This window comes from Lacerta agilis, chromosome 2, assembly GCF_009819535.1.
Source record: "Lacerta agilis isolate rLacAgi1 chromosome 2, rLacAgi1.pri, whole genome shotgun sequence".
NCBI lineage: Eukaryota > Metazoa > Chordata > Lepidosauria > Squamata > Lacertidae > Lacerta > Lacerta agilis.
The window spans coordinates 29,286,911-29,530,703 of record NC_046313.1 but is presented as its reverse complement, the minus strand read 5'-3'; the positions used below and the strand labels follow the sequence as shown (position 1 = coordinate 29,530,703).

Below are 243,793 nucleotides of genomic sequence, written 5' to 3'. Positions count from 1 at the left end.
CTTTCAGTTCTGTAACCTAGCAACCAGCAAAAATACACCCACTTGTTGCAATGTAGAAATCTAATTAAGCATACCTGCCATCTACCTAAACCAAAACTTGGTTGTGCAGCAGCTCACTGCCAAGGCACGTTGGATACAGCCCATTTACTTTATGTGGCTTGATTGCCTTGGATTTTTTTTCAGGTAATCATTTGCCACCTTGGAGGTCCCATTAAGGGATGTGGCCTGAGGAGAGTTCTGAGGGCTGAAGAAAGTGGCCTCATTCAGTCCGCAGGCTTGAAGTCTCCCTACCCCTGCCATAGCAGTTATAACAAAACACTCTGTTCAGTTCTCCAATCAAAGTCTGTTTCAGAATTGTGTGTCAGTTGAGTGGTTAGCATAATTTAGCACTCAGCACGGATATTTGACTGAACATTCTTATATACCAATATACTAATATGAGCATATGGAACAGTAATGCAGCCCATTTTTTTTAAAGTATGTGATCTTCTGAGCAAACATGAGATTGTCTTGTTTGTAGACCATATCAGATTTTATGTCCAAAAGTCTCCAACTCTGTCCTACTTTCTATGCCTACGGCCACTGGCTTACAGCCTCAAGTTCATTTGGAACTTGTGTCAGCTCTGTCCTCCTATCCCATGAAGTTCAGCGATGTAATTCAGCTGTCCAGACATTGTTCTGAACTCTTATTTAACAGGTTATAACTAACCAGGGTCTATTTTTGTCCATACAATATGGTATTTCTGAATTTCTCCAGAATTTAAGAGACAACAAAATCAACAGCAAGATGAAACATGTTTGCAGATTTGTGTGCTTCTCTGCGACTGCTTGGCAGACTTGACGCTGGAAGCAGTCAGCAGGACTGAAGAGCAAGTCAGGACCAAAGCACAAACCAGAAGGTAGGATCAGAGAATAACCAAAGAAAAGAAGATCATACATGAGCACAGAAATACCTTGATGCTCTCTAACAAAGCAGGAATCCCCCTTTATATTTTGTCATGCCTGGAAGGATCCAAAGACCATCTAAGATGGGCAAAGTCAGCCCAGATCAAGTTCAGTAGTTTCCCTTACAGAAGAAGAAGAAGAAGAGTTTGGATTTGATATCCTACTTTATCACTACCCGAAGGAGTCTCAAAGCGGCTAACATTCTCCTTTCCCTTCCTCCCCCACAACAAACACTCTGTGAGGTGAGTGGGGCTGAGAGACTTCAAAGAAGTGTGACTAGCCCAAGGTCACCCAGCAGCTGCACGTGGAGGAGTGGAGACGTGAACCCGGTTCCCCAGATTACGAGTCTACCGCTCTTAACCACTACACCACACTGGCTCTCACAGGGCAGTGAAAGAGATCCAGAAGCTGCTGGCACTGCGTGACAAAATTCCATGGATTTCTTCAGAGGTTACGTAATGTGATCATCCTGTAGAGCTGGATTGCTGTCAACTTAAAGGCAAAAATTAGAGGGTTACTAATCACTAGTTTGGTTTATGCAACATGGTGAGCCACACTATGACTCATCATGACTGTCTATGCTTTCAGCTAGGTGGGGTGGGGGAGTAATTTGATTCAGTTAAAATTTAAAGGTTAACCTGCCAGATTTGTACTTTCCAGAACAATATGGGAACCGAAATGCAACTACCCTTTGAAATTCACAATTCTACAAATTTTGCAATGCAGTTCTCCGAGCAAGCAGTGTGTTAAAAAATGCATTTTTAAAGAATGTGTGTATAAATATACACAAGAGTGAAAATAACATACATTATACGTATTTGGGAAACGTGCTCTGCAAAAATGTGTGTATAAGGCAAAATATTAGGGAAAAAATCATACTAATATGCTGAAGAATGTTCATGAGGTATATACAACTGATGTGGAGAGTTCAACTTAAGGCTGGAAAATGAGAAACTGACTAACCCAAAATTGACAAATCAGCCCATCCTGACATGCAGGCTCTCAGACAAGAGCTCACAGCTGTCTGAACTGGGCTTGTGGTTAAGCAATCACCGCACTTACCAGAAGCTGTAGCCAGGAGCAAACCTTGCAGAGAGAACTTTAACTACAAGTTCCCAGCTGGATGACAGGATAAGCTAAACATTGGCTTGGCTTCACTGAGTTTGCTGCAGTGCAGGAAGAAAACGAACCAGGTAGGAGGAAAGTGCTTGTGAGCTGCTCTCCAGAAACCCACATATTTGTTTGGAAATGTTATGCGAACCAGGACACTGACTGGTTTTGAAAGTGGTAATAAAATTGGCAAAACAAAACCACAATATACTATATACAACACTTCGGTAGAGACATAAGAAAAGCAGCCCTACTCTTGCACTTCTTACACACCTTGAGATGCAACAGTCGCCTTTGAATCTTCAGGATTACTTTGAGACAGCATTCATGAATCATCTCAAAGCAGTGTCAGAAAGCAGGGGGGAAGCCAGCTCATTTGCTACTTAAAAGGAAAGGGAAAAAGAGAAGTTTGGAAAGTACCACAAAACTGAAGATATTAAAAATCCAGATATTCCCAAAAGCAACCATCTGCCAATTGGCAGTTTGATTATCACTTGCAATAGGAGGAATGCACTTTCAGTAATAAAAAAGGTTGAAAGTTAAAATGCTCTGCGATGTTGCTAATTCCATTGTGATTTTCTGTATTAATCATCGTGAAGGCGATGCTGTCTTTAAAGGCAAAGCTATGCCCAGTGATCATTCCGCATTGGATCATTCATAGCACCAGAAGTGCCCTCCAATATAACTGTCAAATGCATCTTCCTTAGACAGATGCAAGATTCACTACATCCAATAGATTTGTTCAACATTTTCTTCATAAATGTAAAATGGAGCTTGCGAAACATTTTTAGGCCATTCCTAATTGTTCATCTGATTAGAAAGTATCCCGAATCTAACATGGATCTTGACTCAAACATATATATATATGCTTGCTCAACTTTGTGCTCTTTCAATAAGGCAATTGCAAAGGGTTGTGGCTCTCTGCCAGAGCACATGGTTTTTGTGCAGAAGGTTCCAGGTTCAGTCATTCTTGACATCTACAGGTAGGCCTGGGAGATACCTGTCTGGAGAGCTGCTGCCAGGCACTGAGCTAGGTGAACCAATGGTCTGACTCTATATACTGCAGTTTCATATGAATTTCACACCTATTAATTTCCTTTTCACATACACTTCCCATTAGATATTGCTCTTTCTTGCCTTTTTGTCCTCAACATTTTTTTCTTCTTCCATTATTCTGGAATTTATGTCAGTCTGTTAATGAAGAGTATTGTTGTCCCCACTACCCAGTAATTGCATTTTCTGTCTTTCTAAAATACGTCTCTTGGTGACTAAATGTGCACAAAGTTCTCCCGCTGAAGCACTGTGCTTTTGTGCCTTAAGGCCATTTCACACATCACACAGCATAAACACACGTTTTTTGCGCAAAGTTATGTGCAAAGGTAGGGAGATTCAACTTGTTGTGATTTACTTTGCACATTGCTCACTCCCCTGTTCTCTCCTTTCAGATGCGGAGTGGTGAAAATTGGGCCCAGTGAGCAGGGGCGTCGCTAGGGGGTGCGGTGGGGGCGGTACACCCCCGGGCGACAGGGGCGACAAGCGGCGGGTGGGGGCGACAAGCGGCAGGTGGGGGCGACAAGCGGCGCCCCTCCCGCCACTCCCCAGGCAACGCCGGTCACCCCGGGAGCAGCAGCGCTGCACGGACGGGGTGCTCCCTCGGCCGTGCGCTGTTGCTCCCGGGGCGACCGGAGCGAGCGGCGGCGCATGGGGGTGACAAGCGGCAGCCCCTCCCGCCATTCCCAAGCGCTGCCGCTCCCTCCGTCACCCCAGGAGCAACAGCGCACGGCCGAGGGAGCACCCCGTCCGGGCAGCGCTGCTGCTCCCGGGGTGACCGGCAGCGTGGGGAGTGGTAGGAGGGGCCGGCGCTTGTCAGCCCCACGCGCTGCCGCTGGCTCCGTCCCCCCGGGAGCAGCAGCGCACGGTGTGTGCGGTGCTGCTGCTCCTGGGACAACGGAGCGAACGGCGGCACGTGGGGGTGACAAGAGGCAGCCCCTCCCACCATTCCCACGCGCTGCCGCTCCCTCCGTCACCCTGGGAGCGGCAGCGCACGGCCCGACGACGGAGTGCGCCTGCACGCGCAGGCGCACTCTGTCATCGGATCGCCGCTTCCACAGCCTCCTTTTGAGCCGGAGAGCTTAAAAGCGAGCTCTTCGGCTTAAAAGAGGGCTGCAGAAGCGGCGCCGGCACCCCCGGAAACGCCCTGGGGGCGGAGCGTCATGACGTCACATTGTGATGTCACGACGCCCCGCCCCCGGGGCGTTTCCTTTGCCGCCCCGGGTACCGCGGAGCCTTACTCCGCCACTGCCAGTGAGCCCAGGTCTCCCTACTTGGCCACCTAAAGGAGGGGGGAGACAAGCATGCAAAGGCAGAGATCACTTGAGTCACCCTTGGCACTCTGCTGGGCCCAGTTGGCATCCTTAACATGTTGTCCAAAGACAGAGGATGATGCAAATGATTGGAAGCAGCATGTCTGCTTCTTGCAACCATGTGTCCAAATACTCCCCCCCCCATGTAGACACACAGAAAGGGGGGGGCAATGCAAGAGGAGGCAGTAATTAGTCTTCTTGCTCAGCATGCCTTCTGTCACTGAAAGGCTCTGCCTGCTTTCTTAGCCCTCTCTCTTTGGGCAGTGCAGTAAGGGAGGATTGGGTCCTACAGTAGATGGAAATAGCGGCTGCTCCTTCCTGGGGATAGAGGAATCTGACAAAGTTCATTTCTCCACATTTCTGCATCAGTTTGTAATTTTAAAAAGTACCTCAAGAAAATTCACCAGCATATCAGACCATATTTTTCCTAATACCGGTATGCACATTTTTTTGGAAGCACTTTCTCATAATATAATGTATTTTTGTATGTTATTTTCACTAATATAGGCAGTATTATGTATGTTATTCCCCTAATACATGCATTTTACTACACATTATTTTGTTAAAGAGCTGCAAAAATGGGGGGGGGGAGAGAAACTGCATTGCAAAATTCAGAGAAGTGTGATTTTTCTAAGAACAACAGTTTCAGTTTCCACATTGTTTCCCCAATTGTTGATTTGGAAGTTTTGCATTAAAATGTGAACCAAGTCAATTTTCCCCCCCTTCCCTTCAGGCCTGTGACAACTGCTTGCTCACCCCCTCTCTTTTTTTTCTAATAGGGAAGGTTGGGCTCAACTGTTAAGCCAAGCAGAAGAAAGCAGTTGAGGGAGAGAGTGGCCCATTGTCACCCTCCCCTTTTGACCTTCTCCCTGAACCCAATATGCTTTGACTTACCACCCACAGAGAGAGTGCAGGTGAGTGAGGGGAAAGACTTTCCTTGTACATGCAGCCAACTCCCGTTGGAAGCCTTGGTGGCATGGCCTGGACAAGCTGGGCCTCATCTTCTCTATGACGCCACTAAGAGAGCAGAGGCAACAACCTTTACTCTTGGCAGTCTCACAGGGCCCAGTCCTCCACCCCACCCTTGCACTGTCCAGAGAAACCAAAGGTGAACAAGTAACAGGAGGGGCAGCCACTGTCTTCACTGGTTCACTCACACACACTCTCATACGCCACCAGGCTGGCTCCAGTACTCCTAGAGGGAGAAGCAGGGCTGGTCCAAGTCATTTTGACACCTGAAGAAGAACAGCAAAAGGCATCAATCTCTGGGTGTCATAGTACTCAGAGAGCCCTTTTAAGTGATTTTAGCACATGGTGTTCTGCATTATTTTTTGCAAGGCATCCCTAATTGTTATTATCAGATAATACAACTAATCCAGAATGCAGCTAGACTGGTGACTGGGAGTGGCAGCCGGGACCACATAACACCGGTCTTGAAAGACCTACATTGGCTCCCAGTACGTTTCCGAGCACAATTCAAAGTGTTGGTGCTGACCTTTAAAGCCCTAAATGGCTTCGGTCCAGTATACCTGAAGGAGCATCTCCACCCCATCATTCTGCCCAGAAACTGAGGTCCAGTGCCGAGGGCCTTCTGGCGGTTCCCTCACTACCAGAACCAAGTTACAGGGAACCAGGCAGAGGGCCTTCTCGGTAGTGGCACCCACCCTGTGGAACGCCCTCCCACCAGGTGTCAAAGAGAAAAAACAACTACCAGACCTTTAGAAGACATCTGAAGGCAGCCCTGTTTAGGGAGACTTTTAATGTTTAATAGATTATTGCATTTTAATGTTCTGTTGGAAGCCGCCCAGAGTGGCTGGGGAAACCCAGCCAAATGAGCGGGGTATAAATAAATTATTATTATTATTATTATTATTATTATTATTATTATTATTATTACTGTCTAAGATTGCTGTATAATCTTACCAGGTTGCATAATCTTAGATGAGGCATAACTTTGAGGGCACACAGCATTAACAGCCCGGAAGGTATTGCTTCTCCAATAGCCACAGCCTTGGATTCAAGCAGATATCAGGCATGTCTCTCACTCTCAGGCTTCTGCTGGCTGTCAGCTTCCAGCCCAGCCCAGCTCTCTCTCTCTCTCTCTCATACACACACTTCAACTGTTGCTAATGGCCAGGTGAGGGAGTTGGGTTCCACCCATTTGCCCTGTGGCACTAAGCCGCTTCCTTTGTTATACTAACAAAGGAAACTTACAGCCCATTAACTCATGGTCAAATTTGCCTGGCTCCTTCACCAAGTGAACACTTCACAACACTGTATAACCAAGTACATGCCCAGCCAGCTGTCCCCTAACTATAAACTGCTTTTTAAAAAAGGATGCTGTGCCTGTGGCAGCCAGCACCAGGTTTGATGGGTCCTGGCAGGATGCCCATGTTGTCCCAGGTGTTGAGGGGCCTGTTTGCAGCTATCCATATCACCTGGCGCTCTCTCTCTCTCTCTCTCTCTCTCTCTCTCTCTCTCTCTCTCTCTCTCTCTCTCTGAGTGGTCATTCGCGGGATGGGTGGTCCTTGGACCTTTCCCCCTTCCACCCCCGCTCCAGGTCCAGCCACTGCAGAGAGGGAAAAGGTGGTGTTGCTGTGTACCACCGACCGAGCACAGCCCAGCCACCCAAGAGGGCCCAAGTCTCCCAGCAGCTGGTCGGGCTTCCATGGTCTCGCTCCCCTGATAAGCCGAGGCCGCCTGATCATCCACCGACCCACCGCCACTCCAAGGCGCGCGCGCGCGCTCTCTCCTTTCCAGACGCGGGCCTTGCCCGAGCTGGAGCGCAGAAAGGGAAGTTTAGTAAGACCGCAGCAGGAAAAGACCCCCCAGCCTTGTCACGGCTCAGCCTGGCGCCGGCACTGCCTAGGCGAGCCCTTCCCCGCCCACGTTCCCGTGCGAGGCAAACATCCGCCCTAGCGTGGCGGAAGGGAAGCAGAAGGCGAGCCAGGAGCCGCTCAGAAAGAACCGGAGGCAGCGCGGCGAAAGGCACGGTCGCCAGATTGCTCTGGCCGGCCGCTGCACCATGGACGCCTTCTGCGGATCCAGTTTCTGGGTAAGTAAGCATCCCCCCCCCCCCCCGCCGCCGCCGCCGCCGCCGCCGCACAATCCATGATCTCCCGGTGGCCCTCGGAGGCCAGCGCATCCCTCTAGTTTCCCCCCAAATAAGTAAGGAAGTCAGGGAACGGGGAGTTTCTGCCTTCAGAGCATGTCTGTCGTTTCAAGAAAGGACGATCATTGAATGAAACACAGGCGCGGGCATCGGGCATCGCCAGGCTGCAACTTTCGGGCACTTAAGTGAACTTTAAAGGGATGGGACATGGAAAGGTCGGGAGGAGGGGAGCCTAAGTTTCTGCATGCGAAACCCCTCCTGCCAATGGGTTCTTATTTTTGATGGGGGTGGATTGCCTCCAGAGTCGGGGGGGGGGAGAGTTAAGCGTTTGTGGACCAGCAGCATGACGCGGGGCTGCAGACTCCTCAGAGGGGGAGAGGGGGGTTGCCGAGGGCGAGAAGGCAGGGGCTATGCGATGTGGGTTAGCAGACCTGGTTGGAGGCGCAGCCTTGGCGTAGATGAGCACAGTCACGCATACACGTGGAACCCAAACCTCACAACCTGGAGGGCAGAAACTCGCGGAGATGACTTGCCTCACGCATCCCAAAACTTCCAAGTAAAATATAATGGGGTTACGAAAAGAAATGGGGGGATCATCTTTCTCAGTTCTCAGGGGATTATCAAACAAGCGTGGACCCGAAATGAAATGTTGCAATTAATCCCCCAAAGGCGCGCTCCTCCATTGTCTTTTCGAGACAGGTGGGTGCCAACAGTGCCTGTGTATTGGGGGGCGGGAAATGAATAAATTAACGCAAAGCAAAAACTTGCCGGAGGCAGGTTCGAACCCATGAATGGCACGTGCTGTCATATTTCTGCCGGGTTAAAAGCTACCAGCACTGCTCACACAGATGCACGTGCGTTCATTCCCACTGGAATCGATGAAGCAAAGTACTTGGGAACGTGTTCAGCACCCAGACACGTTGCTGGCATACCGTAAAACAGTTGCATTTTTATAGGAATAAAAAAAGAAAGAAAACGTCTTCCCTACTGACTTCTAAGGGCAGGTGAGGCTACTCCCTGGTGCTGCAAACCTGACTAGACAGGTATTTTTTCAATCCCTTAACTGCCACACCATTGTAATACTGGGCAATACACAAGCTTGAGCAAGGCAATTGCTAGAGGCAGTTAGAGCATGTTTCTTGAAAGTTGGAGTCTTACTCATTCCAGCCCTGGAGAATATCTCTGTCCACTAGAAGATGTATGTTGATACCTGGGTCCTGCTTTTTTTGCGGGGGGGGGGGACGGGACGGGACCAAAGCATATTGTTATACAGCTGTTTATTGTGCAGCAATTCATTGTTCCCTCCACAGAAATGGAAGTACCGCAGGCTGCATTCCTAGAACCTATGTACTTGGCTGGAAGCACCATTGCATTCAATGGGCTTTTACCTTTGAGCAGACATGCAGACTCACTCTGTCAGATACATTGTGCCCCAGAGGAATGAAATGAAATGAAATTCATTGTGCCCCAGAGGAATGAAATGAAATGAAATTATAAAACTGAGTAAGGCTGAACATTTTTCAGGAGAAGAGAATCTTCTTGCATAATATGAGCACCTTTGTCCAAAATTTAAATGCTTTTATTATGTAGTCCCATTGAGTTCAATGGGAGTTTTGCCCTAATTAGCTGATTTTGGTCCATAGCCTAAATTTTTGTGTGTTGTAGAAATGGTTATCCATGGAAATATATACATGTACATTTGTGTATAATTTTGTGTCCATGGTAGGTCACTGATTTGCAGAAGCAAGTTCGTGATGTATTGCCCTGGAGGCATGCTATAACTGTATAGCATGGGTGGAGAGCCTATGGCTGTCTAGCTTATACTGGACTATAACTCCCATCATGCCTGACCATTGATTATGTTGGGTGGAGCTGATGGGAGTTTGAGCACAGCAGCATATGGAGGGCCACTTCTGCATAGTGCTTTGTAATAACCGATTTTACTGTATAAGGCAATATATAATGTATTGCTGGCATTGCTTACCTAGCTTTTCTCATGGTTTCTTCTATGCTTTTGTAGTGGCTTTTTCAGATTTCACGGAGGATACCTTCGTCATTCAAAGATTTAAGTCTAGGAAAGTCTACAAAAAAATTCGATGATTTTGCAATCTTAATTATCTATGCAAAATAAATATGTCATGTAATTACTGTTGCAAATGATGCTTTGCATAGGTCTAGTTCTCACCAACTGTGGTAGAGGAAGAATTCCTTTTTTCTGGACTGTATAACCAGATTGCAGGTGTGGGGAACTATACGATGGACTTGTTCCCTTAGGCACAACAGAAAATAAGCATGTCAAACCCGGGCCCTTCCAATGAGCGTTTTGAGAGTTCTCCACTCCTCAGCGTAATGGCAGGGAAGGGGAAGAAGAAGAAGAAATGGATTATATTCAGGAGCACTGTTTGAGGTGTGAGCACCTTGTTTTCCAAAGGCTAATAGTAACTCTGGGGGGGGGGGGGTTACTGTTAGATATATTGGGGAAACAGCACTGAGGAAAGGCATTACTCTTTTCCAGAGACAATGCTCCACTTATAATTGGAACCATCAGTGGCTGCTTTAATTTGAAAATAAAATTTTGGGATATATTATCATAGATCTTGTATAGTTTGGCTCTCCAGTTGGTTTCTGAGTTGATTAGAACTCTTCCCCGCCTCCCCCCCGCCCCCACCTCTCATGGGGGGGGGGCTGTTCAGCTGCGGCTCTCCATTGCCTCCAATGGAAGTATTTCAATGCACTGATGTAGGTGTAACATGATATCAGTACAAGGGGCGGCTCCAATCCTGCAGGATTGATTGCAGACCATACTCCCATACACCATATTCAACCAGTCCTTTCCTTCTTGCTGGAACACAGCCCTTCTGAAAGTCAGCTGTTGCCCATGCAAACCACCTTTACCACAATGCGTAAAGTCATAATGTCACCGCCTTTCTTTGTGTCTGATGGTTCAAAGAGACTTTGTAGTTACTGTCTTCTGCCCAGCAGAAGTTTAACACAAATATAAGTCTATTCTGTTAGCCACTTAACTGAATGCTCTTGGAGTCTTACACATGTGCTCTGTGAATTTGCAGTATGCTGCCTCACCTTTTAACAGATTTGTATGTGCTTCTCAGATGTACACTGTGTGCTGTGCTGTTGAGTGGTTCATGTTTCTTATTAAGAGGCTTCTTTGGGTTTCCATAGTAAAACAAAAACAAAACACTTTAGTTTCATTTCCAGTATTGGTTTGGAGGAAAATCTCCACTTTCTTAAAGAGTAACCACTCTGCTTGGACTACTCCTAAGATTTATTTACAGTGGTACCTTGGTTTACGAACTTAATCCGTTCTGGAAGTCCATTTTTAAACCGAAACTGTTCTTAAACCGAGGTGCACTTTAATGAGGCCTCCTGCCAACGGTGCCCTTCCACCGTTTGGATTCTGCTCTTAGACCAAGGTAAAGTTCTCAAACCGGGACACTATTTCCGGTTTTGCGGAGTTTGTAAACCGAATCGTTCTTAAACCGGACTGTTCTTAAACCGAGGTACCACTGTACTGACTATCATTTTTATCTCTCACTTCCTTCAGGGTGATGGACAAGGTTCCCCCAATCCCCCATGCACTTTCACCCCTACAACAAAGCAGTGAGGTAGATTAGGCCTAGCAAAAGTGACTAATCTAGGTCATCCAGTGAGCTTCACAGCTGTGTAGAGATTTGAACCTACCGGTAGTTCTTTCTTGTCTTAGTTCAACACTCAGAAGAAGCACAATACCACTCTGGTTCCAAAGCTAGATAGTAAGCTGCTGGCTAAAGGGAGTGTCTTAAAAAGAAGAAGGTGTTTTTCTAAAGGAACATGAGAACAATCCCTTTTACCTTTACCCCTGTTTAGGGAGTGTCTTGTTCTGTGGTGTTGTACTTCATGTTGACACTGACAGCCACATTATTGTTTGTTTAATGCACATAAAAGTTTCTTATGCCAATAGGCTAGTTGGAGCTAGCCTCATATTGGGCTCAGCAGTTTTGTGCAAGCTTTAAACACTTTCTCGGTTTTAGTATGTCAGACTGGAAAGCAATGGAGCCGGTAACACAAAAAGTAGATTCTGCAAAGGCTGTTCTGTATAGAAATAGAAGGGCAGCTCTTCCCTCTTTGTATCTGCTTAATAAAAACCCCTCTTAGAATCATAGAGTTGGAAGGGACCCCAAGGATGTTCTAGTCCAACCTCTGAAATGCAGGAATATCAACTAAAGCACCCATGACAGATGGCCACCCAACCTCTGCTTATAAAAATCTCCAGTGAAGGAGAGTCCACCACCTCTCATGGGAATCTGTTCCACTGTTGAACAGCTCTTACTGTCAGAAAGGTATTTCTGACGTTTAGTAGGAGTTTCCTTTCTTGCCACTTGAACCCACTGGTTTAGGTCCTAGCCCCCGGAGCAGGAGAAAAGAAGCTTGCATGTGACAATCCTTTAGATAGTTGAAGATGGCTATCATATCTCCTCTCAGTCTCCTCTTTCCCAAGCTAAACATACTCAGCTCTCTCAACAGTTCCCCGTAAGGCTTTGTTTCCAGACCTCTGATCACCTTGGTTGCCCTCCTCTGCACATGTTCCAGCTTGTCAACATCCTTCTTAAATTGTGGCACCCAGAAGTGGACCATAGCTGTCAACTTTCCCTTTTTTTGCAAGAAATTCCCTTATTCCAGTGCCGTTTCGCACTGCAAAAAAAGGGAAGGTTGACAGCTATGGCCGTTTCCCAATGCAAAAAAAAAAAGGAAGGTTGACAGCTATGAACTGGACACAGTATTCCAGGTGTGGTCTGACCAAGGCAGAATAGAGTGGAACTATAGCTTTCCTTGATCAGGACACTATACCTCTGTTGATATACCTAGAATAGCATTATCTTTTTTGCTGCTGCATTACGCTCTTGACTCATGTTAAGCTTGTGGTCTACTAAGACCCTGAGATCCTTTTCACATGTACTACTTGGCATGCCAGGTGTACCGCATCTTATATTTCTTCCTGCCTAGGTGCAGAACCTTGCATTTGTCCCTATTGGAATTCATTTTGTTGGTTTTGACTCATTCTCCAATCTGTTAAGGTCAAATTGAATCCTAACTGTGTCTTCTGCAGCATTAGCAGCCCTTCCCAGTTTGGTGGCCTCTGCAGATTGGCTGAGCATCATCTCAAGACCTTCATCCAAGTCATCTATAAAGACGTTGAACAAACAACAGGCACGGGACAGAACCCTGTAGCACCCCACTTGTCACTTTCCCCCCAGAATAATGATGAACCATTAGTGAGCACTCTTTGTGTTCAGTCACCAAGAGCTAAAGAAGTAGTACAGAGAGTGTATGTTTGTAATAACATCACAATATAATGCAAGCAAAACAAACATCAGAGCCGAACCCCTATTGATGTGAGTGGAAAGTGGTGGAGTCCCCTACTGGACATCTCTTTCACAGCATTGTTAGATTTAAACTAAATTTCATGATTAATTTAGAAATATTCATCCTAGAATAGTACCTAAAATAGCAAAGGTGTTAGTAAATAGGAAGAGCTTTCCCCATAAACACTGTTGCTAAGAACTGCATAGAAAACAACCTGGAAATTATGTACCCAACACTTATTAGGTGCATCCCAGTTTTTAAATACATTGTTGATCATCCCAAGAGAAAGGATTGTTTATCTGTTCAGGAATCCTGTGAGGTAAGAAAGTTCTAGATGAAATGACTGGCTTCTGTGAAAGTTAATTCACAAGCAGCCTTCTAATCAAAACAGCAAGTTCCTCTTCTTGTTTGGTAAATCCACGAGCTAGTTCACCTGCCACCCCCAGAGTGGACTGTTTTTTTTCTAGGCCTGACCTATAGGTGCCTTTCTCTTTCAAGAAAGATGCTGCTCCTGTTCTGCAAGGTGATGCTGATGCAAATATGCCTGCTTCTACATAAGGTGCAGTTAGAAGCTGGGTTAGATGTGAAGAAGCAGTATTCTGAACAATGAGTTTGGACTGCGTACAATGCAGACTATACCATTTGAAGCACATTTTCCCCTCAAATAATTTTGGGGCCTTTAGTTTTACCCCTCAGAGAGTTACAATTCCTAGCAGCCCTTTACAAACTACAGTGAACAGAATTCTTAAGAGGAGTGGGGGTGCTTTGAAGGTACTGTATGTGCACAGCCATTCAGTGCACCGCTAAAGAAACCATTCCATCAACACCTGCTTTTCAACTTTCCAGTGGAAGTATCCCCTCTCCTTCCTCTGCATGCTGTTCTGGGGGTTCTCACAACACACACATCCCGAGCCAATTATGGGGGTGCAGGGGACACAGGAGAAAGAGAAGGGGGAAAGCCCCATTGCACAAGCAGAAATATTTGTGCAGGGCTTCTACTGACAGAACTCATTAATTGAACATTTAGCTGAAATTTACTTCCCTGCAATCCCTTGGTCCTGCCCTCTGGAGAAACAGAGAATATCTTCTATGTGACATCCCTTCAGGCATTCAAAGATGACCGTCATGCCTCCCCTTAACCTTCTCTTCTCCAAGCTGAACATCCCCAGCTCTTTCAACCATTCCCATAGGGCTGGGTTTTCAAAAGCCCTCACCATCCTAGCTGCCTTCTGCTGGACATGCTCCAGAACTGGCATATCTGAGCATAAATACAAATCAAGTAGCCAGAAATATAAAAAACAAACACAACTACTTTAAACAAGAGAACTATTAGAAGCTAAAGGACACCAATCAATCCTGGAGTTTGAGCAATGAACTGCGGGAAGAGAAGAAAGAGGTGTTGCAAGGTTATACCAGACCCAGCAAAATTCTGCTTGGGCAATAGCGAAAAGCAGTAAAGGAAAACAACAGAGCTTCAGAAATCCCCACATCAATAATTTGGTCCCAACATGTTGCATAAAGTAACTTTAATGAGGATGAGGTATGTTGAAACTGCCTCTGCATCCTGAATAGGCTTTTGCGTTTCTGTGCTGCTGTGGATTTGCTAGTCATGTTGGCGCGATCATTTGGGGAAATAGCAAAACCACCTCCAACACAGTCCTTAGTTTGTTGCAAGACCAGTTCCACACCCTATCTACATCACTGCCTAACCATTTTGGTGGGAAATTTGCATCAGGTCAGAATACATTTATATAATGAATGAGATTAACTGTATACTGTATACTGTAATTTTGTTCTTCTCCCCCCCCCCCAACTGCAGTAGTGTATAGTGTTGCTATCTTCTGTGGTCGATGTTTCAGGCATCTTGGGCAGAGTCCTTTGGAGCACGTTCAGAGTGCATTTCTCAGGCAGAAATTGTGCACCTGTGCTGCTAGTTGCCATGGGGTGGAGGAGGAAGATGTTTGATCCATTTTTTACACCTGACACTCCCAGACTTGCTTGTGGATCAAAAGAGCTGGATTATGCTCTTCTCCAGCTTTTGTGCATTAAAAATCTGTACAAAAAAGTCTTCAACGAAAGCTAAATATTGTAAGTGAGTAACACCTACAGATCTTCTTGCTTTGGATGGAGCCACCTGTGCTGTGGCCTCAGTTGACCATGTGTTCTTTGCAAGGAAGGGGTGGAGGAAATCACTGATCAGTTTACTTCTTTGGAACTGTATAGCCTCAGTACCCTTTTAGGCCACAAATGAGTTGTTTATTACTTATAAAAATCTATTGCAAGGATCCAGGGCAGAAACCTGGCCTGGTGCAATCTAATTATCTTAAGATAGTGGGGTTTTTTTCCCATTTGCTTTGGGGCTCACTTCAAATTCCTGAGATGATTATGTAACAACTACCGGTAACCACACTGTGTGGGCAATTCTTACATCACATCACATTAATATATATAGATACACAAGGAGGGAGAGAGAGAGAGAGAGAGATAAGGAGAGAGAGAAATACACAAAAATGCTTGAACTTAGCAATGCTTATATGAAGTGTTTTGCCTGCCAGAAATTACTGTTGAAAATGCTTTGGGACACAGTAATTGGCAGAAGGCCTCTCTCTCACAGGTTATTTTGACATTTACACTGTGCATTCTACACACACTCTCACACCTCTTTTGTTCCTCCATTCAGGCAAGTGGGAGGGATTATCAGAATTAAAGAACTTGTTCCAGCAAGGTAAAAGCACACAAGAAGGGTGTGGAGCAAGGCCTGTGGGTGGCCCCAAGGGAGAAAGGGTGTAGCGGAGGAGGAGTGTGGTCTCGAGAGTCCCAGAGGCAAAACAGAGAGGGCTGGAATTTGGTCCCTGGGCTTGAGATTTCCCACTGTGGTCCAGGCAGAGGATTCCTCCTCCGACCCTTTATCAAGTGCTGCTAACTGTAGCCTTTTAATCAGCACTGAGGATGCTGAGTCAGCATCCAGAGCAATCAGCTTATTGACTATTATATCAAAACACAGTAGGGAATAAAATATTTTCTAGCTGGGTTGCTTTATGTCCCTTATTGCAGAATAAATCTTATTTTTAAGCCATAATTTTTAGTGCTTTTTAATTCTGCTGTCGTGAGTGAGAAACCTTGTTCTATAGCACTAGAAATATGTTTGACAGCAACAGAGTTACATGCAATTAAGTTTAATAATAATAGTAATAGTAATAATAATAATAATAATAATAATAATAATAATATCTTGTAGATTGGAGTGCCTATCCATGTGCCGTGGCCAGATGTTAAAAATCCAAGTTAGGGTTTCAATCAACAAACTTCATGGCATGCCAATTACAGTCCTACGTAAATTAGTCAAACTCTGTTAGATGAATCAGATTTACACTTGAACATACTTGCAGTGTTTGTGCAGAGTAGATCCTCATTGCAACATGCCATCAAATTGTGTTGTTCGAACCTCTAACATATTTATTTTGTACTCACTTCAAATGCTCTTTGTAAGATTGGGTGTACAATTTGATTAACGTTGTCAGCACTTGGAACGAATGTTTCAAAGGCTGTTCAAGCCGCTTGAGTTACACTAAATGGTCTGTGGTTTTTGGATACTGTATTGGCACATAATTCACCACCCACTGGTTGTGATGTTGGCAAGGCAAAGAAAATCCATCTGTCTGGCTTGATCACTCTTATCACCTGCCAGGTGGGCTGATCATCCAAGCAGTATTGATGCTTCTTGCCAATGGTTTTCTTGGAGCGCAACAGCCTCTCTTATTGCTAATGAGCAGGCCTGTATGATGGAGATGACAGGGGAATTATAGAAACAGAAGGTGCCTATTTTGTGCTGGCTTAGCCCAAAGTTTCTTAGCCCAAAATTGAAAAGAGGTTACGCCATGGCCTCAGGTTTCCTACATTTCTATACCAGTTTGATTATTCAATCCAGTGAGTTAAACAGGAAACAATGGGATAGGTTTGTTTTGCCCATTAAGTACAAGTAGACAATGGGACATTTCAGACATGGCAAGATCTCTAGAGCACTAGCAATGGAGAGAAGTAAATGGACTGACTTTCCATACATTAAGTTTCTTTAACTTCTGCCTCCATCCCTCAATAAACTGCCCAAATCCAGAAAGAGAAATATATCGTGTACTGCCAGTGGAGGTGAATGTGCATCTACATACACATCTCAGCTGTGTTGTGTTTCTCAGTCAACGTCTTTTTGAATTGGCTGGATGCCTCCTTTTATGTGAATGAAGATGTGCATCCACATTCAAGGGCACCATTTGTTGCATTTTTTATTATTTCATTCAGGAGTAACATGCTCAAGTTTGTGGTGGCCTCTCAGTTCCAGGTTTTCCTGGATGAGGCAGATTATCTAGATCTCTTTTAGCCCAGCTTCATTTTTGGTTGTGGGACTGAGACAGCCTTGGTCCTCCCTGGTGGATGATCTATGGCAAGAACTAGAGTGTCAAGTCCATTCCTGTTGGTTATGATGGACCTCTCAATGGCTTTCAGTACCATTTCTTGGACCACCTGGATGGGGTGATTCTAAAGGGGCAGTGTCTTGTTCTGCTCCCAAACCTTCCTAGAAGGTAATGCTGGAAAATACCAGTTTGACATAGGGCTATTGATCTGTGGCACTCCTCCTGGTTCCAGCTTCTCCCCCATGCTGCTGAACATCTACATGAAACTATCGAGAGAGATCATCAGGAGAAATAGAGTGTGGAGTCACCAGTATGTAGCTGACACCAATCTCTATTTCTTCATTCTATCAAATTCCAAGGAGGTTGTTGAGATGCTGGACCTTTGCTTGGGGACAGTAATGTGCTGGATGATGGCAAGTGAATTCACACTTCATCCAAACAAGATAGAGATGGCAAGAACTACTGATTTGGGGGTAGAATCCCAACCTGTTTGAGATGGTATAGCAAACCCCTTCAAAACTCAAGTTCAGTTTGGGAGGGTGCTTTTGGATCTGACCTTGAACCTGGAATCCCAGGTGACAGAGCCGTCTTAAGGGGATCTGCCACCCTGGCGCGGCTATCCCTCCGGCGCCCCCGCCATGCCGCCTCTCCGCCGCCTCCCTCCCGCGCTTGCCGCCCCTTGGGAGGGGGGTGGGCGAGCGGGGGATGAGGGGCATGGCGCTGGAGCGGTGCGGGGCTCTGCGCGCCCTTCCAGCGCTTCCGGGACGGGAAGCGAGGGCGGCCGGCTCGCGCTCCCACGCGCATCCGGATGGCGTGGCGCAGCCGGGCGGCACGGCTGGGCAGCTTGTGCCCCATCGGGTGGGCGGCCGGCGGCTGCGCGCGGGAGCGCGAGCCGGCCGCCCTCGCCTCCCGTCCCGGAAGCGCTGGAAGGGCGCGCAGAGCTGTGCTCCTGTGCTCTGCTGGGCAGCCAGAGGGCGTGGCGTGGCCGGCCAGCTCCCTTGCCGGGAGTCAGAGGGCGCTGCCGGCAGGCGCTGCCAGCGGGGCTGGAGGACGGAGGCGCCCTCCAGGCCATTGCGCCCTGGCGCGCCGCGCCACCAGCCCCAATGGATGAGACGGCTCTGCCAGGTGATGGGTGCGGCCAAGAGTGCTTTTGTCCAACTTAGTCGGTGGTGATTATTATCAACAATTTATTGTTGTTGACAAACACAGTTCAATCAGAACAAACATACACAATACACAATTGCTAAGTGTCATCAGTTTTGTTAACGGCAGGGTTTTGTTTTTGTTTTAAGACATTAGTGACTAGTCTCCGTTGTCGTTCATAGCTTTCTTTCCAAGTGAGGGAAGCTGAAGAGTATGAAGTGGGTATTTCAGTTTTCCCACAAGCACTTCCTTGTGCTTGGGGATTGAGTGCATGCTGCTATACACTGGAAGCCTTTGCCACACGGTCTTTATGTGCTTCCAGTTCTGTGGTTGGGTGTGGGTTTCTCTTTATGGTCCAAAGCATATATGTACAAACTGGACATGTACGTATGTACGTCCTATGCACACGTGTGTGTGTGTGTGTGTGTGTGTGTGCGCACACACACACACACACACACACAGAGTATTTTAGAAAAGGCTGAGCTTGTTGTTGCAGCAACCCAACTGTCCTTTACCACCCACCTCTGCCTTCAGTAAGTAAGGCTGTGACAATGCCATTTCAGGCATTAAGGTATAATGTTCTTATCTGTGACCTGGTTTTATTTGCGTGCTCAAGTTTCTGAAGGAAATGAGTCAGGCGGTTGGCACTTAGAAATCAATGGAGCATGTGTGGGCAAAATAAGAATGAAGGGCAAACTGCCTTTTCGGGTCTTGCTCCAAAATGTGCGAGCACTTCCCAAAATTATTACCGAGCGGAGGTTTAGCATTGATTTTTAGGAATGCCAAGAGACAAATGTGTATAATTGACTCACAGGTGTGCACTAAGTGTGGGTGGCAGCTAGTTTACTGTGAAATGTCACTGCAAGCCTTGACTACTGCCCCACTGTTAAAGAGAAAAATCTTGCATTGCATTTTTGCCATGTTTCCACATTGCACACACCCTAAAATGTAATGTTTGGTGTTCTAAAGCACATGACTAAAATATGTGTGATATGTAATGTGTTGCAGGGATCTCCCAGTTGACCTTGGTTCCTAGTTATATTTACTATATATGAAACATATGGTTTTTTTTCCAGCATAGTATGTGAAGCAGCCCTTAGTCTACTGGTATATTTTGCATTTCTCCTCTTCCTGCCCTTATTAGCTTCAATCAGGGGCATGCATGCAGACTATGATTGAAATGCTTCTGAACAGGTCACTAAGCCCATCTTGCACAAGTCCCATGCGTGCATCTTTCCGCCAGTTAAATGCATTCTGCAAAGGAGGTTTACTTAGGGATCTCCCAATCCAATTGGTTGATGCTGGGGGAAGAGGGTAGGAGAAGTCCTGTTTTGCTAGTAAAAGTCATTGTGCTGGCTTCTGCTAGTGAGACTAGTTAGCTGCATCAAACCCATAATGACAATATAACAGAGTATTAGTAACCTTGATTATTGTGCAAATAACATAAACCCTGCGTAAATATCCCAACCATTAAGATAAAGGACTGAGAACAAATTGTGTGTATTTCTTGTCTTGCTTCTGAGTCAGCTCTCTTTTTGTTTAATGAAGTTGGTGATATGGTTTTCATCTAATTTAAACTTTATTTGTCCTCTTTTGGCTTAGTAATGTAGCAGAGTATCATTGATAGCTTTTAACAGTCACTTAAAAAAATAAATCCTTGTAACACACAAGTTCACTAACAGTGGACAACCCCACTTTTCTTCTTGCACATATCCAGCCGAAATCAGAAGGATGGTTAGTCATTTTTGATCTTGTTAATTATTCCAGGAATGTTAAGTATACAGGCTTGAGGAAAGGAAATAATCTCCCTCTTTTCCTTCTCCTCATGCACCTTCATTGAGACTTCCAAAGGCTGACTTGTAGTGAACCTGTGGCATTCCTGGTATGTCACCTCCTGTAGCACAATTGGGAATCCCCGTGATGATGGAGACAGTGGAAGGGCCTACACCCTGTGCAATTACCGTAGTTCCACTTGGAAGTGCAAATGGCACTGTAAACAAGGGGTGTGTCTAAAGCCTGTTCTGTTCCTGTTCCTTTCACCTTCACTGGAGGAGAGGGAAGTAAAGGAGGATTTATTTATGATTATGAGAGTTAAGCTAGTAGGTTTGAAATTCTCCCTCATTTGCAGAGCTGTCTTCTCATAGTTCTCTCCCTCATGGTCAAGAGATGGGATCCCTTACACCAATGGTAGCCAATATGGTGCGCCTCCAAATGTTGTGCATTGCAACTCCCATCATGTTTTTCCTTTGGCCACATTGGCTGGGGCAGAACAGAGACAGGAGTCTTTTTTATAAATGCCACTCACCCACTATATTCACTTTCATGAGTCCCATGGAGATATCTTGGAGGCGCTGGTTAAATTAGGAAGCAGGGTGGGAGGAGCTTGAAGAGATTCCCAGAGGGTTGGGAAGGTATTCATCCGGTACCCAGGAAGTCCTGGAGTTGATGGTGGAGGTGCAGTCAGTGCTCTGCAGGATGGGAGAAATGATAGAATAATAGAATTGTAGAGTTGGAAGGGACCCTAAGGGTCATCTAGTCCAACCCCCTGAAATGCACCTCCTCTTGTGGGAGTCTGTTCCACTGTCGAACAGCTCTTACTGTCAGAAAGTTCTTCCTGATGTTTAGTTAGAATCTCCTTTCTTGTAACTTCAACCTACTGGCTCATGTCCTACCATCCCGAGCAGGAGAAAACAAGCTTGCTCCATCCTCCATGGGACAGTCCTTTAGGTATTTTAAGATGGCTATCATATCTCCTCTCAGTCTCCTGTTTTCCAGGCTAAACAAACCCAACTCCTTCAACTGTTCCTCATAAGGCTTTGCTTCCAGATCTTTGATCACCTTGGTTGCCCTCCTCTGCACATGTTACAGCTTGTCAATATCCTTCTTGAATTGTGGCACCCAGAACTGGACACTTTATTCCAGGTGTGGTCTGACCAAGGCAGAATTCAAGAGTTAGGACTATTGCTTCCCTTGAATCAAACAGGATGTTGGGGAGGAGGAATATGTAGCAAAACAGATTGGTCAGAGCAGAGGTTGACTGAAAGGTCAGAATAGAGTTGCTGGGAGTGTCAGTATTTGGGAGCTCAAACACAGCGGGTGGCGCTGTGGGTTAAACCACAGAGCCTAGGGCTTGCCGATCAGAAGGTCAGCGGTTCGAATCCCCGCGACTGGGTGAGCTCCCGTTGCTCGGTCCCAGCTCCTGCCCACCTAGCAGTTCGAAAGCACGTCAAGTGCAAATAGATAAATAGGTACCGCTCCGGCGGGAAGGTAAACGGTGTTTCCGTGCGCTGCTCTAGTTCGCCAAAAGCGGCTTTGTCATGCTGGCCACATGACCCAGAAGCTGTACGCCGGCTCCCTCGGCCAGTAATGCAAGATGAGCGCTGCAACCCCAGAGTCGGACACGACTGGACCTAATGGTCAGGGGTCCTTTTACCTTTACCTTTACCTTTAAGAGCTTTTTAATTATTTAATTGTCCAACCACAGTGTTTAGGTGTAACTGGCATATATACTCTCATTTCTAATTTAAGGGGTTGGGCAACATTGCCCAGGGTGCAAGAGAATCCACCCATGAGCAGATTGTAGCCAGTGGCTTCTAATAGGATTGGTCTTAACTAGCATCAATTCAGCAGAAAGTTCTATCCCATTGTATTTTTTTTTTAAATACATCATCTACATCAAGGCTGCAGGGATCTGTGGCCTTCCTGGTGTTCTTGAAGTCTAACCCCCATCACCCCTAGCTAGCATGTCTAATGGTCAGGGATTATGGAATTTGAAGTCCCAACATCGAGTGCCACAGGTTCCTCATTCCTGCTCTGTGTGATGGAGTCAGAGGAAGTTGACCTCATGATGAGTAGTTAGTTTAGTACCATGAAAGGTCAGTGGGGTGGCTAGGGTGTCAGACCAGGCCGGATAGGACTGTGGTCCAAATCCCCACTCAGCACTGGAGCTCATGGGGCGGCCTGGGGTCAGTCACTGTCTCTCCACCTAACCTACCTCATAGGGTTGTTGTGAGGATAAAATGGAGATTGGAAGAACCACGTGCATCTCTTTGAAGGGACGGTCGGATATAAATGTAATAAATGATGAAAATAAAATAAGTGCCAGAAGTTAGCATTATCTGAGGATCTTCATAGGTCTCCATCTCACTGTGATATTACAATATGCTCTGGATGCTGAAGAAAGACCTTGAATAGTCTTCCACTAGGGCGAGAAAAAAACGTTTAAGGCACCCCCTCCCACCCCACAAGCTGGCTTCATATTATGGTACTTATTAAGTGGCAGAGGCAGTCAGCTGCACATGAGAGAGAGAGAGAGAGAGAGAGAGAGAGAGTGTAACTAGTTCCACTCAGAGATATGAAAAGGCAGGAGGTTATCATGTGTGTCAGGCTGAAATGAAAGAGTGCATTGTGTTGCATTAGGGAATGTGGGCTGATATGGTGAATTGTTGCATTATGATACAAGTAGGCTCAGAGGGCGTTAAATGCTCGGATATTTGGCTTTGCATTTCCTTTTGGGGGAAAACATGTCAGAGTCACTCAGCTCTTTGCTGATTTGTGATAGAGGCTTGGAGCAGTCCATATCCCTGTCGTAACCACTAATACTTTCCCTATCCTTTCCAGGAACCCAACCTTACGCTGCACACTGACAACCCAGACCTAACACCATGTTTCCAGATGACTGTTGTGGCGTGGATCCCGTGCTTCTATCTTTGGTGCATCTTGCCTTTGTATCTCCTTTATCTAAAATGCAACAACCGAGGCTACATTGTACTGTCTGTGCTGAGCAGGTTTAAAACGGTAAGATGTGGCCCACACACACACACACACACACACACACTCTGCAAATAAGGGCAGAGTTTTGTGCCAAATGAGAGGAAATGGCTAGGAAAAGAAACCTTAATCATATGCCCTCCGTTCAAAATGTCATGAAATAACAAGATTGTGATAATCTGCAAATTACCCTTGAACTGTCAGATAAGTTTTTGAAGCATGGAATTTGTCTTTATGAAAAAGATAGACTTACTGCTCTGATGAAGCCTTCCTCAAACTTGGGTCCCCTGATGTTCTTGAACTACAGCTCCCATCACCCCGACCACTAGCCATGCTGGCTAGGAATGATGGGAGTTGTAGTCCAACAACATCTAGGGACCCAAAGGTGAGGAATGCAGCTTTTTGCTCTTTAAAAAAAAAACAAAACCAAAAAAAACCCAAAAGGAACCTAGGAAGCTGCCTCATACCTATCAGACTCATGGTCCCTCTAGATGGGTACTGTTGACGCAGGGTTTCAGGCGGGAGCATTTCCTACAGCTGCCAGGAATTGAACCTGCAAAGCATGTGCTCTACCACTGAGCTGCAGCCCTTCCAAAAGCATGAGCAGACCCCCTTCCAAAGGCTCAAGAAGGAAACTGGTTCTGGGTGGGGCTGGGAGAAAATGGGGGAAGCTTCTGCCTCTTGGGTAGGCAGCTAGACTCCTTATTTTCTGAGTTATGGTCTCCCAGACTCTGCACACTTACTAGTTCTTTAGACAGCCTTCCTCCTTTCACTCAACATTCCCAAGTTCATCCGTAAGCAGGTCATGTGGTGAGGTGGAAACACCCTCCCAACCTGGTATCACTGGCACTTACCTGGATGGGGGTAGCATGGCAGCAAAGTCAGGGCTGCACACATATACCAGTGGGAGCACTGCATTGGCAGCAGTGCTTCCCTCCCCACAGCACTCTGACTGACCTGACCTTTCTGCCACTGCCTAACCCCATCCAGGTAAGCAGCAGCAACGCTGTTGTCGGGAGGGTAGCTCTGCTGCAGCGCACACTCCACTACTGCAGTTCATCACTCTGTGCAGCTATCCATTTTTGCTGCTAAAGATCTTTTCCCACTTTTGGAAGCAATCGTTTGGATGATTAAGTGACGGGCATGCATTTTAAATTGGATTTTAATCTCAGCTATCTTCTGGGGGGCGGGGAGAGAGTTCTGTTTTGGTGGCATTGTTGCTTATAATTAAGAAAATCTCTTGACCCAGGTGTTACTTTTGTGTTCTGCCGAGTTTCATGTGATTGGACAGGGTTATAAATTCAAGAGAGGAAGGAATCTATTCAGTTTATTAGATGGATGCAGCCCATCATTTATTGAAGTCAACAGCCAAATCTCTATAGATTTTTAAAGCGGTACTGAAACAATGCGCTTCCAGCTCACAGCAAATTTAACGTCTCATGACTTCCCTTAAGCAATCCACAAAGAGCACCATCTGACCATGTTGATTTTCAGCAGGTGATATTTGAACATTGTGAACACGTGAAACCGCTTTGCCTCCATTCACTTTGGATGTGCCCTTCAACTCAAGAGAATAAAAATATACAGCCCGCTAAGAAGTGGAAACAATTACAGTGGTACCTCTGGTTACGTACTTAATTCATTCTGGAGGTCCGTTCTTAACCTGAAACTGTTCTTAACCTGAAGCACCACTTTAGCTAATGGGGCCTCCCGCTGCTGCTGCGCCGCCGGAGCACGATTTCTGTTCTTATCCTGAAGCAAAGTTCTTAACCTGAAGCGTTATTTCTGGGTTAGCAGAGTATGGAACCTGAAGCCTATGTAACCTGAATTGTATGTAACCTGAGGTACCACTGTAAAAGAAATTCACGAAATAATGGGTTGTAACAAAGATACAACCTCACTGCCATTTGCCATTTCTAAATAAATGCTCTGGTACCAAAGCCAGCATATGTGCTAAGCTCCTAAACCAACAGAAGGTTTAAAATTTACAGAGTGATGTATGTTTGCAAGGGGGGAGTTTTGCCTTTTGTCGTCACAAGCAATACCGAGCACTGGCACCCTGACTGTGTGCTTTCCTTCTCTTGTGTTGGAGGGGACATCCAGAGTGAATGGCAACACAAATAGTTTCCTTCGTACTGCAAGCAGATGGAACATCACACCACTGTCATTGATATGGGACTTGCAAAAATATTGCGCAAAATGTGCAATAGCAAACCATCTGCCCTGTGATTTTCCTGGTGCAGGCATGCCCCCACTCATTGTTCATATGCCTTGGCATGGGATATTGGTACTCTAAGACAAGCTTGTGAATAGCCAATTGCCAGAAGGCTATGGCAAGTACGAATCACCTTTGGCTGGGCAGCAAGAAAGTATATGGTTGCAAACCTGTGCATTCCCCCCCCCCTCTGCACTTAGGCAGGAAGAAGCAGGTGCACAAATATAAGATGGGGGACATCTGGACTGCCAGTAGTACGTGTGAAAAGCATCTGGGGGTCTTAGTGGACCACAAGCTTAAATTGAGTCAAAAGTGTGATACAGCAGCAAAAAAAGCTAATGCTATTCTAGGCTGCATTAACAAAAGCATAGTGGCCAGATCAAGGGAAGTAATAGTCCCATTGTATTCTGCCTTGGTTAGACCATATCTGGAATACCGTGTCCAGTTCTGGGCACCATGATTTAAGAACGATGGTGACAAGCTGGAACATGTGCAGAGGAGGGAAACCAAGGTGATCAAGGGTCTGGAAATCAAGCCTTATGAGGAACAGTTGAAGGAGCTGTGTATGTTTAGCCAGGAAAAGAGGAGACTGAAAGGAGATAGATAGCCATCTTCAAATACCTAAAGGTCTGTCACATGAAGGATGGAGCAAGCTTGTTTTCTCCTGCTCTGGAGGGTAGGGCATGAAATAATAATAATAATAATACCCCGCCCATCTGGCTGGGTTTCCCCAGTCACTCTGGGCAGCTTCCAACAGAATATTAAAATACAATAGTCTATTAAACATTAAAAGCTTCCCTAAACAGGGCTGCCTTCAGATGTCTTCTAAAAGTCTGGTAGTTGTTTTTCTCTATGACATCAGGTGGGAGGGCGTTCCACAGGGCGGGTGCCACTACCAAGAAGGCCCCCTGTAACTTGGCTTCTCACAGCAAGGGAACCACCAGAAGGCTCCCGGCACTGGACCAATGTCCGGGCAGAACAATGGGGGTGGAGATGCTCCTTCAGATATACTGGACCAAGGTCTTTTAGGGCTTTAAAAATCAGCACCAACATTTTGAATTGTGCCCGGAAACGTACTACAAGTTACAAGAAAAGAGATTCTGACTAAACACCAAGAAGAACTTTCTGACAGTTATTCGACTGTGGAACAGACTCCCATGAGAGGTGGTGAAGTCTCCTTCACTGGAGGTTTTTAAGCAGAGGTTGAATGGCCATCTGTCATGGGTGATTTAGTTGAGATTCCTGCATTGTAGGGGGTTGGACTAGATGGCCCTTGGGGAATCTCTTCCAACTCTATGATTCTATAATTCTTTCTCCTCTTCTGGCCATCAACATTGTACAAACAACTGCCATGTGTAGGTGTGGGTAGGCAGGGACTAGTAATTTTTATGGCTAACGTGCAAGGATACTGCAGTATAAATGCTCTTTGAATACGTACATTGACTGAATACATTGCTATTCTTGCAGATGAATTTATTTTCTCTCTCTCTTGAAGGTCCTTGCTTTTGTTCTTTGGTGTATTTGCTGGGCCAATCTCTTCTATGCTTTCCATGGAATTGTTCAGAGCAGAACCCCAGCACCTGTATATTTTGTTACACCCTTACTTGTTGGCGTCACAATGGTTAGTATGCCTTTCTGTTGATGTTATTGATTGCGTGGGGGTCAATGCTGATGTTGAAACGTGATGTGAATTAATTTTCTTAGATCAGGCATGGCTGCCTCTTAGAATCCCAGAGATGGCTGTGGAATTGACTGTTCATTTATCAGCAGCAAATTTAGTAGAGAGAATGGTGGCAATTATTATGGGAAAACATAGGAAGCTGCCTTATACTGAGTCAGGCCATTGGTCCCTCTAGCTTAGTACTGTCTACACTGACTGGCAGCAACTCTCCAGAGTTTCAGAAAGGAGTCTTTTCCAGCCTTATCTTGAGGTGTCTGAGGTAGAACCAGGGACCTTCCGCATTCAAAGCAATTTCTCTGTCACTGAGCTAAGGCCTTGAGATAGAGGAGGCAGACAGAACTTCGGCAGAAGGTAGAAGATGTGCGTTGCAAATTGCTTTTGCCATTCTTCATCCTCTTATTTATCTGTGGAGTTCTCAGGGCTACTGTTATATGACAATGTGTCATATTATCTTGGATTGCACAAAATCAACAGTTCTGAAACAGCAGCCAAATTCTGAACAAAATAATACTTTGGATGATAATAAGAAGCAATCATATCCATAAAGGGTATAATTTTTCCATCTAGTTAATACTGTCTATTTCTCTTCGTGTTTTAAAAGTCAGCATTGGAGAATTCTGCATATAAGCAAAGGAGGAGGGGAGATTTTTACTGTTCTGCACTGCACAAAGTTTTTCCTTGCCTTTGTGGCAAGAAAGCAAATAATATTTTCAGTGAGCCTCTATGAAATCTAAAGGTTGTATAATGGAAACGAACATGAAAACACAAATGCAGGACATCTGAGTTAAAAGGCAATAGCCATGTCTTCCTGGATGAGAAAAAAACAAGCTGTTTCCTTATTTTTTATATAATTATGCTGTTATCTAGTTCTGAAGCAAAGCCCTTTTTTTGGTGGGGAGAAGGAAGGAAACTATGGCCACATTCATGCCATACATTTAAAGCACTATTATGGCACTTTAAACAGTCATTGCTTCCACCAAGGATTCCTGGGAACTGTAGTTCATTAAGGATGGTGAGAGTTGTTAGGACAGCCCTATTCTTTTCACAGACCTACAGTTTTCAGAGTGGTTTAACAGTCAACCCCGCTTCACAGAGGACTCTGGGTATTGTAGCTCTGTGAAAGGAATAGAGTGTTTAAAGTGGTACCGTAGCGCTTTTTAATGAATGGTGTGCATGAGGCCGATGGAAGTGGAAGAACAAACAAACCAACAGCAGTGTTTCAGATCCAGGCTTTTAAACCAAGATAAGAGATAAGAGAGGCATTCATTCGTTCACAGCTGTAATCCATGTGTTCCCCCTTTACTTTCTCTGCAGCTGTTAGCCATGTTGCTCATCCAGTATGAGAGGCTTCATGGAGTTCAGTCCTCAGGAGTTCTCATCGTCTTCTGGTTCTTGTGTGTGCTGTGTGCTGTGAGCCCTTTACGGTCCAAGATCATTGGTACTGCAGCTCAGGTAAATGGGATGTGTCTTGTGTTATCCAGGATGTGTATATTTATGACATATTTTCCCAAAATTAGTATTTAGGGAGGGAGGGAGGGAGGGAGATGGCTTGACACTCTGTTTGTGGGGATAGGTAGATCTAATTGGAGTTAAGGGTGGAGCAGCTTGTGTTACTTTCTGCTGCCTGCCTCTTCCAAAACACCAAGACAGGGACATTCACACAATGCTAAATAAAAATAAAGGCAAGCTAATGGACTGTGAATGTGAGTGGAGGCTATGGGGACAGTGCACCGCAGAGCGGAGTGTTTCCTCTTCTCAGAGAAAAGGAAGGAAAGTCAAGCTCCTCTGTAAAGGCAGGAAGATAGGGAGGTCTCACATCTTATGTGTCTTTGAAAGGAGATATTGGAATGAAAATCGGTGTGTTCAGATTTAATTTCTGTGTTTATTTCTTTAGTGACCTACACCCCACTTTTCCTTACAAAGTGAACTTAAAGCAGCTCACTTAATGAAAAACAATGCAACGCATTAAATAAATACAGTATCGTCACCACACCACAAACAAAACATCATCAATCATTTGAGGTAACAAAGCTAGAGCAACAAAATCTAGGGAAGCTAATCATCTAAAAGCCTTCTGAAACAGCCGTGTTTTGGCCAACTGCCTGAAATAATAAAGTATCAAAGCCTGGCAAACTTCCTTAAGGAAGGCATTCCATAAAGTGGGTTTAACTGCTAAAATGGGCTTGGTCTTAGTGGCTGTCTGCCATATCTCATTCAGCAGTGCTACTTGGAACAAGGCCTCAGACATTGAATGAAGCATGCAGGGTGGAACATAATGGGCAGTATTTAAGGAATCCAAGTCCCAAGCCATTTCGGTCTTTAAAGATTAAAATCAGCACCTTGAATTTTGCCCAGCAGTGAATCAGAGAATAACTCAATTCAAACAAGGTGGGAGCCATCTATCCAGAATGTCTATGACAACCTTCACCACTCTGCTGTCCTCCAAATGTTTCGGACTACAACATCTGTCAACCCCAGCCTGCTCTGGCTGGGGCTGATGGGAGTTGTAGTCCCAAGGGTGCCTTCAGACATGGCAGAATATTGCATTAGTTCTCCTGATTATAATGTTGGCACTCCTGTCCCATTTTCTATTGTTCCTTTCACCTGTTGTGTTAGGGAACTGTGACTTTTTGACCAATATACTGGCATGTCATGTTAAATTTCATTCACACCAGTGGGCATGGAGTGACACCACGAATGCCATTGGACAATGTCGCTGCTCCCCCACCCTTTCCAAACGTCAAACAATCAACTGGTTGATGGGTGCTTGGGGAAAATTGGGCAAGGGGCTTTGCAAACCCCACGCTTGGCACCTGGGAAGCACTTGACATCAGGTGCAGGGCAGGTGACCATGGCTTGGATGAAATGCCCTTGCAGGCCAAATGGGGAGGCCTTGAGGCTCAGATTTCTAGCCCAGAAGGCAGGATCTTCCATACTTCTTCACAAAGGAAGAGGGTGGGGATTGCAGTTGATTCCACGGGGAAACAGCAAGACTTATTATCACACAGGATCCTAAATAGTTTTATTAGGCGTTGCACTTAATAGCCACCTGAAATATTAAATATTTGTTTTTAATAATAATAATATTCTATTACTGTAATGGTCTTTTTCCTCATCAATGTCCTTGGGAGACAGCGTCAGTGTTTCACCCCATGAGTTGATTAAATAATTTGTTTTTTTCCTGAAGGGGAGCATATACATACAGCACTATATTTGTCTGTTGTTTTACCCAATTTCTCCTTTGACCTCATTAACTTTCCCCCTTTCATTAACCATTTAACCTTTCCCTGCGCCTTTAGTGAAGAACACTTTCCTTGTGTATTGACTCAAAATCTTGTGTCTCTCCCTAGAACCCGATGGAAGACAGATTTCGGATTATCACATTTTATCTATACTTGGCACTGATCCTCGTAGAGTTGGTTCTTTCGTGTCTTAAAGAAAAGCCTCCATTTTTCTCTCCAGTTAACTTAGACCCTGTAAGTAAGTCCTCCAGTGACTGCCTTCCATAGTTTCTCATGAGCTGTGATCAGCAACCAAGCTAATTTAAGAATGCGTGTCCACATCCTCTGATTCTCCTGGAATGTGTCTTGGAACAAGCCAGTTGTATACTACATCTCACCTTAAGTGTCTCTGATTAGGGTTCTGCCTCTGGACTATATGTTTAAGGAAAGTATTTACCTTAGACATCAACAACTGTAGGCTGCATGTACCAAATCCAGCACCATGACAACCTGCTCCCTATCCACAACCCAGAAGCAGGCATGGTGTGAGTTTGGACTCGCTGGTAGCCTGTTTTGAAGAAGCCATGTGTGAGAGGGCTGTACTTCATGAGGTGCTAATTTATGTGCTAAAAGGGCATTGTGGAGGGAGAGGGCAGAAATTGAGACAGCAGCATGGTGAAATAGTTGATTTTTGGTGGTGGTGGGATTTTGGGATGTTTGTCTCTTTGTGTGACAATTACCGTAGTAGCTGGCTGTGTGCGAAAGAATGGCCCAACCATATCTTATTTTCATATGGCCTGAAAGCTGACACTGGATTCTGCAGTAAGAGAAAAGCTTTTCCTTCCATTCTGCCACAATCTGGTCTTAATAAAGTCTGCTGGCAGCAGGACAGAGAGGCTCTCTATTGTCTTGCCCTGCGTCTTCTCTCCCCCCACCCCCCCACTCGCCTTGCTGCTCCATCAGCAAGGATCCCCTGTGTTTGCTATCTGGTAATAGCTAAAACGCACACCCACTCCTTGCTTTTATGTCTGCTATTAGCAGGATTTGTTGAGATCAGATTGTGAAATCCAGCCATAGCCTGCTCAGAGCTGGGGGAAGGTGGTTGGGAGCAGGAAATTGGCAGGAGTTCCAGCACATCCTTAATATATACATCCCAGGATATATCCCCAAATGATTTTGAATGCATGGTAGTCTTTGGGTACAAAAGCTTTGACTAAAATATTGGATTTTTTTTAAAAAAATCAAATTCACGTCTTCAACTTTTTATTGTAGAATCCCTGTCCAGAGTTAAATTCTGGTTTTCTTTCGAAGATCACATTTTGGTGGTTTACAAGGTAAGCGTTACTGAGCTCTCGCTGATATCCTCTATTTTGCTGAAAGCAATATTGAAGTGGCATCCGTACAAGAGATTCCCCTCGTGCTCTTGGTTGCCTAGCTACATTCCTATACAATACAGCATTCATTCATGCTCTTCCCTCTACCCTACACCCAGATGTTTTGTGCTTATTAGAGTAGAGGTTGACAAAAGTACTCAGAACAAATTCCTGGGCTCAGAATGCTTTGGTCCTAAATACATTTCCTTTGCGCAATGGGCTGGTTGGTGGATCTCAGGATTCTAGCAGAAAATGAAGTACTGTAGTTGCAGCAAGCTTCAAGTCTGCCCATCCCCAGTGTAGATCACCTTTCAGAACTGAGGTGCAGGAAGTGTGAGACAGCAGCTAAGTTCACAGATGGGAAACTGGAGTGCTGTGTGCTTAATTCCAGGTTTGGAAACGCTGGCTAACACTGTGAACAACTTGCACAGTGATGTTTGAATTGGCAATTAAGGTTCAGGTTTCATTTCCTGTTGGAATCATATTTTATAGGGTGTTTTTTATTATTCTTACTGTGCAGCAGGAAAAGAAACTTGAGTCTCGTGTGTAACATGATGAAACAAATCTTTGTCAACCTTCAGCTCTCCAAAAAAGGTCTTTTTTTTAAGGGGGAGGGCATTTTCCCCCTCTCCAAGGAAGAGGGAGATTAGTTTAATAAGCCATACTTTGTGCAAGGTTGAGGAGGGTTATTTTGCCATTTAGGGGGGGGGGAATCTAAGCTTTTATCTTCAAGGTTCTCTTTGCAATTAGAAGACATCAATAATTGTTAAAAAAAACAGGGCTGAGAATAGAGTTCTGAAAGGCAATTTGCACATTTTCATTCATAAGTCTTTTCCATCTGATTTCCACATTAATCTGTGATTTAAAAAAGGAAAAAAAACTGTACAAAAATTGTATTTTAATACAGGAGACTCCCAACTTATGTGAGAGTTATGTTCCGGGGATAGCATTTAAAGTCAAAAGTGTATCATCAATGGGTGCAATGGTGGATGGGATGGCGAAAGTCTTTCACCCCAGAAACCCACCCACTTTCTGTCCCTTTAAAAAAAAAAAGTCAAGCATGTTTACTGTATGGGCTGAGTAATAAAGTCTGGGCTACAAAAGAAAGAAACAAAAATGAAAGTTATTATCATAGTAAAGTATATTGCTGTCATTGGTTTGTCAAGTGTAGTTCCAGATTTGCCAGGCCTGTGATGATGGCTGCTTTTTTAAAGCCAAAAACCATATCACAGAATTTTAGATAAGTGCAAAATCTTAATGATGATTACTTTCCATTCTGCATATTAATCCAGGAGATGCATATTAGGTTGGCTCACTTTTAAAAAGGAAGACCACGTTGAATTCTCCCTAGTTCTGAACCGAGCAGCCTATTCATTGCGCCACATCGTCCCGTAGAGATTCCCACTTAGAAATTGAATAGAGGACTTTCCACCTAGCAACAGGAGGCTCAGCTGCCTCCTTTGCTGCAAATGGCAAATGCATGGATGAAAAACTAAGGCCTCAAGGAAAATAGTTAATATCTGGAGACTTCCAAGCGTTAACAATTCTGTTTGCAGAGGTTGGATAGTTGTTTGATGTCAACTTAAAATGCCAGTTTCCTACCAAGATTTAAATCATTTTGTCCTAGTTTTTCCACTTAAAGAGAGATGGGTGAACTTGTAGCATTTGTAGTCAGTTCCCAAATTCAGTTGAGTTTCTGCAGGAGGACAAGAGGTCAACAGAGAGCTATTTAACATCCCTGACAGCAGCAGTTACATTGACGTCAGTAGTGATCTTGTTGCCATGTGGGAAAAGCAGGAGCGGGGAGCCAGGAAAAAAAAATGCATTTAAGGTTGGCTACTGTCAAGGTTCAGCCACTAAACACCCTTATGTTTGTGGATATCACCAGTGTAATAAATGAAAGTATGTGAACAGAGTTGCCACAGAACCTCTTGTTTGCCAATACAATTAGTAATGTATTATGCCAAAGATTGTAGGGACGCGGGTGGCGCTGTGGATTAAACCACAGAGCCTAGGGCTTGCTGATCAGAAGGTCGGCGGTTCAAATCCCCTACGACGGGGTGAGCTCCTGTTGCTCGGTCCCTGCTCCTGCCAACCTAGCAGTTCGAAAGCACGTCAAAGTGCAAGTAGATAAATACCGGTAGGTACCGCTCCAGTGGGAACGTAAACAGCGTTTCCGTGCACTGCTCTGGTTCGCCAGAAGGGGCTTAGTCATACTGGCCACATGACCCGGAAGCTGTACGCCGGCTCCCTCGGCCAGTAACGCGAGATGAGCGCCGCAACCCCAGAATCGGACACGACTGGACCTAATGGTTAGGGGTCCCTTTACCTTTACCTATGCCAAAGATTAGACAGGATTTTGAGGGTGCCCAAGGTGATGGCAAAGCACAGCAGACATTTATAGTGGGATAATATTAGAGGCATCAAGGAAGTGCTAAAAAGTGTGATGGAGTTGAAGTTCTAGTACCAGACATACAATACAGTCATACCTCGGGTTACGGCCGCTTCAGGTTGCTCAATTTCGGGCTGCGCACCGCACCAAACCTGGAAGTACCGGAATGGGTTACTGCTGGGTTTCGGCTCTCGCGCATGTGCAAAAGTGCTAAATCGCACTTTGTGCACGCGTAAAAGTGCTGAATCACAACCCACGCATGCACAGATGCGGCGCTGCAGGTTGCGAATGTGCCTCCCACAAAGATCATGTTCGCAACCCGAGCGTCCACTCTATTTGCATGGTGAAACCGCTTTGAAAATGTGCTAACCTCATCTTGTGCACTTACCACCTTTACTCCTGGATCGAACTCAGGGAAAACCTTTTATTTTGGTTTGCATCAGAAAACCAAAGCACAGCACTGACTGGCCAGTGTTTGTGTCAATCATGAAGCGACATCCTTCCTTTTGGGGGCAGGGCTGTGCACAGTGCTGATTAGTTATGCCTTGTGACAGCCACAAAGCCACCTCCTCTGCTTCTCAGAGCACTTGTAAAGGGTGTTGAGCAAAAATACAAGCAAGGTGTTGGTGTGGATGGGGGTGGGGAGAGAGATAGAAAAACAAAGTGGACTGCCTGCTTGAAGGATTGAGGAGGAGGGCAGGACGCTGGTGCATCCAGATGCTACCGTGTTTCTCCTAAAATAAGACATAGCCATAAAATAAGCCATAGCAGGATTTCTATGCATTTGCGAAATATAAGCCGTTCCCCAAAAAGAAGCCATACCCCAAAAATAAGCTATAGTGACACGGCACCTCCCGTTAAAACAGCCTGGAGAGGCGTGGCTATGCAGCGTACTGATGCAACGTGGTTAAAATAAGACACCCCCTGAAAATAAGCCATACTGTGTTTTGTTGGTGTCTTATTTTAGGAGAAACACGGTATATGTGTGTCATTACTGAGGTGAACATTGGAGAGTGGATGGGAAGCAGAGCTCACCCTTTAATAGAAAAACTTGGCTTTACTCATCTTTGATCACCCCTTTGTACATGCTGTGAGATCAGAAATTCATTTTATGTTAAACACATGGCCATTGCTTCGAACGGCAAATATGCATTTATTTCCCACCTCCCCACCTGTTACTTCCAGAACAATTTTCCTGTATCCGCAGCATTGTGCATGTCCCCCATCCCCACCCCACAGATAGCAGCATGTGATGTGGGGCAGGGAAATGTACAACAGCCTTTACCATCCAGTAGCTGGGTAGGTTGTCCTGGATGTCTAGTGTGGAGGAGGGAGGAATTAAATGTGTGCGTGCGCCCGTGCACTGTCTGTAGAGGCCTTTCCACATTAAGCGTAACACTGCAGTACTCTCTTCGGAAAGGTTGAATTGTGTGTCCAAACTGATTACCAACGTCCTTTGTTTTTTTTTTTTTAACAATACAGTATGGCAATCCAGGGATATAAGAAGCCTCTTGAAGATAAAGATTTATGGTCTCTGAATCCGGATGATAAATCTGAAGTGATAGTACAGAAGCTGCAGAAAGAGTGGGATAAGCAAAATCAGGAAGTGCAACAGTAAGTTGGCTTTGCCTTAATAAGTCACTCTTAGACTCTCCCTTTTGAGCATAAACTCTTGCTTTTTAACTGTGCTTTAGAAAATCACCAAAATTGTGTGCCATCGTAATGTGCTCATATATATATATATTGCAGCCTACATAAATGATAAATGATGATAACTATGCAAAATGCATATGTTAAGCTAATGTGCGTATGTTTGCTTATTTTGCATATTTTGCATAATTTGTTATGCTTTTGCTAATCAAAGGATGAGGCAAGGAACCTCAAGGCACTGGAAGTCTATCTCAGAACAACCAGTGATCAAGCCCCATTCTAGTGTCACATTTTACCTGCGTTTTCTATCACACTTTCAAAATTATCTTAATAATAATAAAGACAAGAACTTTTTTTGGGGGGGCGAGAAACCGTGTCCAGGCCCCCAGGATCTTGTGTGGGAGCTGGAGTTGAACAAATGAGCTGTTGACCCAGCAAGAGATTAGAGGAGAACTGGAAGAGATAGATCCTTGTTGCCAGCTTCTTCTCTTCCTCTTCCACTGCTGGGTGATTATTTACAGTGGGATCTCCCTTTTCCGGAGTGGACACTTGTTCATTCCTGTGCCAGCTCCTGGTTTCCCATTGGATCTGCTGCTGCCTTTGCTCTTGAGACCCAGGTAGTGACGGTGGAGAAGATGAAGATGGGGCTTGGGATGCGGTCGGAGGGGTTATCAGGCTGCCTCGGGACTAGTGTGGGTTCTTCCAGCTCCTCAGTTGTGCTGCTGTTCCCCACAAGGTGTTCCATGTCTCTTTCTCAGAAGAAATATCTCACTGAGTCTGGGTTGTGTGGGATCCCTTTGGAAAGCTGAGATTCTCAGAACAAACCCATACTTGCATGGAATGGTTGTGGAATACCCACCACCATGTTCATGTGGCTTTTTGGAGAGGGTTAGGGTTTGCATTAGGATTATCCGTCTAATGCATTAAAAAGAGAATTGAATTACTGAAGCTAAATGCATAAGAACTGGGCATACATATAATAAAGAGCAATGAGAGAGAGAGAGAGAGCAGGAATTGTCAGTGTACACATAATTTTCCATCAGAAAGTTTCAAGGGTCTGCTCTGCTCTTAGGAGCCAAAAAAGTTATTTTAGTGTAGCCACCTGCCATTGAACCAAGAAGAAACAGATGGTACAGACCGAAGTATGTTAGTTGAGCATCTCTCAGTGACACCTAATTCCATACTAACCATCTGGCACACTGCATAGGTTTTCTGTATTCTCATTTACATGTGTGTATGCCTTGTCATGCTTTCATATCATTCTTTGGATTTCAATTGAAAGTGTAACTCTTGCCCTCTCTGATTCAGCCTCTATATTTTGGAAAGTTGTTTGTTCACTGTGAACTGGACACCTCTTAAGATATCATAACCTATTTTTGCATGTGTTTCCTGAGATCAAGGTGCAGGTTTTTGTCTTGTGTTTGGATACAATGAAGTTGGACAGCTGAACCTTTCAAAACTGAACTGATTTTAACCATTGATTTCAAAACTGCTCTGATTTTAACCATTGATTTCAAAACTGTGCTGATTTTGTTTCTTAGAAATTCTGAGCCACGCCTGGTATGAGGCTGCTAGTGTTAAAATGCAGAAAGCTACTTTATGTTTTAAATCTAAACTAGGTCACATACTACAAACATTTCTTAGCAGAGAGATGATGACTTATCTGTTATGGTCACAGACCAATTAAAGGGGATGCAAACAGCATAACTATAATAAAAATGCTGATATTCACAGAGGAGCCAAAAGGGAGTTCCTGCTTTACCATCTGGCTCTTAATTTATATTTTAGATAGGAAGAAATTAGCTACATTTTCAGTAATGTAAGAATTTAAACAAGAGATAGCCTAATTTCAGTGGGTCTTCCAGGTAAACGAAGAATCAGCTTCTTTCTGGGCTTATTATACAAATTGTCATACTGTATATAGATTAAAATGACCCACAGGTTTTGTCTCTCTGATCCCACAGGGACAAATGCCTTCATTATGTGAAATGTTCTTAAACTCGCCTGTATGCAAAGCAGAAGGCAGAACATTAATAAAATAAAAACACTGAGGATAAATGCTCTCTATCTCTGTAAATAGCACTGTGTCTGAGGTTTTATCTTATCCGGAAAGATAACTGGTAAGCTGAATCACTCAGCTATGTATGGCTCATAAGCCATCTCATACATACCTGATAAGACACATAGTACAGCCCCTTCCACCTCAGAATGCATGTTGTGCACATAGTGGATCATTTGTTTGAAATCACCCCTACACCAGCTCTCTCTTTATGTGAGCACACCAGGGGGGGGGAGAGAGAAGATCAGGTCACTGTTGATGTTTTGTCGTGAATTAAGCTAAGCTATAGTGAGTGGGGATGTTGGGTGATCCCAGGGCTTCCATGTGATGAGGGAGATTCTGCTTTACAAGTTTCCCCAATCATATGAAGGGGTTCGATTTGCGTTCAAGTGAACATGAACAGAAATCCCTGTGGGCCTTTCCCTATTCAACAGGAGGAAGGGCAGGGACTGAGAGGTGTGTGGTGTGGGACTGGCGCAAACACCACCCCTCCCTGGTTCACACTTTGAGCTTTCACGTATTCAGGCAAATACCTGACTTCCATTAATTTGTGCCTTTGTCTTGAAATGTCGCTGGAATATTGGTTTTGTTGGGCGCAAAATCGGTGAAAGGATAGTCAAAACTGTTGTAAAGTAAGAGGCTGTTAGACATAAAATAACCAGGGTAAAAATACTGGATGATGCATGGCAAAACCATAGCTATAGTGGTAACAGGGCTTTTTGATTCATAAAATACTAAACAAAATAATTTAGTGGGTGTTGTCCAACATTAGTTAAGCTCAGAGGAGACCTATTGAAATCAATGGACCTAAATTACTCGTGTGCATTGATTTCAATTGGTCTCTTCTGAGTAAAGCCATTAGTTTTATTTATTGAAAGACAATAAAACCAAAAAATGTTGATGTTTGAAATGTGGCTGCTTTCCTAAGCAAGTATGTCGTCGTCGTCATCATCATCATAATTATTTTGCTGAATAGGAAAGGGAAATTATCAGATGCTGAAGGTTGTATTTGCCCGAGCCAAAGCTTTAGACTACAGCTTTTTATTTAAGTAAAACAAAACTAATTTAATCTTAAATCATTCCTACATGAACTGGCCAGTCTTCACTCAAATCAGTTGATCTGATAGGTTGATGTGGAAATTTCTGCCTCTGAATACACCAAGCAGAGGGACTGTAATAGTACCGGTAATATCTCATACGACTAATTTGCGAATGAGGTTCCAAATGTGCTGCCTTATGTCACTATAATTTAAATATGCAGCTTTAACATAGTTATTAAATAAAGTACCAGTTTTAACACAGACAGTACGTTAAACTGAGGTCCCTTTTATTTTCATGGAGGAAACTGCTCCCTGCTCTTGGCTACTAAAATGTGGGGCCCTATCCTACAAACATATCTTAACAGTTCTCACAGAAGCAAGGCCACATTTGAGGCCCAAAGACTGCTATTTATTTAAGAGAGTCAACATTCCTAACAAACTTTTTCAGCTGACTTTAACAATGTCTTCCGTTCCCCTAGGAAAAAAGATATATCCTATACAAAAAGCTCGAACCAAATAGAGAACCATGTTGGTGATGGCCTTGAGGAAACAGAAATCCTGATAAGTAGTAACACAAAGCAGAAAGAACCATCTTTTCTCAAAGCCTTATTCAGGACCTTTGGCCCATACTTTGCAATCGGCGCCTTCTTTAAATTAATACAAGATCTGTTGTCTTTCGTCAACCCCAATTTGCTAAGGTGAGTTCCGCACTCTCATTCAAGTTCATTTCACACGATCCATTAGCACAGTGTTTCCAAAACTTGGGTCTCCAGCTGTTTTTTGAACTACGACTCCCATCATCCCTAACTAGCAGAACCAGTGGTCAGGGATGATGGAAATTGTAGTCCAAAAATAGCTGGAAACCCTACTTTGGGAAACCTTGCATTAGTGAATAGCTAGAGAAAAGGTAATAGTTTTAAGGTGCCACAGGGTGTTTAATGCTTTCTGCAAGCTTTTGGGGTTTTCCCATTTACTGCACTCCAGTCCCTGCATGTCGCGGGACACCTATTTTATCTTGTGCTGAGTCCTTGCCTGTCTGCATAGCAGATGCGGGGAATCGCAGGAGAGAATGGCAGTCTGATAGGGAAAGGCTGTCAATGAGGAAATACATATTGGGTTTTCATGTGTTACTAGTTTTGCATAAGAACACTGATTGGGAAACAAGGGAGGCTTTCATTTAGACATATCGCTAACATGACTAAATGGTGTAGTATCTCCTCCTTGCACTATATTTCTTTCCAGTTCACACTTGCGTTTCCACATGGAAAATAGTTCTGAACTGCAACACACAAAAGTTCATCTACAGTATGTGTGTTGATTGGCAGGTGCAAAGATTACATGTGTGGATGCTTTCCAGTCAGGGCTGGCACAAGACATTGTGCTGCCTGAGGCAGGATCTGCATCTGTCTTCATGATTGCGTCCTCGGCATCTCCAGGTAGTGGCTGTGCAGAAGAAGAGGGCAGGGGGTGATGCTAGAAAACAGTATAGAAGACAGGAAAGTGGCCAGACTATCTTTGTGGCAGACTAGCAGAGAGCTTTGTGAGGAGGCACAAATTTCCCATCACGATCCGAGGCAGTTGCTTCATTTTGCCTCATGATAGAGATGGCCCTATTTTACTGTGCCTTGCATGTACTATGTAGCTTGTAACTTGCTTCAGCTTTTCAGCCCCTCTACACACTATGCTGGCACAGTGAAATCCAGGTATGCCATTGGACCAACACACAACACCAATCAACATACAGGTGTCTTTCTCCCCCTCCCCCTCCCCCATTTCCCACAATATTTTTTATTTTAGATTTTTTAATTGGATTGCTGTAGAAAAATGAAGGGGAGAAAACAATTGATAAGATGTTTGAGGTGGTCTTATGCCTTCTAGGCATGTGCCCAGAAGAATGGTTTGAATTGTTAGTGCTGCTACTTCGCTGTGGGTAAGAATAAGTAGTGTGTTGTGCTCTGCCCCACTAATCTCTTTGTTTCTTCCCCCTTGTTGTCTATTTGTTTCAGTCTGTTAATTGGCTTCATTAAGAATAAAAGCGCTCCCTTATGGTGGGGATACCTGATTGCAGGTTTGATGTTTTCCTGTGCCGTGCTGCAGACGATAATCCTTCACCAGCATTTCCAGTACTGCTTTGTTACTGGGATGAGACTGAGAACAGGCATCATCGGGATGATCTACAGAAAGGTAGAAGCAGGCTAATGTTTTTGCAACCGCAGGCAGTGAATATGAACAAGAGGTTTTGCTTGAAACCACTGTTTTTTTCGTAATGTTGTAAAAAGGGGGAGCCAATAGGACTTGGCAATGCACTGAATATGAGGAGCAAAGGAGAGGGAGGATTCAAATGTGCAAGCCCTGAACTGTGTACTGCATGCAATGGCAGGAAAAGACTTACCGGTATATCAACTGTCTCTAATCCTGCATAATATACACATTCCATGTTTCTTCTCAGTGTTGTTTATTCATAAATGCTTCTGTTGCCACTTGCAACATTAAATCTTAAAGAATTAAGGATTTTTAATCTAGCTCTCAGCCCAGCTTTGACCACCCCCAGTCCAGAACTGTCCTTTTATCTTCATTTCCATAATTCTGGCACCATTACTTAATCCTACCCTTTTTCTCAGTTGGCTATCATCAACCAGTGTTTAGGTGGCTGACATCTCAAGAACAATCCTGCAACTATTCAACTATCCCTCTCCCCCCCCCCCACACCACTTGACATCTCCTTCAAAGACTTGGGCTCCCTTCACACAAACACATTCAGCCATGTGGAAGCAAGCTCAGATGTGGCTGCAGTCTTTGCGTGTGAGATTACCAGAGCCATGTGGGTGAGGCTTAATGTGTGGGTCTTTCCCACCCGTTAATTGCTTTCCTTCCGGCATAGTGCCAGCTGGATGGAAAAGATCCACATGGATATGAAGGATTTTGTATAAATTGGTGTGCTTGTGAAGGACTCCCTAATATTATGTTAGCAAGTAGAATGAATATAAACCCATATTCTTTTGGTGTTTGTAACTGGATAATTAGGACCATCGTGACCATGTTCACCACAGTTTTAAGTTATTTTTGCATGTAACCCAAATTGCCCTTGGTATTGCCCAACACACGCCTGCTTTTGTGCAATATATAGGAAACACATTTTGCTACCTGCTCAACACCAGCATCATGCTGAGTTTTTATGGTACTAGCCTGATAGATGTGCCATGCTGTCACGCTTTTTATTATTATTAATCAGATTTGCTTAAAAAATCATTCTTGAAAGAATAGTTCTTCAACTAGTAACACTAACCATTGCACACATGTCAAAAGTGGATTTGATGCTTTGTGTATTACATACTGTGCACATTTAGCTCTATTTCTGCATCATGTGTTTGCATTCTTGGTACCCCAGCTACAGCTGCTTGTGAAATCCTCACAAATACTTCTGCTTCATACCAAACTATTTTAATTATTCCTGTTTTCCAAGTTCCCCAAGTCATTTGTATAAACAGGATATATATAAACAAGACTGCATTTGAGTTTGCTTATATTTGCATACTCAAATGAGTGTAGTAGTGGTTGGAACAATTTTATATCTTTAGTTATTAATGAGTGGCTAACAACACAATGGAAAATGGAAGGCGCCCCACCCCCGCCCTCCGTGAGTACCAAGCTTTGACATAGCTTTGTTTTGTGGAAAAATCTCACATGTGGAAAATCTTACATGATGAGCCACTATGCAGAACAGCTGCCACAGGGAGGGACTTAAACTGTCAGACCCAACCTCACTTACAAGGAAGTAAGACCTATTGGAAATAGTAAGTCTTACTTGCAAGTGAACATTCATAAAGTAACTTCTATAACATGGTAACATGAACTGGTAACATGAACTGATCCTTAATATACATTTCCTGAAGAGCTTTCTTTCAATTCAAAATTCTTAATATGGAAGGTTTGCATGTGGTGATATTTCCCAATTGTTTATTCCTTTTGGACTAAAGTCTTTAGGAAGACACAGCTGATTGCTAACCAAATTATTGCCTTAGACCCAAAAATTGCTTTATTGTCTGTTTATGAGGGAGAGGCACAGGATCTTACCCAAAGAGACCTCATGAGGGCTGCAAGACATACCATAGCGAAGTTTGGGAGGTCTTTAAATACAAGGGCCATGGTTTATGGAACTCTGGGACTTGATGCTCATGGGAAAAGTAACTAACAAATTGCAGGAACAAAGAAGTAATAAGAAATCAGGAAGCTTTAATTCACCTGTATGCTGCCAAAACACAACAAGGATACAGGCATCCCATGGGGATCTTTGGAAATACAGTTTTTGTTTGATAAGAGGGATGGTTTATATTGAATATGTGCTTCTACTGCATGGGATATAGTACTGTTGGGGGGGGTGGCAGAGAGGATGTTCTTTCTGTTCTGAGAAATAAAAGAGTTTTTAAAATATGGAAGGTTTTCTGGTGGGAGCCAGAATGAAGTTGCCACAAAGCTAGTGAGATATGTTCCCACCGGCCAGTCCAAGCTGGTGAGTCATGAAGCTGTAACTGGGGTAACTGAAGTTTAGAGGTAGCCCCAGGACTGATGCATTGCAGTAGTCCAGTCTGGATGTTCCTAGGGCATGGATAGCTATGGCCAGGCAATCTTCCCAGAATAGTATTCAGATAAAGCACCTACTGAAGGAAATGGAAGGTATTTCAAGGCATGGAAGCCTCCAGTAACAGACCAGGATCTATCAGCATCACTAAGCTGAGAACCTGATTATTGGGGTGGTGGAAGTACAGGATCAAAATGTTACAAAATGAGAAAATATGCCTAAATAAGGGAGTTTCTCTCATTGTCTCTCATTGTCTCTCCAGTCTTTAGTCATCACCAACTCAGCAAAGCGCTCTTCCACTGTTGGAGAAATTGTCAACCTGATGTCAGTGGATGCCCAGAGATTCATGGATCTGACTACCTTCCTAAACATGGTGTGGTCTGCACCGCTCCAGATATTCCTAGCTTTATACTTTCTCTGGCAGGTACAGAGTCACTTACGTTTGTTCTCTCTGATTTGGCACAATGTGCAGCCATTAAGCTTAAGGCTGACTCAGCTTGAAGGGGGAAAGGGATCGTGGAAAGTCATATTGCAGGCAACCTGTTGCTCCCAGCAGAATTCCAAGCCCTTGTCTTTAGAATGTTCTGTCTGAACAGATGAATAACTGAGGGTGCAGAGCTCAGGTGAGCTGCAATATCCTTAGATTTAAAGAGCCATAGCAGGAGTATAATGGGAGAAGGATCCTAGAGATGAGTTTAGGGGTGGTTTTTATTTATCTCAGTTTTTATTTGCAAAGCTGCTATAGAACATTGCAGTCCTCAGTTCCCCCTTCGCTCAATAAAAGAGATTTCTAATGATAAACATAAATGTGCCTGACATAAGCTGGTGCATTAGCGAAGCAGGTTATGGCACCATTTTTTACCAGCTTGCTTCTATGTAGAGTGCCAGTATACAGCATCCAAGGAGCCATTTTTAGCAGTGCCTGTGCTGGTTATACCTAAAGATTTTGGATTCACAGTCAATTAGGTAGTAGACCTACTGAAATTAGCAGAGCTAACTTATTCGTGTTCATTAATTTCAATGGGTCTGTTCTGAGTAAAACTTTGTTGAATACCATCCTTTCTGTTCCCCTGTCCTCCATTCTTTCCTTAGCTTCCAAGTACGCATATGTGACTGCTTGGTGCAGATAAAAAGAGAAGTTCCATAGGGATTTTGCAGAGCTTCTCTAGGTTCTTGCGCTTCATGTTGAAAATCTATTTAGGCAACTTTAGCCATGTGAACCTTTCTGTGCTATAGTGGTTAGAGTGCTGGACTAGAACTGGGGAGTCATAGCTCCCTGTGTGACACTGGACCTGTCATCTTCTCTTAGCTTAGATGACCTCTTGCAGCTCATGTGCAGGTGAAATGAGAGGAGGGTCACGTATGGAACTTTGAGCTTCTAGGAGGGTATAAATGTAATAAATTCCAGCTTCTTTTAATATTAATTGGAAGAGAATAGAATAGTGACTGATGTGTTTTGCATCGTTTTGAAGGAATTAGGGGCGTCTGTGATGGCAGGAGTTGCTGTGATGGTCTTACTCATCCCATTTAATGCTGTAATAGCTATTAAAACCAGAGCACTCCAGGTAAGTAAACTCTAGTACATCCATTCCAAACTAATTTTGATTGTCTAGCTGAGGCTCCCTGCAAAAGGAAGCAGATAGAGGGTGCTGGCAGATTAGCCAACAATTAGATCTTAGAGCAATTTGACTACCGTGTGCAGAGCATGGCTTCTTTGCACCTGCTTGTCTACCCTGGGATTTCTGACTTGCCTTGCCTTCAAGTCTCACTGTGAAACTTTACCTGAGCTGCTGCCTGCTCAAAGCCCTTCTCCTGCCTGTTTTTTTTCCTGAACATGGTCCTGATTATCTTGTGCCCTGGACTTTGTTCTCATTTGCTTCCTGTCTAGAACAGATTCTGCAAAACCTCTTCTTGCAGATTTCCCAGCAAAAACCATTTTTTCCCCAGAGCAGTGGGTAGTAGAAACATTTTTCACAGTGCTTTATTTTTCCTGCCAATACAGTGGTACCTCTGGTTACAAACTTACCGTATTTTCCGGCGTATAAGACAACTGGTCTTATAAGACGACCCCCAACTTTTCCAGTTAAAATAAAGAGTTCGAGATATACTCGACCGCAGGTTCTCCACCCAGTGTATAAGACGATCCCCGACTTTTGAGAAGATTTTCCTGGATTAAAAAGTAGTCTTATACGCCAGAATATACAGTAATTCGTTCTGGAGGTCTGTTCTTAACCTGAAACCATTCTTAACCTGAGGTACCAGTTTAGCTAACGGGGCCTCCTGCTGCCGCTGCGCCGCCGGCGCACAATTTCTGTTTTCATCCTGAGATAAAGTTCTTAACCCAAGGTACTACTTCCAGGTTATCGGAGTCTGTAACCCAAAGTGTTTGATCTAGACAGCAGGACGGTGGCCATGGAAGTCGGAATCCGCTAAGGAGTGTGTAACAACTCACCTGCCGAATCAACTAGCCCTGAAAATGGATGGCGCTGGAGCGTCGGGCCCATACCCGGCCGTCGCGGGCGATGCGTGCCGCGGGGGCTACGCCGCGACGAGTAGGAGGGCCGCTGCGGTGGGCCTTGAAGCCTAGGGCGCGGGCCCGGGTGGAGCCGCCGCAGGTGCAGATCTTGGTGGTAGTAGCAAATATCCAAAGTGTTTGTTACCCGAGGTGTTTGTAACCCGAGGTACCACTGTACTCTGCTCAGAAGGAGCATGACTGGTGAGATTGCCCATAGAGTAGAGGTCCACTGTGCCTTCCACTCAGTATAGTTTTGAATCACAGAGCTGCAGATCTCGGAGATCATCTAGATAGTTTTGTGAACTGCTTAACATCCTACCCTGTGATTATTATCGAAATTATAACATGCCCTACGCAATGAGCAAAGGAAGCCAAAAGCAATTAGACAAGTGTTAGGAATATATTCACACACACACACACACACACACACACACACACAGGATATTACCATGAGCACCATTAATGGATGCCTTTGCAAGGAAATCTTTCAATGCTGCTTTATTCCCAGGTACATGTAGGATTGCAGGATTCAGAGTTTTACAGCCAGTTCTAATGGGAGTGATACTAAAATTCCCTTTCTTTCACCGACTGCTAATAATTAACTCGTTTTAATTGTGAGGGGATGTTTTTTTTTAAGAACATCTTGTTTTTATTTACATTTTAGTAATCCTGTATTGGTGCTGCTTATTTTCTGCACTGCATTTTACTTAAGCTGAGCGTGAACTTTAGCTCTGCAGCTGCTGTTGTTTCTGTTTTCCTCACTCTCCTTATACTTCCATGGTGCAGCTCTTTTGTGGCTTGTCAGTCGTACAAGAGCACATGATGAAAGGAATTCAGTGAAGGGCAATTTTCTTTTTTGGGAGGGGGGAACACAACAACAACCTAATGGTGAATTGCCTGATACTGCAGACTGCCGTGTCTCCACCGACCTTAAAAAGTCACCTAAATAGTAAATAGGAACCACATTCCTTGCCTTGGCTGCTTGACAGTGGTTTCTGTAACACCAGCAAGGACAGAAATGTGATGGAAAGAGTCCAGAAAAAAAGCCTCAGTGAGTGATTAATGGGTTTTCTTTCTGCCTCCTTTATGACGATGAGTCTGCCTGCAAAAGAACCACATAAGAGAGTATCAGGCTGATTTCAGCTTTGTTCTAAGTACATAAAGATTAAAATGCAACCTATGTCCTAGTGACTGAGGGCTAAGCCTCACATATTACATCTTGAACATATTTGAAAATTGGGAACAGAGAAAGTTGCCTTACACTGAGTCAGACCATTGGTACATCTTGCTCAGTATTGTCTGTGCCAACTGGGATTGTGCCTAGGGTTTCAGACAGGGAATCTCTCCCAGCCCTACCTGCAGATGCTGGGGATCAAACCTGGGACCTTAGGCATGCAAAGCAGATGCTGTGCGACAGAGCTGCAGCCCTTCCCCTATCCTATAATTATTCCATATCAAGTAGCCATAGGCCAGTGCTAAGGAAGAGTCCCAAAGAAGATCTTATTCACAAATGTTTCTCTTTCTCCAACTAAACCCAAACAAGCATGAGTTACAGCTCATAAGGAATAATTTGCAGTTCTCTAGCTTCTCTTGCACAAGTTTTTCTTAGAACGTCCTGCCTCAGATCCTTTTAAATGGAATCAGGGTAGAGAAACATTAATGATTAAAAAATAAAAATGAAATGGACTTTATGTATATGTATCTAATGGGAGTTTTATGGGGTAAAACAAAACAAAACAAAACTAGAAGCCATTACTCCTATCTTAATAAAAGTGTAATGAGTACCAGTGCAATATGGCAGTCCTGGACAATGAAAAAGGGATTATGGTTCCTGATATCAAGGAGCAGGATTTTATCTACGTTTGGATAGAGCTGTACGCCATTTTGAAGTGAGGTCAAAGCTGTGCTGTTTTTTTGTTTCTTAGAATTCCCAGGCGACACATAGTATGAGGCTACTAGTAGAAAACAATTTGGATATAAGCATGTTAGTCCCACATTTAATCTCTAAACTGAATCAACATCCTTGACCAGATACATTGAGTGGGGTTTTCTTTATCGTTCACATGCCCAACCCATAATAAATTTTTATTCATCTTGCAATGAACATACCTACTTATTTACAATTGTGTAGAAGCACACCATCCGTACAGAAAAGTGGGAGTGGTATTTTAATAGTATCTAAATTTACAAAAGTATTGTTTTGTTATTTCTTGGAGACCTGGACATGGGAAGCACGGTGCAAGTTGTTACACAAATGGCTATTGGTTAATGGTGATCTTTAACATTGTTTAGGTGAAACAGATGCGCTACAAAGACTCCCGCATCAAGCTAATGAATGAAATTCTAAATGGCATAAAGGTTCTCAAGCTCTATGCTTGGGAACCATCCTTTGCAGAAAAAGTTCTGGAGATAAGGAAGAATGAACTGCAGGTTTTGAAGAAATCAGCCTACCTAAATTCTTTATCAACATTTGCATGGATCAGTGCACCGTTTCTGGTAAGCTTTGTTTGTATACCTTATCTTCTGTGAGAGGAACTGTCTGCAAGTTGGCAGAACCGTCCTTGTAACTTAACCTGGGAAAATATGAAAAGTCTGTGCAAAGTCCAGTTGCTGAGTTATTGTTATTGTTCATGCAATGAAAGAAATGGGCATGGCTTGACTTCTTCTTAGGATATGGCTGCCGGGAGAGGGGCCTAAGCTTTGTAAAAAGACACAGATAGGAAAGATGACTGAGCATGAGTTCTCCGTAAGTCAAAGACGGGGAACCTGTGGCCACCCAGACTTTGATGGACATCTATTCCCATCAACCCCAGCCAGTTGAGGGTGCTGGATGTTACAGTCCCAACATCTGGAGCGGGGTGGGGGGCACAGGTTTTCCATCCTTACTCTAAGCATGGCAATTTTTACTGCTACTCATAGTAATGTAATTATAATTCTCTTCCTGGAAAGCATAATAAAGAGAGAAGATTGGCTTGATCTGGACTTTCCTGGGCTGTCTACTTACTTGCTAAATAAAAAATATTAAGCCTGTAATAGGCTATCCTTCACATTGCCAAATTCTGAAACTACTTTTAAACTACTTAAAATTTTTTAGTATTGGTGGTCAAAGTTCCATCTAGTCTGGCACTCTGTCTTCAACAAGGACTAGTCAGTTATTCCTGGGAAGCTCATGATGGAAAAAACGATCCTGTACCTGTTCATTGTCCCCAGTATCAGAAGTATGCTATCTTCTGTGAACATGAAAGCTGCATTTTTGCTGTAATGGCCAGCAGCCATTATGTTCTATAGATGTGTATAATCCTTTAAAACAGGGATGGGGAACCTATAGCCCTGAAGGTGTTGCTGGAATACAACTCCCGTCATTCCTGTTAATCACCCATACTGAGTGGTGGAAGTTAAGAGTAAAGAGAAAGTAAATACTGTAAAACCTGGCCACAGTTATCCACCCCTGCTTTAAAAAGTCATTTTAGCTAGTAACCATCCCCAGTATTTTGTGGCAGTGAATTCCATAACTTGAGTATGTGTATGAAGAAACACATTTCCCTGCCTTATCTTGTAGCTGTTGCCAGTCAGTTTCAAAGAATGACCCTTAATTCACTCTTGTTAGGATAGATGGAATGGACTGGGTGATACAGAACGTATTAGTATTTTTGCTAACAAATCAAATATGTCACATTTCCACCCTCCTAAGATTTAGATAGGACTGGATGATCAACTAACTAGACAATATAAGATCTCTTATGAAGGAAATATACTTCTTTGAGCTTCATTGTGTGTTCTGACAGAATTTACACTGACAAGATATGGTTTTTTTTGAATAACAAAAGATGAGAAAAGGTCATAGTTAATAATAATAAAAAGGAACTAAGTTCAGCATTCTATAACAGTCGGCAATTAATTTTATCAAGATTTCCAGCTATTATCTGGGAATAATATTTATTTCCAAGCATCTCCGCCAAAATCAATTAGGTTCCCAAGCCAAAATGCTTGACTTTTATATCATTACTGAGTTCCCTTTCTTTGACACTCAAGCCCCCATCCTTTTAACCTAACCATGAAGTGCTTTAAATTCTGTTCACTCCCAAAGATAATCATCTTCACCCATTTACATCATAAGCAGAAAAAATTAACAATACTATCTTTAGTAGCTAATCAGATAGCCTTCCTCCAAATTCTTTATCTAAAGCGTGTTATCATTTCCTAAGTTTAAAGATGTCCTGTAAGTGTAGTTTTGACACCAACAAAAAGAATGCTCAGCTGAAAACAGAGAGAAAAGGTCAGAGACTGAATCAAGAGGAGAATAAATCCACCCCATCTTTTTGTGCTTTAACCTTCTACCGCAATATGTAGTCAAACAATAATAAGGCAGCGTTTTTGTACATCACAAGTCTTACAAGGTTCAGGAAAGCACAAGATGCCACAATTAGATTGATTAAACAAGAGTGCAAAGGAACTCGCAATGATTTAATTTGATCTAGCTAGTTTGAAGTTTTGTCTATTAAAAGGGAATGTGCTGAATGCCTACATGATTAAGAACAATGGTGGATGAAGAATGTCATATAGTAGGAATCTGCCAACTCTTCTTGCCAGAGTGTTAAATTAAATAATAAATGGATAGGATCCATTTCTGTAATGGGAGTCCGGGGGGGGGGGTGTTATTGTAATTTTTATCTTTATTGTAAATTATACTGGATATTGAAATGGATTGTGTTATTAGGATAATTATATTTTGTATGATATGTTCCACCATTTGCTTGGATCGCTGAATGACTTGCTTACGTAAAGGCAATTGCCATAAAGTTTTGGAATGGAATATTGTAGAAAAGGGCATGGCTGGCTAGAACTCTGAACAGGGTTGCTTAAGACCTCAGCTTTGTTCCTATCCCATCTCATAATTTTAAATTGGTTTTTTCCCTATACCTCTGCAATCTCATAGATACCTTCCTTGAGACAGGACAACCAAAACTTTGCACAGTATTCTTTGACTGAATCATATAATGGCATGATGATAGTTTTTTTGGGGGGGGGGTTCATCACTTCTCCTAAATATTTCCTATATCTGTGAAATGAGTTTACTACTGTACCTACGTGGCAGGAAAGGGCAAGTTAAAAGTGCTCAACATGATATAATGTGCAGCTGAGATTCTGGTTTAAGTCAGCAGACTATATTCTGAAACAATAATTTTGAGTTTGGGGTGTCTAGGAATGGCCTTTATGACACAGTGGACTTTCTACAACAAGCAGTAACTAACCTGCCTCACCTTGTTCTCACCAGCTTTCCTCATTCTTTAAGGTAACACTGTTCAGTGTGGAGTCGAGGTACACTAGAAGGTCTGTGAGAAAGGGTAGCTATTTCATGTAGTTCTCTTTGGAGCAGAATGCTCTGCAAGATTAATTTTCCAACTTCTTAGTTTTTACTAGGAGAAAGGAGAACAGGGAAATCTTCTGCCCCCATGCTCTCCATATCAGATCCACAGTGGTCAGGGGGACCAATTCATTGTTGTTATAGAATACTGAGTTGCTGGTGCTATTATGAAACACCTTTTGGAGGCTGAATTCCTTGTACTCCTTTGTATTATATTTGCATTTTTGTGGAGTGGTGCCTTGCTTTCTTGTTCCATAGCATATTAGCATATCAAATAATCCAACCAATTGTTCCTTCATCCCGTACAGTTTGTTCCTTTCAGACCTTATATTTCCAGGAAGACTACGTTTGATTCCCTTAAAAAAAAAAAAAAACACCAAGCCGACAGGTGTTGTTTATTCAATTTATTTTTCTGGCTTCCAGGTTGCCTTGACCACTTTTGCTGTTTATGTCACCGTAGATGAAAGCCACATCCTTGATGCAGAAAAAGCCTTTGTGTCTCTCGCCCTCTTTAATCTCCTCAGGTTCCCACTCAATATGCTCCCCCAGGTCATTAGCAACATCGCACAGGTAAGAATGCTGCCAGTCCTTTATTTAAACAAAAAGCAAAGGCTATACCAAATGTAAACATAACTTAAGGAGTGGGTGTCTGGGCCAAGCCAGGCGTGATCATGACCAACCTGTTGGTTTAAATCCAGTGCCCCACCCCAGTCATGTAGGGGCCACCCTCAAACCGGACTATAGTAGCCCACTGTACATAGGGCTGATGCAAATCAACTGCCCGTTTGTACCATTTGCACCAGCAAAACAATTTGAGCGGCAGATAAATAACCTCCTGAATTAATGCACAGTTCTTCCCTTAGGACCGCAATAACGAAAATTGATTTTTTTTTTAATTTTTCCTTTTCGTTTGTTTGTTCTGCAAGACGAGCGTTTCACTGAAGAGGATTCAGCACTTCTTGTCACATGATGAACTTGATCCAGGCTGTGTTGAAACCAAGTTAATTACTCCAGGTATTAATACACTGACTAGAGTCATTTCATTTGTATGGTGGAGCTGGATAGTGGAGGAGGAAGAAATGGTAGGCGTCTCATATTTGGTTAATGCAGCCCCACAATTAAAGCCTGTGTGTGTGTTTCTAACATCAAAGCAGCAAGTCGGAGCTTCTCGGACTTATGCCTGCTCCTGTGAAGCACCCTCCCACGTGGCCCTCTGTTGGCCTCTCCATTTGAGAAAGCCTCTCCATTTGCAGGAAAAGGGGGGGGGAGGAAGTATTGAGCCGTCCTTGAGCTGCTAAGAATTAGACTGCACAAAGCACTTGGGTATAATCTCTAGAGAATGGCCAGGCCTGGCTAGGGGAGATAAACAAGTGTGCATTTCAGTAATTGCTACTGGATAAATATTTAAGCTGTGGTTGCTGGATGTCTCTTATTTTAAAAGTTTCCCTTCTTATTCCATAAACACAACAGCTGCATAGAGGATTATGGATGTTTCTGCAGAGTCCCATCAGTCCGTAGCGTTACACATCTACCAGCTCTCCAAAGTGGCGGCGGCAGTGTTTTTTTAAAAAAAGAAGTTTGAAATGTTGATCTGGCACTGACCTCAACTGCATGACTTGTGGTTGTGCATGTGACAGAGTGCTGCTTGAGCAACAAAAAAGAAGAAAACTTCTGTGTTCCTCATAGCTCATCAACAAATGCATCTCACCAGTCCTTTGCCCCGCCACATCCTTCTCATTAAAGAGGCCCAGTTTGAGATTTCTGCCTGCCCACTCCCCCCATCCACTGTGAAATCCGATGCATGTGCTCAGAAGTAAGTCCCACTGAATTGAATTAGGCATAGGACTGCAGCATTAGATTATGTCTTCTTTTCTTAAATACAGGGTATGCTGTTACAGTAAGAGATGGAACATTCAGCTGGGCAAAGGATCTTGAGCCAGCTCTGAAAGAGTAAGCAAACTTTACTCACTGGTACATATTGGAATTTCCTTACCGCTTATAACTTGGAGCCAAGGGATGTTAGGAAATATTAGGAGTTATTGACAAGTCATGCCTCCTGTTCATTTAGATAGCCAAAACGTGCTACCCAGTGGCTTGAGTAAATGGCAACTTACCCCTACTCAAAATTGGCAGAAAGTTTTGCTGAGTTTCTGCTGCCTTCCATTCTGTTCATTTGCTCCTTGAATGTACACTGAACTAAAAGCAAGCCTTGAGCCAGTTTTCTAAATTGCACTTCCTCTCATTTTCTCTCACACAGAGCCACTAGTGGCATGTCTATTCTTTAAAATTAGGTGCGCCACTTTTCATTTTTTTTGTACTTAAACGTGTTAAGGTTTCTAACCCTCATAGTTACAGAAGTTAAAACCAGTGTTTTAAAATGTGTGCCATGTCTGGAACATTTAGCCTTTAATTTTGCACTGCTCCCCATTGTATCGAAACAAAACGCATAAATGTTATTCTGGATAATCCCAGGCTAAAAGGCATGCTCAGTTTTCATCCTCTCCCTGAATGAGGATGCTTTTGCTTATTTATCAGTATCCTAAAATTATTCTATACACCTAGAAAAAATGGTGGTCAAGTAGACTCAGTTCCATAAGCAGGCACACAATCTATGAGGAGTCGTGGGAGCCAAGGCCCCCCAATTTTCCATGAGGGGGCTGGCCCCCTCAATATTCTGCAACTGGGCAGGCCCCATTGGGCCCTCCTGCAGCTGTGGTGGGCTCTGCAAAGTCCTCACACAGCTGCAACTAGGCCCCATTGAGCCTAGCTGCAGCTGTGGCAGGCCCTGTCAGGCCTTCTCCCAACATGTGATATCATGCACACCATGCGTGTGAACTGAACTGCCAGCTTAAGGGTAAAAATCACTGTGTGGCTTAGAGCTGGTGCCAGGGGAGGTTGGTAGATCAGCATGCCAAGGTCAAGAGGCTGCCAAGGCTACTCCATCAGGCTATTATTCCACTGGCTCTCTATAGAGACCAGCAGCCTTTGCGTTCTCCCCATCTGTCACCTAGCAGCAGCCAGCATGGTATAGTGGTTAAGAGCGGTAGACTCGTAATCTGGTGAATGGGGTTTGCATCTCTGCTCCTCCACATGCAGCTGCTGGGTGACCTTGGGCTAGTCACACTTCTTTGAAGTCTCTCAGCCCCACTCACCTCACAAAGTGTTTGTTGTGGGGGAGGAAGGGAAAGGAGAATGTTAACCGCTTTGAGACTCCTTCAGGTAGTGATAAAGCGGGATATCAAATCCAAACTCCTTTTTGCATTAGGCTATCAGAAATGTTTCCTTCGTACCTGGTTGTTGTAAGAACGGTACCTTCAACAACTGGTGCCTAAGCTTGCTTTCCCCCCTCACGCCTCCCCATCCCTGTGTGTCATTTCTATTATACTGTAACCCTGAGCGCAGGGATTGCCTTAGTACTGATCTTTACAAGCCACTCAGGGAGCCACTTTGCTTAAGAATGGTAATGGGTCCATCAGGCTAGGGCTAGAATAGTGTAGGATAAAGAGACATGGAGTTGTGTTCTGCTACGTTCTGATCAGAATAGACCCAGTGAAATTAATGAACCAAGGTTAGTCATGTCCATTAACTTCAATGGGTCTAGTCTGAGTGGGACTATCATTGAAAGTCGAGAGGTGCATAGAATCATGCAAGTAACAAAAGTCATTCTCAAAGACCAGTAGAAACCTTGTCCATTGACTCATTGCATCTGTTCAAACTTGTTTCTGAAATTATGAACATTATCAATACTATTATTATAGGATCTGTAGTCTGCCTTTCTGTTCCTAGGCGGCGACTTCAAGGTAGCTTGCAATATCTATGACAATACCAAGAGTAACAGTTCCATAAATTTGCCAGATATGGGGCAAGAGCACACTTCAGTATTCAGTATTCAAAGGTATAATTAAACACCTAGTTACCTAGAATTAATGGGACATAAAAGTGCACAGCTTTGACTGGATTGTGTCCATGCTTGTTTCTACTTTTTTTCTTTTTTCTTTTTTCTTTATACACTGAAATTTTGCATTTTCAAAATGCAAATATGGTCGCCCAATATTCCTTGCTCCTGTCTAGTAATAACACTAATAACACTAATGTTCAGAATATATGCAGACCTGGCAAAGGAAAAACAAACTTGGTAGGGTTGCCATAGTTCAAGAAGCGAAAATCCAAACACAAACAAATTGTTGAGCGATTTTTCAGTTGTGTTGCCGAAGATCCAGGACAAACCACCGCTTTTTCGAAATTCCCCCTGGACATCACTTCTGCCATTGAAATCCTGGTAATGTTTGGGGAAATCATGACGTATGGCAACCCTAAACCTGGGGAAAGCACTTAAGATATACAGTATTTTAAATCCCACCAATTTGGAGAGTTCTCTGGTTACTTGTGAAGCAACCTGCTGCATTAAAAAAATACTCTGCCAAATGTAACTGGCAGTAGCTCTGCCAGCATTACATGCAGCTGCCAAGACAGTTACTATCTTGATCTAGGCACAAATTGCGGGCAGCCTATATGCTTACGCCATCTGGGAACCTACGGGTGGAGGAGAGACGCATAACTGCCTTTCAGATGCCAAGTCAGCATGAGTAGACTTTTTCAGCACTTCTTGGTGCCTTGAAATTGTCTTGTGAAAAGCTTTAGTATTTGTCCAAGTCATGACTCATCAAATCTAGTGTGCACACAGAAAACTTACGAAATGTGGTGATTTGCAACAGGAACATGTGTAAGGAAGTAAGTAAGTAAGGAAGTAAATCATGGCTCTGTCTTCGTGCACCACTACAAAAGTAAAATCTCATTCAGCTCAACACATACAAAAATGGACAAATGACTCAAAGTTGAAAAAGGTCAGCAGGGAAATGGTAGGGAGCTCTTTGCAACTCACTACAAATTGAATCTAATTGTGTCTCTTTATTTTTTTAAGTTGGCTATAAGAGTCCTCCTGTGTGTTGTCATGACATCTTTCAGGCTTCCCTCTTCGGCAGGCATTAACTCTCCAGTCAACATTCTTTATTCTTTCCCTGACCACATGACCAAATCTGGCAAAAGCTGATTAAACAGAATCTCTGGTGGAATGCTGTGTTGAATTCCTGCCAAGGAGAGTACATACCTTGTGCTTAAACACAGCACGTAAAGAAAGACAGACATGTTTTGTACTTTATGATGAAAATTCCAGAGAGTAACTATCTTAAGTCTATTGCAATAAAAACAGCTCGAAAGATCTGATAACATCAGTTATGACCTACAAAAGCTTATGTCACAATATTTTTAAGATGCCATTGGATTCTGCTTTGCTTTATTATCTTTACATTAACTAGTTCCATTTTTTTTGGTCAGCAAATTAGTCCATTCTCAGCTTTACCTTTTATTCCCTACAGCATAAATTGGTTGGTCCCTAGTGGTTCTTTGGTGGCTGTTGTTGGGCATGTTGGCTGTGGGAAGTCATCCCTGGTGTCTGCTCTTCTTGGTGACATGGAAAAGCTCCATGGGAACGTGGCCGTGAAGGTTGGTTCACAGTACAGCATTGTATCAATTTTGAGCATTTGGAAAATATTAGTGGCTTGCAAACTGATCTGCTTTATGTATGTTTTTGATAACCTCCTTTTAGGGTTCAGTTGCTTACGTTCCCCAGGTAGCCTGGATCCAGAATGCCACCTTGAGAGACAACATCTTGTTTGGCCATCTTCATAATGAGAAGAAGTACCAAACTGTCTTAGAGGCATGTGCCTTGAAGCAAGATCTCGAGATGCTTCCAGGGGGAGATCAGACTGAGATAGGCGAGAAGGTAAGGTCTTTTACCGCAAATGTAGGTGGTGATGGTTGCCCAAGGAGGTAAAGGACACAGGTCATTCCACACTATGTGTCTTCACAACCTTCCGGATGCCGTCAAGCTGACTGGCTTGACATACCTCAGTGCTAAGCCTGCCCTCTCCAGTCAGAACCCTGCAATGCATCACCAGGTTCACTGGAGTTTCAGAACACCATTGGCCTATAATTACAGTCGTACCTTGTGTTACGAATGCTGCGTGTTGCATTTGTCACAGGTTACGAACACGCTGAACCTGGAAGTACCGGAACGCGTTACTTCCGGGTTTAGCGGTTCACGCATGCACAGATGCGTCAAATTACATCATGCGCAGAAGCGCCGAATCATGTTGCGCATATGCGCAGACGCGGTGCTCAGGATGCGGACTGCTTATGATGCGAACGGGGCTCTGGAACGGATCCCGTTCGCATCCAGAGGTACCACTGTATGAACTAATACCGTATTGGCCTGAATCTAAGCTGCGACCTTACAAAAATTGGCTTTTACGATATCGCTGCTGAAATAGACATACGGTAAAAGAGAACAAAAAAATGTTTTATTGTTTATTTGCGAGATTGAGAATGTTTAATCCACTTGCAGGTCCTCTCTAGTACCCGTAGGATTTTCTTCTACATTTGCCATTTACGGGTGTGAGTGCCTGCAGAATTGTAGCAATTGAATAGCGATTTGCGATTTTAGCGATTGTAACTTTTCGGGTATTGTCTTTTTTTCCTCTTTTCCCCTTGAATTTTAAAGGTGCGGCTTATTAGCGGGTGCGGCTTATATTCGGGCCAATACTGTAGATCTGAATGGAATGTCCACCAAAGGACCTATCTTATTCTGACCTTTTTGATTTCCACTGAATCATATAAAAAACAGTACTTGACTGGGTCCTAGTGCCCCCACTACTTTTCTGTCCTGGAAGCTAAAAGCTAAAAGGCGGCTCCTTGAAGCAGCTTCTCAGAGGCAGTACCTGCATGTCATAAGCATTTGAATTAAAATTACCATATTGAAATCAAATCTGATGTTTTTTTAATTTTTATTTGGTGTGCGTTGGAAGAGTATCCCAAACTCTATATTTTAACTGGGAAAGTTGGGGGTCGTCTTATACGCCCAGTCGTCTTATACGCAGGAAAATGCGGTAACTGCAAGAAAACTGTCACAAGCAACATTTTTACATTTAAAGTTCTCCACCATTTCTTCACAGGGTCTGTCTCTAATATTTTTACTTTAGGTCAAAAGCCGTTGATTTATAACAAACAGCCCATGGACATTGTAATAGAATGTTTGAGCTATTGACCATACAGATATTGTACAGTTGTTTTTTTCACCCTGCTCCTTCTGAAGCTGATAGCAGTGTTGAATTTAAAAGCTATGGTGTGCTTTTTCTCTTTCCCCAATCACACAGGGCATCAATCTCTCAGGTGGCCAGCGGCAACGAGTGAGCCTTGCCCGTGCTGTTTTCAGCGAGGCTGATGTTTATTTGCTAGACGACCCCCTTTCAGCTGTGGATTCCCATGTGGCCAAACACATATTTGACAAAGTTATTGGACCAGAAGGAATGCTTAAAGGAAAAGTGAGCTAACAAGCATCTAAAATTCCCCATGTCTGCAGTCACTTCAGCATAGTACAAGAACATGGTGGCACATGTAGAATTGTGTGAAACTTTGCTTTTCTTTGGGTAAGGGGAGGGAATAGACAGAGAGAGTTTCTAGTCCCCCTAAAATTATTAAAAGTAGAAATGATTGAAACTATGTAAACCATGATCTCAGTATGTGTTTAGTGTGGAAGTTGACCTCCTTTGCCACCCAAAAAGCCCACTTCCCCATTCTCTGTCATATGTTGCTTTATAGCAGCAGATTTGCACTAATGTGCAGCTAGAAAAGCAATGCAATTTTGTTCAGGCTTAGATGACTTCTACATGGTTTCGTTCTTACACGACTGCTTGCAGTAATTGCAAATTGCACCTTCTTGGCAAACAGCCTGTTTTAAATTCTTACCTTGCTAAAACAAAAGCAGAGTGAGTATCGCCTGACCATTGTCTTGTTTCCCTTTTTAGACTCGAATTCTGGTGACCCACAGCATCAATTTTTTGCCACAGGTGGACCACATTGTTGTACTTATAGATGGCAAAGTCTCTGAAATGGGGTCCTACCAAGAGCTTTTGCAACAAAACCAGTCTTTCGCAGAGTTCCTCCGCAATTTTGCACCTGATGAAGACATAGAAGAAGATGAGCCTACAAGTAAGGATTCCCACCTCCCTGCCTCAAATTTATCTTCGGACTGTTAGTTAACATCATGGCAGATTGAAATGCTAGGAGCAGTTTGGAACTGAGTTTAAATCTTTTTTTAAATAAAAAGCATACAAAATGATGAGCACTTTCCCATATGTGTATAAATGTAGCCCTTAAAAAAAAACTTTGGGGGGAGGGGGACAAAGATGCATACTATTCAAGAACATTTGGGGTTCCCCCCATTTTTGTAGAGAATTGAAACTGAGTGGACCAGGGGATCCTTGCAACCTGGTCTAGTCAGTGCCATCACTCTGTTTACTACTAGGGGAAAAGGCTGCAATTAAGAATTAGGATTGGAAGTAGCTAGCTGTAGGTTGTTAGGTTGGTTTTTCCTTGAGATGAGGCTTTTCTTTACCTTCTTCCCCCACCTCCTCATTACACTTGTATAATTATAATGCCATGGTATCATCAGTTAATCCTATTTCTTTCCAGAAAAGCTTGTATGTATACTAGTTATAATTCACAAGGTTCACAATGCTGTATCATGGGACCCTATTAGCCCCACTCCTTGTGTCAAAGCTGGCATCCCAGGCCTGATTATTCAGATATTGCCTAGAAACCCAAACACACTGAAGCCCCCTTTATTTTCCCTAAAGAGTTGAGCTTCCTTCTTGGTTTTCAGTCTTCTTTGTGGCTTGGGAAGCTGTACACTCAGCAAAACCTTTCTAAAAGATTGGCTCAGCAAAAAGCCAAAATAAGCTAAAGATTTCCTATCCCATTGCATTAGTGGAAGATGAGGAGGTCCTGCTTGCTGAAGACACACTCAGCAACCACATAGATCTGGCAGATAATGAACCAGTGACAAACGAAGTCCGTAAGCAATTCCTAAGGTAAACCCTGAACCTCTCTTTAAAGGCGTTACTACGGAAATTGAGCGAACTTGCCTGTTCTTTCATTCAGTTGCATAATTACCATAATTCTTATTTTTCTCCCCCACCTGACCCCCCCTTTAATATATAAAACATAGAGAGCTCAGTGTAATATCTTCAGATGGGGAATGCCCTGGTAAAATGTCAATGAAAAGAAGAGTGTGTGATAAAAAGCCACCTGAGACAACTCAACCCAAGAAAAGTGCCAACAAACTCATTGAGGCAGAAACTGCTGAAACTGGCACGGTAAGAAAGGTTTGCTTAAACAATAAGGACACTTTACTTCTTCAAAGATGCTTCCTGGTTTATTAAAAAGTACCTAGCATAGGAGCAGACAAATGCAGGAAACTCGACCGCATAATTTGTGGCAGTGGGGAGCTTCTGACCCATGGCGAGTAGCCTTGCCCATCAGTCAGATGTGGTCCTTTGAAGGTCGGCTGCAGTTGACTGAAAGGGATTTCCTAATGATATATTGAAACACCACTTAACACTTTCTCATGGCTCTTTGACACACAGCACAGATATATTCCCCCCCCCCTTACATGGGACTCTTCTTTATTTAGATTCATCAAGTATGAATCCTCCCTGGCTATATATTGCCTCTATTTCTATAACAGTTCTATGTTTTCCATATGACACCTCTACTCTGGACATCCTTCTGTTGTAGCCACATCTTCTGCCTTCAGGAATGCCTGCATAATATGGCGCCCTAGGATTTCATGTTGGTGATTCCTAGTTCACTGTTTGCACAAATTCTGACTCTGGCAAGTGGCTAGTTTTTCTGTGAAATTAAAGGCATTGGTTGTTTCAAAAACTAAACGAACTCTATTTTGTCTCAAACTGCAGGTCAAACTGACTGTTTTCTGGCAATACATGAAGGCTGTTGGCCCCCTTGTTTCTTTATTTATATGTTTCCTGTACTGCTGTCAAAATGCTTCTGCAGTCGGGGCCAACGTGTGGCTCAGTGACTGGACCAATGAACCGGTAATAAATGGCACTCAGCGCAACGTGGGCATGCGAGTCGGAGTCTATGCTGCCCTGGGTCTCTTGCAAGGTTAAGTGCGTTATTTGCTACTGCTCCTATAGATTTAAATCGACCTTGCTAGCGGAGCTAGAGGAAATGGTGTGTGGTATGGAATTCACTGGTGGTTCTTAAACAGTGGTCTAGGGTAAAGGTCTGATGGCATGATCAGGTGAATGGAATGAAAGGGACAGAGGGAAAACAGTGGAGAGCCAGAAGTTTAATTGTATCATTCTGTCTGGCAAGCTTAAATGTTTGCAACAACACAAAGTCGAATTCTACCCTAGGAACAAATATTCCTTTATCATAAATAGGGATGTCTACATTGCTCCTTATGCAATAAAAGTTGGTTTATTTATTTAGTTGTAAAATGTATATCCTGCCCTTTATCAAAAAAATGATCAAAAGTAATATCATATAAAAATTACAATCAAACCAACCGGAAAATATTTGCAGAATTTAAAAATCACAGTCTAATCTCTCTATATGCAACCTCCTGCCCTCCGTCGCTTGATGCACAAGGTGATGCTGTCGATTCGTATAGCCTGCTAAGAGGAGTTGCAAAGTTAGGATGAGAACAGGGCCACATGCAATTGGTACACTCAAGTCTTCTGTTTATTTCTCCCTTTTGCAAACAGGGGTTTTTGTGCTGATCTCCTCTTTTACTCTGGCAATGGGTGGCATCAGAGCGGCTCGTACTCTCCACTCCGGATTGCTGGAGAACAAACTCCACACCCCACAGTCTTTCTATGACACAACTCCAATTGGCCGGATCATCAACCGCTTCTCGAAAGACATCTACGTGATCGATGAAGTGATACCACCAACTATCTTGATGTTCCTAGGAACCTTCTTTGTTTCTGTGTCAACGATGATTGTGATCATAGCAAGCACCCCACTCTTTGCTGTGGTTATAATACCTCTAGCAATCCTATACTTCTTTGCCCAGGTAATTGGGATAAGTACCTTTTTTGGTTTTGTTGCTTGTTTTATTCATTTTTTTAACAGAGTGTTAGGTGGCTGGCATAATCTTTCTAATTTTTTTTGTATTTCAAGCCCCAAATGTGCATCCCTTAATATGTATGTGAATACTGGATGCAATTACTCTGAATGCAGAAGCTGAAGTTCCAAAGTAGGATTGTCTGAAGTCACTTACATTCTGCAAAATAGCTTTTGCAACATTAAGTTGTTGTTAGGCACAGCAAGAAGGGAATAGGAGACATAGAACAGGAGAGGTGGCTAACTCACCAACAGCCTTAGACGAGACTCTTGTGGTTCTCTGGACCTTTCATAACAGCACTTGCATATTTTCAAAGCATTCTCTCTTTTTAATTGCTTTTTGTTGTTGTTCATAAAGTACAGTGGACACTCGGGTTGCGAGTGTGATCCGTGTGGGAGGCACATTCGCAACCCGCAGCATTCGCAAAGCGCGATTTAGTGTTTTTGTGTGAGTGCCGAAACCCAGAAGTAATCCGTTCCAGTACTTCCGGGTTCGGCACGCAACCTGAAGTGGACGTAACCTGAGGTATAACTGTAATCACTAATGAAAAGGCAGACAAGGGCATAATATTACAATGCCACAGAGTAAGAACATATATTCTAAGGGAAGTTTGCTTTCTCATTAATTGAGAAATAGAAGTTCACAAATCGCAATCCATAAATAAGTTAAATTTTCTGTGATTATAATAAAGGAGCATAAATGTTGTCCATTCCATCCAGCAGTTTATTGCTGTAACTCAATTTTGTACAAACTGAAGAAATACACTAACTTAATTGATGGAGGCATTTCCCCATTTTAGATAGCCACCCCTCTATCAAAGGGGCGACAGCTTTTAACTAGACTTGGGTTTAGCAAACGCTCACCCTTAAAACCAGTGCAGGTGCACCCATGGGCACTGCTTTGGCAACCCATGGCTTCTTCTATGATAGGTGGAGAACTTATTTCTCTCTAGATGTTGTTGGACTTGAAAACCCATCAGCGCCAGCCAGCATGGCCACTGGTCAATATGGGAGTTGCAGCCCAGCAACATCTGGAGGGCCACACATTCCCTTATCAACCCCCCCCCCCGCTCTGTTATTGCCAAGGTCGTTGCTCTGTTGACCAAGCAGAGAACCATATATCTTTTATGATACCAGGCCTGCAAATTCCAAGGTTTCACACTCCCCTCCTCCCCAGCACAGAGGCTTCCAAAGTGGTGGACAGAATATTAGTACAAAAGAAAAATACAATAAGAGCACAATAAATACAAGCAAACAGTCAAAATCAGTATAATATAGCAAAATAACCAAGTGCCCACCTACCACATTGGGTATACTATACATTTATGAGTTGAATTCATACTCTTAAAAAAGCTCAGCTGTTTAGAACATGCTGCTGATGGTGCCAGGGTTGCAGGTTCGGACCCTGTATGGGACAGCTGCATATTCTTGCATTGCAGGGAATTGGACTAGTTTATCCTCAGGGTCCCTTTCAACTCTGATTCTCTTATTCTGCAGCATTCCACCTCTCACGTAGTAGCCAGCTTAGTTCACATCCCCTCTTCCCTGGGTAGCTCCAGTCTCTCATCTAGGAGCAAGTCAATCCACAAACAGTCACCCAGAGGCAGTGCCCTCACCTTTCATCATACCCTGAAGGAGCAATTCAAAGCATTCAAACTTTCCCCTAGAAAGAGTTACAGTTCTGGAAAAGTCCTTAACCTTGTTCTTCATGGGTGGGTCAAGCTGGCCAAATCTTCTGCCAATCTAGAACTCACCCCACCACATTCCCTTTTGTATCTAACGATAGCCTTTGGGCCAAAGTACCCGCAGGCCACCTCATGAGAAGAGAAGACTCACTAGAAAAGACCCTGATGTTGGGAAAGATGGAGGGCACAAGAAGAAGGGGACAACAGAGGATGAGATGGTTGGACAGTGTCCTCGAAGCGACTAGCATGAGTTTGGCCAAACTGCAGGAGGCAGTGAAAGATAGGCGTGCCTGGCGTGCTCTGGTCCATGGGGTCACGAAGAGTCAGACACGAATGAACGAATGAACAACAACCCCCCGCAGGCCTTAGCGTAGGTTATGCATTAAATCTCAGCCTCTGAAGTTCCCAATTCAAATCCCCGGAATCTGCGATAGCATGTTGTTGGGAGCAAACACAAAACACACACCACTTCTTCTTTGGGGATCACTCGTAGCCGAGTAAGACTCCCTTCCTTGAACAACAGTGAGTCCGTAAGTGACACACACAGGCCACGAGGCTGTCAGTGGAATGTGAATATTTCTATTTGATTAACAGCTTCCCTTTTAAGCAATCACTTAACAATTGAAATGGTAGAGCTTTCTCTTTGAGTAAATTTTAATGACAGTTTCTCTGAGCATAAATTACACAGACCAGCTACTCTGAAGCCCATTTTGAAAGCACTACCCAAATGAAGAAATGCATAATGATGATGAAAATCTGCATTTACCAAATGAATAGATCAGTTGCACCAGTTAATCAACAAATGTTTTCAAGCCCTTAGGAGACATTAGGAAGCAGCAATAGGAACATATTAACTGCACAGCAGGAGCTCCTTTTGCTCTTTTTGTTAGAAAGCTTGCCTTTCTGCCAGTGTAGGGTAGTTCTTTAAGTCTTCTTGTAACAGTGGCAATCGCCTGCATTATAATGTTAAAAACTCAGCTCAGTGGGCTGGCTGGTAGACATGTTCTCAGAGTTGACGCATAGAGGCCTGCTTATGCAATCATTGAGGGATAGTGCTTTTCTTCAGACTGTTCCACTTCAGGCTGCAGTTGTGGGGGCTACATATTTGAATGCTTCTCCATAAAATAAATTCCATGTGCACAAAGATGCCCACATGTCTCAGAAGAAGACTGTCCTCCCTGACATGGTGTTTTTCTGTGCGTAGGGAGTTTTTGTGGTGGAGCGAGCATTATTTGTGTACTAAAGTGAGATAGTCTAGGAAAAGCTTTCTGGTGACTGATCAATTGTCCCTAGGCTTAGAGTTGGAAATAGGAAATGCTTCACCTTCCTGGGTGTTTCTCCCTCTTATGGTGTACAGCCATGGCACAGTGTATTAATAGTTCAGGTCAAATATCTACAAGGTTTCACGTTTCTTTGTTTTGTTTTCTTGTTTTACCTGTCTGCCTTTGAACCGAACGACGGCAGCGGTTCTACGTAGCTACCTCTCGCCAATTGAAGCGGCTGGAATCCGTCAGCAGATCTCCCATATATTCTCATTTTTCGGAAACCGTCACAGGAGCAAGCGTCATCCGAGCTTATAGAAGAGGAAAGGCTTTTGTTCGTCTCAATGACATGAAGGTGAATGACAACCAGAGAAGTTACTATCCTGGAATTGTGTCCAACAGGTAAAATCAATCTTTGAATTAAAAAAAAAGTTAATGAAAATAATTTGAGTGATTGAACTAGAGAAACAGCTTCCTCGTTCCGTCTGTTTCTGATGTTCAAGCTGTGCATGCCCTTAATTATGTAGCCAAAACAGCAGCACCCAACACAAGAGGGAGGCGTCAGCAGAAGTTTGCAGAAGTACATAAAATCTTTTTTAAATCCTAAAGGAGCTGGAACTCCCAAAATAGCCAGTGAGGGCTGAGAGTATTGAGTGACCACAGAATGCTGGCTGACTGATGCCAGGGAAGAAATGAAGGGATAATGGAGAATATTGAAGGGTAGCACTCCATACTGCAGCATTTTGTTGCAGATCCCACTTGTTTTCATCTGTTGCATTTTGAGTTCTGTGCTATTTACTTCTTTGTGTTTTCTCGTTTAATAGGTGGCTGGGAATTAGAGTTGAATTTGTAGGGAACTGCGTCGTATTTTTTGCAGCCCTTTTTGCTGTGTTAAGTAAAAACAGTCTGAGCGCTGGCGTGGTTGGACTTTCCGTGTCTTATGCATTGCAGGTGTGTAGAATGTGTATCAGGAGAGAGCTCATCTGAACAGCGGAACTGAAATATCATTACAGTGTGACCTTTTCATTAGGCATTTGGGCTTTAATTGCACGATTCTGCAGCATTTCTACCCTTCAGGCGAATAAGGGCTCAGGGTGTGGGTGTGTGGAAGACTGGTTGAAAGAAAATTGGGAGAAATAGGAAGAAAATAAAGAAGAAACCGAGGAATAGAAGGAAATGCTTTTGGAAGATTGCATCTAAGATTGTCAGCTTACATTTGTCTGTGAGGTTTTTTTTTTCCATATTAAAAAGCCCAATCACAGAGTTAGATTCTGCGCAGGGTGAAAACAATGCATTAGCTGTGCATTTGAATGCAAGCAGTATTTATTTTGGTTGAGGAAAAGAATATCACTCTCCCTCCTGGCAGGGTGCCAGCTGGTTGGGAATGGCTCGCACGGTTGGTTCTGCTCATGTGTGCATATATGCCCCTTTATTTATTTTAACAGCTTCTACGCTGCCCGCCAATGCAAAATGTCAAGGGCAGTTTATAATAGCTAATAAAAACATAATAAAACTACAGAAAACTACAGATTGCTTTAAAAATAAAACTACCGTTCACAGCAGGGCAATCAAAATAACTTCAGAGGTTATGAAAACCAGAAGTTTTTGCCAGGTGCCTAAAAGATAGTGGCACAGGTACCATTGGGTGAGCCTCTGGGGAGGGTGGGGAGAGCTCCACAAGTAAGGTGCCACAGCCAAAAAGGTCCTGCCCCATGTAGCTCCAGAGGAGAGGGGGCCCAGATGAAATTGAAGCTCTCGCAGCGTGAAGGATGCCTTCAGGAAGCTTACGATGGCAGTGTTATGCTTCTTGTTCTTGGTAGCTGAGGAGAAACTTCACCAAGGTTTTAACACTATATTCTGCTAAATTTCCCACAGCAGGGCATTTAGTTAAGGATAGCATATCAAGGTAGCTATCAGTTTAGGCAATCTACAAGGGATTTAACCACCCTTTCAATAAGGCGTGAGGTCATCAGCTTTACTAAGGGTGGGTTAGATTCGATATGGCTATGAAATCCCGAAGCAAAACAGTGGGTTTCACTTTAAAAAGTGCACGGCCGTACCTCAATCAGAAGTAACAATCTTTGATGGAGAAATTGCTTTGTGAAATTCTTGGTCCTATACTATTACATCTGGTCAGATCAGAAGATTTGAGCTTTGCTTCTCGGCTTTAAAAGCTATGAATGCTGATTTTGTAGAAAGGAGAGGCATATTGATTGAATCTCTATCCCAAGTAACAGTGGGATCACACATTAAAATTGGCAGAGCAATGAATTCTGCCACAATGCATTTATATTCAATGGAATGGAAGAGATAGCGATACCTTTGATAGTTTATAATAAGCCCTCAAAGGTTTCAGGGAAATTGAAGGTACGTGGCGCATCCTCATTTCCTTGTAAGGATTTGCAATAAAATTAGATGCTGGAATATTAGGCTTACCCAAATGGTGCTGTTGTAAGCATGGGAAGCTACAGTATTTCCTTGTTCTTACTGGTGTATCTTTCTATGAAGGAGGGGAAGCATCTGAAGAAAGGGGATGTCTTCTGAGACGTTAAAGAGAGCAATACAGGCAATGGGCCAATTTGCGCGGAGGGTGGGGTTCCATTCCCAGCCTCCATGCATATCGTTGGAGTGCACTTAATAGCACCCTGCCCTGTTCCACCGCCATTATGCCCCTGTTCTGCCTTCTTCCGGGTCCAAAAGGGGAGCAATACAAATGGGGATTATATCAGAACTTCCTAATCTCTCAAAGCTTCACCTGTTATGGTTTGTGTTCAGTTCAGCGTAATGTCAGCTGAATTTCAACCCTGCATTTCAAGGATGGTCTGTAGCAGGAGAGGCCAGTCTGGTGCCTTCCAGTTGCTGTTGGGCTGCAACTCCCATCATCCCTGACGCCTGGCCACACCGGCTGGGGCTGATAGGGAGTCCAGTTGAACACCAATGGGCACCACCTTTGCTCTGTGGGTAAACACACACACACACACACACACACACACACACACACTATATGATGGTTAATATATTTATTTGTAGCAGTACTTTCCTCAAACAGGTAACATGCTGTTGTTTCTTAGGTGACAATGTCGCTGAACTGGATGGTACGGATGACATCAGACTTAGAAAGCAACATCGTGGCCGTAGAAAGAGTTAAGGAATATTCTGAAACTGAAACTGAGGTAAGTTCCTAATAATAATAATCATAATAGTCTGAATGAGAAGTGTTCCTTCCGGAAACAAGAGGGTGGGATTCAATATTACAATATTATTACAAACATTCTGTCTCTGTAAGCAATATCAGTTTGTCCAACGATTCCCTCCCACCCGTGCTGCTGTTCTGCGGGCTCTCCTGACCCCCTTGAGCCAATTCCAGGGTGCTTGTATCATCTGTGAATCTCATCCGTGGTGGTGGTGTCCGGAGTACATTGAAGCTATCCATCTTACTTGAAATATTTCAGAAACAAACAATGTGGATTAAAATCCAGGGGAAAACTTATTCAACTATCCTTGAACTTTTCAAATAATATAATACCTTGTTATTAAAAGTATTTTTTATAATAAAAAATATTAACACTATGTGCTGTAATTCTTTCTCTCCTCTAGGCTCCCTGGATAATTGAAGACAAAAGACCACCAGAAGACTGGCCCACTCGAGGCGAAGTGGAGTTTGCAAACTATTCTGTAAGGTACAGGAAAGGCTTGGACTTGGTGCTGAAAGACCTCAGCCTCAATGTGAAAGGTGGAGAAAAGGTATAATCACAGTTACCATGGATAGAATCAAATTATATGTGCAGTAACCTGAATTTGCAAACTTTGTTTTCAGTTCAATATTGCTAACACAGATTGGTAGGGGGGGCTCTAGCATTTTGGTCAGGAGTCTTTCCCAGCCTTACCTGAAAATGCCAGAGACTGAATTTGGGACCTTCTGCATGTAAAGCAGTGTGTGTTGTACCATTTAGCTTTCACCCCATCTCCACTGTAAGAAGGCACTGAGTGTTGCTTGGAGAAGCAGCAACTTCTGAATTACATCTTTCCTCAACTGACAGCTTCCTGTCCCCAGAATCCCGCCTGCTCTGTGATTTCATCTTCTGTTTCCACCTCCAGGAACAACTTTCATTGTCAATGTTCACACATGCCATCAGCATCCTTTCATCTATAACAAATTAACTGGCCCTACGCCAACCAGTGGGGAAATGAAACAGAGCCATCTAGATACAAGGTGGAGCCTCTATATACTTGCATGGCTCCCCAGGTTTGCAGAAGAACATCATGAAAGAAAAAGAAAGAAAGAAAGAAAGAAAGAAAGAAAGAAAGAAAGAAAGAAAGAAAGAGATTGCAAATGAACAAAGCCCTCCTATAGGAACAGAATATGTGGCACTTTAAATTAGAAACCATAGATAAGGTGAACTCCAGTACATGGAAACTTATGCCAAAATAAATGCATTGGTCTTTAAGGAGACAAAAGACTGTTGTTTTCACATTCAGCAAGCAGTAATTGTTTGAAATAGAAAAGAAATGGTAGAAGCTTAAGCAATGAAAAATGTGTGTGCGCAGAAATAGAAAATGTATTAAGGCTACATTAAAGAAAAAGACCGGCTAGTTCAGTAACAGAAAGAAAGACAAACAATATCAATACTTTAAAAGTGTTGGTTGCAAGGGAAACTATAGGTACAGAAAGGAGAATTTCCTGGATGCCAAGATCCAGGTTTGGGACAAGTGCTTTTTGGTGAGAGAACCCCAGCAGAGATGTAAATCACAAAATATGCAGCAATGTAAAGCATGGAAATATAGGCTGTTAGACCTTGTGAGTTCTAAAACTTGCCCAGAGTGATTCACTCTTAAGAAAAGGCCCTTTCTCAGTGAGGAGGAAGAGATGCCTGCAGAGTCCTTTAATAGGCAAAGGCCTAACTATCACTTTAATAAACCTCTTGACTGATAAGCATACTTCTTCACAGAAATCCCTAGAACAGATTCAGTTTTATAACAGTGCATTTTCTTTTGATTCTCTTCGATTCAATTAAAAAGAAAAATCACCTAGATCAGGATAATGGTAGTTTTTGTTTCGTTTTGTTTAAGTGAAACAGTGTATCGTAAAATAACAAAACACGTCCTGGTATTTAACTGAACCTAATTTTTCAAACACGTGAATTAGGTTGGGATTGTTGGAAGAACTGGGGCTGGCAAATCGTCTATGACCCTCTGCCTCTTCAGGATCCTAGAAGCTGTGGAGGGGGAAATCAAAATCGATGGGTTGAGAATCTCAGACCTTGGCCTTCATGACTTACGATCCAAGCTGACTATAATTCCTCAGGTAAGCTGACCTATGCCCTGAGAGATACACTAAATATAACTTAATATGGCAAACAAACTGGGCTTGTTATGTTTTTGTAAAATGAGATGCTTGCAAGGTAGGTCAGGCTGTGTATCTAGGGCTAGTAGTTACACAATTTGCTTTATAATAGTTGCTTTTGTGCCCCGGGACAGGAATAAACAGGGAACCCAAGAGGGAGGATTTGAATGAGCTGTAAAAGTGGAACAACATTATAGCAATTCCTGCTAAGGTCTATTTTCAAGTCAAGCAATCTTTCTCTTGCTCTCTAAGTTTCATAGGCATACCAATGGTGCTATGTTCTCATCTTCGTGTATTGTGAGGGGTTGGGTGTAGCCTTGCTTCTGGAAAATAGACTTTCATTCTTTATTTGTTTTTGTCTTTTTCCACACTCCTTTAAATGGGTTGGAGAGAACTTAAGAGAAAGTTGTAACTCTGTGACAGAATTTAATCCCATCAAAATGGCACTGGTCATGACACTCATCAGAATGTCTTTATGGGAGCCATAAAGTAGCTTCTTATGGCACACTAGTGTAGGGGTGGGGGATTGGATCCCCACTTGTCCCATGGGCCATCAATCACCTCATGTGACAGTGACACCAGGGGACCCATTTGTCCTTTGCACATGCACTTCGATTTCAAACTAAGCATGCAAAGACACTGCTTGCAAAGCCATGTGCCTTGGTAAGCATGGTCAATCAGTTACAGTGGTACCTTGGTTTACAACCATAATCTGTTCTGGAGGTCCAGTTGTAAACCAAAACAGGTTGTAACCCAAGGTGCGCTTTCACCAATGGGGCCTCCCCAAAACAATTGGTTGTAATAATAAAAAAGGGTTGTAATCCAAAAAAAAGGGACATGCACTTCTGGGTTTGACGTGGTTGTAATCCAAAGTGGTTGCAAACCAAGGTACCACTGTAGTCAGCAGTGCCTGCAATCCACTTTTGGGCAGGAAGCAAGTCTTTACCTGCCCCACACCTGACATCATATATGGCATCAGGTAGGCTATAGAGCAGGGGCATTGCTTGGCTGAAATAGCCTTGTAGGCCAAATAGGGAGGTCTTGCAGGCCTAATTAGGCCCATGGGCCAGAGGCTCCCAACCACTGCACTAGTGCAAGCAACCACAAGTAATTCGCTTCTTAAGATGGAACCATATGTTATAAGAAGCATGACTGTCACTGAAAATTGTAGCTTCTTGTTGAATTCCATCCTCCCCTTCTTAATATGTAATACAACCTATTTTGTGTCCTGACTCCTGGTGTCATTTTACTATGGCCACGTTTGCACACCATGCTAAACCATAGTTTACAATGAAAGAGCCAAATGTGCTGCAGTGAGCCTCTGGCTTTCACACTTCTCTCTGCCCACTGTGCAACTGGGAAGAGGAGTCTGGAAGCTTCCACTTCCGCTTCTGCTTAACTCTGGTTTATTGTTTTGTCCAAATGGACAAATCGGTTAACCTTAACAATGATTTGTTTGTTTAAAGCATGTCAAATCAATTTTAAAAACAAACTACAGTCGTACCGTGGATCCCGAACGCCTTGCAACTCAAACATTTTGGCTCCTGAACGCCACAAACCCAGAAGGCCATGGGGTTTGTGTCTTGCTTATATGACCACCTCGTGTCCATTCAACTGTAAAGCACTCACTGGGAGTCAAACCTGGTGCTGGGTATATCATCACTTCCTAGTGTAATGCAGACCACAGAAATGATTTCTTGTTTCAACCACATTAGTGAGTTACAATCTATTCAAGCAATACTTCAACTTTTATTTCTGTGTTCCTAAATAACTCAGGGTTGTTATGCTGATGGAATTGTATTTATTTTGTTAAGGACCCTGTTCTCTTTTCTGGAACACTCCGACTGAATTTGGATCCATTTGATAGATATTCTGAGGAGGAAATATGGAAAGCTCTTGAACTGTCCAATTTGAAGAGGTTTGTCAGCAGCCAGCCAGCTATGCTGGACTACGAATGTTCGGAAGGAGGAGAAAACCTTAGGTAACTGAAATCAGTTCGTTTCATTTCATTATGAAGACCTTAAAGCTCGTTAGAAGTTGTTTTAAGTGTTTGGCTGGTTGCTCTTTCTTTATGTTATTTTAATCTCTGCTGCTTTTATGCTTTTGCAGTATTTGTTAGTATTTGAATGTTTTAATTTATTGTTGCTAACCTCTTTGAGGAAAGGCGGAATAAAGAAATAAAATAAAAGTTTAATCTTCTTTTTCCAGTGTTGGCCAAAGGCAGCTTGTTTGCTTAGCAAGAGCTCTTCTCCGCAAAACCAAAATCCTGGTTCTGGATGAAGCTACTGCAGCAATTGACCTTGAGACGGATGATCTCATTCAGATGACAATAAGAACACAGTTTGAAGACTGTACTGTGCTGACAATAGCACATAGGCTGAATACAATTATGGATTACACCAGGTAACTATGAAGGACAAGAGCATAGCTATGATCTTTATGGCACCCTAAAAATAATCTGTAGGACTATTCCTGACTTGCATTTGCCCATCTTAAACCAGAAAACAGGTGAACCTAATATAGAGCCTGCAATTAATCCCACTATCAGATCAATTAAAAAGGATTAAAAGCATTTCAGCCTTTTTTTGGGAACATATCTTTAAAGACCAATTGGCTCCTTTATACTGGATCAGTTAATTCATATCCACTGCCAGCTTTACAGATGATTTGTGGCATCCAGTAGGAACATGAAACCCAAGATGTATTGGTACCCACTTATTTTCCTAGGGCAGATATGATATGGTGTCCCAAGACCTAGGTCATTGATGTAGCCTGCTGTTAAGACATTGGTCATGCTACCTGGCACTGGCAATTGGAGTCCAACAGCAACTGGAGGGCCACAGGTTCCCTGCCCTGCCAGTGCTTCACTTCCTGGTTTATTCTAAGACCCTCCCTAAGGAGGGACTTGGTTTCTTGTGATGCTCCAGGCAATGTCCACAGAAATGTCATGAGGAACGCTGTTCACATCCTTAGAATAGCTCTGGTGGCTGGAAAGAGTTCTACCACAGTTTCACATGGCAGGCTGGAGTGCTTACTCATCAGTAATGTTGCTACTGCGCTTTGTAGGTATGTGCAGCCTGGACCTGCAAAGAGCAATATGAGCATTCTGGGAGGAAGAGCAGGGAGAGGTTGCTTGCTTTTCCCCTTTCCCTCCCAGAAAGGGCCTTGAATGAGGCAAAGGTGGGATTGCTCATCTAGCCACTTACTCTTAAGACTCAGAATAGTGGGAATGCCCATATAGGAAACCCACTCTAAACGATAGCAAAGTGTGTTTTCATCTGCAGCCAAGCCATTAATCAGCTAATTTCTCTAGGCACAGAAAAGTATTCTGAGGACACTACAGAGGAAACAAACTCTGTGGCTGCAGCACTGTAATTCATATGAAAGTTAACCTCTAACACATCTAATGGGCAGAATGCTGTGCACCTTTTCTGCTCACCCTCATAACAGTGCCATGACGCAATCAAGGGTATTTCAGTTTCCCAGGTAAGGAGCTGAGGGCAAGTGTGACTTGCGCAAGGCCGTAAGCAAGTCTTATGGCAGTGACGGGACATGAACTTAGGTTTCTCACATTTAAATTCAGTACTTGTCCCCTGTGAGCTAGCACATTTTTTGCTCTTTCGCTAGGGTTTTTTCCTAAGTGTGTGGAATAAAATCTTGAGGACCTAAAAAAGCTGCTGGATTCTGCAGTTAGCAGACTTTGTGACAACAGACATTCTTGCCCCCTCCCCCTGCTGGTTAGGATTAGCGACTCTTGTTTAGAAACACATTTTACTTTCCCTCTTGTTTTGCAGAGTCCTTGTTCTAGAAAAAGGAGCAATTGCTGAATTTGACACACCTTCGCGTCTTATAGCATCCAGAGGAATATTCTATGGCATGGCAAAAGATGCTGGATTGGCATAACAGGACAGCTGCTATATCTCACCAAAGGACTAGTTACTGGGGTTCTTTTTTTAAAAAACCCACAAGCAACACCTGAATGTACTGTACTTTTCAAAACAACATTTTTATTTTGCGATATGGAATCAAAATGTTTCATATGCCTATGAGAACCAGAAAATTTAATTTTATATTTTTAAAAATATTTTCTACATACAGAAGTATTTTTTTTACCTGACAAACATCTTACTGAAAATGGATGTGAGTGTGTGTATGCATAGCACTTAACTATATTCTTTTTATCTTATATAGTCAATTACAGCTAGAGGTACAAAAGCACTGGCATTATTCGTCAGTTCATTTTCTGTTAAGTAAAATGAATCAATGAAATGTAGAGTTGTGGTGCTGTTCCCAGGATTAAGTTGATAAAAAAAACAACCAACCTGTAGCCCACTTTTCAACAAAGTACCCCCAGCAGCAGTGTTTTAAAAATTAGGCAAAATGTGTGGGACCCCCCCCCCCCCCAGAATACGGTGTACATGAGGAAATCCTCAAAACACTGCCAATATATTTTAAAAGCCCACATCTCCCATTCAGCCTGGGGCACTGCACACACAGAAGGGGACTTGTGCAAGTTGTGCAGCTTTAGCTGGGTGGGTCCTCTCTTCAAACAGTTGAGGCCTAGTGCGTGGAGCCCTTATTTAAAAGCTAAAATCTTGATGCCAATTCTGAAGCAGGACTGGTTACTGGTTGGCTGGGCCAAAAGCTGTACTTCCAGAAATTTCTGGACTTATTCCGAGGGCTGCTCCTCATAAAAAGTACAGTAGTACATGTAGTAGTAAGATCAAAAAGTTACCAAGGCATGTAGAACAGGAGCGAAGTTCCTTTTAAAAAATCTCTAAGGCATGGGTAGGCAAACTAAGGCCTGGTAGCCGGATCTAGCCCAATCACCTTCTCAATCCGGCCCATGGACAGTCTGGGAATCAGTGTGTTTTTACATGAGTAGAAGGTGTGCTTTTATTTAAAATGCATCTCTGGGTTATTTGTGGGGCATAGGAATTCGTTCATTCCCCCCCCCAAAAAATATAGTCCAGCCCCCCACAAGGTCTGAGGGACAGTGGACCACCCCCCTGCTGAAAAAGTTTGCTGACCCCTGCTAAGGCAAAATATTCATTCAGAATTTTAACTTTCAGCCAGGACAGCTAATTTCTCATTACATAGAAAGCTTACAATGAGCATCCTTTTGAGAGAGAGAAAATATTTAAAAACATACCAAAATCTCCCATTTTAAAAGCAACAAACTTTTATTAATTGTAAAAAGGGCACAACATATAGGAAATAAGAAACTCAAACCTAAATCATTTGGTTAATTATTCATTTTAACCATGTTTTTTCAGTGTAGTAATGAAGTTCTGAATCCTTTATTTCCACTGATGTCATAAAGTACCACACAGTTATTATTAGGTTAATAATTTGGTTAGCAACACTAATAAAATCCTCTGTTATAAATTGCATAAGTTATACAATATAAAAATATTCCTCTGAGTGCATAGAAAGATGCCAGCAACTGTGCAGTATAATCAACAGACTTGTAATATGTTAATTAATACTATGGCTAATCAATAGAGCATGTCAATTTGTTTACCCACATACTAGATACCCATGGATGCCTGTGGATATCCGCTTCTCAATGAGAAGCCCAAAAGCATTTCAGCCATGATCCAGCAGTGGGGGGCACACCCACTGACTTCATATTGGATTGTGGCCTTCCTCTTCTAAGAACCTTGTTCCCAAGTCTTATAGCACAAAAGCACATTTCCCTTCAAGCACTTCCAGATAAGCTGACTGTGTGTGCTGATTTTAGGCACACACTTAAAATCAAAAGGGGATGGGGAGAATTGCCACCTTTAATATGTTGTGCAAATCCTGACCTGGCACCTGTCAGAAAATGTGGATACACTGGAACACGGTCAGTGGCGATATTTTCGTTTTTCCCAATGCATTAATTTTATGGCAAGACTGAATAAACCCTAACAAGGAGTCACAGTAATATAATATGCTGCCAATGGCTTTGTCTCCAGCACTTGGGTCAGGGGGCGCCAACCTTTTTGGACCAGTGGGCACATTTGGAATTTTTAGAAAGTGACATGGGTACTAGTCGCAACATGACCACCGTGGGAGTGTGGCATAACACCAATTGGCTGTGGCATCAAAGAGCATAACAAGTTTGGACCACAAAAGGTTGCAGGGATGCCCCCTGTTCCATCTCTCCCATCAGTGGCACCTCTACCAGCCACCTCACTCACAGAATGAGCCACTCCTCTGTTCAGAATTGAAGAGAGATGGGGTGTCCAATCTTGGAACTGGGTGAAATGCGGGCATGCTTAAGGGGGCGGTGTTTAAATATAGGACAGGCTGATTCGGTGCGAATAAGAACTGAGCAGGAAGAGCAGGAAGAGTCTTTCATGCACTGTGGATTTTTGAGGGAATATTTACTGGGAACCTTTGGTGACCCAAATGAGGTGTTGGCGGATACAGTGGGGCCCACTAGTGCCACATTGGCAGGCTCTGACTTAGGCTGTACCACAAAAATAATGTGCTGCCACAGTGCTCCATTGAAAGTAAGCATTTTCTAAACCCTGTGCTAATGTTTTAAGGCCTACAGGAGTTCAAAATTCACATTCCAGGTGGCATTGGACATGTCAGTGCATTAAGCCCTGGATCAGGCAGAGGGGTATCTTAGCTCTCTGCAATTAGGCAATGAAATGACTCATAACAACCAAAAGCTTGCTTGCACTATAAAGTTTCAGTGAGTCTTATGCTGGGAATTGTTACCTTGAGACGGCACTGTGCGAGCATGTTAGACCCGGGCTAACTATCCTAGATTGTCACAAAACACTTTGTTTCCTCTGTGGAGCCGTGACTCGCGGTCACCAGGGATAATGCTCTTGGCTCTTTCTTGGCTCTTGCAAGGAACCGATGACTCAATTTGGCCACTGTTTAAAGGGATAAAGAAGTTCAGGGGGTTGTCCTCAGCATAAGGTAGCTTAAATTGGTTAGCTATTAAACAGTTAAATGTTTTAGTCAAATAACTGCTTTACTTGTCAGTTATAAATGCACTGAAATATTATGGTATCTACCCAGGCATTTAGTGACAGGAATAGCTTTGCTTGGAATAATTCAGGCAAACCATGTATGTATTGTTTAGGCCTGGGACCCTTGGAAATCTCATACCACAACCTTCCCCCAGGCCCCACCCTTCCCTGAATCCTTGCTTGCTATAATGTATCCTTGAACTGTGCTTCTGCATTCCTTGCACCACCCACTTTTGCCCCTGGCTCCTCCCACCATTGGTATGTGGCTCCCACAGAAGGGATTGTGGCCCTCAGGCTGAAAAAAGCTGCTTTCCATTTGTGCAGCCACTGGGTACAACCCATTAATCACAGTGAAGCTTTTAAGCCCTAGCTTAACTAAGACATATGTGACCAGTGTGGGCCACTGAAGCTGAATGACATTAAATTCCTTTGTCAAAAGATCTGAGTTAAGGAGATGAAAAATATAGCGTTTGAGTAGTAAGCTATGGTTGAGTTATCATCTTGGGAACTACAGGACTGAGGAAGGGGCTTAATATGCTGCTAGATGCTCCGCTCACACAGTTTGCCCCAGCAAATAATGCAAAGCAATTAACGACCCCCTTAGTGGCATCATTCTTTGCATCCCGTTGCCATAAATGGGTCTCTTGGAAAAGCAAAATAAGATCCAGGTTTCTGGAATTTGCAAGTGCACAGAACAGCACTTCTTTCCAGCCTGGCCCAGTTTAAAGCATCTGAAAAGAGCATGAAGGTCCATCACACCACCGGTCATCTGAAGGTAGCACATCTACTCAAAGTTACACAAAGTAGGTGTGGCTTAGCCCTCCTCAACCCTTGTCTATTTCCTGCCTACATCTGAAGCTGTCGTCTTTCCTAGCTTCACCTCCATGGCTTTCCATGTGTCTTATCAACCTTCATCTTCCGTTGTTTCCTCTGATTCCCCCTCAAAAAACCCTATTTTCTGTCCTTTGATTCTTCTGTCTCCAGTTTTCCTCCTGCTTCCCTCTCTTTTCCAGTAGATTTTTCTTTTCTTTTCCATTTTTTCCCTCCAGTCACTGCCATCTATTCGCCTGGCTACTGCCAATTGCCCTTTCCAGCCACAGCTTCCTGACCAGCCGTTCATTCTGCTGTTCATTTTTTGTGGTCCCCAAGGTCAGCCTTGCCCAGCCGCTGCAGTCTGTCTCTCCTCCGTGCCAAAGTTCACCTCCTCAGGTCAGGTCACTTTGGTTTGTGCCATTTCTTCAGTCCTGTCCACCTAAACATCCTCCTCCATTGGTTCTCATCCTTTTCTACAGTGTTTTCTGAACGGACCTGCTCTGTCAGATCCTTTTGTAGTCCATTGCTTTCCCTCAACCCCCCAAAAGCTTTTGCAAGCTCTTCAGTCTCTTCCCTTTGCGCTTCTTAAGATTGTATCCCTACAGTTTCTCTCATCCAAGGTCCTTTTCTTGGTAGTCATCACTACAGCCTGGGGCTCTGAGCTGGGGCCCTTATCTGTGACTCATCACCTTTGCATTTTTCGAAAGGACAGAGCAATTATTCCGTTTTCATCTTTCACATGGAGAAGGGAGCATTGGTTCCTTACCTGAAGGGCACTTCTCTGAGATGAAGTTCCGTCACAGCCTCCTCTCCCTATCTATATGCTTCTGAGTGGCTACCTAATCCGTGGAAGGATTTCTCTACGTTTGCTTCCATGATCTTGCTTGCATTCTTCCAATATGTTCCTCCAATATTTTCTGTTAAGACCATTTATATGCACTCTCCTGTTATTTTCTTGAAGAAGCAGTTTGTAGCGGCTTGTCCTCTGTGCATTTTTCTTCTCTATGTTGTTTGCCCTTCTTTGCTCTCATCGTGCACTGGACTGAGCTTGAGGAGGACTATGGCACACCTACTTCTTGCAACTCTGAGTGCGTTTCTGGCGTTTGGATAACTGGTGGCACTACAATCCACGTTATGGACCTTCATTCCAGAGAAATGACCCATCCCTCTGGAGTGCATCTGGTGGAGGGGAGTGGAAAAAGTCCTGTTGAGCAAGTGGAAGTTGCTGAATACCACCCATCCCAAATGCATTACTGTGGACACAAAGCTCAAAGCTAGGGTTACAGAGCACATGAGCGTTTGCCTAAAACTGAAGCTTAGGAGCCTGACATGGGGGCACTGAAATCAGCAGCTGATTATTTTTCTGTTAATTCATTCATCTAGCTGGGTAGTCCAACCAACTTGAAGCACATACACATTGTGCTGTAGTTAGAGTAACTGAGATCCCTTCACTAGTACACATAATCCTAAAACTAGGTATATTATATTTTATTCAAAAATGTTATGTTCCATGCTTTTTCAGACTCCTTAATTCTAGGACTTGACAGCAGACTATTTATACAGAAAGTGAACTAGCAAGAAGATGAAAAGCTGGGCATGCCTATATGAGATGCAAGCAAGTCTGTCAGAAATGCATAGAAATGCCAAGATTTTCTTACTAATTTATCTTGGTATTAAAAATAATTCTTGCTGTTTAAAATGCTACAAGATTACTTTCCTTTAAATAGTTAATAGTTTCAAGATTAGAGGATAATTAGGATAAGAGGCTAAGGGGGGTTGTGCTCGTTTCATGTGTGGCGTCAGGCTCTGGAGTGAAGTTGCATTCTTAATCATCCTTCTGGAAGCCTCTCACTCCTAAAAACCAACAAATAAAAAAACAACCCCAATCATCAACATATATTACCAGCCATTCTGTATTTTTTACTGGCAAGCAATAGTAAGTTAGACACACACCCTAACGGTTTTGGTCAACATATTTACAGCTTGGGTTAACACAGTAAATATGTTCAAATATTTGACCTGAGCACCATCTTGAAGAAATCACAGCTGATTTAGCCACTTGGTGACGGTTTTAACTCAGCCAAATAAAGTGCCAGAAGTCTTAAGCCTTCCTCCCGAAAGGAATGGGCATCTGGACCTGACTGGCCCAGTCTCCCAGGCCACAACGTACCACTGGGGGGTTGAATGGGGAGGAGAGTCCTTCCCTGCTTGTCAGTTCCAAACTGTACAGACCTCTCCCCTTGTGGAAGCTTACAGGTGGTTTGTCCCACCAGTGAGGCTAGGGAGACCATCTTGGGCTACCGTTCTGCCTCTAACACTGACATTCCTCTTGACATGTATAAGTGGTGAGATATACCCCACTTAAGTTTTGCAACATGCCGTTCTCCAAAGGATGCTGTATTAGCATTAGTTTGAAACACTTCACCAGAGTGACTAACCAGTGACCCTCCAGATACTCTTGGGACTCCAAATCCCATCAGTCCAAGCTAGGTAAGTCAATTGGCAGGGGTGATGGGAACTGAAGTCAAACAACAGCTGGAGAGCCACAGGACAGCTGCTCCTGCACTAGGCCAGTGTGTAACTGCTGACTGAGAGTCCAGGTTTCTCCTTCCTCTTACCCTGTCTCCTGCAAAAGTAGCTTATTCTCAAGTTAACACATTTTTACACTGGTTATACCAGGAGTCTCTGCATGCTAAGTATCCAATTACAAGTGTTAAATGTGTTCCGGGTTCTCTCCTTCAACGTAAGTGCTCCTGCTCTTTTTAATAAGTAGCAATTATTAGAGCAATTTAATTTAAGTCTTTCCCTGAGAGCTTCTAACTCTGCAGTGTTCAGAGATGTAATGATTTCCTAGCAAGAAACACTGCTGCATGGAGAGAGAGGCAATAATCTGTTGCTGCTCAGTATCCTATCCAAAAACATTACTTCACTGCCAGTTTACTCAAAAATTAACTGCAGATACTCTAAGTGGACATTCTAATCCTACGGACACTTAAGTAGGAACAAGCCCAAAAGTTTTCAGCAGAACTCGCTTCCAAGTAAGTGTGCTTTATAGGTTAACTCTGTCTTCCAAGGTAAAGTAGAATCTGAGGTTATAGCCCTTGCAAAATCCTAGGTTTAACTGTTAAATACTAGTGACAGGTTTTTCATTTGAATAGCTAGTAAGTCAACTTTGATGCTTTCTTATTGTAACAAGGCCTTTCAGTTAACGTTGGTGTAGCATTTCTAAACAGAAAGTCATTGTCACTCATCGTCAAAACCAGCTCCAGTTCTTGGAAATCCTGAAGCCTTGATACATCTTTGTCCTGAAAGAAATAAATACAATAAATTAAAAATGATGTCTATACTAATATGAGGCATGCTAGTCCAAATGATGCAATGATTTTGACTAATATGAGGCATGCTAGTCCAAATGATGCAACGATTTCGGCAACAAGATGTGTTGCGCTACATCTTGCATATTTAATTCTGATTTTCCAACTGACTGCAGGAAAGAGAAACTGGGCAACAGGATCCACGCCATTGTCTGGGCTGAGAGACCAGTTGCCCTTTTGGTTCCTCCCCTCCCTGAACTGTTTTCATTCAAGCTGATCATTATTCAGAACTTCATTAACTTTAAAAAACGGTGTTTGAGTTTGCATGCTCTTCCCTTCCCATCCCCATTTCCTTTTGTGCTGTGTCTTTTAGATTGCAAGCCTACCAACAGAGACTGTCTTCCTTTTAATCTGTACACAGCACTTAGTAGATTTTAAGGGATGAACTCAACATAGCACTAAGCAGGTTGTTTAATCAGGCAAACAGAAATACTTGTGCTGACAGAGAAATCTGCCCTCTCTTCTGCTGGCGTGCTGTTTCAGGTGTTCTCCCAACACCCCCAATTTGTGGTGTTATGGGGAGTGCAGATGGTGGGAAAGCCTTGTTGTGCTAGCAGAAGTACTTGTAGGGGTTCTGGTGGTAGGACTTGTTAGCTGTGTTTTAAAAATGAATACTGTTGATGATAGATCCAGAGCAATTTAGTTGCAGTTGTCTCACTGAAACCAGTGTGAAAAATCAGTCATAGTTGCTACTGAAATCAATGAGAGTTATCTTCAACAAGCAGTTTGGATCCAACCCAATGTTTTATTCTTGGACCTATGACCTGATTCTCCATGTGTTCTCGCCAGCCTATGCTTTGTGAGGGTCTTTACATGGAGATTGCTAAGAGATTAAGAAATTTCTTATGCTATAGCTTGAGTCTTCTAAAAATACAGCAAAAACAAAGGGTTAGTACTTTTAATGCTGCAAAAATGGATTTTCAGACTATCAGTGCAAACTTATGTATGCTTTCTCAGAAATAAGTCTTATGGTACACATTGAAACTTACTTACAGGCAAGTGTGCATAGGATTACAGCCTTAGTTTGCCAGAGAGAAATAAGCTCAAACAGAGTACAACAGGGAGTTAATGCTTGTGGGCAGCTATTGTTCAAGTGAAGCCTTTACTTTCGATCCAAATCTATTTGCATTAAACAGGAGAAAGTGTGCCTTCTCCAACTATGTTGTTATGAGCACGAGTGAAGGAGAATGAGTGCATAATTTGTGCTATATCCTTGCCACAGAGTGTGAATATTATTAATTTATATTATTCTATGTACACCACTGACTTTGTTTTAATTGAACCGTTCAAAAAGTTTTCTAAACAGATAAACAAAAAGTTCCCTCTAGAGACCTGGAATGAATTTTGCTTAAAAAAAAAAAAAAAGCCCAAGCTAAAATGCCTATTCTGACAATGTTGCTTGCTGGCATAGTACTTTGAACCCAGCACCACCTAAGGGTTATCAATATGAATGCAGTTCCCCTCCTGTTGGGACTGCATATATGTCACCCTATCAGGAAATCAGTGAGAATGCCAATCAGATGTTCCAGAGGAGGCAGTAGAGGCTAGAGTTGATTGATTTGACCAGGGCTACATCTGTATAACTGGATTGGGAGCCAGAGCCTTTAAGAGGATTTGTGCTCCAATTCAGTTCAGCTTGGCTAGAGCAACTGAGAGCACAGGTATTTGGAACATCTATATCAACAAAATTAAGTCTACCATGGCAGGCTACAAAAATGAAGCAGACATTACCACATTGTAAAATGGGGGGAAAGCCAGTGCTTCCTATTTGATCACCTAGCACTAAAGTGGATCACAGCCGGATTAAATCGACCAGCAGGCCTTTTTAGGCCCCCAAAACAGACTTTGGACATGCCTGGGTTATGGTGACTAGTGAATAGCACAGGAATATCTTGATCTTGTATTATTCGCACAGGAAAAGTCCACTCATTCTATCATGATGAGGAGGGCAGGCAGAGGTTCCAATTCTAAGAGGGCTTTTACTTTTAAAGCATCTCTTTTCAGAAGGCGTTCTTTATTTAAAACATAAGGTTTAAAACTACAGATATGAAACATTCACAAGGAATTGGATGCTTATGAAGGCTGCTGTGTGCAACATGTGTACTGCAGGATAGTCCCACTGACGTCAAGCAATGTTGGTGTAAGAACTGTAGTATCTGTAAATGCAGGTTGGAGGAAGATGATACCGCTATAATTACCCAGAACATAGTATAAAGGCTTGAATAATCATAAATTATAATAAATATCTGAAGGAATGGGGCTTGGTTATTAGCTGCCAATATTTTTGAGAAAATGAAAGCCAGCCTGGGTTATTACTCCGGCAGGATAATTGGCTTTAGTAAAAGGAACCAAATGAATAAAATATCTCAATTCCAGCAGGGATTTTGATAATGTTTCATATGCTACTCTTACAAGTAAATTGGAGAAGGGTGAACTGGAACATGCTGCCATGAGGCAGGTGTACTTTTGGCTGGGAAGCTACACACAAGATGTTCCAGCATGCTGTGGATTTCAGCCAGAGTAGCTATTAGTGGATTGCTATTGTTTGAATTGGGGAGCTAAATGACATTCCACAGGGATCTGCCCTGGACCAGCACTAGTAAGCATTTTTATTAACAGCTTGGAAAAAGCAATGATGAGTGCACTAAGATTTTAAAATCTGAACTGCAAACACATCAGAGGGGAAATCAGCACACTTAACTCAAAACAAATGTTTATGTGGGGTGGGGTGGAGGACCCAAAACAAAAAAACCTAGGAAAAGAGTGAGCAAGCTGGGCATTCGGACTGCAGCAGAAGATACTACAACAGCAAACAGCTGGTAGACAAGAAGATTGGTCATGCGTGTGGCTACAGCAGCTCACCATTAGCTAGCATGGAGCTGATGTGCCCAGCAGTTGTGCAAATAAGTTATTGTAACGGAGATGGAAGACAGGAAAAACCTAAACTATTCTGACCTGCAAATTCTGAAGTTAGCATCTTGTACTGGCCTCAGGGAGAATCCAGGGAGACAACTCAATTCCTTGAATTGTCAAGATTCTAACATGCATGGCACACCAAGCATCACATGGCCATCTGTCAGGGATGCTGTAGCTGCATCCTGCATGCTGAGGTTGGACCAAAAACGTCCAAGTTTCCTTCCAACTCTAAATTCTAGGACGCTTTGAATTCATGTGGTTTACAGACTGTGTGTGTTGCCCAGTCCTAACCTATGGGTTATATGAAACTGCAACTGCAAAAGGAATCAGAAGCTGATATAACCAATGTCAGAGATACAGAAGCAGTGATGCTGAATAACTTTGGGCCCAATTTCAGCTCTCAGGTATGCAATTGAAAGTCATTGGCCCACATCTAGATGTAGCTATGTGCAAAACCTACTTAAATAAGAACCTCAGAAAGAAAAATCACACATAGTAGTAGCCTCAGAAGTTGTATCAGGACAGCCTTTCCATTATATCACTTGGGGATGGAAACCCTTTATTTTCACCTGCCCTGAGCAGGGGCAAATGAGAATAAACAGATTGTGTGCATTTGGATGTGTATGTTTCTCCTACCCTTTGAATATCTATACCTACATCTGCATGTGTAGATCAGGTTCTCTGAGAACAGGAGCTTCCAGTACCGAACTACACAGATGGTAAATCCTTTTGCACATAACATGCAACATGCAGTGCAGGTTTGCACACGGCTTGCTGCCGTTCTGCACACACAAAACTCCCTCCTGCATGGACTGAAATTTTAAAAAGACCTGGAGTGGGAACACAGTTGTCCTACTCATTAGCAATGAAATGCAAGACTTCTAGCATAACCAAAAATTCAACACAGCACAGAGAGAGAGATTCCACTGAATCTTTGCGCCCAGTGCTTTTGACTTTAAGTCATTTTTATTGGAGTATCCAATTTCCATTATTGCACCGATTTTCTAAATTGATATTTAGAATATAACAAAGTCTTATTGACACAGAAATCTGCTCCGGCACCAAAATTTGACATTAACATTAGCACCAAAATGCCAATGTCAAATATGAACTCCAAAATCTAATCTGATCACTGGGAGAGAAATAAGACCCATCAATTAATCTATTACCTGCACACTTAAGTGACATATTCTTGTCCAGGCAGAGTTACACTGCTGAAATGCTACTACCGTACTTCTGATTTAAAAGTCTCAGGAAATACGGTAATACGGGTATCTTAAGCACCCCAGCAATCACACAATCTCTTAAATGCATAAAACAGGCCTGCAGAACCCAGGCTAAATGCAGTATGTCAGGCGAAAAACCTGGTCAAGCAAAATGTCTCCAGCCTTTGCTGCTTTCCTCAGGGTTCAAACCCAGGGAAGTTATGAAACACCAAGCAGACAACAATGCATAGCCACTGAACTGCATTCAGCTTCATGGGTCATTCTACAGGTCTGGCATCTGCGAAAGAAAAAGAATTTTAAAAAAAGAAACAGAGGAATGAGGACAGAATGAGAATCTTACCTTTCTCAATACTGTATTTGGAAGCTTCCTTATTTTCTCCACATGTTCCGGGTTAACCCCCAGCTCACAGCAGCTTACTCTGAGCAATTCTTTGTAAGTCAGTTCTTGCCGATCCAGTTCAATTTCAATGAAATCGTTCTCTTTTAGAGTACGGTTTTGAACTCGGACCTTAAGCACCAGTTCTAATTTTAAAAGACACACACAACCACAAGGTTAGGAGCATTAATAATAAGCACTTGGCCAATGTTATTGGGTAGTAATTAAATTTCAAAAGTTTGCCTTGTTTCACTTTTGGCAATCCCTTTTTCTAACTTGTGAACCTCCCTGCAACTTGCGGGTATACAAAACAAAACAAAAATAATAACTTCAAGGGAGTAGCAATGAGGCTCCCGGACTAGAGATAGAGCACTTCAGCCCTCCAGACCTCTATCTGAGCCTCAGAATACTCCTCAGCCCTGCTTGCCACCTTCCTCAAGTGTATTTGCCTGGCTGCACTGTCTCCTTCAACTGTGACACTTCTTGCTTATCTGCGTAGAACAGGCTTCCTCAAACTCGGCCCTCCTGATGTTTTGGGACTATAATTCCCATCATCCCTGACCACTGGTCCTGCTAGCTAGGGATCATGGGAGTTGTAGGCCCAAAAACATCTGGAGGGCTGAGTTTGAGGAAGCCTGGCGTACAGCAAGTGTGTGTGAGTAGATACTAACCTACTATACAAAGGTAGCATTTACATTCATTGATCTGCCCACTTTTCGCCAGGCCCTGCCCACCACTGGAATGTGGTCCAGAATATAATGTAACCATGAAGCTGAAAAAGCTTCCCCAGTCTGTGCTAGACCAAAACTGCCATCACATAAACCCTTGAGTGGGGGGGGGGAGCAGAGAGAGAGGCAGGCAATTGACAAGGTCCTTGAATATGCAGGTGCAGCCATAGAACACATTTCCACTGTCATCAAACACGGCCCATGGTGTAATAGAAAATCTGCATCTTTTCACAGTTCAGCTTCAGGTGGTTGCTCTCATGGGGCCTGCATGAGTATCAGGACCTCCACCAGAAAATGTCGGCCAAGTCAACTATTGTTTGATGTTTGTAGAGGATATAACCCTCCTCATGGCCATGCTATCTTTGCCTTTAGCAGAAAGAAACAGCCTTAAGTATTTTTGCACTGTAAGTTGCCTCAATAAGGTTTTGGAGGCCCAAAACAATGAAATAAATAATACTACTTCGGTAATACGCCCAGATACGCATTCAATTTAAGCAACAGCAATTAAGACAAATGAGCATTATTGTTTGTGGGGGAAGAGGAATCTACAGTTCTCCTAATGATACACTATCATTTAGTGGTCAAGAATAACAACTTCACTAAATTAATTTTTCCAATAGGCCAAACAAAAACAGTGAATTGATTTGGAGGGGGGGTATAGAATCCATCTAGTTTAGTAACATAAGGAGCAATTTCTACTACTAAAATATACTGCTACTTATATAATCAATAGGCAATGGGTATGAGTTCTGTAAATCCACAGTAGTGACCATCCTCTGCTTGGTGTGAGAGGAATTACCGGTAATTTAGCACTATTCAACATTCACATGAATGTGCCTGGGGGCAATGATCATGAATGGGCTCACCCAAGTACATTTGATAACATGTCTGGAATTAATTGCCATATGTAGGCTCTTCCCATGTGATTCGAGGACTCTGCCTGTTTGACAGATATATAAATTGTGCAGACACAGCCTACACACAGTTTTATCTCCCCACAGATTTTCCAGACATTACATTGAATGCACATAGTGGTTAGGGCCTCCTTCCCTCTTCCATACACCTTCAGACAAATGTCTGATTAGTGTTTAATGTGACTGTTTCCCAGGCAGCTGAGAAAAAAACCCAGAAACTTTGGGGGATTTCATTTAGAGGTCACTGTCTTGACCACTGGTTTGTATGAAGGGACAGAAAAATTAGGGAGGGACTTTTGACCAAGGAAGATTATAAACAAAACAAAACAAAACCCTGCACTAATTGATTTGTTATCCTATCCAATTTCTGTTCAACCTACACACAGTTTTTATTCTAATTGTTTTCACCAAAAGGCAGCACTAAGTTATCCTGAAAGCTTAACAGCTGAGGTTACCTTGCATGTTAGTAAGGGGAAATGTTCCGGTGAAGAAAAAGGGCTGAAATGTTGGGACAGGTCCAGCACAGGAACCATTTGGTGGCTGTGTTTCAGGCTGTTTAGATGCAACAGGGGAAGAGAGCGTCCTGTTTGGAGGAAGAGGCATCTGGTGACCGTGACCGTTCTGGACTGCAGGCTCTGGAGATTCCACTGTCATTGCCCTTGCCATGTCCCCATTGGACCCCAGAGGGGAAAGCTTTTCATTTTGCAACATGGTAGTGCCAGGTGCCTGAACTTGAGGTAAAGAAATAGGGCAGTCTTCATTGTGCTGTTCTAAGGAAGGGGAAAGTCTTCCATTCAAAGAGGAAGCTGAGGTGCTGGTAGTGCTGCTGCTCATGGAGTTATACACATAAGGGAAAGGTGGGTTAGCCAAGTAATTGGGGATAATGGGCAAGGCGGAATCTTTCTTCTCATCCGGAAGCTCCTCAGCATCTTCCACTGCAAAAGAAAGAATAGCTCTAAATAAAGGCTATTTCCAACTAAACATACAGAGCTTTGGTGAGTAACCCGGCGGGAGGGAGGGAGGGAGGAAGAGAGAGAGAGAGACAGAGAGAGAAATAGCACTGCTAAGCTAGCAGTACATGTTAAAATTACAATGTGCACATAAAAATAAATTAAGCATTTCTAACGCTATAATAAAATGCAATCATTTGATACTTCTATTATGAAGTTAGATATTAAATTAAATGTCACAAAAATTATCCCTGCACATCCCGACCTGGGATTAATGAGGGGCTACATTTTTAACAAAGTCAAAGTTCAGCAATCAATTTTTGATGGTTACGGTCTTCCTTTTTCTAAATCAGTATCTGTACACATGCTGATTCTAGCGAAAGGACTAAAAGAGACTTGGGGGAGAAAGTTACAAGGGCAGCAAGATCATACTGTTTCATCTTCATTGAATCGCTATGGATTCCCTTCGGCATCAAAATATTCTTGACAGTTATTAGTATCAACCAATCATTTTACCTCCCAGCATCTTCCTAATTTCTCTCTTTGATGTTAACTGGGCAGGTGTTTCTTCTTTAACAGTCAGAACGTCCTTATCAGCACCAGCATGTAGCAAGTACGATACCACTTGAGCATGGTTCCGTTTGCAGGCCCAATGCAAGCAAGTCCTGCACAAGGGAAATGTAACAGCTAAGTTTGGGGGGGGGGGTGTGCAAACACACTGCATTAAATAAAAATAAAAATTACCGTACTGTATTCGTTGAAAAGTAATGTCAGCCTACCTTAAACTGAGCAGTTTTGCTATTCTTACATATTTTTATATTTCTTATAAGTTCCCATAGTGACACCTACTGGCAGAATCCTTCCCTATTGCAAATCACAGCGCTTCAAAGTTCATTACAGTACAGTACTTCTAGTTTCACAGCTTTCACAAGCACTTCTCAAGCAGCAAGGCCAAAGAGATGAACCCACACTCTAAAACTTCCAATATCTGGGGCACACTTTAAAAAAACAACAAAAAACTGAATTTAGATTTGAGGCACATTTCCCCTTCCTCAAAAAACCAAAACAAACAAAAAAACCAAAACCCATTTTTAGAAAGGATTTCACTGATTCAATGCAATTACCTAATTTACTTAAGTTGACAAGGTATAAATACAAAACATTTATCTCCCCCCTCCAAACAACATCTCAGTGTAACAGCAAACTATTGATAAAGGCAGTCTTGTATATACCCAAATCCACAGTTAGGCAATACCTTCGTAAACAGAATTCTTGTGTTCAAGTCGAGTGTATCTGGGGTGATTTTGATAAAAAGGCACAGAACTTATTCCTTTTGTATGTCTGCAAACCTTGGGAGTTTCCCATAGTCTGCTGTTGTGTGCGGATGGCATCACGGTGGTTACAAAAGGATCCACACACACTAATTGACAATGCATATATGAGGAATCCCCTTCATGGATCACTGCCTTGATTATCACCATTCACCAGAGAGCTGGACCATAAAGAAGGCTGATCGCCAAAGAATTGATGCTTTTGAATTATGGTGCTGGAGGAGACTCTTGAGAGTCCCATGGACTGCAAGAAGATCAAACCTATCCATTCTCAAAGAAATCAGCCCTGAGTACTCACTAGAAGGACAGATCCTGAAGTTGAGGCTCCAGTACTTTGGCCACCTCATGAGAAGAGAAGAATCCCTAGAAAAGACCCTGATGTTGGGAAAGATGGAGGGCACAAGGAGAAGGGGACGACAGAGGATGAGATGGTTGGACAGTGTTCTTGAAGCTACTAACATGAGTTTGGCCAAACTGCGAGAGGCAGTGAAGGATAGGCGTGCCTGGCGTGCTCTGGTCCATGGGGTCACGAAGAGTCGGACACGACTGAACGATTGAACAACAACAATATGAGGAATGGTGATAATCAAAGTTCCAGTGGGGCAGAGGAGACCTCCTCCTGCAACTCTGTATGGTTTATTACCTTGCCCCCTTTCCAAACAACATCCAGTGAGGCAAGTAATTCTTCAGCACCTTTGAACCATCCAATTGCACCTTTGAACCATCCAATTGGACCATCCAATCAAGACTCAGGGTTTATCTACATGTCCTGCTGCAGGGCAAGGGGAAAACTGGACCCATGTCTAGAAAACCGCTTGGGCCCATGCTTTCTAGGCACAGCACAAGTGTGGGCAAGCCTATAGTGATGTTGACCTTTTCAAGCAAGCATAGCACCCCTACTAGCCTGCAAAACTGCTACTGCACTTTGTTTAGTGCATTTGTCTGCCTTCTTTCTTCCAAGATGCTCAAGACAGAACACATCAGGTTTTTCTATTTTTATCTTAAGGGCAACCCAATAAAGTAGGTTATGCTGAGTGTGAGACCATCCAGTGAGCTGGCTAAGTGAGCAAGTATTTGAGTTCCAGTCTCTATGATCTAAATTCAACGCTTTTTCCAGTTCAACATATAGTGCCCAGTTATGCAGTGCCAAAAAAGTACGCAGGCATAATTGAAAAGGACAGATTTGCATTTGATAACATATATGCATTGATGCAGTTTAGAATAATTTCTATAATTTAAAATACACTGGTACCTCTGGTTAAGTGCTTAATTTGTTCCAGCGGTCCGTTCTCAACCTGAAACTGTTCTTAACCTGAAGCACCACTTTAGCTAATGGGACCTCTTGCTGCTGCTGTGCCGCTAGAGCACAATTTCTGTTCTTATTCTGAAGCAAGGTTCTTAACCTGAAGCATTATTTCTGGGTTAGCGGAGTCTGTAATCTGAAGCGTATGTAACCTGAAGCGTATGTAACCCGAGGTACCACTGTATATACAAAGCATCTCACTCTAGATGAGACAACTACAATCAAGTGACCCATTTGCCTGTTCAGTCTGCTGTCCAGTTGTTTACTGTTGATGGAGTAACTTCAAAGCTCTTGCCCTCCTTTATTCAGGTTCATCTTTAAAACAGACTTGGACTTGACAGCCCTTCAAACAGAGGGGGACACCTTCAAGTAGAATCCTGCCCTCTCTAAAGCAGGACACTTGGCCACCCTAGTTTATTACTACTTATTTTATCTCAGTGTGCTCTCAATATTCTTTTTAAAATATTACTTCTGCTATAAAAAGGTCACAGATAACTGCAAATAAAAACCATTTCCATTATAAAGCTATTCTCTTTCAGAACCATATGGTTGATTTCGAGACTACTGCAGTATTACTTTCTTAAAGGGTCAACGAAGCCATATAGCTCTAACCAATGTTAAACTTTCTGTATTTTCTAACATATGATTTGAGATTGCCAATAGTTTACTGTACAGTACTGTACTATAATTCTCCGGGTATAGGGTGGTATATTAATTAATTAATAACAATTAATTTATAACTACATTAATATTGTTAGAATTTTTCTCTCCAGTGTGCAGTTATCTATCAATGTATCGTTCTGACAAAGTTTTGCTATATTCTTCTGCTCTGAACAAATCTCAAAGCAATTTTGTGCCACATGCAAATCTCACTAATTCACTCCTTCCCTTTCCACGACAACTTCATGTCACACCAAAATCATAATACATTTCCATAAGACCAACCAATAAGAGTAGAAGAAAAGAAAGCACAGTGGCCATATATTCAATTTATATTACAAAAAAATGATACTTTTACTTTATGAGAACTTTTAGAAATATCTGACAACACAAAGAATATAATTGCTAAAATATGAGATTCACCTCACAAAAGTCAACAAAAGAGAAAGGCACTTGTGATCAAACAAGCAGACAAACATCTCTTCAGTGTGATGTAGACACTGCTAACAAGATTAAAATAAACTTTTGAACACTATAAAATGTAACAGCAAATGCATTGTCTGACCCTCCTTTTAGTAATTTTAGAATGGATGAATAGCAAGAAGAAAAGACTTTTAAAATACCACTCCAAACTCAGTAGACAAGTCTACCACACACCGCTCTCTTAAAATGATAATATAGTGTTGCCAAAAAGCTGCCAATGCAATTCACTTGCTAAATGCTCACCAGCCGTTGATTTCGTTTTGCGAGTTCACACTCACGCCACATTCTACCAATCGCTGAACTTCTTCAACATCCCCCAAAGCAGCGGCTTCTCTCAGTCGCTCCTGAAGCTCTTTTTCCTCTGCTGCAGAGGTCATGTTACAAAATTATCTTTGCAGTAAAACTTTGGGATTGTCGAATGGAGCCGCCTACTGCGAACGACGGATCATCTTATAAAACTAGTCCATCACAGGCAGGATGAATCCGATCCGTCCTGAAAGAAAAGTCTCACGCCTTAGTCCTTTTTAATCTTAAACTCATATGCAGCTATTTCCTACCTATGGCTCATAAATCAAAGAGCTTCACATTTCTGAAGGCCATTTCCCCCTAATTGCATAGTCTAGACGGATACGGCTTCCTCCTTCTCGCAGGGGGACTCTATTAAGTGCGACAACAATGACCTAGATATTTAGTTCCTACCAACAGTCCGGCACGCGAACATTCACGCGCTCCTGCAATCTGTTAGCTTGCAGAACACTGTTTCTTTTTTCCCCATTTGCTCATACGGGTTGCTGTTTAAAAATATAAGCAGTCTTTGTCGCGATCGCTACTTTATACCGCAACCTATCCCAACTCCAGATCTCTCTGCATTTATTGCTTGTGTGCTTCCACTGAGAAGGCTCGTCAGTTTCCCTCCCTTCCCCTGTGGCAGATTCCTAGCGCGATGTACGCTGCAAACAAATCTGTTAATACGATTTATCCAAACGTACTAAAACAGTGAGCCAGTTCCTTGCAAAACAGAAGCTCGGCTCAAAAAAAGGTATGAGGCGTCAAGAGATGATGCTGGAGCCCAGAAAAAAAAAATTGTGGCAGTTCTAAACGGATGCAGAGCAGGCTACAGCGGTAAATCTAAAATACAGTAGCTAAATATAATGTAGAGCAGCCCCTTTGAAATATTCACTTGGTAAATTTATGTCTCCCTAGTAATCTGCCAATGCTGTCCCCAGTTTTATTACAATGTGCACATTTTGTATGTGCACAAAGTGCACATTTCGCTATAATTAAGATTTCTTAGAGTCCATGTTGCAGATTGCTTCTTAAAATGGAATAGGAGAGTGCTTGCTATCTGAATTATGATGGCCAGACACACAGGACAGCAGTTTCTCAGTTGGGGTGTTACAGCTTTACAACATAGCCATGGAATGCTCTCCTAAGGGAAGACCACCCAAGTCCATCACTGCTGGCCTGTCCCATTACCTATGTCTTCCTAACATATTTTAGAAGGACCGATTTACTGTTTTGACAGTTTGTGGGGGGTTCTGCCTGAGGTGCACTTTCCCTATTTTTTAAAAAAATGATTCAATATTGTTTAAGGTGACTAGTAGTCTTTTTTAAAAAGAAAGGTGGGGCATAAAATATTAATAAAATATAGGGAAATAAAAAATACAGTATAAACAAAACTTTAGTGCCTGGTTCCTTCTAGCAGTAAAACATAAATACATACCATTGTTTTGCAGGATAATGGTTAAGATTTTGTATTCTGTTTTTGCTTTAATGATACTGTTTTTGCATTGAACACTGCTGTGATTGCATAATAAAAGTTTCACATTGATTGATCCAGAAGCAAACACTTGCCCAGACCTTACAGGCATTTTACAACTAAAATAAAACGTTTTGAACCCTGGGAATACTAATAAATTTACTTGGAATGGGTGGGATTCTCCATGAAAAAAAAACCTGTGTGTTTTTCCACAGCTACGTCAGGCAGAGAAGCCCTTAGAGAACGAAAGGTTGGCAACTCACATAAACAAGGAGCCAAACATGATTTCCCATCTGTGTCTCCTTCACAAAGTCAAGTCAATACTTGCCTGAGGGTAGTTCTCTTTTGGTGCAAATTCTGACTTACCGGTAACTCAGAAGTATATCCCATTATTGGGACACAGGTGGCGCTGTGGGTTAAACTACAGAACCTAGGGCTTGCCGATAAGAAGTTTGGGGATTTGAATCCCCGTGATGGGGTGAGCTCCTGTTGCTCGGTCCCAGCTCCTGCCCACCTAGCAGTTCGAAGGCATGTCAAAGTGCAAGTAGATAAATAGGTACCGCTCCAGCGGAAAGGTAAACGGCATTTCTGTGCGCTGCTCTGGTTCGCCAGAAGCGGCTTAGTCATGCAGGCCACATGACCCGGAAGCTGTATGCCGGCTCCCTCAGCCAATAAAGCGAGATGAGCGCTGCAACCCCAGTCGTTTGCGACTGGACCTAATGGTCAGGGGTCCTTTTACCTTCACATCCCATTATGCTTAGGACTAGTTTAGGATTGCAGTCTAAAACTGGCCATGTTTTATAAAATGATTGTATTATGATTCTGTCTCACAGCATGAGACTATTTTTTTTAAAGTACTAATTGTCAAAGTACTATTTTTCTTTTGTATTATTGAGCTCTGGGGTAACACCTCCGACTGCCTTTCCTGTTGGGGTTCTAAGAGTACAGGCACAGAACTATTTTTGAAGGTTCGTGAAGCAAATGTGGGACCAGAGGATTATTTAAAACAAATCTGAATAGAACCATTGTTTGTGTATTGAGGCTCTGGGAGGCTTGGGTAAGGAGACTTCGATTTTATAGTTTGTATAGTTGGAAGGGACCACCAAGATGATCTTTTGCTCAAACCCATGACCTAGATTAAGATTCTACTGCTCCACCGACTGAGCGATCTTCTGTATTTGTCACCTTTCTTTCTTTCTTTCTGAAACGAAAACTCAAAAGTGATTTACAAAAAAAGAGAATAACAAAGCAACTTAAAATACAGCAGTATTATATACAGAAGAGCGGATCAAGTCATTTTAAAAAATTATTTCACAAATTCTGTAAAAAGGTTGCAAACTCCATGTGCATTTCTGTCAAAAAGAGGGGATGCTCTGTGCAGGACTGAACGCTGCTCGCTCTTGAAGGCGGAGGACTGTACTGCAATGTACTTTTATAACGGGCTGCTCCAGTCAGGAGTAACTGTCGGCTTGTGCCTTCGCAATCCAAGAGGAGAAGAAGGGTGCGCAGCTGCACCTCCCACGACTCCTTCTCCCGCGCCCAGGCAAGACCCGCGCGCAGGCAAGCGCTAGGCCTGGGCCACAAGACCCTGGGCGGTTGCGCGAGATCTGCGCGGTGCATTGTGGGGAACGCCCTGGGCTTGAGGGTGCCGCCATTTTGTCTCTGTCACTCTCGTCAGCGGCGCGGTTTGGGTGTTATTGAAGGAGGGGGGGCGGAGGCGGAGGCGGAGGCGGCGGGAAGGAAAGAAAGCGCTGGAGGCCGCGGCGGAGAGGCTGTACTTGACGAGCGGGGCATCATGATTTCGGCCGCCCAACTTCTGGACGAGCTTATGGGCCGGGACAGGAACCTGGCCCCGGATGAAAAGCGCAGCAACGTGCGGTGGGACCACGATAGCGTGAGTATGGCCGATACGGGGCCTCCTCTATCGCCGGCCCTCGTATGGTCGAGGCCCTTTTTGCGCGCGCTTTGCGGGGCGGAGGTAGTGGAGGGGAGAGAAGATGAACCAGACGACGAACAGGTTTACCTGGCGGAGGTCCTAAAATGGGGAGGAGGAGGAGCCGCTCCGCTATTAACTGCTAGAATAGCTTGCAGGCAAAGAGGTCAGGGCACCTTAAGGCCCTGCGCAGCGGGTATCGGGCGCCTCGAAAGGCTTTGCGGGAGGAAAACGGGGTTGCGTTTCGCGGCCTTGGGGGCTGAAGGACAAACAAGGAAAGATTGTATCCCCGTTATGTTCACGCTGAAGATTTTGTGGTTGAAGCGAACAAGAGCTAAACCTCTGGATCTGGTGCGTCTGCTTTTGGGGGAGACGCACGGAGAGGGAGATTTGAAGCCTTTGGGGAGGGCGAGGCACCCGCTGCTCTAATAAAGGGCGTACCGCTCCTGTAGTTTCAACTCTTGTAAGGTGTGATGCTTTTAAGATCGCTTGTTCCACCGCCTTCTAATACGAAGCACAGCTGCCCATGAGAGAGTGTTAACAACCGTTAAGCATTGCAGTATTACTATCTAGCGAAGTGGTAAATAAGGCTGCAAAATACAGGCATAGTTGAAAACTAAAACAAGCGGGCGACCCAAATAAACTAAAGCATTGATCGGGCCAAATGTCTGCCAAAACACAAATTTATTTAAAAGTATTGTGCGAGGGATTGGAGATAAGCAACACCTGGGGCAGGATGTCAGCAACCTTTTTCAGCCGGTCCACCATCCCTCAAACCATGTGGTGGGCCGGACTATTTTTTGGGGTGGGGGAATGAACGAATTCCTATGCCCCACAAATAACCCAGAGATGCATTTTAAATAAAAGCACATATTCTACTCATGTGAACACATGCCGATTCCTGGACTGTTTGCAGGCCGGATTTAGAAGGCGAATGGGCTGCATCCAGTCCCCGGGCCTTAGGTTGCCTACCCCTGTTCTAAAGTCCATGAGTGCTGCAGTCAAATGTCCTGCCACCTATTCCCACCAACTGTGCTTCAAATGAGGGCCACACATGGGCAAGAGTCTTGGCACTTGACTTAGTTACTGACTGTATCTTAGGAGAAGAGATGGTATCCTTTAGGTATCGTTGCACAGATTTTAGGGGTATAAAGGTAATGGCCAGCAATCTCAGTTGCATCTGGGAAATAACTGAATTTTGCATTTGTAAAGAATGCGAGACAATTCCTGCAGACTTTGCAGGAGTTTGGGATTTGTGACCATTGAGTTTCTCCAGAGGCTTTGCTTCTTAACTCATCTGACAGCAGTGAACTGTTCATTTAAATTGAAAGAGTGCATTACCCCCTTTAACAGCCAACATAACAGTACACACAGTTTTTGCTATCTCTACACATAAAGAGCTGTTGATTTCATAATGTCAAGAAGCATTTTGCTCCTCTGTTATGGCATTGCCTTAGGAAACTCTGGGCAGGCTGCCTAAAGCATGTGTTGGAGTCACACTCCTGAAGGAGCAGGTACCTAACGAGGGTGTTGCTGGATCCCTTACTATCACTTGAGGCTCAAGTGGCCTTGATGGCTTTGAGCAATGGCTCAGCTGCATCACCACATGCAGAATTGTTGCCGTATGCACATTGAAGATGGTTCTGCAACTGGTGCAGAATTTGGCAGCCAGATTGTTGACTGGGACAGAACTGTCTGAACATATAACTGGTTTTGGCATGACTGCTCTGGCTATCAGTTTCTGGACTCGATTCAATGTGCTGGTTTTGACCTTTAAAGCCATATGTAGTTGAGGACCACAGTACCTTAAGAACCACTGCTCCCCTGAATGATATTTTGAAAAAGTGTTATTTCCTGCCCACTTACAGAGCAATCCATTACATGTCTGCTCTGCAGTTGTTGTTGTTGTTGTTGTTCAGTCATTCAGTCGTGTCCGACTCTTCGTGACCCCATGGACCAGAGCACGCCAGGCACGCCTATCCTTCACTGCCTCTCGCAGTTTGGCCAAACTCATGTTAGTAGCTTCGAGAACACTGTCCAACCATCTCATCCTCTGTCGTCCCCTTCTCCTTGTGCCCTCCATCTTTCCCAACATCAGGGTCTTTTCCAGGGAGTCTTCTCTTCTCATGAGGTGGCCAAAGTACTGGAGCCTCAACTTCAGGATCTGTCCTTCTAGTGAGCACTCAGGGCTGATTTCTTTAAGAATGGATAGGTTTGATCTTCTTGCAGTCCATGGGACTCTCAAGAGTCTCCTCCAGCACCATAATTCAAAAGCATCAATTCTTCGGCGATCAGCCTTCTTGATGGTCCAGCTCTCACTTCCGTACATTACTACTGGGATGCTCTGCAGTAAGTCTCACTAAGTTCACTGGTGTGAGCAGAGCAAACCTAGCCAGACAGATACACCAGCATAGTTAAGCTTCAGCCTATCAGTTCTAGGCTGGAGGTGGGGCAAGGTTGGAGGGCATTGTAAACATTCATTTTCTGCCTTTCCATTGGCTCCTGTGTGATGAATTTTAGTTGCACCTATATTTTGGTGGCATGCTCTGGAGGTGGAACCAGTGAATGAAAGGATTTAATATGCAGTGTAAATGTGTTGATCCCTCTCCTTGTTCCTGACACACTCTTTTTGCCCATTACACCAACATAACTTCCACTGGCTTATTTTATGCCAAGATGAGTCATTTGCTCAGTTTAAGGCCAGGATAGGGTAATATGCCACATCCTAATTTCTCTCAGATGGTGCATTTAGAAGTTAGGATTGCATTGCTGTCTACTGAGGAACGTAGGAAGCTGCCTTATACTCAGTCAGACCTTTGTCTACACTGACTTGCAGTGACTGTCCCTGATTTCAAAACTGAGTTCAGCCTCACCTAGAAAGGCTGGGGATTGAACCTGGAACCTTTATGCAAAGTAGATGTTCTGCCACTGAACTACGTTACTATAGGATTGCAGCCTCAGGTGCTTTCATATATGATTTAAATAAGAAGAACTGAGATCAAGTTGCTAGTTTCTTGCCTTTTTATGACACCAGAACCCCAAAATATAGCAAAATATAGTGTTTGGGTGTAGACAATTCCAGTAACTGGTATTCAGAAGCATTGCTGCCTCTGACTTTGGAGGCAGAGCATAGTCATCAACAGCTCTTGACTGAAATTCTTGAACAGTGTATTGTATAGGTTTGTACTTAATTTACTTACTAGCCATAGGAAACCAGGAATTGATGCAGGTAGGTGAAAAGTTGTTGGAGAAGGGACTGATTGTGCTATTCCTCTTCTGACAGCCCTCTAAAAGGGCCTGAAGAAATGAGTCAGTACTCATCCATACTGTAAAGCTTACCTAAATGGTTTGTGCTTAGGATATTTTAAATGCAGCCAAAATTAGCACTGGTGGGTAAGGTTGGTTTAAAAATAAAAGAAAATGAAAGAAAGAAAGAATTGGAACAAGAGCAAATTACTTAATTCTCTTATAGCTTTTAGTCTGTCTAAATTTGATGTGTAAGGAAAGTAACTTAAGTTTCTTCTTCTCAATCAGGTTTGTAAATATTACCTTTGTGGGTTTTGTCCAGCTGAATTATTCACAAATACCCGTTCTGACTTAGGTAAGTGCCTTTGGTTTTTTTCCTTGTATTATATCAAATGTCAAGGTCATGGATAGAAGCTGCTGCCAATAAATATTTGAGGCATTAATCTTTTCTTTGTTTACCTCCTGTATGTATGTATGTATGTATGGAGACAGACAGACAAACACACACACAGATGCACACTGTCACAAAATCATCTCATTAAGATGACTAAAAATCTTAGATTTGCATAAGTTCAGAGCCAGTAATGTGAATTTTCCAGAAAATTTTGCTTTAGAAAGTTTTCCGAAAGAAATTCATATGCTGTTTTGGTAATTTGCCTTGGAACATTTTCTGGTGCTCTAGAGAGTGATGTAATTGGTATCTTTATTTAATTTGAAATTAGTAAATAGAGCAAAAGAAAACTGCAAAGCTTGCCTAATGTTCTCTACATTCATTGCAGTTGGGATCTGTTCATTGTTACTAATGAGCTTATAAAACAAAATTTTCAAAAGAAAAATGAAGCACCGGGGAGGGGGGGGGGACATTTTCTGTTACTGGAAAAGCTCTGCCTCACATTCCTATTCATAGAAGATTATACCTGTATCTTAAACTTAGAATTACAATTCAGCAACAATTTGCTTGTTTCTAATACAGGCAACCCTCCACCTACATGGGGGTTACATTCCAGGGCCCCCACGTGAATAAGCGAAAATCATGTAATTGGGGAGCCCCCTCTAAAAAGCCTATAAGCACTCATTTTTTCCTGCTCTCCAGTTCTATCCACACAACTCTCTTCAACTAGAGTCAGAGCTCTGGGGCTGGCTGGAGGATGCATGGAAAAGCAGTAGCAGCTCCTTAAGAGCCCCAAGGACTCTCCAGCTCTCCTGCCATTTCCCAGTTTGAATCTACAGTATCTATCTCTTTTCTGGTGGCACCTGTATACACAGCCGTGTGTGAGTTGATTGTGCTTAAGTGGACGGATGCCTGTATATGGCTTCTGTCAAAGAATCAAATTGCAAACTTCACAGATATTCATGGGTGTGTATTTTAAAGATGTGCCACCAACAAGGTTGGAATTGTAGCATTCTAAATTGATAGGTAAGATCTCTTTAGTACATTCTTTTTCTGGAACACTTTGCCTCAACAATCGTGGGCTTCTGTATTTCAGAGGTTCATAACCACTCTTTAATAGCTCAGTAAAAGTTGCAGGGGTGTGATACACTTGTTCTTGTACTGTCACTGATTCCATTCAAACTTTGAAAAAACAAGTATGAACCCAAGTACACTTGAATCTTCATAGAAATATATTGCTTCACTCTCCTTAGGCTTGCAAATCTGTACCCTACCTCACCCCATTTTGTATCTGAGCAAATGACTCTTGATTTTAAACCTTAGCTCTGCTCTAGTGTGCCGGTGGAATATTGAACAGGTTACAGTCATTCTGGTACTATGCCAGCCTGATGGCAATTTGCTAGAAAGTCATTTAGAACTGTTAGCACTGTTGTGGAAAGGCACCCCAGTTTTAATCTTTACATTAGTTTGGTTAAAAACTGTTGAGCTTTATCCGGGTCTTTGTTGGCATAGTGTTATCAGAAAGTCATTTGATTGTATCACCATTATTGCTTTTATTTCTAGGTCCTTGTGAGAAAATTCATGATGAAAATCTCAGAAAACAGTGAGTGTGTTTGTAGTTATAATTAATAAGAAGCTAATAAATATAATTAAGCAAGAATGCAAGCATTTAATTGAGGTTTTAAAAAATCCTCAGTTAAAATTTCACGAGGTGGATAGCATATACTGTAGTCTTTTGTTGTTAGGTAATGATGGAGATGACCTTTATCTGAAGTTTAATATAATCATTTCTTCTTTAACATTGTCAGGTATGAGAAGAGTTCTCGATTCATGAAAGTAGGCTATGAAAGAGATTTCCTTCGGTATTTACAGAGCTTGCTTGCAGAGGTAGAACGCCGAATTCGAAGAGGCCATGCACGTTTAGCATTGTCTCAGACTCAACAGGCTTCAGGTGTAAGTACAAAAACAGAGGGCACGTTAAACATACATGGTCTTTTGTGTGATATCCATTTGCAGAACTGTTTACAGAACATATTTTCCTCTCTCCCTTGCACTTCTATAATGTGCCCCAAATCTACTCTAGTGTGGGAGCCTGCAGAGGGGAGGGGAAGAGATGCAGTCTCATTGCACATGCGGGTGCCCATTCATGTGATGTTGGATACCACCCTTTGTATTTTCTTATAAGAGTACTTTAAAGTAGAATAGATACACATACTTGACCAGGAGTTATAGTATGTTTGAATTACTTTATCTTAACTGTGTTTCTCAATGTACATATGGTTCTCTTACTGTGTTATAAGTTCCTTAAAACTGAACAAACACAAGAATAGCAGGATACAACATAAGCCACACCTAGATGAAACTAATATATGTGCTGTTTGAAGCTAACTTCTGAACTCGACAGAATCAAGTTTCTAAACGTGTACTGTTGTTCTAGTGGTTAAGAGATAACTGAGTGGTAGGTGAAAGCCACAGTGTGTAGGGTGAAAGCTTAGCTTTCAGAATTTCCGGCAAGGGACCCTGCAAGCGCAGAACCCATAATTGGGACTGCACAGAGACCATGTACAACAGAGGTGGAGAACCTCGAGTCCATGGATCAGACTTAGCATTTCAGGCCTCCCCCTTTGGCCTTGCAAACCATTTGGGGGCAAGCCTTGCCTACCTTCCCTACATCTGATGTCATCCTATTAACTGTGGGGCTTGCCCATAGCTGCCTTGTGCACCTCCCCAAATCTCTGACAACCAGCTGGTTGTCAGGAGCCTTCAAAGCACTGCACAGTGCTAAGCAGGATCACTCTTCACATCAGCTGCTGCAAAGGGGGAGCAATCCTTCTGAGTTCAGACTCAATAGGAATCTCTGGCGCACCCATTTTCAGCACTACGTGGGATTCCCCTTACTGCTGGCCCTGTCCTTTTAACCTTTTAGGAGCAAACTTTAATCGCAGGGAGGGGCTTCAGAGAGCGGTTTGGCAAACCGCTATCTGTAGCAGTTTCATCCCTCTTAACGTTGCTCCAGCAAGGGATTTTTACAGGTAGACAGGGCCACTCACCTGTCATATTTGGCCTGTAAGACCATTCTTGATGAGGATCTGGCCCATGAAGCGCAAAAGGTTCTCCACTTCTGATGTAGATGAACTTACTGTGATTCTTTTTTCTTCTTACAACTTACTCTTCGATATGAGTTGTGCTGTGGACATGACAAAGCAGAACAGTGTTTTGTTGCACTCGTAACTTGTAGGTGTGTGTTGTCACTTTTATTTTAATATTTAGCAAGCAGCAGGACCTACTGGTAAAAATGAAGAGAAGATTCAAGTATTAACTGACAAGATTGATGTACTTCTACAACAGGTAATTGTCTTGAATCATACAGAAATGTTTATAAAGTTGGATCAAGACGTTATACTAACTTTGTTCTCTCTATTAGATTGAAGAACTAGGTTCTGAAGGAAAGGTGGAAGAGGCTCAAGGCATGATGAAACTTGTTGAACAGTTAAAAGAGGAAAGAGAGTTGCTCAGATCTACAACTTCAGTAAGTAAGAGTCCTGTTTTTCCTCTAAGCCTGGAAGCCCCAACAGAATACAGTCAAATAAACTTGACCTCACAAAAGCCTTTCCAGCTTGTATTCTTTCAACTTGTTGAATAAATAGTTTCTTTGATTGCCTCCAAAATATTTTCATACTTTATTAGTCATTGAGCTTTAACCATGCATATATGAGATTAATAGCCTGCATAAAGGCAAATCAATTTATGGGGCAAAAAATTTGGAGGATTGTTTAATAACAACAACAACAACAACAGTAATAATAATAATAATAATAATAATATATTTGTACCCTGCCCATCTGGCTGGGTTTCCCCAGCCACTCTAGTGGTATCGTTCCACTGGTGCAAGGCTCTTTGATCCAGCAGAGGCTTTCAGAAGTAGCAGAACAGGGAAGGGGCAGTTTTCACCTATTCCTCCTTTCGCCCCCCCCCTTCAATTGCTCCGGAAGGTAGGGGTGCTTTCAGGATACAACACTTTAGGTTTAAAATAAAGAAAGAATGTTGCTAGAATGTGTCCCTCACTGGGTTAATATCCTCTCAGATACACAGAAATGCAGAAAAACACTTTGAAAGAGGGAGATCTTGGCCACATCCCTGTTCTTGACCTATTAAGGGATAGAGACCATCTTAGAACTTCAATAAGCCTTTGGAATTGAAATGAACCCAGTAGAATTTAACACCATGGAAGATTATGACTTGTTTCTTATTATCACATAGCAGCCTTGGGTTTAGAGGGGTTGTTTAAATGCTATACAGTGGTGCCCCGCTAGACGAAAATAATTCGTTCTATGAATTTTTTCGTCTAGCGAAGCGGCAATGTAAACCGTGGTTTTCACTAGATGAAAAAAAAAAGATGAAAAATTTTCCGAGGCAGCCCCATAGACTTTTTCGTCTAGCGGGGCAGCCTCCCGCTAGACGAATGCCTTCGTCTAGCGAGTTTTTCGTCTTGTCAGTTGCTTTGCAGATAGAATTGCATGAAGGTCTATTTTAAAGATGCACATGCACTTGAATTATAATGCAGTTAGACCAATCTTGTGATCTGCTTTGGACATGAAATTTTGTGTATTTTTATAGCAATTGGTTAGCTGCTTGCATGCCAAGGGGTAGGTTAAGAATTTGAAAAATAAGTTGTATTGTTGCTAGGTAAATAATAAATAAAGTGTTAATGTAGCTATCTGTTTTAACAAGTATCTTCTGTTTCCAGACAATTGAGAGCTTTGCAGCTCAGGAAAAGCAGATGGAAGTTTGTGAAGTCTGTGGAGCATTTTTAATCGTAGGAGATGCACAATCCAGGGTAGATGATCACTTGATGGGAAAACAGCATATGGGTTACGCAAAAATTAAAGCTACAGTGGAAGAACTAAAAGTATGTTCAGTCTGCGTGTATATATAGATCTGTATGTGCTTGGCAATACTGTCAACATATAGCCTGTGTATGTGGCAATGCCACTATAAAAATGATTTTAGAATGTGCCATTATGAACTGAAATACTCAGAACCTTGTGATACTTTGTGAAACTTCTCAGCTTACAGTACATGCTTGAATAGTACCAATAGATAAAAGTATTGACTTATTTTTCTTTTTATCCATGTTACACAAAGGTTAAAGTACATACTGACCTGATTCATACATATCCCTAAGCCAAACCATGGCTAGGCGTGAGCAAGCAAGTATGCAGGTACTTACAGCAAAAATGGCAGTTGCTTCTGGTCTGCTCAGAACTACTAGGGCTCATAGTTCATTTTCTTCCAGGCAAATCACAAACCTGGGTTCATGAGTAAACTTTGATTTAGCATGGAATAATGTGCTTTTTGCTGTGAGTACCTGCTTGCTCATGTTTAGTTCTGGTTTGGCTTGGTATTATGTGCAAAGTAGGCCAGTGCCAATTATTATTTATGGGGAATGGAAAACCAAAAGTTAAACAATACATCAAAATAGCCACCGGCATAGGATGAGAAAGTAATAAGATAAAAATAACTGGATTGATATAGGTGTTTGCAGTTTAGGATCTGTTTACTGAGCTAAGACAGACAGAAGTTGGTATTATTACACGAGTTTCAGTAAAAAGCATTGACAGTCTTAGAACTGTCCCATACAAAATGTTATATGTTCATGGCACGTCTATGCATAATTTAGGTACATATTTTGATAAATGTATCCAGATTTTAACCAACAGTTAACAAGTGGTGGCTGAAATGGTTTTGCTTGGTTGATGGCCTATTCTGTGGAGTTTTAAGTACTATACGTACACATAAATGTATACATATAATGCATCCAACTGTAGTTAGCTGAGATTCTAATCTGCCAAATCAAGATACATTTGAGGACAAGGTGTTCAGTACAATTTTGTTCTTGCATTGTTCTTCAAAAATATGTTCTTTGTGCGCAGAGATACAGCCTATTGCTCTGTGGTGGATTGCCATCTGTCATGGATGCTTTCGTTGAGATTTCTGCATTGTAGGGGGTTGGACTAGATGACCCCCGGGGTTCCTTTCAACTCTACAGTTCTATGATTCTATTTGTATATATGTTATCGTTAATGTTACCAGATAATGGAGATGCTTTAAATTTTATCTCAAATAGACTGTTAAAGAGTGCTTCAAATTCATGTCATGGTAATGAGTATTGCCGTTCCTTAAGAAGCATGAAATCTTCCAGTTGGTTTTGGGTTTGAGCCCCACATTGGGCAAAAGATTCCTGCATTACAGGGAATTTGGACTAGATGATCTTCATGGTGCCTTACAATTCAACAATTCTATGATTACAGTAAACTTTCTGTAATACTTTCTTTTTTAAGGAAAAATTAAGAAAGAGAACTGAAGAGCCTGAGCGTGATGATCGGTTAAAAAAAGAGAAACTAGAACGTGAAGAGCGAGAGAAGGAACGTGAAAGGGAAGAAAGGGAAAGAAAGCGACGGCGTGAAGAAGAAGAAAAGGAAAAAGAGAGGGCTCGTGATAGAGAGAGACGAAAGAGGAGTCGTTCACGAAGCAGACATTCAAGCAGAACTTCTGACAGGAGGGGTAGTCGGTCAAGGGACCATAAAAGATCAAGAAGCAAGGACAGAAGACGAAGCAGGTACCTGTCTGGGAAGGGGATAAGGACATTCGATTTCTTTGAAGTTAATTGACTAAATTGAGATGGATGATGAGTCGAGAGAATGCCTAAAGGTGTAAACTTTGTATTCCTGAGAAACTGCTTGAGGTTTTCAGTACTTAAAATTCCTCAGAAGTATCTGGAAACTTGGCTTAAATAGGGTTTATCCAGTTTTGAGCAAACTTTGGCTTATATTTCTCAAGGTAATTTTACACTAAGCACTTTGCAACAAAACTGTAGTTTATATCAAAGTTTGGTTTAACTGTGAATGTGCCTCCCCCCAATTTTGCTGATCCATATGTGGCTTCTTTTCTGCCCACACACACAATTCAAACCAGTCATAATAGGAGGAGTTTGAGCTGCACAGGCAGTTTCAGTTGAACTGTGATTTATTGAGTTACATGAACCAGCTCTTTGTTGCCAAATGTTTGCTATGAAACTCTTCAGAAGTGGAATCTAAAGTTTCTTCAAAACTTGTTAAACTTTTATGTGTCAAGTTTTTATGGCAAGTTTACTTGTGATAAATTTAGGGAAGTGCTTTAACTATTATTGGGGATGAGCAGAATGACTTATGCTTGTGCAGTGGGACACTTCCCCCCCCCCACCTTGTCCGTTCCCCACACCATCCCCAAATCTGCTCCAGAGAGTTTAGGGAACCCCTGGAACATATCTAGGGACATGTGAGGGGGGGAGAGAATGTCCCATTGTGCAAGGAGAAATCCTTTCACTGGTGGAACGTTCACATTAGCACCAGGTTGAATTCCACCCATTCTTCTTACATTTTTAGGAGTCGAGATCGACGCAGAAGCAGAAGCCATGATAGGTCAGACAGAAAACATAGATCACGTAGCAGGGACAAAAGGCGGTCAAAGAGTCGGGATCGGAAATCTTACAAGCACAGAAGCAAAAGCAGAGAGCGAGAACAAGACAGGAAATCTAAGGAAAAAGGTCAGTTCATATGACTGGTGAAGAATAGTTTTTCTGCAGAGCTGTGCCATGATCTTCCAATGATTGCTGCCCCCATAGATTCCTCCTGAACTCTTAAATGCAAACTTTTAAATACTTGATACTACCTCAGTTTTTCTACATCTGTGAACTTAAATTCAGTTGAGTCTTCTGTTGCTGTCTTTAGGTGTCCATTACCAGGGATGGGGAAGCATCAGGCTTGCAGATCTACTTGTTTTTTGCTAGAACTCTTGAGATCCACCAACCAAAGCCTGGTTCACGCTGCGCAGTAAATAAAATGAGAATTTAAGCATTCTGAGACCAGCTATTTGTTTTGAGTATTGGAGCTCATTGCCCTGGCACACACAAAAAAAATTCAACAGTATATTCAGAACCATGTTTTTGGTGGTGGTTGTAAAACATCCAGGAGTCAGAAATACTGATCTGTAAATAACCAAACATTTACCAGCAATCCTGATCTGCCTTCTGCCCACCCCTGCATTTTGCCGATTCAACAATACTAACAGTAAATTGGTGTGATACTTAGATTGTTCCTGAAAACATGGTGCATAAAGGTGGCATGTCACTACTGTTCCATGTTCTTACGTACAGTTACAGTTGCTTCCCTTTGGTGAAAACTTTTTCGTCAGCCTCTGTGGTTTATTATTCATCCTTGTCTGCATTTACAACACTTTAGGAGTATGAAAGAGCCTAATTCCGTTCTTGGCTTGTTATTTATTTTTCAGGTATTAAGTTAAATATATATATTTTAAAAATCAGTGCTAATGAGCGTAGTAGTTTTCCTTATTGTGGTGGATACTGCACTGGCTGATTTCTTGCAGATATACTGTCTGCATTAGCATATAATGGTAATCAAGTTTTAGTGCAACATGATGGACTTTAGCAAATTTTGGGCTCATATGCTCTCCTCCTGCAAAGCTGAGATAAATAATTCATAAGTTTCTGCTTTTAACCAGAGTTTGTCATGTTGTTTGAATATAAAATTGTGGCAATGACTAACCTTGCTTGGTTTCAACAAGCCAGCTTCAGAAACCACAGTATCTCACTCCAGGTGACACAACAGCCACAGTAAGCAAAAGCTTCTGAACTGTTCTTCTTGACCACACAGGAGAGGCGAGAACACAAGCCTGAAGCTCATTGTGAATCATTCCGTTGTTTGTTACTTTGTCCACCCAGAATTAACATGAAAGCCCGATCTCTCAAATTAAGAATCCACGTTAGCTTCAATTCCCATTTTTAAACGACACGCGCATACATAGCCATGTAATGGGATACTTGCAAAACCTCGAAGGTCAGAGGTACACCTCTTGTCTAAAAGATGTTGGGTAAATTTCTGACCTCTGGAACAACTTACAGTGTTGTCTTATCTTCAGAATAAGTATGCCTGTTAACCTCTCCCATCTTCACGCCCATTATCAAAGTAATTTGGGAAATGGCCTGTTTCACCTGGGGTTGTTAGTATACATGCTCCACCCTAAATTATTTTATTTGATATGCTGGAATCTCCCTTCTCAGCATGTGGGTCACTTACACTGCAATCATATGCCAGTCTACTGGGAAGTAAGCCCCAAAGTTAAACTGAGCTTACTCCCAGGTAGGTGTGTAGGATTGCTGCCTTAGTGGTGAACAATATGAATGTTTAGTGTTCTGCATAATGCTTTGTGGTCCCCACATTGAAAGAAAGCTTTTAAAAACGATCATCAGCCAGCCGGCCTCTTCAAGCTTCACTGCCTCAATTTTGGATAGTATTTCATAAATCCCTGTAAGGTCTCTACTGGATAGAGGCTTGGAGGTTTTTTTACTGCTTTATGCATCTTTTGTATGTACAGAATGATGGTCATGAATTAGATATGACTCCCTGTTATACGCCTCTAGAAATAATTTTCATTTTGGTATGTTGGTTGTGTATTTCTTTTTATTAATGCAAAGTTGAATGAATTCCTGCTCAAGGAAGTGTTACCAAAGTTCCTAGGACTGTGATTAATAAAAGCAGAGTAATGGGAATGGTACAAATATATGGTTGTGACCCAGTGAGGCAAGCCTGATGCACTCAGCTGTGTGTAGGTACTGTTCTAAAATGTGTCATCAGAATAGGCTGCAGAGTCTATTATGGCATTCATTGGTTCTAGAGAAGACAACAGTGACTCGAAATAACAATGTACTTCTTGCATAAATAGTGATCTTAGTATCTCCAGGGGGTCTGCATTTAAACAATCTTGGACTGCTTCATTCTCTTCTATTCAATGCCTTTTGTCTGGATTTTCAAAGAACTGAGTTTGGGTATAAACTAATGGTTTTGTAGCTTAGTAGAATACCTCACAATTTAATGGTATGCAATGCTAAATAACGTTTATCTATACCAGTAACACGGGAAGGTATCTGCCCAGACGTTATAAGCTCCTAGTTTGCAGAATATACAGCTCATTTCCCCTTTCCCAGTCATCCTGTAACACTAAAAGTGCTGTGACTCAACTACACTGCACACACCAGCTGAGGGTGTGTTTAAATACTATTCTTACTATTTTTCCGCTTTCTCTCCTACAACTCTTTTGTTGTTGTGATTGTGGTTACACTTGGAATTTGACTTCCTTCCATGTCACTTGAGCATTGGTGAAAAACAAATGTTAGTCATTGTTAAGCAGCTGTATGAATGCCTGTCCTCCTTACATGTTCTATGTTCTATTCTGTTGTACTTATGAAAGCATGCTTTAAGTTTATTCAGTTAATTACACATAGGACCTTTCTGAAGAAAGCCTCAGTGAAAATAAGAGTACAGATATTATCAACTGGTCTGGTATTGAGGAACTGGAATTTTAAGCAAATCTTGCTTGTTGCCTTGCATTAAATTTGAGCTTCATAATGAGAAAATCCCCCAGATCTGAGAGAAACTGAACAAATACAAAATAAATTTTCAGTTCTATTAACTTGACAGTGAAACACTCCACCCCCACCCACCCTGATTACTGACCCTATCCAGTGAAACAGTTAAGTTTCTCTTACTTAAGCACAGCTAGTCAGTATTAGAACAGATGGCACTGAAGCATTTGTACTGTATGTGTGCCCATTTTATTTCCCTTTTTATGATCAGAAAAGCAATTTTCAAGAAATAGGTAGAAGGATTATACTCCTTGCCGATAAGCTATGGGTAACAAATCTTTCAACAAATAGAATTTTTCCCTGAGCTCTACTTACCAAATCAAAGATAAAACTACTTTATTGTAGATGAGACAAAAAAGTTTTCATAGTATAGCTTCCTATGTTAATTCACAGGCCAATAGGTCAACAACTGTTTTACAGTAGCCAAGAAAAACGCCTCTCTCCCCCATCTGTCCAAACTCAAAGCAATAAAACACTTTCTGGAGAATCTACATATTTTGCCCATTTAAAGGGCTGTTGAGCTCTGTCGTATCTACATAGGACAGAAGATAAGCTTATTGGACTGACAGCTAGTCCTCTGCGGGGCAACAAGACTGCTGTTCCTCAGTGGATCTACATGTGAATCGGCGATACCTAATAAAGCAAAAATTGAAGACTTTCAAAAAGGTCAGTTAGTGCAACCTATCCAGGCAATTATTATGTGTAACAGACACCTCTAAGAGTTCCAAAGTTAACTGGACTTTGGTGACTGGTTTTCTCTCAGCTTCAAATATTGAGTGTTTTCCCTTAGGCAGTGGTTCCTTTGTAGTTCCTCCCCCCTCCCCTTTTTTGGCTGTTATCTGCATAATAAAGCTGTTCTAAGTTTTCTTGAGGGACGCGGGTGGCGCTTTGGGCTTAAACCACAGAGCCTAGGGCTTGCCAATCAGAAGGTTGGCAGTTCGAATCCCCGCAACGGGTGAGCTCCCGTTGCTTGGTCCCTGCTCCTGCCAACCTAGCAGTTTGAAAGCATGTCAAAGTGCAAGTAGATAAATAGGTACCGCTCCGGCGGGAAGGTAAGCGGTCCCTTCACCTTTACCTCCATTTTCTTGATAAAAGGAATTGAAACTAACTTCAAAATGATGTTTTGCTCCTGCAGTAGGCCATAAGTATGCCTTTCCAGAAACTTCACCCATACAGCTTTGACAGTCTCTTCTGTTTGTTCCCTGTTCTTTATTCTGTGCTCTTGCATTAAATACAGCCATTCAAAACATCTAGTATACTTTATCTGGATGCTTAAAGAAGAATTTTGGTTCATCATGCTGATGAGAGAAATACCCAAGTGATTTCAGCATACAGCATACACAGCTTACACTATATGCATGTTATATATAAATAACTCTTTTAATGGGACAAAAACCTGGTAACCATGTCTGATATGGAAACTGCCCACCATAATGGGCTATGCATTGAATATAAGAGAAAGACACATGGCTATCTTAAATTTTTATTTTCTCCAGGTAAACTCATTATTCTGGCTTTACTAATTTTATTGGGAGCCAATCTATTGTCAGACTCTCTTATAGCTACCTCTGCTATTTAGAGTTACCTGTTTTCAGTGAACTATGAGTCCGATTAACCTAGTGTCCCAATTTCAAGCAACTTTGTGAAGTTTGTAACTTGTAATTGTTTTGGACATGAAAATTAAGTGCATCTTCTTGCAAGATAAGAAAATGAAAATTGGAAACCTATTGTGCTTTGAAGGTTACTTTTTTTTGGCTCCCGGCAGTCATGGATTGTTAAATATCAGCCTGATAATGCACTTACACAGATTACTTTCTCTCTTTTTGGCAGTGGTTGGCAAGTAGGGAGACAATCCCCAATCCTGGTGAGGTGATGGGGCATAGCAGGCAAATGAAGGTAAAGGAGGTGGGAATGGGCTCTGGAAAAAGTGAGGGAAGAGCAGGCACTACCATTTGAGAATAGTACATGAAGCCATGGAGAAAAAGGTTTGGGGAAAGTGAGCTATCAAAAAGATAAGCATGCAATATCTATAAAAACAGCACAAAATTTAAATGTTCTTAAAACTTCAGGCAGCAGTATGCATAGTTAATTCAAATAGCCAAATCAAAATCAGCTCTGTGGTTTGGATCCAGACTTTGCCTTTCCCAGATGAAAGAGACTCCTTCCATCCAGATTGTCAGCTGAGTGGGAGGGGAGGTAATATTCGCCAGTTCACCTCTCTGCAGCCCCCAGCCCCACCTCCCATGCTCTTCCAGAAGATGTTCCAACCCTCCAGAACAGCGTTAGAGGTGGCGCAGGGTGTTGCATTGAGGAGAAATAATTAAAATCACTCCTTCCTCTGTCAGCTGCAGTATCCCCACCAATGAAGTAAGGCCTGGATCTAAGCCTACACGTTAAGGTTTGTTACCTAAGATCAATACGTAAAATTGCTTCAAACTGTTCTGTGCATATGCTGTCTGAGAGGTCAAGAATTCAAACTTTCTGAATACCAATTGCAGGAAACCACAATAGGTAAGAGTGCTCTTGTACTCAAATCCTGCTTGCTGGTTTCCTACAGGCAGCTGTTTGACCACTGTGAGAACAGGATGCTTCTTATATGAAGTTTTAAAAACATAGGGTCATTTCCCTCGCTGCCCTGGCCAGCAGCTTAGGTGTTGGCATCAGAGGTCATAGGAAGCTGTCAACAGGAGTCAGACCAACAGTCCCTCTTGCTCAGTATTTTCTGACTGGCAGTGGCTCTCCAGCATATCAGACAATAAGTCTTTCTCAGCCCTATCTGGATATGCCAGAGGCTGAAGCTGGGACTTTCTGCATGCAAGGCAGATGCTCTACCACTGAGCGATGGTCCTTCCCCAAATTTGTACATGGTCTTGAGCTAAATTAAGTGATTAAAAGTTGTATACTGTGATGAATCTGTAGTTTTAGACACATTTGACACTATCCTTTACAGCAGGTAGTTTTCAGTTAGGTAGCATGTACATGGCTTGCGGTTTTGACCAGAACTATCAAACAGGTCGGTGACTTTTGCATTGTAATCTTAAGCAGTTCTGCCTCCCCTCTGTGCTATCCTTTCCCTCTGAACTTAGCAACTCAGATCTTGTTCTTTCTGGTGGAATATTTCATTCAATATTAGCACTGTAACTTTGATCTCTAGTTTGCAATTTTACAGCCAATTGCTGATGTCTCGGCAAAAACTTCACCCCTGAAAAGCGTGATACCTTGTGTGTCTTTACTGTGAAGTCCATGGTCAATGTCTTCTTTCATGGCAGAAAAGAGGGGATCTGATGATAAAAAAAGTAGTGTGAAGTCCAGTAGTCGGGAAAAACAGAGTGAAGACACAAGCATGGACTCCAAGGAAGGCGATGCTAAGAATGAGGTCAATGGGACCAGTGAAGACATTAAATCTGAAGGTGACACTCAGTCCAATTAAAACTGATCTGATATGACCTCAGATCAGACAGAGGTAAGTGCATTATTTCAAACTTTGATTAGGGCTTTTTGTTACTGTTTAACAGTGCAGCGTAAGTATGTACAGATGAAGATGGAGCTAAGTCAACAAGTAAGAAGAGGTACTAAAGCAACTTCTGAAGGAAAACACAGTGTAGTCCTGCAAAATCTTTTGAGGTACATTGTTTTGTATCGGCTATTTTGTAGCAGACTCATACCCCCATTAGTGTGCCTCTTGGGAACATATTTGTAATCTAGTCCCTTAGAAGTTAATTATCCTATTTTTTATTTTTAGGGGATTTATTATCTTTTTAAACAACTTGAACTGATTTTGTAATTTAAGTCCATATTGTGTTGGTGCATCAGAAACATTTGCTTTAATACTTAATATTAGAGGCACATGTTGGACTATTTTGTTTTTATATAAACTGCTAGTATTTCTTTGTCAAGGATGTTTCTAGTTTTTTTGCTTTGCCTTGCATTCTAATGCAGTTTGTTCTGTAACTCGAGAGCCAGTAGCATTGGATTGATGGAAGTGTAGGGTTTATGAATAATTGCAGCTGACTACCATACCTCACACAGCGTTGGTGTTGTGAGCGGCCCATGAAAAGCCAAATTAAAAATCAAGGATTCAGTCAAACTAAGCAGGTACTCATGCCAGGTACTCCTTTCTCTACCCACATCCATGTTTGAATGCTGTTGCCTGTAATCTTTAAGCTTACTGTTGTGTGTTTTATTTACAAAAAGTGAAAAGGAATCTTTGTGCATATATTGTGAAACTGTTAACCTGATATTAACTTGATTGGAATTTTCTTTCAACTGTGTGTAGGGATGCAGTGCTGCCCAGAATTAGATATCTTTATTAAATGCAATAAATACTACATAATAATCGCCTTGTAACATTCAATGCATTTCAAGTCTTTAAGAGGTATGTGTTTATAATTTCCTACTGCGTAGGAGAATTGCCAGGCAGCCATGGCACACAGCAGCATATACTGGCTGATACCAGACTTGGGAGGCAAATGAAAATAAAGGCCAATGTCAGAAACACCCAATAGGTATATATAAATGGCAAGAATGTATATAACCACATTGTTAGTTAAATGAAGCTAAATCTTATACATAAATAATTGCCCCGTCTTGACCTATGATTTCTCAGGGTCATTCCTTAAGTAAGGAATAAACCCAAATAAAACCAGCTGATTGATTGCTTTCCTTGCAACATAGTTAATATAGTTTCAGCTTATCTTCTAAGAACCCCTAACCAATTACAGTGCAGGCCTATGCATGCTTATTCAGAAGTAGGTTCCACTGTGTTCATTGGGGCTTACTTCCAAGTAAATGTGCATAGGATTTTAGCCATACAGTGCAATCCTCTGAGCACTAATGTTGCACACCCTCCATTCATTTCAGTGGTACTTGCATTTGACATCTGTGCAAGCCCTGTTGGAATACATGGCTTCCCAACAACAGTGGTTGGTGAATTGTCACGTCATGTTTGTCCTTAACTGTCCAATACACAGGGGTGTTAGGTGTAATTTTTATGAGATGATTTTGAAGAGTTAAGCGGGCAGCAAGCAGACGCTATTTAGGAATGGCAAATAAAAGTAATCTCTGTTCCCACTATCTGACTCTCTTTTCCCAACATTTTGCGTTATAGGACAACCATGTGACAAGCCTGCGAAGAAGCCTGAAGACTGCTTAATACGAAGATCTGCTTTAAAATGAGGTGAAAGAAAGCTGTAGTGGCATAGAAAAAAATTTAAAGTTCAGTTAGATTTTTTAAAATAAAAATTAATTCAGGACTGTTGTGACCTCTCAAAATGCAGAGAAGTTAATAAGCAAATATGCTACTGAGAATTTAAGTCCTGTTATCATTTTTTTTCCTATAAGACTTTTAAGATGATAAACCAACCACATGGCTTGCTCAGTGTTTAATTGCAAGTTTTCATTCTTGAACTTTGAAACACAAGGATAAATGTTTAGTATTTTGTGTGACTCCGACTAAAATAAACCCCATTTTTACAACAAAGCTATACTTGGCTTCTTGATATACCCTAATGGAAATACAGTATCTATGACTTTCTGTTACACATTTGATTGTCATTGAGTGTTTAATATTAAATAGACTTCTTTCCAAATAAATCAAATGTGTTCAAGTTCATTCTTGTCTATCCCCATGCCCCCACCCCAGAACAAAATGCGAGGTTGGGGTATTTCGCTTACCAAAATTTACATAACCAATTTCTGTCCCAGTAGCTTCCATAGCTTTTTAAAAAGTGTAAATAAAGATAAAGCGGTAACACTGCAATATTCATGTGATTGTGTTCTTTCTTGGATATGCGCCAAGATATATAGTTGAAGTATAAAAATATTTGTATTTGTTGGCAAAGACAAAGGCAGACCTGCATAATATTTGAGAGAAGTGAAGTATCAAGTTAGAAGCGAGAATAGGAACAGAAGACCATATGATCCGATACTCCAACATTTTATGTAACCCGCCACTTGTATACAGGAAAGCATGTAGAACGCATTGTCAGCCATAGGAACCAGACAAAAGGAAACTAATAACCTTGTCGCGGTATTTCTCTATGTAATCCAGTCAGCCCAAAGTAACTAAACCTTAAGTAGATGCGGGCCTACATCAACTGTTAGAAGACATGTTGGCAAATGCACACAGCTTCATGACAGGTGAATTATGAGGTGGTGCCGCAAGGCCTAAAGCAAAACTTTAATTAACAACCACTTTAAAACTATTGGCTACCCTGTTACAAGTTGATAGTGCAAAAATAAAGCTGCCATTGAAAACTGTTCTTAGGTTCACAGGATAAAGCATCACATAAATTCATCATTTTCTGTTGGTTTGGTTTGCATTACATGCCTTTTTATATAAAACTACAAAAATAGTTTTCTAAATGCATAGATTTGCTTAGTTACCAGCATTGCTATATCATCTCTCAAACTAACGTTACTATGCAACAAGCAATATTATAGAACAAAAACTGGTAACAGGAAACACTTGTTTAAACCTGTTTCTTCATTGTTTATCTTCTCAAAACAATTCCGTTTTTACAGCATTATATTATAAAGAGCATAGGACAAGAAAACAGAACTTGTTCCTCAGTTCATTTGTCTTACTGTTACACAGAGAAGGTCCTAGCAAAAAAAAAAAGGACCAGCGACTATGACAACACTAATTTTTCTGTGGCAACGTTGGCCTGAAAACAATGTATAAAATATATTAACTCAATATATATCATTAGGTGTCAGACACCAGTTGACTGAGGGAACAAATATTTATTGAGGAAACAATTGTGATTAGTTTCCCCCACAAAACAGTTTTCCACTTGGCGCTTGTTCAGTGTATGAACACATGAGACTGCCGAAGTGCTTGAGCAATCCAAGAGCCATCTTTGAGATAGCACCACTCAAGAAATATTAACCAAAGTTAGGAAAAATGCTGCATATAAAAATATTGAATAGTAAACACATACTGCTTTAATTTTAACGAGAATAAGGTTCTTAGATATCAACTTCCTAGAAGTCTTAAACTTCAGTATGTCAACTTTGCTGCTTTAGTGTTATAGCAGGGTCTTTCCATTAGCGTTGCTGAAGCATTTCTGAAAGGAGAACTGATGTTTCTCACCAAAACCAGCTCTAGCTCTTGAAAATCCTGAAGCCTGGCAACATCTTTATCCTTGAATGAAAGACACAAATATCATTAACTGATTAGTTGCAGTAACTTTATAAAATCAGTTTAACAAAGCAAATGACAAAGCATGTATTGAGACAACCAGATCAAATACATGTAAAGAACTGCAGTACTTTTAAGTGTCTCCATTATGAAATAATATTCCCTGTGCCAAGTTTTTGAGTAGGAAGTCACTCCAACAAATCTACATTTTTAATGCTAACTCACTTCATTCACAGAACTGCATTAGTATGGTGGGTTGATAGAGTAATAGCCACAGCATGACCACTTAGTCATTACCATGTGTGGGAAGATATACTAGCTTTTATCTGATATGAACATTTTTGCTTGGATCTAGCATTTTCCTGAATGTGCTTGAGGAAGGTGGAGGGAGTCAAATCTTGCTGGTTCCTCTACAGCCCACTGTAAAGTGTCTTATCACGCTGCGTAGCTCAGCTGGTTAGAGCATGGTGCTGATAGCACCATATGGGACAGCTGTGTATTCCTGCATTGCAGGAGGTTGGACTAGATGATCCTTGGGGGGTCCCTTCCAACTATGATTCTATGGAAAGTTGGGAACTCAAACAAGCAGTGTAACGGGCAAAGCAGGATAGGGATCAGAAACTGGAAACCAGCAAACAGCACTACTTCAGCAGGAGTAAGGTAAAGGGACCCCTGACCATTAGGTCCAGTTGCAGATGACTGGCGTTGTGGCGCTCATCTCACTTTATTGGCCAAGGGAGCCGGCGAACAGCTTCCGGGTCATGTGGCCAGCATGACTAAGCCGCTTCTGGCAAACCAGAGCAGCACACGGAAACGCCGTTTACCTTCCCGCCGGAGTGGTACCTATTTAACTACTTGCACTTTGACGTGCTTTCGAACTGCTAGGTTGGCAGGAGCAGGGACCGAGCAATGGGAGCTCACTCCGTCATGGGGATTCAAACCGCCGACCTTCTGATCGGCAAGCCCTAGGCCCTGTGGTTTAACCCACAGCGCCACCTGTGTCACACTCAGCTCTGGATAAAACCCCTTGTAAATCTAAAAACGTTTGGCTGTATCCAACAAAGTTGTCCCACTTGCACAATGCAACTTCCCTTCTCTTCCCCCATGCAAGTATTATACTTTATCTTGTTTATGCTAGTTTTTATGTGCAACACAATATCTATACAACCAAGAAACAAAGATTTTCCCACCTCCGCTTTTAAGTGGTACAGTCCAGCAAGAAATTGCATTAGGATTCTGTAAATTGCATAGGTTATTAGAGCCAAACTCTGCATTCTGTTCACTACTTGAGAGCAGGCTGGCTCTGCCTGTTAAAAATTCTGAATGCTCCCATACCCAAAGGCAGAGTGACTTGGAGAGAGGTTCAGCTACACCCACAGGATTGCAGGAGTCTCCAGCTGCCTTTCTCCATCAGTTGCTTATCTCTACTTAGCAGCTACTTTGCCCTAAGGCCGAAGAACTGGGAAGGAGAAGAGGCAAATTTACCTGGTAGTCACTAAGGGTCCAAGAACACCTATGCTAGAAACTGCCTGCTACCTAAAATTGCCAGAAGAAACTAGCAGATAGTTGCCTGGTCAAAGCATTATCTCAGGCTACTTTTAAAACTGCCTATGTTCTGTTTTGGACAGAGATTTATTTTAACATTACTGGTAAGAGAGTCGACATAGGAATACTTGAAGGAAAACGATGGTCCTTACCTTTCTTATCAGTGTATTCGGTAGCTTTCTAACCTTTTCCACTTGTTCAGGATTAATGCCCAATTCATGGCAACTCACTCTGAGCAAATCTTGGTAAGTCAGTTCTTGTCTGTCCAGTTCAATTTCAATGAAGTCATTCTCTTTAGGGTTCTGAACTCTTACTTTAAGTACCAGTTCTATATGTGGAGAGAAAAGAGTATTTTGAAGTTAATCATCGCCAAAATGCAGAGAAACGGAAATGACAGCCACAAACCCAAATATATATCCTTGGAAATATACCCTACAAATGTTAACAGATGTTTACTAGACCACAGCCTTTATCATTTATATTTGCTCATTGTTTTGCACAGATTCAACAGAATCCAGTGTAAGTCAGTAGCAGCAATCTCCCATTGTAAAGCAGTGGGGCTCTCATGAATTCTGCTGTGTTGTGTGGCCACAGATTCTCAGATATATGCATAAGTAATGACTGAAGAACAAAGTTGAGAAGTTTAAGGTTGAGAAGAGAACAGACACGAAGAACAAGTTATGGCAATGTTGCTACAGGCAACTGCAGCAAAAAAGAGTACAGTATGCACACACATACATGCACTGCAGATGAACAGCCCCAGTCCACTAAAATTACTCAAGGAGATCAGTAAGTGTAGCGTGCAATGAAGAAGCAAGTGGGGTGGAGAGCTGTGACAGCTGTATAAAGCTATTAAGGGGCTAAAGATGGGAAAGTGATTCACAGGCCACTGCCACAAAGAGATGAGCTCTTCAGCTGTCCACCTTGTCTTCTTACCCATCTCATTCTCTTGCTTAGTAGTGGCTGCTGGGTCTTCACAGCGATATTTCCAGCATCTGATTAGTGCCAAGTGTGCTTTAAAATAATAATAATCTGCATCTGCAGATTTAATGAAGCCCTGAAGTTAATGATTCTCTACTCTTAAGCAATTAAATGTTGAAGCTGACCAGCTTTTTCATGCATAGAAGATAGGCGTGATTTAGTTTTATGGTTGAAGCTAAGTAGGTGAAAGACAGCCTAGGCTCCATGTGTAAATTGCTCTGAGCTCAGAAGAAGAGCAGGGCACAAATGAAACATAAATAATGCCTCAATCCTAATTTTATATGTGCTAGAGTTAACCGTCACAAGCAGATTAACGTATTGCTTTGAAATGTTACATTCCAACACTTGAGCCAGTGCAAGTCTCATTCTTGGCACCTGCACAGCAATCTGAAGTCTGGGCACATGTTTTTCAGTAAGACTTGTCTAATTTGGAAGAGCTGCCCATTTCCTTCATTACAATGTCACCGTTTCCTTCAACCCATTGCACTCCAACCAACAATTCTGCTATTATTCCAGGAAGATTTCCAAATAACTGAGATACAACAACTACTTCCTCAAAAGTTCATTTCCCTCGTGAACACTGATCTGTGACAACCTATGATCATATTACACAGAAGCATAATGACACAAAACTGATCCCGGTCATGCGGCAATTAAGAGAAAATGCCCTATCTTGACAAAGCTCTACCAACTCTCTTTAAGGAAAGAAAAAGAAAAGTTTCTTAAAGCAGATATGAAGCACTAAAGGTAGTTACACACATGCACTGTCTCCAGCTATGCAGTAAAAGCATTAAAATGGAAAAATACTCTTCAGTACCTTGCATATTATATGAAAAAGTTCCTGTGAGAAGCAGCGGCTGTAAGGGTGGTGCAGTGCCCATACAGCAGCCATTTGCTTGCTGAGGTACATGTTGTCGAGGAACAGTTGAGGTCAAGAGAGCTCTGTTGTGAGATGTAGATGAGGGATAAACAGGGCAGCTCTGGACTCGAGGCACTGTGCATTCTGATACTCCTGAGCTGATGGGAGAAGGAAGGTCCCCTTCATGCAGCTCTTCAGAAAGTTCAGTTTCAGCATGCAAGGAAATGGGTGTGCAAGTATTTTCAAGCTGAGTTGCTGATAAACGAGGGCTAGGTTCACTTTCAGATAAGTAAGAGATGGCAGTGCTATTGTCCTCAGGTGGTGCTAAGAGATGAGGGGCATTGTTCTTTTCTTGATAGTCAACGCAAGGGAATGACGGGTTTGTCAGAGAGTCTCCAGCATTTGGCAGCTTTAAGTCATTCACTTCTTGATTGTCACATTCTTCCACTTCAACGGGGGTGGGGTGGGAAAGAAAAAGAGAATATTTTAATAATTTAACCCATTTTAAATAATGGCTAGCAGAATTCTAATACCACCCAGAACATCTGCCAAATACATATACTGTATTTAAAATCATAAACTGCAAGCTTTTAGCTAAAAGAAAGCAAACTTATTTCAGAGTAGAATTAAGTATGGCAAAAAAATACATGCAGCTGTTTAATGTACATATAGAATCAATCCAGAGAGTTGGATTAGCAAATCTTTGATTCATGGAAGAAACATCCTGCAGAAATTTTATTTGCTTATTGGAATTGGTAAGGGGAAAGATGTATGCACACACATACAGGCCAAAGCTGCACTGCTGAAGAAAGACTCTTTAATCTGTATCCCAGCTTTAATTTGACGTTCGGGGGGGGGGGGCTATACTTTTCTGGAATGAATTGGAGAAGGGGCATTTTTAGGTTCCCAGTATACTACCACCTGTCCAAATTCCTAGAAGCCACCATGACCAAAGGAATGGAATCTTAAGTATTACAGAATCTCACTGGCACAGCACAACAGCTCTCTCATTTAATTGAACAGCTTGTGCAAAAAAAATTATTTAAAAATTATTCTGGTCCTATATACAGTTACTCAGAAAGAAGTCCAAAAAAGGGCAAGGGGATTACCCCAAACTCCTATATCAACCAGCTCCCCAATTACAGTCAGGTCAGTATACCCTGGCCATAATTCTACCTTTGTTTTAGATGAGACAAGCAGCAAGGAGCAAAGCTTTCACTGCCATAGCTCTCAGGATTTGGGATGCTCTGCCTAAGGTACAGAGCAAGTCTTTTTTGTTGCTGGGATTTCCCAGAGGATGAAAAACTTCGTTTTGTTCATTGACTTTTAGCTGATGTGACTAGTTCTGTTTTGCATTTAAAGCTGTTTTAATTTCTGTGACATTAAAGCTGTTGCTAACATCTTTATGCCTCAGGAAAACGGCCTATAAAAGCTTAAAACAAATAAAATTAAAACTGCAGCCTCAGTTTCTCTAGCCTACAAACAGCCTCACACAATATTCTGCCTGTTAACTATAGCAGCGGTTCTCACACTGTGTTCCTAGGAAGTCTTGTCTTCCTTGGGAGCTTATCAGGGGCTGATGAAAAGATCAGAGATGGCAGATAACTTGTCTGAAAAATGCAGTGCATCTAATATATTAAATTAGTTCATAGTATATTTTTGGAAAGACAAATTCAGTATGTCGAGTATACCTCCCAGAAGCTTTCTGATTTCTTTCTTTGAAGTTAAATGTGCTGCCAGCTCTCCATTAGCTGTGAAAATCTCCTTATCAGCTCGAGAATCCAGCAGGTAAGAAACCACTTGGGTATGATTCCGCTTGCAAGCCCAGTGCAAACATGTCCTGTAAAAGTTAAACATATTTGTTAGCAAGCATTTGTAAAGTTATTACTCTGAAAGTCACTGTTTTGTGTCATTAAATGCCCGCATGATGTGTACCATGAGAGCTGTTTAAAAAATGCTAACATTTGTCAGAGATGAAACAATTACACCTTGTCTATTGATCCAGACAAAGTTAGTTGTACTTATTTTCTACTGACCTCAGTATAATTCAAGTCATGACCAATTTCTTCCATTGATTACAATAGGACCTAAGTTCAACTAAAACTTAGTCTGAATCCAATCTAATATGTTACTACTTATGCAAGAACGAAAGCTTTGTGACCAGGCTGAGGTTTATTTTCTGTTGTAAATCAACAGGCCCAATTTGACTGTGCAGTCAAAGCTTGCTTATTGAGCTAGCATTCAACACCGTAAGCTGGAGAGGGAGAGAATAATGTTTAAGCTATATGACAGTTAATGTTTAAGCTAACTGATGCTCATAAAGGTACAGTTGTCCTTGATGCACACATACATGCTTCTTTTGTTTTATTGGTTTCATTTGCACATCACAAGAGAAGCCACCAGAAGAGTTTGCACCCATGGCACTCGCTCAAAATTCCAAGGCCCAAAAGTATTGTCTGTTTTCAGTATCAAATTCAACCCCAGTATCTCTCAAACTGGGTCATTTTTGTCAATTTTGCATGGCTCTTTGCAAACAATGAAGCAGGCACAAGAGTATTGCAGCCAAGAAGATGGCTACATGCCTAAAGGCAGTAGCAGCCAGTGGAGTGGATGGCATTGTGCAGGTGCAGCAGTAGAGCCAATGCAAGCCTCCCAACACTTTGCCCCTCCATTCTCAGTTACTTACTGGTAGTAATCACTATGTTGGGAAGCCAGGGGAGGAACACATCCCGCACACTGCCCCTATCCGGCTCTGCTAAATATCCCACACACGTTCTCTCCCTTTGTAGTGGAACAAATATTAGCCATATGTACTATATGCTACCATCTCATGTCTGAGTGTTACTGTAGCAGTACAATCTCCAGTCCTGAGCTGAGCATTGGGAGGGAGGGAGGGAGGGGGCAGGAAGACTGCTGCCTGCCAGCTTGACAATGATCTTACTAAACTTATGAAGCAAATGAATTATACAGCACCAATTAACTGCATCAGAAGGGCATTTTCTAAGCCATCATAATCACAATTCAAATATTTAGGACTTACAGTGACGGTCATAATTATAAGACTAATATGTTGCCAGACCACAAGCCCTGAATATGAGTGCAATGAAGGACCCAAGTTGCAATTTTAATGAAAGACCCACTCATAGCAATAGTATATGATTCAGAGAGCAAAACAAAGGCATGCAAACTACTTCAACGACCAAATTACTGTAAAAAGCTACTGCCTTCAATCAGACAGTTTGAAAAATCTGAAACCCCACACTTTTAAGCCTCCTCTGCTTGCACTCATACAATCATATAGAGGTAATCACGAAGACACACGTTGCATAAATCCTTGTGCTCACTAGATGTGATTTAATAGGATAGGAACTGTAGCTCTGGGGTAAGTGGTATACTTTGCATGCAAGTTCATCGGAACAGAAGAGCCCTCCTGAATCAGACCAAAAGCCCACCTAATCCGACATCCTGTTCCCACACTGGCCAGACAGAAACCTATGAGAAGCTCACAAGCAGCACATGAGCATAACAGCACTTTTCCCATTTGTGTTCCCCAGCAATGGCATTCATACTGCCTTCAGTACTGGGGACTACAGAGCCATCATGACTAGTATCTGATAGCTTTATCCTCCATGAATTTGTCTAACCCCCTTTTGAAGTCATCCAAGTTGGCAATCATCACTACATCCTGTGGCAGCAAATTCTACTATGTTTAACTATGTACCGTGTATGTCCTGTTCAATTCTTTGCTTAGGCAGAGGTGTCTAAGACTCCGCCTGAGACTATTCCAACTGGCAGTGGTTCTCTAGACAATATTGGACTAGATTCAATGGTAGCTAACCTTTGGCTCTTTGTATATTGTTAGACTATATCTCTTATCAATCCCAGCCAGCAGGGCCAAAAGGCAGGGACAGCAGGAGCTGTAGTCCAACAACATCTGGAGAACCACAGGTTAGACCTACTGGGGCTGTATAGCCCAGTGCTCTGATTCTTGAGTAAAGCTGCTTCATGTGCAAAGTTTTCTGAGAACACCTGTCATGTGTTCAGATTTGGGGATTTTTCATGGGAACAGTACAGGCACTCTCCCTACAAGGGCATCCTCAGACTCATTCCTATACAACAGCGGTTCCTATTTGCTCAAAGCCTGTAACAATTTTCCCATACAAGAATTTGCATTAGAAAAAGCTGTGCTTGATCCTTTGGGGAGAACACGGGATTTTGTCATCTGCTTTCTGTTCTCTGTGACCTGAATAACACAATGGCTAAGAGCCAAACTGCACAACTACATGTTATGCAGGGAATTTTGGACTAATAATTCAAGTGTGTGTGTGTGTGTGTGTGTGTGTGTGTGTGTATCAGAACAGTGGCACTGGGCAAGGGTTTTAATTGAACCTCTCCCTTCACACCAATTCCCCAAGCTAATAAACCCTTTGTCCCTCAGGGGACTAGCACTGCTGCTCTGATCAAAATAACTCCTCCCTCCCAATCACAATGGCTCATCCTAGAAGTGAAAATCAATGTGCTAGAAGATTCATCACAGTTATCCTGAGTAAACTGAAGGCTGGCTCTCAGAGCAAGAGCTTGGGAGTCTCCAAATCTCAGCCCCACCAACATTTATCTCATTTTGAGCAGCACTTAGTCATATGTTCCCTATAAATAATAATTATTATTAAATGTCTGCAATTATGAGGAAATAGTGATCCTGACCTGCCTAAAGCCACTTGAACAGGAACACACTCACCTACCGGGATGTTATTAGGAAAGGTTTGTGACTGATGGCTGGCAAATGTGTGATTTGCTCATACTGGCTCTATTTTTCCAGGAGTCTCAGTCTAGAACCAAAGCTTGAAAGGAATTTCTGCTTAGAATTTCATAACCAGGCAGCCCACTAATCAGGATGAAGCCTTGACATCTGACCCATCTATTCTTGTCAGATGCTGGTGAGATTTTGCCCATCCCCACCCCCGCGGGGAGCGTTTCTGTAACTTGCCTTTAAGATGAACTCCAAGTAAACACGCATTTCAGAGCCAGAGGGAGGGGGGGCACGGGAACACACAGGGGGGAAAGATGCTCTTGGACACGGGCACAGAGGGTACATATTCGCTGAAGTTGCATTTGCGTGTAACATGTTGCTGGCGGTTGCCTCACCATATATAGCCTCGAAAGGGGTGGAAGTAAGGGTATTAGCGACGATGACTGCTGCAGCCCTACTGCTAACAACGGGAATGAGGAGCACAGCGCGGAGGGGCTGGGGGAGGAGAGAAAAGGAGAGGCGTCTTACCAGCCATTGATCTCATTCTGGGCATTCACCTCCACCCCCTTGTCGAGCAGCGTCTGCACCTCCTCTAGGTCGCCTAGTGCAGCAGCTTCCCTGAGCCTCTCCTCCAGCTCCAGGTGGCTGCTCATCCTCTTTCTGCCCACCCCCTTCCCCACCGCTCTCCTGGGGGGCTGACCCAGAAGTGCCCCTAGTTGCACGCACACCCTTGCAGGGATCTCTCGCTCCGGGAGCGGGAGCTCCTGCTGCTGCAGCCGCCTCTGCCGCCGCTAGAGCAGCAGCTCCTCCTCGCCCAGCTCCCTCTCGTCTGCGGGACTCTATTCTCAGTGACACACCAGGCAGAAGCCTCTGGTTCCTACGTGCCCAGGCAGAGCTGGGCCGCTCGAAAGGTGGGCTGGGGAAATAGGGGGAAGAAATCCCTGCGAAGGTGTAAGCAGGGGGCCTGTTCGCATCGCATCCGCAGGCGAGGGATTCAGAAGCGAGCAGGGAGGGCAGCCGCCTCTTAGAACGCGCTCGGATTAGTGATGCTGAGCCCCGTTGCCCTGGCAACAAAGGAATTCTGAGAGGTGAGCGAGTCACCAGGAGCCTCAGCCGCGGCCCAAATGCTTCTAACAGCAGCCACAAATTACAACACAGGGGTGTGTGTGAACAATGTGCAGGAGCTCCTCTTGAAATGGTTTTCTAAGGTTGTTTCTGAAGGCTTGTGCAGAACCTTGCCATAGCCAACTGATTTTAATTATCCTGTGGTGTTTGTTTTTGTTTTAAAAAGCACAATGAATGGGTTAAAAGGCATTTCTAAGGAAAACAATTCCTCACAAACCACTTGCTGAAAGCATGAGATGAACGTGTCACATCCCAGTGACCTGCCTCCTTATCAACATGCTTGGAAGAGAAACCTCGGGCCACGATTCAGTGAGCCTTGCCATACTTAAGAATCATAGAATTGTGGAGGTGGAAGGGACACCTCCCACAAGGGTTATCTAGTCCAACCCCCTGCAATGCAGGAATCTTAAACAGACCATTGATTTAAATCCGATTTATATCCAACTGTATATGCTTAAGACTGCATCCCTAAGGAACCTAATTGTACAAAGGATTGTAGCTGTGCATTTCAACCCCTAATACATGTTTACATGGAAGCAAGTCTCATTGTCTTATGGGAGTACGTTTGCACAGGGATTGCAGGTTTGGACAATAATATGAAGACGTCAGTGTATCTCTGGAAAAAAAAGGACACCCATTAACTTCAGGGACTCCGCAAACATTCCATAATATACAGTATAAAATAACAGACATATAAAAGTCCGGCGAACAAACAAACAAACACACACACACACCCGAGGGTGTAGAAGACAATTGTGAAGGTTTTTCTACTTCAAACAACAAAACAAAAATGGTTGAATGTTTTGGAAAATGTGAGCAGCAAAAAAATAAAACAAAATCCAGAAGTGCTCATAAACTGCATTATTGAATTGTTTTTAGTTAATTTGCCATTGGCAGGAAATGGGATGGAAGGAAATGGGATGGATGTTGCTGCTATATTACAGCTATGTTAAATACTGGATTTCTCCACTGTTTTCTATGGCCAGTTCTAAAGGAACCAGAAGTTTGTCAAATTGTGTGAGCCTATCAGTTTAGGCCAGGGTCCCCAAACTAAGGCCCGGGGGCCGGATGCAGCCCAATCGCCTTCTAAATCCGGCCCGCGTACGGTCCGGGAATCAGCGTGTTTTTACATGAGTAGAATGTGTCCTTTTATTTAAAATGCATCTCTGGGTTATTTGTGGGGCATAGGAATTTGTTCAATTTTTTTTTCAAAATATAGTCCGGCCCCCAAAAAAGTTTGCTGACCCCTGGTTTAAGCATAGGCAAAAGCATGGAAGATCAATTGGGGTGGGCTGAGGAATAGAAGTGGGGATTTTCCTTCTGTTCCCATTTGTGAGTAACAGTTGAATCTTTTCTCTGCTCACACACAGAGAATGAGAACAATGCCATATTTATGGTTTGTCTTTAAAAACATGGTTTGTCTTTAAAACAAATCAACAAAATAAGGAGAGTTTAAAGGGCGCAATGGAAGGCTCTCTGAGAGCAGTTAAGACATGGATTGCTGGGAGTGAAAGGAAAATGAGGGGACAGAGGAAGAGAGGGAAATGGCCTGCTCACATCCCTAACACCTTCTAGTTAGTTCCTGGCATTGGGGATTAGGGTTGTGTGAGGATGTGTGACATGGATTTTTCTTTTTTTAAAAAAAACCTGCAATTTCTGTTCCAAATGGGAACATTTTACAAGAAAAGAAAGGAAACGTCTCTTCCCCACACTCCAGAGACAGCCAGTCCCCCACCACTACGACACAGCTATAGCAAAAACATACTCAGATTTGTGACTGGCCAGCCTCAAAACTGAACCTTCTATCTCTTTGGTAAGGTATTTATGTAACCTAGAACAGCAGGGAAAGGCCAGGGAAGTATCCTTTCTCCCTCCTGACCTTACAACCACCCCAGGCCTAGGACTAAACAAAAACAGCCCCAGGCTAGCTTAGGGGGTGCAGATACCCTGCAACATTTGTCTTAGGTAACATAGAATACAGATACATAATGATAATATACTTTCTGGATTAAACAGTGATGAAGTAGCACTTGGGAAGGAGCAAGGAGACTTTTAGAATAAGCCTTCACTGAATAACAATAGCAAGAGGCCGTCAATGTGCATGCAATCTCTGAAAGACAAGGTTCTGTTTGTGGTGCTAACATTGCTTTGTAATGTGCTACAAATAGTGGCAGTGCTATAAAAAATAACTGAAACGACAACAACAAGAGTAGCGATGCTGTCATCCTAGGTGAGGTATGTGTGAAAAAATGCTTGTTTTCTAAAGTTGTATGAAGGGATTGCAATGTGCAAGTCTCCCTCTCTCTTGAGCCACTAGAGGTCACAAGAGAACAATAAAAAAAAAAAGATTTCAAACCACCCATCTTGCTATTTCACCAAAAGCTGCTTTTTTACACTATTTACATAAGTGTTTTGGGTGGGGGTGCACTCCTAAACAGTTCATAAATGTATTGTATGACCTGTTGTAATATGACAGCGCAAACTTATTAGTTCAAATCCTGTTCAATTATTTTTAAGATATCAGACTGTTTAACATTGGAGAGCAATATTTTTAGTGGTTGATGATGAATTATTGAGATTCTCTCTTAAAGTCGCATCTTCCTTGTTTGTATCTTTCAAGTTTTGAATATAATTTAAAAAATAAATTTCAATGCCATATATTTAAAATCCGTATTTATATCTCGCCAGGAGTCAAAATGTTGGTGTATGAATAGGATTGCATTAGGCCTCCTGTGACCTTACCTGCAACTTGACCTGAGACACTAAAAATCAGAAGGTGGAACTTTCCCTGCCACCTATCTCTGTACCAGGAAAACACCTGGTGATAATGAAACGAAAGGCCCGTAAAAATGTGGCCAACTGAATATATCTGATATCGTCCAGCAACAAAATATTGATGAGGATTTCTAATTTTGCTTCCAGATCCATTTTGAAAACCTGAACGTAAAAAGTGCTCACCGTTTTTATTTAAAGGATTTTTAAGTAAGGGACTCAAATTGTTGTTGTTGTTTTTTATCCTAGGGGTGCTAGATTATTGTATTATGAATCTTTCTCCATCTCCACTAGCATATTTTGGGCCTTCATCACAGACTTGTGATCATTTGTGTGTTGTTGTTGTTGTTTTCCATTTTAACTCTCATCTGTGTTTATGATGCTTTTAAATAAAAACAGACAGCAATTACTCCCAGAGTAACTATTTTGATCTGATAATATGTTCCCTTTTTGGCTCCTCTTGCATCTTGCCTACAATCACAGCTGTCTGAACTCTTTTTGTCCCTGAGCCACACATGCTCTCACATCACTCAAGCTGTATCATTTTGACAGCGGGACAGAGGCAGAATCGTCACTTCTCTGGGTATCTCCTTGACTGTACTTCTCCAATGTTTTTTTCCTTTCCCCAAATAATTTGCCTGTGAACTCCTTACTTCCCTTTTTCCTTGGCAGATGACTTTCATATTGGAGAATGCTATTTCTCGCCCACCTGTCATCAAATGAGTCACTAAAATATACAGGTGTGACACCCCCCCCCCCGGCAATACACATATTCTCTGAAGGAGCACAATACCTTTGAGGTTCACTTTCAAGCACCGTTAATTACAGTTTTTTTCTTAAGCAGTACAATTTTCCCGCTCACACAAGTCAGTGTGGGAGAGGATTAGTGGAGTGTTTATTTGACTTCAGGCGGCTGCCTGCCACTCCTGTGCTACTCTCTCCTGAGCCTTGATCCTCTAAATGACCCAATATTATTAAAAACCAGAACTCACAGTACATTCCACAAGTAAGCGTGCCGTATCACGAGATGTTTGTTTCTTCTTTTGTGAGCCTCTTCCCTCCTGCCTCTACCTCCCTTTTTTCCTGGTCAGTATTCAGTTAAGCTCTCAGCCTTATTCTCTAAAGTATTTGCTCCTTACACAGCTATTTTTTCCCCAAATGCAATTTATCCATGTGTGCGCTAAACAAACACTGCATCTGCCTTGAATGTGGAATTCAATTTGCCAACCTCTGTCAATCTAAGCTATAGTCACCAACAGTTCAAAAAGCTCTTTCCAGGCATTATCGGCTGCTACGTCACACATCAAAATGAAGACTTACTGGCACAATTATTACGCTAGCAAAAAATTGCTGGACCTCAAACATTTGGGATTGTCGTTATTATTATATAACACCTCAATAGCTAGGTGGCATAGAAAATGATTTTTTAAAAATAAGTAACAGATTCCCAGTTGCGTAGATGTTTCTTCCACCTGTGTGATATGGATGCTTGAGGGTTGTTTGTTGAACAGCCAAGGGAAGCTGCAATGTGACCAGAAGGTTATAAGAAGGGCATTGTAGAATAGCGGTTAGAGTGTTGGACTTGACCAAGGTGGACTGATTTCAATTTCCCAGTAAGCCATGAAGCTCACTAGCTGTCATCTGGTCAGTTTCCTAATCTCACAAGGTGGTTGTGAGAATAAAGAGAGGACTACGTACGTTGACCAGAGCTTCTTGGAGGAAGGACAAAATAAAAATCTCAAAGATTGCACCATAGCAAATAGCGCCTAACTCTTTCCCCCCTAGAATCTGCTTTATTTTTGCCCTGATGGGGGGAAAAATATGGATATGCCCGTATTTGAAGGGCAAAGGCAGAGTTTGGAGGGATTTTAACAAGGGGGGGAAAAGATCTCAAGCAAGAGTTAAGCCACACTCTCCTCCCAATGATCTTTTGCTCCCGATTGCAGCTTACTGCAGCTGCTTTGGGTAAAACAACAACAACGAAAACCTCAGGGAGAACATTGATGTGACTGAGCATCCAGTTTGACCCCAAGTCTAAAGAAAGAGGAAGACCGGCTGACAATGGTGCACACCAAGAAAAGAAAATAACAGTTAAAATGTGATGATGCAAAGCCCTTACTGTTTAAAAAAACAAGCTTATTGGAAAGGAAATGTCCCTTGTGTCCGTTGTTATAGCAAATGCACTATCCCAAATCGCTGCCTGTTGACATGGTTATGTCGGAATTGGAGGCATGAGCATGCAAAATGATCAAGAGGGGCCCCGCTCCCAAATCAAGAAAACAGACATGGATTGCTTCCACAATAGAGCCCTTTAGTGCTGCCAAGGCATTGCTTTCCCACAATTAGCTGGAAGCAGAAATAAAACGAAGGTCTTACGCAAGCCATATAGGCAAGCAATATAGCCATGATTCTCCTATAACGTAAGCTACACTAATTACAAAAGTCATGCCTATAATTAAAGGGTTTGGTGCTAGGTGCTCTTTGGTTCTGCATGCCCCAACCCCCTTCCCCACTCTCCCATTAGTGCCCCCCCCGATAGTATTTAAAATAAAATGTGTATCCTGCTTTTCTGTCTGCGAATGAACACCGAAAACAGCTTGCAATACAACATTAAAAACAAATCAACCAAAAACTAGAAGCCTATAAAATGAGCCAGGAACAGAAGCTCAGTCTTCACTATAAATTCCGGGACATAAAACCCCCACAGGCCAAATGCCTCTTGAAATAAGCGGATCTTCATGGGGTGGGGGTGGGGGTGGGGGAAACCACCAAGAAGTGGCTAAGAGAGAGCCGTAACGTTAGTGTGGTCACAAAGAAGGTACTCTCTCATGTCCCCTCCAGCTATATGTCCCACATAATGCATGGTGGGAGCTTATGTGGCTTGTGGGCTTTGTGGTCAGCACAGACACCTAGAAGGAAAAGCACAACCCACTTCCTCTGTGTGAGAAACACAAGCAGCTGCCACATGTGGAGGAAAGGAAAGTGGTTAAGGTCTGAGCCTTATACTGTAAGGGAAAGCAGGAGGGAATCACTCTGTGGTTATGAGTGTTTTGAGTGCGCTGACACCTTGGGAGAGCAACAAAAGGTGTTGAGAAGTCCTAGTTTGAACTATGGGCTCCCCTTCTCTGGCGAGGCAACATGGCAAGCATCTCTCCTTCCAGCAGAGAAGCTGAAATTGCTGGTGGGTGTTTGTGTCTAGAGTTCTGCAGACGAGTGTGTGAAAGGATTTGAGGAGAAGACCTGCTATTCGTCTGCCCTTCCAATTTTGTTTTTGGCCCGACTAAGTGCAAAGTGCTCAATTTCCACAAAGAGTGCCCTTTCGCCAAGCTTCCTGTGTGTACATATACTCACATTTCTGCATGTGGGGGAGTGACATAGCCCACTGACATGCGTCTTAATGTGATCTGGACTTCTGATGCTATACTGTGATTGACTCTGCGGTTCATTGGAACACATTTGCAGTGGCAGGAGCAGGCAGTTGTCTAGGGCTCCCCATGAGTGCTTTGATGTACACTATCTCTTTTGCCGGTACAACACTGTGCTATTACTCAGGCCAGAAGACACCTGCCCTGGTGGTGTCCCACTTGTAGAGGGGTTGCACTTTTGGTACATTTCGCAAGTGCTATGCTAGCATGGTTTCATTGCTACACAACGTAAGTTCTCCTTCTGCCAGAACAGTTGAATCAAGCAGTGGTGACTCTCATCCAAGCAGGCATAAGGCAAGGAAAACCTGATTGCCATTTGTTCCAATTCAGCAGTAAAGAATCATAGAACTGTGGAGTTGGAAGAGATCCCAAGGGTCATTTGGTCCCACCCCCTGCAATGCAGGAATCTCAACTAAAGCATCCAAAACAGATGGCCATCCAACCTCTTTAAAACCTCCAAGGAAGGAGAGTCCACAACCTCCAGAGGAAGAGTGGGTTTTCTCTGAGGAAAAGCAGCAGGGCCTTTGGGTGAGCCCTTGGAGTGGGACAGCACTTGCAGTGTCTGCAAGCCTGGATGGGAAACCATCAATTCTCTTCTTCTTCTTCTTCTTCTTCTTCTTCTTCTTCTTCTTCGATCACTCGTAGCCGAGTAAGACCGTCTTCCATAAACATGGTTTTAACAATGAGTCCGTAAGTGACTGTGGAAGCCAATTCTGGACCCCCACGTCCTTCCACAGTGGGGTAGCATTATGTGATCACTGTATGCATGACCATTTAGCTCTGCAGAAATAGTGTAGGCTGGGTCGATGAATATATGGCCGAGGACAAACACTTACCTGTATGCTACCACAGATCACACAGAGTGCTTTACCCTGATCAAGACTAGCCCGGGCCCAAAACAGGTCCTGCTTGTGGTTGTCCCATGATCAATAAAACCTTGTGTATTCACTAACTGTGTAGCAGATATGCATCAGTGTGACAGATGGGATGCAAGCTGATGTAGTCAATTGGCCTGTGCAAGTCAGAAGCCAGTGGCTGTCATGGTTCACCATCTAGTCTTTATCGTAATGCATTTGCTGCACGGACCAGGAATTAGGCTGTAACACTGGATACCTGCCAAAATTTGGGTTTACCAGCCAGACCAGTGAATTAATATACTTTTGGCAACTTCATGATCACAGCCTTTGTCATGCTCTGCCCTATTCACAGTAAGATCAAGAGAGTCATGGATGGGAGCAAGCAGAAAAATAAATAAGCCAATGAACGGAGCAAAGAAAAGCAAACTGTTTATGAATATATATTACTGTATTGGGAGTTCATAGGATAGGATTAGGAAAAACGGCACCTCTACCTGCCTGTCACTTGCAAATTCTTATAACTGCTTAGAAGCTTACTGGAGGTCAGCACCAAACACCCAAACAGACTAATCTGCATTATAGACACTTAATGAAAGTCACAAGGTTTTACATAATATATATTGGCGGCACAAGAAATGTTTGTTAGAGTAATTTGTCATCAGGATTAGACTTTGTGAAAGCGCCCATTGTTTGTTAACCAGTTTGGTGATTTTTATTATATATATATGTGTGTGTGTGTATTTGGTCCAACCCTCAGTATACCCAAGATTCTCCAAATAAATTCCAAATAAATTACAGTGGGGAACATGGAAACCAAGTCTTTGATGACTGGCACCAGCATCACCCAACACTAGCATATGGAGGAAAAAAATACTGTCATGATGTCATTGTAATAAATCTACACAGTGCTTTTTTGTGGGGGGAGGGGGGAGTATGCACTAGTACAGAGTAGTATACTGCTACCTCTTTTTTTCTGCCCATGGCAGTAATTTTGTGCTTGCAGCCACAGTACTTTCATCAAGACATGAGTATCGGAGCCTCATTTCTTACCAAGAAAGAAAGAAAAAGCACTTGATGTACATCAGATAATTTAAAGGATTTGAGTTATACAGAAAGCACATGCAGGGGCCTTGAAGTGAGATGAAAATTGTTTTTAAAATTGTGGAGCTTCTCATGACAACATGTTCCTTTATAATAAAATATATCCAAGGATAATGGTAATGGGTGTGATTCACACAGCCTACACAGTACAAATAAATCCTATTTTGCCACCCCCACCCCAATGGCTCTAAGGAGCTGGCAGAGTATAGTCAGGCTTCCGCAGGCATAGATGTGCCTGTAATCTGCAGGCACCAAGGCCTAGACGTCTCTAAGGAGACCTAGCAGAGTCCGGCTCAATGGGGAACCGTTCCAGATCTAGATGGAACATGCTATTGAATTCTGCAATGGGTTAAGCCAAACAGATCCCAAAATCCACCACAGAATTCTGGAGTTTTCCAGGAATATGGTGGCCAGCCCAAGCAAGTTAGTAGGGTTTCTGTTGTTGTTTTTCTGGTTATCTTAAAAGTGTTGTGGCTGACCCTTGAAAATTTTAATATCGTTCAGGCTTTTTTTTAAAAAAAAAAAACCTCTTATTTCAGCTATCTCAGGCCTTCCAAATTTATTTTTCATACACTGATATGCTGTAAATTTGTATACCATGTGTATTAACATAGCATGTGCTAAGTTACAGCTAAAGGGGATATTCACACACTGGTATGAAATTTGAGTCAGTCCCCTTTCAAATAGTTTAAAATAATTAGACTGAAAAATTAAGGATTTGGGTTTCTGGTCTTAGAATACACATTGGTGATCTTACCTCTGCAACTATAAAAGTTAAAAAGTTAATTAATTAAAGGAACACAGAACACTGGACAACCCTAGTTCCTCACAGGAGATCAGGGCTACCACACATTGTTTTAGGGTTTCCATGCTTTACGCAAGTCTGAATGTTTCACTTGCCCCTTCTCAAGAACCAGACTGCTCCTGGTCTTTGCTATAGGCAACTAAAATTTGATAGCAGTCACATTTATTTATTATTTTTGCTAGGAAGTAAGCCTACCATGGCACTAGCCGATAGCTCCCATGCTGATTCAAGCTACCTCATTTCTCCCCAGCTAGACAGGATTAGCTTTGACACAAGTAATGCATGGTCTTCCTCCCCTCTCATTCTGTAAATATGTAACAGCATCCATTACAGTACTGAAACCCAATTATTCACTGCTCAGCAGAACCACACATCCCGCAGTTAGAATTTGTAGTCTAGCTGCCTCTTACAGTTCAGAAAGAATGAGCCTAGTATTAATGAACCACCGTCCAGCTGGCAAGGACTTCCTTGCCAGGTTATTTTAGCAGACAATGAGAAAACAAATGGTGATTACTTGTAAGGTCTGTTCTCTAAAGATAAAGCTATGCAAGCAGAGACAATCTGCTGGAGCATACATTATACTGCTAGGAACCGCCTGGCCCTACTAGAATATTACTGCTTCCCATCAAACAATGTGAGTGTGTTCAGGAAGTTCATAACATTAAATTAAGTTCTCTGGCATTACAGATTTCCCCATCTCACCACGCCTGCCCTGAAAATAGAAAAAAGTTGACAGAGGACCCTGACTTCTCCCTATAGTATCTACATTTGAGTGAAAATGCTTAGGTAGGCGAGCAATGGCAGATTTATGGTCTGTGGGGCCCTGTGTGCAGCTCTTTTGGGGGGGACCCTACTCATTCACCTAAATAAACAAGACTATGTCAAAATTAGTTTCCCACTCCCATCATCCTCAAAAAACCCAAAGGGGTAGCAACTGTCCTATCTCTTCTCTTTCCTCCACCTTTGTCCCACAATGATTGCCCAAGCAAAACGTTCCCTCTAGAAATGAGGGGGGCAGTTAACATCCTAACCAATTGGAGTTGGAAGCAGGTGGCCCTTTCAAACTCAAGCAAGTTCTCTGTGCTGCAGATCTGGAAGAATCATAGGATCATAGAGTTGGAAGGGACCCTAAGGTTCATCTAGTCCCCTGAAATGCAGGAATAAGCATTAAACTCACCCCTCTTTTTGGGCTGGGTTGGCAACCAATGGCTTAAAAGTTTGCCTAGATCTTATGCTTCCTAATTTTCTTTCTAGAAGGACTAGAGACACCCCTTTTAAAAAATGGAAGGCTCAAAGTCTGGCACCTCTGTTCAGTGGCACCAATAAAAGTGTTCCTAGATGCTGGGTTGGTGACACCCTCCCTGCATGGTCCAGTACCCACTTCAAACGGGCAGTAGGAGAAATGAAGAGTGGATACTTTTTGATTCAGAAGTTTTGACAAACATCTGTATAATCTGCTTGTATACAGATATGCAAACTTTTGAGTTACACAAAACTATTGTGTATGGTATAGTCAATATTATGGCAGAAGAGGCGGCCAAGTGGATGTTTTACCATTCTCTTGCTAGGCTGCTATTGGTGTGTTTTTATTAAATGATGCAATTAAGTATACTAAGGATGACACTGCACATGAAAGCTCATACCAAGAACAAACTTAGTTTGTCTCTAAGGTGCTACTGGAATGATTTTTTAATTTTTTTATTTTGTTTTGACTATGGCAGACCAACACGGCTACCTACCTGTAACTTATTTTCAATGACATTAAAACAGGGTGTTAATTTGTTTTCCATTAGTATAACGAGTTATCAAGGTCGTCCATCTGTACCGTAACCTGGGTGCCACCCTAAACTGTGCCTCTCTACTCTACATGGTGCGTCAGCCTCTAAAAATATAGACACCCTGGGGGGGGGGGGGACACCTGCTTAGGTTGCTTCTATCGTCAAGCCACACCTCAATGCCTGGTTCCATCTCCGTTTGTCATGTGAACAGAGCAAGCAGAGCAAAAGCATTAAGAGGCTGCACTACAAATCAGTTAGTCCCGGAACTGAATTTCAATTCTACCATGCGCTCAACTATACAGCCTTGGGCAAGTCCCTGTCTCTCAACCTCAGTCCCCTCTCTGTAATAGGGACAAAATATTGCACTCCCTGGAAGAACTGTAACAATACACTACCTATAATGTACTCTGAATACTCTGAATTGATATGGGATTGTTATAGCACTTGTTTTTAAGGGCTTCATCCCACAGAGCTGCCTAAGCATTGCACAAAGGAAAACCTGTACTAAACTACCAAGCTATTTAAGGAAAACATAATTATTATCCAAGGAGCCAGAGACTTTGCCATTCAACAGCAGCAGCAGCAGTCTGCCTGATACAGTGGTACCTCGGGTTACAGACGCTTCAGGTTACAAACTCTGCTAACCCAGAGTTAAGTTCAGGTTAAGAACTTTGCTTCAGGATAAGAACAGAAATCGTGCTCTGGCGGCGCGGCGGCAGCGGGAGGTCCCATTAGCTAAAGTGGTGCTTCAGGTTAAGAACAGTTTCAGGTTAAGAATGGACCTCTGGAACGAATTAAGTACGTAACCAGAGGTACCACTGTATATCATTTGTTTGGGATTCATTCACACATTGCTTTGCACTGAGAGAAGGGGTGGGTGTGACCTTGCCTGCCTCTGTCCTCATGCCAGGGACATTCATGATGTAATGAATATATATCACTGGTGCAAGGCAACAGGAACAGGTGCAGATTCCTTCTCCTCCTAAGCTAGGGAACTTTTAGATCAAGTTACCTCCAGCAGAAGGACTGGGAGCATTATTAGCAAATGTTTTATCTCTGAACCAATCATATGGTAGATGATGGACAGAAAAGAAAGTAACTGTGGTTCGCAGCTGTATAAGTAAGACAACCACTCAAAATCGCCAGCGAAGAGGTTTAGAAGGATGACATATTGTGACGAAAAGGGGCAAATAAAACCAATTAATATAACATATGGCAACATATGTGAATGACAGTGTGACATAGCTTACTTTAAATTTCTAAGTCTCCAGCATATACAAACCAGATGTCTTAAATTCTTCTTCACAACCATGTGGACCAGAAGCTTCTCGTTTAAAAAAAGGCAGCTCATGGCACAATCCTATATTTGTCTACTTAGAAGTAAGCCCCACTGAGTTCAAGGGGACTTACTCTGACGTAAGTGAGTAGAGGATTGTAGCCTAAGTTTAGCTAAATGAATTCATCTCCCAAATCCTCAGCACATTCTTCTTGCAGACACATGGAGTATGAACAGCTGTTTCTCAGTTCTCCCTTAACTCCACCTCTCTGTTTGTACAGGATCTCATTCTATAGCCATTTCTCAATCTCAGCAGGGCAGGTTAACTGTAGTTTGTGCAATGATGATATACTTGTCTCTAATTCCACAGTATAATTCACCAGTAACATTCTACCACAACTCCTCTCAGAGACCATTTTACGCTATAAAGCATCTTTGTTTAGTCAACTGAAACACCAATACATGCGACTTTGTTGTTAGCAGAGCTGTAAGAATTTTAAGTACTGCCTGGGAATGTGTCATACTGAGCTGCTTTAAAAAAAAAATTAAGCTTTCACAGGATGTAGTAGATATCTGTGCCAAAAGCTAATGAATAAAATATTTGGATTACAACAATGTTTTTCTACATGCGTTTACTGGGCTTATAATCTTTCTGAAAGAAGAAAGCAACCTAAAATATTGTCTGATGTCTACTTGTAAAAGTGAGAGGGTTCCTCTTTTCTTTTTTTTAACTATATGCATTAAATTTACAGTTTGTGGAAGGTGAGCAGAAAAAAAGCAGAAAATGTTAAAATTCATTAGAAAGAATGAGTGATGCAAAGCGTTGCATTGATTAGTAGTTTATTCCAAATCTCTTCATAGAGGGACTCAGACGGTTTAATTGTTTTAACGGTTTGAAGTCTTTTTGAAGAAAGGCAAGAGGAAAAAATGTTTCAAATAAATAAATAAATAAAATAATAGGACTAACGAAATGCCCATCAGTATGTTGGGTTGGTTTAAGTGCAGGGGGGGGGGGGAATGTATATTGCAGGATTCCGCAGCTCTGAGCCCAAAGTCAAGCAACACATCTACAAAGACCCTACTGGAGGAGACTGAGCAACCCACTGCCAGGGTCACAGGAGGCAGGGGGGGGGGTTGTTGTTTTGTCTCCACTGCAACATTATCCACAAATTACTTAATGGCAGCCATCCGGGGGAAAGTAAAGGAAAACTAGGTGGATGAAGGCAAGGTTTACTTCTCACTCTATGTGGATTGCTTTTTAAACAAAACCTCGAGTCTGTAAGAGTCTTGGTCAAAACAGCCAATGACTTCTTTTATAAGTTTCTCCTTGGGGCAGGTCTTTTAATTTTTCTGTATGGACACTCAACAAACACAGGCCAGGCGATCGATCCTGATTCATTGTCAAACACAGCCATGTCTTCAACCTCAACAGCATGCTAAGGGATCTCTCAGTTGTGCATGTTGTAACTGGGAGGGAAAGTGCTGCGAGGATGGTCGTTTTGTGGCTCATGTTGCATACGTCACACAGCGAGGAGTGTTTGTCTTTTTGCCCACGACTCATACTGAGTAACAGATGCATCCCTTCAAGTTTTCAGCTGTGTAAAGTTCCTCAGTGGAATAGGCATGAATAAGTATGTAACCAGAGGTACCACTGTAAACAAATCCAGGTAGGAAAGGTAGTGGACTGCTGATAGAAGTCTTCTGTAGATTGGTTGGGATGACCGCCACTGTGTTTCTGCTGTATGACTTGTCTAGGGACGTGGGTGATGCTGTGGTCTAAACAACTGAGCCTTTTGGGCTTGCCGATCGGAAGGTCGATGGTTCGAGTCCCCGTAGTGGAGTGAGCTCCCGTTGCTCTGTCCCAGCTTCTGCCAACCTAGCACTTCAAAAGCATACCACTGCGAGTAGATAAATAGGTACTGCTGCAGTGGGAAGGTAAACGGTGTTTCCATGCGCTTTGGCTTCCGTCACGCTGTCCCGTTGCGCCAGAAGCGGTTTGGTCATACCGGCCACATGGCCCAGAAAACTGTCTGTGGACAAATGCCGGCTCCCTCGGTCTGAAGTGAAATGATCGCTGCAACCCCCTAGTCGCCTTTGACTGGACTTAACTATCCAGGGGTCCTTTACCTTTTTACCTATGACTTGTCTAGGTGCTGTAAGCACTACATCCAATTCATCTACCAGCCTCTTGCTAACTTCAGACTGCAGAGCTTAGGTGACTGGCTCTAGCAGTGAGGAATTTTTGCTTGTGATCACAGGACAAACAAAAAATTATTCCTCTAAGGCACACAACAACCGTTACAAAAGTTGTCTTAGTATTGCTTAAGTTGAGAGACAATACTTGTGTTAATTTTCTGCAAACACACCCTGTGTTTTTCACACAGCATTGGTATGTTGAACATTAGATGTTATATTAGAATGCTCTTGCAGGAGAATGTGTGTGTGTGTGTTGGCTTCAATTGTGCAAACTATTACACACAGTACTTACACTGGTCAGATCATTTACAGCAAGATGGAATCTATGGGATGAGTTGTGAACAAAGGCTACCTGAGGATACTGGTGCAAACTTTGATAATATATGTGCCATGGCTGGAAATTAACATTCCGTAATGACATAGTTCCTTTCAAAGCAGCATAATATGCTAACCAAGAAGAATATTTAGAAAGCTGTGAATAGAAAAATGCTCTGCAGCCCATAGTATCATGCCCAAAGCCGTAAATCTCTGTAGGGTACCAGCATTTCTGTAAGCAGCTCAAATTTTACGACTTTTGGTTTTCAACATTCACTTCTGATCATTCAAGTTGTATAGTGCTGGTAGCTACCTCAGTATTTGCAGCTCATTTGTTCTCATGTCCTGCCCCTGTACCTGAATATTTTCTCTCTCTTGAGGTAAACACATCAGGCGTTATTTGCACAAAAACTAGCAGTGGGAGCACACTGGAGTTGGAGTAAGCAGTGATGGGAGCACACTCTAAGTCAGACTCTCTCTGTGTATTTCCACCCTTCTTGGTGTGTAGCACAGCCAACTCTTAAAATGAACAGTTCTAGTACCTGTACAGGGCCTGTAGCGAGTGCAATAGTGGAGCCTGGAGACAGAGCCAAACGGGACAAAGTCTAACAGGAAACTATACTATTCAGTTAAGGAGTGACTTCACACAGCCAGGGGTGGCATGTCCCACTTCACCGCTTCAGGTGAAACAGGAAGTGCCTCCTTGCCCTGCGCCGCCACACCTGCTGCTCTTGGTGCCCCTTCTCCACCCTCCCCGATGCTTCCGCCACTGGTGGAGAAGCAGTGCCTATGTCAGCACCAATTTTGGGCAAGATCTTACACTATTCTGGCCAATACTTCTGTGCCGGTGGCAGGGCACCCACAAGGCTGCCACCTTGGGGGCTTCTGCCACCTGAGGTGGCAGCCTCAGCCTGCCTTATGGCAGAGCCAGCTCTGCACACAAAGCCATTTATTGTGGACCTGGTGCTGCTCCTACATGCAAGTTTTGCACAGCATCCACAAAACATTGCCCTCATCAAAATGCCATCACATATTTTCTCCCATTTAATCAGGTTTGCTATTTCTGTTGGTTACTTACCAGATTTTCCACAGAAATAGTGGATCTGGGTTAAATGGGGAAAGTAATATAGAACAGCTTTTAACAAATAAACATGAGAAGTGCTATTCCTTTTAAATTTCCTAGGAGTTTTAAACCAAGTCTCAAGTTTTCTTAGTGAGTCATAGAAAATGACTCAACAAACATGATTCATAACAGATCAACATTTGGTGAGTGATACAAGTGTCTGTCCCAACCCCCAACCCCCTTCCTAGTCAGTTTTAAACAGTTGGAATTAAGTTACAGCAGTTATAAATTTCTTTGAATGTACAGGAAACACATTCAAAGAACACAACTTACGTGCAAGTGTGCTCAGTGGTTTCACTGGTACAAATCTTTTAATATAATTATGCTATTTGAATCTTGAAGTGGGGTCTTGCAAATCATTTTGCCCTGGTAACCATTAGATCAGTTTTATACCACTGCTCTCTGCCTACCTCTATGACATGTTTGCTTCTGTACACCACGGGCAATGGGATTAAGACTGAAATGTACAACCTTCCAGTTGAGGGTACCATTCAGAGATCCTCAACCCACTCAACAACACTCAACCCACACAGGCCTCTGCCTATTTCTGTTTCAAAACTCAAAGATAATAAGGATTATGCTATTATGAACTACTATGAATTGATATACATACAAGTGCTGAGAGCATCCACAGAAAGACCAGGAAAAATGCCCTTCTTCTGGAGCAATGAGTGCTTAGTATCAGAAAGTGATGGCTAAAGGTGGATCAAAAGTGACAGGAAGTCATCATCAAGGTGCCAGGCCAACACATTTTGCTGCCTGAAGTGATATGCCATGTGGCACCCACATGCACACATGGTAGTACCAACATTTTTTAAAATTATTGCCGCACCATTCAGACAGTTCCTGCTTTAATATATTCCTCCTAGATTCTTCCCTCTTGAGACATCTGTCAGCTTCTTTTCTACTGTGATTTCCAGATAAAGCTCATTAAGGGGGGAGCGTGGAGAGCACCTGGTAGATTGCCCATTGGATACTGGACCCAATTGTTCTCTTTGTGATGCCTGCCACACAGTGTCACAAATCACTCCATTTAAGTTAAGTCAGACTAATCAATCCCAACCCGTTTTCATGTGATCAGGTCACCAAATGTGACAAGAAGTAGTATGTGCAGACTGGGATCTTGCAAAGTACTTAGTGGAAATAAGAGCCATGATAATAAGCGGTATAGGACGCAAGCGCTGGTGTGGGTGCACCCCAAGTCATATAGTGGTGCAATAAGTTCAAGAAAATGATGCCTGCTGCGACAGCTATATCACGCTACATTGAGTCCTGCCTTTATTCTTCATTTAATTTTTCAAAAAAATTGTACTGTTCCCTTCATCCAGTGGATTCCAATAGATACCTTATCTACAACAGCCTGCAACCTACCCCTGCACACAAAAATATGTTCAATGGAGTCCCACCAACAGCCACCAATGGAAGGTGATTTATTTTAATGCCTAGCAATGCTAAGGAAAGGGAATGCCCATATGTTGCAATGTAATGATCTTACCAGTTAATCTAATCCTGGATGCATTGGCTAGTTTCTAAAGAGAGAGGAGCCAGGTTTCAAGTCTTTGACCTGGCAGTAGAAGACAGGGAATTTAAAATATGTACTCAGCTATTCCAACGGATACACACGGGACAAGTTTGTGATGTTTCATTTGTCCATATCTTGCACATTTCATCCATTCTTCCTGATCATAGCTGTCAACCCTCCCTGCTGTTTCCCAATGCTATAATAAGGGAATTTCCCGCAAAAAAAGGAAAAGGTTGACAGCTATGTTCCTGATACAAGGAGTGATACACAAAACCGGGTACTACTCAACTGGTGCACAGATTATGCAACTGCACACGTACAGCATTGTGGTAAATTGCCATGATGAAGACCAACATCCCACATGTCTCTAAAATTTGATGTGTGCACAACTGTACAAATGAAACAAAAGTTTGGCTAGGAAAGTGTCAGCAAACTTCTATTTACTCCAAGCGTTGTCTGCACTTCCACCTATGTATTCAATAAACTTCTTGGCAGACTTTTTTTTTGCGCTAATGTGCATACAACAGAGGATCACAGGAAGATGCAGGAAAATGTATGCAACAGAGGGAGGGAGGTGTAATCATATGATGATACATGCAATAGAGGATCACAGATGCAGACAACAAAAGACAATTATGCTTTCAGCAGTACAAACCCAAACTGCACAAATTATAAAAGGGGCATCCTTCAGCACTGAATAAATATTATACATATTATTTCAGAACTCTATTTCCCTGGAAGTTGACCAAAGTCAAAGCATCTTCTAGAAGCACTGTAAGTCCTCCTGATCTGACCTGGATTTTGTGACAAGGTCAGGACACCAGTTAAGGGACGGGGATGAAAGATACATACAGGCTGAGTAAGGAGGAGGAGGACAATAGCACTTCCCCTTGGAGCACACGTACATGGTTAAATGTTGTTCTTCTGGCATTCCAGACATCTACTGGCGCAAGCTGGCTCACATATATGCACCTTGGAAATGGCAGTGCACCCACCCCAGCATACAGAGAAAGAGCTCACCCAAAGCGTAATGCCACACTTCTAGACTAGGAAACAGGACACAAAAATCTAGATTATCACACATTATTCCTTTTGAGTTTGCTGGAAAAGGCACTACTGGCAATGCCGCCGCCACCATCCCCATCGTAGCTGTACCAGAGATAAATGCATAATAAGAATTCACTTCTGAGATTTATAAACAACACATTTTAGTTGGGATGCACCACCTGCAGCCTACATGTCAACATGGTATTGCACTAAGAAGCTCTAAAATCTTAAAATCCATGTTGTGCAGAACAGTGGCACTAGTCTGTGATATGGGCGACATAGTGCAGCTGGTCATACATCATCTCTACCGCCGTGCACAAATGCACAGTACGCTGTGGCATATAGGTAAGTTCTCTCTTTGCAAATGTACCCTTATGAAACTGTGGTTTATCAGTTTTAGCCTTGTCCAAGAACAGCCGTCTTTGGTCTAGGTTCCAAGGACAAAGCAACAGCACCTTCCTGGATGTGCCCCAGGGACGTAGAATCATATTAGGCAGCCCCATGGTGTGGGGACTGCAACAGCTGCACCCTGAGACGTGTTTATTCGCTAAATGCAGCAGAACCCATCCTTCTACTCTCCACCATCTTGCATCAGTTATGAGCTAAAGGCCTCAAAAACTCAAGTTCCCACTAGAAGAGCCTGACTCTGGAAGTTAATATCCCTACATCCAAACTCAACAAGCCAGAGCCTGACTTGAAGAGGATTGAAACATTCAGGGGAGATACATTATGTGTGTTCCACACCATGCCATCGTGACAAAACCCACACACGAGAAAGCCTCCGATTTCAGCAAGAGAGATGTGAAGAAGTAGCTATTCTGTGCACACATGGACGTTGGTTTCCCAAACAGGTCGGTGAGGGCAGGGGGGACGGCATACAAGACAAACTTGTCTTGAAATGGGGCTGGGGGAAGAGGTTTCAGAAACTCTGCACGGTGAGGCTCTGATGAGGGTCTGCTCCTCAATATCAAAAGTCCCACTGGGCATGCACAGGCCCTCTCTGCCTCACCTAAAGCAGCTTCTTAGATTCCATCCAGCACATGTTTTTCATAGCAGGCGCCGAGAGGGAACAAAAATCTCGGTGGTGGTGGGGAGTCGCAGCCACCTTCCCTGCTATAAGCTAGCATGGTGTAGTGGTTGAGAGCGGTAGACTCGTAATCTGGGGAACCAGGTTTGCGTCTCCTCTCCTCCACATGCAGCTGCTGGGTAACCTTGGGCTTGTCTCTCAGCCTCACTCACCTCACAGAGTGTTTGTTGTGGGGGAGGAAGGGAAAGGGGGAGCCGCTTTGAGACTCCTTCGGGTAGTGATAGAGCGGGATATCAAATCCAAATTCTTCTTCTTCTTCTTCTTCTGCCCCAATCTCCTTTACTATCAGACTTCTCCAAGCGTTTGTGCCCTCTCTCGGTGACCCCTGCGAATGAGATTACCCTTCTTCTTGGTGGGCAATACAAACCCTTCCTTATCAGGATCAGGGCGGAGGGAACTTAACGTTGATTGTGTTTTTCCCCATATCTCCCCCTCCTCTATGCAAAAAAAAAAAATGTAGTACATTCCTTTATGCAGGTTTCCATAGAGTTAAACTGTTCCTATTTTTTTCCCCTTAAAGAGGTCAGCAAAAAGTCGTACAATAGGGGTCTCATGTTCGTGAACTGTGAAGGAATTTTTAAAAATTTCCCATGGTGGGGTTGGAGTGCAGCGGGGAAAAAAGAAAGAAACTTGGGGGGGGGGAAGATAAATAAAGCAGACTAGGGACTTGGGGCAGGGGGTAATTTGTAAAGAAGTATTGCCTTCCAGATCCGACGCTGAAACATGCTACTCCCTCCTCCACATTTCTTTCTTCTTTTTAATCAGAAGTTATATTTAAGCTTTTAATTGCTTCAGCCTTATTAAGCTGCTCCTTTTAAACAAGCAGTTGCATGTATTTCCCTGGCATAGGGAAATCCCTCCGACTGTAGGTTCATATTATTTAGACAAGCACTCTTTCAGAAGTAAATGCCATTCTTAGCATAGGGAAGTACTTTAGGTCTAAAGGGGTTAAGAAGGCCTCCCTTCCATTCAGAAACATGCAGGGGTCCCACCGTGGCAGTTCCAGCCTTAAAAGTCTTTCCAGCTTTTTTTCCCCCCTTGTAACAAATCTGTACGACTGCCACCAGGACATAAGAAGCGTGTGCCTGTCACAGAAATAGAGTTTACTTTTTCCAACTTGTTGTACAGAGGCAGGGTATAAATACAGCTAACTCTGGCTTGGACTGAGAGCCTTTTGCTTAAAATAAGGGGGCTCCTTCCCAAGACTTTTAATCCAACACGGTCCAGAGCAGACTACGCCATCGAGCAAGTTGGAAAAGGAAGCCTGCAGGAACTTAAAGAAAGCAGGTGTGGCTGGGGTCCTTTGTTTTGTTTTTGCTTAATTTTTTTTTTTCCAAATCCAGTCACAGACACACCCAGATCCCAATCCAACTGTGGATATTTTATCTGGAGCTGTCCTGAAATGTCCTTTTTCACATTCTTCACTCGATGGATATGGATGCTGTCTGGGGAGAGCCTTATCCTATTGCTTCTGGAGGTCCCCCTCAAAGGCACTGCCTTGCCTCCAATACGGTACTCTCACGCTGGGATATGTCCAAATGATATGAATCCCAACCTTTGGGTTGACGCACAGAGCACCTGCAGGAGAGAATGTGACACTGACCTGGTAAGTGATGCACTTTTGTTTGTCCTCTTAAGTTTAAATCTAATTGCCTTCCTATAAATATGATAGCGGCTGGGTGTGTTGATGTTTTGTTTACCATAGCAGTGCACATTAATTGTTAACAGTCCTTTCAAAACCAAACCAAACCAAACCCCCGGGGCCAGCAAGAGAGCGATGTGTAAGGAGTTCACGTCCTGTAAAAGGCATTGCCTCGCCTACTTGGTTGCTAGTTCATAGATCTGATTACCTGTTGGGCTGACAGTTCTCTAATTCCAGGCCAATTCCTGCGAAAGCTGAAGATGGAAATCAGTCCCGTTCTGTGGCAAAGTTAGTCGTGTGAAGACGCATGCTGAGCAATGCACACACGCTCACACCCGGCCCCGCAGCAGGGATCCATTTTTGACAATCACAACAGTGTCAAAAGCCATTCTGTGCCAAGGCAGCACATACCACTGGGCTTGCTGCAGGACTTTTCCCTTTGGCTGCCGTTCACTGAGTGTCTGTATTCATTGTGTCTTGCCTCGACAGGTGCATTTCAAGAATACTAGACACACACACACGGGACTCCGTGGTAATGCGTACAACAATGGTGCCAATCCCACCTATTTTTGAAGCCCACTTGCTTCTAAAGGCAGGACTTTAAATTGCCTCTGTAGGCACGGCATGGCCCTGACAGCACCTATTTTAAAGCCCAGCAGCGGCAGAAGAAATGACTCAGTAAAAATGACAGCTTGGGCAGGACCTCCTTTATAGCACTTCCAGATCCAAATGCAACTTGAGCTGGCAAGTAAGAAAAGGCTGCTCATCCAGCAGCCAGCGCTGCCAGCTCATTGTGGCATCCAGGCACTCGCCTGTGCTCCTTCTGCATCACGTACCTGCCCGGAATAATAGAGTGCACTGCCGTCACCGAGTTTGTGGTCTCTGTCAAATGCCGCTCTGAAAAAGGGCAGTTCTGGTGACAAGCAGTGTCTCCCAACCCAGAATCCAAGCTGAGAACCTGAGAGGAGATATGACTGAAATTCCTTAGTACACAAAAAAAATACTCTGCTGGATAAATCGTGCCGCTTTTGAAATCAAGAGGTTGTGGTTGTGGTTACGATCAAAGCAGATTACTAGGCCAATTTCTTCATTGATTCTAAAGCGATTGCTTGGAATAGGAAGATTTTTTGGGTACAGATGCAGCAGCGTGAGATTCAAGAGCTGTACCCAAGAATCACCTGGGTGACTGTGCTTGATGAGGGCCCTGTCATGCGATGCACCTCTCAAATCACGCAGCCAGCTAAATGTCTAACTAAGGCGTACCCCACTTTCCATCAGCTACCCACAAGACACAAGGAAAACAATTGTCAATGATTCTCCTGCAGGTGTTTCAAAGAGTTTACTGGCCCCAAACTAAATAATCAAAAACCTCCTCACTATAAATAAATTTAAACGTGCTCTCTGCAAACTCCCATAGAGACTCTGTCCCTCACCCCAATTAAAACATTGTTGATATATTACATGGTGCACATGCACAAGCCACTTTTCATACTACCTGAAGTTCCAGTGCAATTTAGAGAGCTGGGGCATAAACCCAGACCCCAAAACAATATGCAACTCCAGTTAAAAGAAAGGAACAGAAAGATTGAAATGGATGTTTGTGCCGCCACTGAATTCAATGGGATTCGTTTGTGCCTTTCTTGAATTGTGCTTTCTGTTTCAGATGCACTGCAGAAACTCATGGCAACCATGTATAATAACGTCCCCAGTGTGCTTATCAGGTTGAGTTTGGGTCAATATAAGCATGGGGGTGTGTATGTGTAGGATGTTGTCTTAACTCAAGTTAAGCCAGACGTTTTCAACCAGGCACAGGCAAACTCGGCCCTCCAGATGTTTTGGGACTACAACTTCCATGATCCCTAGCTAACAGGACCAGTGGTCAGGGATGATGGGAATTGTAGTCCCAAACCATCTGGAGGGCCGAGTTTGCCTATGCCTGTTTTCAACCTTTTTAGATCCACAGCTCCCTTGACCAACTACATTCTTTCTGCAGCACCTCTGTGGGGCTCAGGAGCCCAGTTATGCCACCCCTTGCCTGCAGAGCCAGCAGCCCCTCCCTTGTGGAGTGTTCCCTCAGCCTCCTCTCCCCTCTCCTTGGCCACTGCTGCCACCCCTGGCCTCTGAGCTGCCCCCCACCCCGCAAAGAGAGGTGCCTCCTCACACTGCCCCCAGGGCCCTGGGAAGCACTCACTTGCCAGCCCCAGAGGCACCATTTGCCTGGAGAGCTTGTAGCCAGGGTTGCTGCAACGAACAGCCATGCAAGCCTTTGGGAGGCAGAGACGTGAGATGGCATCAGAGGAGGGAGGGAAGGAGAGAGGGACAGAGGCCAGTGTTGTCCGCGGCACCCCTGAGCATCATTCAAGGCACCCCAGGGTGCCATGGCACACTGGTTGAAAACCACTGAGTTAGGCAATTGGTTCACTGCTCTCCAGTGGCTCTCCAGTGTTTAAGGGAGAGGTCTTTCTCAGCTATTGAATCTGGAACTTTCTACATGCAGCGCACGGGCTCTGCCTCTGGGTCAATTGCTACCCCTAATGTAAGATGATAAAAAGTACACTGGGATGATTTGGGTGTTACACATAATTTCTAAATCCAAATAAAAAGGCTTCCAGTTAGGGCTGGGGTTTTTATTTATTTATTTAGACATTTCTACTCTGCATTTTCAGACACAATACATTTAAAGCAACTCACAAAGAGTTAAAAACCAAAAACATTTACTTTTTTTTAAAACCAGCAATTCCTAAACAGCGACCAATCCACAAAACCTAGCTTCATAGATATAGGAGCCAGCCTTTATAATCTAAACCAAAGGAAAGCTCAGCCATAAAAAGCTCAGCTAAACTAGATGGTGCCGTATGATTCTTCTGAGAAAGCAAATTCCTGAGTTTATAGGCGCCACCACAAATCAGGCCCTGTTCCACTTCAGATGGTGGTAGAATACAGTGTTGAACCACCTCTGAGGATCTCAGTGGGGCAGGCACAATAGTGAATGAGTAAGAGTTACTTTAAATACCCTATAGCCCCAAACTGTTTTATGTCTTTAAATATGATAGCCGTACCCCTTTAATAGTTCAACTATTACTGGAGTGATGTATTCTGTGTAATATGCCCCTACAACAGAGTTTGGGCAGAGGTTGGATGGCCACCTGCCTTGGATTGATTTTGTTGAGATTCCTGCATTGCAGGCGGTGAAACTAGATGGCCCTTGGGGTCCCTTCCAAATCCACAATTCTATGTACATTCTAAGCACCAATATTCTGCATCAGATGTAGTTCTTGAACACTCTTCAAAGGCAGCCCACCTACAGATTCACTGAGCTGGAAGGCAGTATGGACATCCTGTAGTCCAACTTAATGCTCAGTGCAGAAGTTACAATACAGGATGCATCTAAAGCATCCCATGCAACCTCTTTTTTCCCTTTTCTTTTTAATGGAAATAATAAACACTCCGGAGGGAGACTGTCCCATTGTCAAGAACAGGCTGAACTCTTATTGCCAAATTGGCTTTCCTATTGGCCAAAGCCCCAGAGCATCTCTGTCTTGTCTCAGCTCTTTAGCTCAAATGCATCTCACCACAATCCCATAAACAGATTGCAGATTTCCATTGCTTCCCTGGCATCAGATGGAAAGGAGAGGGAGGGTGCAGTGTCATATGCAATATTTAACTCCAAATCCCTGGATGATTCCAGCTGCCATGCTAAACAGCATGGAGGCAACACAGGGAAAAGCTGTGCCTTCCTGTATAAGCCAGCGGTGTGGCTCTGCTTTTCACCACCCTTGAGTGTTTTTACCAGGCTGAAATGCATAATGTTTCTTGATACTAACAACATTTCCCAAAAAATTAAATGCCTGAGAGGGGAGGGACTGATAGTCATTTGCCCTGCAGCATATGGGGAGGCCTAAGCCATCCCTCTTTGCTGTAGTCTCAGTAAAATTAACCCCCCACCCCGAAATGGCAATTGACATTTGAGCAGAAACCTCCAAATTTACTGCTCTGAGGACAAATTCTCCACACTTAACACCCTATCAGATGAGCCTAAACCCAACAACATACCGTATATACTCGAGGACCCTGGGTTCTGTATTTTTGTGATGTCTAACAGGGCGTCTCTCTCCAGGATCCATTCCCGAACTTTGTCCGGGCTCCACAATTTGAGTGTATTAAACTCCGGTAGGGTGTATCTAACCAGGATATCAGATAGGTTTTGACGCCAAGTGGTGTTCTTTTGAAGAGAAACAAAGGCTTGTTTGGCCAGTAAGGTGTTCGAGGTATTTGCAAGGTTGATGTAAAAACGTAAGAATCTCAAGTGGGCCCTGGCAGACACAGAAGGTAATCCTACCTCCACTCTCAAGTAAGCTGCCGGAGTTCCTTGAGGAAGGCCTAGGATCCTCTTGAGATAGTAATTTTGCAAGATTTCAAGCCGTTCCAACAGCCTCTGGTTCCACCCCCAGAGCTCTACCCCATATAACATCTGGGGAATAGCTTTCCCAACAAAAGCTCTTATTGCCGGGATCACCAATTGTCCTCCCCGGGTATAGAAGAAGCTAAGCAGGACACCAATTGTTCTTCGTGTTAGGAGGGTTACAGCCTTAAAGTGGGCTAGCCAACTAGATGTAGCCTGAAATGTAACACCCAGATATTTAAAAAAAGGGCACTGTTCAATTACATGTTCATCTAAACCCCTGTGGGGTTTTAATACTTCCTTAACTGATAGGCTTTCTGTCTTCTGGGGTCTAAAGTTTGCATTTATGTGAGCAGTTCAGGAATGGAACAAGCTGCCTGGGGAGAGTAAAGAACCGCTGTTCTTGTACGCTTCTTAAGGAATGGTTGACTGGGGTGAGCGGGCGACGGCGGCACGAGAGAGAGAAAGGGCTTCTTTCTCGCCGCCCCCACCGCCTGCCTCACTCGAGTATAAGCCGAGAGCAGCTTTTTCAGCAGAAAAAATGTGCTGAAAAACTAGGCTTATACTCAAGTATATATGGTAACTGACTGATAATCTCAATCGGTTCAGGACCTTTCTATTCTCCAACAGGAGCCTTGGGAGGCCACTTGGGAGTAAGAGGCCACTCACGGATGTTCATGAATGACAGGCCAGAAAGCTGTCATGACTCAGCCAGCATGGAACATTATGTGGTTGGCTTGCAGGAAGTTCTGGAAACCTCCCCTCAAGAAGCAAACCACTTTGTTCAAGTGGCTAAAGCAACCCTCGATCTAGATTACGTCATGAAAAGAAGGTTTGAGGAATAACTAGGGTTTACAAGGCCATAGCTCTGTGTAGGTCCTGTAGGACAAAGAAGAATTTTAGTAAGATGCACTCAGGCCATGATCCTTTGCATGGGAGTAAATCCCTCTGCTCACAACGAGACTCAAAGTGAGACATGCAAAGGGTTACGCCGGTGTGAAGAAGTGAACAATGCCAAAACAGAAGTGGGGGTGCAAGAAGAGACACCACAACAGAACCGCCACTCCAGATGGCCTGGTGAAAAATGATCCCTCAATCCCTGATGACAGCTATAAGTAGTCCCAGAACATAGAAGTACAACCACTGGGATTTCCCAAGAGAATTTTTTTTTTACAGCACAAGCCTATCTATGTTTACTCTGATGTAAGTCCTACTAGGAGGGTTAGAAACTTACTTTATAAAAAGTTAAGAGTCTGGGGCCCCTGCTGGCTGTGGGCCGAGATTCTGGGGAACGTGATATTTTGAAATAGCAAAATATCCTTTCAAAACGCCTAATATTAGGCGATCCTAATACTCTACAAAGTTGACATCTGTCTTAAGAAGCAGTATAATCTACTTGGGGATTCCAATTAATTTACAAAGATTTTGTCACTGTGGTCTTATTTTTTTCTTTGTCTTAGGAATGCGAGACCTTTGAGAAGTGCTGTCCTAATGTCTGCGGAACAAGGAGCTGCGTTGCAGCTCGGTACATGGATGTGAGAGGGAAGAAAGGACCTGTTGGGATGCCCAAAGAGGCAACGTGTGACCGTTTCATGTGCATTCAGCAAGGTTCAGAGTGTGACATCTGGGATGGACAGCCTGTTTGCAAATGCAAAGACAGGTGTGAAAAAGAGCCGAGTTTTACTTGTGCATCTGATGGCCTCACCTATTACAACAAATGCTACATGGATGCAGAAGCATGTACCAAAAGCATTACACTCAACGTGGTGACCTGTCGCTACCACCTTACATGGCCAAACACCAGCCCTATCCCGCCGGAGACCACGGCTCGCCCCACTACTGCCTACTTAGAGACAACCATCACTGACATCCTTCCACCTGTACTAGTCAACAACCCAGCCCATCAGTCTGTCTACGTAGGCGAGACTGTTAGCTTTCTTTGCGATGTCACTGGACGACCCAAGCCAGAAATCACTTGGGAGAAGCAGACCGAGAGTAACGAGAAAATCATCATGAGGCCCAACCACGTCCGAGGGAACATTGTGGTCACAAACATTGCCCAGCTGGTGATCTACAACACCCAACTACAAGATGCAGGCATGTACACTTGCACTGCCAAAAACCTTGGCGGGATTCTCAAGGCAGATTTCCCACTGTCGGTCCTCAAAGGAGAAGCTACGTCAATGGAAGCAGCCCAGAACAAAACCCACTTTCCAACAGACGAGTGCCTGAAGCAGCCGGACAGTGAAGACTGTGGGGAGGAGCAAACCCGATGGTACTACGACGCCAAGAAAAACAACTGCTTCACCTTCATCTACGGAAACTGCAACAGCAACCTGAACCACTTTGAGACCTATGAAAACTGCATGCTGACTTGCATGAACGGGCCGATCAACATCTGCAACTTGCCAGCCCTCCAAGGCCTCTGCAAAGCCTATGAGCCCCGGTGGGCGTACAACAGCTTGACGAAACAATGCCAGTCTTTCATATACGGAGGCTGCGGAGGCAACGAGAATAACTTTGAGAGCAGAGAGGCCTGCGAAGAGATGTGCCCTTTCCCTAGGAACATGCACTGCAAGGCCTGCAAGGCTTGCAAACCGCGCCAAAAGCTGGTGACGAGCTTCTGCAAAAGCGACTTTGTTATTCTTGGCCGCGTCACCGAACTGACGGAGGACCAGGACTCAGGACACGCGCTGGTGACCGTGGAGGAGATTTTAAAGGACGAGAAAATGGGGCTGAAATTCTTGGGGAGGGAGCCTCTGGAAATCACCCTTTTAAACATGAACTGGAGCTGCCCGTGCCCCAACATAACTGCAGCGGGTGGTCAGCTCATCATCATGGGTGACGTCCACAACGGAATGGCTGTTTTGCAGCCAGACAGCTTTGTGGGGACGTCCAGCATCCGGCGTGTGCGGAAGCTTCGTGAGGTCATCCACAAGAAAACCTGTGAGCTATTAAAAGAGTTCTCAGGACTGCACTAATACCCTGCTAGTATCTTGTCAGCTTTCTTGTATTATATTAGTGCTAACAAAAGAAGGTAGGCTATGCTGGAAACTTTTTTTTTTAATAGAAAATATCTCTGCTGATTGATGTTATGTATTACACAGAAGCTGTATATTAATTCATTAATCATGTGTAGTAATGAGGCAGTAGCCTTTTGGTGGGGAGGCAAGCACTTAAAATAGCAGCAAACCGCTATTAGCAGATTTGAAAATGTATCTGTCTGGAAATGACCCCAACAATCATCGCACAATACCAACACAGCTTTAACAGCAAAAGACCAAATCTGTAGCATTCTGTTTGGTTCAGACCTACGGTAAATCAACGTAACGATCATTGTTCTCGTTTGGAGTACAGACATGTGTGAAAACCAGCTGAAATGTATCACAAACATTTAAGTAGGCTGTAAGAGAGAGAAAGAAGTGTACATTATTGTCTATAGTTATGATAATTATACCAGTTAAACCAATCCATCGCAGAATGTGTCGTTATCTGAAATGCAAGCCGGAGGAAAGAGCCGCAAATTTAATAGGAATTTCAGATTTCTGTGGATTGTGTCTGATCAAGCCAAACTCACACACACACACACACACACACACACACAGAGAGAGAGAGAGAGAGAGAGAGGCTGGGAGCCTCAGTGGTATCCCTCTGGAGGCTTTGCCTAAAAAACTGGTTAGCTCCCCTGTAGCTACGGTTTTGGCTAATGGTTTCTAGGGTATTTACCATGTTAATTGTCACATTAATCCACTTATTACAGTGCAACTGTATGACGTCCATCAGATTGCAGAAAACCCAATTTTATTTTCAAAAGAATTATAGAGATGTAAAGGGGTTTTGTAGGCCACCTAGTCCTAACCCATAGTTGCATGCATGGAATCCAAAGCTATAGCATCCCCCAACAGATGGCTGCCCAAAGACCTCCAAAGAGGGAGAATGCCCATCTCCAGTAATTGGCTCAATTGTCAAGCTACTCTTGCTGCTGAAAGGTTTCTCCTTATGTTCAACCAAAAAATACTCTCTTGAACTAAAGCTCATTCAATCTAGTTCTGCCTTCTGTGACAGCAAAGAGCTAGTCTTTGCTCTCTTCTATGGGATAGACTTCCAGGTACTGAAGAGTGCTATCATCTCACCATCAGTCCTAGCATACCTTTCCTCACAGGACATTTTCCATACTCCTCCTGACTTGTATTTGCTGCCCTCCTCTGACCATTCCAGTTTTTCTGTATCCTTCTTAAATCGTCATATACCAAACTGGCCACAGTACTTTAGACGAGGTCTGAATAAAGTGAAACTATTAGGTCTCGTGATGGCTTGGAAACCACGGCTCTATTGATGCAGCCGAAAATCACAATAGTCTTTTTTGCGGCTGCACAGTATTGCAGACTCACGTTCGTCTTGTGATGAACAGCAATTCTGTGGTCTTGTTTTTACACGCACTACTCCCAAGACGGGTATTTTCTATTCTATACCTGTGCATTTGATTTGGGGTTGGGGATGTAAAATATTACACGTGTGTCTGCTGAATTTAATTGTGTTACTTCGACCCCAGTTTTCTGTTTGTCAATATTATGATTATTATGATTATGATTATTTTGAGGTATTAGCTACCCCTTCCAGATCTGTGTGAGCTGCAGATTTGATAAGGAATCTTTCCAGCCTGGAGAGCTATGCTGCAAAATTCAGTCTTATGAATTTCAAAGGATGGATATGTTTCTGTTCACACCTTGTTTTGGAAAGTGTAGGTTATGTATAAAATGTGAACTAAATCTAATTCCCCCCCCCCAATCCCCTACGACTGAGCTATAGCAAGTAGGAAGCCAATCATGATTGGTAAACTCTCATCACTTAATGACTGTTAATCAAGCTAAATGTCTAAATTTACTTTTAGCGTGGTTAGTTTGCATTGGGGTTAACCAGATAATCTTGGTGAATTGTAGTTCAGCGAGTTCCTGAGAATTTCATTACAGATCCTTCTCTTACGCCAGGGGTGAGGAACCTGGGGGCCTCCAGATGTTGCTGTGACCACTGAGCGTGTTGGCTGGGTCTGATGAGAGTTGTTGAGCCACGGTTTCCCCACCTCTGTCTTACACAGAACTATAATACCCAGGATTCCTTGGGAAGAAGGAATGATGGTTAAACAAGTTAAAGCCTGCAACCCTAAACAAGTTTAACATAAAGTAAGTGCTCATTGGGAATTACTTCTGTGGTAGTACAGGCCCACATAACTTCAGCATGTTCACTTGTCAACTTTTATCAAGGAATAGGTATGTGCTAAGGGACGCTACCTGCCTAGTTGATATTTGGGTGCATGTGGTATCCATGCCATCTTCCTTCCTTGTTCAGCTTTCAAAGAAAGCCAGTCTAGAAGAACCCAAAAGGCTGCCTCTGCTATTGTACACACGACATCTGTGATCTATATTGAAACATTTTATAGTTAAAGAGGAAGATGGGGACTGTTTGGCTAGAAGTATTTTTCTGCAACAGCCTCTGCTGGCTTATGGAGGATACAGCAGGAGGCCGCTGGCATTGTTTGCATTCCAGATGGGGAACAGAAAGTGTGTAGGAAGGTATATTGTGTTTTGTGTGTAAGGCTGATTCAGCTTATGCATGAACCACGGGAATGTCTGTGGAAAGCATAACTGACTAAATATGTAGTGGAAATGTTTTAAACACCCCCCTCCAGGTTATTAAAAAAAGCCTATTTGGCTAGCAGCAATGATCACAAAGACTGAGATTTAAAGGGGCGAGTTGTTTTCGTAAAAGGCTAATTTCATAACAAGGAAACACGTTTTCAGTTATTATTATTTTTTTAAAAAAAATGGCAGTGTCCCATCAGGGTTAAGGCCTCAAGCTTGAAAAATGGGAAGTTAGGGTTCACAACTCAGCAGGCATGTCCTGCGATCTGCAATTACGCTATACAGAATCACACTGTACAAAATCCTGGTGAGGAGGATGGAGAACATGGGACTAGCAAAGATGCCCCATATTGTTCTGTAGGCCTTATGCAGCGCCGGCATTGCTGGAGGAAGCCTCCTCAGCCAATTCAGGCCTGTATGTTGCTTACATCATTGCTTGCAGGATGGGCCAAACAGTGGGAGATGGGGGAGGCTCCTCCAATGCACTAGAGACAAGACTGGAGCACGATCCGCCCCCCACCCCAGCCACCAGCTCTTGGAGCATCCCCCCCCCCAAATCCCTCAAAGCCTGGCAATAGGCAGGCCAACCCTCCTAGCTGAGATATTTCTAAATGGAACCCGTCTGCTATGGGCATTTTCCTCTAAAAAGGTTCCCTCTGTTGCCGGAAGGAGGAAATAACATGGGAGCTGGAGAGAAAGGACTTCAGTTCTCTTCACAGCTCCATTCAGCTCTGGCACGCAGTGGCCGAGGATGGGCCATAATGGGCCACTTCAAACTGCAAAGGCCCAACACAGCTGTCTGACTTGCTCGGTTGTATGCGCTGGCCGAGAATAAGGCCTCTTTGTTTTACCCTTTGGTGGCTAAGGAAGGCTTCAGAACAAACTTGCTAATTCAGAGGAAGGGGGCAGAGGGGGAGGGGGGAGGATTTGGCAGGGGGAAGGGCCTAAGAAAAGAAGCAAGTCTTTCACATGGGCCCCCAAAGTCCAGCCCCCTAGCAGCTTGAAATCCTGATGTATACATGTTGCACCTGTTTTTGAAGGGGCACCTCTCCCACCCCCACAGCACCTCCTCCAAGGGCCAGAGGGTGCAGGTATGCAAGGAGCACTGGTAGGCGTTCCCTTTCTCCTACATTCTTCCCACTGTCATTTACAATTTGTCATGGCAAGAAGCAATGCCGTTACATTTGGCTTGGGTAAAACATATTTGAATTTAGGGTGCCTCCAGAATGAGTATTTTGCAGGAGGGATTCAAGTGCATTCCAAAGAGTTTAGGTTCGGGAAACGAAAGTGGATTGAGGCACTCTGTTGCCCTGGCACTTGAAATCTACCTTTAAAAAAACCCACAATAACGTAAGATTTTTTGCAGTTAGGAAAGTGATGGGGGAATGCATTGAAAAGTGTGTAATGAACGGACAACTGACAGGAAAACCTGTAAACACTATGCAACCAAATCAGGATGAATGCTCATTGTCTGATTACTTCCCTCTGAACAAATGCTCAGTAAAAACTGGATAGAGTCTAAATTCTGCCTAAGTACAGTGCAGACAAATCAGGATGAATTCTCTTCTGGAGGAACCCTCAGAGAACTCGTCAGTTACTTGAGGGCCTACTACTAATAAGCTGCTCTCTGGGCCCATCAATAGGAGGCTAACAGGTACCAGGGACAAGGTCTTTCCCACTCTAGTCCCCTTGCCTCTGGCATTCATGTCCCAAGAAAATACAGGTGGCCCACCTCTATTTTTAAAATAAACATTGTCATTTCAACCTGCTTTTTAAAATTGATCAGTTATTGCGATTAACAACTGCAGCTCGGTTTGAAAGTGGCGTAAAGTGGTTTTAATTTTATGGTTCTATATATTTTTAGGATTTTATAGAATTTTGTTACACTGCACTAGGAGGGAATTGGGTCCTGGAAGATAGTAGCTAAGTCACTTAATAGAATACAGTAAATAAATAGCAGCTAATTAACAGCAAGAAAGTTAAACATGATGTTGAGGAGAAGGCAGGAATGCGAGAGGAGCTATTAATTTCCCTCCAAAGCTAGCAGTAGTTGGTTTTGGGGTTGGTGTTTTTTTTTTTAATGAATAGAGGTTTTTAAGCATAAGACTGATGATCCTCTACCAAGGATGCTGTAGTAGTAAGATTCCTGCATTGACAGAGGGCTGGATCCCTGAGGTCTGACTGTGTGATTCTAAAGAAAGAAGATTAAAACCCTTTCATGGAGCTTGGCCTCTATGATCGGCAAAGCACGAGGCTGCTAATTAATAGTAATAATGGGCAGGAGAGCCTGGCTTCTGGTTCATAACAAGGACCTACGTGGTTGAGCATCCTGTTCCCCACAGTGGTGTTCCAGATTCTGCTGTGGGAATGCACAAGCACGACAACAGCAAGCGGTACCCCCCTCCTACCCATGTCCCCCAGCAACTAGCGTACAGAGGAACGCCTCTGATCCTGGAGGAATTGAGTCATCACGATTGGCAGCCATCAAAGAAAAGGGACGACAAGACCACCTCTAAGCTATGGGAGATCCTAATCATCACAGCACTCTAGTTATCAAGCCGAGCTGGCCCTAAGTAGGCTTAGAACTGCGGCCTTAAAAGCTAAACGTGGATTTAGGTAAACAAAATAGATAGCATGCCTTATGGATTTACTCAGGGGATGGAGGGCGTGTAGTGTGTTGTTGGTGCGCGAAATCCCAAAGCGTAAGCTGAGAAATACTGCGCACAGAGGTAAAGTCCATTGCAAAAAGGGAAGGGTGGTATACAAAGCCAGATAGCCCAATAAGAGCTTGTGGGACAGCATGCAGGTATTGTTACCTGCGTACAGGTATTTAGAGACAAACAAACAGAAGTATTGTGGCTGAGAACTTGGCAGGTACCATGGATATAATTTTAAAGTATGAACAAAAAGGCAAAAGGCCATGTAGCAGAGGAAAAGGCATAGGCTCATGTACATGTGAGCAATGGTCTAGGTACGGTGTGGGGGCACTACTGGCTCTCCAGATGTTGTAGGACTCCAACTCCCATCAGTCCCAGCCAGTGTGGTCCTTGGCAGGGATGATGGGAGCTGGAGTCCAGCAACACCGGGAGGGCCACAGATTCCTTATACCCCTTGTCTAGTTTGACCCTCAGACAGAGCAGCTTGCTCCACGTATGCACCAAGCTTGGAAACTGGGTTACATGTTATAAAAGAGAAGCAGTTGTCCTCCTCGCTGCTTCTTTTCTCCTGCTGTTACTGTCCTGTCCTGCCCCTCCTGCCCCAGACACAGGAAACTACCAACTCACATATATGGAAGCGACCCAGACCAGCATGTCGGGTGGACCTACCTGCTTTTGTTTTCTCCTGAAACAGAGTTAAGGAGCTTCCAATTGCCAGCTTCAAATTCTGAGCAGGTTTTTAAAGACTTTTGCTGAAACGGGATGGTGTTTCTAAGGTCACTGCAGTGCTGCGATGAGGAAAACTGCACCTGGAACATTTCTCCTATATAGGTGCAGGATCTTTGCAGGAAAAAAGAAAATGCAAAGTGCAATGTGGCCTGTCAAGAGACTGGACTTTTATCCAGAGCCAGCTGCAGAAGGTAGCAAGGCCAGGCTTTGCTGGGCACTCTCGAGACTGGCGAAGGGGACACAAACCACAACCCCTACTCCAAATGGATAATATATCTGTCCATTTGGGTCACTCTCAGCTTCTCATTTGCTTGTTTCCAAGAAGACATCACAAAAATTCAGCCGCATTAATGAACATTTCTCTGAATAAACACATATTGGTATGCCTTATATTCATATATCTGAACGCAACTACCCCCCGTGTAATATGTGTGTGGTTTGCGGCAGCCTGTGTTGAGAATTGCAGCCTTCATTTCCCAACTGGGAAGTAGTCGCTGCCTGCTATTCACCTTATTTTCAAGAGCAGGGGGTAGGAAATGGTTAACCCTGCAATGAAAGAGGCAGCAATGGAGTCCCTCTGGGAGAAGCAGTTCCAGCTCCTGAACTTACTATTCATGCTCTTCTAAATGCCTATCTGTTTCCTCTCAGGCACAGTAAGGACTGGAAACACAGAGAGGGGGGGGCGAGTGCCCAGGACAATTTCTAATTCTAGAACTGCCAGGATCATGAAATATTAAAAATATCCGCCCATGCAACGCACTGTAAGGCTGGCTTCGCTTCCAAAGGGTGCCAGGGCCCAGAATGGTTTCCTCAATTGTTTAGTTGCAGGGAGGGGGGTGGTTATCCCCAGTCAGTTTGTTTACACCCCAACCACTGTGCAAATAAAATGCAGGGTGAGCCATCCTGCCCTCTCTGCTAGGTCACATGTATTCATAAGGTTTCCACCTTTATTTCCCCACCCCCACCCTGCCACTGCCGGAAAAGAGTTGTATGATAGGAAGACATTCAGCAGGTAAAGTCTCTCTCTCTCTCCCCCCCCCCCTTTACCACTGAATTTACAGGCTGGAGAAAGCATTGCCTTTTACCAGCTGAATCTTATGCATTTAAATTACTTATGAGCCATTAAGCTCCGAGAGAGCAGTTTGCAAATAAAACCAACGGAGCAACATACAATTAAGAACAACTACAACAGAGCATAATCAAAGGACAACACAAAACAACATTTAAGAGCAAGCTCTGCTTGTCATACAGCTGTTAAAGGCACTGAAGCTCTGAGTACTGGGGTGGGCGGAGTTATTTCCAACCCTCTACACACACACACTACACACACAGTGCTTCACTGTGTCTAAGTTCAGGTCACTTATGCAATTACTGTGCTGGTGTGTTGTGTAGGCACAAGTAAGGAAACAGCAGCTGGAACTAAGGAGGGCTGATGCAAAACAGGACAGGGTTCCTTGCACCTTCAGTTCTAGTCATGTAGCCAACAGAAGTTCAGCCGGTGTCATCTGCATGACAAAAAAAAAAATGATAGTTTGCATGAAATTCCCTTTTCTATGCAACTTCCCATGCAGCGTAAATTCCTTCTGCCACACAACTATCTATTATAGGTGCAGGAGTCCTGTGCTCATTTGCAGCTGCCCATCCTGTGCTGCATAAAAAACAGAGGTAGGTTCAGGGCTAAGTCAAGTAAATGGGATCCATCAAAATGCCCTGTTCATTAGCTTCTCAGCTCTGTAGCTATTTACAGCTGGAGACAAAGCACTACACTCCAGCTCAGCAAAGCAGTTCTTAAAAATAAGTTAGCCTGTGTGCTTCTTAAATAAATTGTGCTTCTCAACAGGAGATCCACTTCTGACAAGAGAATCATAACTGTCCATATTGTGAATATAACATGGGTCAGGGGAAAATGTTCAGGGCTTATCCCCTTGCTACATTTGTGCTAGTAAAGAAAATCTCTGCTCTCCCCACTGTTCACTGACGGCACTCCTTAAGAGATTGGAGAACTGGGCCAAAACTAACAAAATGAATTTCAATAGGGACAAATGTACACTTAGGCAGGAAGAACCAGCTGCACAAATATAAGATGGGGGACATCTGGACTGCCAGTAGTACATGTGAAAAGGATCTGTGAGTCTTTGTAGACCACAAGCTTAACATCAGTCAACAGCGTGATGCAGCAGCAAAAAAAGCTAATATTGTACTAGGCTGCATCAACAGAAGTCTAGTGTCCAGATCAAGGATAATCATAGTCCTGGTCAGACCACACCGGGAGTACTGTGTCCAGTTCTGGGCGCCACAATTTAAAAAGAATGTTGACAAGCTGGAATGTGTGCAGAGGAAGGCAAGCAAGATTATCAAGAGTATGGAAACCAAGCCTTATGAGGAACAGGCACACAACACACATTTGGAAAGCTCTGAGCTAAGAGAATTGATTATGTGACAAAAATGAGATGAGATATAAAACCATCTTCAAATATCTAAGCGGCTGCCACATGGAGGATGGAACAAGCTTGTTTTCTTCTGCTCCAGAGGCTAGGGCACAGACTAGTGGATTCAAGTTACAAGAAAGGAGATTCCAACTAAATATCAGGAAGAACTTACTGACAGTAAAAGTCGTTTGACAGTGGAACAGACTTTCCCAAGAGATGGTCTGTGGCAAAAAAAACTACAAACCTTACATGCTGTTTGTTACACTCCAGAATTCATTCTGATGCCTGATTATAATATAGCAATAACCTTCAGACTGAGTGCAGTGCTTAAATATCCTACACATTTTTGGGGCTCACAGCTCTCCAAGGAATGAAAATCTGGGGCTGGAACCCACACACGAATGAAACCACAACCCTCCCACTTTCTGGCCCACTAGAGATAAACACTTTCCCTTCTGTTCTGCTAAACCACAAATGCTTGGCTGCCAAAGGGGAGCATCTTTACGAAATGCAGTGCCAAGTGCCCCGTTTTGCTGCAAATGGTATCTGCTAGTGGTAGCTATCTGCAGAATGTTCAAGCGGAACCATTTTGCAGGAGAGAGAAGTGAACCGCCGCACAACAGCCTCACTTTATCCCATGGCTCATCACTTAAATAGCATTGGCTGCGCTGAGCTAAGCATCTGTGTTGTTTTAACCAGCTGCTTCTTGATCTGATCTCAACCACCCACCTATGGAGAAGCAGCAAAATGGCTAGAGGTGAGTCAAAGGAGAAGACTTCTGAGGCAAAAACACACTTGGAATATACCGGTATAGGCTGCTTAAGGTGGGTATGATCACACTTTTGTCACAGAACTCTGTGCAGGATCACCAGATCAAATTGCAAGGCTGGAAGGCTGCACAGACGCCATACATTGAAAGCCCACGACTCCCACCAAAAATCTTTAGAACCGTAGTTTAAAAGTGTTGAGAATTATAGCTCTGTGAGGAGTAAACTACATTCCCAGGATCCTTTGGGGGAAATCATGTGCTTTCAATGTAGGGGGTGCACACAGCCAAAGCATGTAAGGGGAGGGTATATTGGGGCCGATTCAGACCTACATAGGATCCACAAACTGAAGAATAGGTTTTCAGGTAACTAATGACTTGCATTGTAAAAGGAATCCCATCTACCCTCCCTCTAAAGTACGGGGATGTCTGTCAGTTTCAGATTTATGGGGATTTTTTAATTTTTTATTTTAAAAGAACAATCCAACATCTAAGGGACAGTGGAATGTATTTTTCCACTATTAACCTCCATCCACGTCAGGAAAAACTTAAAATGTGGTACATTAGGCTGCTCTGAAAGGTATAGGAGCAGGGCCAGTTAAAAACTTGTACATATATTTTGCAAACTGAAAGCTCCCTGGAACATTAAGTTAAACCTATGGTTGCCAATTCAACCTTAAAAGGTGCTTTGCAATTAATGGTTCCTGTTCAAAAGAGCTGTATGGCACGGTATTATTTTGAGGGCTTATTTACACAAAAATACTTTTATCTCACCGTCTGAAGAATCATGAGGGGAGCAATCACATATAGTGGTGACCCATATAAATGATCCCTCCGTGTGACCCATCGTGGTCAGGCCACGAGACCATTTGCGGTGGCCCAACTAATTCTCAAGTCAATTGTGTGCCTATCAGGGGTGCGGAACCTCAGGCCTGGGGCCCAAATGCAGCCCTACAGAGACCTCTCCAACAGACCCACTGTACTCTTCCCAGGCCACAGCATTCATTGGACCTGCTCTGTACCCTCCTTGAGTGCTTTTGTTTGGCTGAAACATGTCTCTGAATTGTGATAACACCTCTTGCTTGCCTGGATGAAGAGGAGTCGGTGGGTGGGTGGGTGCATAAACCTCTAACTTTGGTGTGGCTGGAATACAGTTTACTGTACAAATGAGTTTCATCTGTTGTTCTGCCCATTTTTCTCTTTGGTCCCAGCTCCCACTGCTCATATATGGTCCATAGGAGGTTTCTCAGGAGGGAATATGACCACCTGGCTGAGAAAAGTTCTCCATCCCTGGTGCATATGAACTCTAAATTATTTGAACGTGCTGTGAAAAGCAAATGGGGTTGAAAAAATGTGACTTGTCACTTCTATTTTTTAAAGACAAGAGACAGGGCATACTTAAAAAAAACCAAATAAATCAAATACATCAGAAGTTATGCTTTGGATATAGAGCGTCAAAAAAGTTGCAGCACTCCGTTCCAACCATTTTTTTTAAAGTGCTGCAGTACACAACGGGGCATCTGCCAAGGAGTTAGCATTGCTGCTGGCCACCCCACCCCTACCCCCCAAACAGGAAAAAAATGCTTGTACAGGGAATTTTTGTGCTTGGTATTCTGTGCAAGGTTCACAAGATGGTGCTTGAGAAATAATGGTCCACATCCCATTGCTTTTCACTAAATCAAACACCAGGTGGCACTTGACATCACAAGATAGAGATGCTTGTAACTGTTGGGAGGAAATTTTAGAACTGCCCATTTTGCTCATTAGCTTCTTTAGCTGGCGTTTATGAAGCGAGGGGGAATTCCTCCCCCTGCCCCGTTATGGCAAAATATGTGTAGGATGGCCAAGCGCAAAGGATGAGAGCATTTCTGTACCATTTAACAGCTGCACGGAAGAGGGAAATCTCAACAGATGCTGCTGCCAAACTGCACCTGCCAAAATTCCCTGTTCTACCCAGCTACAAAAGAGGCCTGCCTACATTTCGTATCTAATCACCAAGAACATAAGAGTTTTGTAAGACACACTGACTTAATATTCCTTATACCTGCTAGCATTGGAGCAAGCAATCCTCTGATCTCTGCTTCTTCTTATGCCTCAAAGCAGCTCACACTACAACCGTTTGTTGAAGACTATGAACCGTCTGTTTAGGATGAACTATATAGTACAGCATCTATTACTTCTGCATGGGACTATTTGTATTTTGTGTAATGCAGCTACACTGATTTTTAAAATCACGCATTTGTGTTTCTTATGTGTTGGATCGCACTTGTGTCCCTTAGAGTATTTGTTGGCTTGTACCATTTGTAAGAAAATTAATGGTGTTTTGTTTCCGTAACACCATATCATAAAATATCAGGGTGTCGTAGAACTGTAAAACATAAAAAACCAGATACAAGTCATAAAGTGACTAGTTATTGTTTTCAGATCTGCAGTACAGAAGAGGACACACATATTGGCATTTGCTGGAGGTGTGAGTGGCAAGTGCAACCGAAACAGCAACGAGGCATCTCTAAATTAATATCTGGCATATTTATTCAATCTCTTTGCTCATGTTTCAAGGTCCCAGTTTATACTACACTGCAATGAAGCTGATGAATGTGTCTGTTGGAGTGGGCTTGAATTCAGCAAAGCTTATGGCATAATAAATGTGTTAAGTCTTTAAGGTGCCATGAGACTCAGGCCCAGGACATTCAGTATTTTGTGGGCAGAATACTTCCCTAACAGCCTGTTCGGTCCCTCCTTGGGATGCGATTCCCCATTTCCCCACCTGCTGGGCTCCTCCCTCAGAGTCAGAGCATTTGCAGGGTCCCAGCTCCCCCCCCAGCCCACTGGAACTTCCCCCCCAAATTCTCCCGCTTATCAGATGTGTTCACACCACTAGCTTAAAATGCAGCTAGGTAATTTTTACTCTAATCCATCCGAAGCTGGTTTTGGGGGGGAATGCATCAAAATGCAGTATTTCATCAGAAACGAAAAGGTAGATATATAGATATGGATTACGGCTAATGCTAGGTGTGCACACTACTTCCTAACCGGTGGCAAGAGTGCACTGAATGCAAAGTACCGGTAATCAGGAACGTGTAAACCGCTTCATGGTGATTTGTGCTCACGGTGCTATCGCGGAGGTCGCCTGTGACCCACCTCCAGTACGATTTGTGCCTGCAATTCTTTTCAGGCAGTCATACTTGCTTCGTTTCCAAATAGTGCATTTCCTGTAATTTCCTGCTGAAATCCAGTAACGTCTCATACCACAGGTGTTCAGGGTAGGCTGTGCTTCTTGGTTGCACTACAGCCCCTCCAGACAGCAACAACGTGGTAGCATTGGGGATGCATCTCAGAACAAACCAATAAAGCAGAACAAATCCATCACAAATGCCCTATTTTTGTGTCAAGGTTACGGAGCACATTGCAGAATACACCTGCAGTAGAAGCCAGTCTGGAGGAGCCCCCCAAAAAAATTCTTAGAAAATAGAACCCTTCTCTTTTTATTATTATTTCCACATCTTTTCTATTTCTATTCCTCACTATTCTCATGTATTATGTCACCAAAAATTACTCATTAAACATCTTGAAGCCACTAACGTTCAGGTTTAAGGGGCAAGGAGAGATCATCCTTTATTTTTCTGCAGCACTAAGACCGGAAGGGAATGCCCTTTTAAATAAATAAAGCCTGCATCTTAAGCTCCTCATCCTGCAATCTCTTCAACTGAGATTAAAAACCTCACAAAATGCAGTGACCCTCCGTTTCCTGTGCACAGCGGTTTGGACACTGAGCACTCCAGGGTTAATTGCCTTTTTTAAAGGTCCACCTGATAAGAATGTCCTACAGACCTGTTTTAAAAACACAAGGGGGGAAAGTCCACCTCTGCTGTCTTCTGGACCTTGATCTGGCAGCTTTTCTGGTTCTTCTGGTTCACTGGCAAACCTGAACCTGAGAAGCATGCGGGCCATTTGCGTTTGCTGCCACCAGCATTTTACATAGCATCACAGCGACCTGAATTATCCATGCAAGCAAAGAGCTAATGGGTGCAGCAGTACTGACTAAAAGGGCTGGAGGACTGGATATGGGTGGCGCTGAGTTAAAGGGTAGGATGGAGCTAGGACTGGCAGAGTTCCTATGCCTTTAGCAACTGCATGGCAGGGGGAAATTCGAGAGCTGAAGCTTTCTTCGTGACAAGAATTCTGCATCCGCTGAAGTTTGACCTGGAAAAGGACTCATAGGAAGCTGCCTTATACAGAGTCAGAATACTGGTCCATTTAGCGCAGTACTGTCCACACTGACCAGCAGACTCTCTGCAGAGTTTCATGTGTAGGAGGTTCTGTAATTGCTACCTGGAGATGCTGGTGATTGAACCAGGAATCTTCTACATACGAAGCAGATTCTCTACCACTGAGCTACAAGAGCCGCTTTATTGCAGGGTGGGGAGATCACGGTTCCAAGCCAGCTATCCTATGTTAATTTAACACTTCTAATGGAAAAGCAACCCTTTGTTGTATGTTAAATTAGTATTGCAGTAAGAGCACTTACTTGTACAGTGGTACCTCAGGTTACAAACACCTTGGGTTACAAACACTTCAGGTTACAGACTCCGCTAACCCAGATGTAGTACCTCGGGTTAAGAACTTCAGGATGAGAACAGAAATTGCACAGTGGCGGCAGCGGGAGGCCCCATTAGCTAAAGTGGTGCTTCAGGTTAAGAACAGTTTCAGGTTAAGAACGGACCTTCGGAACAAATTAAGTTCGTAACCAGAGGTACCACTGTATACATTTTGGTGTTGTATAGCAATCCTAGAAGCCTTCTGCTTCCTTACATTTTGTGACCTTTTCGCCCTCCCCGCTTACAACATTTCCCCTCCGCACCCATGTGAGGGTGTTTGTGTAATCTGCCAAATTTGGGTAATGCTTCATTCATTGGACAAACTTAGCTATGGCCCAGGAAAGCTTCTGGTGCAATCATTCCACTGTTGTTATTGCTGCAATGGACTTAACACGGCTACACCTCTGAGTTTTGTGTCTATGGGAAGGTGAAAGGAAAAGAGACGCTCTGGGCTGCCCTTCCTAATCCTCCTTGCAGTGACTCCATTGCTGAGGAACGGGAGAAGCTTGCCCGGCTTTTATTTCCTGTTTGACTGCCAATATAATGAGTTTAGTGACACACAAGGGAAAGCGTGTCCATACTGGCTCCTGCCTTAATTGCTAAGGGCGCTCCTAGATGTCAGCTTCCCCAGCAACAGTAGCTGCGTGCAAAACTGGGAGGAAAACAGGAAGCGCCTCACATTACCATGGGGCTTAGGGATACCATTTCTAGTTTTGAGCAGTGGGTTCTGTTATTGCTCCCTCACACAGGCACACATACACACACACACACCAGTGGTCCTTTGCAACTATCTGCATGGGATTTGGAATCTGGCACACAATTAACACCTGGCTTGCAGGTAAACAACACTACAGTGTGCCAATTATCAGCAAAAGCACTAAAATCAATAGGAAAAGCCAGTATCGGGGAAGCACTGATATTACCTTAGCAGCATCCTTTTTCCTAAATGGAATTTTGGGGGGAATTGCTCATTTTGACTCTGTTAGATAATTGGGTATGACAAGTAGTAAATAATTTATTTTAAAGTGCCAAATGGTGTTTTTGAAATTTTCAAGCAACCTCTAGTGCTCTGTGCCTATCTTAGCGCCCTCAACCTCAGCTACATTTCTGTGGAGAAGGATTAGGCTGCCTGGGTACCGAAAAAGAGGGAATTACAGCAGGTGTAGCTTGTAGTGTGAACTGTATCTGCTGAAATCCCCTCTTCTAAGCAACTCTTAAAGGGGCAGCAGCCATGTTCTCTTTTGCATTTGGCTACCCTAAGATTAGTATTAAGAACATATAAATAGTAATCTGCCATCGGCCCAATCAAACCCAGCACTGTCTAAAACAGAGCAGTGGTCTTTTTTTCAAGCTCTGGTGAAGGGATAATTCCCTGTTTTGCTATCTATCTAATATATTTTAGCTGGAGATGCTGGGCAAGGATTGGGACCGAAGTTTAGGGGGAAATATTAAGGTTGCCATTACATATTGTACACAATTACTTTTCTGAGGAGATTATAATCATTCTTTCTATTTCCAGTGTCCAGGCTGGGAGTGACATTGCTTACTGTAGCCCAAATGGCACCACCCACAAATGAGAGACGCATCATCTCTGCCTGGGAGACAAGGGTTTAAATCCCCACTCGGCCACGAAGCTCAATGGGTGGCCTTGCACCAGGCACTGCCTCTCAGGGTTGTAGTGGGGATTAAAGGGGGGGGAGCCATGTCCACAACCTTGAACGCCTTGGATAAAAAGGTGTGATATAAATGTAATAAATGAATAAAAGTACACTCCACCACCTTGGAAAAAGGAAGAGTTTAAAAAACAAATCCAGCCCAATTAAGTCATTTGAGGCCCACGGGCATGTTTGTAACCTTGGGAGTGGGCCATGGGCACCCTCACAAAAATGACTGTTAATGGGTTGGGGGGCTGCCCATTCACCAAAACGACTGCCGTAGTAGTACGTGCGGCCAGCCACACAAATACCACTTTTACAGAAGGCAAACTCCCCTTCTTCCAATACACACAGGCCTAGCAAAATAAAAAGGAACACACACAAACCCAGCCAGAGAGACAAAATCAGCCCTAGAGAGAGGGAGAAACTCAAGAGGCAAAAAAAAACATAACAAAAGCAAACCTACAAGCTCACACTCCCTCCCACAACAGCAATGGGTTGTTGGTGGTTGTTGCTGCCCTCCCCACAACCTCACCTTTTTCTGTCTGCTTCTTTCCACGTTTATGCAGGCCTCTTCCCCACATTCCCTTGCAGGGCTGAGTCCTGGTCTCAACCTGGAAAAGGTCATGGAGTTGAGAGAGGAAGTGCCCTTTTTTCACTTCCTCCTTCACTTCTATGTGCTTTTAAAGGGTGTGGTTGGTCCCTGCCTACTGCCTGTGATCAGGTGTATAATGTGCAATTAATTGCACCTGGGCCAATGCCTTAAGGGGCCCCCAGACTCTGAGCTTTTGGGGAGGGGGAGAGTAAACCTCTAACCACACTAGAAGAAAAGTTATAAAACAAAAAGTACAGGCATACTTCTAAGCTATTTCTGGGAGGGAAGCCAGCCAGGGTGTTCCCTGCCTTTCAGTGTTTTTAACCAATGAGTGAAGTCAGAACTGTGATTTATTTATTTGGCTGACGTGTTGCAAGAATCCCTGCTTCCATATCATTTTCTAATCCCTGGATTCGCCCAGATTTCCCCTTCGATTCATTTCTTCCTGGCAACCTTTCCTATGGTGGTTTCATGAGAGATCAGGTGCTCCCTACAAGTTATTTACTGCAAATGCTACTACACAATAAGTAGCTGGGGTCCAGACAGTCATTAAGAATTTAGTGTAAAATTAACTTACAGAGCATCAGTTCATCGGAACAAAGGCAACCCCCACCAGCTGCACATGGTTACATGTGGAGATTTTTTGCCTCCTCCTATATCTTCGCAACAGCTACGTGAGGTAGGTTAGGCTGAGAGCTGATGACTGACCTAAGATGGGAAGTGAACAAAAACAGCGAGTGAGTTAAAAAATATGAAGCTGACTGCATGTGCTCAGAGTATTCTCTTTTTGTTTGTTAAGGTTGCCCAGATGTTTGTGTTTTGCTGAGAGATGTGAAACAGTACAGCCTCGGAGTATTTTTTTTTGTAGTCAATGCAAGTTTGATTAATAATATTTGGGGGGGGGGAGTAATTCACGCTATGTTGAATGTTCCATCTGTGCAAGCCTATCAGTTACCCAAACAGAATGACACCCCCTCATCCATGTGCTGTCCTGGGGACTCCCCCAGTCACCCCAGAGTCAATTATGCAGATGCCTTGTGCAGGGCCTCTGCTGATGGGGTTTGTTAGGCGAATCCTACCAATAGCCTTTAAGATACCTCAATATGGATTTTCTGGTGCCTTATTTCATGCATTGCTTTGGGAAGGGGAAGGAGAGTCCTATTTTTGGAATTCCTCCAGGAGCCCCAACCACCTTAATCTGGCCTTGCTAGTACTGCCAAAGGGAGAAAAAAAAATGGAGCACCGGGGGAAGTCATTGTTGCCATTTGCACCAACAAGCACCTCACTGGTGCTATCAGATGGTTGAGGGGAGACAGAAAACTGGGGTGGGGAGGATGGAATGGCTGAAACACTGAACTATTTCACCTCACATTGCAACATGTTCTCAGAGTAGGCCTATTTAAATTAATAAATCTAAGTTAGTCATGCCCATTAACTTTCACTGGGTCTACTCTGGGGCTAGCACTGGATACAGCTCATTATTTCAGGTCTCATTAGTTATTTAGAATTCGAATTACATTTTTTAACATAAAAAGGGAATTTTAAAAAAAATTGACTGATGAGGAATATGCAGCCTGAGCAGCACGTTTTAGTTCTGCTCTACGCGTCCATAAAAGTAGGCAGAAAATCATCATAATCTATAAATGGGATGGGATACTGTAGTATTTTTCCTTCTTGTCAATGAAAAGCCAAATGATCCTTCAAACCAAGCGTATTGTAGCAAGTGTACAGCTCTTGCTCTCGTAATGAAAATAGTCTGCAGCATTCCAACAAAAGCCTAAAAGTCCTCTGACAGGAAAACGCCAGAGTGGCACTCTCCAGTGTCATCCAGGACTAGATTATTCCCAGAGCAGCTTGTTGTTTCCAGAAAAGACAATTTGAAATTCAGTGGGTGGGTGTGAAGTGAGCTTCCTAATCATGTGCTGCTCAAATCAAGCTCTCTTGTTCTGGCAAATGGAAAGATGCTCAAGGGGGGAATCTCTTGATTTCTATAGGCCAGTCACAAAATTACTGTGGAATTTGAGTCTGTGTAACAAACAGCAAATAGCACACCTTAGCCGCACATCCGCAGCCATATTCATGAAGCAGATTGCTTAAAGGCTTCACTGTAACGTAATTCCACTCTAATCCTGCGTCATGATTTGCACTGCTTCGTGATCTGCAAGCTAAGAACATCAGTCTTAGGCGCACAGGGAGCTACTGCAAAGCAGGTCAGACTGTTTGTCCATCTAGCACACACAATATTACCCACTCTGACTGGCAGCAGCCCTCTTTCTTATCAACGGCTACCTGACTTTTTGAAACTGGAGATGCCAGGGAATGAAATTGGGCCTCCAGTATGAAAACAGTGCCCTCTGCCCAGTGAGATACGGTCTTATCTCCAAAACCCTCTTCCAAATTCCCAAGGGAGCAGATTTACAGCATAAGAATAGAGTCAACAAGGATGCAGCCAAACAGAATGATTTATGCAAGCACCGCTGTGAGTATCTCTCTGTGGATCAATGGCCAACTTTTTATCAGTGGCAAAATTGGAGCTGTTGGTGCAGGAGTTAATTTTGACAGCCCCCATAGCCATAGGCGTAGATGGGGGCAGGGAGGGGCAGCTGCCCCCCCCATCAAGTAAAACAATAAAAATATTTAACTAACTGAACCATCACGTCAGTTCTGCCCCCTAAAAAAGTCCTCCCCCCTCCCCCCCAAAAGCCTATAGCCACATCCCACAAATAGAGTCCATAGACATGTCCAAAATGTTGGCAGCTGTGTTGATCCAAAACACAGAGAACAAGAAAGAACAGCACTACATGACATCCAACCCAATTTATCAGGATGAGCTGATGGTGAAAGAATAGTGAGGTGGGTTACAGTGGTGTAGTGCTTTGCGTAGGGATACCCTATATGATGCTTTCCAAGTGTTGGACTACAACTCCCATTCACGACAGCACTGATTTTCCTAAATCTTCTCTCTGTGCTCCCTGCACCTGTCCTCATAGCACCTTGCTGTGATGTTGGAAACAGAGCAGAGAAAGGATGCTGTTATTCTCATATTATATGTATGTCCTATAAACAGGGCCTAATATCAGGCCAGCATTTTGGGACCATCCAAAAAGAATGTTATCCTTTTAAGAGGCAGAAAGAAAGAAAGAAAGAAAGAAAGAAAGAAAGAAAGAAAGAAAGAAAGAAAGAAAGAAAGAAACTTCGTCTTCTCATGCTTGGTCCTATTTTAACCATTGCCCAGTCATGTCTTTTCCACAAATCTACTACACATACATAATAAAGGGCATATATTTTATAGACTGCCCCTTAGTGCTCAATGAACCTGGAAGAGGTTTGGCAAGACCTTGAAATTGAGGCCCCTTGTTGTTGGCATGTTTTCCTATGGGGCCTGCATTCTACAAATGAGGTCAGCCTAGTAGTTTATCAGATTATTCATCTGAAGCTTGGTTTTTCAAAGTCAGCTGCACAAATCCAATCAAAACAGAGCCTGTTTGGTCAAATCTGAAAGTAAAAAAACAAGGGCAGAGAGATGGGGGTAAAGGGGTCTGTAGCTCTGTGTTGCTGCACGCCAAGATTTTTCTAAAAATATTTTACAACTGTTCTCAGCTCTGCACACTGATCATACTTTATCTGTGAGGTAAATGTCTGAGAATACTGAGGGCAGTGTGATTTATCCTGCTAAATGCCCCCTGCCTTCTGTGCAGCAAGCTTTCTCCACTAAAATATAAAGCCAACAGGGCAAAAAGCCCCAGGAACACAGTCTGTTTGACTATGCCCAGCCACCACTACACTTTTCTGGAACAATCACTTCAGCAGGATTGTACAGTTTAACAAAAAAAATATTTTAATGCTACTCACGAGAGGAATGCAGTCAACATTGTTCATTCAATTTAAATCAGCTTGCTGATGACCAAAAAAGAAAAAGAAAAAAAGAGTGCTGAACCAGACAGTTTGCTTCATCTGTTTCCAAACGAGACATACAAACTCTGAGGTATTTCTTATTCAAACATTATAGAACAGTTCAGAGTTCTAAAACCAACCTGATCACGTATTATGTGCAAACAGATGCTACATAAACTAGCTGTGCTTGTTTCCAAAGCACCACTGGCTAGTACAGAAGTCAGCTATTTTGATGTTTCAGTTAATGCTAATTGGGATAGCCACGTTCCCCGTACACCCCAGAAGATGTGCAGAGAGGTAACAGCAGGCAATAGCAGCCAAAGAACTCAGGCAGGGCCCACAGTCTCAAGGTGTGGCTCCTCTGAGAGCCATGACGGTGACCAGAGTCAGAGGAAGAGCTTCCCTTTGGCATTTCAGCTTCACACCAGCACTGACAGGAAATTCAAATTGTGGAGCAGAGTGAGGGTGGCAGTGGTTCTGCGCACAACAGATGGTGGAACAGAGTTCACGGCAGGTGAAGGTGTGCATGCAGAGCATGGCGGGGAGAAGGGACAGAATGTGCCAGTGTGGTGGCAAAAATAAGCGAATGGGGCTTTTAGAGTGGAGATGAGAAAGAACTGGATAGGAGGAGGATGGGGATGGACTCACATAAGCCTGCTAGCACCTGGCAGTCCTGGTATTGTATTGACCAACAGATTTTTGTACCCCTTTTAGGGCTGTGGAACACGTAAGTGCTGTTGACTAGAATGTGAGAAAAGGCACAACATGGCCGGTGCCCCTCTTCCAAGTAATAAGCCTGTGTATATGTTATTTTACTGACTACACCAAGGGTACAGAACTTTGAAGGGCTGTTGACCCACAGGAAGCATCAATCAGGGACTTCTCCTGATGGAAGGCAAATCCAGGGTCAAAGGTGGGTGGATCCACTTATTTTCTCTCTCATTTTTCTGGAACAAGGAAGGGAATGGCTGCACAGAAGTGCTTGCTCTGAGTAAAGAATTGGGGTGGGTGGGGTTATGGTGTGAATAGCATGGTGTTCTCTCTTTTTTTCAATTACCACCAATTTCTGCTTATGCTCAGAATGTACGGTAGGCATCAGGTAGGTAGTTCCTCACACACACAAACAACAAACCCTCCCTTCTTTTAACACGCACACACACACCACAGAACAATTTCTGATTCAATTTATAAATCACCATCTTCCCCGGAGCTGCCACCATGTACACAAAATTCATAATCACAATACACTGGGCGCTGTATAAACCAGACAGGCCACCGTAACCTCGACCCTGTCCTTCCTTCTCTCAGTTCAGCTCGAGTTTGCTTTTCTTGGGAAAACACACAAGGCTAAAAGAGACTGAAACCTGAGGGCAAAAATAGGCTTGCAGCATCTAGAAAGCCAAGAGCAGACCTGGAGGAAACTGCAGGCCTCATGCAGCTCAAGGGCCACAGATGTGGGTTACGCAATTGAGATGGTGAATAATTTGCCCTTCTTCAGTTTTGGTGTATCTCTGCCTGTCAATTTTGCATGTGTGTGCTTTCACATGAAAAGGTTTGGGCTGGTAACTACATAGAAAATATAATGTGCAGGAAATATATTTCTAACATGTATCTTGAACGCACACCAGGTCAAAAGCTGACACTTTTCCTGTATTAAGAAATATATTTTATGCACTAGACTCAAGTCATGCTAGAAGTCACGTGGCTGATCTCCCCCTTTTACAAACCTATTTTAAGCTCAGTCTGTAGAGCATGAGACTCTTAATGTCAGGGTCATGAGTTCAAGCCCCATGTTGGGCAAAAGGTTCCTGCACTGCAGGTGGTTGGACTAGATGGCTCTCATGGTCCCTTTCCAACTCTACCATTCTATGATCCTGTTTTAAAACAGCTTGCTAAAAACCTATAAAATGCAATTACCGTATTTTTCCATGTATAAGACGCCCTCATGTATAAGACGCCCCCTATTTTGGGGGAGTCCAAATTAAGAAAACACCCCTCAGCACTACCCGTATATAAGACGAGCCCCAATTTTAAACCTTTTTTTTTTGGGTAAAAAAACCCTAGTCTTATACATGGAAAAATACGGTATGTACAAAAACGTGATCTGCTTACTTTGAGCAGTGTCAGAGAGGATGCATGCACAGCTTAAGTAGCCAAAAACACTGTACCACTGTACTGTTTTTGAAACACAAGTTACAATTTCTCTCCCACTAATATTCATAACTACATTTCAGAGCCAAATGGCAGTGATGGAGGCTGTAAGAGAAACTCAACAGTATACTGCACAATCCTGAGCTTATCTTTGAGTGTTCAGTGGGATTTACTCCCCGTCCATGATCAGTGCTTAAGACTGCAGTCCTGAGATTACATTGAGATTGATATAACACAAAATTAGTAAACACATTATTATTTTCTGCCAATGATACAATATGCACACAGAGAGAAATGCAGACTGTTCACGAGATGAGGCCATTGTTTATAAATTACAGGGATACAGCAGTGTTCCACCTCATAGGCAATGTAATTAGATTCAGGACTGCAGCCACTGTGACATTTGATTTAGTAATCTGGTCAGGTAAGTCCCGTAATTTTGCAATGCATGATTCAATTTGACATTTCCCATCTCAAAAGTGAGCACTTTCTGGTGCGCAGAGTACATTTTGACATAAGTTCTCAAATGCATTAAGTGGAAACATATTACAAATCAAGTCCTGATGAAATCAACAGTACTATACAGTACTTTCCTGATACAATATGTGTAGGCTAAGGAAGGCATTTTCCACTTCTCTATTGGATTCCAAATTATTATTTGATGCCAAATTATGAGCACATCCTTTATGTTCAAACAGCAGTGCCCAACTTGACATTGCATTGGCTGGTCCTGATTTCAACCTAATTTTGTTTTCTACCTATATTGGAAAAGATTTTGCCCAGAAGTCATGGGTCCAACTGAAAAATATCTGAATAATGCGCAATTGCATAACATTGCAAGGACACACACACACACACACAAATGCAACTGCACAAATGACAAAATGAGGAAAAGGGAATTGCCTGACACACATCTCATTTTAACATTCCAGTGGAACTGTTATTGTATATTTTAATTATATATTGATTTTATAGTTGTAAATCACTTACAAGCCATTGTGGTATATAAGCAGAATATAAATACTCCTCCTCCTCAGAACCTTACTTGGGTTAAGCAGAAACCCTGTTTTTCTTCCTAAGCATAAACAAAAAACGTAGTAGTATCTATGTTGAATCTAAGATGTAATCATCATAGTGTGTGGGTGATTAGTCACACTTCAATTCTGCATTGACCCACAATAAACTCACAATGCAAGCCCTAAATACTCAAACCTTTTCTTTTTTATTTGAGCATTTATTTATTTAGGAGAAAAATAAAGGCATTCATCAAAACTGCCTATCCTTATCTGCAGTCTTTCTTCCAACCAGATCCACACCATAGACTTAAAACACATTTAAAGTACAAAGCTTCACTCAAAGAATCGTGGGACTTGTAGTTTGTTAAAGGTGCTGGGGACTATAGCTCTGGGGGAGAAGTGGTTTGCCCTGAAAAATCCTGGGAACTGTCATGTGCTTTAAATGTATGGTATGGATCTGGAAAGAATTAAGTACATCAGTTAGAACAATGACTTCAGTATTAAGAGGGTTAATTAAAAAAAACCTACTCCAAAAGATGCAGTTCAACCCTACTTTTGTGTTAGCTCAACTAGGTTGCATGTGCATATCTTGTACCTTGATTATATGAACACATTATCCAATCTGTGTCATGGAAGTTTGTTAGGTGATAGTGATCTTGGTGCTATATGGCAAATTGAAAGGAGTCTGACCTTAATTCCTGGGACATCAACTTCAATTGAACAATAACTGCATTGTTCAGTTAATAATTTAAACACTAACAGAGAGCTCCATCATTTATATTACCATGTTGCTTTTACTGGGCAAATGGGAGCAGCTTAATGGGAGTGCAGATACGCACATAATTATCACACAGGAAGACAGCCCCAGCTCCATCCATGATATATGCAGCACAATCTCTGGTAGCAGGATTTGGAAGATTCTTGTGTGAAAGCTATGCCCTGTGAAAGTAGAAAATGCTATGCCAGATCTGATCTGACAAAGTTGCTTTATACATTCAGTGCTATTTGCTGGATGTCAAGGTGAAGCAGATGCTGAGGTTGATACAAGCGGACCAGATAGGAGGAGTGATAAAGGGACAAAAATCCCAAGCCCTATTACAACTATTGAACTTTAGCACACACAGAAAGTAAAATCTATGTCAGGATTCAGCCTTCCTACTCTTGTTGGCCTCATTTTCCTCCACAGCCTCATTCCAGCCTCCCCAAAACAAAGTATACTATGGTGCTAAGCAGCATGTTTGATTCTGTTCCAAGAACTTGGAAACACCCACCCCCATCCCAACTTAAAACCAGGAGCAGTGATGACTCAAGGCATTTATCTCAATGGAGCCTGCAGAACACCAGAACTTAATTATATATACACATACTACAAAATTGACCCTGGATTGTGTGATGCAAGAATGACAATGTGGGACAAGAAAATGTCAATCAAATTAGTTGTCAGGCTTTGGAAAACCACAGCTGCTATCTTGCACCGTATTTATTTTACTTTTCAAACGGGCCCCAGAGAAATTCAGCATTCACCCACTGCAGAACTAACTTCATGTGTTAAGCTGCCTGTGTAAATTTCACTAGCCTCTACAAACCACTTTTTCTTATTATTTGGGGTGGGGAAGGAGAGGGGGAGTGTGTTTCTTCAAATACCCATTAAATGACATTTTACAATTTCTATCTTGCAGTATTTATCAGAACAGAATGGATCAAACGGTGAAATATATTTATAGAACATGTTTTCCTTAAAAAGCATGTTTTCAGGTAGCTTTCTGAGCTCTAAAGTTGTAACACAAGATTAAAAAAAACCTGATTATTGGATTCACATGAGTTTCATTATAACCCTCCCCAATTCTCTATAGATTTAATAAACTATTCTCAGAAATCCAGCATTAAATAATATTTAGCTTTCACTGTTAAGGAATAAATGTTTTAACACTAACTGATTGCAGTATGGAAAGGGGATTTAGGATGAAAATTAGTTGAAGTATAAACTTAATACAACTGTACACTGTTATAATAGTAAGCAGCACAGAAAATTATCAACTTGCATCAACACAGCAGACTGCTTTATATTATAAGATCCATGTTAATAAAGGCTGCTACCCAGCATTAACATTGCAGTGTCATTTGACCATTAAAAAAATCCACAACACCAGTTGAATTTTAAAGAATTTTAATACAAACTTAATATAAACTATTTCAGTCCCTCTCTTTAACATAAGACACTGACTCAAAATACTTTTATACCTTTTTCAAGTATTGCACAATGTAGGTACAAAATTAATATTTACGATTACATTTTTTCCATAATATATAGCAAAAAATCTTTAAACTTTTTAACAGAAAATACAATTTGTGTTTCTTTCTTGGAAAAAAGTATTCCATACAATTTGAATTCCACCGCTTAAGGAATATTTTGCACACTTTTTAGAATTGATGTTTTTTAAGATGAATTTTATAATTTCAGTAAAAAAAATACAACATGAAGCTGCTGCAGTTGTCACAGATCACTGTAGTAAAAAGATAAAAATGCAATACCATGTTGTAGAAACAATATATACTCTGATATTTTACAAACTTTGTACTAAATTAAATTATACAATTAGAAAAGACCAATAAACCCACTTATTAGTGCCAATTTTTTATATATATAAAAAATCAGCCATGTCCTTGCTATATCTTAAATACTGTAAGAGGCCATATCTCGAGTATATTTAATGTACAGTCAGTAAAAAATAACTTTGTGCTTGGTTGGCAAATGAAAAAAATGATGCATGTTGTCCTTATCTAACCAAGCTTGAATGTATTCATACTACAAGCTTTTTTAAAAAAAACTCAAGAGGTGGAAAAGATACACCCTTGGGTACGTGCATTTCAACTTGTACAATATGATTTGTATTTTGTTTTAGTTAGCCATAACAGGCTGGAATTGCTGGTTAGAGTACTGCATGCTATTTAAGCTGAAATTCAAGCCATCCACAAAAGACTTCTCATTTAGACCTCCATAGGCCGCAAACATATCAAAGGCATTACTGTACTGGAGAGGGCTAAGGTTAAGGGGACTGTCGCCAGGGAATAGGTTGCTTGTACTACCTTGGCCCTGTACATTGGGGAAAATGAACTCCTTTGCATTAGGAGAAAGAGCAGACGTTTTCTGCTGCTGTTGTGGTGGTTGCTGCTGTTGTGGAACCTGCTGGCTACCTAGGCCAAGACCATAGAGAGAGTGCATGGAGGAGGAAAGAGCTTTCTGTTTCAGCAGATCGTTGACATTTAAGCCAAGGTTAGTGGGAGAAGTGCGGGCGACCTTGTTGGTGCGGCTGCTGTTCTTCATTTTGGTTGAGCCAAACTTGGTGGCAGCAAATGTGGCAGTGGTGAACGTTAAAGGCTGGGTGGAACGGGGCATGAAGGTTGGGCTCACAGTAGCAGAGTGACCAAAGGGAGGCGAAGGAGAACTCGAGACAGAAGATGCTGGGTCACTAATTGGCATGAACACCTGGGCCTCTGGGTTAAAGCTATTCTTGATTTCCTTATCCAATTCACATCCATTTTCATTGGAATCATCCACATAAAGCACTTTCACTGGTCCCTTTTCACCAATTTGGTATGAAACCTCAAACGGGTCAATCCAGACACTAAGATCCTGAGGCAGGTTGCCGCGAACATCATCAATGTCCAAACCACTCTCTTTGGATGCTTGTTCAATAACTGGGTCCACTTTCTCCCCTACATGTATACATCTAAACCCTGATCCTTTGTATGGCTTTTCTGGATACCAATGCCCTTCATACTTCTTCTTGAGTAGTCTTTCCAGCTCTTCACCAAAAATGTTCACACGTCGTCTGGGAAGCTTATTGTACAAATACGAAATAATGAAATTGAGTGCTACTTGTATTTCAAGCTGCATAGCTGCTACAGCACAGAATTACAAAGTCTCCGTTTCAAACCACAAAGAATGGGAGAAATGTTCAAAATACCACAGGAAAGCAAAAATTTGTTCAAAGTGCTGATTCTAGAAGATTATTATTCTTCACCTTGAGTAGTGTTGTTCCTTTAAGAAAAACAAAAGCAAAGATCCAAATAAGGAAAGTGCATAAGCAAGTCAACTAGGCCTCTTATTTTAGCATCACACTTTCCCTAAAATAGGTTATATTTCCCAACTCCAGACATTTGCAACACACTGGCACTGTATATGCAATTTAAATGCTAAGCAGATTAAATACACAGAGAACAAATGCAAGATCACCATGGATGCATTTCAAGTTCTGAGTTTCCAGCTCAGGTACTTAAGCAATGTGGAGAGAAGAGCAAGAGTCTAGGACATAAACTAAAGAGTGGTAGTAGTCCTGTAAATGTTTCTGCTACCACCTTTAGTTTTGGTGACTGACAGAAGCCAGCCATAACATTAAGATATTTGAAAATAATGCTAATAGACTAAAAAGTAATTCCTCATTTTGAGGCTATAAAGCTCTTAGTTTGAAGTGTAACATGTAGTTTTCAATGCTGGTAGAATTTCAAAACTGCTTGAGCTCAAAGTAATTCCTATACTTTGATAGAAAATGTGTACTTCAAAAAAAAAAATCTACATAGAATTCCATAATTAAAATTTTATTACAATATTCACACATGAATTTCCTCATGAGGAATCAAGCAAGAAGTCCATCCTTACCAGACAATCAATTTTTAATTATGAACACATTATACTATAAAGAGAATGGTTTTTTGCAGTTTTGTAAAGAGAATGTATTAAAATCTTCAGTGTACTAGGAAATTTGGAAAAGCTGTTAGCCAAATTCCTTACATAGATGGTATTCTCATTTATACTGAAATCAATGTAGCAGCTCTATAGAGTTAATAATAAATTGTAATATAAAATACAATGCTAAATCAATAACATTAACATACTACTGAAAAATCATACTGCCCAGGTTAAAAGCCTGTAAAGACAAAGCTTCTATCTTTAAAAAGTTACTACAAAATTTAATAAAGTCGTGTTTACTCATTAACGTTGTTTTTGTTTTTCAACTGCACTACATCGCATCGCAACAGTAGTTTTGAAATCTACTAAGTTCATAAGCTAGAAAGCAAAAATGCACTCAAAATGAGTAGATTCTATTTCCTTGCCCTAAATGATTAGCTTTCAGAGGTTAACCCAGCTTTTAAAGACATTTCCCTTTCCTTTTGCCCTCTTTACATGATAAGAGAACTACCAGCTGTATGATAAGGCGACCTTTAAACGATTGCTGGATCAGCACTGGGTGGGGATAAGGAAAGATCAAGGGCAAACAGAAGATATTTACAAATGCAACATATAAAAGTACAGATGATCTGATTGGACTAGCTATATGGAACATACAAAATGATTTATTAATCCATCTGTTTAACCACCCCTGCACGTACAAAATATATTACCCTTTCAAGAAGAACAGAAATTAAATTGGCATCCTTTCCCTGGCACAAAGACCTGATTAAACAAAACAACCTGGAACAGTTCAAATGTTTTCTAGCTTTAAAAAAGAACCTTTTAAAATTAATTATATATGTTAATTACGTTAGTCATGGAATTGGAGACAAGAGGGGAAAAGGAGGAACTTTTAAGCAGGGTATATGGGTGTTACATAACAAGGCAGTTGGGTCTCATTAGATTTCTGCTCACAGCTCTTGGAGCTCCAGCAGCAGGAGAAAAAGTGCTTTCTATGAAAAGGAAGATGATTGGCCAAGTCCCCTCTCTCCTGGTCTAGCCAGGCCCAGTTCTCCACTGTCACTACCAGTGGCCTTCCCTCTCATCTCCTTGTGCTAGGAACAAGGTTTTGAGCCAGAAGGGCAACTACTACCTTTAAAAGTGAGTTTTCAACCTGACCAAATATATGTAGGAACAGATATGGATAAGATCGCCTTATAATCACTCCCCCATTCCGGCCTGGTATTGTCTGGATCTTTACGGTCTCTACTCATGTAAAGACAGGATCCCTGCCCAAAGGGTTCCCCTGTCCAGTTATAGCTGGTGGGTTTGTCTCAGCACCACACTATAATTCTACCTTCTCTCTCTCAACCCTTGCCAACACAGTCTCACAACAACCACATCCATCTTAAGACTGCTGCCAATGCATTGAGTCCCCTCCCCCCAAAACAATCTCTCTTCTGGTTGCGATTATGCCTACCCCCTTCTCCCCACCCCACCCCCCCCTCCAACTGCACTCCCCTCTCCGAACAGGCTGTGCCAACTACACTTGCGCCTCCCCTCCCTCCACCGCCAACCTTCAAGAGGGCCGTCCCAACACTTCTGCCTCCTCCCCCTCCTCCTCCCCCCACCAGAGGAGGGGCTGTGCCAGACAACCTAAGCAGCCTCTCCCTCCCCAGTCACGGCAGGGATTGGGGGTGGCGTGGGGGGGAGAAAAGCTGTGCCAACCAACAACAACCCCCCCACACACACTTGGCACACGAATCCTCCCCCCCCCCTCCCGAGACACACAGTTGCTGTACGAGGCTGCCTTGTGCCACCGACCCCCCCCCAGCCCCCCTTTCCACAGCCGCTGCCTCGGAGGGGCTGCGCCTGCCAGCGCCTCTCGCTCGCTCGCTTCCCCGCCTCCCTCTGCAGGGCTGTGTCAACACCCTCAGCCAGCGCTGCCCTGTCAGCCCTTCTGCCAACACCCTCCCTCTGCCTCCGCACCAGCAACGCCAGCCAGGTCTGGTCCGACGCCCCTTCACCGACCTCCATGGGGCGGCCCCACGAAAGCTCCCCCAGACTCACCTTCCCCCACCCCACCCCACATACTCTCTCCTTCCAGTCGAGCTGCGCCAACTCCTCAGTCTCTCTTCCTCCAGCGGCGCTGGCACAAAAGCCCCCCGCCGCCACCCCTCACGCACACCGCCGGCCCTGCTCTATGGGGCTGGGCGACGAGGCGAGGGTGCGGTAAGCCGCCCTCCTCCACCCGAATCTTCTCGGCCGCTGTCCTCCCTCCAAGCCCCGCCGGCCTATGGCAAGTCGCCGACCTCCACCTCCTCCCTCACAGCCGGGTCTTGACAGAGGCAGCAGCTCCCCATCGCTCGCCCCACACGGAAGGAAGGAGGGAGGGAGAGATACTCACCCGGGGTGAGTGGGGGAAGAAGGTGATGTGAATAGTGCAAACAAATCCCGGTGGCAGTCCCGGGGGTTGGGGTTGAAGGAACGGAGGGAGGAGCTCAGTACCGAAGCCCCATAACCCCAGGAAGAGCGCTAGGAAAGGGTGGAGGGGGAGAAAGGGAGGATGGCGCTTCTCACACCCCGGGACGAGAGAGACAGCGCGCTCCGCCTCAGCAGCTGCTAGACGCCTTCTTGTAGCACCCGAGCACTCGCCGCTCCTCTATATATGCCTTCCCTTGCCCCGCCCCTTCATCCCGTGTGGCTACGCCCACCCGCTCTCCGCCCACAGCTCTCTCTGGCCCCACCCACTAACCTACCAATCGGCCGTCCCCTGTCCCGGGCGCTGCTCCTGATTGGGGCACTGGGCTTGCCAATAAAGCACAGTCCCCACCAGCCTCTGTTCCCCCACCTACTCCTAACCCCTCGGTCCCATCACATTCCCACTTTCCCCTCCCCTTGTCTTCGCTCTCCCCTTAACAGAGGGTTCCTATCGTTACCCTTTTCCCGTATCCAGGTGGACTTACAAACTGATCACCCCAACCAACCCCCAGCATAAGCGTGCCCTCTCCATGTCTCCTCTCCTGTAGGCGACACACATTTTCCCCTCCCCGCCCAGTTGTTCTATTCTGTTTAATATTTCGGCAGTGACGTAGCGCTGCATTGCATTCGAAGTCTGAGTTATGCCTCGCCTTTTCCTTTCTCCCTTTTGCCGTCGTCCTCAGGCTTCCCTCTTTCTCCTCTGGCAACTGTTCCCTCCTCTTTCTACATTTCTTCTGCTGTTTGCTTTTCCTTTAACTCTCCTGCCAACAGCGCCGTCCTCTGCTGCCACCTCCTCCTCCTTCCCAATCTTTGCAGATGCTCCTCCCCTGCCTATACATCCGCTCCCGGGTCCCCCTCCCACCCTTCTTATGCACACATCTTTAGTGTATTGATATATTCTGCTCATCGCCATCTTGCTTTCTGTGCCTCCCCCTCCCCTTCTCTACCCCCCCCACTCTTTCCTCTCAGGAGCCAATGAGAAACGAGCTCTCTCTACGGCTACGCTCACGCCTTCCCTCATCCCTACCCCCTGCTGCTGCGAGGCCTGCGGTTACGTCAAACGTCTACGTCACTCTCCTTTGATCACACCCCCTCCCTCCCTTCCAGGAAGGACGAAACTACGTTTCCCAGGATGCTCCTTGATGTTTGACGTCATCGAGGGGGGAAATGTGCCCGAACCTGTTAAAGGGAGAATTGCGAGGCATCAAAGGCCAAGGGCTCCTCAGCCGCCTCCTGTCTAAGGTGACCCGACATTAACTACACGGGCAGGGAGCACTCGCGCTTCTTGCCTTTTGGGTGGAGTCGTCGATTTCATACCAACAGAATTAATTCAGTGGCATACCTTTGATAGAAAGCAATGCTAGGATTAGATTTACCTGGTTTAACCAGGGATGGCGTTTCTCCGCCTGTAATTATTCCCGAAGAATATATCTCAGGCAAACTCAACGCTTCTACATCCAGTCAGGGTGTCCCGGTGCCCCTTCTCCGGAATGAAGGCAAATGGAAATGGAGATTGCTGCTAACACCTTTTGTCTTTGGCAAAGCAGGTTTTGCAGGCTTTTGCGTTGCTTTAAAATTCCGCAGAACCTGCTTCTTCAAATGTATCAGCTTGGGTCCAAAGAAACGCGACTGTACTCTGAATGCCTGCGTTCTTCCCTCTGTCTCTAGCCTTGACCACTGACAGACCATTAAATAGTCCTCTGTAATTGAGAAGATCCTAAACCTAAGGCACAACGCCTTAAAAAAGAAAAACACCACAGCCTGGCTTATCAAAAAGCGAGGGTGTGATTTGAATCGATAGCTACTATAGCTACTATCTATATTGGGTTTTTTTAAAAACCCAACACAGCTCCTAACACATCGTCATACCTGTCAAACAAACAGATCCCAAGGCAGGGCTATATGGCGGGGAAGTTGTTTGAATTTCACGGGCTGAGTTCCCAAAAGGGAGGCAGCAATTTTATCCTCACCCAAATAGTGCTCCTTAATGCACCCCTTTAGTTTGTCTTCCATCCTCCCCTAAACTGGATGGACTGATCCCCGCGGGTGGTGCAGTGTACCTCAATGGGCGCAGCGATGCACTGCCTCACATAACATACTCCATAACATAATACACTCCCTTTAGACACACCCATGTCAGTCATAGCGACAGACATTTTTACTAGCAATACACTAAAGCAACCGCAACGAACACTCATAGAAAAACACAAAGGTTTTGGTGTTATTTTGGAAAAATTGTGTTGGATATATCCAAGTTCTGGCCTTTGGATTTTGCGAAGGAATTTTACAAGACGGGAATTAAGTACCCAGCGCGGCAAATAATTAGTGCTGTTTATTTATATACCGCTTGATTGTAGCAACAACTCTTAAAGCCGTCATATGATGATGATGTTGAAGGGAATAAGTATCCAGCGTGGGAAATAATTTAGTGTTGCTTATTTATATACCGCTTGATTGTAACACTTCTAAACTGTCAGATGATGATGGTGGTGATGGTGATGATGATGAAGGTAATAAGCACCCAGCATGTCTAGTAATTGTTGATGATGGTGATCTGGGATGGCAAAAAAGGAGGAAAACTCGGGGATATTTGTGGTGGTGGGCGTTACCTTCATCTGTAGCTCTTTTTGACGTATAAACAGTGAAAGCGGGAGGGGGCATTGGGTGGGCATTGGGCAAGCTTCCTACCACAGAGCGGCGGCTGAGTAATCTTAGATCCAAAAATTATAATCCCCGCCCCCTTTCCTCTTATCATTGGTTCCCAAGCTGGTCACTCACCGGTGACCAGGCTGCGTGCCAATCTCGCATAGCCCACCCCGCTGCTGAAACGCGTCACGTGCGTCTGCGCTGCTCCTGGTAGTCCCTGGGTTTTTTAAAATTATTATTAGGGACCAAAAAAGCAATGCAAAGGAAGCGGGAGAAGAGAAGTTAAAGCAGACAGATGAAAGGAAGCGGAGGGGGAGGCCTTGCAGGTAAAGCAAAAGCGGGGGTGGGCGAGGAGGGAAACGTCGCTTTACAATTTTGCCCTTTGCTATAGGCGGAGGCAAAGCGCAATCTTTCCAGTCTTACTGCGTTGGTTGGAGCTGGAGAAGGAAGAGGAAGCCATTGGGCGCGGGAATCTGCCACTCAAAGGGAGGAACAGCGAAGGGACTTGCGAGGTCCGATTTCCGTAGTGGAGACGGCGAGGCTTTGCTGAACCAGGAAGGATCTCTGCGGTTTGCCAGGCAGCCCTTCCCTGTGGAGCTTTGCCATCTTCGCAGGAAGGGAAGGAACTGCGTTGGTTTCTTTCTCCACGAAGATGACTGAAATCAGCCTGAAGTGCTGCATGGGGGACTTTTAGGGGCTGGGCAGCGTCCAAGCAAAGCACATAAAACCGGGCGAGGCCGGGGTGGTGGTGGTGAGGGTTATGAATCGTGCGCGCGTTGGCAACAAGACTGGAAGAAAAGCAACCGGATTTCTGCGTTTGTGTCCGATTCCATATTTGAAACCTCCTTTGCATTTATGCGCATAGATTCCTCTCTTTTGTTTTTCATGGTAATACAGAACTACTTGGTTTTTTTTAAATAATAAAACATACGCAAAAACGTTGCGGTTGTATGCGCAAAAATACTTCCTTTTGTTTTCTCTCCCTTCTCATCTTCCCGCCCCCATTCTTTTAATTCTCTTTGAGCTAAAAATATTGCCCACAGGTAGCAACGATGACCGATTGGCTACATTCCCCCCTCTGTCACTGCTTGATTGGTCACTCAGAATCCAGGAGGAATACGTCAAAGTCGGGGTTTTTTGGAGGGGGGTGGCGGCGTATAAGTTAATGGAGGTTACTGTGAAAGAAAATAACCGTGACTGGAGCTCAGCAAGCCATTGCCTCACTTACCTGCTTTAGCAACGTCAAAGGACGCACTTAACTGGGCACGTGGTGGAAAGAGACAGGGAGAGCAAATAGCCCCCCCCCCCATAGCTGGCCCCTGAGTAATTCATGAAAAAAATATATTTAAAGCACAACTCTCCTAAAATGAGTGATGCTCCTGTGAAAACTAGTGCTCACCCATATGTTTTTAAGAAAATTAAGGGAGGGGGGGATTGTAAAACAGCTTGCGTTGGAAGGGGTACATAAGCAAGCAAATATGTCTAAGCATAAATCTGAGGCCAGCGTTTTTAAATGGTTAAAATATTAGACAAGGCCGCCTAATCCAGCCAGGAAGCCCACTGGATTTGGCCAGCCACTATTGAGGAGTTCATATGGTGCTATTGGTAGTGGTGACGGCGGTGTGGGAAGCCATGCGTTCAAGGAAAGTGTAAGGGGGTTGTGGGGCTCATGCCAGGTTATATGTGCACACACACAAGGTTTGCATGGAGGATCTCTGCATGCATGCCAAATGTGTGGGTGGCAAGAAAGGGGCATGGCTGCTAGGTGTGGTGGTGATGAGACTAGCCTGCGTTGCCCCACAACCCCACCTCGCACAATCCTTGAATACAGGGGGTGGGGTTGTTGGAACCTCCTTTTATCTCAGCCTAACTTCACAAGATTGTTGTGGTGATAAAATGGAGACAGGAAGGAGATGTATAGCTGTGAGTTCCTTTGGATAACCATATAATATAATGTACAACAACTTCCAAAAGTTTTCTTTTGTAAAATTAAAAAAGCCAACGTTGGTGTTACGTAGGAAGCTGCCTTATACTGGGTCAGACCACTGGTCCACCTGGCTCAGTAATTACCTTTGAAGTCCTAAATAGCTTCGGCCCAAGCTACTTGAAAGACTGTCTGCTCCAAGGTGAATGTGTCACTCATAATAGGCCTGCTGGATCAGGCCAAAAGCTCATACAGTCCAGCATTCTGTTCTCACAATGGCTACCAGATACCTGTGGGAAGCCCACAAGGACCTTAGCACAAACTTGTTCTCCCTGCTTGTGATTTTCCAGCAACCGGTATTCAGAGGCTTAGTCTCTGAGGTAGAACATAGCCCTGTTGCGTTGTCCATTTGCTTTCTGAGTTACAGTTGGTGGGGTGGCAATGCATGAAAGGGCTTTCTCTATAGCAGCACCCTGTACAGTACATTGAATTCCCTGCCTTAAGAAATTAGCTTATTTTTCTCTTGTGTTCCGCCAGCCTTTGAAGGCCTTTGACTCTGCTGTTTCTCTCTTGCTTGCTTGCCTCCTTTTACCTCTAGCCCCTGTGTTCTCTGATGATGCTTTTAGTCTTGTTTGTTGTTGGTAATTTGTTCAAATGTTGAATTCTTGTTTTTATTTTTGTTAGTTGCTTGGAGTGGCTCCTCTTGGAGGAGAAAATGGGAAATAAACATTGTTTGCACACAGACTGATAGTGACTGTCCAAGGTTTCAGCTCTTTCCTAGCCATACCTAGAGATGCTGGGCACTGAATACGCGACCTTTTGCATGCAAGGCATGCACTGTGTGTGTCCCTGAGCAGCATCAGGACTTCCTAAATACAAAACTTCAAGCTGAACTGTGGATAGCAGAAACTCCTGAATTAGTAGAGCTGGCGGGTCAGCAGGCATCCAGGTGCCTGCTATATAGCAAGGATGGGAGCCCGTGGTTAGACTCCCAACTCCCATGTGGCCCAGCCAGTACAGCCAATGGGATGATGAGAGTTGAAGTCCAACAACATCTGCAGGGCCACAGGTTCCCTATCCTTGTTTTATACCATATGTTAAAGCGAAAAAGTTCCCTCTTCCCAATATCTTAGGAACTAAAGTTTGACAGAAAAGAAAAAAGAAAATAAGCAGGGCTGTCATCAATTATCTTAGTTGCTTAATCAAAGAAATTGTGCAGGGCAATTCTACTCAGATATGTCCCACTGTCTTCAATGGCACTTATTCTCTATTAAGCAGAGTTAAGATTTGACCCTTAATCAATTACATTTGTTTAAATTTGCATATGAATATAACAATTCTGGAAATTTCCCAATTTTTATACCCCCCCCTACCTCCAAGGAGCTAAAGGCAGCATATAAGGTTCTTTCCTCTTCTACCATTTTGTTACATCAACACTTTGATGCAGGTTAAGACAACCAAAAGAGAATGACTGGTGCAGGGTCAGCCAATGAGCTAGCAATGTAGTCCTTTTAAAATGCTAATACCAACTATTTCTTGTCTAGTGGGCAATAAGTATGAACTTACTAAAGGCAGCCTATGATCTGTCACTTGGATTTTCATACCTCTGAACTCCCATACTATGGAAATATTCAGCCACCTTATATCAAACCAGAGGATTGTTGAACTATATATATAGGAGCTCTCAAGGTCTCAGCCAGGTCTCTTTCCTCACTGGGGCTTGAACCTGTGACCTACTGCATGCAAAACATTTTTTTGTCTTAAACACTGAGCCACAGCTCTTTTCTTGAAGTTTATTAGCTACTCTTTCCTACCTGGTTTCCCAGATATCTTTTGCTCTTTTAAAACACCTCACAGTCAGGCGCAATAGTGTATGGTGAATACCTTGACAATTGCTCCCATTGTATAAAGTGGGCTGAGCGATACATTTTGACCTCTCTACGGAAGAAAAGCCATTGTTGTATTACAGAAAAGGGAGAGTACTTTAAAAATAATAATAATAATAATGTAAAATTGAACACCCAAAAGAAGTACATAAATTGTCTGTTAACTTCAAGTCAACGACTTTAATTTCACACATGCTATGATAACCACATTTTATGTGGTGATATTTCATCATTGTTATTCGTCCATGTGATTAATCATGATAGCCATTCTTTTCAGTAATCAGCTGTGGTCCTTGAACAGTCTTTCTGGTGAACACAGGTGTCAATCATATGGAGGGGAAATGGCAGTACTGTACACAACGTAGTCATCCAAGTTTAATAAATACCAGTACTTTTTCAAGCTTTCAGCACGCCTCTATGATTGTTGGACTACATGAAGTGTGTGCTTACGTTACAATTCATGTTAATAATTACTAATGCCACTAATGACAAACTGTGCCATGTGGGAAAGACTTTTCATTTGTCAAGTTCTTAATATACTATGTAATCTCAGGAGTCCACACAAACCAAGTATTTTATAATAAAATATTAGTGAAGTTGTTGGCAACAGAATGAAGGGACAAATTATCTAGAAATAGCTGTGCCACTTCTTCATCCATCAATAAAGACCTTTATAATCATCCTCTCCAGTAAAGCAATTACTAATTTTGGAAAATATATGGCTTTTATCATTTGTTGGTGTTGTTAGGCCTACCTCCAAGGGCAAAGTGCACCAGGAGTATTTGTGTGGTTGTTGTTTTTGGAAGCTCCACAAAGCAGCATAGCATTAAGTATTCTGCAGTTAGAGTAGCTCATTCAGTTGGTGGAAAAACAGTAACAAATAAGCACTGCTAGCTGTCGCTGGTGCTGTTTCTTTTCCACCAGTGCTACATGAATGCCTCTGGTGGTGTGAGTTGAATTGCCAGTGTGCTACCAGTTGCAACTACCTGGTTTAAGAAAGCAGCTCTATTCTAGCCTAAAAGGATACCAACTGTCAAAGCAGGAGGGCCTTCTCAGTAGTGGCTCCCAGATTTTGGAACTCCTTCCCTAGAGAAGTTAGACTGGCTCCCTCCTTGTCCTTCTGCTGGCAGGTGACCTTATTTCAACAGGCTTTGGGGAACTGACCACTTTTAATGAAAGGGCTGGTGCCGTGCTGTTTTAATTGTAACTATCTGTGTGTTTTTAATAGATCTTTTATAGTTATATATAGTTTTAATTCTATTCAATTGTTTTTAAATGATTCCCCCCTCCCAAATGTTTTTGGCTGTTTCTATTTATCTATAAGCCACCTTGAGTCCCTGTCATGGAAAAAGGCGGGGTATAAATAAATAAAACAACAATAATAACTGATGTTTGTAAAAAAAATGTGTGCAGTGTGTAGAAAGTGTAAAGAGATAATTTTTCTTCCTCTCTCATAACAGTAGAATTTGGGGTCACTTGGTGAACCTGACTGACAATAGATTCAGGATGGGCAAATGGAAATTCATATTAGCACAACACATAATTAGCTGATAAAATCATCTGCTGCTAGATATTGTGATGGTCACTGGCTTAAATGGCTTCAAACAGAGACTAGTGAAATGAATGGAGAACAGGCCGGTTAACAGCTAGTAGCCAAAAAGCTAAATGGAACCTGCAGGTTCAAGGGCAAACTTATGCCTCCAAATACCAATTATTACAGGAGAAGAGGGAAAATAGGAAGAGAAGGGCTGTTACTTACATCTCTTGCTTGTTGGTTTACTGGACTCATCTGGTTGTCCAAAGTAGTCAGTAGGATTCTGGATTAGCTAGATCTTTGGTGTGATCCAACAGAGCTCTTCCTGTGTTCATTCTGGAAAGGTTGAGAGATCGGTCATGGTGATGCTCACCACAGGCTTCAGGTGTTGAATTATTTCTTCCCTGGATATTAGCAAAACTTGAACCAACCTCATGCTTCATTCATATACATGGTTGTCAGCTCATGGTCCCAACGGAGCCACCCTGCTTTTAATTACTGCACGGTAGGGGAAGATCAGCACACATGTCATCTCTTATTACCATAGCCCCAGTAACGCTTGCAAAGTGTGAACATCCCAAATGATTTATTGTTCCACTAAGTCATACAGGAGACAAAGGACTTATAGAAAGCAACAACGATAAGAGAGAGGATCTGATTCCTCTTCCTGTGCTCAGTCTATACAGCATTTCCCTCACTCTTCTGTAATAATTCACAGATGAAGATGTTTGCCCACTGATTTTTCTAAGGGTGCATGTGGTCAATGCCAGCATTCCAAGGATATATCCCACCTGGATCTACCTGCAATTATGGTACTTGAATTTCATAACACTTGAGATAAAATGTAAAATGCACTTCAGTCACATACATTTGGATATTCAAGGCCTGTTGGTGTTTTATACTTGATTAAAGTGGTGGTGTCATACTAGAAAAAAAAAGAGGTGAGTATGTTCATTCAGGCTATGAGAGTTTTATAGAGAAAGTTATGTGTATACATAGCCAGGGGATAAGTTAGTGCTGCTATGTAAACTGCCTGTGTACTAAACCCGTGTACTATAGAGACTCCTTGGAAACAGGATTACAGTTCAGCGGCTTGGATCCAGACTGACCACACAATCCTAACCAGGTCTACTCAGTCATTAGTCCTATTGAATTCAGCGGGACTTACTCCCACAAGTAAGTGGGGTTAGGATTACAACCTTAGCCGTGCTTAGAGTAGACACATTGAAATAAATAGGACTAAGCCCCATTGATTTCAAGGGGCCTGTTCTAAGCACGACTCATTATGGATTCAACCCAATGGTGACTTCTCCCAATTTAATGGAAACTACATGGGTGGAGCTGTGGACTAAACCACTAAGCCTAGGGCTTGCTGATCATAAGGTCAGCGGTTCAAATCCCCGTGAAGGGGAGAGTTCCCGTTGCTTGGTCCCAGCTCCTGCCAACCTAGCAGTTTGAAAGCACGTCCAAGTGCAAGTAGATAAATAGGTACCGCTCTGGTGGGAAGGTAAACGGTGTTTCCGTGCACTGCTCTGGTTTCGCCAGAAGCAGCTTAGTCATGCTAGCCACATGACCCGGAAAAACTGCGTACAAACGTCGGCTCCCTCGGCCAGTAAAGCCAGATGAGTGCTGCATGGGCATTAAAAATTTTTTTAAATGGTTATCGGCAGCCTAAAAGGAAAAAAAAGCTCTCCTCCTGAAAAAAAGCTCAACGACTGGTCTTTCTCCCCCTCCCAAAATCTCAATAACAATTGAGCTCTTGCCCTCTTGCCGAGGCACAGTTGGCCACTGTGTGTGTGTGTGTGTGTGTGTGTTGCGCCGGCTGTTTCCCCCTCCCTCATGCCGACAAAGAGCTGGCATGCCTACCAGAGACCAAATCCTAGCCTGCACCCTGCTTGGTCAAATGGGGATGCAGGCTGAGACTTCGGCAGTGTCAGGGGGCAAATCCGAGGGCTGACCATGGTCTTAGCCTGGGTTCTCATCCTTCCTCGTCTGCCTGCTTTCTGTATCCACGCTACATCGTGCTGGCAAGAGAGGAACGGTTTCTGCCGGGATTCATCATTGCAAGGGAGCTTGGGAAACTGAGTTCCCTTGCATGGCGAGTAGTTCCTTTGCGAGGACTGAGGATCCTGGGGAACTGACTTTTTCAGCCATTTGGGGCTTTCTGTTTGGGGAGGAAAGTTTTTCTGTTTTTTGAAGGTGTTTTTGTTTTTGAACCCAAATGACCATGGCTTGCCCCCCCCCCCCAGTTTTGATCCTGGGTACGTCCCTGGAGCGCCGCAACCCTAGAGTCGTTCGCAACTGGACTTAACTGTCAGGGGGTCCTTTAACTTTTTGCCACAAAATACATCTGCTTTTAAAAGGGTTGTAATAAAATGTAAAATACCTTAGGCATAGGCATGAGAATGGAAGTAGATATAACAAGCAAGCAATAAAGATGACAAACCCTTAAAAATAATCACCATTGTTAGACTTCAATGGATCTAACCTATTTCAGAACTGTTGTGAAGGTGAAACAATACCTGCCTGGAAATTTTAGGAATTTGAATTTTATGTGTTCACCAACTATAAGCCACAAACTGCATTGTGTGATCATAAAATGCAGATAAATGGTCACAAAATGGAGATCAATGTCTCCTTAGTTCCTAGTGAAAAATAGAAAGCAGTTGCTAAAATGGCTCTGAAGTGTCTCTTTTTCAAAAGGAATTTCCAAGAATGTACAGTTTGTTACTGATTCACTCTTCACATGGTTGAATAAACACAGCAGAATGAATAAGTGCCTTCCACAGCCTGCAATACTGCCTCAATTCCTACCAATACTTAAAGTTTACTTTATCTTACTGCATTGGATAATCAACCTGTCTATTGATTCGTGAGGGACTATAACTCAGTGGTAGAATATACGCTTTGCATGCATAAAATCTTGTTTCATCCCTGGCATTTCTACTTAAAAGAATCAAACATCAGATGAGAGGAAATGCCTTAGACGCCAGAATGCTGCTGTCAGTCAGAGCAGACAACACTGGGCTACGTGGATAAATAAGCTGACCTGGAATAAGAAAACTTCGTATGTGTAGCCTGGATCTGCTCCTCAAAGCAGTTTAATTTAGCAACAGATATATCCACACAATTTTAATAAAGGTGAGGCAAATGTTATTTGGCCACAGTTTCACTGTGGAAAGAAAACTTGTTTTCATCAATGTCGCCACATTTCATTTATACCGCACCTATACAATATATCTATTAAAAGACCATTCTAGGCCCACAGGATCAGTGACAACAAGATAGTGACAATAGAAAGCAGGAGGCTTAGCCTGAAGATAGGATTAAACAAAGCATGAAGAACAAGATGGAACAAGAAGGAGAAATCAAGGAAAGAGCAAGAGCATGACGGGCCTTAATGGTAAAAATGAGTTTATAGCAAGTGTAGAAAAGGCGGGGGGGGGGAGGGCCAGTAAAGCAAAATAAGACAAGAAAAAAGAGATAACACATGAGCAGAACAGTGGCCCAGACAAGCAGCAAAGCTGAAATAAGGGCAAGATGAAAAGTTGGGAACCAGTAGGAATAATATTAGCTCAATCGAGATGATAAACAACCGCTTGAACTAGAATTGTAGTTATAGCAAAAGGCAGATACAGTTTCATTTTTGCAATGTTAAACAAGAAATAACAGCAGGTCTTTGCAACAGAATTAATGTGAGAAAGAAAAGAATGCCCAGAATCGAATTAATACATTTTCAACTGCAAACAGTAGAACAAGCAGCCAAAGAAGTATGGTTAATAGCAAGTACAGTTAGATACTCGGAGAAGATTTTATAGATACTATTGTGTTTGACTTGAGATGATGTTTCGACCCCGCAAGCAGAGGCATAGGAAGGTCAGGTGGTACCCGGTGTGGAAAATTTCTTGTCCCCCCCCCAGTGACACACCCCCCCCCCCGCAAAAATGGTTTCACGTTATTTCATATTTTCTTACAAAGGAATAATAACAAGTAATAATGATAAAAAACTTTTATTTATATCCCGCCCTCCCCGGCCGAAGTTGGGCTCAGGGTGTCTAACATCAGATACATAACATTGGTATAAAATCAAACAATAATTAAATTACCTCCTAAAAACATCTCAAAATCAAATTAAAGTCTAATTACATGGCTTTCCACAGGGTTAGGGTTGGGAACAGTAAGTGCTCCACTGAACTGAAATTTCAGCCTTCAAGACATAGGAAAACAGCCAAGTAAACAGCTATTTTGGTGGAGGAGGGTCAAGATATTAACCAATATGCCTGAACTTTCATATATAGTTATACAATCCCTAGTATAGTAAGATAAGACCTTTGGAGCAGGCATTTATTTTTTTAAAAAAGTTTTTTTTTTATGAACCGCCCTAGTAGGGCAGTAATTGTTCCTTGATAATTTGTCACCCCTCCATTATGGAACATGGGGCGGTCCGCCCCCTACGCCCCCCCTTGCTATGCCCCTGCCTGCAAGATAGGATTGCAGTTAGTTAATTTAGTATTGCACTTATATCCCACCTTTTGTCCAAAGAGCTGGAGGTTTCTTACCTCAGATAATAATTACAGTGGTACCTGGGTTCCAGTTACAGGTAGGTAGCCGTGTTGGTCTGCCATAATCAAAATAAAAAATTAAAAAATCCTTCCAGTAGCCCCTTAGAGACCAACTAAGTTTGTTCTTGGTATGAGCTTTTGTGTGCATGCACACTTCTTCAGATACCTGGGGTTACATACGCTTCAGGTTACATACGCTTCAGGTTACAAACTCCCCTAACCCAGAAATAACGCTTCAGGTTAAGAACTTTGCTTTAGGATAAGAACAGAAATCGTGCTCTGGCGGCGCAGCGGCAGCAGGAGGCCCCATTAGCTAAAGTGGTGCTTCAGGTTAAGAACAGTTTCAGGTTAAGAACGAACCTCTGGAACGAATTAAGTACTTAACTAGAGGTACCACTGTACATGATTTTGGCTGACTCAGTTCTCCCTACCCGCCCCCTTTTGGAGAGAGGGGTAAGAATCTCCTCCCACTGTATGACTATATTATCAGCTGCTCTTTCACCATATTACAGAAAGCTGAATACAGGACTGGATAAACATAATTTATCACTGACTCACCCTGTGATTAGGATAAATAGTGAAGCATTTTAAGCTGTCTTCAAAGTCTCCCCCTCCTCATGTTAGATGAAAGCTCTCTATTTATCTGTCTGTGCTCTAAACAAACACATCATGTACTTTCTTTTGCCACTGTCCCATTTCTTACAACTCAGAATTGGATGCTAAAAATCCACCTACTATCCATCTAAATCCATCTAAGACATCTCTTTTCCTCTACAGAATCTTGATCAATTTGCTGCTTAATCCCATATCTGTGGTTTCATCTCTTATCTTTGCTGGTAGAGTTCTATCCCTTGCAGTCTTTCCTTATACCAGTTCCAAGCTTATCGTCTTTCTTTGGCCTTCTAACCTTGTAACAAAAAAAACCAAAAACCCAGGGCTGCAGTCCTATGAACACTTAGTTGGGACAGTAGTATACACCATATATTTAAAGCCCTTGGCTTCCTCCAAGGACTCCCAGGACATATAGTTTGTTAAGGGTACTGCAAATTGTGAGGAGTAAACTACAGTTCTCAGGAATCTTTGGGGGAAGTAATAAGCTTTAAATGTACAGTATGTTGTGTAGGCAGACTCACCCAAACTCTCCTTCCTCTTTCCAGGATATATTTTTGTAACCTTCTAATTTTTCATTTGTGAAGCTTCTCATTCATAATGGCAGGTTTGATTAGGGTTTTCAATGCTCAAAAGCAGAGAGAGAGAGAGAGAGAGAGAGAGAGAGAGAGAGAGAGAGAGAGAGAGAGAGAGAATGCTTTGCCATGTGAAGCTCACATTTAGCTTGGAAACAGCCATGATTCTTATACAATTCAACCTCATTTATCCAAATGACCTGGGTAACATCCAAACCATCAGAACTTGAAGTAAAACAAATACTGCTTACATGACTGGTATTGACATGGAGCAATGTAAATGGACACAGCAAAAGTGGCTGAAAGGGAATTTCGAGAATCATGGAGGTTCTGCTGTAACCTTGTGTTTAGAGAAAGGAAAGGCTTTGCCAAATTTGCCAGCATCAACCTGTCTTTAAAATCCTATATGCTTTCCCTTAAGGCATCCTGAATCTGCACACACACACACACACACACACACATTCCACTTCCAATTTCAGAATTAAAAACAAGAGACCAAAGACAATAATATAACACCAGATGCTTAAAAAAACAAAGCGAGAAAATGAAGAGCCAAGGCCCAATTAGACGTGACATTGTGAATGCCTTTGGCCCTAATGTAGCTGGTATAAAAACAAATGGCATGCAAAAAATAAAATAAAATAAAGTAAGTACATGAGGGAGGGTATGAACTGCATAAGGACCATGATGTGCAGAAAGGGACTTTAATCTTTTGCTTTTGTCGCCATCCCCATTTGAATTGCCCTCCAACTGCAAATTGCAGGTATGGGGCACCTAAGCATGGATGCAGCAGAGGAAAGGCTATGTTATGCCAGCCATTTTAAAAAGCTAAGGTAAATTGTGCTCTCTTCGGCAGCACATACACTAAAAAGCTAATTTAAATAAACAGGTTTTTACCAATTGACATCGCTTGTAGGGTTAAAAGAAGTTTTGTAAGGAGTAATTTATAAATTATTGTGAAAAGAATTAAGAATACTGGTAGATGTATTGGAAATTTGAGTTTATAGCAATAATTATAGTAACAAAATGCATAATTAGAAAGACTTTAGAAAACCATCAGTCGAGGTTGAAGGAAGTCTTGGGCTGTGATAGCCAAAAATTTCGAAATGATGTTTAAAAGGATGTTATGTTGGAAAATATGTGTAAAAACCAATAAAAAATATTTTAATTAAAATAAAATAAACAGGTTTTAGCTGGCAGCTAAAAGTTTGGTGCTGAGTAAGTTTCCCTGTGGAAAGCATGACAAAGGGACATGAAAACAACAGGATCGTTGTTTTGCTGCCTGAGGAAAAGTCCAAGATAACGCTTTTACATTCCACATACAGAATCCAACTGAACTGGCAGCTGAATCTTACTTCAACTCTGGTAACAGGACAGCAACTTCCACTGCATCTAGGAACATCCTAGTTTAGGGGCCCCAGAGGGTATGGCAGATGCTTCACTCTTTCTCATGGTCGGACTGGACCAAAATTTCCCTTTCTCAGCTACCTAGTAGTCTCTGACTATAGTTGTAGTTGGACAGGTTAATTGCTGTAATCCACCCTGGGTTAGGTGGCTTTACTGGTTACTGAACATGGGCTATGATGTTGCAACAGATCTGTAAACAAACACAGCAGTGGGAATGCTTAATGTCAGAGACCTTGTGTGTTCCCTTCAGAAGAACATTGCAGTCTGAGGAAACATGAACTCTTGAAATACCTAATCAAGCTTTTGTATGATTCTTTGAATGGAATGAGCCAAACTGGCTACTCTTAAGTGTAATGAAAGAACAAGGCCTGTTTGTTCATCACACAAGCAGAGCTCACTTGGCTGAGAAAACCTTTGCCTTTCCTTTTGTGCTTGGAGAGTACTAAGGGGCCTCTGACTTCTTTTTCTTTTTGGCCTAGGCTTTAATTTGAACAATGTTAAGAATCATGGGTATGTGCCTAGAGGTTGGTTCAGCCAACCTTGATGAAATTAAGATAAACAGCAAGGACACAGATCTCAGATTCTGCTGGCTGTAGCAATTAGGCATGCCAGCCCTCTGACCTTTACCTCTCCCTGGAGGCACCTCCTGCTTTGAATGCAGCATAAGGAATGGGATGGAAGAATAACCATGACCTTAGCATAATGGAGGGAGGGGCACCTGCAATCATTAACCAGGAAGCCCACAACCCAATGCACAGGCAGTCAACAGAGAGGTCAGATCTTGGTTGATGTGTATCTTGGAGCACAACCACAGCAGAAAACAGCCATGCTGTACTTGGCATTAAGCTTGCCAAGACATTTGTTTGATTGGAAATGGCATCACACCAAGGCATTTATCAGCCTGACACTATGGCTGTTAAAATGTGTACAAGGCTACAGTCTTTCCATAACTTTACCTCACTTAGGTGAGACAGGATCACTGCTGCATTCCCTTTGAAAGTGGAACACAAAAGATGGTTGCATATTGAAACTACATTTGCATGGCAATGTGTTACATGAGTGGAAGAGTGCAGTGTGACACAATACCAGAGCAGAGGGGTGGGTGGTTTATTTATTTATTTATTTAAATGTGTTTTAAAAAGATTTCCTTGATTTACGAAAGTATGTGCACTGTCTCTCTCTCTCTCTCGTATTTTTTTCCATGTAACATTGTTACAAATCAGTTTCATCTGTTGAGACATTAGGAAGAAAAAAGGGAAAGAGGGTGGACGGAGGGAAAGACGGGTAGGGGTGGTGGGTCGGGTGACAGTGGTTTTCTATTTAACTTAATATATGTAGGGTTTGATGTCAGCGTTGCTTGTGCAGGTTCTCTGCTGTTTGCTTGTGTTCCTTTGGTGGTGAGAGAGGTTGGGGTTGGCCTAGGGTGTGGTTGTTCATTTGTGGTTGGCTGTGGTGGTGTTTGTTTTCAGTGTGATGTGGGTGGGTGGGTAGTTTGGAATCAGGTGTAGCCATATTGATTTGTATGCTGTTGGTGGATTTTTTGTCATTGTCTTGTTAGGCTTTGTGTGTGATAAAGGGGAGCCATACCGGGGTGAAGCCGTCTTCTATTGTCCCCGTGGTCAGTTTCAGCTTATTGGTTTAATTTTTCTAGTAAGGCTCGTTTCCCATACTATTTGTAACATTGGTCCATGCTTACTCCCGACAGGTCTTCTAGGTGTGTTATTTATTACAGTATATTTTAACCCTCAACCTTTTCCTCGGGGTGGTGTGTCTCCAACTTTATTCTCATAAGACCGCTGCAAGGTGGGGCAGGCCGAGAGAGTCACAGTTTGTTTCATGGCTGAGGTAGGATTTGAACCCAGACTTTCTCAGTCATGTAACTGAACACTACATCAAACCGTCCTCTCCAATGGGTGGAGCCAGAGGTGTGGCAAAAATAGAATGGTGTCCAGATGAAATCCTATGCCTGTTCAAAGGTAACCCCTGCCCCGTTCTAATGCTGTGACAGCAAAGTAGGGATCGTAAGTTCAAAGACTCCTAGTGGAGTCAGTGAAAAGCCCCAAACAATAGCACACTCTTCCTACCCCATATCATCAAAAGATAAGATTCCTTCATGATCAAGGTGTCTCACCCAGGAGTTAATCATGGCACAGCAACAGGAGTATATAAAACCTTAGTCATGGAACACATATGGAACCTCTTGCATGGGTCACTCTACATTACCATGTCCTTGTGTTGACAGAGTTATGAGGACACAACTGGGAACTTGGTGAAGGACACATAGCGCAGAAGAGAAAGAGAGAAGAGAAAGAAGAAGAGAAGAAAAAAGAAAAGAAAAGAAAAGAAAAAAAAGAAAAAAAAGAAAAGAAAAGAAAAGAAAGAAAGAAAAAAAAGAAAGAAAAAGAAAAGAAAAGAAAAGAAAAGAAGAAAAGAAAAGAAAAGAAAAGAAAGAAAAGAAAAGAAAAGAAAGAAAGAAAAGAAAAAAAAAAAGAGAAAGGCTATGTATGCACACTATATTTTTAGAGCACATCTCTGAAGCATATTCTTTCCCTCAAAGAATTCTGGGCCCTGAGATTTACCCCTCACAGTTACACTTCCCAGCAACCTTCAACAAACTACAGCACCCAGAATTCTCTGAGGGAAAGTGTTTTGAGTGTACTTTAAAGGTGTACACAGCAAACTCTTTTAAAAATGGAGGAATATTATTATTAGCATTTATTAAATTTACGGTATATACCACACTTCATCTGAGGATCACAGTTTACAGTATAAACCTCAGTACAGTATAAGCTTCAGGATTTTAGAAACTAGCACCTTCCAAACACCTCTGCTCCTTTTATCAAACTACAGATATGTGAAATAACTACTGTTTCTTAGCCTGGTTCCACACTTGGCATTTACTGTAGAATACCCAAGTTTCATTCATTCTTACTTTTAGGGGACATAAGAACAACATTGGGGAGAAAACATCCAACTCTCATGTTTTCCCAGTTCAGCTTCTGGATTCCCCCCCCCCCTGCGTGCCTGTGTGGCTGTGGAAAAAGGTGGTTAAACCTGCAAAGTAAGCATCAATTGAGGGAGTGGAGGGTGGGGAAGCTCTGAATCCAAGGGCCGCTTCCCAGGTATGACTCAAGTTCTATTGTGTGTACTGTATAATCCCTCCTTCTACCTGGCCAATCCCCCTGGCAACACCTCCCCAGCCGGGATTGGGCAGCTGCTACAGTAAGTGGAGTCCACAGGTATCCCAACCTGGGGAAGGCGATGCCAAGACCAACTGCCAGAAGCTGCACCGTGATCCAATGGGTCTACTCGCGACCTAGCAAAAGGCGCACCCCATTTGATGTGGGGGAACGCTCATTCCATTTCCATCTTAAAGCAGATTAGCAATGATAAAGTGCTGCTAAATTGCCTTCATCTGGAAGTGCCCTTACCAATACAATCCTAGCCATGTCTACTCAGAAGTAAGTCCAACTGAATTCAATGGGGTTTACTCTCAGATAAGTTGGGTTAGGACTGCAGCCCTTACAGAACCCACAGAAGCAGCTGAGGCAAACATGAGCAAAACTGCAATGGGAAACTGAGGTTGTAGGAATCCAAGCAAGGGGATAACCTCTGATTTTGCCTAGGGCAGTAACAGTCTCTGCCTGATCTCCATGGCTGTGTAACTTCTGTCAGTAGAAAGATTTATTGAAAACATTAAGAGTTCCGGTATTCCTTCCTCTGAAAGAAACATATATTGGGAATCTTCTCCTTCATGGGAATGTGGGAGCAATAGAACTATGAAGGAAGATGTGTGGGCCATTGGCAATGTTCAACACACACAGTCCGATGACTGCCCTGAAACCAGTTAGTGAGACTGAAATGCAAACGGACAGAGACAAGGGACTTCAAGAGAATCCCCTCCCAAGGCCTCTTATTTAACTAGAACATTGCTCAGCATCAGAATTTTCTCAGTCGGTTAAATGGCTTTGCCCTGGGCTGACCTTGGAACAAAGACAACATGTGAAATGCAGGAGGCTTGAATGGAGGATCATTTTTGGTGGTGGAACCATGGCAAAGTACTGTCAGGTTTCTAAACGACTTTTAATTTGTCACACACATCAGGTACCTCAAAGGCAAATACCTGCCACTCCAGGCTGCTGCCTGTTTGTTAAAAGCTACTGGCGGGGATAATGAATTCCCAAAGAATAAATGACTAGCAATTAGAAGAGTAGGTCAGAAAGGGAATGATGACTCATATAAAGAACAAAACTCATCTCCGTATTTGATGACGTACAGCTCATGTAGACAGCTACATGCATCTCCATGGTACTTTGTAAAATGACTAGCTTTCACAGTATCGCTAGGGAATAGGAAACAAAGCAGATGCTTCAAATATATATATCTGGACCCAACATTTAAGAGTGAAAGCACACAAATATATACCCAGGGTTGACAAAAGGATGTCAGCCACTTCTGAAAATCAGGGCTCATGCAAAGTGGAAAACTGAAGCTGCTCAGCCTTCCATGAGTCACTGACAAAGCAGCAAGCATGGAGTTTGTTGCCACAAAATGTGACATTAGCTGTGAGCCTATAAAAAGAATTACCGGTAAGTAGTTTTAATGTTTTTACTCCACAGATTAATCAGTCTGATTCACACAACAATGCCATTCACAAGTATAAACAGTAGAAGGAATGTTCAAGTGTGCTTTGTAAAAAACGCCATATATGTGGGGTGGCTCACCATTTGTGGCCCAAGGGTTGCATTGAGAGTTTGCTGCCCCTCTGAGGGCTGCATGCCAGAGATGGACATGGTGAATGCAGGTACACATACAGACAGCACATGCCCCATAAAAGCAGCCAGGTGGGTGAGCAGACACACCCTGTGGTGTGTAGGGGAGATATAGGAAGGCAGGCAGCCAAAGACATGCTCTAGGATCTTCTTGCTGCACCAAAGAGAGGAGAGGCTTCTGTGCAAGGTAAGTCAATACAGAGGTGTCCAACTTTTGGAGGTTCGGTACCCCCCAAGCACCTCAGTGGGTACACTCCAGCACTATGGTGGGAGACATCTTAGCAGAACAGTTTTTAAACTGTCGAATTTATAGGAGTCTGGGAGGGGCACAAAAAAAACCCTCTGAGGCAGATCCAGTCTGTCTGCCATGTATGGAAAATAGCATCTGGCATTTTGTATAAGCAAATAAGTAAGATGGAATGGGACATATCACTTTGCACTTCAGAAGTGCAAAGCCCTCAAAATATATCATTGCATCCATGGAAGTTTTTAGGATTGAGAATACCACTCAAAAATTTTGAGCAATGGAAGAGGCAGTAATTGTCATATGGCACTTTATGCTGTACTTTGGTAATCATAATCATATGTCTGTACTACCACTCCCCATGCCCTCACATGCATACACATGAAATAGCTGTTTGCACCTCTAACATGATAGGCCCCCTCTGCACCACACATCTAATGCAGTATCATTCTACTTTCAACAGTCATGGTTTCCCCCAAAGAATCTTGGGAACTGTGGTTTGTAAAGGGTGCTGAGAGTTGTTCAGAGACCCCTAGTCCCCTCTCAAAGATACAATTCCCAGAGTTCCCTGTGAAAATGAATTGTTAAACCACTCTGGAAATTGCAACTCTTTGAGGGTAATAGGGGTCTCTAACGACTCTCAATATCCTTAACAAACTACACTTCCCATAATTCTTCGGGAATTTAAATAGTTATTTAAGTGGCACCGTGGTGCTTTAAAAATATAGTGCAGATGGGGCCATGGGCTTGCTCATTCAAACATCTCCCCAGCTGCTTTTTCCCTGACTTTGACAGCTGGGGGAAGAAGTACTGGCCTACTTGGGAAACATGGATATTTTTCCTGCTCTTTAGCCTTAGGACAACTCCACATGCACAATGTAATTGATTTGCAACAGTGACATCTCCATGGCAATTAAGCACAATTTAAAATTAGTTGATCCTTAGTAAAGCAAAGCAGCAGTGTTCTCTCAAATGATTTCTGCTCCTTTTCACTTTAATCATGTTGTCCACACATAATCCAGAATGCGGCAGCTAGACTAGTGACTGGGAGTGGCTGCTGGGACCTACACTGGCTCCCAGTATGTTTCTGGGCACAATTCAAAATGTTGGTGCTTACCTTTAAAGCCCTAAATGGCCTCGGCCCAGTATACCTGAAGGACCGTCTCCAACCCCTTAGTTCTGCCTGCGCCAAGGGCCTTCTGGCGGTTCCCTCACTGTGAGAAGCGAAGTTACAGGGAACCAAGCAGAGTGGTGCCCACCCTGTGGAACACCCTCCCATCAGATGTCAAAGAATTAAAGAACTATCTGACTTTCAGAAGACATCTGCAGGCAGCCCTGTTTAGGGAAGCTTTTAATATTTGATGAATTATTATATTTTAATATTTTGCTGGAAGCTGCCCAGAGTGGCTGGGATGGGGTATAAATAATAAAATTATTATTATTATTATTATTATTATTATTATTATTATTATTATTATTTTTTCACTGGCTTTTCATACTTTTCTACATCAACATACTGATACAGCTTTCCTCAGCCTGGTGCCCTCCAGATGTTTTGTAGTACAACTGCCATCAGTCCTAGCCAACAGGGACAATGGTCAGGGATGCTGGAAGTTGCATTCAAAAACATATGGAGAGCACCAGGTTGGGGTAGCCTGCACCAATGCTTATATTTATGGCTCTGACTCCACCAGTCCTCCTAGCCTATCCGTCTAGCAAGAGAAGAGCAAAATCCCCTGCAACTGCAGCCCCAATGATGGGGCTGATAAACATGCATGCTGGTAACTTTTCTGGAAATGAGAGCACTGTATCACAGAAATCAGTCGAAGGAATTCATCACAGATTCATTGGACATCTAACCAAAACTCTTAACCCAACACACTCAGCTTTAGTATTTTCTGACACAAAGGCAGCTTTTGTTTACTTTAGCCTAACAAATTGAAAACTGACAAGCGCTTCTTCTGCCAACACAAAAGAATATGCCTACCATAGACACAGTCAGGGATGCCAACAGGATTTCCTACCTGGTACACTGTATTTTGAGTGTACGAGGAGAGGAAATGCCCATGTGGCTCTGGGCAACTGGAAACAGCAGAACGTGTCTTTTTTCACTGCCAATACTATACAGATATACGAGCTAGGTTCATCTTGCCTGTACTACATTAATAACCAGGTTGCACAGAAGAACTTTATACCTCCCTGCTACTTCAAAATGAAAACACAGGTGTTACATGTTACATACTGAGTTGCTAGATTCTGCGCTGCCGTGATGGATATTCGCCGAAGGATGGTTTGCACCACAAACTAGGCCCAAAATGCAAGACCTGTGCTCCTTCATGCTCCCTCCCTTATAGTCGCTTTCAACTGTTTGTCCCTGTTTCTATCTTTTTAAGTATGTATGATATAAAGGTAAAGGTACCCCTGACCAGTCACGGACGACTCTGGGGTTGCACGCTCATCTCGCTCTATATGCAGACAGCTTCCAGGTCTTGTGGCCAGCATGACTAAGCCGCTTCTGGCGAACCAGAGCAGCACACGGAAACACCGTTTACCTTCCCGCCGGAGCGGTACCTATTTATCTACTTGCACTTTGACGTGCTTTTGAACTGCTAGGTGAGCAGGAGCAGGGACCAAACAACAGGAGCTCACCCCGTTGCGGGGATTAAAACCACCGACCTTCTGATCGGCAAGCCCTAGGCTCTGTGGTTTAGACCACAGCGCCACCCATGTCCCTATGTATGATATAATCACCTTTTTATTACTAGGTTTTTTTATTCCTTACCTGTTTTAAGTCTTCTGTGTTCAGTTTATCTTATGCTGGTCTGTGACCAAAATAAAGTTTGATACTGATATTGATGCTTTTGAATTATGGTGCTGGAGGAGACTCTTGAGAGTCCCATGGACTGCAAGAAGATCAAACCTATCCATTCTTAAGGAAATCAACCCTGAGTGCTCACTGGAAGGACAGATCCTGAAGCTGAGGCTCCAGTACTTTGGCCACCTCATGAGAAGAGAAGACTCCCTGGAAAAGACCCTAATGTTGGGAAAGATTGAGGACACAAGGGGAAGGGGACAGAGGACGAGATGGTTGGACAGTGTTCTCGAAGGTACCAATATGAGTTTGGCCAAACTGCGGGAGGCAGTGGAAGACAGGAGTGCCTGGGGTGCTCTGGTCCATAGGGTCACGAAGAGTCGGACACGACTAAACAACTAAACAACAACAACAACAACAACAACAACAACAACAACAACAACAACTGATACTGATACTGCATTTGGATGAGGGGCCTTATATTCTGCTTCCACCCCCTTACAATCTTTTGACAAGGGCTGCTCCTTATGTACAAATGTTAACTTAGCCTAGCCCAGGCATAGGCAACCTTCGGCTCTCCAGATGTTTTGGCCTACAACTCCTATGATCCCTAGCTAACAGGACCAGTGGTCAGGGATGATGGGAATTGTAGTCCGAAACATCTGGAGAGCCGAAGGTTGCTGACCCCTGGCCTAGCCTATCTCACAGGGCTGTTGCAAACACAAATGTGGGGAGGGGAGGGGAATGTAAACAATCTTCTGCTCCTGGGCGGAAAAGCCAATATATGGCACACAGTGCATGGTTGAACTATGGAAGATGCTCCCATGGGAGGCAGTAAGGGCCACCAAAATGGGTGTATTTAAAAGACAAATTCGTGGAGGATAAGGCTTTCAGTGGCAAATGGGTACAGTAGTTATGCTTCTGCCTCCATAGTTAGAACAGTATGCTTCTGAATATTAGTTGCTTGAAACCACAGAAGGGGAGAGTGCTCTTCTGCTTGGGTCCTGGTTGCAGGTTTTTCATGGGCATCTGTTTGGCCATTGAGAGAACAGGTTGCTAGACTAGATGGGCCATTGGCTTTATCCAGCAGGGCTCTTCCTATATTCTTAAGTAATGTCATGCAAAGGAAGTTAGAAAAGCAGGCTTTGACTACATTTCATAGTCCTGATGTTTACAGCAAAATACCCAACCAAACCCTGATTAAATAACAAGCAAAAAGTACTCTATGTACTTTTACAACTCTGATGCCTGAACTGCCAACTCTCCTACCCAACCCTAAACGGTTGTTGTGAAGATCAAATGGGGGAAGGGGGGAGACAATGTACATAGACTTGAACTCCTGGGAAGAAAATCCAAAACACAAAAACTGAACAAGTGTATGTGCAATTTCACAACTCTCAGCGAAACATATATATATACACACAAAACATTTTGCCAACCTCAATATAGAAATATAGACATCCTTGGGTTAAAGTACAGCATCTAGGAGTTTTAATTTGTTGCATCAGTAAGGTGTTTAATAATTTTATGGTTGTACCGTATTTGCTGATTCATTCACTATTTTTGTTTTAGGGTTACTGAGTGTATATTAATGAATAACAGCCCAGTGATGACAAGCAGACCACTTGCGGTTGTGTAGAGAACATGGAAAATCGTGGGTGGGGGAGATGATGATTTTGATGTCACTTTAAAAAAAATCAGTAGGAAAGAAACCTATCTCATTTCAACCTCACTTATTTTTACTTTGAAGTAAAACATACCAAAACCTGCCAGTTGTGTTTTACTCTGTAAAGGCAGCACACTTGGGGAGCAAATGTGGACATCATGAGGAAAGTGCTTAAAGAAATATACCCCAATATCCTCCCTCATTCAGCTTCTGCTGCTCTGGGAGGGGGGCAGGTGGGAGTGGTCAACATGCCTTTCGCTAATTGTTTAGCAACAGCAATTAAGTGATTAAGTGTCCTTAGCAATGGTGCTGCCTGCCAAGTGCTTGCTTCCATGGTTTGCGCACTAACTTTCTTGAGAAACGTCTGGTCAGCTTACTCTATTTTTTTAAATGACAGCTGAGAGCCTGGGACCCCTGCTCATCTTGGGCCCCCAAAACCTGACCCTTTCTATTGACTTGCAATGACCCTAGACACAGTTGGACATGGTGTTAAAATGAACATTTCCAAATGACCTGCACTTTTAGTGCTTAGAGATGTCCAGCTATAGTATAAGAAAACATTCATTCAAACTTGTCCCTGAGCACTGCACTCATTGTACTTTGCTCGTCCTTTCTTTCTTTCTTTCTTTCTTTCTTTCTTTCTGGCTGCTCTGAAACTAATCTTTATTGCAGAATACAGTACTCCTCTTTGAAGTGCACCCATGTTTCATGGGTCAGTAGGTGACCAAATGATTTGCCTGTTTGCATTGCACATCCAGAGAACAGGAAGAACTTAACTGCAAATCAGAAAGAAAACTCTTCTGCCTCCACCTCTATGATTATATTCTATGAAACTGAAGTACATGAGTTTTTTTAAAAATCATTAGAACTGAAGGGAGCATGCTAATAAGGGCTAACACAAATTTAATAAATGAGGTTCGAATCATAAGGGGTTAAGTCTCACATTCTTTTTTTAGGGTTCCCAGCAGGCTAGAATTTGTTGAGCTGGGCCATCATTTTATCTTCCTGTCATAACTGAAGGATGCAGTGCTGGAGAAAAAAATCCAGAAGACCCTCCCCCCACTCCACTTTTCCTATTGGTACATATAGCTGAGCTATCACAATAAACACATTAACACAAAAGCACTGTGTGGGGAGTACCTGAGTGCTTGTATATAGGGCATTCATGTGTTCAGAATGTGTGTGTATGTGCATGATGCTACCACATAAGATCAAACCATTAAAAAGAGAAGTATGAAAGTGGCTGATACTGTTTGCAGGTCACATCTGATGAGTGGCTGGGGAAACCTAGCCAGATGGGCAGGTAATAATAATAATAATAATAATAATAATAATAATAATAATAATAATATACAACAAGTGTGAACCAAGCGTGAACATTGGTTTACCGGCCAAAGCAACCACCTAAAAGTGAGTCCAAGTCTCTTGGTTTTATTCCAGGCTGTTTCTTGGCCTGTAATCTAGTTGCTTGGCTACTGCCACAAAATACATAACAACAACAAATGATGACCAGGCAGCTTCTGGCAAGGGAAGCAGGGTCAGATTCCTTCTATGGAGAAAACACACTCTGGACATGTTCAGAGGTGATTACCTCAAGGTGGCAGATTCATTGAGGACAAAAATTGGCAACTCTAACCCTTCGGAATCTTTGTGTTTGCACTTCAGCCATGACTAGGTTGCACTGCTGGTGGGGTACATCAAAAGTGGACATGTGGGTGTGGAGAAGAGAAATTGTTTATTTTCAGCGTGTCTGGATTTTTTAAAAACCACATTGGTCCATAACTGAGAACATCTTCCGACCCAAACACAATAGTGACAATGTGGAAGGCCTACTACGGGGGCGGGGGGGGGGGGGCGGGAGGGATGTTCAATGCAAAATCCAATGAAGAAGATTATATTGTTGGCTTGGATTGTGCTCATTTTGGCAACCCAAACTAAAAATGGAATGATAGAGAGAAGATCAGCATGCCTGCTCGGGACTAGAGAGAAACTCGAAATATATCATCTGTCTCAAAGCATGGGATCCAAATGTCCATCCATTACCAGGCCCACTTGTAGTGGGAAGGACATCCTAGCTGCCAGCATTTGTTACAGCTGAAAAACAATCACTCCCTTGTATCTCCAGGAACACTCCCACAGCACCATCTACTGTTTCTGCAGCCTCAGCATCTGAGAGACACTGAACACTTGTAAGAATAGCAGTGGGGGGTTGTGTGTGTGTGTGTGTGTGTGTGTGTGTGTTTCTGCTTCTTCTTTTTGCACGTGTGTGTTGCTGCTCTGCAATAGGCATAGCTTCCCTAAAGAAGCAGTTCACACGCATGTCTTTTCCACAATGGATATTTTTTGCAGCTATATTTTGAGGGATGGGATGTTCCGGTCATGTTTTAAAAAGACTGTGTCTGATGCACTGGCAGTCTTCCTAATGGAACTTCGCAGGCATTGCCAGAGTAATAAGCATATGAGCTACAATGGTGAGAGTCATCTATAAACCTGTGATAGGTAATGGGATGCTTATTCCCCAGCAACCTATTCGAACTCAGGTCCTCCCTCTTTTTCCATTTTATATCAAATTTAGTCCAGTAACTAATGGAGCAGAGCGGAGGAGAGAGATTAGTTTCTTAGGCAGAGCATCATTTCCCTAGCAGATTTTCAATATTATTTTTGTATGAACTAATCTGAACTAAACACCCCCAACTCTAGCTCTACCATCACTGTTTTGCCATACCCTCCAACATTTCTCCAATGAAAACAGGGACGTCTCATTCCATAATAATAGTTTTACTTTATTTATATATTTATTTATTTTTCTTAAAGACAGAGGTCCTTTTATTGTTCAGGAAATTATTCATTATGCTAACTACTTTGCACCACAGTTGAGAGGCCAAGAAAGAGAATCATCATTTATCACAGAAAGTCTTGAGCGGAAAGAAGCCTGAATGCTAATTTTTACTGTGCATTGATTGTTTAGACTAGAGCTAGAAAAAAACAAATGGGTAGTTTATTTGTAACGAATTGTTTTCATATCCAGACAAATGTCACAGTGATTCTAGGTCTTACAACAGCAGGTTTAGAAGGTTGCTTTGTTGGTGCTCTGTATGGAGAATCTTGTTTCTTGTGAGACTTTACAAATGGAAGAACTATAGTGTGTTTATGCCAGTTGCTTATGATGTTTTATTCTTCATTTTCCTCCAGTGGCTTTATCTTGTTTAAAGAGCCTCTCTTGCAGGTTGTCTACAGGGGTTGTTGTGAAATAAACGTAACTTCTCAGTCTTGGAAGAAGAAGCTTGTATCACGTTGATATTAAAACCAGATACAGATAAGACACAATGAAGAATTACCAACCAATTTCATTGTTAAATGTGGATTACAAAATTTTTGGCAAATGTCATGGCCACAAGGTTGAAATGTATTTGGCTGGCATGCATGTCTTTGGTATGACAAGATTAGGCACATAATGGTTTTAAAAACCCATCTTATTAGGAAGCATTGTATCAGGTTTGGATTAGAAACAAAGATTTGTTAGAACGGAAAACACCCAGATGGTTATCACCCTTAGAAGCCAAAGCTCATAAAAAAACGAACATGCCCAGTAACTGGCCAAAATATGTTGATATTTTAGAGCAAGAAGGTCAGAATTTTAAACTGAAAAGTTATGATCAATTGAAAGAGAAAGTATCTGACTGGCTGTTGATTTCATTAAGGTAATCTTGCGTGTTGAGAATTACTATAGCCCCCCCCCCTTTGTTGGCAGGTTTTATATTGATGTTGGTGTCGTTAGCCAAGCTGGAAATTATTTCTCTGTCATCCGCTTTGATGTTCTGTTTGAATTTTGAAGGTCTGTGTTTTTCCATCTTTGTAATATCTTCTAGAACCATTTGGTAAAATACATTAAGGCGTGCGTTATCCACAGGAGGATTAAAGGAAGACCGAAGACGTAGATGTGTTTGTTGAAATGCGTTATCTCCAAAGAAGCACCTCAACTTCATTCTTTTAGATGGCAACGCATATATGTTTGTATGATAATTCAATATGCTGAGAGGGTCTCTAATGAATGTATATTTAACTTATTCCAGCTGAAGAAGAATTTTCGAAACAGGGCCCTGTCCTGGGATATATACTTCATCTGATGTATAAACTTAAATAAATCCATCTACAGAAACATTTGAAACATTTGTATCATTTGAACCACTATCCAGTATTATTATACTCCTGCAGTCTAATGGCAGAGCTGGCTCTGCTCAGCTTTTTAGGATTGATGCTCACAGTCTATGAAATACTGTTCTGTGATGTCAGATTAACTATTCCTAACTATGCACTCCCCTGCTGTGCTCCTCTAGCAATTATTATTTTTAAGCTGGAAACAGCAGAATAGTACACACACACACACACACACACACACACACACACACACACACACCAAGGTCATTCTCTACCGCTTCAGTCCATTCTGTGGGGAAAAGTTGTCACTCACACCACACATGCTGACTCAGAGCATGTATAGGTATTATGCTAGTGATAAAATCCATTTTTAGAGAATGACCTGCAAAGGTCAGTGAATACTTTCAATATATCCATGTCATTTCAAATAGGATCCACTTTTTTAAATACAGAGGACAAAAAGGTTGGCTTTAAAACAACAGCACATAGTACTGTATTTCCCATGGTCTCATATGGCATGCATTGCTTTTCTCTAGGGACTCAGAAAATGACAGATGAGACAAAAATTTCTCAGGGAAATCAGATGTCCACTTCCCTTTCCTTTCATATCTGTGGTTAGGTGCAGGCAATAATTGTCCTGCTATACCCGCCCAGATAGCAGTTCTATGAAATGGCGGCCAATTTTGGTTCAGAGAGAAATCACTGTGAAAATTGCTAGGCGTATCTTTCAGAACTAAACTGTCTGTTGGACTAAGTTGAGATGAATCCAATTGCCTCTACCTGTCTGTCACATTTTCTGTGTGGATAAACATTTAGAAAACATTTGGTGACGTTGGAGTGACACCTCACCCTGTGCCCACACCATTTTGTGACTGTACACTTTAAATAAAACTTCCTTAGAGACTGAATGCTCATTGTTGAACTTCTCCTGCATGAACAGCTCTCCTGTAGCTCCTTATTTTATTTTTAAAATGAAAAAGGACCTCTGCAAAAAGTTCTAACCAAAACAAAATGAATGATGTTCTGCTGAACAAGGAACCTCTGCAGGTATTTCCTTTTAGCTGGAATAATACATTGTGTGGCCTGCTTATAAATTTGCAGGGGAGGCAAGACAAACAATTTGTAAGCAATTTATATGGACAATTCTGTAGAGTCAATGTGGTCTAGAGGATAAGGTGCCAGAGTAGAAGCAGGAGGCCTGGCTTTGAATCTGACGTACTGACTAGATCAAGGACAAATAATTTCATGAATGTGTTTGTGCCTGGTCTAGTCTATTTTTGGATCTCTTTGATATAGAAATTTGCTTCTCATTATTTGCCAGTACAATACACTGAACTACAACCATAGCTTTTCAAGAGGTTTTTTATTTATTAAAGCTCATTGCCCCATTTCAATAATCTTTACCAATGATTTCCCCTTTGCATCTACTAGGGCAGAACCTCCAAGTGTCCCTATTTTCCAGGGGCCTCCCTGATTTAGAGAAGCCGTCCCAGTTTCTGATTTGATCCTGGAATGTCCCACTTTTCCTTAGAATATCCCTATTTTCATTGGAGAAATGATGGAGGGTATGGAGTTATCAAACCCCTCGAACTGCCTGAAGGCAATCCTGTATAAGTAAGCTTTTTAATGTTTATTGTTTTACTATGTTTTTTATGTACGTTGGAAGCTGCCCAGAGCAACCCAATAAGATGTGTGGGGTATAAATAGAAATTTATCATTATGGAATAGGATGTCCCTATTTTAATTGGAGAAAAGATGGAGGGTATGGGAATACATTTAAAAAAGTAGCTCAACTGATACATAAAATTCCATATAAGGACGCAGGACAGCATTTTCAAAAGCAAAGAAATTCATAATGCACCTGTCTGCTTCTAAATACCATGTCAAAGGTGTACATGGGGAGTGGGGGAGTGGGGAGTGAAGATATGAGTTGCATGTATCTCTGGGTGATTATAGTAGTCAATGAGATCCAAGTTATAGTCAAACTCCACAACAGGTTCTGCAAAGCGGTCATATTTCAATCATATTATTTTCTGCCAGACATTTTTTGGCTTTAAATAAATGCTTCCCTGAATATTTGCTTTTGCTGAAGGCACATAATAGAGAATTTCAAAGCTCTGCATGCCTGTGTGAATTCTGCATTTTATTTCTATAGTCGGAAGACTGAAGAACACCCTGGGGGGGGGGGGCTAGCAGAATAATGAGGCCTACAGAGTGGTACTACCAGCCTATCTAGGGAGGTATCTGTTGTAGCTCCAGTCATCTACTATTCCACAGACCATCTCTGCTTTGTAAAACATTTCCTCCTGTTCATGTCAAAGGAGATAACCTGCAATGCTCACTCCTGCTATTGACCATGAGGTTCTGCTTCCTTCCTTCTGCAGAAGCAAGAAAATCCTCCCACCAGATTTGGCAGCACTTTCACTGCAGCAGCAGATGGAAATTCTCTGTCTTCACACTCACCATTGCCTTGATAGATATGCTTTTGCTTCTTAGGGGTGGAAGGTCGAATTGAGAGTCTGGTGCTATAGAAAGGCAAATAAGGAACTCTTATTCAGTAAGGGGTCTCAGCATGGTGCTCCTTGAGTGGCCTCAAAGTTAGAACTGAGTAATCCTCAGCAAACTGGGGGCCCCAATGCCTCTCGTTCCAAACTAACGGGGACCTCATGTTTCTTCAAAAAGACTATACAGAGAAAAGCAGATTTTGAAAACAGCAGGCAACAAACCATAGGTTACTGTGTATACCGGCAGGTACATAGCAAGTGTGCATTGACACCTAACTCATTTGATGCAAGTTGGTACAGGATGAAGCAATTATCCTATGGCACACTTCAGATGAGATTTAGTGGCAGAGCTGGTTCTCAGGTGCTGCTTGCATAGCTAGCATGTTGCTTTCTGGCCAAGCAAGATGTGCACAAAAACTTATCTGTGAAGCATCAGGCAAGAGGTTGTATAACTAACCTGGCAACTGCCCGTGCCTCACTGATGAAACCCACATCAGACTTGGAGACTGCAGGGCTAGGCGGACCTAGTGCTGTCACCTTTTCTCGCTTACCTCTTTGTACAACTCTTCAAAAGTTACAGGGCCCTTCTCAGGGAAACAAGTCATTCTAAATTGCATCCATGATTGCAAAAACATCCCAGTTTTACTGAATCAGAATTTTTGACTAAGATGGGGGAGGGGGAGAGAGGGGAGGAAATCTCAGTTTAACCATCCTCACTATGCGAAGATATTTAAATTGTGTTAGATCCATATTAGGTGACCTTGAAAACAAATTGTGGTGTATATGTTTAATCTGACTTGACTGTTATAAAAGCAGAACCAAAGGCTGGTTTTCAAGATCAGGATCGATTAAATGAACATGATCTTCAAAAGCCGCCCTGTGGTGGTTTTACATAATTTTAAAAGGCATTCAGCTATTACAGGGGGAAGTGTGGCTCACATTCCTATGTTGTTATTTTTAAAAACACACACACACACACACGATCAGACAGAAGCACCCCTTTCATACCCCACTCCAATTTTCATTTTATTTCTTTTATTTCTTTAGTTAGATAACTGAACTTGCTGTTCCTGTACTTTCAGGATTAAATAAGCACCACCTATAACAATGCTTCAGCAAACTTGGCAGAAAATAATAGTTTATTTTGTTAAATTGGTGTCAGTAAAAAAAAAAATACTTCTCTACGCTGTGGTTTCTGCTTCAAAGACTTTGGTTACTTGGGCATAATTGTAAAGGCATGCAAGAGTTTTAATGAGTTTTCCTGATGCTTTTGCTTTGGAGAGATCAGTTCTAACCTTCCAACTAGAGAGAAGAATTAAGGGAGAATGTTTGGTTTCCCAGCTTATATATATATATATATATAGGCAGCCTCTTTCATGTTAAATGAAGGGCCAAAAGTTGTTGAACCCTAAACAGAGGCAGCATTACATCGTGTTCTTTATACCTTTGAATTAAATGCCTACTAAATAAAGGATTGCTATTATTATTTGCCTCAATTTGCATTATTTACTGGCACTGACTCTTAGTTGCCTTTGCTGCACATTCACTAGGTTTGCTTCATGTAGGAAAGTTGCCACGGAAGTTTTAATTCTTAGATGAAAGCAATCTATGTGTTTTGACTCTGAAGAATATTCTTATTTATGAAGTAGCAATTATCTTTAAAGTGCTTGCAGTGTGCCACATACCAAAAGCATTTTGTAAGTATTTGCACTGTGAATATATATATATATATATATATATATATATATATATATATATATATATATGACTGCTCTGAACGGTTATGAACTTGCACAAGAAAGAACAGTATGCAAAATGAACAAAATATTAGTAAAGTTATCTTTGTAAATGAGAGATATAGTAGTCATGGGAAACTTCAACTACCCAGATATCTGAAAGTCTGGAAGTGCCCTATATGTGTGAACTGACTCCACTGAAAAGCTTTATGTGGGATAATACTAAAGTTCTGTATGAGCGGATTGCCTTCTGATGGCTCATTCACACATGCAAATTGCCATTTGAATAAAAGTGGCTTTCCATCCACACCATGTATTATTTAATATTTGACTATTTTTGCAGTAAGAAATAGTGATGTCAAACCAGATACAAATCAGAAAAATATCTGGCAATGTAATGAAAAACAGGAATGTGAAATAGCTTTTAATCCAAGTAACAACTTTCCGACAGGTAGTATTGAGAGTGCTATTTGCCAGTGGCGTAGGAAGGGGGCATTGGGGGCGGACCGCCTCGGGTGCCACTCTGGGAGGGGTGACAGGATGGCCCCTGCCTCCCTCCAGGTGTACAGCTCCTTACGAGCTTCCGCTCATGACATTCTGTACAGAATGCGCATGCGCGGAAGCTGCACATACGCAGTCCGTACAGGGTGCCAAAAAAAAATTCTGTACCAGGTACCACCTGAGCTTACTACGCCAGTGCTATTTGCAGCATGCCCAACACCTCTGAGCCACATAGGCAGTGATCACCAGCAGTAATTGGGAGAGGGAATAGTGCTACTCCCCCAGGTTAGGAAGCACCTCTTCCAGTAGCAACTGTTTTCCCTACTATTGATTTGGTATTAAAGTTGCTATTCTAGCCACCAGGAGATAGAACACCTAGAAGCTTCCTTCAGATGGGAAGGCACTTCTTAGTGTCCCGATGCCACACAACAGCACTGAAAAACCATGTGGGTGTGACCAATCATTTGGGCCTTTTTCATCCAATTCAACCTTCACCCTGCTGGGAGGGAAGGCAGAGTTTGTGTAAGAAAGACACATGCCATTGACTCTCCATGTGGTTCCACTATTCCCAAGTGTACTGCAGCCATCTAAAATTGCAGCTTGGGGCATAACTGGAAACTGTGTTCTATCAAACTGGAAATTTTGCATTATGGCACATGAAGAAAGTGGAGGAGGGACTATGCAGGCACAAGCCGTGGTTTATTGGACCAAGATAGTCAGGTTACATCTGAACCAGGCTAAATTTTCTTTAAGTTCGCCATATTTTTTAATTTATTGGGCCTGCTCTTTTAACAGAAATAAAGCAAATGAAGCTTTTCTCATCATTTTATCACCATGCCATGAAATCTTTTTCTGTTCAAATCCTGTATGCCAGACTGTTGTTAAAGGTACAAAAGGGGAGCCAATAGAAAAAGTTGTCAGTCCTACTTTTTTCTTCTAGCTTTCATACATGGGGAAAGCAGAATAGCAGTCCTGTTTTATTCTCCTGAGTGATCACCCCCAGGCATCGTATTCCAGCCAAGAAGGTTCTTCCTCCTCACACAAGAGGATGACACATTTCAAAATACAGATGCAGAACTTGAGGAAAATACCTTGCCTAATTCCAGGGCCAGCCTGGGGACTTTGCCACTGGGTTGCAACCCTGCGGCTTGGATTTCTACTGACATAAAGGCAGCTGGGTCACTGCTTCTGGTGACAGAAGCAAAGCAGGTTTGAGACATTTTGCAGCCTCAGGTGCTGACATGTTTCTGGCACTCTCACTTGACTCTGTTCTGATTAGCGGTCTAATTATTTTCTAGAGCTGCTGCTTTCCATTATTTATAAAATACAGCTGTCCAACAGCAATAACTTTATAAAGTGAAGGGCAGTTTCCCCACCCCACCCGCTCTCTCCAGCTTTTAGATTTGTACTCTGCAGGAAGATGCAAAGCTATGGTTTAGCTGGATTGGCTTTCAGCCATTTAACAGCTTCTTCTTTTTTTAAACTGCCTCTCATTCAAGAACTCAATGTCCTGTTAGCCAGGCAGTACGTCAGTGTTTCTATGGTAACCTACCCCAAAGATTCTCTCTCCTCTGCTCTAGCACTGCATATTGTATGACAAGCTTTGTATGCTGCAATTCATTATAGTGCTGTGATGAAATAGGAACAGGTTTGGCCCTAAGGAGTAAGGATTAAAAACAACAGCCCAAAACAATAACAATAACAATAAAATGAATATCTGAAGGTGAAGATAGTAGAACTATTTTAGCAGCTGAATCATGCATGCAATCCGCTGTGAAGTTAAGCGTATGAATAATAGCTCCCAAATAGTTTGTTCAGCTGAGTACACACACACACACACACACACACACACACACACACACACTGACCTTCTATTAGGGCATACTGTGAAAGTGAAAACCCATGGTGGGTATATCATCATTGCAACTTGATGGGAACAGCTTTTTAGATAAGAAAACTGGGTTGATCCCAAAACATTTGATCTAAACTGCCATTGTCACTGCATGTTGAAGAAATCTATATCCTGATCTAATTTTTAAAGTAGTGATGCACTTGTTGGATAGCCTCCTACCTCCTAACCCCCATACACTTCTTTTTACCCCAGTTAAATCCCCATAGAGGCTGTCCAGACAGGTATGCGTCCATACATATAGGGCCCCATTCAGTCTGATGTCAACCCTGTAAGTGTATTAATATTGTGCATGTCAGTGTTTATAGGTAGGGTTATCTGGGTGCCTTCTCAGAACCCCCTCACGTAGTAGGCACTAAATGGGGCTATCAGATGAAGAAAACCTATGTGTGAACAATCCAATGGCAAATCACTGACTTCTTTTATGAAGGAACATGGGCTAGTTATTAGAACAGTATAGAGATTTGCTTGATCTCTTGGGAAAGAATTCTTATTCTAATTTTAGATAAAACTTTGCTAGTTTCCAGCAAATGGCAGGCACTGTCAGAAAACAGTGAATGTCTTGTGAGTCTGTTAAAAAAGACTACAAGTGAGAACAGATGAGCAGTAGGAAACTCACTACCATGTTTGCATACATATAATTGTCCATAGTAGTTATTGTAGGAGCAGAACCAGCTCAATACATTTTACTGCCTGGGGCAAAGGACAAGATGGTGCTGCAACTGAATCTCACTTCAACACTAGCAATGGGATAGTGCACACCATTACATCTGAGGGCAGCAGGCTAACTTATGTGCTGAAGGACACAGGAGGAATAGCAGTGGGGCTGCAGTCCCCATATCTGCTGTCTGAGGCAGCTGCCTCACTCAGGCTAATGGTAGGACCAGACCTGTGTGGGAGTTATATAAGGCAACATCCAGAACAAGGATTAGTGAATTCAGGATAATAGATATTTTACTGTCTAAGCAAAAACTGTAGATTGGTTTTGGGTTGACTAAAGATTAATATGATTGTATTTTAAGAATGCTTCAAAAGGTAAACTTTAAGGGATTTTATTGTTTCCAAGGGAGGAAAGGAAAAACAAGAGATTACAGCTACCCTGCTGCTATAATCACCAGAGGGAAGTGGTTTTAACAGTTTTAAAATGATTCTACCTTTCCTGATGCTGTACAAAAGTATCTTATTAACTTTAATTGATGTTTCTGGGTACATGCTCACTGATTTAATGCAAATGGTCTCTTTATGCAAGGAACATTTTATCCCCAGAATAAAATCAAGAGCAGTTTGTAGCATAGCAAACAAAATGCATACTGTATTTCATAGTAATATAATTTTAGACAAAAGGCAAGCTTATTGGTACCTAGCTGGTGCTAAGGGCTGTCAACTTATAATAAAATGGTGAACCCCCTCCCCTTGCAATACTGGTACAAACAAGAACTGTAACCTGTCAGTTTTGCTTCAGGTTTCTCTGACATTATTTCCACTGACCTCCCTTGGCAGAGTTTTAGAGCACTTCCAAAAAGAGGGCAGACTGCCACAGGTTTTCTGAAAGTTTCTATTAGCCCTGTGCTAACATTAGCTATCTGCGTTAGTCGTACCCCATTGCCATCTCATTCAAGTGAGAGTTGACTTGTTCCTCTCAGCTGCCAGTTTCATACATCATTCCTCTCTGCTCTTTTTACATGCAATGGGTGGTATTCGATTAGGTTTTACTCAGAGTAGACCCATTTAAAAGGGCTCATCCATTCTTCTTCTTGTCTGGCCACTTCCCCCCAAGAAAACCCACTGCTTACCACTGAATTGGAGCAAACATCAATTGGTCTTTCTGCAGACTGACATTTGTTCTGATTCGGTGGTAAACAGCAGGATTCCCCTAGGAAAATGATTGGACAAATGGAAAACCAATTGGACCCATGCTTAGAAAGCACAGGAGAAGCACTTGGTACACCACCATGGGAAACTGATAGCCCGAGCCATGGTGGAGATTTGCAGGCCTGGGGTTCTGGAACAGGAAGGTAAGGCACGGAAAGATCAGGACCTTGGACAAAGAACAAAATGCTGATTCTGGACTACTGTTAGCAGTCCTGCAGCCTGGTCAGAAAATATACCGGTAAGCTGTTTCAGCAGTACAGGTGAAACTCGAAAAAAATAGAATATCTTGGAAAAGTCCATTTATGTAAGCAATTATTTTCATTAGCTACTGGAGTTTAATATATGAGATAGACTCAAGACATGCAAAGTGAGATATGTCAAGCCTTTGTTATAATTGTGATGATTATGGCGTACAGCTGATGAAAACCCCAAAGTTGAAATTGTTAATTTGGGGTTCTCATCAGCTGTACTCCATAATCATCACAATTATAACAAATAAAGGCTTGACATATCTCGCTTTGCATGTCATGAGTCTATCTCATATATTAGTTTCACCTTTTAAGTTGAATTACTGAAAGAAATGAACCTTTCCACGTTATTCCAATTTTTCGAGTTTCACCTGTATATTGAAGCAAGTGGTAGAACTTTATAATCTGGCTGAGGTAGTCAAGTTGGAATGCCCCAAGTGCCACATATGGCCAGTTAAAGGGCCAAAGCCTGTTTCTGTAACTGGGGGCTTTCTCTAGACAGTGGGGTTTCACGCTGTGGGGTCTGTTTTGGGGAAAGTTCTTTGGAATTTTCCTGATCCTCTGAAGAGTCTGTTTTATCTTCATCAGCAGATGGTGGCAGATGTGTTTTTTGGGGGTTCAGGGGATGAGGATAGGGAGTGGATCCATCTTCCCCTTGGAGCTGTTGTAGGAGTGCTCTGCATCTGTGAGGATTCCTGGTCTGGGACCATGACAATAAAATAGAGCAGTTGCTTAGCAGTGTTTCCTTTCAGGTAGCTACTAGATAAATATAATTTTGTTGTTGATGCATTCCTTTGGATATATCTATCTAGTTCCGCACACACATATGTGGCTATCAAGATGCTCAGATTTCTTACATTGGGGAAAACACCAGAATCTGTGGAATTCTAGCTCCTGCCCTTTCTTCTAGAGCAGCAAGGCATTCTGTTTCCTGTTGCAGTTGGGCTTCACCCTCCATTTCCTCGCTAGGAGCTTGCAGCTGCAGAACAGATAGTCCCAGACCTGCTCTGATGATATTTGAAGGGCCTTCAAAGGGCCCTTGTCTAGAATTCACTCAGTGTTTGCTTATCTAAACTATCAAAGAAACAAAGCCAGGAAGCTGAGCGTTGGGAAAGTCTGGCTCCCAAATGAAGGCAATATTTTCTCTCTCTTAGGTTATGGCACAATAATTTGGCTAGTCTTTTAGGTGCCACAAGTCCTTTTGCTGTTTTGGCTACAACAGGCTAACATAGACGTGTCTGTCTGGATTTTTTATCCTTTGGTGGTACAACACAAAAGTTTTGCCTTCATGTTCTCAAAGGCAAACTACCACCATCATGCCTATGTGAACACTGAACAGTGATGATGGCATCAGGGCAGGACTTTTGGGCAGAATTCCAGGGTCCCCTGCTCAGAAGAATGAGCAAAAAGAGGCCCTCCAAAAACCATAGCACGACTGGCTGACCACATTTTGAAGCAAGTTACTTAGTACACATTCCCATCTAAAGTCGGAGGGGGGTGGGAATCCCCGTAAGATCATGGAGTCCAGAGCCTAAAATTACCTAAATGTGGTTGAAAGCATGGCGTGAGGAATCAGTTCTGAAGCGTTATGATACACACAAGGGGAAAGTCCCTTGACCTTCATGGCAGACAAGTAACTACTCTGAAATTGGAGTTAATTTGATTCAGTTCAAAATCTTAGGAGAAAATTCTCACAAAACCAATGACTGCAGAGTAAAAGGATTCAGCAAGATTATTAGAAAAAACTCAGGCAGGGCAATACCAAAAAAGGGGGGAGATGGAACCACAGGCAGGCAAAGCACCATTTCCTGTATTCTGCTCGGTTTGTACCAACAGGGCATGGGAGGGGGGTGTTGCATATTTCCTTCCTCACCATCCAGTTATGACAAGTTTCCCTCTCATTGATTCTAATGGGAAGGAAATAAGCTGGCAGGGTGTGGGCAGAGGACTGCAGTGTAATTGATGGACCTTAGTATAGCCATCTGCTACTATTTTTAAAAGCCAGGTATCGCCTTCAAGGTTTCTGTGAGCAGTTCTCTCTCCCCCCAACTTTTCTGTTGCCCCTTCCTGTTGCTGAAAGTTTTGACCAGAGTTCAATCTCTTTGTTAACGTTTTATTTCCCTTCTGCATCTAATATTTTGCAGGGGGTGTTTTTTGGGGGGGTTGTTTTGTTTCCAGGATTATTTCTGTGCTGATGATCTTCAACCCTGTTGCTGTTCGCCTCATCTTATTCTTGCTTTCTTAGCCAGAATTTTTATATACATGCTCTGTTTCCTCCTGGATGACTTCTCATTTCTTAAAACTGAATTCAGATGAAATTGAACATGTAAGTTTTGTTCTAATTGTTTGTGTATGCAACATAATTCATTTAAAATAAAGGAATTTGAACTTTTGCCTTCCCTGCTTTTCTGCTTTCACTCTTGCTTTCTCTAATAGGTTTTTCTATTTATTTATTTATTCACACACACACACACACCCTGAAGCTCATAACTTCAATGTTATGTTTTATTTTTATTTTTCCTCTTCCTTTCTTCTTTCTTACCCTATCAACAGCCTGGCCCTTCATGCTCAGCAGTTGAGAAGGCACCGCTGAGGGCTAAAAGAGGCTGAGGTTTGGTTGACCACAGAGGCAGTTCCATGTTCCAGCCTAGCAGTGCCTCCTTCATTTTGCCCGACCCATTTAGTGGTGTCACCATCCAGTGGAAAGTTTAGGAGAGAGGCTTCAGTGAGAGACATGAAGGACTGGAGAAGAGGGAGGGAGGGAAAGGATGTGCACAGGGAAATTGGTGTGTGGAGCTCCTTGCTCCAGCTTCCTGTCTCTACCTGAGGCAGTGCAAGGGAGAGGAGCAACCTTAAGTAGGCAGGAGGAAGGAAAAAATCCTGTTTTGAAATGAGGGGTTTCTTAAGGGAACAAGAAGCAGGTGTTTGTTTATTCTTTGTATCTCTTGCAAAATTGGCTTTCCCCAACCGTCTCCACCTTTCAAAGAAATAAGGTGCTGGTAATATGTTCCCTTGAGTACCCCCAGAAAAAAAGCACTGGGTATCCAAACTCTCAACATCCAAAAAAGTTTGGATGAATGATGTTTATCTTTCTGGATGCTTGGTGCATTTTCTTCATGCATGTGAAAATAATCTCCTCTCCATAAAAACAAACACAGAATGTGTAATGACTTAATTACATCTAGCATTATTGTTCCATATATAGTTGAGCTTTGACGCAAGTTACATAACTGGGCTGTTAATACTTTTTATACATTGGTGGAACTAAAATTAAAAAAGGAAATTATTCTCCCGATGCTCAACTCTAATCCCCATCTGTCTGTGTTTTTAATTTTCTGCACTTGCAAAGCTCCTCTGATCAAAAGGTCTTGAACAGATCCCAGATTTTCCAATCTAGTATGCTTATGCAACCAAAAATATAATGGTAGCTTTTCCTGGGGGTGATTAAGCATATATTTTCAGTTTGTCTCATTTTCTTAGTTCCAAGAAAGCTATAAATAGAAAGCAGCTTGACTCCAGCCCATTGTATTAACATGACAGGCAACATTTGCAAGGTTTTTTAAAAGCAGCAGAATGAAGATGGCCTGAGGCTTGGCCCTAAGCCAATATGGTAAAGCATAAAAGAACAAATAAAACTTACCTTTACTTTCAGATAAAATACCTGTGATAGGATAGCCATCTTAATTCATCACAAAAAAGAAGGGTGAAGATAGAAACTGGAACCTCACACATACACACATGTATACAGATAATGTGTTGTGTGCTGCTTGCATTATTTTAGCCTGCCTATCTGTCTAGCTGTACTTAGTTGTCTTTGTTTTGCAGTGTATTTCATAATGTTTCTTTTTGTTTTACTGATTTTTTTTATTTTATAACTTATTTTATGTTGTACCCTGACCTCCTACCAAAGAAGATTGAGCTAAGAAATAAAATCAACTTTGGAAAGGGAATTCCATTGTAATTCTCTCTTTAGCATTACTGATACAGTATAAACAAGAACAACAGTCTCTTCTCAGACAGGGCTAGCCCAAGACATTTCACTGCCTGAGGCAGAAGAGCAAATGGTGCCCCCCCAACAGTTAAGGTATAGAGCAACCAAGCCAGCAAGTTCATTTTGGCGCCTGATACAGATAATCCCACAAGTACCTCTCTCCTTGCCTGGAAGTAAAAATATAACTATGAAGTAAGTAACAATTAGCTGCCCTTGCACAACAGTCAAATCAGCTGCCTGAAGTGGCCACCTCACTCTGCCTAATGGTAGCATGAAGGAGCATGAAGTCTGAGAACCTCAGTGCTGAAGCAATAGGCATTGCTCACTATTGAGTGTCAACAAATTATATGGGATGAGCTTTGGCACAAGCTTATGAGACGGTTGCTTGAGCTGGCCTGCTAGGTATGTACACAGTGCTCTTTCCAAGATCCTCAACACAAAATCTTTGACTAGGACCACATTTAAACAGTTCTGATCTGCCTAGAACTTAAAACAACAAACAACTTCACATAAACACAAAGCCCCAAGGAAATAATTAAGCCGAGGGCAAGGCATCAATCCAGTTTAAGGAAAGAAAAATAAATGTTACTATTTGATTATTTGGATGTGAATGAAAGATGCCTTTAGTCTAGGCAGATCATGTCTGTCTAGATTGCATTTTTTCAATGAGTTACATTTATCAGTGTTGCCACTGAGTATCAGCAGCCCAATTCACCCTTTCTCACATTTTAGCCCTTTGGTGAAGTCCTGAAAGGAAGAGGTTGTTAAACTGCTGGTAATCAATACACACCACTGGTGTGCCGCCCCCACCACAACTCCCCATGTCAAATGTCACTATTCTAAGTGGCAAGCACCTGGTTTATAAATAACTCCAGATAGAGTTACTTCCTGACCTTCATTTCTCAGCTTTGGAAAATCTAGTGTGGGCCAACGAAAAATTATCGTCATACTGGATAAATAATCCTCTGTGCTATGAACTCCAATCCCAACACATCCCTGATAACAAGTGCTTTCTATACGGAATCAGAATGTTTGCATTGGCTTTGCACAGCTTCTTTGATCAGCTAATGCCATGGGTAAGTAATAGGTACAGAGTGCTTTTTTATGAAAGACAGCTTTTGACTGAATAACCTCAAAACACCCATTCACCCATTGCGGGTGCCTTTAAAAAATGGTTGTCCTGAAGGCTTTTCATCTTCATTCCCCAATCCTTTATTCAACTTCTCGACTACATTTTGAGTTTCATTTATAAGGTTCAGATTCATTCATATGTTCAAACACAGATATTCTTTCATACTTGTTGGGATAGGAAAATTTGATCATTTTGGATTCTCTTAGTTTTTCATTTTTCCAGTCTCAAGTTCAGTTCTCCACTTTTTCGCATTGCTTAAAAAAAGTCCTCATGAAAATTTAGCAACGTTTCAAAATGCCAGTCTCATAATATACACATATGTATGCAATTTTTCCTAACCCAGACACTTTTGCAAAGCAATGTTCCTTAATATATGCATTTTTGTATATTGTTTTCACTAATGTACGCATTTTTATGCACATTTTACCCTAGTATATGCTCTCTCTCTTTTTACATGTTACTTATCTGGGGAACCTCCACACCCATGGAGCTGCCACCATCCTAAAACTACCCCAATCTTGATGCCGTCTCACCCATCCTCATCCTGGTGAGCAGAGCACTGCCACTGAGAGGGTGACACTGCCACTCCACCCTCCTCACATGCCACTGCTGATTCTGAGGTTGCCATGTGATGCTATTTTGCTGACGGGCAATGTTCTCTACACTTAAAAAAACAACCATATTATTATTTCTCAGAGTGTTTCTAGGCATCTCTTCATCCTAAAACAAGGGCCAACCAAGCAATATACATGACGCTAAAACAATAAAACCATAAGCCAATTTAATAAATTATAAACCCTTAAGCAAAAATTAAGAGCAAAGAAAGGTTAAAAGCAAAGAAAGCAGAGAAATTAAAACCACTGAAAATGAGACAAAATAAACCATATTTTTACTATCTGCCTAAAAACTACCCAAGATGGGGCTAGACTAACTTCTTTGGGAGGCAATTCTAGGACTAGGGAGCAGCCACAGAAAATGTCCACACACTATTGTATGAAACACTATAACTAGAAAAGTGAGATATAAATATTTTAAATCCAGTGGCACTTTTAATGCCAGCTGATCCTTCTGATATCCTTAAGAATGTCCTTAAGAAACTTTCCTATTGACTTCCCCAAACCATTCACCTGTTCTCTTTCATGTAGAAGCCTTTGCCAGCTGCTGCTAAGACAAAAAACCAGAAAGGTAGACAGCATGAGCTAACTGGCAAACAATATGTCACTCAGCGCTTCCTCCCCTACAATCATTAAAAAAGCACAGGCTGGCATTTTGATGACAATGTTGTGTAGACTCCAGTACTCTTGCATGCATGAACATCACCAATTCCACAATAAACTCAGGTCTGAAAATACCCTAAATGTCTGTCTGAAATCAATATTTTGATATCTAATGCTGCATATTTCATAGAAGGAACAGCAATTGTGTATCTGTAAACATCACCTGCACTATATAAAACATTCCCATGAAATCATAAGCAACAGCTGGCAAAATGTCCAGGTTACTTATGCTCCAAAATAAAGCTGGCAGAGGCTCAGGTTCATTTGCCTTGCATGGGTTTTGGAGTTGGGGGGAAAACTTCAGTGACCTGAAACCGAGAGAAAATGCAATTGCTCAAAATTCACTTGGAACTTGGACATGGCATTGACTGCCAACCTGGTTGCTGAAAACACATGCAGGCTGAAAGAAAGGCTAGTCTTTTTCTTCTGTGGGAGTAAATACTCTTAGAACAAACACATTGCTTTAATATATATTTTTCGCATTCTCTTTTAGGCTCCCGCAAACATCCCTGTTGGTGTGCCACATCAGTAGAATGTTCAGTGGAATGCAAACAGAAGATGACTAGGCAGCCAGTGTTTAAATATTCATGGCTCTTTATAGTGCTCAGTAGTGAGTCTACAAGCAAAATAAACTGCTCATCATGTTGGTTTTGTACATTTGCCCAGAGCAGAAGGGTTGCTGGCTGTTGTGTTTTTTTAAAGGCAGAGTAAGGCCTTAAGGAGGCGAAAATTCAAAGGGGGTACTGCCTTCAGAAAACAAGGTTAGTAGTTTCTTCATATATAAAGCATTCGCTGATGTGGAGGTAAGCCCCAAATGTGTTCAGCTGGAGTTACTGTAGGCAAAAGTATATAGGACTGAAGCTTCATCAACACAACACCTAAATACCAATAGCTCTTTGTTGATTAATTTATTTCAGCTATATACCCATATTTCACAGTGGCTGCCTTTGCAAATTCCCTTTGTTTATCATATTTTTTCACCTTCTGGCAACAACTTTGCCATTCCTATGGATGAGTGGTATATTAACTCAATACATTGAAACCATGCACATTGTGACATCTTTCACAGGATGCTCACTTAGTCAAGGGAGACCTTTATAGCAGGAGAGTCTTTTCCTGTAGTAACACCCTGGGTAAAGTCATAATCTGAAAATACTCAGTGAGCTATATTTGGCAAGGCAAAGCTTAAACTGATTACTGAACTGCACAACTGAAATGTGTCATATTAACAAATTACTGGCTCTAGACTGCACTGACATGATGAACTCTTACAAGCGACATGTATCTGAAATGTAATAGGAAATTTTATATGTTATGTTAATATTTATTTGTACTTTTCTCATAGAAAGCAGACAAGGAGCTAAAAGTGCATAACAAAATACAACACTATTAACATAAAAACCAAACAAATAAAAACCAAACAAATCTAAAACAAACAAACAACCCAGCAATAACCTCATTCACAGATAAAACATAGCAAACATGTGGGAGAAAACAAGAGAAAGCCTCAGTCACCACAAAAAGCTTATCATCCACTGAAAGGGAAAAAGGGAGGGAGCCAAATGCATCACCTGAGGGAAGGAGGTCTAAAGAGTGGACAGAGGTGCCACTCCTGAGAAGGCCTTGTCCTGAACAGCTAGCCTAACCTCAGACAATGCTGGGACATAAATCCAAGTGATACCCTCAATGGTTGGGCAGAATAACAGGGTGGCAAGTGGGCCTTCAGATAACCCTAAGTTGTTTAGGGTTTTAAACGTGACAACTAGCACTTTGAACTGCGCTCTGCAACAAACTTATGTGATTAATTTATTAGGAATATTGCTGCTAAACATCACAATAGTCTCAGAGACAGGGGCGTGAGGCAGCCCTCCAGGCCCCTCTATCTGGTCCTTGGGGCTCTCACTTAGCAACACTCACTACCTGGGCAATACCTCTCATTTGCCTGTTTCTATGCCCTCTTTAAGGGCTTTTGCCAGTTCACTCAAAGTCACTTCTTCATGCTGCTTTACCAGCCACAAGGGAAAAGACACAGGGTTCTCATATCTTTTCCTACGTGGAAAGAAAAAGAGCTGTGGGGGAGAGATTTTGAATAGACAAGTGAAAAAGGGTTGAGCAACCTCCCCTCCCTTCCTGGTCTTGGTTTTAACATCCAATGCTGCTTTTCATTAAAGAAGCAGTCAAAGCGAAAGATTCACGCAACTGCACATTCAGCCATAAAATTTTTATAAAAACAATATATTTCACTGTTAAGAAACAGACAAATTTATGACTGGACCTGCATCTTGGTCTCATTATGAACTAGAGAACTGGACTAGGCTCATGGACGGCATCCAACCCAATGGTTTTCATTACATAGCTCATATAGCTTGCATACTAGTTCTTGCTGCGTGGCCCGACAGTCTTGTTGCAGAACATCTCCCCGTGTGTTAAACCAAAAATACACTTGGATATGCTTTGCAAGTAGTAAATCTGGTAGCTCAGACATATATGAACAAAGTATAAATATTAGTAGGATAGCACCATATTCCACAGCTTAAATCATTTCAAATAACCAGGAACTTTGAAAAAACTGCACAGAGAACCATAGCTCATTTTAAAATATGCTGCCAGTAGTCACTTGTTCAACAGTGGTGGCCTGGCAGAATCAGCTGGGATTTTCCCCCTGCTAGTGTGCCAAAAATAAAATCTGGCAAAAAGATTCTGTAACTTTCACTGCATGTTTGGAAATTGAGAAATACACATCACAAGGGCCGTTGAAATATTTTTATGTTTGAATTTTAAACCAATTTAGAAAGGATAGGCTATTCTGCCTCAGTCTTGCACCATATGCTACTTAGTGCAATTTCACTGGCCTGGTGCTCCCCAAATGTTTTAGACCATAATTACTATGAACCCCATAGACTACAATAACAAGATTTCCAGGGGCAGGATCTCTACGATAAAAATGGTTGTACTACCAAAACTGTTATTTCTATTCCAAATGCTCCCAATAATTAGCAAATATCAGATATTCGAAGTATGGAGGAAGGATATTTTACGTTTTATTTGGCAAGGAAAGAAACCAAGGCTAAAGTATAAATCATATAATTAGAAAGCCCTTATATAAAGTTTGGGAAAGCCACTGTTGGGTACTTAAACCAAAAACACCCTCGTGGGTTTCACCGCCAGAGGTTATAGGAATTAAAAAAAAGTAAACATGGGAAAGATCTGGCCAACTTATCATGAGATAATAATAAAAGAACAGGGTGTATTAAAATTAAGGGCATATGAGGAGATTAAAAAATATTGTAGTAGCTGGCTCCAATATTATCAGATAGCAAATTTGTTTAAAGAGGATAAAAAGAAGGGTTTTGAACAGGGAACTTCAAAGTTACAAAAAGAATTGTTACAATCAGACAAAAAGATAATATCAAGAATGTACAATTTATTATTGCAGTGGGATTTAAAAGATGAAGTCATTAAGGAAGCAACAATAAAATGGTTGCAGGACCTGGGTAAAACAATTTATTTAGACAGATGGGAAAAATTATGGACCCAAGATATAAACTTTACCGCATGCTACCTGATAAGAGAAAACATCATGAAGATGTGCCACCGATGGTACTTGACCCCAGTGAAATTGGCCAAAATACACAAAAATTATTCAAACAAATGTTGGAGATGTAACACAGAAATCGGAACCCTAATCCATATGTGGTGGGGGTGTAAGCTAATAAAGCAGTTTTGGATAAAGATCCATGAGGAATAGAAAAAAAAATCTTTAAAATTACAATTAATAAAAAACCAGAAGCATATTTATTGGGCTTACTGACTGATGACATTCCTAAGGATAAGAAAAAAATATTTTTATATGGGACTGCAGCGGCAAGACTTTCAGTCGCAAAGAATTGGAAAACAACAATAGTGCCAGAGCTGTCGGAATGGAGATCAAAAATTTGTGAATTTATGATTATGGCAAAATTAACAGTGCCAGTGAGATGTGGGTCCACTCAGAAAGTCAATAAAGAATGGGAATGTGTGGAAGTATATATGGAGAAATTTGGAAAGGTAAATTAGCACATATTACAGGTTATATATCACAAGGTGACTGAATAACATTATGAAAAGTATGGATATATTTAGGAAAATTAAATAACACAGTAGAATAAGATAATATAAGACCAATAAGATCGCATATACCTAGGTGAGGAAAGTAGGGAGGATGGGAGGGGGAGGGGGGAGATTCAAATAATATAGGAAGAAATATCAGAGACTAATGTAATACAGGATATTTGATTTGGTTATTTGTATATTTTTTGTTTGTACATTTTGATGTGGTTTTCAATAAAGACATTTTAATAAATAAATAAATAGAATAACAAGACTTCCAGTTGAAGATGGCAATGAGTAAGGCTGCTTGTCCTTGAGTTCCCCATCTGTTTTAATTTCTTTTTCTTTTGAATAGTTTTAAAGTCAGTTGGCTCAGTTGTCAATATTAATTGCAACATACAGGCAATATCTGTTTTATCTCCTTTACTTTCACTTGGGCTTAAAAGCCACAGATTTTAATTGAAAGACAGGTGCTGGGAGAGCAGCTGTTTTGACTCGGCATCTGGCATTTAGCTGATAAGGAAAGGTTAGAAGCTCATCTAGACTCAAGGAGATTCTGCAGTTTTAATATGGTTGTACACCTCCTTCTAGCAACTCTTGCAGCTAAGCTGGTGCCAAATGTATTGCTCTGCTTTCCTTTGGACCACAACATCGAGGCCAAGAGGGGGATCTTGTCATCTGGGCAGCCAGGAGGACCTCTATACACACTGCCTAGGCTTGTGTACAACAGACTTTGATAATTAATTTTAAAATACACAGTTCTCACTTATGGACGACTGGAGACTTTTTGTGACTATACCGGAACAGGATTAAAAAACATACAAATGAGTATATTAGGGTATACCAAATATTGTATAAATTCTGTAATCCCCTTTCTCTTTTTTGTTTCTACTTTATATCTTACAAAAATAATAGTAAGAGAAAAACCCTGTTAAAGTGCTACTGAAGCTGCTAAAAAAATGGTGTGTTCATAATTATAATGCTGACTAATTCATTGGTTGGTTGCCAGGGTAACAACTGGAGTTTTCTGTTGCAAATGAGTGAATTGCATTCTGCAGTGCTGATAATTTTTTTGCAAGGCATTCTGGCACAACAAGCCAATATTTTTCACCGGAGGCAGTTTCTTGATACTATCAGAAAATACTTGGTTACTGAAGGCACTAGTAATGGATGAGTGATATCACAACATGAATGGCACCAGAGATGCTCTTGACAGTTATCTCTGTACTACTGAATATGGCCAGCAGCTAAGGTGCCTCTAGCAAAGCAGAATTACACTATAGAGAGAGGTATACAATTAAAAATACATTGATTTTAGAAGAATGCATAACTGAAGGAACATCACCATGGTATTGTCAGAACTATAAGTGTTTATGATCTCGTATAAGGTTCCCACAGAGTATTAAGGGAAGCTAGGCAAAACTCAGAGTGCAAGTTCATTTTTTAAATCATTGTATTCTATTGCAGGCTATCACTACCCTGCAATTTACTCATTTCTTATTTTAAAGTATATCCCTGCCTGTAGAATATCCAAGGGGGAGGGGGTTACAGTACAAGAAAAAGAAAACATTACATTTTGTTTAGAAGTAAATTACAATCAACAACAACAACAACAACAACAACAAACACACACAACAGGCTAAAAACAACTTTAAAAACATGAGTAGTATAAAATCACCAAGAGCATTAATTGGATTAAGAGCTGCTGTAGAAATTTCCCAACACATCCCCCCCCCCCCGGCCATTTCTATTTTGGTGGAGGAAAACAAAGCATTTTTTTCCTGTTAAAAAAACAGAAAATCTGGACAATCAGTTCAATACCTTGGCTGAAAAAAGGCCACAGCAAAAGGGTTTGTTTTGGGTCTATCATAAAGGTGCACAGAACAATGTGTGGGTTTTGATGTACAATACATCATTAATTAAGTATAACCTGTGGACTTAAGGGTGTGGGGACAAGACCCTTGGCAACAATGCTGCTTGCATTCGCAAGAAGGAATTCTATCCTGACAAGCAAGTGTATTAGCAAAACGAGGAAATTTCTGTATCTGTGTCTGCTTACAGCAATTTTTTCCGACATCCCTAACAGAGAATAGTAGGTTTTATGGGATTTTCAATGACAAGGCAGTTATGAGCACGGCATTATCCTAATTAGTGACTGCGCTTAGGGAGGATGCTGTTGTACTTGCTCCATTCATTAGTGGTTGGATTAGCTGCTCAAAGGATGCTGCAGAGGCCTGTTTAAGTCTCAGTCTAAGTTTGCTGGTTGGGTTGTTGGAGCAATATTTAAGCCAGGAGCTACATAGCTTGCTTCTTTGTCTTTTGGACTTTGGCCTCTGATTTGTCAGACCTTGCTTATATGGACTTATGCTCTGCTGTGTTTGACCTTGCCCTGCTGGAACATGACCTGTGCTTGACTGAGCTACTGCTAGTGAGACGTGATCTGGTATTCCCCAGTCTCTGTCCCTAGTACAAACTCCCAGCTGGCTGGAGCCCTGTCTCCCAGCTAGGACTCCTGACTGTGACAGAACAATGCATTCTTTCCAAACTGGCTGTGCTATGCAGTTAATTCTCTATCAGTTCTGTCTGGCCTGTTTGTTTCCAGGTCAGCTAGAAGGGTATAATCTTAGAACTATGTGACATTCAGGCTGGCTATGAAATGACCGAGATAGGCTGAGGCAGGACGAGATAAGGTGCATGTGTCCTCTTGGCAGAAACCCAAGGATCAGATCCACTGCGAGTGTCATCCACCTGTATTTGCTTCTGTCAGTCAGAGCACTGCAGATGGGAATCAGTGCAGATTCTACACCACTTGCTTTATTATTAAAAGTATAGGCCATCACTTAGGTGAAGAACCCAGTAAAACATTTGTTGAAATACAACATTAAAACAGAAAAGCAGATAAAACACACAGATAAGGCACATAATTAAACTCTAAACATCCTGTTCCAGCTGAAACGTTCCGTTATTCCCAAAGCCTTACCAAATAACCATGTTTTTAGCCTGTGCCTAAATGAGAACAAAGTCTGCACTAGACAAGGAGGGAGTCTGCACCGCACTCAGAGAGGAGAGAGTTCTATAGCTGGGGTACCACTATGCAGGGGTGTTTCTAGCCCCTTGGCTGCTTGGGGCAGGAAGCCAAGAGGCACCCCTGGGAATGACGCGCGCACACACCGCGACACCCCCCCCCTGGGGGTGCCGGGTGGTGGCTTTGGGAGATTCCCGAAGCCGGCACCCAGCGGCGGCACCCCTTTGTGCTGTGGCTGCTCGTGCCTGCGCGAGCAGCCGCTGCACGAAGGGGTGCCGGGCGGCGCCTTCGGGAATCTCTGCAGCCCGCAGAGACACCCAAAGCCGCCGCCCGGGCTCCCTCGGCGGAGCGCAAGTCGGGGCAGGGAGAGGGGTGGGCCAGCGAGGAGGGGTAACACCCCTCCTCGCTGGCCCGCCCCTCTCCATGCCCTGGCTCCGCAAGCCACCCAGCGGTGGAGCTCGGCATAGAGGCAAGGGGCGGGCCAGCGAGGAGGGGGTGGCACCCCTCCTCGCTGGCCCGCCCCTTGCCTCCATGCTGCGGCGAAAAAAGCCGCTGGAAGGGGGGACACTATTTTCGGCGCTGCTGGGGCCGAGCTGCAGGGGCGGCCAACGAGGGGGGTGACACCCCTCCTCGCTTGCCGCCCCTGCGGCTCCGCCCCGGCAGTGCCGAAAATAGCCTTTAAAAATATAAATAAATACATAAATAAATATTTTTTTAAAATTAAAGGCCAGGGGGGGCAGGGCCACCGCCCTAAATGTCACCCCCAGCAGGACGCTGCCCGGGGCGGCCCGCCCCCCCTTGCTATGCCCCTGCCACTATGGAAAAAGTTGCTTTAGGCATTAGTCTGTTATGGTGTTCCTTCATCTAATGCCATTCCTGCCTAAATAAATATTTCTTATTTATATCCTACCCATCCTCAAAGGAGCTCAGGGTGGCAGAGATGGGTTTTCCCCATTTTATTCTCATGACAATGTTGTGAAGCTGAGTGATATTTGCCCAAGGTTCCCAAGTTCTGGCAAGAGTCCCCACCAGAATGGCCTGTACTGGGGCATGTCCCTGCTGACCAGCAACACCCTCCGAGTATCCAGCCAGGATCCTTGCCCAATACTAACACCACCCACTGATTTCACCCACTCCCAGTCTCTTTGTGTGGGTTTTGTTCTGGTTTTTCTTTCTTTTCTCCCAATAGCCTGCATTCCTGTGCCTGGAGCACAAACCTCTCTGGTTGAAATCCAACACTGTATTCACTATGCCACAGCAACTCTCAGGACAATTCAGCCTCGCAGTACAAAACACACACATACACACACAAAATAATTACCCAGCACTTGTGCAAACAGAGCCTAATAAAAAAAAGATGTCCCTATAGTGGCTTGTGTGAACGCCACCTTCCCCCATCCCAATCTCTCCAATATAATTTTATGGAAGCTCAAATAGAATTATTTTCATGAGTCTAGTGTTCATACGGACTTAATTCTTGAGTTGTTTTTGTTACATAAGGAACGTTAAAAAAGAAGAAAAAAATTCAAGCACAAAACTACAGCAATCATATTGTTTGCACACACCCACACATTGCATTTAATCCTACAGAAGCCTATAAATACAATGCTGTGTGCACTTCTCTCCTCCTGCAAAACCCCACAGTTAAAAACAGCTGCCAAAACTTTTTATAAACAGACATTTTCAAAGAAAAGGAAAAGGATGGGGATGGGAGAAGAAGGTTGAAGTATTCAGTGCTTGATATATCTTTACAAAGTTATTAGACTTGCTCTATGTCATGCTCGCATTGTCTTCTCTTAAGGGCTGTGACCCAAAGAGATTAACAGAACAAGCAGATACCTACTCTCCTGGGAATAAGCCCTACTGAAAACAGTGGGACTTACTTCTGAGTAAGATGTTCTGAATTTTGAGGCATCGAACATTGGTATACACGTCACTGTGGCTCCTCCTGTTGATTTTCATGAATATGGGAGCTGAGAGAGAGAGAGAAATGTGCTCCATTAGTGATCCCAGAGGCAACCATAAAGCTTCAACCCTTCTGCAACACATGGGAAAATAAATGTAAAACAAAATTAAATAAAATCAGAATGGGGAAAAGTTAACCATATGGTCCATCTATATCAAGGCTGGTCTGCTTACATAATGGTTTGATTTTAAACAGGGCACCCTTACATTAGCTTGAAAAGAGCCCCCACCCACCCACCCAAAAGATTTTTAGTTTAATTTTCCTTTCCTGCATAGCACCAGAAAGACCAGAACTGGACATGACATACCATGTGACCTCTGTATATAGATCAGGTAGCAGATTCTGTGAAAGACCTCTGGAGAGCTACTTTCCATTGGAGTAGACAGAACTGGGACTGAGTTTCATCTCTATAGCCTCTAGTATAGTACAGTGTATGGGGCTAACCTAAAGAACTTTTGCACAAGCCAAAGCAGCCTGAATGATGATCTTGCACGTGCAGAATCTCATTTATCATTCCGAGCCAGGGAAGAGAGTCTGGGTGAAATTACACTTGATTTATAACAGAGCTGTGCATTAACAAGCTGGACAAATTCAAATTCCAAGCCAACTAATTACAAACTTCAGCAACTTCTCTAGTCACACAACTAGCTTTAACTGGACTAAAATAAAAAATTGTTTTTGTTTGTTTGTTTGTTTGTTTGTTTGTTTTACTGGAGAGGCACAGCAGTCATGGTTTGCTAGGACATGACTGCTGTCAGGCTGGGAAATCAGTGGACTAGTGTGCATGTCACAGTAAGCCAAAGTAAGACATAAAGCACAGCTTACTGTGAAGAAGAAGCATGCTGGTACACCTGCTCAGTCAGGGCTCATCCAAACTTTCTTTTGCACCATGTTTTGCAGGCACAGGTCCAAGCTTTAAAGCTCCATGTCCAAGCAGGTTTTTCTTTTGTCCTGGCGCTTTTCTCAGGGAAACCAGTGTTTTACTGCTGAATTGGAGCAAATGGCAATTCGCTGAAAACCCTATTTCTGACTCCCGCCTTGGCATACACACACATCTCTCCATCCAGCCAAGTATGATCACAGTTAAAGGATACGGTACATTCCAGCAGTGCCGGAGGTGGGGGGGGGGACACACACAAAAGGGGTCACATGTCCCTGGTGGCAGGTTGGAGGGGCAGCAAAATTGCATATATGAGCACACACTTCATCCATATATAAACATGTTATGGAAGTGAAATTCATGCATTTTTTTTCAACCTAGCAGAAGTTCCCCAAGAGTTGTCCTAGGACCTGGGAGATATTTTAGCAAACCCAGTGTGACTGTTTCAAGCTGCACCTTTCAGGAAATAGTTGCCACAAGGAAGAGTTACTACTGAAAATACAGTGGTACCTCTGGTTGCAAATTTAATTCATTCCGGAGGTCCATTCTTAACCCGAAACTGTTCTTAACCTGAGGTACCACTTTAGCTAATGGGGCCTCCTGCTGCCGCCGCGTGATTTCTGTTCTCACCCTGAGGTAAAGTTCTTAACCCGAGGTAGTACTTCTGGGTTAGCAGAGTCTGTAACCCGAAGTGTTTGTAACCCGAGGTGTTTGTAACCCGAGGTACCACTGTATTGTTCAGTCGTTCAGTCGTGTCCGACTCTTCGTGACCCCATGGACCAGAGCATGCCAGGCACGCCAATCCACAAGGTCACAATGAACAGCATTTTTTTTCCAGGGTCGGATCTCTCTCTGCGACTTTTTCCCTTTCCTAGCTTGCTTGTTTCCTTAGCCAAGTTTGTATGTGCAATCACAAATCAACATGTGAGTACACACATGCTTTCCCCAGCAACCATTTTTCTGACAATCAAGTAGTAAGTGTCTTCTTAGTGAAGAATCTTTGTCTGTTATTCAAGGGTTGCAAGGAATAATTGCCAAGTTCTTTAAAGGGCAGGCAGAAGAAAAGAAGATAGTATTTTTAACCAGCTTAAGTTAAAGAGAATCTAATCAATGCAAAGCTTTCTTCTGTTGGTGCCTACCCTTTGGTACACATCCAACCTATAATCGTTCTGCATGTAATTTTCAATTACTTCGAGGAGATGCCTTTCAAGCACAATGCCTCTGCCATCTTTGCTGAGCACAAAGCATCTTGTGTCTGGCAGCTCTAATCCAAAACCACATTTGTGAAAGCAACAATGTCTTGTGATTGCATCCTCCTTTCGGGTCGCTAAGTTAGTTTGCATAAGGCAGCTTTAATACAACAGTTCTCTGCTAAGGATTGTACTACTGCATCATATTGGCCCGAGCCTTCATGTAGTTCTACTTACTCTGTACAAGCACTCAAAGATGTACTTATAAAAAGAGGGGTCACTGAGGTTTTACTGCATTGATGCGTGCTCTTAATAAGCTTCCCACACGCTTGATTTAGTGGAGAAGACTGTATGTCTGCCTAAAATGTGCGTAGCACTTCCATAGTGGATTCACTGCTAAATTTCAGTACTTTTTCTCCTCCCACAAATTATAATCTAACAGAATTTTTTTTTCGTATGTCCAGACTATATTGAAATCAGCTTCCTAAGTGCATTGCTGTGTTGACTGCAATGAAATTTGAAAGGGGCAGATTAACAAAAAGAGTTTAATACCGCTGGATCATCTTGATATGGAAAGTGAGCATACAAATGTCGACTCTATCTTATTTCAACTTCACTCAGCACATATGGAATTTGTAACACCTCAGTATTGAGGCTGCAGTTCCAACACCACCATTCAACTTTCCCTTACTGAGACCTCAGGGAGGAACTTCCTCAGTCATGTTCTACAGAGCAGCTGAAGTTAATGAGCGGCCAAGATGGCTATCAAATGACACACATAAGCAAACAAAAATAGAATGCAGATGTCCATAAAGGTTAGTGGCTCATCTTGCCTGTAAAACACCCACTAGAAAAAGGCTCCTTCTCATATCTACAGCGTCCCTCAGATGCTCAACTTCCCAAGGTTCAGAACACTGAATACTACTTTTCTCATACTCCTATAACAAGTGTCCTATTCACATGCCCTATTCATGTGTGTGCTTGTGCATAGTTTGATTCCTCCTGGCAAGTGCTGAACGATTGCCCCCACCCACAATTTCATGTTATTCACACATACATCCCCTGCAGTGTGGGATCACACCATACAACAGCAGCCACCACAATGCTGGGCACCATCTTCAAAGTGCCCACAGGTTTACATAGATATGTGTTAAAGTGACCCACAGAAACAGCCCCAATTGTCCACAGTTCTATTCTACAACCAATCTATTCAGTTCCCAAAACAGTACTGTCACTGCAAAGAACCAGTGACCTCCAGTGGACAGTCAGGGTGGCTAGATTGCTTATAGGTCTTCTGCAAGACAGGTAGTCATATCAATATGAAAATGCCAGAAGTAGTACAGTAGTAATATCTGTTTTGTGGTATTTCCTAGGACTAGGGAATTTTTAAATAACGGTTCTGCATGCATTCTGTGGAATTGTGTTGGCGGTGGACAAAGGATTTTGCAGTTTTTCAACCCACTTTCAACACTGTTTGAAAGAAATAACAGGCAGTGTAATCCTATAAATGTTTACCCACAAGTACGCATCACTGCATTCACTGGTGCTTACACCCAGGTAAGGTGTGTATAGGATCACAGCCTGGCAAAGTAATCTTAAGCATGTTTATTCAGAGTAAATTACATTCAGCTCAATTGGACCAAATCTCCAGTAAGTGTTTTTAGGATTGCAGCCTGATTTTAAAGATATAAAATTCTGGTTTTTCACAGGTTTTTAAAAATTGTTTTGCTTTCCTTTAAACTGAAGCTGGCTTTTTGATGATAAGTCTGTTGTCAAGGATTTGTGTTTAATTAATGTAAAGTATGTAGCCCATATAAGGTGCTTTTATACATAAGTTTCCAATTTTCCTATTTGATTGTTAAAAAGTATCCTATATGCTTGTTCTCATACTGACACATGGAAGCTTCTGGTGTGGACTATCCTTTTGAGTAAAGGAGGCCTCTAAATAATGAGCATGTGCAAGCTAGGTGAGTGTGCATGGATGCGCACACGCGCACACACCTATCTGCAATATTTGCATGGGCTGATAGCAAGGAACAGTGTGCCCTCTATTTAAAAACCCATTGTTCTTATCTATATTTACTATTCTAGCTCAGTAGGCTGTATTCCTGAACACCTGGACAGGAAAATAACCAGCTCATTATTCTTGTAGATTGTGTATACATTAACACTTGGTTATATAAATCTTGGCAGTTAAAGGGCACACAGGCCTTGAGCATAGTGTAACTCTGCCATTGTGGAAATTCTCACAGAAACTCTCCCAAGCCTTTCTCCTCTTGCTCTCCACGTTGTTTCAGGGGAGCCAGACAGGCTCTAGAAAGTGCCCCATCTCCGGTACACCCGCTGTCTCAATTGCTCCGGTCACACAACCCAGGGTTGCTTTTATTGTCTCAGGAGCTGCATCCCACACAAAGAACAGCTAATCACCAGGCTATGCTATCTTCATCCTAGCTGATTGTCAGCACAGCAATTCCTAAACTAGGCTTAGTGCCTGGCCTCATGGTGGCTTCAGATAGAAGCCATCTTGGGAGTCACCGACTAGGGATAAGCCATTTGCCACAAATGCCTTGAATATTAAATAAGCCTCTAATGGGCACCTTTCCTGATTTATAGTACAAGGATCAAATAATGAGGATTTTTTAATGTGTATTTCCAGTTACAAACTTTCATTTTATATCTTTAAACGTAAGCCCCTTAGGATAAAAGCTCAGTAGAAAGGAGCAATGGGGAGGTAAATTTATGTTGGAACTTAAATAACTGAACGACAGAACATTAGTTTACACAGTGACTAAAATTAGCATCAGCCTTGTCTCCAGAGAACTTGCTTCTGGAAGACAATTTAGATTTTTTTTTTCACTTAAAAAAAAGAAGAAGACTAGATTACAAAATCACTTCATAGCATCCTTGGAACATAATACAGTATTAATTTCCCCATAGATTTAAGTGACCTTTTCAGAAAAAAGTGCTGAGGTGTTTTGTTCCTAAAGCTATTCCGACTTCAGAATTATAACTGTCTTTCAGCAATCATCAAATGTCTCTCTCCTTTTTTGCAAGTAAGGATGTGTAATCTCGGTTGCTTTTTAGACACTTAGTTCATTGCAAAGTGAGAACAAATAATCTTTTTTATGGTATTGCAGAGATGTCTACTTGTAGTAGCTGTTCATACATTCTTCTAATCTGATGGTAAAAACACAATGTCTTGCAACCAAG

The 243,793-nt window shown here is 42.7% G+C and overlaps 6 protein-coding genes across 19 annotated transcripts; 3 read left to right on the top strand and 3 right to left on the bottom strand.

The window, feature by feature from the left end:
• Positions 1-7,268: 7,268 nt before the first annotated feature.
• Positions 7,269-74,798, top strand: ABCC3 (ATP binding cassette subfamily C member 3). Its single transcript, XM_033139193.1, has 31 exons — positions 7,269-7,473; positions 23,064-23,240; positions 26,924-27,049; positions 28,424-28,561; positions 30,460-30,585; positions 31,603-31,664; positions 35,578-35,709; positions 39,324-39,542; positions 40,851-41,028; positions 43,686-43,847; positions 44,896-44,988; positions 48,231-48,434; positions 51,727-51,873; positions 52,230-52,317; positions 53,187-53,253; positions 56,679-56,805; positions 56,909-57,085; positions 58,515-58,682; positions 59,166-59,349; positions 60,128-60,230; positions 60,368-60,515; positions 61,116-61,323; positions 61,929-62,239; positions 65,439-65,638; positions 66,061-66,187; positions 68,308-68,409; positions 68,834-68,980; positions 70,383-70,541; positions 72,395-72,561; positions 72,789-72,983; positions 74,375-74,798. Exons 1-31 carry the CDS (start codon positions 7,444-7,446, stop codon positions 74,481-74,483), a joined length of 4,581 nt encoding a protein of 1,526 aa, XP_032995084.1. The 5' UTR covers positions 7,269-7,443; the 3' UTR covers positions 74,484-74,798.
• A 5,853-nt stretch (positions 74,799-80,651) lies between these two features.
• Positions 80,652-93,358, bottom strand: ANKRD40 (ankyrin repeat domain 40). Its single transcript, XM_033139192.1, has 5 exons — positions 92,872-93,358; positions 89,368-89,516; positions 88,357-88,836; positions 86,224-86,405; positions 80,652-81,672 (listed from the first exon to the last, which is right to left on the bottom strand). Exons 1-5 carry the CDS (start codon positions 93,003-93,005, stop codon positions 81,526-81,528), a joined length of 1,092 nt encoding a protein of 363 aa, XP_032995083.1. The 5' UTR covers positions 93,006-93,358; the 3' UTR covers positions 80,652-81,525.
• Positions 93,359-96,081: 2,723 nt separating this feature from the next.
• Positions 96,082-116,029, top strand: LUC7L3 (LUC7 like 3 pre-mRNA splicing factor). Of its 11 annotated transcripts, none has more exons than XR_004425915.1 (12): positions 96,088-96,281; positions 99,855-99,921; positions 101,521-101,560; positions 101,766-101,910; positions 103,228-103,305; positions 103,382-103,486; positions 104,705-104,866; positions 106,299-106,576; positions 107,382-107,542; positions 113,707-113,900; positions 114,842-114,942; positions 115,545-116,029. XR_004425915.1 is itself a non-coding variant. In XM_033139189.1 (11 exons), exons 1-11 carry the CDS (start codon positions 96,183-96,185, stop codon positions 114,135-114,137), a joined length of 1,461 nt encoding a protein of 486 aa, XP_032995080.1. In that variant the 5' UTR covers positions 96,083-96,182; the 3' UTR covers positions 114,138-116,029. The 11 variants fall into 11 exon arrangements, 6 of the variants coding, with proteins under 6 accessions (XP_032995076.1, XP_032995080.1, XP_032995077.1 ...); XR_004425914.1 differs by lacking the exon at positions 114,842-114,942 and adding an exon at positions 114,377-114,532 and having other exon boundaries at positions 113,707-114,061; XR_004425913.1 differs by adding an exon at positions 114,377-114,532 and having other exon boundaries at positions 113,707-114,061; positions 114,842-116,029.
• A 324-nt stretch (positions 116,030-116,353) lies between these two features.
• LOC117040982 (ankyrin repeat domain-containing protein 40-like) lies at positions 116,354-175,154 on the bottom strand. 3 transcript variants are annotated; one of them, XR_004425916.1, is made up of 6 exons: positions 126,242-126,402; positions 122,655-122,803; positions 120,922-121,410; positions 119,276-119,451; positions 118,914-119,037; positions 117,490-117,581 (listed from the first exon to the last, which is right to left on the bottom strand). XR_004425916.1 is itself a non-coding variant. In XM_033139191.1 (5 exons), exons 1-5 carry the CDS (start codon positions 175,124-175,126, stop codon positions 117,438-117,440), a joined length of 978 nt encoding a protein of 325 aa, XP_032995082.1. In that variant the 5' UTR covers positions 175,127-175,154; the 3' UTR covers positions 116,354-117,437. The 3 variants fall into 3 exon arrangements, 2 of the variants coding, with proteins under 2 accessions (XP_032995082.1, XP_032995081.1); XM_033139191.1 differs by lacking the exons at positions 118,914-119,037; positions 126,242-126,402 and adding an exon at positions 175,107-175,154 and having other exon boundaries at positions 116,354-117,581; XM_033139190.1 differs by lacking the exon at positions 118,914-119,037 and having other exon boundaries at positions 116,354-117,581; positions 126,242-126,401.
• On the top strand, positions 146,847-155,213 carry WFIKKN2 (WAP, follistatin/kazal, immunoglobulin, kunitz and netrin domain containing 2). Its single transcript, XM_033139181.1, has 2 exons — positions 146,847-147,748; positions 153,647-155,213. The coding sequence occupies exons 1-2, from the start codon at positions 147,545-147,547 to the stop codon at positions 155,165-155,167; spliced, it is 1,725 nt and encodes a 574-aa protein (XP_032995072.1). The 5' UTR covers positions 146,847-147,544; the 3' UTR covers positions 155,168-155,213.
• Positions 175,155-180,465: 5,311 nt separating the features above from the next.
• On the bottom strand, positions 180,466-193,774 carry TOB1 (transducer of ERBB2, 1). Of its 2 annotated transcripts, none has more exons than XM_033139180.1 (2): positions 193,684-193,774; positions 180,466-182,357 (listed from the first exon to the last, which is right to left on the bottom strand). In XM_033139180.1, exon 2 carries the CDS (start codon positions 182,211-182,213, stop codon positions 181,215-181,217), a length of 999 nt encoding a protein of 332 aa, XP_032995071.1. In that variant the 5' UTR covers positions 182,214-182,357; positions 193,684-193,774; the 3' UTR covers positions 180,466-181,214. The 2 variants fall into 2 exon arrangements, with proteins under 2 accessions (XP_032995071.1, XP_032995070.1); XM_033139179.1 differs by lacking the exon at positions 193,684-193,774 and adding an exon at positions 185,395-185,642.
• Positions 193,775-243,793: the final 50,019 nt, after the last annotated feature.

Bases quoted from the DNA above. Each gene is read 5' to 3' on its own strand.
- LUC7L3 (XM_033139189.1), top strand. From the start codon at position 96,183: ATGATTTCGGCCGCCCAACTTCTGGACGAGCTTATGGGCCGGGACAGG. The intron at 101,911-103,227 runs GTAAGTACAAAA...TTTAATATTTAG, and splicing joins AGACTCAACAGGCTTCAGGT to CAAGCAGCAGGACCTACTGG. The intron at 103,487-104,704 runs GTAAGTAAGAGT...TTCTGTTTCCAG, and splicing joins TGCTCAGATCTACAACTTCA to ACAATTGAGAGCTTTGCAGC.
- TOB1 (XM_033139180.1), bottom strand. From the start codon at position 182,213: ATGCAGCTTGAAATACAAGTAGCACTCAATTTCATTATTTCGTATTTG.
- LOC117040982 (XM_033139190.1), bottom strand. From the start codon at position 126,366: ATGAGCAGCCACCTGGAGCTGGAGGAGAGGCTCAGGGAAGCTGCTGCA. The intron at 121,411-122,654 runs GTATACTCGACA...CCCCCGTTGAAG, and splicing joins AATCAGAAAGCTTCTGGGAG to TGGAAGAATGTGACAATCAA. The intron at 117,582-119,275 runs GTAAGGACCATC...CTTTCATTCAAG, and splicing joins CGAATACACTGATAAGAAAG to GATAAAGATGTTGCCAGGCT.
- WFIKKN2 (XM_033139181.1), top strand. From the start codon at position 147,545: ATGTCCTTTTTCACATTCTTCACTCGATGGATATGGATGCTGTCTGGG. The intron at 147,749-153,646 runs GTAAGTGATGCA...TCTTTGTCTTAG, and splicing joins GAGAATGTGACACTGACCTG to GAATGCGAGACCTTTGAGAA.
- ANKRD40 (XM_033139192.1), bottom strand. From the start codon at position 93,005: ATGACCTCTGCAGCAGAGGAAAAAGAGCTTCAGGAGCGACTGAGAGAA. The intron at 89,517-92,871 runs GTGAGCATTTAG...TCCCTTGTGCAG, and splicing joins CAAAACGAAATCAACGGCTG to GACTTGCTTGCATTGGGCCT. The intron at 86,406-88,356 runs GTAACCTCAGCT...TTTTAAAATTAG, and splicing joins TCCCCTTACTAACATGCAAG to AACTGGTGCTTAAGGTCCGA.
- ABCC3 (XM_033139193.1), top strand. From the start codon at position 7,444: ATGGACGCCTTCTGCGGATCCAGTTTCTGG. The intron at 41,029-43,685 runs GTAGAAGCAGGC...TTGTCTCTCCAG, and splicing joins TCGGGATGATCTACAGAAAG to TCTTTAGTCATCACCAACTC. The intron at 44,989-48,230 runs GTAAGTAAACTC...AACATTGTTTAG, and splicing joins TTAAAACCAGAGCACTCCAG to GTGAAACAGATGCGCTACAA.